Genomic DNA, 243,793 nt, shown 5'->3' with positions numbered 1-243,793 from the left:
GTAACAGCTGCTAGTTGTTCGAACCCACCGGTAATAAATCTAGCAACCCTCCTCTGAACTGTTTCAATGTCTTCCTTTAATCCGATCTGCCACGGCCGAGCATTGCTCAAGAATAGGTCGCACTAATGTTCTGTATATGGTCTCCTTTACAGATGAACCACACTTGCCTATAATTCCCCCAATAAACTGAAATCAACCACTCGCCTTCCCTACTACAATCTTTACACGCTCGTTCCATTTCATGTCGCTCTGCAACGTTACGCCTAGGTATTTAATGGACGTGGCTGCGTCAGGCAACACACTACTGATGTTGTAGTTTGTGGCCTCCCCTTCTCTCTTTGCTCCGTTTCTTTCGCTGATCTTTCCTCTTCTTTCTTCCTTCTTCGTACCGCGGCTGTATCTCAGCGTTTTCAATGCAGAAATGTAGTGAGAAGGGGTCACATGTGTGTGGTGGTTCACGGGGTCAACAGAAAGGTCCGATCTTACTCGTCGGCTTTGACCCGTGACGTAAGCGTGTTGTGGTGTGTGACGTCATTACGGCGCGGAAAACCTAATACATGGTTTGATGTACTCTTGTTTAAAGAACATGTATACGTAATATGAAGCAATTTGATGAACATATTGATCTGTAGCGTAGCCCACTTGAGGTTAGGTTGGGAGTTTTTTTTTTGGAATGCGGCCGCGGCAGCGGCCGCCTATGATTCGAAAATATTGATTTGACACTAATGAAGCCTGTGGGGGGATGGGGGGGCACTGCAGACTCCCCCCACCGCATAACGACATATTTAGTTTCTCCCCACCCAAAAACCCCCAATTTCCCACGCTTGTCCCGTTACAGTCATTAGGCTTTTTGTGAAACTTGTGTATTTCAGTGTTTACAATACGTATTCGATGTTTTTATATCCGCCATATTGGAATTGTTGTTTATGGTCGTTTCCGCGGTATTTGTGACGTCATGGGTCAAAGCCGACGGGTAAGATCGGACGCTTCTGTATTTCCGGTTCACGATATCGTAGTGCTGTGAGGGAGCGTCACTCGTGCCTCTGGTTTGGGAAGCCTGATGATTGAAGTGCGAACATTTCTCAAAAGAAAAACTGGTATGTGCTCTCTTTTCTTTCAAAACTATAAATAGTAGTGTAGCTAGTATTATCTATCGTTCTACTAAACTGAATGAGCGCGACACCATTGATGAAGCTTCAACTTCGAAAGATACCAATTAGCTGAAATAAAAAAAAAACCTCATCCAATCCAGAAGTCACTCGCAGTTACAGTAATTAGTTTCTGATGTGTGTGTGTAGTGGTCACTGATACTTAAAAAGATCGTTTCAGTAATTCTATCACTGTCCTTTTATGAGTTGCTAAGCAACGTATCAACAAGCTGACTACGCAATGAATAATATTTGTCGTATGCCAACAGTAAATCTCTTCTCGCTTGCTTTAAGCATCAAGACGATTACTATGCCACTCATATAAGTCTTTGATAGCTATTAAGCTAATGTCCGTAAATTGCGGTTAATGTTACTGAATCCTACACGCGACGATAACGCCCGATATTATGCCGCATATCTTAAACTCCGCGTCGATATTTGAGAATTCGCGCGCGATTTTGTTTGCACCAATGTCGGGCCGTGGTTCCCTAGAATCATTTTTAAATCAACTGCCGATTGTAAATTAACAATTCTATGCCCATTCATGAAAGTTACAGAAGATCCGCGCTCGACAACTACTTACACGGAAGTTGTTTTTTTTTTTTTTTTTTTTTTTTTTTTTTTAACATATCATGCATAATGCGACAAGGTGATCTGCTATGTCGAAACATATTTATATCTATCTCATTAAAACTCATTACCTATTAAATGTCGTACATAATTCAATTTTTTACTCTGAAAATAATCAATAAAATTTAGAAATGAATTACATTAATTTAAAAAATCTCTAGTTGATATGACGTCATGGGTTACTCACTACTTGTTTCGACTCTCCTACACTCACCTGACGCAAAGTAGAGCCGACTATATTGGACATACTCACGTAATGTTACAAGTTGAACAATACAGGTTTGTTTTTTCTACTCATCAGCATTAACTTACATTTTCGTACATTTAGAGCTAATTGTCATTCACCACACCAACTAGAAATTTTGTCTAAGGCATCTTGTATCCTCCTACAGAGATTCGACGACGAACATTCCCGTGCAGCACAATATTATCAGCACACAGCCGCAGATTGCTGCACAAAATACACTCCAGTAGGCATCAGCACAATAGTATTAGACTAATTACAGGGCACACAGAGGTGTTAAAGCAGTTATTCTTCCCGCTGTCCCTACGTGAACGGAACCGAAAGAAGCCATAATAACTGGTACAGTGGGAAGTGCGCTGTGCCATGCACTTCCCAGTTATTTGCAGGGTATAAATGTACATTTAACTGTAGATGCTTCGTCTCTGACGGTACCGCATGTCTACGGGACGTTCAAAACTATATTTGCTACTTTATAGATAATGAAACCGACGCCCACCGAAAAAATTTCGAGGGTGGTTGATGGATATTTTCTGAGTATTCTGGGGTAAGAGACCCGTATTTCGTTTGATTTCTTACCTCCGCTTGTCTTCATAAGTTTATTGCAGTGAGAATATCTTCACAATACTGCAAATGTCAGCGATATGATCCGTTTGCTTTGTCTGAAAAGAAACTTGTCTGCACCCTCACGGTACTTTGCATCACAACAGTAATGTTTAAGTCACTCATCGCAATCAAGCTTACATTCAGTACTTCAGTTCCGACTCGATTTTGTTACGTTGCCAATGTTGACATCGTGTTAACACTGATACGCAGCAGTGCGACAGGTTGAAAAGGCGGCCGATATACGCTTCGCGTGAGGAGAGTTCAAAAGATGCAATGGGTGAACGGCACAACCACACTGTGCCGAGCTATACCTGGCCGAGCGGTTCTAGGCGCTTCAATCTGGAATCGCGCGACCGCTACGGTCGCAGGTTCGAATCCTGCCTCGGGCATGGATGTGTATGATGTCCTTAGGTTAGTTAGGTTTAGGTAGTTCTAAGTTCTAGGAGACTGATGACCACAGATGTTAAGTCCCATAGTGCTCAGAGCCATTTGAACCATTTTTGAATATACCCGCAGCGGCGGCAGTCACACCACAGTACTGTACTTCTGCACTTCTGCGTCTGTACATAGGGGTCTACTCTGTGTTTTGTGTTGTATGCTTCGACGTTTGTGATTTACAGGCTTTTTCCCTATAGTAATAAATAAAATAAATCACAATTACATTATAATTTTGTAACAAGCAACCGGTGATCATCGGTATCTTACACCAAAATACTCAAAAAATATCCCCGAACAACCACTCAAATTTTGTGGGTGGGGTTCGGGTTCACCCTTTGTTTTGCTTACACTTCTACCCTGAGGTGACAAAAGTCGTGGGATATCTCCTAATGTCGTATCGGACCTCTTTTGCCCGGCGTCGCGAAGGAATTCCGCGTGGCATGACTCAACAAGTCGTTGGATGTCCCCTGCTGAAATATTGACCCATGACGCCTCTGTAGCCGTCCATAATTGATTGAATAATTGGAAAAATTGATTGGAAAGAATCGTTGAGAAAACTTTGGAGCTAATTTGTGAATCTGTGTACAATCTTTCGTGAACTTTAACAGATACCTGTATCAACAGGTCTTGAATATAATTACATTAAGGTCAATAAACATAATTTGCATTTGGGAGAGCCAGTCATGACAAAACTCTACCATCTGGTGAGCAAGATGTATGAGACAGGCGAAATACCCTCAGACTTCAAGAAGAATATAATAATTCCAATCCCAAAGAAAGCAGGTGTTGACAGATGTGAAAATTACCGAACAATCAGTTTAATAAGTCACAGCTGCAAAATACTAACGCGAATTCTTTACAGACGAATGGAAAAACTGGTAGAAGCGGACCTCGGGGAAGATCAGTTTGGATTCCGTAGAAATGTTGGAACACGTGAGGCAATACTAACCTTGCGACTTATCTTAGAAGAAAGATTAACAAAAGGCAAACCTACGTTTCTAGCATTTGTAGACTTAGAGAAAGCTTTTGACAACGTTAACTGGAATACTCTCTTTCAAATTCTGAAGGTGGTAGGGGTAAAATACAGGGAGCGAAAGGCTATTTACAATTTGTACAGAAACCAGATGGCAGTTATAAGAGTCGAGAGGCATGAAAGGGAAGCAGTGGTTGGGAAAGGAGTGAGACAGGGTTGTAGCCTCCCCCCCATATGTTATTCAATCTGTATATTGAGCAAGCAGTAAAGGAAGCAAAAGAAAAATTCGGAGTAGGTATTAAAACTCATGGAGAAGAAGTAAAAACTTTGAGGTTTGCTGATGACATTGTAATTCTGTCAGAGACAGCAAAGGACGTGGAAGAGCAGTTGAACGGAGTGGACAGTGTCTTGAAAGGAGGATATAAGATGAACATCAACAAAAGTAAAATGAGGATAATGGAATGTAGTCAAATTAAATCGGGTGATGCTGAGGGGATTAGATTAGGAAATGAGACACTTAAAGTAGTAAAGGAGTTTTGCTATTTAGGGAGTAAAATAACTGATGATGGTCGAAGTAGAGAGGATATAAAATGCAGACTGGCAATGGCAAGGAAATCTTTTCTGAAGAAAAATTTGTTAACATCGAGTATAGATTTAAGTGTCAGGAAGTCGTTTCTGAAAGTATTTGTATGGAGTGTAGCCATGTATGGAAGTGAAACATGGACGATAACTAGTTTGGACAAGAAGAGAATAGAAGCTTTCGAAATGTGGTGCTACAGAAGAATGCTGAAGATAAGGTGGGTAGATCACGTAACTAATGAGAAGGTATTGAATAGGATTGGGGAGAAGAGAAGTTTGTGGCACAACTTGAATAGAAGAAGGGATCGGTTGGTAGGACATGTTTTGAGGCATCAAGGGATCACAAATTTAGCATTGGAGGGCAGCGTGGAGGGTAAAAATCGTAGAGGGAGACCAAGAGATGAATACACTAAGCAGATTCAGAAGGATGTAGGCTGCAGTAGGTACTGGGAGATGAAGATTGCACAGGATAGAGTAGCATGGGGAGCTGCATCAAACCAGTCTCAGGACTGAAGACCACAACAACAACAACAATGCTGCTTCCAGTAGTATGCGGTACCAAATAATCATGGCAACCATTGAAACTGTCGATCTGTCTATATCTTCTTAAACACACGAATCACAGTATTTTTGGTATAAGTAAAGCAATTATATATAAGACAAGAAAGAAACATAATATGATTCAATGCAGTTGCTTCCCCCCCCCTCCCCCCCACTGTGCACTGACCTCATACCGAGGTGCACAGTCTCTTAGCTTGTTTCCCTTTTTGAGGTTTTATAAACCTGGCTGGTATGGGCATAGCCTTTATTTTCGGCCATTAGTGTTATCCTGAATAGTTACCAATTTATATGGGCATGTCAGCTTCTTTTAACACACACACACACACACACACACACACACACACACACACACACACACATATATATATATATATATATATATATATATATATATATATATATATCCAGCGTCCGTTATCGTCACAGTCGCGCTCACATGTACAGTACGAGGGCAAAGTGTCCGTGTCATGCGTTTACAGTGGCTTTCACTGCACAAATTCGTGAAGCTCGTGTTTAGTGGTGTGATCCTTCGTGAAATCTTCGATGCGGTGACAACAGGTTCTCATATCAACAACCCGTGGAATTTATTTAACCTCGTTGCTCTCGCTTATTCCGTGGGGAGACCAGCCGTACATCTGATATCTGTTGACAGGGTAAGTTTCTTGCTGCTTTTACGACGTCGTCGAGCACAGAAAATTCATGTTACACGAAGTATTGGCATTTTTAGTTTACCATGCGCACACTCACGTGTTGTTTTAACACACCTACACTTAACACTTTGCAGCCAGATTTCGTATTTTTTTGCGCTTTCTTTTTGAGCGTCTTTCATACAGTTGCATTACATAAAGTTTATGTAGTGTCCTTTCCCCATACTGTACACACGAAATAATAAAATACAATTACAATTACAAAATACACTTATCCTATTCATTTGCTGACATGCCATTATCGTCGCTCATATACACTATAGTCTGTAACAAATTCTCTTCTCTTTTTACAAAAAAAAAAAAAAAAAAAAAGTTCAAATGTGTGTGTGAAGTCTTATGGGATTTAACTGCTAAGGTCATCAGTCCCTAAGCTTACACACTACTTAACCTAAATTATCCCAAGGACAAACACACACACCCATGCCCGAGGGAGGTTTCGAACCTCCGCCGGGATCAGCCGCACAGTCCATGACTGCAGCGCCCCTACACTGCTCGGCTAATCCCGCGCGGCTCTCATTTTACATACAGGGTCAGTACTTGTCATTTGGTTTTAGTACATTTTGTCATATTTCATTTTCTTTACATTATTAGATTCCAGTTATATGAGTGCACATTTTACTCTCGTTTGGTTATACATGCTTCATATAACATTCATACAATAATAGATTCTGTTTCCATTTATGGCATGTATTGACATACATTTCATTTCAATTTACAGTGGCTTCTTGTCGGATCCTACTTATCAATTCAAAAAGGTTCCAAGAAGTAAACAATAGTCGCTACAATAGATACTACGCGCCTCTCAGATGACCACGCATGGCCTCGCCTCTTCAGCATTCTCCAGGAAGGATCTACACACTACAGGGTTGTGGAAATTCCACGGAAAGGCATTTATGTGCTCACTTACGTCTCGTTAATAGATTAACTGTGATCCCAAGAACAAAATAGTTTGTTATTTCAAAGCACAACTCAAATCTGATGATATTAATGATATCAAATACTTATTAAGTGTTTAAAAGAGCAGCTCACAATTTACTTAATATGTTCATTGTATAAAGGATAACCATTCCATGTGCTGAGGTTTACAGGTTTTTGTCATCAATACAATATGTTACGTATAACGAGCATAAAAATGTTTACATAAGTAAGAAACGTGCATAAAAATTTCAATGTCATTCAGGTGTTTGACGCTTTCATGGGTAGTCGACGCTCACAATAGTTAGGTTTCGACCCTTTGATTATTTGGTAGTACTCAACCTTAGTTCAGAATCGTGATATGTGACGTACTGCAACTGTTTTCTTCTTCACATGCTTTCACACTTTCACATTCATACGTATTACAAACTTACAACTGTATTTACTTGCGGTGTTGTCCTTCTTACGTTCATATGGTACCTAACGCTCTACAAGCATTTGTATTTACTTCACTTTAGGACGTGTCGATGCATTGTTCCCTGGGAGTAAAAACTTAATACTAGCTTAAAACTAAATCTTCATAGATAAGTATATAGAGGCTCGATGGCTACTAATACTTTCTTCATATAGTCAATCATGTATTCATTAATTTCAGTTTGCAGTCGTGTTATCACAAAACTTATTACATGTCACGTGTGCGTCTCTAGTTACCCTATAAATCTGAAAGATAAAGTGTATTAGAGTAGTGGTGCGACCTCTTATTCAGTTTGCCGTTTATACTGTGCTCACTTGTTTACCTTCAGGAAGACGTTTCTCGTCTATCAAGTATAATTAGTACATGCACTTTCAATACTTAAATTCGTAAATATTGTACATATAAAGATGTAATGTTTATAGCAGCGTAGCTCAAGTAAATATCTCATAGTTTAGCGTCCCTTTCCTGTGTATTGTGTAGATAGTCATAGTTATAGTATAGACTCTCCCTTAATTTTCTATCTCTCTTTAGAAATGTTAGTGTGGGCTGTAGATCATCAGGGTTGTTTATTTTGGGCGTCCAGCACTTCCAGCTGTGTCTGTCTGGCGCGCACTCACTTGTGATTTGTTGATTAGCCTGCTCCCCAATAAGCGGACATTGCGTCGCTCTGATACCGCTTGCGTCGCGGCGAGTTGTGTATTGCATTACACGCTACCGTGCGTTTCACATGTTCATTTATTTGTTTACAACTGGGCTACGTGCAAGGCGAAGCGTTGTATTTAGAGTAATGTCGTCTCTGGACACATAAAAGTAAAATTCTTCCTTGTTACTACCACTCATTGTTACACATTTGATATAAGAAAAACTAGAAACAAAAATTTTCCTTAACGGCTAACAGCATAAATTTTGGAGTGTGACTTTTCAGTAGCCTAAATCTAATATTGTTATACACATATACAACTTAGAGTGTATACAGCCCTTCTTTCAATATATAAACGTTTTCAAGTCTTTGTATGGGTGAAGGCCCTTGTCTTTACCCGTGTTCATGTGTACGAATCTGTATGATTCCGGGTAGGGGATTTTAGTAATTACATGTGGTCCAGTGTGTAGTAGTTGACACTTACGGTTCGGTTTTCCAATTTTGTGGATTTGGGATGTATTCTAAGTAACACCTTTTGCCTTATATAAAATTGTGTTGTACGTTTCAGCTGCCTGTCGTATATGCGTTTCCTATGTTTAGCCCAGGTTTCAAGGTTGATTACTGTTTGTCGTATTTTATCATTGAGTGATAATTGCGGTATCAGAATCTTGGGCAAATTTTTTTCCCATTCGTCTACCTGTTTGCAATTTAACATCATCTCATTTGGTGTAAATCAAGTTGATGTATGGGGAAGGTTGTTAACAACTTGTAAGAAAGGAGTGACATATTCAATCCACTTGGTATGTTTACGTTATATGTAGGTCCTTAAAAACCTGTTGAATTCCTTAAACATCCTTTCTATGTGGGATGCTTCGGGGTGAAATCTGGATACTAAAATGTGTTTGATCTGGTTAGAATCTACAAACTCTTTCCATTTACATCCAACAAAATATGAGGCATTATCTGTTAACATAACTTCTGGTTTCCCTACTCTTGCAAAATAATTCTCTTTGATTCGTCTTATAATTGAACTGGTTGTAATGTTCTGTACAGCATACAATTTTATGTATTTGTTGAAACATGATACAGACCTTCTATATACTTTACGCCACCCTAAACACTGGGATAGGGTCCAGCCACATCCAAATATGCTTTTTCTAGAGGTTTTTAAGCCACAGTGAGATGTAGTTCAATATGTTTAGAGTGAGATGTAGTTCAATCTGTTTAGAGATGTTAGAATGTTTTGTTTTATGGCAGACAATACATTTTCTTACCACCTGTTTGGGGAAATAACATTTACCTGTTTTGTCAGTGCACTTTGCTGTGCCATAATGGCCCCAAGTATTGTGTGTGTGTGTGTGTGTGTGTGTGTGTGCGCGCGCAAGATAAAATCATCCACATATTCCCCTGGGAAACACACGCTCCATTGTTCTTGTTTGGGATGGTTCCTATGTATCAGATAACCTTATGAATAGTGAAAAACCTTTTTAACTTTTCATTACCGTTTTGCATAAGTTTCGCTCTTACCTTAGTGCAGCGTATGTCTCCCTGCTGTAATTGCTCCATGTGTTTACACATGTGGACATAGTATGGTCAGAGTGTTTTGTCTTCCATCAGCATAGCTCTTATTTCACATTTCTGCTCTAAACGATCGTTAAATTCCTCTACGCCTTGTAGTAATCGAGAAGGAGCATTAGTTATTATGTTCTTGTCTCCTTTTATGTACACTATTTCAAAATGTAATTCTTGAAGGTACATACACCACCTGTCTATCCGTTGGTGTAGCAATTTACAAGTTAACAGAAATGGTAGGGACTGATGGTCACTGTTTACTTTTGTGTGTTCACCCAAAGGAAATATTCAAACTTTTTAAAGGACCAAATTACAGATAAACCCTCCAACTCCGTAACTGAATATGAACATTCAGCTTCGGATAAGTTGCGGCTGGCGAAGTTAATTACTTTAGGGATGAGTTTTCTCTCTTGTACCATTTGAAAAAGGCATGCACCAAATCTTGAGAAGACGCCTCGGTGCATAATCAAAAATCCTTCTTCATTTCTGGTTGAGACAAAATATTAGCATTGAATAAGGCTTGCTAGATGTTCTCGAAATCGGTATGACATTGCTTGTCCCATAACCAAGGTCTGTTTTTCCAGAGAAGATTGAGTAAAGCATCACTGTTCATAAGTTGGTTAGGGATGAATTTCTTGAAAGAGACTAGGCCTAAGTATGCCTTTAAATGCCTCTTGTTTTGAGGAACAGGACAGTTCCTAATGGCATCAATTTTTTTAGGCTCTGGCAGTAAGCCTTCCAATGAGATTATGTGTCCTAAAAATTTTACCTTTTCTTGTCCGAAATTAGTTTTCTTGAGATTTTCTGTTACTACATTCGGAGAAGCAGTTCAATACTTGTTCAGTCAATCTTAAGTGTTCTACCCGAGTGGGTGTTGTGACCAAGAGGTCGTCCATGTATACTGTTACCTTACTCAAAAGTTCAGGTCCTAGCACTTTGTCCAGAGCAGAGATAAATACACCTGCACATACATTCATTCCAAATGGTAATACTTGAAACTCAAAGCTGCTGCGCCCACATACGAAGGTGGTAGACTTCTGACTTTCTTCATGTAGTTTTATCTGCCAATAAGAGGACTGGAGATCGATTATATTAAGAAATTTAACATCATGAAATTTCATAAGCTGTTCCTCTAAATTGTCTGGACGTGTTCGTACTGGTACAATGATCTTAGTAATACTACTTGCGTCGAGGACCAAACACACCTTGCCATCTGACTTCTGACTTACCCATGGCCAAAATAGGACTACAATAAGGGGAAAATGATGGTAGTATTATGCCCCATTCCAGCTTCCTGTTAATCTCTTTTCTTACTGCTTCCCTCTTTGTCCATTGTATAGGGTATGAAGTAGAACGAAAAGTTTCATGAGGATATACTTCGATTTTGTACACAAAATCCTTAATGATACCCGATATTTTTTCAAATGCATGTATAAAAACAGGTATCAGTTCCCTAAGTTCTGCTTGCTGTTCTTGAGACAAGTACTTTGACTCACTTACTTTCCTGTTTATTGTGTCGACATTTACCTCTCCTGCTGCCGACTGTTTGTTGTACATATTGATAATATTGATAAACATGACTATGGGAGTTACCAATTGAACTTCAAAGTCGTGAGTAACTTCAGTTTTACGTCTATCAATACTTCCCCTGATTAGATCTATTGCAGATAATTGGTTATTTACTGTGAAATGACATTGGCCCTTGCCTGTATCAATTTGTACTTGGTATGTCCTAAATGTATCCCCACTGATTAAACAGTGAACTATTAATTTCTCTACTATCAAAAAATTGCATTGTACAGAAAACTGTCATAATTGGATGGCAATTAAAGCTTGTAGTTTGACGCCTTTCAATTTCTAACCAGTCGCAGTTTGTACCTTGCTATTTTGCACTGGCAGTGTTGTTAAACGCTCACGTTTCTTCAGTTCTTGAAAGAATCCTTGTGACATCAGATTAATTGTGACACCCCTGTCAAGCACGATGGGTACATCAGGGTCAAACATTTTGGCTTTAATAGTAGCTTTTACCTTGCCCTCTGTCAAGTTTACCAATGTATCCTCATTACTTTCATACAGATCATCTTTTACATCACTACTTTGCTCGTATCTGATGAAGCAAGTGTCGATAAAGCTCGTGGCCCCATCCTCCTCCCAGGTCACAGAACGGCGGCCTGCCGAGACCGGTTAAAGTTTTCTGGTGCCGCTGTGGCATCGGTCTCTGGGTTAGGTGTAACATCTACTATATGGAATGTTGGTGTTTGATTACGCCAGTTAGTATCCTGTGAGGCTCTAGACTGAAATTCTCTTAGCCTTTGATTGTTATTCGGCATATGTGTGCTACTTTCCTGGCCGAATTCGGCTGTCTGTGGATTATTTGGCTCTCTGGTATTGTTTTGCGTTTGCCAAGCTTGTGTCTGTATATATTGTACAGGTTGGCTGTTGTTTTTGTTAAATTTTTGTCCATTTCTTTTATATCCGCCCTTCAATTTACGGCGTTCTCCATTTTTTGCTCACACTCCTGTAGATACATAGTTAGGTGTCACCGGAGTTGAGAACGTTCGTGTTCATATTTGCAACATTAAAGGAAAGCCTTGCTGTCTGTCATCTCTAACGCGGTGTTGAGGTAAGACCATAGAGTAAATATCTCTGGAGTGAGCATTGCGTTCTGCGCATGTTGTCAACATTAAACCAGGATTGACACGCGTTCTAGGGACTTCGCTGTGCGTGTGTGCTCTCTGCAGCGTTTGAAGTTTATAATATCGAGAGTTTTTGTTGTGTTTCACCGTTTGTTGATGGTGTAATAGCGATGGTGAATTACTGTTGTTGCTACGGATGCAAAGAAAGTATGTGAAAGGAGAGATGGTAACTTTTCATGGGTACATACCATGTAGTTCTAATTATAGTTATCATATTATTAAGAGACACTGTACGTGTTCAAAAATTTCGAGACGCATTATAATTAAGGCTTGATTCTGTAGACCTATTTTTCTACGATTTTATGACTATATAATAGATATTACGGCTCGTACAAAAGCTTAGAAACAATCGCTTCCTCTCGTAAATTTACTAGCGGAACAGGAAAGGGAATGGTTAGTTGTTTCAGCAAATACTATCCTCCATGCATTTATCAGTGACTTATCGATTATGTATAGATTACTTAGTCTACTATTTATTTAATAAACTGGGAGCATGTTCGTAAAATGCGTTAAATAAATACTTCAAAGTGTCACCAGTAAGAAAAATTGTGCCTTAGGTCGCAAAAACGAGAAAATAAATACGCAGAAATAGCAGAAAAAAAGGACGAATTAGCAGGGATATAATCGCTAATGTGTGGCAAATTCGGTGTTTTTCGGACACTTGCAAAGTACTAGCGTACTGTCAAGTCGTTTTGCAAGACTATCACTGCAAAAATGCACGTCAGGCTCTATAATACTATTAAGTAAGTACCGTATCATACCGAAAACTACCAGAAATCGAGTGCATCTGAACTGTGACACCTATCGCAAAGAAGCAGGATGTAATATCACTTGCCCTTAAAAGTTACGTAGCTGGTATATTCCCAGTATCAAATGGATACTGTTAAAATGTCTGCGCAACATATATAAATAATCCACGACACGTACGAAAAGAATCCGTCTGTACTAGGGACGTAGTGACATTATAGATATACAGGGACAAACACACGACGTCCCGAGAACACGTGACCAGGCCGGCAATGTATGTTGACAACACAAAATCTGTACTGCGCATGTGAATGCTCACTCCGGAGATATTTACTCTATGGGTAAGACGTGGGACACTGTCACTGTAATAGCCGTCATGTTTGAGCCTCAGTACCTGCTGCTGGGGGCCGGCGCGGGCAGCGCGCAGGCCGGCTTTAGGGGCATGGGCAGCCTTCCGCTATCTGAGCGCCACGCGCCGCTGCCGCTGCCGCTGCCGCTGACGCCTGCTTATCGATGATCCCGGTCGCCTACGATCGTCACGCCAGATACATGGCCCCCGCGTGCCGCTGCTCACCGCGCGCCGCATCTGCCTCGCAGGACAACACCCACCTTTCAGTTGTGGGGACGTCTGTCTCACCACAAAGAAAGGAAGGAACCGAGATGAAAACTCTTATCTTGTCAACATTGAGGTCGGTAGAGACGGAACACAGCGATAGGTGGAAAGGAACGGGGCAGTAAATCGGAAGTGGCCTTGTTGAAGGAATCCGTAACAGCCCAACACGCTGATCGGCTAAACCACAATGACCATGTGTTCTTGATCGGAACGGAGGCAGTTGATTCCGAAACACAACAGAAATGAGATGGGGCAATGTAAATCCACTGCGGGAAATGAAATGACAGGCTCCCAATCTACTTAAAATTTAAGCAATGTTCGAGTATAATGACTTTTCTTGAGACTAGAAATCTATTCTGTAGGAATCAGCATGGGTTTCGAAAAAGACGGTCGTGTGAAACCCAGCTCGCGCTATTCCTCGACGAGACTCAGAGGGCCATAGACAAGGGTTCCCAGGTAGATGCCGTGTTTCTTGACTTCCGCAAGGCGTTCGATACAGTTCCCCACAGTCGTTTAATGAACAAAGTAAGAGCATATGGACTATCAGACCAATTGTGTGATTGGATTGAAGAGTTCCTAGATAACAGAACGCAGCATGTCATTCTCATTGGAGAGAAGTCTTCCGAAGTAAGAGTGATTTCAGGTGTGCCGCAGGGGAGTTTCGTAGGACCGTTACTATTCACAATATACATAACTGACTTTGTGGATGACATCGGAAGTTCACTGAGGCTTTTTGCGGATGATGCTGTGGTATGTCGAGAGGTTGTAACAATGGAAAATTGTACTGAAATGCAGGAGGATCTGCAGCTAATTGACGCATGGTGCAGGGAATGGCAATTCAATCTCAATGTAGACAAGTGTAATGTGCTGCGAATACATAGAAAGAAAGATACCTTATCATTTAGTTACAATATAGCAGGTCAGTAACTGGAAGCAGTTAATTCCATAAATTACCTGGGAGTAGGCATTAGGAGTGATTTAAAATGGAATGATCATATAAAGTTGATCGTCGGTAAAGCAGATGCCAGTCTGAGATTCATTGGAAGAATCCTAAGGAAATGCAATCCGCAAACAAAGGAAGTAGGTTACAGTACGCTTGTTCGCCCACTGCTTGAATACTCCTTAGCAGTGTGGGATCCGTACCAGATAGGGTTGATATAAGAGATAGAGAAGATCCAACGGAGAGCAGCGCGCTTCGTTACAGGATCATTTGGTAATCGCGAAAGCGTTACGGAAATGATAGATAAACTCCAGTGGAAGACTCTGCAGGAGAGACGCTCAGTAGCTCGGTACGGGCTTTTGTTGAAGTTTCGAGAACATGCCTTAACCGAAAAGTCAAGCAGTATATTGCTCCCTCCTACGTATATCTCACGAAGAGACCATGAGGATAAAATCAGAGAGATTAGAGCCCACACAGAGGCATACCGACAATCCTTCTTTCCACGAACAATACGCGACTGGAATAGAAGGGAGAACCGATAGAGGTACTCAAGGTACCCTCCGCCACACACCGTCAGGTGGCTTGCGGAGTATGGATGTAGATGTAGAATATTTCGTAATTTTGATTAGAATAGTGAAAATCACTATAGGTCTGAAGCAGTGGGAGCGCCTTCTAATCATAAGGAATAAGCCGGCCTTTGTGGCCGAGCGGTTCTAGGCGCCTCAGTCTGGAACCGCCCGACCGTTACGTTCGCAGGTTCGAATCCTGCCTCGGACATGGATGTCCTTAGGTTAGTTAGGTTTAAGTAGTTCTAAGTTCTAGGGGACTGATGACCTCAGATGTTAAGTCCCATAGTGCTCATCAGAAATATAGAAAAAGGACAAACTAATTATTGCCAAACAATACGGTCGCCAGTTCACTAGAGACAATTCCAATATGCAACTCACTTATTCCAACAGCAGTTTTCGTGATTTAGGAAAACTTACGCCTTTACTTCACTGAAGAGTCAAAGAAGCTTTTCAAACTCAGAGGAGTGTTTCTGGAGCCACTCTGTAGCAATCCTGGACGTATGGGATGTCGCATTGTCCTGCCGGAATTGCCCAAGTGCTTAGGAATTCATAACGGACATGAATGGCTGCAGGTGATGGGACAGGATGCTTACGTACGTGTCACGTGTCAGAGTCGTATCTACACACATCAGAGGTCCAATATCACTCCAACTGTACACGCCCCACACCATTACAGAGCCTCCACCAGCTTGAACAGTCCCCTGCGGACATGCAGGGACCATGGATTCATGAGGTTGTCTCCATACTCATATACGTCAATCCGCTCAATACAATTCGAAACGACACTCGTCCGACGAGGCAACATGTTTCCAGTCGTCAGCAGTCCAATGTCGGTGTTGACGGACCCACGCGAGGCGGAAACGTTTGTGTTGTGCGGTCATCAAGGGTATACGACTTGCTGCATTGAAATCTGCAGCAATTTGCAGAAAGGCTGCACTTCTGTCACACTGAACGATTTTCATCAGTCGTCGTGTCCGTGCCGATAGCTGAATGGTCAGCGTGACAGACTGCCGTCCTAAGTGGCCTGGGTTCGATTCCCGGCTGGATCGGGGATTTTCACCGCTCAGGGACTGGGTGTTGTGTTTTCTTCATCATCATTTCATCCCCATCCGACGCGCAGGTCGCCCAGTGTGGCATAGAATGTAATAAGACCTGCACCAAGGCGGCCGGACCTGCCCCGTCAGGGGCCTCCCGGGCAATGACGCCAAACGCTCATTTTCGTTTCCATCAATCGTCGTTGCTCCGTATTTTGCAGGATCTTTTTCCGGCCGCAGAAATGTCGGAGATTTGACGTTTTACCCGATTCCTGATATTCACGGTACACTCGTGAAATGGTCGTACGGTAAAATCTCCACTTCATCGCTACTTCGGAGATACTGTGTCCCATCGCTCATGCGCCGATTATAACACCACGTCCCAATTCACTTAAATCTTGATAACCTGCCATTGTAGCGGTAGTAACCGATCTAACAACTGCACCAGACTCTTGCTGTCCTACACAGGCGTTGCCGACCGCTCTGTCTGCTTACAAATCTCTGTAGTTGAATAAGCATGCCTATACCAGTTTCTTCTGCGCTTCAGGGAATTACGTAAATCCATTGCGAGTAAAGAGCGAAAATTTTCTTATTCCATTACAAATTAAATCATTTTGATTATCAGAAACACACTTCCATCCAAATTGTGGGAAAGTTCAGTACTATGAGCCAAAACTTTATGACCAGTGCCCACCGCGAGATTGTATGCTGCCTGGTGGCCCTGAGGGCACGTGATGCGGTAAGAGATATACATGAGGGGGTCAAAGACAAATGGGGAGTCATTTTCTCGACTATAAGTGGCGCAAATGCAGAAATATGCCTACTTAAGCGACTTTGACAGATTGTTGTGGCCTAGTTCCTTGGAGCGAACATCTCGGAAACTGCAAGGCTGGTCTTCTGTTCGCGTGTTACTGTCGTAAGCATATATGGAAGGCGCTTGAAGAATGCTGAAACTACCAGTAGGCGACAAGAAGTTGGATGTCTATACCTCATCACACAACATAGGGATCGGAGGCTTGCCTTCTCTCTAAAGTAGTACAAGCGGGGATCTGTGCGAGGTCTGACGACAGAATACGGTGCTGGCGCAGGCACAAGTGTTTTGGAGCACAACATTTAGCGCACACTGTTAAACATGGCGTTCCGCAGCAGAGGACCCTACGTGTTCCCGTGTTGACCCAACAACATCTTCAATTATGATTACAGTGTCACGGGATCATCGGGATTGAACCGCGGATCAATGGAATCGTGTCGCCTGGTCGCATGATTCCTGTTTATTGTTAAACCAGGTCGATGGTCGTGCCCAGATACGCCGACATCCAGGAGAGCGGCTGCTCGAAACATGCAGCATGCAGCGTACCCTGGATGCAGGCCGGTGGAAGCAGTATGATGTTATGGGGGACATTCCTCTGTTCTTCCATGGGACCTCAGGTAGTAATCGAAGGCACTATAACAACTGTGGGATACGTGGACATTATTACGGACAACCTGTAACCCCTTAAGCTTGATGTCTTCCCCAACAGTGAGGCATCTTCCAGCAGGGTGACTGTGCGTTTCACAAGGCCAGAAACATGCTGCAATGGTTTGAGGAGCATGATAGTGAACTCATGTTGATATCTTGGCTATCAAATTCGGCTTATCTGAATCCGATGAAACCCAACTGGGACGCTATCGGGCGCCAGTTCCACACCCATAAACCAACCGACCGTAAATTACGGAAAGTGTGTGACCTGTGCGTGGGTCTGGCGCCACAAACCTCTGCAAACCTATCAAGTACTTGTTGAATCCATGGCATGCAGAACCACTGTTGAATTGCGTTCCAGTGCTGGACTAATACATTTTTAAGTAGATGCACACAGTGTTTCGGCTCATCAGTGTAATTTGTACTGAAACAAATTATCACCAGTTGGAATTTTTTGTGATCTCTCCAAGGCATTAGACTGTGTGGATCATGTCACACTCTTAGAAAGACTCAGGTTTTATGGAATTGAAGGCTGTACACACAGCTGGTTTGAATCATACTTAATGAACAGAAAGCAAAAAGTTGGGCTGAATAGCACAAATAATATTGGGAGAGTGGTCAATTCTAGTGAATAGGGAGTTATCACGAAGGGAGTCCCACAGGGTTCAATTTTGGGTCCTCTGCTGTTCCTTATTCATGTGAATGACCTCCCACTGAAGTTCAGAAAGCGGAACTAGTACTTTTTGCAGATGACACGAGTGCTATAATAAATCCCATTCCAGAAAAAGCAGCTGAAGATATTGTTAAGGATGTCTTTCATAGAATTATGAAATGGTTCTCAGAAAATGGACTCTCCCTTAATTTCGAAAAGACTCACTATATCCAGTTCTGTACACCGAACAGAGTCATACCGACAACTGATGTAGCATATGAACAAGGCTCAGTTAACAGGGTGCATTTCTCCAAATTTTTGGGTGTTCACATTGATGACAACTTGAACTGGAAGAAGCATATTACTGAGCTTCTCAAACAACTAAGTCCAGCTTCTTTATCTCTTTGTATAATCGCTAGTCTTGGTAATAAACAGATAAGCCTCCTAACGTACTTTGCATATTTGAATTCAATAATGTCTTATGGAATAGTTTTCTGGGGTAACTTACCACTTAGACATAAAGTATTAATTGCACAAAAGAGAGCAGTGAGAATAATTAGTGGTGTTCACCCAAGGACGTCATATAGGCACCTTTTCAAGGAGTTAGGTGTTTTAACTGCACCATCAGAGTACATATATTCGCTAATGAAATTCGTTGCAAATAATCCATCTCAATTCGCGAAGAACAGTGATGTTCATACGTACAACACTATAGGGATAAATGATCTTTCCTATCCGTTATTGAAGCTGTCAGTTGCTCAAAAAGGAGTGCATTATTCGGCAACAAAAATCTTTGATTTTTTGCCCAACAACACAAAGTGTCTGGCAGATAGCTGATCAAGTTTTAAATCTAGCTTAAAATCATTTCTTTTGGACAACTCTTTCTACTCCATGGACGACTTGCTGTTTCAGAAATGGTAAAAAAATGTACCTCTAAATGTAGTTGCATGTGTAGAACTAAAAATTTTAGTAATAGTAATATTAGCACTATTCATGTGTGTATAAATATATTGTAATCTGACTTGCTCCACATCATATAGATAAAATAATCGGGAAAATGATCTACGGAACATGACATAGTTAAAACTAAACTAAAACCGCACAGGGACTTCAAAATATAAGTTACACAAATTGTTGCAATATTAAAACCTAACAAACCACCGGATCTCTCCCAGAACTTTCGGAAAATTCCCCTGCTCAGTTGAACTTACACACTCTTGGATAGACTTATGTACCATAGAATTAGAACACATTCCAATAGAACAAGCTTGTTTTATGCCTCACTGAAACTGTGACGACGAGGTGCTAGCTCTGACAACATTCACAGACGCCAGTATCCTGGAGAAACTAAAAACATCGGCGGTCTTTATCGAGATTATGGCAGCGTACTTTGAGGGAAGGGGTGATTTTCAAATTACTGAAAATAATTAAATGCCAAACTACAGCTTCTTTTATTAATAACATGATAAGTAATCGATAGTTTCAGGTTTGTTTGGATGGAAATAGAAGCTCAATAAAGAAACTAAATAAAGGCCTATCACAGGGTTCAGTTCTCACACCTCTCCTATTCAGCCTTCGCATTTCTGACGTTCCAAAAACATCTTCATGGAAATTCTGCTATGCGCCGTGTTAAAGACTGGAAGGCAGAGAGTGGAATGATATCAAATGACCACCATATCATACACTATACCATCGCTGGAAGGGAAATCCAAGACATTCCAAGAAACCTGCGCATAAGGCCCAAATATAACACGAGGATGCTAACTGGCAAGAACTAAGAAGGGTGTTTCAGTTTTCGGGAAGTCCATTTCTGAGTGATAATGTAGATATTAAAGAGCAAGAACTGACAGTGGCTATACATAAAGCAATGGAGGCATCGATACTTGTCAGCAGAGGTCATTCTAAAAGAGTACCTTACATCTGGACCGAGGCGCTGCAGAAATTAAGATGTGAAACAGGAAGAGCCAGGAAGCAATACCAGAACAGCATGACCCAAGAAGAAAAGAGTCTGAAGGCTGCATAGATACAGATATTTTAAACAACGTTTTAAGGAAGAGTTATGGAAAACAAAAATGGAACGATGGAAGCAATTCGCGGAGGCTAACTTAGAACTTGATTCCTAGGATGTACCATCTAAAACAGTGTGTGAGAAAATACGATGACCAACAGTCTTATCCACGCTCAAAAGGGATGATGGGATGGCAACAGAAAATTAGGAATAGTCAGCTGTCCTGCTAATAGAAACACTATTTCCTGACGAAGGAGTAAAGGGCGAGACAAATGATCGGCGTAGGTTACGAAAAATGTTTTGGGAAGACTATAGAAACAATAAACGTGTGTACTACTTCGAACAAGAACACATTAGGCAAATAATTTTAAGACTGAAAAAGAAAAAGTCTCAAGGACCGGACGGGATCCCCGCCGAAGTAATACAAGCTCTTTGGGCCCAATTAGATAGTTACTTGTGCGAATTGTACAATGAGTGACTCTTGCAAGGAAAGGTACCTGCACTGCGGAAGAATGCTGAAGTGGTAATAATTAGTAAAGGGCAAGATAAAGATCCAGTGATACCTAAATCCTACAGACCAATATGCCTTTTGAACATTGTCGGTAAGATATTTGAAAGACCATTAACTAAAAGATTACAAGATCACATACTGCCACCCGGGATGATATCTTACCTGTATGGTTTAGAAGAGGCAATCCAACTGAAGACGCAATTAATATGGCAATTTCACTAGCGACAGATACACATTCTATGTACACTCTAGTGATGATGATTGATATTGATGTCGCTTTCGATAACCTGTGGTGGTCATCTTTCCTATGTCGCCTTAGGGATTTGGAGGGACCAGAAGCGCTGTACAGGTGCCTGAGAGATTATTGCCACGTGCGACATTTTTCTTTAACATGCCCAGGAAAGAAAATAACGAAGACAACAACAAACGGTTGTCTGAAGGATCAGTGTGGGGTGTAGATTAGATTAGATTTACTTTCATTCCAATTGATCCATAGTGAGGAGATCCTCCAGGATGTAGAACATGTCAGAAAAACAACAATACATGACAAATATTTACAACTCAAACAAATAAGCTAATGTACCATTCCACAGGTCCCAAGTGGAATGATCGTCATTTTTTATTGAACACTATATGAAAGGATCACTTTAAAAATACTAATGCACTGAATTCAAAATAAAAATTTTTTAAATTTATTTATAAGGTAATAAACGTGTAATACAACTACTATAATACTTATTTACAATGAACACATTACTGCACTGAAATGGTGCAGAATTTAGCTTGTACTTACACACACACACACACACACACACACACACACACACACACACACATACACTTATTTACACTTAACACATTACTGCACTGAAATTGTGCAGAAGTTATATTGTACTTTATATATATATATATATATATATATATATATATATATATATATCATTGGTTCTACTGAGAAATTCATAAATGGAGTAGAAGGAGTTGGCCACTAATAAATCCTTTAGGCTTCTCTTAAACTGGATTTCATTGGTTGTTAAGCTTTTTATGGCTGCTGGCAAGTTATTGAAAACGTGTGTTCCTGAATAATGCACACCTTTTTGGACAAGACTAAGTTACTTTAAATCCTTGTGAAGATTATTCTTATTTCTAGTATTGATTCCATGAATTGAGCTGTTGGTTTGGAAAAGTGATATATTGGGAAGCAGTAGTTAGTATTCCTAGTTCCCTAAACAGGCTTCTGCAGGATGTTCTTGAGTTCACACCACATATAACTCTCACTGCACGTTTTTGTGCCTGGAAAACTTTAGCTTGGCTTGATGAATTACCCCAAAAAATAATCCCATATGACATTATGGAATGAAAGTAAGCATAGTATGCCAGTTTTTTCATTTTTATATCCCCTATGTCTGACACAATTCGCATTGCAAATAGAGATTTGTTAAGACGCTTCAGCAATTCTGTGGTGTGCTTTTCCCAGTTGAATTTATTATCAAGCTGTAATCCCATGAATTTAACACTGTCCACTTCTTCTATCTGCTTGTCATCGTATGTTAGGCACATACTCATGGGACACCCCTTACAAGTTCTGAACTGCATGTAGCGTGTTTTTCAAAGTTTAGTGACAAAGAATTGGCTAGGAACCAGTGATTAATGTCCACAAATATTTTAGTAGCTGATCTTTCTAAGACTACACTTGATTTGCTATTTATTACAATGTTTGTATCATTGGCAAAGAAAACGAACTTGACATCTGGTACTGTTACTGATGAAAGGTCATTGATATACACAAGAAAAAGTAAGGGCCCTAAAATGGAACCTTGTGGGACCCCTCATGTAATTAGTTCCCAGTTGGATGATGCCTGATAGCTTGATACATGCCTCTTTCCTAGTAACACCTTTTGTTTCCCGCCAGAGATATAAGATTTGAACCATTTTGCAGCATTTCCTGTTACACTTTAATATTCTAATTTGTTTAAAAGGATATTGTGATTTACACAGTCAAATCCCTTTGACAGATCACAAAATATACCAGTTGCCTGCAATTTTTTATCTAATGAATTAAGCACATTTTCACTGTAAGTGTAGATAGCCTTCTCAATATCAGAACCCTTTAGAAATCCGAACTGTGACTTTGACAGTATGTTCTTTGAGATAAGATGGTTATAAAGCCGATTGTACATTACCTTTTCTAAAATTTTTGAGAATGCTGGCAAAAGTGAAATTGGACGGAAATTTATTGCTATTTCTTTAGCTCCCTTCTTAAACACTGGCTTAACTTCAGCATATTTTAATCATTCAGGAAATATTCCACTGATAAACGACTGATTACACAGATAGCTTAATATGTTACTTAACTCAGAATCTCATTCTTTAATTGGCTTTATTGATATTTCATCATACCCACTAGATGTTTTTGATTTTAAAGATTTTATGATGGACATTATTTCTGCTGGGGTAGTGAGGGTCAATTTCATATTATGGAAGCAACTTGAAATGTCTGGTCGGAGGTATTTCATAGCAGCATATACAGAACCTGACAACTCCATCTTTTCAGTAACAGTTATAAAATGTTTGTTAAAATGTTCTGCAACACTATACAGAGTTCTGGGTGGTAGCACTGAAGCCCATACCATAGAAGTTACATGACAGACGTAGAATAAGCATACTGGTAGCATTTGCGGAAGACGTGCTGTTCGTTGTAAGTGGTGAATCCAGACGAATGTAATGCGCCGCTACACGAACTTGAGGGTTGGTGTCGAAGTGTTGAATTGCCACTAGAACTTAGCAAAACAACGTACCTCCAGTTGAAAGCGAACCTAGTAAGAAACCCTAAAATAAAATTAAATGATGTAACGATTAGGAGAAGCGCTGTAACGATATATCTAGAGGTATTTCTGGATGAACGTCGTAACTTTGCACACCATATAGAGGAAGCAGACAAAGACCTGATGTGTGGAATTCCTTGCTGTAGTGGAAATGCTGCTGACGTGCTGCTCTACGCCCAGGGAATCCAGCAGACAGTGGCTGTTGACCAGGGCAGTATGAGGGCGGATTCAGTAGCGGAAACAACCATCTACAAGTTAAAACCACCAAAATAAAATGAACAAGCAGAGAACTAATTCTGTAGTGCTTATAGTAGCATTAGTAGTTAGGTAACTGGTTAAGGGTTTTGTAGGAGTCTTGTAGGAGTAGAAGTAGTCGTAGTATTTTAAAAATTAAGTATCAGAAATAAATAGTTAGTACATGATTTATTACTATCCAAGGAAATGTGATTTGCATGGCCTGTTTTAGCTTTTCAGATAATAGGCTGTAATTGTGCGGAATAAATAAATTAATAAATACACATACGACATCGCTCTGGCTTGTCATTCAAAAGAACTTGATCAGTCAGAAGGAACATTAACGGAGGACTTAGAGGCCCTTAAATATTATTCCAAAAAATGGAGACTGATGTCCAGTACCAGTAAGAGCGAGGGTGGTGCGTTTCACCTTAACAACAAACAAGCTAGCAATGAGCTCAAGGTGCAATTTGATGGCTATATTCTCTGTCACAGCAAGTACCCGAAGTACTTTAGCATCACACTCGACCGCACTCTGTCTTATAAAAAATATCTGGAGACCATGTCAGTCAAGATAAAAACTCGCAACAACATCATTCAGAAGCTGTTTGGCATAATCTGGGGGGCTTCAATGGAGACTTTGCGTACATCTGCTCTTCCACAAGGTTTTTCGGCTGCAGAGTATTGTGCTTCAGTATGGTGTAATAGTTGTCATACTAGCCTCATCTATGCGCATCTCAACAACACGATGCGCTTGATTACTGGTACAATCAGACAAACTCCTGTCTACTGGCTTCCCCTGCTAAGCAGTATTTACCCACCACAGATTCACAGAAATGAAATCCTGCTTAGAGATTACCACAGTATACAATAGAACAAGGAACTAATCATTCATCTACGTCTACATCTATATGGTTGCTCTGCAATTCACACTTTAGTGCCTGGCAGAGGGTTCATCGAACCATTTTCCACATCTACATCTACATGATTACTCTGCAATTCACATTTAAGTGAAATTTCCTGGCAGATTAAAACAGTGTGCCCGACCGAGACTCGAACTCGGGACCTTTGCCTTACCCATGTCTCCGCAGTATCCTTTCTTTCAGGAGTGCTAGTACTGCAAGGTTCGCAGAATAGCTTCTGTAAAATTTGGAAGGTAGGAGACGAGATACTGGCAGAAGTAAAGCTGTGAGTACCGTGCGTGAGTCGTGCTTCGGTAGCTCAGATGGTAGAGCACTTGCCCGCGAAAGGCAAAGGTCCCGAGTTTGAGTCTCGGCCGGCACACAGTTTTAATCTGCCAGGAAGTTTCATATCAGCGCACACTCCGCTCCAGAATGAAAATCTCATTCTGGACACATTTAAGTGCTTGGCAGAGGGTTCATAGAACCACAAGCATACTATCTCTCTACCATTCCACTCCCGAACAGCGCGCGGGAAAAACGAACACCTAAACCTTTCTGTTCGAGCTCTGATTTCTCTTATTTTATTTTGATGATCATTCCTACCTATGTAGGATGGGCTCAACAAAATATTTTCGCATTCGGAAGAGAAAGTTAGTGACTGAAATTTCGTAAATACATCGCGCCGCGACGAAAAACGTCTTTCCTTTAATGACTTCCATCGGAACTCGCCTATCATATCTGCCACACTCTCTCCCCTATTACGTGATAATACAAAACGAGCTGCCCTTTTTTGCACCCTTTCGATGTCCTCCGTCAATCCCACTTGGTAAGGATCACACACCGCGCAGCAATATTCTAACAGAGGACGAACGATTGTAGTGTAAGCTGTCTCTTTAGTGGACTTGTTGCATCTTCTAAATGTCCTGCCAATGAAACGCAACCTTTGACTCGTCTTCCCCACTATATTATCTATGTGGTCTTTCCAACTGAAGTTGTTCGTAATTTTAACACCCAGGTACTTAGTTGAATTGACAGCCTTGAGAATTGTACTATTTATCGAGTAATCGAATTCCAACGGATTTCTTTTGGAACTCATGTGGATCATCTCACGCTTTTCGTTATTTAGCGTCAACTGCCACCTGCCACACCATACAGCAATCTTTTCTAAATCGCTTTGCAACTGATACTGGTCTTCGGATGACCTTACTTGACGGTAAATTACAGCATCATCTGCGAACAACCAAAGAGAACTGCTCAGATTGTCACCCGGGTCATTTATATAGATCAGGAACAGCAGAGGTCCCAGGACGCTTCCCTGGGGAACACCTGATATCACTTCAGTTTTACTCCATGATTTGCCGTCTATTACTACGAACTGCGACCTTCCTGACAGGAAATCACGAATCCAGTCGCACAACTGAGACGATACCCCATAGGCCCGCAGCTTGATTAGAAGTCGCTTGTGAGGAACGGTGTCAAAAGCTTTCCGGAAATCTAGAAATACGGTATCAACTTGATATCCCCTGTCGATAACGGCCATTACTTCGTGTGAATAAAGAGCTAGCTGCGTTGCAGAAGAACGATGTTTTCTGAAACCATGCTGATTACGTATCAATAGATCGTTCCCTTCGAGGTGATTCATAATGTTTGAATGTAGTATATGCTCCAAAACCCTACTGCAAACCGACGTCAATGATATAGGTCTGTAGTTCGATGGATTACTCCTACTACCCTTCTTAAACACTGTTGCGCGCTGCGCAATTTTCCAATCTGTAGGTACAGATCTATCGGTGAGCGAGCGGTTGTATATGATTGCTAAGTAGGGAGCTATTGTATCAGCGTAATCTGAAAGGAACCTAATCGGTATACAATCTGGACCTGAAGACTTGCCCGTATCAAGCGATTTGAGTTGCTTCGCAACCCCTAAGGTATCTACTTCTAAGAAACTCCAGCTAGCAGCTGTTCGTGTTTCAAATTCTGGAATATTCCATTCGTCTTCCCTGGTAAAGGAATTTCGGAAAACTACGCTCAATAACTTCACTTTAGCGGCACAGTCGTCGGTAACAGTACCATCGGCACTGCGCACGAAGGTATTGACTGCGTCTTGCCGCTTGTGTACGTTACATACGTCCAGAATTTCTTCGGATTTTCTACCAAATTTCGAGACAATGTTTCGTTTCATACTACTTCTCTACCATTACACTCGCGAATGGCGCGTGGGAAAATGGGACACCTAATTTTTTCCGTTCGAGCTCTGATTTCTCTTATTTTATTATAATGATCATTTCGCCCTATGTAGGTGGATGTCAACAAAATATTTTCGCATTCGGAAGAGAAAGTTGGTGATTGAAATTTCATAAATAGATCTCGCCGCAAAGAAAACCGCTTTTGTTTCAGTGACTGCCACCCCAACTCGCGTATCATATCAGTAACACTCTCACCCCTCTTGCGCTTTAACACGAAACGAGTTGTCCTCCTTTGCACTCTTTCGATGTCCTCCGTCAATCCCACCTGGTAAGGATCCCACACCGCGCAGCAATATTCCAGCAGTGGACGGACAAATGTAATGTTGGATGTCCCTTTAGTGGGTCTGTCGCATCTTCTGAGTGTTCTGCCAACAAAGCGCAGTCTTTGTTTTGCCTTCCCAACAATATTATCTATGTGGTCTTTCCAATTTAAGTTGCTAGTACTTGTAATTCCTAGGTATTTAGTCGAGTTGACAGCCCTTAGATTTGTGCGATTTATCGTATACCCAAAATTTATCGGATTTCTTTTAATACCCATGTGGATGACGTCGCACTTTTCTTTGTCTAGTGCCAATTGCCACTTTTCGCACCGTACAGAAATTCTCTCTAGATCATTTTGTAATGGGAATTGATCGTCATCACGACATACCTCTCTTACGAAGACATAGCTTTTGTTTGAGACATCCGCCAGTGCTGTACACTGAACAGCTAGTTACAAGTAACGCCAAAGCAAGACATATCTGAAACAGGTATTGCCAACACATCAGAAATTATCAAGACAGGGAGTGGTTCGAGAAAAGTAATTATGATATTGTGGGTGTTGGATGTCGAATTTGACAGGAAACTGTGGGCCACATTAAATAGAATCCGCATTGGATGTGCATGTTGCTGTCTCACTCTATAAATGGAGTACTGAGGAGTCTCCGAGTTATGTCAGTGGTGCACTGAAAAACCGTGTCAAACATGTAAGAGGGGAATGCGTCCTACGATTCTGTAAGCGCACGTGGAATGATTTTATGAATACCACTGCCACCTCGGTGGAATGGATTAGAAACCTAGATATTAGTATTTATTCGATTTATTTTTGTTTTATGAAGTGACATTCATTACATGTTATAAATGTATTGCATGTGTGCGTCATACGAATGACAGCAGTTTTTACTGAATGCTGCATTATATCTCAAACAAACAGATATATGACACTATTTTGAACACAGTCACCAAGTCTCTGTAAAGAACGGTTGGAACATTCTGCCAATCGTTTAGTTCCTCCACGATAGAAATGCGCTCCTTGGTCACGATGCCATTCGAGAACATCTGTTTAGACCTCCTCGTAGTTAAAAATCTCTTTCTCCCCGGATATTCTTCCAGCTTGCCGAAAATATGGAAATCGCTTGGTACAAGATCTGGACTTCGTTATTAGCATCGCGTCTGGGCGGCCTTCGTCAAATTGTTTACGCTATTTCGCCACTACTGGACGCAAAACTGCATTTGGCCCAAATAGAGCCAGAGTTTCACGGTTAATCTATGAGCAATATAGACTTATTGCCCACAAAAGCCGTATTTTTCACGTACTTTACCTTTATGATATGTTTCCACCTGTCGCGTCATTTGAATAACACGATGTGATGCACCCTATCCTTACCACAGCAGAACTGTCTGCCTGAAACTCAGAATATATAGTCTCTTCTGACAATGCCCTATCTTGTTGCGCAATGCTCTTAACGAGGGACGATATGTCTGACTTACTTTCCGATGTCCATACGTAATTATTATGGCTCAAAAAGCACATACATAATAATATTTCAAATGTAGCGAAATCATTACGCTTACTGGCACAGGGTAGTACTATCTAAACCGTCTAAAACTACTCAACTAAAATTTATGAGTAATCCATAACGTAATTTTACTCTCAGAAAGATGATTCAAGTGACGAAATACTTCATTCAAAGACCAAGGTCGATAGAGTCAAATCACAGATCAAAGAAAAAAGACAAAAAGGAATTAATGACATTAGCTGCCAGTGGGAGTTGTTTAAATCAATGGAGAAAGTTGAAAAATTTGTGCCAGATCAGGATTCGAACCCATGTTCTTGCTGACTAGGCAGATGCGCGAACCTCTTCTCCATTCTGACACAGTGGTCATCCCAACCGCACGGACTACCCTAGCACGCCTTCCTCAAACCTAGTTTCTCAACTTATCTACACACTACTGACGTACTGATCCTTGTCCACTATACTCACTGCTCGTGACATTTCGTCAGTTCCCATAAGAGTTTGGGCATCGTGTGCATCCGCATTGAGGTGATCAACTGGTCGTCCTTGCCTTAATTATATATGCGATGACTGCTCTTTCGAAATGTCCAAAAGAGCAGACACTGCATATATAAATAAGTCGAGGACAACCAATTGATCGCTTCAGCGCAGATGCGCACCACACTTAAACTCTTCGGACATGTCCGAAAGAGATACACCACATGCGTAATTAAGGCGAGGACGACCAACTGATTGCTTCAATGTGGATGCACACCACACATGAAATCTTACAAAAATCCGCAAAATGCCGCAAGTAATGAAGATAATTGGCAAGGGGCACTACGACACTAGTGTGTGGATAAGTTGAGAGTTTGGGTGTGATGGGGACGTGCTAGGTTAGTTCGTTAACAGACATGTCCAAAAAATCAAAAACCACATTTATAAAAGTTGGAAAGTATGAGAAAATTTGTACCAGGTTGATACCCATATAGCTATTTAATTCAATTTATATGTAACTTACTGATTACTTTTGGAATTAATGATTTTAATTGTTGATCCATTTGAATGAACAAGAAATCTGATTTAAATTACTATTGCAAATACGTTTAGAGGGTCATATAGGCGTGTTATACTTAAGAGCCAAAGAAACTGGTACACCTGTCTAATATCGTGTAGGGCCCCCGCAACCGCGCAGAAGTGCCGCAATACGACGTGGCATGGACTCGACTAATGTCTGAAGTAGTGCTGGAGGAAAGTGACATCATGAATCCTACAGGGCCGTCCATAAATTCGTAATAGTACAGAGGGTGGAGGTGTCTCCTGAACAGCAGTTGCAAGGCATCCCAGATATGTTCAATAACGTGCATTTCTGGGGAATTTGGTGCCGAGCGGAAGTGTTTAAACTCAGAAGAGTGTTCCTGGAGGTGTGGAGTATCGCATAGCCCTGCTGGAATTTCCCAAGTCCGTCGGAATGCGCAATGGACATTAATGGATGCAGGTGATCAGGCAGGATGCTTACGTACGTGTCACCTGCTAGAGTCGTATCTAGACGTATCAGGGGTCCCAAATCACTCCAACTGCACGCGCCCCACACTGTTACAGAGCCTCAACCAGCTTGAACAGTCCCCTACTGACATGCAGGGTCCAACGATCCATAAGGCGGTCTCCATACCCATAAACGTCCATCCACTCGATACAATTTGAACCGAAACTCTTCCGACCGGGCAACCTGTGTCCAGTCGTCAACAGTCCAGTGTCGGTGATGACGGACCCAGGCGAGGCGTAAAGCTTTGTGTCGTGCTGTCATCAAGGGTACACGAGTATCGATGATGTTTCGTTGAATGGTTTGCACGCTGACACTTGTTGATAACCCAGCTTTGAAGTCTGCAGCAATTTGCTGAAGGGTTGCACCTCCGTCTCTTCAGTCGTCGTTGGTCCCGTTCTTGCAGAATCTTTTTCTGCAGCAGCGATGTCGGAGGTCTGAAGTTTTACCGGATTCCTAAAATTCACGTTACACTCGTGAAATGGTCGTACGGGAAAATCCGCACTTCATCGTTGCTTCGGAGATGCTGTGTCCCATTGCTCGTGCGCGGACTACAACACCACGTTCAAACTCACTTAAATCTTGATAACCTGCCCGATCAAACAACTGCACCAGACGTTGTATTATATAGGCGTTGCCGACCGCAGCGCCATATTCTGCATGTTTACATGCACTATGTGATCGAAAGTATCCGGACACCTGGCTGAAAATGACTTACAAGTTCGTGGCGCCCTCCATCGGTAATGCTGGAATTCAATATGGTGTTGGCCCATCCTTAGCCTTGATGACAGCTTCCACTCTCGCAGGCATACGTTCAATCAGTTGCGGGAAGGTTTCTTGGGGAATGGCAGCCCATTCTACACGGAGTGCTGCACTGAGGAGAGGTATCGATGTCGTTCGATGAGCCCTGGCACGAAGTCGGCGTTCCAAAACACCTGAAAGATGATATAGGATTAAGGTCAGGACTCTGTGCCGGCCAGTCCATTACAGGGACGTTGTTGTCGTGTAAGCACTCCGTCACAGGCCGCGCATTATGAACAGGTGCTCGATCGTGTGAAAGATGCAACCGCCATCCCCGAATTGCTCTTCAACAGTGGGATTCAAGAAGGTGCTTAAAACATCAATGTAGGCCAGTGATGTGATAGTGCCACGCAAAACAACAAGGGGCGCAAGCCCCTCCCCTCCCCCCCCCCCCCCCCATGAAAAGTGCGACATCATAACACCACCGCCTCCGATTTTTACTGTTGGCACTACACACGCTGGCAGATGACGTGCACTGGGCATTTGCCATACCCACACTCTGCCATCGGATCGCCACATTGTGTACCATTATGCATCACTCCACACAATGTTTACACTGTTCAATCGTCCAATGTTTATGCTCCTTACACCATGCGATGCGTTGTTTACCATTTACCAGCGTGACTTGTGGCTAATGAGCAGCCGCTCGACCATGAAATCCAAGTTTTCTTACCTCCCGCCTCAGTGTCACAGCACTTGCAGTGGATCCTGAAGCAGTTTGGAATTCCTGTGTGATGGTGTGGACAGACATCTGCCTATTACACACTACCACCCTCTTCAACTGTCAGCGGTCAGTCGACAGACGAGGTCTGCCTGTACGCTTTTGTGCTGTACGTGTCCCTTCACGTTTCCACTTCACTATCACACAGGAAACAGTGGACCTAGGGAAGTTTAGGACTGTGGAAATCTCGCGTACAGACGTATCATACAAATGACACCCAATCACCTGACTTCGTTCGAAGTCCGTGAGTTCCGCGGAGCGCCCCATTCTGCTCTCTCACAATGTTTAATGACTACTGAGGTCGCTGATATGGAGTACCTGGCAGTAGGTGGCAGCAAAATGGTCCTAATATGAAAAACGTATGTTTTGGGGTTGTCCGGATACTTTTGATCACATAGTGTACCTCTGTATTTGAATATCCATGCTTATACCAGTTTCTTTGGCGCTTCAGTGTGTTTCGTTAACTCAATGAGACTCTGTTGCAATTAGGAATATGTAAAGGATCTAATCCCAGGAAAGAATGACACGAGGATAATGACCGACAGTGATTATAAAATTGCAGATAAAGCAGGTAGACAAAATATGGAAATATAACAAACACAACACATTACAGTACCTAACATGGTGTAGGAAAACAGTTAGTGTTCAAAACAGCTTCCAGTCGTCTCGCATTGGTTAAATATGGTTGACGCCCTGCAATTTCCTTCTTATGGAGCTCCCTTCGTGTTTTTTTAGTGCTAGCAGGGTTGCGAGTGCAACATTCAGTTGTCTACTGACTTTATGCCTGCAAAATAATGGCAAGTTGATCTAACGCTGTCTTCTCTCGAAAGTAGACCATAAAGGCTCAGTGGTATTAAGACTTGGTGACTGTGTTCGCCAGAGGACATGCGATAGTTCCTCCACATCCTCAAAAAACCAGTCCTGGTCAATGCGATCTGTGCCGTCTTGTAACACAAGATCACCAGTGGGGAACAAACATTCCACCATGGACTGGAGCTGATCACCCAAAATGGTCACATATACTTGGCAGTAATGTGACCTTGCAGAATAACTATGCAGTTCATGCAATACCACGATTTGTCAGCCCAGATCATCGCCGAATCCTCGTCATGTTCCCTCTTGGGACATAAACTAAGCAGAGGTGGGAAACAGGGTGAAACAAGACTCATCTGGCCAAATCATTTTATTCCAGTGCGCTATCGTCCAGGATTTATGGCTTCAGTACTACGTCTTCCTTCTTTGGGGATTTGTATCACTCATGGGTGCTGTTGGAATTCGAGCTGGCCTACAATTCCCATCTTATGGTGTTTCCTTCGTGTTCTTTTAGTGCTAACAGGGTTGCTAGTGCAACATTCAGTTTTGCACTGACTTTTGCAGCTGTCGTTTTCTTATTGTTCGTCACAATTTTCTTCAATGACCGTCCGTGACGATCACTCCGTACAGACCTTCGTCCACGCTGTGACTTAATGGATGATATTTTTCCGCTTTCCCTGCGTGCTTAGCATCTCTAAGTTGCAGAAGCACCCGCCATAAGAGCAGCGTCCAGTTTCCAACGTTAGAATTCATTTAGCTCCGACATAATGCACTTACAACTACACAATACACTGTTTTGACCACGAATGACATTTGCAATGTAGTGAGGACATTGTACAGGTATGTTTGTGGTGAAATACAACACCGCAACCTATAGGCTTGCCTAGCATCTGAGTTTATGTTCAAGCACACATATCTCGTGGTGTTTCCATATTTTTGTACAGTCCCTGAAAAACTGCATAACTTTGTTACCATTATGTAACCAACTCTTCCATTGGGGCCGCCCTTTACATATGAAAGAGGCTAAACTAAGTCCCTCACAAATATCGGTTAGAGGAAGTCGGATGATAACTCTCGGCAACATTCCACTGGCATTCGGTGACCATCTCTCCACATGGTTTACATTAGTTATTGTTTTCTTCCGTAAGAATAGTAACTGGAGCACCAGTCCATCTTCCTTTGAAATTGATTGTCACACCTCTTTAAACATTCTAAACCACCTTCGACCTGTGCTGTAGAGAAGAACAGACTCTCCGTAGGCCTCCTGTAACATTGTATAGGCCTCAGCTGAAGATTAGTTGACACGAAAGCAGAATTTCAAAGCCGCATATTGTTCCTCGCTTGTTACCTCCATTGCAGCGGTAGGCGATACTGAACATGTCTGACCTTGGCTACCTCTCACAGGTGGGAACGAGGAACAATGAAACTACACATTTAGCTAACAGAATATCATAAGATTAAATTTTAGTGCGAGAAATTATGACCATAAAAATTATGATTATTCTTTATTCAACAGCTCCGTAAATCAGCCGCGTAAGCCAGTCGGAGTAGGTCGATCGCATTCTTTTTCTTCTGTTTGCAAGGGCCTTTGGATGGCCACCTACTCCTAACAATCTTATTTGCTGTATGTATTCAAATATCTATCTTCCTCTACAGTTTTTACTCTCTATAGCTCACTCTAGTAGCATGGAAGTTATTTGCTGATGTCTTAACAGACATCCCATCATCCTGTCCCTTCTTCTTATCAGTGTTTTACATATATTCCTTTCTTCACCGATTCTCCAGAGAACCTCCTCATTCCATATCTCATCCGTCCATCAAATTTTCAACATTCTTCTATAGTATCACATCTCAAATACTTCGATTCTCTTCTTTTCTGATTGTCCTACAGTACATGTTTCATTCCCGTACAATGCTTTGCTCCAGACATACATTCTCCGAAATTCCTTGCCGGCCGCGGTGGCCGAGCGGTTCTAGGCCCTTCAGTCCGCAACCACGCGGCTGCTACATTCGCAGGTTCGAATCCTGCCTCGGGCATGGATGTGTGTGATGTCCTTAGGTTAGTTATGTTTAAGTAGTTCTAAGTCTAGGAGACTGATGGCCTCAGATGTTAAGTCTCATAGTGCTTAGAGCCATTTGAACCTCAGAAATTCCTTCCTCAAATTTAGGCCTGTGCTTGATACTAGTAGACTTCTCTTGGCCATGCATATACATCAGTACAAAAGCATTACTTACACCGTCGAGAAAATAACAAAGAAAAAAACAAGAAATAGTAATGTTTGGTTTCAAATGCGTTAATTCATTAGAAATCACCGTGATATTCGTCTCCCGTGGTTTAGAGAAACGACAGGTAGCGTACATCCGAATGCCTGGGCAGAGTTTTGAGGCCCGCTCCTTCCGAACAATTGTGTAGTGCCCTAATCCCTGCATTGCCCCGGTCGCTTTCTGCTTGAGTTTTGACCATTTACAATAATCCCATACTTCAAGGTGGTTCACTTTTTTTCTTCCTGTTTATAGTCTATTGGTCTCCTCAACGTCGAAAAAACGTATCGCAACTGATTTCTAACTCAGATAAGAAGTTTTCCAGATTAGCGAGTCGGTAACGCAGTGCTAAAGGTATTGGACACGCTTTCGGTATGAACGTGTTTCTTTTCTGAGCCGTTTCTAAACCGATTAAGGTGAGCAGCAGGACTGTTGCTTTTAGCAGACCTTGTCCGAATTCCTTCCACATTCTTGTCCAGTTTGAAATCGTGCTACGTCTTTAACGGCCTCATCATCGACAAGTCGTTAACCCTGAACTTCCTCCCTCTCCTTCGGATCCAGTTTGGTGGTTAACTATTCTTATTCAGGTATGTGAAAAGGAATCACTTGACAGATATTGTATTATAGGGGATTTATACTCTTCAAAATGCTCTTGAAACATTGCTGACGAAAGAGAATAGTTTTTTCCTTCTCTTACCTTCTGTTTCTTTTGGCTTTGTCCCGCATCGGAGCAGCGTTGCCACGGTTATGAACGGATTTGGCATAGTGAGTTTAAAGGGTGACTCGATGCTCTCCTGTCACCACCCCACTTCCCCCACGACCGAATATGTGTACCCCAACTGGCTGGATGTAATGTTGTACGGGAGTGGGGACTAGCCCGGTATTTACCAGGAACCGTGCGGGAAATCACTTAAAAATCACATCCAGGCTGGTCTACTGTTAAAATTCCGAGACTGTGCATTCATAGAACAGTCAGCCAATATATTGCTTCCTCCTAAGTATATCTCCCGGAAAGAGAAGGAAGATAAAATTAGAGACATTTGAGCCCACACGGAGGTTGACCAACAGTCGCTCTTCACGCGAACCGTACGCTACTGGAACACGTAAATGGCAAGTGACAGTGGTGCACATGTAGATGTAGCCCTCTAGTCGTCTCATATTATACTGTATCTCTTAAGGGGCTCCGGAAAGGCTCAAAATCATGAAAAGTTCAATTTTTACTTTTTTGCGTTTTCTGAATCTGCAGACTATTACCTTTTAATAGATATATAATTTATTCAATTCCGAAGACTACAACTATTTTTAAATTTTTTTTGAAATGTGTTCTACATGGGCGTGACCCACTGTGGCGCTGTTAAACTGCTGTCAAATGGTGTTATTATTAACGTCCGTGTTCATCAGGTACATTTTAGTGATGTAAGATAAAGTATGTGTTGTGGCTAACCTGTGATGGTTCAATATATATCGCTGGTGTGATTGGCGATTGTTTCATGTTTATTTACTCTGTCGTTATCTCGAAAATATTCGTAATTAATTCTGTTTCTTGAGTCTATGTTTTGTTGAAGTATAATAATGAGTAAAAGTAAAGTTATTAGAAACCCTCTGAAGGCTTTTAAGAAAACGAGAAATGTTGGAAAGCCAAAGGTATGTGTTATTACTGTAAACAATAAAGACGATAACCAAGTGAGTGAACCTAACCTCTCAAGTACACCTGCCCATAGCAGTCAAAGTGGGAAAGAAAATACTTCACAGAAGAAGCTTGGTTCAATGAGTGAAAACTATGAATATTTTATGGGCGAATCGGATGTGAATGAAATATTTGATATGTCGGTTCTGAAAGGAATTTTTTCAAACTGTGTAAGATGTATTCATTGTAGTGAAGTTGGTCTGGAACTCTCCATAATAAAGCACGTAGGACTTGCTAGTGAAATACAACTGAAATGTGATAAGTGTTCATACATGACCACCTTTTGGAACAGTGTTGCAGTAACTGCAACTGAAGAAAATGGTAGCAAAATCTACGAACACAACATTAGATTTGTTTATTCCTTGCGTTCAGTTGGTAAGGGTGCTACTGCAGGTGCAATTTTCTGTGGCATCATGAATATTCCAAATCCCCCAACCAAGTTTACGACCTATAATAAATTAATAGGGTCTAAAGTAGAAGATGTCTGTATAGAATCTATGAAGAACGCTGTGGAAGAGGCAGTAATGGAAAATAATGGTAACAGAGATTTGACTGCAGCGTTCGATGGTACCTGGCATAAACGGGGACACACATCTCTTCATGGTGTAGTATCTGCCACCAGTATGTATACAGGGAAAGTTTTAGATGTAGCAGTAATATCAAAGTATTGTAGATGTCCACAAAAATATAAAGGTACACATGAAAATAATTGCAAAGCTAACTATAGTGGCAGTAGTGGAGGAATGGAAGTGGCTGGTGTTGCCAGTATATTCCAGCGTTCTGAGGCGTGTGATAAAGTGCGATGTTAATTACCTTGGTGACGGTGATTCTAAAAGTTTCAAACATGTTCAAGGTCTGAAGCCCTATGGTGATGATGCTGTAGTGCAGAAATTTGAGTGTATTGGACACGTACAGAAGCGAATGGGAGCAAGACTTCGGCGACTGAAAGCTTCGTACAAAAAAACAAAAACTCAGTGATGGTAAAGGGTTGGATGGGAAGGGAAGGTTAACTGACAGTGTAATTGACAAAATACAGAACTATTATGGAATGGCTATTAGGCAAAATACACAAAGTGTCGACGAAATGAAGAAGGCTGTTTGGGCTCTTTTTTTTTCATACTTCTTCAACTGATGAAAATCCCCAACATAGCTTGTGTCCCAAAGAAGAAGACAGTTGGTGTAAATATAACAAAGGATTGCTAACTGGTGAAGTGTACACTCATAAGCATAGTCTGCCTCATGCAATAATGGAGGTGATAAAATCTATTTTCAGAGACTTAGCAGCACCTGAACTGTTGAAAAAGTGTATTCACGGAAAAACTCAAAACCCCAATGAAAGTGTAAATAGTGTTATATGGTCGAGAATCCCCAAGACTGTATTTGTTGGAATAGAAACACTTCACTTTGGTGTGTATGATGCTGTTGCGACTTTCAATGATGGCAACATTGTAAGGTGCAAGGTATTTAGAAATATGGGAATGAAGATAGGTTCTAACATGGTACGAGCGATGCTTGCTTTAGACAAGGAACGCCTTCGGGCTGCAGACAGGGCTGTAAAGAGTCTAGAAATACAAGCAAGAGTAAACAGGAGGAGGAACAAGAGGAAGCTGGAGGAGGAGTTTGCAGAGGATGAAGATAATCCATCCTATGGACCTGGAATGCACTAAAAAGTTAATCCAATCTTTGTCGCTCGATTCCCAAAACTTTTATTTTCTCATACTAATTACATGTTTTCTAAGGATCTTCCAAACATATTTGTTTCAAACTTTCAGTAAATGTTACACAGTACCTTCTGCATAATTTAACACAGCCTTTTTCCAAAAAACTGCATCTTTTTGAATATATAAATAAAAAATTGCAAAAAAATGTTGTGAATTTTCGTTACAATTGAAAAAAATCATCTTTAATAACTGAACTAAAATTTTGTAAAATCCCTGTGTTAAGTTGTAGCCCATATTCCAATAAATAATCTGTAAAAAGTTCAACTTCCTACCTCAAATACTTTGTGAGGAAAGATGTAATTTATAAGCGTTATTTTAACATTGCAAGTATAGGGCGTTCCGGAGCCCCTTAAGCGTAAAAACAAGTGTGTGCATTGATTGAGGTCATGTACAGTTACGGAACTGATCAACAAACGTTGTCTGACATTATAGCGTTATCTTTTGGTAAGTTCTTCATCTTATTTTCCGTTGTTTGACTCGAGAATTTCGAAATTTAACATCTAATCTTCTCACAAGAGGTATGTACCATTCGTATTACTTCGCCAAACAGCAGTTATTAAAAGACGGACTGAAGACTCAGGCATCAGCCGGCCCCTTCTACCTTCCTCAGCACCTTTCAAAATTTTCGCAAAGATTGTGGCCTTCGAACACTCCGCTGGCTCCCTTCTTTTCCCTGCTGCTGCAGGGCATATCGCTCATATGAAAAGAACTTTATAGGTGACCAAAGTTTTCGTAACTTACTTATGTGAAGTTGAAATAACGCAAAACAGTATCATTTTACACTTCAGACCGGATTTTATGTTCACAGAAATTTTGAATGTGCTTCAGTACTACAACTAAAATGGGTTCCCGCAACACTTCTTGTGATAAGAGAGACACCTGACAGCATATTTCTCCTTTCTAGTCACTTTATAAACTACGTTTTCGCCTCACAACATATTTTATGTGCGTATTTTACCTTTACAAGTTAGGGTAAATTTGAACCTCTGTATCTCTGAAACAAGTAAGTATAAAGATATAAAAAAAGTTCAAGATTGTTCGAGTTTTTGAAGACCGCCGTTCGGATAAAGATTTCTGAAAACGGGAAGATGGACTTCTAGAAATGCCTAGAGAACATATCAGTAAAATTAGATCAATTTGCTGCGGTTATTTATTATTTAGATTTTGCTTCAGACCTGATTTTACGTATACAGGTAGGGTAAGTTTGAACATCTGTATCTCGGGAACGGATAAAGGTACAAAGGAAATTTTCAAAGTTGTTGAGCCATTTGTCGAGCATAGCCGTTTGGAATCCTCGGCTCGTTTTTGGTGCCCAAAAACAATCGTTTTCGGGTTTTCTCATGAAACGCCCATCAACTAAATGGTGCCTCCATAAGCTCCTTAAGGCGCACCGTATACCACATCGAATGCGAAAAGGACCAACCGATTTTCCTCATTTCCCTAAGCAGGGGGAAGTGTATAATATTCAAACTTTGGCCCTCTGTTGTCGGATAATTACAGTAAGAGGTTCTTTCTGTTGGGTGTAAAAATAGTTCCTAGCCCTAGGGATATCCAGAACACTTGATAGTGCCTTCCTATCAGCAATAGAATTTGGGATATGAGCGCTGGAAAAAATAGCGTTTTTATGCGCGGCTTTTATCTGCGAAATTCTGATGTGATTTAATGCATTTTTTTGTGCCCGAAGGGGTTGTTGTTCATTGTACTGAATACAGTCACGTCCACAACTACAAAATATGGAGGAAACCAGAATGAAATGATATGTTTCCTCGTGTGGTGACTGGCGTTGCAGGCCTACCTAACTGCTCGTATGCTATTTTCTGCGTGTAGATGGCCACACCTTCGTACATGGCTGAACCTATTGGCGCATTACGCACGTAGTCCGAGTCTTTTGTGTGCTTTGACACTATTGGTCGATTGTACCAGCCTCGGCCAAAAAGCAGGATAACCAAGGCCCCGTCATCAGAGTGAAAAATAAACCGCATTAAAAATGTCTCTGTCGTGCACCAAAGTTAATCGCTGGTCAGCAAGCCGTCGTCAGCCTACGGTGCATTTGACCGCAGTTACCTCCAGCTATTGAAGATGCAAAAATATTAATAGAGACTTGAATTTGCACACGACCGGCTACATACATAACTTTTCAGGACAGGCTCTGGTGACTGACGTCATTGTCACGTGCTCTCACTTTCATCAACATCAAGTGCGTTTATGCTTCACTAATAGGCCCTTAGTTTACGTTTGGTGAAATGGAAAACAAAAGAAGAACAGTTTTTTCGAGGTACAAGACGGATATGCTTCTCGAATCGGTCGGTGCAAATGTATCAGTTATTGAAAATAAAACACCGCCGGGTAAAGTATGAAAGAAGAAGAGTACAGAGTCTCGTTTCGGTCATTATTTTTTTCGTTTCTTTTCCGTTCATGTCGAGTACCTACCTCATTTAAATATAAAATTCATCAAATATATGGTACTTAAGACGACTGATAGTCATATTATTTAAAAAATGCAAGTCTTCTTATTTCGAACTGCATACTGCACACTAAATTAATTATTACCGACATTTCCTAAAAGATCCTAAAGATCGTATAGTTAAAAAAAGAACTAAAAATTAAATTAAATGATAATTAAATGGACACCCTAGCTGCAAGCAGGCGTTGATACACTTCATTGGGGACATGTTGAAAATGTGTGCCCCGACCGGGACTCGAACCCGGGATCTCCTGCTTACATGGCAGACGCTCTATCCATCTGAGCCACCGCGGGGACAGAGGATAGTGCGTCTGCAGGGACTTATCCCTTGCACGCCCCCCGTGAGATCCACATTCCCAACATGTCCACAACACTACATTCATAGTGCGCCTAATAGATGTTTGCCCATCATACTCATTACTCGTGGCAGATTAATCTACCAAGTCCCGTACGAGTTCGGGCATAGCGTGTGCGTTCGCACAAAAAGGTCAAAGGCCGGAAACCCATATTTTTTAACTATATATGACGGTAGTATCTGTTCCCGAAAGAACAGTTACCGTCAATGACCATGCAGCTTTGCCAGAAATCAAATGATAATTAAATGGACACCCTAGCTGCAAGCAGGCGTTGATACACTTCATTGGGGACATGTTGAAAATGTGTGCCGTAGTGTTGTGGACATGTTGGGAATGTGGATCTCACGGGGAGCGTGCAATGGATAAGTCCCTGCAGATGCACTATCCTCTGTGCCCGCGGTGGCTCTAATGGATAGAGCGTCTGCCATGTAAGCAGGAGATCCCGGGTTCGAGTCCCGGTCGGGGCACACATTTGCAACATGTCCCCAATGAAGTGTATCAACGCCTGCTTGCAGCTAGGGTGTCCATTTAATTATCATTTGATTTCTAGCAAAGCTGCATGGTCATTGACGGTAACTGTTCTTTCGGGAACAGATACTACCGTCATATATAGTTAAAAAAATATGGGTTTCCGGCCTTTGACCTTCTTGTGCGAACGCACACGCTATGCCCGAACTCGTACGGGACTTGGTAGATTAATCTGCCACGAGTAATGAGTATGATGGGCAAACATCTATTAGGCGCACTATGAATGTAGTGTTGTGGACATGTTGGGAATGTGGATCTCACGGGGAGCGTGCAAGGGATAAGTCCCTGCAGACGCACTATCCTCTTTGCCTGCGGTGGCTCAGATGGATAGAGCGTCTGCCATGTAAGCAGGAGATCCCGGGTTCGAGTCCCGGTCGGAGCACACATTTTCAACATGTCCCCAATGAAGTGTATCAACGCCTGCTTGCAGCTAGGGTGTCCATTTAATTATCATTTGATTTCTGGCAAAGCTGCATGGTCATTGACGGTAACTGTTCTTTCGGGAACAGGTACTACCGTCATATATAGTTAAAAAAAAATTAAATTATTTTTCTATCCTTTTCTTTGTTTAGCTTCCCGTAAATGTTTGCAGTTCACGCACTTTTGGTTCAAATGGTTCAAATGGCTCTGAGCACTATGGGACTTAACATCTGAGGTCAACAGTCCCCTAGAACTTAGAACTACTTAAACCTAACTAACCTAAGGACATCACACACATCCATGCCCGAGGCAGGATTCGAACCTGCGATCGTAGCGGTCGCGCGGTTCCGGACTGAAGCGCCTCGAAACGTGGCCGGCACGCACTTTTGTTTAAAAATTTGAATCTACTTGGAATTGGAAACGACCACCAAGCAGGGAGTATGCACGCTATCGCAGAACCACACTGCGTGTTGCAAAAAAGTTCACCTTGTTTCAGCGAATTAAACGTGGTCAGAAAACTTAGAAGTAAATTTTCTTGAAAATTTGTGAGAGTTGCATCGAAGCAATTTAATTATACTCCTGGTAAGTTTGATTCCTACACCAATAAACTTTCTGGGGTCATCTAAAGTATAGGGTGTGGTATTCGGTGCCGTGAGTCTCAGTACATCGAAACGCGCCGCATTCTTATCCGAACGTCGGTCAATCGAACGACCGCTTAACCGAACTGTGTACTCGCTCGCACCTGTTACTCTCCCTCCCTACCGTCCATCATCCCCCTCACTCCCAAACCAAGTTTCCCACAGTTTCCCAGAACTATTGCGTAAGTTATTGTTAGAAAGAGAAGAGGATGGAGAAGAAAGTCTCTTAAGAAATCATAAGAATATTGACTTGAAAGACGCGTCCTACATGATCAGCGCAGCATGGAATAGTGTAAAGGAAGAGAATTTGAAGAAAGCCTGGAACAAGACACAGAAGAAAATTCACAAGGTATGATTGAAAATGACGAACAGAATGATATGTCCGAAATTCTCGGTATGCTAAAAGAAATAGATTGTCACGAATGTGATGAAGAAGATGTTCATTAATGGATGAATATCGGTGATGCAGATCCAGGACACCAAATCATGCAGGACAGCGAGATTGTAAACGTCGTCACTGATAAAGATGACGCCGCCAGCATCTCATCAATCAGTGCTCCAGAAAGTGAAGATGAAAGTATACCAACAGCTTCTGAGGCGTTCACTTGTTTGGATACTGCCTTGCGATGGTTTGAAGCCCAAGATGGAAGTGACCAGTTTCAGATATCTGTAATGAAAAAAGTACGTGACTTAGCTGCTCGTAAGCGTGTAGGCTTGTTTAGACAGACCAAAAAGAAAGGATTTTTTTAAACGCTAATTTTGTATACTGTGTGTATTGTTCATGCAAAACGCGTATGTAATATGTATATATTTTTGTTTAATAAACTGTGCCACATACTATATATTCCTACTGAAGATGCCTTTGTATGTTACTTTGTAATACTAAAAGAGATGCCTGTTTTTATGTATAAATTTACTGTACAGTACTTCTTTTTGGCAAATAAACATGTACAGTTCGATTATCCGAACAAACCAGTTTTCCCAACACCCATGTCCCCCAATTACTTCGGATAATCGACGCTCTACTGTACCACACGATTCTAGAGCCCTGGGGGTCTCTTGGAAAACCGGGAGTGAGCCTCTGTCTGATTTAAGCGCGGTTAACACCGACGTTTAACCCCGTTTAACTTTGATAGAGAGTGCACAGAGTTGTACGTTGATCGGGGTTAAATTCCGACTTTTACCGCGGTTAACTTTGAATCGAGGTTGGTACATTCGGCCGTCAGATGGCAGCGGAGTCCTAACGTCAGAGGTGTGTCTACGTATTAGACAATCTCGTAAGGCGCGCTTTACGAGAAACCGAGCGACAAGCCGCGGAGCGCCTCCAGACACGCGCCCTCGCTTCGCGCCGCCAGTTTGGGCGGCGTGTCCGGCGCAGGCCGCCCCCCGGCCGCTGTCTTTGTGGCCGGCGCTGCCCTGCCCTGCCTCTGCCGCTATCGTATCTCTGCGGACATCATGCGGGCGCGACACACCCGCCCCGCCCAGACTGCCGGTAACGGGCACGCCGGCGCCGCTTCTTCGCTGTTCCCACCACGCACTGCCGTACCGAGGTCATCCTGCACCCCTCTTCCCACCCCTCCCTTAAAACAGTTTTTCTGAAATTTTTTTCTACGGCGTACGAAAGACAGAAGTGATTGTATAGATCTTGTTACACTCGTACTCTCTTGGAACTGATAGCTTACACACAACTGCCTTGAATCATATTTAACAAACAGAGAGCAAAAAGTTATGCTGAAAAATTCAAACATTGTTGGAAGGGAAGAAAATTTTAATGGCCGGGTAGAAATCACATAGATAGCCCCATAGCGTTCAGTTTTGGGTCCACCCCTTATTCCTCATACAGGGTGTCCAAACCTTTTGGATCAAACTGAAACAATCGATTTTATAGAGATATAGAACCAACGGTCGGAAAAGCATGTTTATTGTGTTACGGAAATATACGTAACATCTGCATAACAACAACATAGCTCGTACGAACTGTTCAAAGTTCAATTGGTTCAAATGGCTCTGAGCTGTGCATGTCAGGATGTGGCTGAGGTAGAAGTAGGGTCTAAAAAAGAACAAGTGTTAATTTTTCAACTCCGGTCGGCAAACTGCCTCCCGTTTATTGAGAAAACATTTACTGATTGACCTAGCTGGGGTACATTATGTGAGTTTAGCGGCCCTAAGGCGCAAACAGATTGGCCGGGGCTCGAAAAGTGCACGGAGGCAACCGGCCAATGCGTCTGATCTGGTCGCGGACCTGTCAGTAAAAGAGGGCGATCCACACGCCTCGTTCGCGCAGCTCGGCGCGGTGGACGCTCGCACGTGATCTCCTGGACCTTTCTGATTGGCTGCTGTAGGAGCTCTGCCTAGGCAAGCGACGCTTCCCTAAGCGTCACCCCGTCAGCAGAAAGGTTGTTTGGTCGTCGAGCACGTGAACAAGCCGTGGGATAGCGGCACATACTGGAAAAATCTGATGTGTCGCCAAACCAGGGCCCGTCCACGGCTTTGTGAAGATCCATTGCCATCCATACCTCACGCATTAAAAAAAATTCCCTTTTATTTTATTGAAAATAAAGGACTCCCGTACTCAGTCTGTCAGCACCTGTAAAGAGCACTATGGAACTTAACGTCTGAGGTCATCAGTCCCCTAGAACTTAGATCTACTTAAACCTAACTAACCTAAGGACATCACACACATCCATGCCCGAGGCAGGATTCGAACCTGCTACCGTAGCGGCCGCGCGGTTCCAGACTGTAGCGCCTAGAACCGCTCGACCACCCCGCACAAGGGTGGGCACTGACCAAGATCACGTAATAGGACCTTATTTGCCGCCTCCTCGTTTGACTGGTCCACTTCACCTGGTGTTCCTGCGAGATGTGGTGTCACAGTTCTTGGAGACTGTACCTCTTGTTGTTCGCGAGTGGCTGCGGTTTCAACACGACCGTGCAGCAGCCCACTTCGATATTAATGTACACGAAAGCCTGAACAACTTGTACCCTCATCGTTGGATAGGGCGGAGGGTCCTGTCTCACGGCCAGTGCGATCGCCGGATCTGACGTTTCTGGACTTCTTCCTCTGGGGTTACTTGAAGGCGTTGGAGCATGACATCCCCGTAGAAACGGATGACGACCTGCTTGCTAGCGTCCAAGCTGCCTGCCTCCTGGTACAACAGACACCAGGGATCTTCGAAAGAGTGCGGCAGCACTTCATGCACGGTTTCCATGCACGCGTTGAGACTGTAGATCGTCGCTTTGCGCAATTATTATGACCTGCGTCGTGGTGTACACTATGTACACCCATAACACAGTAAATATGCATTTCCGACCATTGACTCCGTTTCTCAACGTAATCGGTCGTGGACCCACTGTCACCTATCGCAATTCGACCCGGAACGTTTGAGACACCCTGTTTCCTCCTAGCATTCAACAAACAGAATTAGTACATTTTTTGCAAACGATACTGGTGATACGGTAAGTCCCATTACAGAGAAAACAAAAGAAGAAAAGAATTATTAAGGGTTCTCTTCAAATGGACTCTCTTAAAATTATGAGAAAACGCTATATTCAGTTCCGTACAACAGGCAGAATCGTATCAACATTGATATAGCAAATTAACAGCAGTCAGTAATTAGGATACAATGCTCAAATTTTTTGGATATATACTGATGAAAACTTTAACAGGAAGATTCTCAAACATTTAATTTCAGCTACTTCTTGCATAATTTCTAGTCTTGGGAACAAACAAATCAACCTCCTTACATATTTTGCATACTTCCGTTCAGTTATGTCTTATGTAATAATTTTCTGGGGTTACTCTTAGAAATAAAGTACTGATTGCGCAAAAGCGGATAGAAAGAATAACGTGTGGTGTTCGTCCGCAGTCGTCAAATGGGTACCGTTTCAAGGAGTTAGTTTAACTGCACCATCACAATAGATATATTCACTAATGAAATTCGTCATAAATAATCAATCACAATTTCAGAAGTACAGTGATGTTCATACCTACTACACTAGAGGGGAAAAATGACCTTTATTATGTATTATTAAAACTGTGAATGCCTCACAAAGGAGTTCGACATACAGCAACAAAAATGTTTGATCATTCGCCGAGTAAGATAAAATGTCTGACAAGGGGTGAAACGAGTTTTAAATCTAACACAGAATCATTTCTCCTTGACAACTACTCCTCCATAGACGAATTTTTATTTAAAAATTGATAACCCGGGGGGGGGGGGGAACCTTGTTTTTAAGTGTAGTTGCTCGAGTAGGACTAAAAATAATGTGTTCATTAAAGTTAACACATATCACGTAAACTGACTCGTTCCACATGGTTTCAATAAAAGAATCGTTCAGATTATTTTGAGCATGTAACTACTTAAGACGTCCGTATGGCATGACTGGTATGCACCGTGAAAACGACTGACCAGTGATATTTGATACATGGGTCAAAAGTTTAGCTCAGTGGTTTGCAAAGAAACTTAAGACATTTGCTGTTTGAACTAGTGTCAGAGTTCCAATCGTACTAGAATAACAACAAAATACCTAATACAGAAGTAACGCCTACTTCCAGTGGACTTACAGAACCAGATGCTTGAGCAATGCAGCCGATCGGTTCAGATCAGGCGTATCTGGTGGCCAATCCAACAACGTGAGTTGGCCATCCTGCTTCTCAAACTACTGTAGCACGAAGTTTTCGTTGTGACACGGACAGTTATCCTGTTGGAAGATGCCACCGCAGTCGGGGGAGGCAGCGAGCATGGAGGGATGCAGGGGGTCAGCACTGATGTTTGCACAGCCCACAGCTGACACGGTGCCTTCCATTACTATCACAAGTCCCATGGAAGCACAAGTGAATATTAACAATAGCGTAACATTTCTCTCAGTGGACTGCGACTGTCGCTCAGAGCACGTTTCGAGCAGCCGTTTGCTTGGATGATAGCATATTCTGACACGACGATCGAACTCGTGTAACAATAAACGTGGTTCATCACATGAGATGATATGCTTTCACTGGTTCACTGTCCAATCTCGATGATCCCGTGCTATGCAATCATAACTGACGATGTCATTGGGTCAACATGGGGACAGGTATGCGACGTCTGCTGCAGAGCCCCATGTTCAACAATGTTCAGTAAACTGTGTGCTCCGAAACACGTGTGCCTGCATCAGTATTGGACTTTGCGGTCAGATCTGCAACAGATTGCCCCCTATCCTGCTTGATAGGGTGGGGAAGCCTCTGACCTCCACCTTTTGTGAAGAAGTGTGGACGGTCAACAGCATGTCGCCTACTCGTGGTTTCACCGTCCTTCAACCGTGATCCGTTTCTAACGACCTGAACTATCCGTTACCATTACGCCACCTTCTTAGAAAAAATACGTACGCCATACATCAAATCCAGTAACGGTCTCATCAGAAGAAATCAAATCAGCCCAGGGGAGGGGGAAACGAGCTGAAGAATTTCCTCACACACAGCTCAGCGAGTTTCAAAATCTCTCCCACTTAATTCATGGATAACCACATTCTGTATGAGTGGACGTGAAGATCTCCGTGCAGATAATCTCACGCAGCTGCAGGTTTAAGTGCTGAACGTTTTGGCGATTGCGGCACATTTTCCGGAGTTGCTACAGTCCGAGGTCAGCCAATAGATTTTCTTGTTCTGATGTTCTAAAGTTTGATTCCCAAAATCCAACAATTTTTTAATAAGGAACTGAATAATGTCGACCAGGTTCGAACCGAATGCAAAATGCTCGCTGAACACCATTACGAATACACTCGTCCACGACAAACTCACGATGCTCACCTAGCCAAGACATTACGCCATTGAAAATGGCAGGTACCCTGCTATCGATCTATATCACCCCACGTCGGTATCTCCACCACAGCCCACACAGTGGTCCCTCCAAATAAGGGAATAAGGGAGGTATTTTTGCCAGATCGTGTATAACATAGCTGCAACAATGACCCTTTGTTCATCGATGGTGATCGTGTGACACGGTTGTCCAGAAGGTAACTTATTTGACGCTGTCGTCTGGAACCAAGGAGAGGAGTGCGGGATATTCTTTTGGCCATCGAGTTGGGAAATTCTTCTAGACATCAAGCATACCGCAGGTCTATGATACGGGATCTCTATAGCGCGGATAATTTAGGAAGCTATTTCGTCGCCAAATTCTAAGATGTTTATAATGTTTTCTAATCTAACATGACACTCCAAATAACAGAAGAGTCATTCATAAAGTCAAATAAAGTTGTTATGAGCACACTGTTTTGACAGTCATTGCAGTGTTGCTTTGCCGTTCACGGTATAACGCTACGAACACTTACTATCTTACCGGTGTTTATACGCATGCTGTGACAATGTGCTAGATCTAAACGACGCTACTGAAGTGACTCATTAACGTGTCAGTATAGATTAGCCATTGCAGAGATTGTTCAGACTATAAAGAATATAAATTGATAGTTTATATTTGTATTCGTGAACTGCTGAAGAAAATCTTGATGTTCTAGCGCTAGCAACGTCTTACCAAAAGTTCATTTCCACCTGTCGTTAGTGGTCAAGGATTTCGCCACACAACTGGCACTATAAGACTTTAATGTAAGGAGTAAATTCGTCAAAGCTTTGCTGGCAACTATTTCAGTTTACTGTTATATTCATTTTCTTGCGACAAGCAACGATTCATCGTTCAAGAGGAGATGAGGTAGTTTTATTTATCAGCTTGTTTCAGCGTTTCGTCAGTTATGTAGTCAGCTGTCAGTTACCCAAATAATGGACAGTTTGCGATAAGGTTACATGGTCAGTCGGTAAGTAGACTCCTTAATAGCAATTTCTGTGCTGAATCTTATCTATCATATTCGTGCTTGTTTCAGTCACTGACTCAGCTATACATTGATCTCCTCATAAACAGTATATACTTTTCTATTAGATAACATGTTTTTACACGTACATGACGACCAACAACATGACTGCAGTCATACCATCTGCTCCAGCTTGAGACTCACTTCTTTCAGTTCGTTGTAAATGCGACGGAATTCATTATCATTAATGTCTTCTTCGGAAGAATCCGAGTTTAGGTATCGCTGTATGTAGACGTCCACAAAGTCATCAACTTTTAACGCCATCTGTAATTTAACTGTATGAAATTTACTCTTTGTTGTAACATTAAGCTGTACCATTTCTGGAAACGGCCATTACAGTTTCCACTTGGCTGTGGCCGAAGTGTACTCGGTCGAAGGCTAACTAATTGAAACAGCTGGAAGACAGGGCCATTCTTATTAATAAACAATGTAAGAGAGTAAAGTGCAAAATTTCATCTGTGAAATTTTATGGCTAGACCTGAAGTATGAGAGTAAAAAATCCCAGATAATTTCCTTATACGTGTTCAGAACGTCGACGAGGAACGCAAAGTACAGTATGTATGTTGAGTAGGGTCATGGAGTTCTTGTTAGAATTTTGTAGCGTGTCGTCGATTTCAGTCAGGTGGCTACAGCTGCATATTCGATTCTTGTCACAGTCGCATTTGTAGCGCCTCGATGTAAATGATTAAGGAGATGAAGCCTTGAAGCGAATTATCTACATCTACATCTACATCTACATACATACTCCGCAATCCACCATACGGTGCGTGGCGGAGGGTACCTCGTACCACAACTAGCATCTTTTCTCCCTGTTCCACTCCCAAACAGAACGAGGGAAAAATGACTGCCTATATGCCTCTGTACGAGCCCTAATCTCTCTTATCTTATCTTTGTGGTCTTTCCGCGAAATGTAAGTTGGCGACAGTAAAATTGTACTGCAATCAGCCTAAAATGCTGGTGCTCTAAATTTCCTCAGTAGCGATTCACGAAAAGAACGACTCCTTTCCTCTAGAGACTCCCACCCGAGTTCCTGAAGCATTTCCGTAACACTCGCGTGATGATCAAACCTACCAGCTTGTCCCACTTCACATCGCTCTGTAATGCTACGCCCAAATATTTAATCGACGTGACTGTGTCAAGCGCTACACTACTAATGGAGTATTCAAACATTACAGGATCCCTTTTCCTATTCATCTGCATTAATTTACATTTATCTATATTTAGAGTTAGCTGCCATTCTTTACACCAATCCTGTCCAAGTCATCTTGTATCCTTCTACAGTCACTCAACGACGACACCTTCCCGTACACCACAGCATCATCAGCAAACAGCCGCACATTGCTATCCACCCTATCCAAAAGATCATTTATGTAGATAGAAAACAACAGCGGACCTACCACACTTACCTGGGGCACTCCAGATGATACCCTCACCTCCGATGAACACTCACCATCGAGGACATCGTACTGGGTTCTACTGTACTTTATCTCGTTGACCTATCACTCTTCGTGACGATATTAAATAAAATGTGCTACACGACTGATTAAAAACGTGCCTGCAGCTCGGTCACTACTTCCTGCAAAACTGCGTGTCGCCTTGACCGTGAGCATAGGATCTCGCAAACGAAAACCGCTGTTTCAGGTGAGTAGTGACTGAATTATTTAGAGAGAGGTACGAAGAGCTAGGGAAGTAACCGAGGTGCTGCAACTGAATTAAACTATATATTGCTCTTAAGAACAAGAGAAAGGGGGAGAAACAGCCTTTACAACAAGGGAACAACCATGAATCCACACTTCTGAAATACTACTGGCACAAACAGGCGATTACGGGAATAGAATACATCACTTACATAAGGAAATAATACGAGGTTGCTGAAAACTAGTGCCTCCGATTTTTTTATTCTGTTCTCAATGATGGCTGAGGTATTACATGTCATGTACAGTGATGGGTCAAAACATTATGGCTACCTGCTTAATATCTTGTTTGTCCCTCTTTGGAAAGGAATAAATCACTGATTCTGAGTGTCAGAGATTCGACAGTTTGGTGGTAGGTTTGTGGAGGTAACTGGCATTAGATGTCTATGCAGAGGTCATGTTTGTCCCTCTTTGGAAAGAAATAAAACACTGATTCTGCGTATCAGGGATTCGACAGTCTGTTGGTGGTAAGTGACATTAGATGTCTATGCAGAGGTCATGTAATTTGCGTAAATAATAGGCCGCTGATTTTTGTACGATGATGGCGTTCTACAGCGACCCTGGGTTCAATAGGATTTACAACAGGCGAATTTGGTTCAAATGGCTCTGAGCACTATGGGACTCAACTGCTGTGGTCATCAGTCCCCTAGAACTTAGAACTACTTAAACCTAACTAACCTAAGAACATCACACACATCCATGCCCGAGGCAGGATTCGAACCTGCGACCGTAGCAGTCGCACGGTTCCGGACTGCGCGCCTAGAACCGCGAGACCACGCGTAGGCGAATTTGGTAGCTGAGACATCAACGTGAGTTCACTATAATGCTCCTCAAACGGCTGCAGCACTGTTTTGACCCCGAGCCACAGACAATTATACTGCTTAAAGAGGACATCGCCGTCGGGGAAGACATCAATCGTGAAGGAATTCCGGTGGTTCGCAGCTGTCAGAGTTTCTTTACTTACTACCACACGCCCCATTGCGTACGTGACGCGCCTGACGTTTCATCCAGCCGTTCACCTCGATGACGGCGTTTGTGGAGACAAACAACGGCCTAGTGTAGCAAAAACGTGTTTCACCTAACGAGTTGTCACGTTTCCATTGATCGACAGTCAAATCCCGATGGTTATGTACCCATTGAAATCATAATTGACGATTTCGTTGGCTCGGCAAGAGAACACGTAGGGGTGGTCTGCTGCGGAGGTTCAACAACGTACGAAGAACGGTGTGCTCCGAAACACTTGTGCGTGTACAAGAATTATGCTCTTTCCACAGGGATGCCACAGGTCACCATTTATACTACTTGTCCGCCGCCGGTAGCTGAGTGGACAGTCTGCCTTCGGCAGGGCAACAGAGCGGACGCGTACGTGTTGACTTCGTGCGGCGCGCGAGCTCGCCTTGTTTACTTTCTGACGGCCGTTGATTAAGTGCCGGCTTACCTTGTACGATCCATGGCGAACCGTTACCGTAAATCAACACTCCGATTTACTTTCTGCAACGATTATGCCCGACCCAAAGCACTCGAGGTGGAGCGTTTTCTGCGAGAGGAAGTGAAGATCCCGGCGACCGATATTATTGGCATACATTTGTCCATCGTGAGCAGCACGGTCTATGTGAAAATCATTAACGACGCGGCGTGCGAACGCATACTACGTGAGACCAAACAGGGACTCCGCTTCTGTCACGCTGATGGCAATGTGGGGGAGGTAACCGTCGACCACGCAGGCTTAGGTATGCGAACGATACGCATTTTCGAATTGCCATTCGAACTTCCTGCTGAGGAAGTCGTCGCGGCACTACGCCCATACGGCACAGTCCATGGCCACACTGCGGAGAAGTGGACACAGTTTCGGACGTATCCTGTCCTAAACGGGGTCCGACAGGTCACCATTGATCTCCGAAGCCACGTCCCGTACTACTTACAGATCGGCGGATGCCGTGCAATAATTATATACGACGGCCAGCCTCGGACCTGTTCCGGGTGCGGCAAAGAAGGCCACCTTAGATCCGAATGCCTACAACGGCGTATTACGCAACTTCCAGCTTCCGAAGAACCACCCACGTCGCAACCTACAGTGCTACCGGAGACCTATGCCGCTGCTCTAGCTTCTCCTACCACTTTGCAACGTCACCCGGTCACCACAAACGACCCACCAACGAGCCCGGCCAGACACCGACGGAGAGCGCCTCGGACGACCCGCCGCCTCGACCGGCCATCGACGCCGCTCCGAAGATGCCGGCGCAACCAGACGCTGACCCTGACCTCAGAAACACGATGGAGATCGACTCGCTCATCGTTCCTACAGCGGCCTTTCTGCCAGAACGACGCGACTCACTTCCGTCGTCGGACACGAAGGGTCGCAGAAGGAAACAACGTTCCCCGAAACGTCGCAAGCGAAGACGTCGCACCGTTTCCGGCCAAGAGGAGACGTTACAAGTCGAGGAGGACGTAACTGTCGACCAGCACGAGCCCTCAGAACCCGCTACTGCTGACGAAGACGTAATGAGCGCGGAGACATCTATCGGTGTGCCTGCGCCCCGTGCTGACGCTGAACTAAATCATGAACGTAACACAGGCGACACTACACCACGCACAATTACAACATCTTCTGCAGACAAAATGGACGATACACCAGTTTCCGCTTCCACGGCGTGGCACGAGGAGGAGGTCACGGAGCAGGAGCCGTTACGGGACCCTGCGCCGTCACGGCCGCACCACTAATCATACTCTCCCCAGACTCCCCTGCGGGCCAGCGGGATAACGTTCCGCTGCGACGCCCACACCCTTGCGCGGACGGCGGAGTGGACCAGCCTCCAGCAATCCGACACCAGGCCTACCGGATAGCAACCATCAACACCAACAACATCCGTTCCAGGGTGAAAATCCACCTTATGCAGGAGATGTTCTGGGCTTCGGATATGGATTTCGCCCTTCTGCAAGAAGTTCACTTGGCTAGTCTCCCGGATATCAATGGCTATACCGCCCAAGCCTCCGGGAGTGATCCTATGGGCTGTGGGGTGGCCATCTACGTCCGCCACGGGATTTCTGTGACCGATGTCGCCTTCCTTCCATCAGCTCGGGGCATGGCACTCACTGCCATGGGGACATGCATCATTAATGCCTACGCTCCCTCAGGCACCGACCGACGGCATGAAAGAGCCCAGTTTTATTCCGAGGAAATCGCTCCCCTGTTTTTAGGGCGTTATGACCATTGCCTACTAGGAGGTGATTTTAACTGCGTTCTGCATCCTAAAGATCAGATTCCCCACTATACTACATGCCAGGAGCTACGTATAGTGTGCGTGACCTCCTGCTTCACGATACCTGGGAAGTTCAACACGGCGACCTTTCTGGCCATACCTTTCTTACAAGTCATTCCGCAAGCCGACTAGACAGGATATATGTCTCACAAACTCTTAGATCTGCGATACGGGGCGTCGAACGCTGGCCGCTGGCCTTTTCCGACCATTGCGCTTACATCTGTACGGTCCTCCTTCCGCCGCAATCAGTATGGCGTAGCCGTGCGCGATGGAAACTCAATACCTCACACTTGCATGACCTGACGTGTCGCCAACAAGTCACTGAAACGTGGACAGCCTGCGAACGACGCCTTCCCCGCTACCACTCGACATTCACATGGTGGTTGGACTGTGCCAAGCCGGCGATCCGGAGGACACTGATGAGATACGGGAAGGACATGGCCGACTGGCATCGCACCACTGTTGACTTCTATTACGCGATTCTCCGAGATCTGGATGCTCAACCGCCAACCCCGGACAACCAGTTGGAACGGAAAAGAACTAGGGCGAAGATAATTGCGCTGGCACGCCGGAAACTGCAAGTGGTCGTGATACGGACGCGACGCCACGATCACGCGGATTTAGAAATTCCATCCATGCATGATATAGTGTCCGACAAACGAAGGCGTCGTCGGCAGATCATCAGCACTCTGACCACGCCTTATGGAACGCAGGTGACCACTCAGAATGACATCGTCCACGCATTCGTCGAGCACTACCGTCGTACTTATAGTGATGAAGACGCTGAAATTGCAGCAGACGACACCATTTTGCATTACGTCACGCGCACCCTCCCCCACACGGAGGCGGATGCTTTGACAGTGGCGGTCACGCTAGACGAAGTCAACAACGCAATCGCCAAGGGTGCAGTCAACAGATCGCCCGGCATTGACGGCTTACCGATTGAGTTTTACCGTACCTTTCGGGACCTCATGCCACCACGGTGGACGACTATGTATCAAGAACTGATGACATCTGACCAAGCAATCCCACCCGCCTTTGCTGAGGGCATCATTATACCAGTCCACAAACCAGCCCGTGGTTCGATGGTCACGAGTTACAGACCGCTCACCCTACTCAATGCCGATTACAAGATTTTCGCGCGCTTACTGGCAATGCGGCTCCGAACTACACTCCCTCATATCCTCTCGCCAGAGCAAACGACGCCTGGCGGACAGGTTAACATACAGCTGCCACAGGGGAATGCCGCGACTTAATTGCGATAGCGGCGGCCTGCAGACTCCGGGCAGCGGTCGTCGCTATAGACTTCGACAGCGCCTTCGATAAAGTGCGTCATCGTTTCCTGTTTTCGGTGGCAGCCCGAATGGTCATCCCCCTCCGTTTCTCGACGTCATCCGGCGTCTTTACGACAGTGCCAGTTCACGTGTCCAAGTCAATGGACGTTTAGCAGGACCGGTACCTATCTGCCGTTCGATACGGCAGGGGTGCCCCCTCTCTACCCTCCTGTATGCCATTGCCCTTGAGCCCCTTATTGGTGGCTTGACGACCAAACTCTCTGGCCTCACCCTACGCCAACACACTTTTCGCTGTCGGGCTTATGTTGATGACCTCCTCCTCCTCATTCGCTCCGGCTCTGAGATTCGGGAAGTCCTCGAATTTATTACCCGTTATGGGGCTGCCGCTGGCAATGCCATCAATGTCGCCAAATCTTCTGCAATGCACACTGGACGAGGCCTCCAGGAGGGTGAAGTAGCACTCTTGCCGCTTGTGCTCTGAGAATTGTTGACAGGAGGGGCTATTTTTCACTGATAGATAGCGTCTGATGGTTCCTTGCAAGTACTTTCTGTGTCTGAGAGTCCTGAAACAGCAAATGTCGAATGCGTTGACGTACAGAAGGGTGAAAGTGTATGTGAGGGCTGAGAGATTACTCTCCGCCAGATTTTTCTGTCGTATTTCTGTACGTGAAGGAAGGAGGTTGCTATGGGAGAGCACTTTGCTGCAGCTGCACTTTCAATACTGTATGTGGCACAGAAAAAACGCAAACGACCGTGTTTGTGTTGGATAAGAGAGTGGATTAGGTGGCGAGATGATTTTGGAGCATGCAAGAATCTCATTGTAGAGCTTGTGACGAAAAATCCACAACAATATCGAGATGTTAAGACAAAGACAGCGATGGATATGGATGAAATACTCTTTATAATTGGACCCAAAATTGCCAGTCTAGATACTGTTATGCGTAAACCCACTAGTGTTCAAGACGGACTGCTTGTGGCACTAATATTTCTGGCATCAGCTACGTTAATTCTCTATAATATTTGATAAAATAATAATTATATTGAAATAATATTACACCAGTTTCACCTTAATACCCATAGAATTGCAAAAGCCAAGGAAGGAAAATATCTGATAAATGATTAATTTTCGGGCATACTTTTATTTGGACCTTTTTGGCTGTAATGACTTAAGTAAACACTCGTAAATTCCTGAAAGTCTGTTGTTCAACACCAAATATTATACTATAATCAATAAATACTATAATCAATAAATACTACAATCAATAAATACCATGCCATATAAAATTATAGATACAGCTGTATTACTTGAAGTTAGATGGCAGTTTTCAGAGTTTCAAAACGATTACTTTCAAACATAACTTCAGTTGCATCTCCGTGTTAATTAATCTATGTTATAAATCTACTTTGCCTGTTTCCTTGAGTTGTGGATATTCTGGTAAATTTCTTGTGAAGTTATTATTAACTGTAGCAATTTCAGCCCACAATCTTTGTTTTTTTATCTCATTTCCTGTAGCTCAGTAACTGTACTTTCCACAACACTGGCCTTTCCTTGTACGAACTAATTAAATGCACAACTTCGTCCTCAGCCCGTTTCCGGGCAGCTTTCTTCCTTACTTGGGCCGATTTCTTCTCTCAGAAACATTCCAGGGCCACATATTGTGGCTCAAAACAAGCAGTTTCGGAGTAATTTATTTTAATGTGTGCATGAGTACGGCAAAATATATTAGCATGATATGGTAACGTACTAACTATGAAATACGGCACAAATCTGAGACGCAATAGGGCCCTCAGAACTCTCCGGGGACTCTCAGCTCTCCCGACAATGCCGGTATGTTTTTCCTTGTCTGAGAGCTATGGCGAGCAGCTCTCGAGAGACTGAGGTTGCCGCGAGAGAGGTCAAAACTCGCAGAGGGCGATTCTATGAAATCTTACCCAACTCTAAGACACTGCCGGCAGGCTAACTCTTGGCGCTAGTTACACGACACGTATTATTCGCTAAAGCTCTCTGAGAATGAAAAAGTCTCATGTGTATACCTAGCTTTACAGCCCGAACCTGTACTCGTATTTTATATCCATTTTTTTGTAACGCTGAACGAACTGATTGTTGGGACCTCTCAACGTGCGTGCGTGTGTGTGCTGGAAAAGTCTCCTATTTACATGATAATATGTAGAGCAGTGTTATAAAATCTTGTTGCAATTTTATAGTGGGTCGTCGCTGTTAGTCGGTCGGCTATAGTTCCATGAGTTGGAGCGGCCCTTCCCTTTCCCTTTCACATTTACGTGGCTGTGTGCGTGCAAATGCGGACCTAACGCGAGCAGTGGAAACAGTGTTGCAGTGGTCTGCGTGATTGAATCACCTGGCTCACGACCCGGTGCCCAAACTTGGGTGCAGCAGTTATCGCGGAACAGACCTGCTCAGTTTCCTTTCTGCGGGTCGATACACCAATTAGGAATTTGAGCAGTAGCCCACCAGAACTTGGCGCCAACTCTTCGCGTAACTTCTGATAATGCAGAGGTATTATCGTCCTCATGCAATGTCCGGGAAATGAGATGAGAACCTGGGTTCTTACGTCATGCCACATTCCGTGATACACTTTCGTATTCAGATTTATAAGCTTCTTGCACTTCTAATTTCGAAGTTATGATTTTTATCGATAGGGATACAAGCCTTTCATGCTTTGTACGATTTTTACAATCTGAGAATTAATGAAAACGCCACAATTTATATATATTTTAAACCGTGAAATACATTTGGAGCTCATTGTGCTACTTGAATTCTGACTCAATGTGCCTGCTCATGTTGGAGTTGTGAACGCCTCAACAGAAATTGTTCTTTGTCTTTACGTACCACTGATGCTAAACACAAATACAACAAATGTTGCCGGCCGTTGTTGCCGTGCGGTTATAGGCGCTTCAGTCTGGAACCGCGTGACCGCTACGGTCGCAGGTTCGAATCCTGCCTCGGGCATGGATGTGTGTGCTGTCCTTAGGTTAGTTAGGTTTAAGTAGTTCTAAGTTCTAGGGGACTGATGACCACAGATGTTAAGTCCCATAGTGCTCAGAGCCATTTGAACCCAACAAATGTTGATGGCGTTGAGACAGCAACCAGCCAGAAATTTATTTTCAGTTCAATTATTCAAAGGGTACCGTTACCGGTTTCGAATCGTTACGATTCATCTTCAGACAGTTTTCATTCTTTCATTACAACATGTGGTGCGTTATTTTACAGATTAACTGTCCTAAAATATGAATAACACATAATTACACTCCTGGAAATTGAAATAAGAACACCGTGAATTCATTGTCCCAGGAAGGGGAAACTTTATTGACACATTCCTGGGGTCAGATACATCACATGATCACACTGACAGAACCACAGGCACATAGACACAGGCAACAGAGCATGCACAATGTCGGCACTAGTACAGTGTATATCCACCTTTCGCAGCAACGCAGGCTGCTATTCTCCCATGGAGACGATCGTAGAGATGCTGGATGTAGTCCTGTGGAACGGCTTGCCATGCCATTTCCACCTGGCGCCTCAGTTGGACCAGCGTTCGTGCTGGACGTGCAGACCGCGTGAGACGACGCTTCATCCAGTCCCAAACATGCTCAATGGGGGACAGATCCGGAGATCTTGCTGGCCAGGGTAGTTGACTTACACCTTCTAGAGCACGTTGGGTGGCACGGGATACATGCGGACGTGCATTGTCCTGTTGGAACAGCAAGTTCCCTTGCCGGTCTAGGAATGGTAGAACGATGGGTTCGATGACGGTTTGGATGTACCGTGCACTATTCAGTGTCCCCTCGACGATCACCAGCGGTGTACGGCCAGTGTAGGAGATCGCTCCCCACACCATGATGCCGGGTGTTGGCCCTGTGTGCCTCGGTCGTATGCAGTCCTGATTGTGGCGCTCACCTGCACGGCGCCAAACACGCATACGACCATCATTGGCACCAAGGCAGAAGCGACTCTCATCGCTGAAGACGACACGTCTCCATTCGTCCCTCCATTCACGCCTGTCGCGACACCACTGGAGGCGGGCTGCACGATGTTGGGGCGTGAGCGGAAGACGGCCTAACGGTGTGCGGGACCGTAGCCCAGCTTCATGGAGACGGTTGCGAATGGTCCTCGCCGATACCCCAGGAGCAACAGTGTCCCTAATTTGCTGGGAAGTGGCGGTGCGGTCTCCTACGGCACTGCGTAGGATCCTACGGTCTTGGCGTGCATCCGTGCGTCGCTGCGGTCCGGTCCCAGGTCGACGGGTACGTGCACCTTCCGCCGACCACTGGCGACAACATCGATGTACTGTGGAGACCTCACGCCCCACGTGTTGAGCAATTCGGCGGTAGGTCCACCCGGCCTCCCGCATGCCCACTATACGCCCTCGCTCAAAGTCCGTCAACTGCACATACGATTCACGTCCACGCTGTCGCGGCATGCTACCAGTGTTAAAGACTGCGATGGAGCTCCGTATGCCACGGCAAACTGGCTGACACTGACGGCGGCGGTGCACAAATGCTGCGCAGCTAGCGCCATTCGACGGCCAACACCGCGGTTCCTGGTGTGTCCGCTGTGCCGTGCGTGTGATCATTGCTTGTACAGCCCTCTCGCAGTGTCCGGAGCAAGTATGGTGGGTCTGACACACCGGTGTCAATGTGTTCTTTTTTCCATTTCCAGGAGTGTATAAGCACGCCACACAGATGGTTGCTTTACAGATTTTCAATGGTTGTGATGTGAAATGTCGGTTTGGAGTGTATGTTTTCATAACATTCGTCCAACAGATGTGAATACATTTCCGCTGCATTCTTATCGTTTTTCTCACTGAACACTTTCGATTTGTCACAGAATAGATTTCTAACACGCACCCCATGTTTTGATACATACAAAGTGCTTACAAACATAAGAGTGTCAAAGATGCTGTGGTATATCGTAACAATATGAAGATGTCCCACGTTTGGAAAAAGATCATATATTCACTTATGCAACTGAAACGCCTTTTACACTAGTACAGAGAGACACTGATTTTGTAAGTTTTAGAGCGAATACTGTTACATTAATTATAAAGTTGTTCCATTTTTTATTTTTTTTTAAATTGCTGTATAGGTATAGCAGAAAATTATTTATTTACATTTAGCATCATGAGAATTGTAGTAACATAGAAATTTGGTTCAAATGGCTCTGAGCACTATTGGACTTAACATCTGAGGTCATCAGTCCCCTAGTAGAACTTAGAACTACTTAAACCTAACTAACCTAAGAACATCACACACATCCATGCCCGAGGCAGGATTCGAACCTGCGACCATAGCGGTCGCGCGGTTCCAGACTGCCATTTACTGATGGCAACAGTACAGACAAAATGCGAGAACTCCTGGTACCAAAGGCAAATGGTTACTTTTCAACAAACCGACATTGAACATCAAGAAAATATACAGAATGAGTTTGAGATTAGAGAAGGGAAACAACTGTGTTAAATTAATCGTAGATTATGAAACCGTAAATTGTGTAACAAAACAAAAATTGCGGGTGAATGTCCTCTGACAACTGAAGTAGAATAATCACAGAGAGAGAATGCCGTAAACATGTTACGACTGAGATCCTAATACCAGGGGGTTGCACAGCTTTCCTACGTACATTCAGTCCTCATATAATCGATATTTGATGGTCAAATATATTCAAAAGGACACAATTTTCAGACTACAAAGAGGGTCTTGAAATAATAAAATTATACAATCTGTTTAACGATATGGGGAATCTAATTGTTCCACAACTACTTCTACATAACTGTTACAAACATTAAGAAAGATATGAACAGTTATTATACTAATAACTTTATGCACGATCATGCAGCTGCGCGGGATTAACCGAGCGGTCTGGGGCGCTGCAGTCATGGACTGTGCGGCTGGTCCCGGCGGAGGTTCGAGTCTTCCGTCGGGCATGGGTGTGTGTGTGTGTGTTTGTCCTTAGGATAATTTAGGTTAGGTAGTTTGTAAGCTTAGGGACTGATGACCTAAGCAGTTAAGTCCCATAAGATTTTACACACACGATCATGCAACAAGAGCAATATGTTACCTATAATACTCTCGATAAAGCAAATGATTGTTGAAATAACACGAAATAGGTAATGGTAAAATGTAAAATAAATTAATAATAAAACACGTGTGTCATTCTACAATATATATTCAGAGTACAACGTATGTCACCGGAAAAAAAATATGACAAAGTCTTCGACGAATGGTACTAACCTTTCATCTTCTTGGAATCAAAGTCTTAATTAAGGAGCGATACTGACTCTGTTTTCTAGACAGATGTATAGGAAGGCATAAATAATACACTAGAAAAGCATACGCATCGTCACTGTACTAACATGCAGTGCGTCCAATGCGATCAGTGTGTACAGTGGCCAGTGGTGAAATGCGAATTAATAGTGAGACGTTAGTTCTAGCGCTACTAACTAAATGATAACTCATTGTGAAGTTAGCACTTTAAGTATATTGCTGTCTGCATACATGAATTTGTTCCTCTTTTATTTATGTTTGACTTTTAACTTTTGACCATGTTTCATTGTCGAATTAAGCTAATGAGTTCGGTATAACTGTAAAGTGAGCTGTGAATGAAAAACAAGTAACTAAATAACGTAGAAGTAATGTGGTGTTGATTTTGAGGTAATCAGAGATAAAGTACAGACTTACACAAAGCTAGAGAGAAAGTTTCTTTACGAAACCATTCCTGATCTTGCCTCAAGACATGTAGGGCGGCTACGGGAAACCTAATTTGAGGTCGCCAGACGGGAATTTGAACTCAACTTGATCCGAATACGATCAGTGGCCTGAACTCCGCGGCATTTCGCTCTGTGTACGACCGCTGAGAGCATCGCCGTGAACTGTAAATGTCTCTTTGTCGCTCCTTTTTTAATTCAGAATTTTATGGCAGCGAAGTATCACTGGAGCCTTTGATATTTGGCTACAATTTCAGACAGCGTAATGCGCTAAGAACTATCCTCCAGACATTTCCTACGTAAATTCTGTATCGAATTTACAGAATTTTAGCTGCAAAACGACTACCTCCAGAAATAGTGTGAGGGGAAGCCCTTACCTTTGTTGTTATTGTTATATGTACACTGGTGTCCGAAATTAAAGCAACAAATCGTTATTTCCGTGTCCTGTGTCTAATTCACGATGTAATCACACAAACTGTCAGCCAGACGTCCGTACGAACTTGTTCGTACGGAAGATGGCATTCCAGTCAATGGACAACCATGCCAGCGATGACGTCAGGGCACCTATAAAACTAGGTAGTATTTGCCAGGTAGTCCCACATCCACAATCGCTGTGTACATAGTCACAGACGGTGCAGTATCGCACAAGACTCTCCGCAGTAGAGGAACATAGAAAGAATGGAAGCAGGACGGTAGCAAGCTGACGTGGCCCGGTGGCTTAGTGTGAATCGTTTTGTTGTTTATCGCATGTGGCGACTGGTTAAAGAGACCGAAATTGTATCCCGAAGACCAGGGCAGCGCCGACCACATGTGACTTCAAAAGAGAGGAACCTTATTTGGCTGTAAGGGCACGGCGGCACCGCCTTAGTAGTGCACAGCAAGTGGTATGTGAGCTCGCAGCATCCACTGGACGTGTTGTATCGAGGCAAACTGTGTGCCCGAAGGCTTCGGCAGAGTGACCTTTGCTGTCGGAGACTTGCTGTAGATCTATCTCTTACGCGTCTTCACAGGGGGGAACGTCTAGAGTGGAGTCATCAATGTGCCACTTGGACGATCGAACAGTGGGCCATTGTTGTTTTCACAGATTAGTCCCGATTTAGTCTGGAGAGTGATTCTCGATGGATTCCCATCTGGAGGGGACGTTGAACACGTTTTCGGGCCCAGACATTGTGGAGAGAGACCGATATCGAGGAGGATCCCTATGGTGTGGGCAGGGATTATGTTTACCACTCGAACCCCTATCCATAAAACTGTAGGGGTGAATCGGCAAAGTTTAATTGCGATCAGGTATCGTGACGCGATCGTAGAACCTCATTTGTGGTTGTTGCGAGGTGCTGTGGGCCTAGACTTCGTACTGATGGACGGTAATGCTCGATCTTACAGAACACGGGTGGCTGATGTTTTCTTGTAAACGGAAGATATTGCAAGCATGATGTGGTCTGCTCGCTCTCCAGATTTGAAACCCACAGAGCGCGTCTGGGATGCATTAGGAAGACGGCTTGCATCACGTCAGCGTCACCAACCACTCTCCAAGACTGCGAGCAGCTCTGCAGGAATAATGGACGTTGTTGCCTCAACATGAGACCGATGACATCATTCACAGCATGCCCCATCGTTGTCAGGCCTTTATTGCTACCAGAGGGGGTCACACCACTTACTAAGTACATTAACCAGTTGTCGGATTGTGTGTGCAGATCCGATAAGTTGGAAAAAACGAAGGACGTTTTTGTCTACCGATATGCAGCTTGCAATTGTTTACGTTCTGAATTCCTTGCATTGTTTCTACTTTACTATCACCTGTTTATGTCGTTTTGTGACAAAATAAAAGCAACCTTGCAAGATTTCCGTTTCTTGCTTTAATTTTGGACACCAGAGTATTTATGTTATACTATATCTCCGCCAAATGTGGTACACGGTGACAGAGTTCAGAGGGTGCCACATTCCATGTAGTCTCAGCTTGGCGTCACACATAGGCTAGATTGGTCAGTCGCCTCTAGATGGCGCACGTACCTTGAAATATTTCTTGCTTCCGCTGAAAGTCATTCAAATAATCCATTCATCCGCTAATAGTCACGTCTGCCAGCACAGAGAGCTCTGAAACTCTGAACTATTTTTCCGTAACCGCTCAGTAGTTTAGAGTTGCTTTCAATACGTTGAGCACAAAATTTACCGGTCGCAAGCCGTTTCCCCGTAGTTGCCTACAGTTATCGGACAGTTGTCTACGTTTATCGTCTAGCAGTTGCCAGCAAGTTATCTACAGTTGTTCACTAATTCCAGTTTCGGACAGTTAACGCCGAGTGTCGAAGATTAGCCGAATTGGTAGTCTTTCAATCTGTTGAGAGTGAAAAACTCTCTAAAAATACTGAAATTCACTTAGATTAGTTAATAAACATCTACTGCATTAGTTTCCGGCATCGGTGGCCGAGCGGTTCTAGGCGCTTCAGTCGGGAACCGCGCGACTGCTACGGTCGCAGGTTCGAATCCTGCCACGGGCATGGATGTGTGTGATGTCCTTAGGTTAGTTAGGTTTAAGTAGTTCTAAGTTCTAGGGGACTGATGACCTCAGATGTTAAGTCCCATAGTGCTGAGAGCCATTTGAACCATTTTGAACTGCATTAGTTTAGGCCACGATCAAAACATTTATTTCAGAGCCACGCCTTCTCAACAAAGCAAAAGCTGAGCTTTTTGTCATGTACATTCTTTCAATAAAAGATTGTTCTCGTATCTAATGTGTTGCCCTAGTTATTCTCTTTTAGATGTACTGTCCTGTGACGTGACAGTTGCAAGCTTCTAAGTAGGCCACTTCTCTATGGCCACGGAATTGTCTAGCTCGGGATTCGCTTTTTGCCACGTTACATTGGGCACGCAAGTTATTGGTGAGTACAAGCCATTTATTTAACAATGGTTTGTTCGGCTTAAATCCGTTAAATCTCCTTTCATTTCGTAAATGGTTCAAAGTATGGACAAGAGGTTTTCGACAAATGATAACAGACAGAGGACCATGTAATTTTGTTATATGTTACAAGCGAGGGCACTCATATGATAGTTTGGAGGGGAGGGGGCCTAAATCTGTGGATATGGAGCACTTACAATATTTTTAAGACGATTGATGACTTGCAAGTAGCCATAAAGAAGTTCCAGTAAAATCCTACGTAATACCGCCTTTTAACTTACTTTCTTGAAAGATAAACACCTGACTACATACTATAATGTTTTGTTTGCTTGAGAGCTAGGGGAGCCGCACCCCTCCCCCCCCCCCCCCCCCCGCCCCCTACCATCACTTCCCACTGTCCCAGGCATGGACGCACTTGCTTTCAGGTAAGTGTTTTCAAGCAATTTTTTTTATGTAATGATATTCGTTGCAGCATCGACAGCATCTTCGTCGACTGAACCTGTTCACAGGGGAAATGACACTTCAGAACATCTCGCCACCACGCTACCGACGAGATCGCGCTTCCATCGCAAGCCCCACGCATACACGCCACGAGAGGATGCGGAAGTCTCCCCATTCAACTACATACTTGCGTTGGATCCTATGTAGAAGTCTTCCAATGATTACAGCTACTGGTGATTCATATTCGTGCCAATGTCATATCTCGAAACGAGTCACATTCTTCGAACCTACCGCTTTGAACTGTTTCTTCGGAGGAGTGGTGGTAAGTTGCCACTCCATGGATTGCCGTCTCGTTTCCAGTTAGAAGTGATGAACCTGAGTTTCATTGCCTGTGACTATGTTTGAGAAAAATATGCCGCGATCAGCCTCATATCGTGCAAGCAACTCCGCACAGAGGGTCCTTCGTTGCTCTTCTTGGTCTTCTGTTAGGAGGCGAGGTATCCAGCGAGCACACAGCTGTGAGTGCGCCGACAAGCGGACGTGTGTGTCAGAGCAACCGACACAGACGTACAGTTGAGCAGCGAGATGTTTGACTATGATCCATCGATCAGCTAGAATGAGTGTCCGCACGTTGAAACGTTGCAGGAGTCACAGCTGTGAGTGGCCGGCCTACATACGGCAGATCGGACAAGCTCGACCTTGTCGTCCAACAACTCGCCGTGTTTTTGTTCACTGTCAGGTACCCTTAGACGTTCTACAAGCGCCTGTGGATGTCTGCGATGCTCTGGTTTTCCTCCGAAAGAAACTCAATGACAGCTCTTACGGACACGATTTTGAAGGCTACGTATATAGCGCAGCTACCGATCGGAACTTCATGAAATAATAGGACCTGAAGCGTCAATATTTCACAATGTCCCACTGTAAATTCCGTATCTTTTTCAGCCGAAATTGGCCGAGGAAGAAAATGCGTCGTATTACTTACTGAACGCTCCTCGTACATTCGTTAATTTCGAAGTTGAAATTTTCCCAAAACTGTATTGAAGTTGAATGACATAGCGGTCACAGCCGGCTGTTACGGTATATACTTCTCTAAGTGTGGTCCTCATGCCAGGATGGGTCGTTATATGCAACAAGAAGACAGACCCATGCTACTAAGATGAAACTTGTTCTATCTTGGCTCTGCTTCGTACGACGTGGACAGAGGGTCAGCCAACATTTTTGTAAATGGGACTGTATTCTGACTTCTAGCGTATCAGAAGACGCTCACAAAAACCATTTTACATGGAAAGCTTTTGTGAAAACAAGCAAACTGTCGAAAGGCTTGATGCTACAGCGGGGACCCCACTTGCTGATACAAGAGTGGAACGTGTTCTCATTGAACAAAATTATGTTCCTATCTGCTTACAATCTTTTACCCTTAATCTCGTTTCCATATTTTGGACCAATCACATAATGAAAGGGGCGAGTTGTAGAGGGTCACCCTGTACGAAAAATTGTTATCGAAATGAACCAAATCGTAGTCAAGTTGAGAATTTGTTTGAGTGTTCTTAGCGCACATGTTTAGTGAAATCCGTCAAGCAGGGGCAGATTTGAATTTTTATAACTGTGACGTGTAAAGTCGCGTAGTCCTCTGTCATTTGTTTATTTCTTTCAAATAGTCTTTGTATGTTACTGACAGTACAGTTAGCCTTCTGCCGCCGAGCAGAGTGTCAGCAGTGCGCAAGTAGCAGCATTACCGTATTTACTAGGCAGTATTGTATTTTAATAACCGTTTAAATTTTGTGTTGAGTTGTTTGTGCTCTTTGTAGATTAGTTCAGACGTTCTTGGCACAACAGTATTTAGCATGGATAGGGACTGCGACTGCTGTGTTCGGATGTGGGCTGAGTTGGCATCCCTTCACTTCCAGTTTCAGGCAGTATTGGCTTCGGTCACACAACTTGAGGCTGTTGTCAATGGTCATCACTGTGGGGGTCCGGACGGGGGTTTGTCGGGGACAGCCAGCTCGTCCCACGCATCCCCCGATCGGACTACGGCTGTGGCTGCCCGGGGTACTGCCCACATTGAGGCTGACCCCCCACCTGTGGTAGAGTGGGAGGTCGTCTCGAGGTGTGGCAGGGGGCGAAAGACATTCCGGAGGGCTGAACGGAAGGCCTCTCCAGTTTGTCTGACGAACCGTTTTCTGGCTCTGTCTCCGGCTGATACTGATATTCGGCTGGACATGGCTGCTTGTCCTGTTCTAGAGGTTGCCCCTCAGTCTGCAAGATCCGGGCACTCGCAGAGGGTGGGCTTACTGGTAGTCGGGAGCTCCAGCATCAGGTGCGTAATGGGACCCCTTAGGGGTATGGCTGCAAGGAAGGGGAAGAAAACCAATGTGCACTCCGTGTGCATACCGGGGGGAGTCATTCCAGACGTGGAAAGGGTCCTTCCGGATGCCATGAAGGGTACAGGGTGCACCCATCTGCAGGTGGTCGCTCATGTCGGCACCAATGATGTGTGTCGCTATGGATCGGAGGAAATCCTCTCTGGCTTCCGGCGGCTATCTGATTTGGTGAAGACTGCCAGTCTCGCCAGTGGCATGAAAGCAGCATCTTCGACAGGACTGACTGCGGACCTTTGGTACAGAGCCGAGTGGATGGTCGTAATTAGAGTCTGAGACGGTTCTGCGACCGTGTGGGCTGCAGATTCCTCGACTTGCGCTGTAGGGTGGTGGGGTTTCGGGTTCTGCTGGATAGGTCAGGAGTCCACTACACACAGCAGGCGGCTACTCGGGTAGCAGGGGTTGTCTGGCGTGGACTGGACGGTTTTTTAGGTTAGATGGCCTCGGGCAAGTACAGAAAGGGCAACAGCCTGAAAGGGTGTGGGGCAAAGTCAGGACTTGCGGGGACCAAGCAGCAATCGGTATTGTAATTGTAAACTGTCGAAGCTGTGTTGGTAAAGTACCGGAACTTCAAGCGCTGATAGAAAGCACCGAAGCTGAAATCGTTATAGGTACGGAAAGCTGGCTGAAGCCAGAGATAAATTCTGCCGAAATTTTTACAAAGGCACAGACGGTGTTTAAAAAGGATAGATTGCATGCAACCGGTGGTGGCGTGTTTGTCTCTGTTAGTAGTAGTTTATCCTGTAGTGAAATAGAAGTGGATAGTTCCTTTTAATTATTATGGGTATAGGTTATACTCAACAACCGAGCTAGGTTAATAATTGGCTCCTTTTACAGACCTCCCGACTCAGCAGCATTAGTGGCAGAACAACTGAGAGAAAATCTGGAAAACATTTCACATAAATTTCCTCAGCGTACTATAGTCTTAGGTGGAGATTTCAATTTACCAGATATAGACTGGGCAGTCAGATGTTTAGGACGGGCGGTAGGGACAGAGCATCGAGTGACATTATACTGAGTGCACTATCCGCAAATTACCTCGAGCAATTAAACAGAGAACCCACTCGTGGAGATAACATCTTGGACCTACTGATAACAAACAGACCCGAACTTTTAGACTCTGTAAGCGCAGAACAGGGAATCAGTTGCAAGTAGGCTATTTAGGTTTTTATGTTGGTAACGTCACGTAGCGCTCTGTATGAAAATCACTGGCTGTGCTGTGTGCAGTCTGTGGCTGGTTGGCATTGTTGGAATATTCGCTATTGTAGTGTTGGGCAGTTGGATGTGAACAGCGCATAGCGTTGCGCAGTTGGAGGTGAGACGCCAGCAGTGGTGGATGTGGGGAATGAGATGGAGGAGTTTTGAAAGCGGATGATCTGGACATGTGTCAATCAGAGAGAGTAAATTTGTAAGACTGGAGGTCATGAACTGATATATATATATATATATATATATATATATATATATATATATATATATAATGACTTTTGAACACTATTAAGGTAAATACATTGTTTGTTCTCTATCAATATCTTTCATTTGATAACTATGCCTATCAGTAGTTAGTGCCTTCAGTAGTTAGAATCTTTTATTTAGCTGGCTGCATTGGCGCTCGCTGTATTGCAGTAGTTCGAGTAACGAAGATTTTTGTGAGGTAAGTGATTCAGGAAAGGTATAGGTTATTGTTAGCCAGGTCCATTCTTTTGTAGGGATTATTGTAAGTCAGATTGCGTTGCGCTAAAAATATTGTGTGTCAGTTTAGTGATGATCAGAATAAGTAAAGAGAGAAATGTCTGAGTACGTTCAGTTTTGCTCAGCTGTTTGAACATCAAATAACGTAAGGGGTTTACCAGCACAGTAATTCATTAAAATTTCTAAGGGGACGTTTCACAGTGATCATAAGGCCATTGCAGCATCCCTGAATATGGAAGTAAATAGGAATTTAAAAAAAGGGAGGAAGGTTTATCTGTTTAGCAAGAGTAATAGGAGGCAGATTTCAGACTACCTAACAGATCAAACGAAAATTTCTGTTCCGACACTGACAATGTTGAGTGTTTATGGAAAAAGTTCAAGGCAATCGTAAAATGCGTTTTAGACAGGTACGTGCTGAGTAAATCTGTGAGGGACGGGAAAAACCCACCGTGGTTCAACAACAAAGTTAGGAATCTACTGCGAAAGCAAAGAGAGCTTCACTACAAATTTAAACGCAGCCAAAATCTCTCAAACAGAAGCTAAACGATGTCAAAGTTACCGTAAGGAGGGCTATGCGTGAAGCGTTCATTGAATTCGAAAGTAAAATTCTATGTACTGACTTGACAGAAAATCCTAGGAAGTTCTGGTCACAAGTTAAATCAGTAAGTGGATCTAAATAGCATATCCATATCTAGACACTCTGGGATGATAATGGCATTGAAACAGACGATGACACGTGTAAAGCTGAAATATTAAACACCTTTTTCCTAAGCTGTTTCATAGAGGAAGACCGCACTGTAGTTCCTTCTCTAAATCCTCGCACGAACGAAAAAATGGCTGACATCTAAATAAGTGTCCAAGGAATAGAAAAGCAACTGAAATCACTGAACAGAGGAAAGTCCACTCGACCTGACGGGATACCAATTCGATTCTACACAGAGTACTCAAAAGAACTTGCCCCCCTTCTAACAGCCGTGTACCGCAAGTCTCTAGAGGAACGGAAGATTCCAAGTGACTGGAAAACAGCACAGGTAGTTCCAGTTTTCAAGAAGGGTCGTCGAGAAGATGCGCAAAACTATAGGCCTATATCTCTGACATCGATTTGTTGTGGAATTTTAGAACATGTTTTTTGCTCGCGTATCATGTCATTTCTGGAAACCCAGAATCTACTCTGTAGGAATCAACATGGATTCCGGAAACAGCGATCGTGTGAGACCCAGCTCGCTTTATTTGTTCATGAGACCCAGAAAATATTAGATACGGGCTCCCAGGTAGACGCTATTTTCCTTGACTTCCGGAAGGCGTTCGATACAGTTCCGCACTGTCGCCTGATAAACAAAGTAAGAGCCTACGGAATATCAGACCAGCTGTGTGGCTGGATTGAAGAGTTTTTAGCAAACAGAACACAGCATGTTGTTCTCAATGTAGAGACGTCGCCAGACGTTAAAGTAATCTCTGGCGTGCCACAGGGGAGTGTTATGGGACCATTGCTTTTCAAAATATGTATATATAAATGACCTAGTAGATAGTGCTGGAAGTTTCATGCGGCTTTTCGCGGATGATGCTGTATTAAACAGAGAAGTTGCAGCATTAGAAAATTGCAGCGAAATGCAGGAAGATCTGCAGCGCATAGGCACTTGGTGCAAGAAGTGGCTACTGACCCTTAACATAGACAAATGTAATGAATCGCGAATACATAGAAAGAAGGATCCTTTATTGTATGATTATATGATAGCGGAACAAACACTGGTAACAGTTACTTCTGAAAAATATCTGGGAGTGTGCGTACGGAACGATTTGAAGTGGAATGACCATGTAAAATTAATTGTTGGTAAGGCGGGTGCCAGGTTGAGATTAATTGGGAGAGTCCTTAGAAAATGTAGTCCATCAACAAAGGAGGTGGCTTACAAAACACTCGTTCGCCCTATACTTGAGTATTGCTCATCAGTGTGGGACCCGTACCAGGTCGGGTTGACAGAGGAGATAGAGAAGATCCAAAGAAGAGCGGTGCGTTTCGTCACAGGGTTATTTGGTAAGCGTGGTAGCGTTACAGAGATGTTTAGCAAACTCAAGTGGCAGATTCTGCAAGAGAGCCGCTCTGCATCGCGGTATAGCTTGCTGTTCAGGTTTCGAGAGGGTGCGTTTCTGGATGAAGTATCGAATATATTGCTTCCCCCTACTTATACCTCCCGTGGAGATCACGAGTGTAAAACTAGAGAGATTCGAGCGCGCACGGAGGCTTTCTGGCAGTCGTTCTTCCCGTGAACCATACGCGACTGGAATAGGAAAGGGAGGTAATGACAGTGGCACGTAAAGTGGCCTCCGCCACACACCGTTGGGTGGCTTGCGGAGTACAAATGTAGATGTAGATGTAGATGTAGATCGAACAGTCACGAATGTGCGTCACGGAGGATGTAATTGAGTGCTACACTTAGTCTGATGTGCTGCTAGAGGAATTATTAACAGTGTTCGCAGAATCAAATGTGACAGGTTTTCATATTTATTCATTACATTTAATGGTCGTGTCGTCGAATCATTCTTTGTTTCACTTGAGCATTTCTTTCTGTACCTTGAGTATTTCATATAGGGTCACTGTATCTCAAATAAATTTTCTGGCATCCCAGAACCTATTTCATTGTCAGCTAAGCCACTGCCACACTTTGCGGTCACTCTAGGATTGGAAAGTGAATACTATTCTGCATGAAAGTGAGACAATGAATACAAGATAGGAGTGAATGCTGAAGGAATTCACTTTCGAGGAACTGAAAAATGTATCACTGGGGAGAAACGAACCAGCCAGTTAGTTAATTGTCCTTGCGAGGACTGAGAGGGCATTTTAATATGCATGCTGCTCCAGCCAAGTGCGTGCATATCACCATATTCCAAGACTAGGGATGAGTACATATTTTCTCGCATAACGAGAAACATAGGGAGAGTTTCTGCTGGAAAAATTAGCAAAGGCTTAATTAGTTTTTTATAGGAATTTCAGTGGGCGAGAGCAGCCATGCAGACGACAGCTCATCGCAGCTGAGGTAAACACCCCGAGGAGAGGCGTAAACTTATTGGTTCACCAGCTTGCATCCACTGAAAACTCGAGCGACCTTGGGTAATCTGGTGCTCAACTTGTCGCAGAAAGTAAATAGTACCAAATAGTATCAAATTTTGAACCGGAATCGAATGATTTATCGTAGTACTGGCCAACCTCATGTTGTAGTTATAAGAATAATTTTTTAAAGAAACTTCTACTTAAAATTTACCATTGTGTGGTTTCGGATTACTTCACTTTCTGTGGAAGAGATGCGTTTGTTTTACAACTGTCGTAAAATTGTCACATTTTAAACTGTGCAAATGTGTGAATTTCTGTGATAAATAGCAACATTAAACCAAAGTTATTTACAGATTACACCTTTGTAGTCCAGACCCGTAAACCTACACAGCTAATGAAGTGCATATATTGAAGCTGGTTTCAGAGTGGGGGAGAAAGTACGACAAAATAATAAAACAAAGTAACCATAGTCGTCATAAGACATAAACAAAATTGAAAGTTGATATAAACAGCATAGTAAATAGAATAAAAAACTTAATGATAATTCAGATAAGTTAATATTGACGACAAGTGGCCCTATGGATGGGAGATTCGGGATCTAATTTCCTTACGGCTGTAGCTAGGCCAGTAGCATGCTTGTAGGGAACCAGACAAAAAAAAAAAAAAAAAAAAAAAAGAAAAAAAAGAGACTGTTCTCAATCATTAGTTAATATTAAATATCAGAAAGTGACTATAGACGGAATAAAGCGTGGACACAATTACAAATAGTGAAGCAACTAGTACTGGATTATGTGCAGGTCGCAAGTACGTTTCGAGAAAGAATTGTGTCTAGCGGCTTTAATACCAATTATATGGTACCGTAAGCCTTAGAACGTGTCGTGAATTGGTGTAGGGATGTGAACAGCGCGGCAGCAAGAAATACGCTCGCGCAGACAGCACGGGAGATGCATCAAGGGGCGAGAAGCAAAACTGGAGTACGTGGGGAAATAATTCCTAGTCAGTAGCTGAAACGAAGATTCAAAATTAACTATAGGAAAAAGGAAACGCAGGCATCATTGTTTACTTTTGATACAGTAAATAACTACGTCAGAAATGCATACAAAGCCCTAAATACGCATCTTTAAATTGCTGTAACTGGCAACATTCACGTAAGATGTATGAAATAAGCACAGTAGGTTTGACTACCTAACTGTGAATGAATAAAAGTGCTTATTAGCTGTAAACATTACCAGTAACTGTTGAGAAAAGCATATAATAGATTGTCTATAGGTCATTGTTTACATCTAATATTGTGTGGCAAAATAAATCACCATCTGTAGGTTGTAGATGGTTTAGTATCTGTAATAATAAATAGTTAACAACCTAGGAATGTAAGTGTCTTATCCACTTAGAACTGGAAATGTTTCGCTATTTAGATCTGTGGATGCCTAATAATCTGTGGCTATGGATGATGAACTCACTACAAATCTATAGAAAAGTTGAAAAACTAACTGTAAAAAAAAATACCGATAGTAAAAGGTGAGCTAATTGTAGTTGTGAGCAGGTGTTTAAATGTGACAGAGTATAGCTGATAACAGAAACTAAATGCTGCAGTGTGTAGCAACAGTGTGTAAAATACTACTAAAAAATTACTGGTTGTAAATAGGAAATTAGTGACTGTCTGCATATAGCCACTACTGAGATTTATCAAACTAGCATACTGATCGCATCCTACTGGCTGCAATTTACTGAATGTAACTACAATCAAGTAGCTGTAGTAGAGGCAGTAACTTACCTAATGATAAAATTCTACCTACGAAAATTAATAGACTCATATAATTAACTATATACACCTAGAGAGTCCAGTTATATGGCAGATTCTGATTGTACAGTACCTCAATTGTAGAAAAAGAATTAGACCAACACTAAGAAAATGTAAGGGGAGAGTTGGGTCATTTCGGGAGGGTAGGGGTGGGAACTGGGGTGGGAAGGGAGGAAACTAGTTTCAAGTATACATAATTTTTATGTGTTGCATTAATGTGTGTTTTTTGCGTATTATTGTGAAAGTCAATTGTGTATAATGTACCTATCTTTGTATGATTTTCGTTAAATTATTATAATTAAAGAATGAACATGAAACCAGGATTTACTTATTTTAGGGCTCCATAAAATATTTAGTGTCTGAAAAGGGTAGCGTGGCCATAAAAGTTTGAGAACTGCTGCTCTACATAATAACTCTCACATGCAGAAGGAAATACAGGAGATTTCTCGGCAACCAGCAACAAGCGTGTTTAATTTCCTGAATTGTTATTAACCGAGTCGCAATAGTAGCTGCGGCAGACTAAACGATGGGAAGAAAACTGCTGTGGCATTCTGAAAAGTATCTGATGGCAGCTGCACGTACTTTTTAGGAGTATTATACTTCATAATGGCCTAATCGAATTCCTCTCCGTTCTGAATTCAGTAGATGCCACGCCACTTGTTCCCCTTTAATGGGATGCATACAGATGCGAGCATGCACTGAATTCAACCGTGGCGGAAGAGGGACGGTCGCCCGTGGCAGTAACACGGCGCCCGGCCGCCGCAGAGGCGCTCAACTTGGGAATAGCCGCCGTCAGTAGATGATGGCTCTCATCCACTTCACCCGCAGTGTATCGTAAGGCACGGCCAATTAATAACTGCGTGTATAATGGAAAGCGGGACAATGGTGGCGAGAGTGCTATCGATCAAAGTCGACAGCGGGGTCGAGCTGTCCTCACGGTCGACCTCTCCCGGCGCTCCACTTGCGGTGATTGACGACTGCACCAGAGTCCGAGGCTTACCTCCTCCGACGTTTGGCGTTTAGCTGACCCGTATGTACTGTATTATCTTCTTCCACATATTATGTATCATATAAAGTCCACGCCAAATTTTATCATGAGTAATAAACGAGGTTTACGACAGATAAACTGTCTTTAAAGGGCCGAGAATATTTTTCGCTTATTCCAAGACTTTTTTAACCACAGACGTGTTAAAGTAACAAAGTTTGGTTTCAAAATCGGTACGACATAATTTTGCGAGAGCTCATGAGAAGACTGACAAAACGCTTTCACCCACTTGATGTGAAACTTTTCACAGAGCGTGTTAGGAAATGTGGAAGCCGAGGCTACAATTACAACACCATATCCGCCTAGTTAGGCGATGTTCACTTGGCAATGGATGTGAAACTGCGTCGTCGGCACCCTCTTCTTTCGTAATTAACGTTTGTCTCTACCTGTTCTGCAAAAACTTTCTCAGCGCATATTAACTAGTATCAGTACTCGATGCTTTTCTTTAAAAGATCACTCCCCTCCTCCCCCAAACACTATCAAAAAAAGTCAATGTTTAGCCTGCAAGAACACTTTATTGTTACGGTATTTCGGCAGCTAAAAACTCACAGTCAGCAATCATCAACGCCATGGGGATTCAGAAGGCAATGGAAATCACAGCATCAAAGACACACACTTTACATTTAATAACCTGTATGTAGGGATAGCGTCACTGACGAATGCTCAAAACGCCTTCGGTCTCGGGTCTGATTGAATTTTGCCCTGGGACACAAGTGATAAGGGCCACAGACTACACCAGTTCATCCCCGATGTAAGTGAGAGACTAAAACTCAAACATGCCGATCTCAGCTGCGGTATGGTCCACTTCTTAATAGGACACGGCCCTGATTCCACGTGAGTCTCAGGCAGACACTGTAAGTAGGCTGTTTAGGTTTTTATGTTGGTAACGCCACGTAGCGCTCTGTATGAAAATCACTGACTGTGCTGTGTGCAGTCTGATTAGCATTGTTGGAATATTCGCTATTGTAGTGTTGGGCAGTTGGATGTGAACAGCGCTTAGCGTTGCGCAGTTGGAGGTGAGCCGCCAGCAGTGGTGGATGTGGGGACAGAGATGGCAGAAATTTAAGAGCGGCCGATCTGGACGTGTGTCCGCCAGAAAGAGTAAATTCGTAATACTGGATATTATGTACTGATATATAATATCTTTTGAACATTATTAAGATAAATACATTGTTTGGTCTCTATCAAAATCTTTCATTTGCTAAGTATGCCTATCAGTAGTCAGTGCCTTCAGTAGTTAGAATCTTTTATTTAGCTGGCTGCATTGGCGCTCGCTGTATTGCAGTAGTTCGAGTAACGAAGATTTTTGTGAGGTAAGTGATTCAGGAAAGGTATAGGTTATTGTTAGCCAGGGCCATTCTTTTGTAGGGATTTTTGAAAGTCAGATTGCGTTGCGCTAAAAATATTGTGTCAATTTATTGTTGATCAGAATAAGTAAAGAGAGTAATGTCCGAGTACGTTCAGTTTTGCTCAGCTGTTTGAAAATCAAATAACGTAAGGGGTTTACCAGCACAGTAGTTCATTAATTTTTCAAACGGGATGTTTCAACACCAACATGCACATAAGTGAAGGAAGGCTCTCCAGAACACATCGTCTTTTTCTGCGGACGATGTACCAACATCAGACACACAATAAACGTAAACCTCAACAATATTCAAGGCGCCATACACGCAATGTTCAGAGACGAAGACCAATGGACCATGTTAAACACACTCACTGACGATATATCCAAAGCGACCTATAGAGAGTACGTCTGAACCAGACAACGAGACCATCTGCACGGACAGGAAGGAACCCACAGGGTGGAAAACACCACTGATTCCAACATGCAGTCACGTGATGAGACTGATCCCGACACCGAGAGTAAATGAAAATGAAGAAATACCCTACATAAATAACGCAACGGCCTTACAAGATAGAGTTTAAGGTTTAGTTAGGAGGAAATCTAGAGCAGATGTTAGATATAGATGAAGAGCTCTGATTGGCGGTCGGTGGCTTGTTAGACAAAAAGAACACACCCACTCTCATACATACTTGGTGAAGGGACATTCTTCCACTATCATCTTTCCTATCTTCTGTTTTTATTCTTCCTAAAAATATGGTTATGGTTTATAATTCGAGTTTACAAAATTTTGTTAATTTCATAAGTGTTTGTTATCTTTTATCTATCCGTCTCAAATGCAAGAATCTTGTTAATTTTAGAAACATTTTTCCAAATTTATAATATGTTTTAAAGTTATATCAGGTCATAACATCTTCTCTGTCTTCATAAATTCCCATATTCCATTCATAAATCGCTAATTTTAAGATTTTCATTTCTTAATTACTTTTAAATTTTTAAGTATTTAAAGTTGAAATATTAGTAACCATTATTAAAAATAAGAAATAACAAATAAGTATCACATTCTGAATTCTGTACTTGTACAGTTTTTTATTGTGGAAGAACGGCCTATCTTAGTAACAAGTTGGCAGGTCATTTGTAAATGGCAGCAGATAAAGAAATGAACTCTCTTGCCCTTGGGGTGGAAAACTGCCCATAAAGGGCGGAAGAATCAAGAATGATCAACGGCATGAGGATTCATAAGGCAGGTCGGCCAAGATTTCGGGTGCGGGCTTTGTCGGGGCCCGAGTACCAAAGCGCTCAGCCTCGATTCCCATTTCTCCCACTACGCTGTCTGTGGGCGAGGAGAGGTAGGAGGGGAAAATGGCGAACGCGCGGCATTTAAATAGAAATGCAGTCGCACTGCATGCCTCTTGGTTTCATATTTCACATTTCTCAACAACATAGATCACAAAGAAAACAAATTTTCCGTATTAGTTAATTATTTTTGGTGCTCTGAAGATATAATTTTTATCTGGTACGAACTATCGGCGTACACACAGACACAGACAATAATTTCAAAGAGTTCGCACTCAAGTTGCCACTTAATCGTGACTTATTTAGTTCCATAATCGAAAAAATGTCTTTCGCACTTATGGAGACTTGCATAATCTACCCGAGGAATACAATGTTAAAGTCATGGACAGTTTTAAGTAAAGGTCAGTTAATTACGTCTGCACATAGGTAGGCCGCTTCAACTGATATGGCAAACGGTCTCGAAAACAGCTCGAGAAGAGATGTAAGACTGACAGTGTCCTCAACTATCCTTTTAATTCTTGCAAGGCCACAATGAATTTTTCAAATTCCCCGCTTTGTTTATCACCAGTGAGCTTAGTGGTGTGGAGTGTCTGTGTGTCCGTTATACAATGCGATTTTCTTCTCAAACGCATCCTCATCAAATCAGATAGAAGTTACATTTCAGTGTTTTACTGTGGGCAATGTGCGATCAAGTCTACTTAAAACCCGAAGTCTGCAATCCATTCTGGATGTTTAATTTTTGTTCCTGCACTCCTTTCTCCTTCATAAATTGAACAATAGCGAGTTTTAAATCAAAAATCGTTCCAGGCATGCCCCTTGACTTAACCAACGTACTTTGCAGTAATATATGAAGTGTCTGTACTCTTCGACATTTTCATTGCAAACTTTTGCAACTGAGAATGGAATATTAGTTGCGACTTCAGGAATTTTACTATTCGTACTACCAATTTCTTCAAGTGCGCCATGACTGCAAATTTAGCACAAAGTACTTCTTGATGTGCAAAACAATGAATCCTGTCTGTCGATCGTTGCAATCTTTTTCTCTTCCACTGTCATCTAAATGTTTAAATCCTCTCTACATGTCACTGTAATGTCGTTTCATAGCAAATAAGCATAACCCCTCCATTACGAGAATTGAGAATTCTCATCCCACTCCTCTGTCATTTCAATTCATTTTAAAGCATCGTGATGATACCAATAGATCGTTAGACTGCTTCTTTTTGCGCAAACAGCCAGTGGACGTGTGAACGTCCTTCAAACCGCGAACAAATAGCTAAGGTTAAACAGTGCTGACACCACTATTCTGCCGAACTCAGAAAGTTGTGCGACCGAAATATTTTGCCCCTGTAAACTTGTTGTTACACGTTAGCGTTTAAAGAAACTTCTGGTAAAAATATTTACATTTGTGAAATGAGCGATGGCATTTTACATTGGATTGCATGCATTACAGAGTTGAAATGTTCTATGTTGTTTATTTACGAGATGTCTAAAGGTTCTAGTTTTGTAGCATATTTGGAAATAAAATGGATGTATGCATTTGTTTACATACCTCACTTGAAGCTATTGGATATTTGTGCTAGTAGCTCTAGGTCTACTACGCAGTCTACAACTTGTCATCTGCAACCAGCAACACGTTATTTTATTTATTTTTTGTTTATTATGAATTTCCGACCGACAATCGTTATACTCCGTAATAATTAGCATGTTATTCACAGTTATTGATGTTGTGGTGTTTTTACTTTGTTTGTGTTGAGGTAACCCGTTATTTCTTGAGCTTTTGTCGATAGATATGCATTTCGTAACGTTTGTTCGCCAAGTACAGAGTTTTCGTCGCCATTACATGTTGTTGTGGTTGTGTAGTGTTCATTTCTTCCTTGGAATGTTTGTTTGGGATGTGGCGCGCCGATATGAAGTGCTCTTGGCGTTTTTAGTGCGTGTGTGTGTGTGTGTGTGTGTGTGTGTGTGTATGTGTGTTTCCAAGAAAATGAGGGAGGGAGGGAGAGAGGGGGGGAGAGAGGGGTAGAGGGGAGGCAGAGAGAAAGAGAGAAAGAGAGAGAGAGAGAGGCAGAGAGAAAGAGAGAAAGAGAGAGAGAGAGAGACAGAGAGACAGAGACAGAGAAGCAGAAGAAAGTGTGCGTGTGAAAGAGTGCGGGAGCAGTGGTAAGACATGTAGAGTGAATGATGTGCAGTTTGGGATGAAGGGAATTTGGAAGCTGATCGTATGCAGTTCTGGGATGGGTGTTATTTATATAGTTTTTCTAATGTGGCAAGAGAGTTCTATCTCACAGTGATATCTATTCGTTTCGTACTTTCTTACCTCGGACTACTGATTTTTGAATGTGAAAGTTTCCTTCTATTGTTAATTTTTGATGTAGGCTGTTACAAGTTTTAAGGATTCTTAAGTCGTTTTCTACGTATGTTCGTTGGGTGATGATTCTGTGCTATTAGGTGATCCACAAATGCTGAGTGTGTGCTATTGCTTTTCAGTGCTCTGTGGGTTTCCGTGTACCTGGTTCTCAAATTTCTGCGTGTTTGCCCCCATATACGGATTGACAGCAGGTGCAAGTTGCTGATACATATCAGACTGGCTGTATTTGGCAGTGCTGGTTGTATTTATTCCAACTCTCTTCCCTATTGTGTCGTTGCTTCTGTATGCTATGGTAAGTCCTTTTCTCTTCAGTTTATTGTCCATCCTGTGTGTGACTTCGTTGTTAAGTCATTATGTGGCATTTGTTTCTTACTGTCTGCTGATTTGTTGTGAGTTCTGTTGTGTTTGTGTGTGTGTATGTTTTGTGATTGTGTGTTGGCTGTTTTCGTGTTTAGTTATTCATTTTATCTACAGTCTTTGTATCATACCCATTCTCCTGCGCAATTTTTTATTGAGTTCATTTCTCCTGTGTAATCATGTGTGTTCGTGGGAGTTTCCTTCATTCTGTGTAGTATCTGAAGCTGGCTTCTTTATAAATTATGGAGTGACTGGAGTGGTTATGAATGATAGTGCTGGTGATTGTGGGTTTTCTGTAAATTGTGAGCTCATGCTTGTTGCTTCTCTTGTGTATGGTGAGATTTAAGAAACTGAATTTTTCATCTGTTTTTGTTTCAATGGTGAACTATATATGTGACTGGACTGTAACTAAAAGAAAAAAAAATGAAATAAAATAAAATCAGCACTTTGAGTACTATAACTTTAATCGACAACTTGAGTTGTTGGTGAAACCTTGGAGTAAATCCATTGTATGTAATGTGATAATTCTTATTGAAACAAATGATTGTCTATGAATTTTCATCGATTGATGCTCCAAAACACTGTGGCTTATTATTTGTTTATCCTTCATTGATAAATAAATGTAATATGTCACTTTTCATTTCTTAGTGTTCCGTTATTAACCACTACGACATGTGACAAAATTGTCATAAACATATCTTGCATCCTTTATCCAAACAGAGAAGGCGAATGTAAGAAAGTACAATTTTTAGATTCACATTTTTGCACCAACGAGTAATTTGTACATATGCTTTGAAAGCTGCCACTCTTCCTTGTACTAACAACAAGTGTTCATACAGGAAGATCAGCATTGTTTATGCTATGATATATACCGCTAAACGTGAAACATGATTTAGGGACAACGCGATCTGACACTGGACTAGTAATAAAGAGATCGCAAAACTTTTGCAACACGCAAGAACGGGGGTAAGTTATTCGGTCGTAACACCATTTGAACATTAAATACATAGAGGGAAGTGTAAACACCACGCTACACGAACTTAAAGTGTGAATAGGTGCTACCTACTAGCTACAGTAATGTATCTTACTGGCACTCACCTGCCATGGCCAAATATGCTGAGAGCATACTTTCTACTGACGAAAGTTATTACTTGTAAATCTGTCGTCTCCACCGTCGGATGATCTCTGAGTGCTCTATCATCATCAAATTTACCTTAACTGCTGAAAATCACTTACAAAACATCCATTCTAAGGAAAACTGCTTGTGCAATGTGACCCTTACGAAAAGCGCAGCATATATTCAAGAACTACGTTGTCCCATGGGACCAATTTATGAAATTCCGACATGGCTGGCAAAATTGGTGAATCAGGTAAAGTGGCGTAAGGTAACGAATTTACATAGACAAATGAAGTTAAAATCTCATATAACTGAAAAAGAAATTAAATTTACGTTTCAGCCCTGGTGGCTGTGAATATACATTCTAAATGGATTATCTTTGAATCCCTCCAGCGCAGTAGGTTAGAACTACACCACAAAATTAGCAGTCTCCAGTTCACAAAACATCATTTAAAGTTGAAATAGCTGCTTATACGTCACTTGTCCCTGTCACTGAAATAGATTTGGATTACACTGTTTTATATAGAAATATATGGATGAACAAAGAGCCACATTTAGCACCAGAAATTTTATATGAATAGCAGCGCGAAATAGTGAAGGCTTTGTCAGGACCTAATAGTATTGCGAAGCTCGGTCGTATGGGAGCACCCAGCTATACCCATCTCACATTTCGCATCGAAGTGTGCTGTTCAAATGCTTTCGTCTTGCACAAAAGACAAACGTCTGAATTACTCCTTGTTACCAGCGTGCTGTCCAGGCAGAAGACGAGACGAGAAGCAGTGAAACCTTTGTGGCTCAAATGGCGTGCTCGAACCTACTGAACTTATATGTGCTTTGCGTTCCCATTGACCGACTCCAAGGCCAGAAACATCACGGTAAGAATTCCCTTCATTCCCGCATATGACGAAGATCATCGCGTGAACTGACAGGTCGGTACGAGGATCAACTTTCTGGTACCAGCAAAGGGACTAAAATTGTACGTATGTACGTATGGCATATGAAAAGCCTCTCGTAATGAAACAGCCATCTTTCGACTTACGCGTCTTTAAAATGAGACTTTATGGTCTATCGTCCTCCCCCTTCACTCAGTCCATCTCCTCTACCCCTCTCTCGTGGTTCATATCCTCTACCCCCACAGTCTGTCGATCTCCTCCTCCACTTTCTCTCTGAGCATCTCCTTTCTTCTCTCGTTGTTCATCTACTCTACCCCCACAATCAATCTCCTCCTTCCATTTCTGTCTTTCCAACTCCTTCTCCCCCTTCTCTCTCCACGTTACCACTCCCACCCCAATAGGAAGCTGGTTGTTCTTAGTCCAACAGTATTTCTTTCCAGATCGTAACTAATATACGTACCACATTTGGTTGAAATCGTTTCAGCGGTTAGGATGAACTGTTACCCGTGTCTTTGCCTGAGTACACACGTCAAATAAGTGATTTTCACGTGTATTTAAGATATTTCAGACGTATTTGTACACATATTTGACATGTTTGTCTAGCGAATTTCGTTCTGGAGTTTCATTTTTTATGACATCATATCTCCTGAACTATGTGTTGCACAATGATATAATTTTGGCCGGTGCAGCTAGTCGTATATGTGGCTACTGTCTGCGAAATGTGTTGTGAATAAAGTAGAAAGGTGATAAATTAAAACTTCATGTATGACGCGCAGTTTTTCACACATCACAGTATTTGACGTCATACTCCTGAACTATGTGTCGTACAGTGGTATATTTTCATAGGTTCATTCAGCTATGTTGTTTGTTGTTGTTGTGGTCTTCAGTCCGGAGACTGGTTTGATGCAGCTCTCCATGCTACTCTATCCTGTGCAAGCTTCTTCATCTCCCAGTACCTACTCCGGCCTACATCCTTCTGAATCTGCTTAGTGTATTCATCTCTTGGTCTCCCTCTACGACTTTTACCCTCCACGCTGCCCTCCAATACTAAATTGGTGATCCCTTGATGCCTCAGAACATGTCCTACCGACCGGTCCCTTCTTCTAGCCAAGTTGTTCCACAAACTCCTCTTCTCCCCAATTCTATTCAATACCTCCTCATTAGTTATGTGATCTACCCATCTAATCTTCAGCATTCTTCAGTAGCACCGCATTTCGAAAACTTCTATTCTCTTCTTGTCAAAACAATTTATCGTCCATGTTTCACTTCCATACATGACATCACTCCATTCAAATACTTTCAGAAACGACTTAATGACATTTCAATCTATACTCGATGTTAACAAATTTTTCTTCTTCAGAAACGCTTTCCTTGCCATTGCCAGTCTACATTTTATATCCTATCTACTTTGACCATCAGTAGTTATTTTGCTCCCCAAATAGCAAAACTCCTTTACTACTTTAAGTCTCTCATTTCCTAAACTAATTCCCTCAGCAAAACCGACTTAATTCGACTAAATTCCATTATCCTCATTTTGCTTTTGTTGATGTTCATCTTATATCCTCCTTTCAAGACACTGTCCATTCCGTTCAACTGATCTTCCAAGTACTTTGCTGTCTCGGACAGAATTACAATGTCATCGACGAACCTGTAAGTTTTTATTTCTTCTCCATGGATTTTAATACCTACTCCGAATTTTTCTTTTGTTTCCTTTACTGCTTGCTCAATATACAGATTGAATAACATCGGTGAGAGGCTACAACCCTGTCACGCTCCCTTCCCAACCACTGCTTCCCTTTCATGCCCCTCGTCCCTTATAACTGCCATCTGGTTTCTGTACAAATTGTAAATAACCTTTTGCTCCCTGTATTTTACCCCTGCCACCTTTAGAATTTGAAAGAGAGTATTTCAGTCAACATTGTCAAAAGCTTTCTCTACGTCTACAAATGCTAGAAACGTAGGTTTGCCTTTCCTTAATCTTTCTTCTAAGCTAAGACGTAAGGTCAGTATTGTCTCACGTGTTCTAACATTTCTACGGAATCCAAACTGATCTTCCCCGAGGTCGGCATCTACCAGTTTTTCCATTCGTCTGTAAATAATTCACGTTAGTATTTTGCAGCTGTGACTTATTAAACTGATAGTTCGGTAATTTTCACATCTGTCAACATCAGCTTTCTTTGGGATTGGAATTATTATATTCTTCTTGAAGTCTGAGGGTATTTCGCCTGTCTCATACATCTTGCTCACCAGATGGTAGAGTTTTGTCAGGACTGGCTCTTCCAAGACCGTCAGTAGTTCTAATGGAATGGTGTCTACTCCCGGGGCCTTGTTTCGACTCAAGTCTTTCAGTGCTCTGTCAAACTCTTCACGCAGTATCGTATCTCCCATTTCATCTTCATCTAAATCCTCTTCCATTTCCATAATATTGTCCTCAAGTACATCGCCCTTGTATAGACCCTCTGTATACTCCTTCCACCTTTCTGTTTTCCCTTCTTTGCTTAGAACTGGGTTTCCAACTGAGCTCTTGATATTCATACAAGTGGTTCTCTTTTCTCCAAAGGTCTCTTTAATTTTCCTGTAGGCATTATCTCTCTTACCCCTAGCGAGATAAGCCTCTACATCCTTACATTTGTTCTCTAGCCATCCCTACTTAGCCATTTTGCACTTCCTGTCGATCTCATTTTTGAGACGTTTGTATTCCTTTTTGCCTGCTTCATTTACTGCATTTTTATATTTTCTCCTTTCATCAATTAAATTCAAAATTTCTTCTGTTACCCAAGGATTTCTACTATCCCTCGTCTTTTTACCTACTTGATCCTCTGCTGCCTTCACTACTTCATCCCTCAGAGCTACCCAGTGTTCTTCTACTGTATTTCTTTCCCCAATTCCTGTCAATTGTTCCCTTATGCTCTCCCTGAAACTCTCTGCAACTTCTGGTTTAGTCAGTTTATCCAGGTCCTATCTCCTTAAATTCCCACCTTTATGCAGTTTCTTCAGTTTTAATCTACAGTTCTTAACCAATACATTGTGGTCAGACTCCACGTCTGCCCCTGTAAATGTCTTACAGTTTAAAACCAGTTTCCTAAATCTCTGTCTTACCATTATATAATCTGTCTGATACCTTCTAGTATTTCCAGGATTCTGCCATGTATACAACCTTCTTTTATGATTCTTCAACTAAGTGTTAGCTATGATTAAGTTATGCTCTGTGCAAAATTCTACCAGGCGGCTTCCTCTTTCATTTCTTACCCCCAATCCAAATTCTGCTATTATGTTTCCTTCTCTCCCTTTTCCTACTCTCGAATTCCAGTCACCCATGACTATTAAATTTTTGTCTCCCTTCACTACCTGAATAATTTCTTTAATCTCATCATAAATTTCATCAATTTCTTCATCATCTGCAGAGCTAGTTGGCATATAAACTTGTACTACTGTAGTAGGCAAGCGCTTCGTGTCTATCTTGGCCAGCCGGCCGAAGTGGCCGTGCGGTTCTTGGCGCTACAGTCTGGAACCGAGCGACCGCTACGGTCGCAAGTTCGAATCCTGCCTCGGGCATGGATGTGTGTGATGTTCTTAGGTTAGTTAGGTTTAATTAGTTCTAAGTTCTAGGCGACTGATGACGTTAGAAGTTACGTCGCATAGTGCTCAGAGCCATTTGAACCATTTTCTATCTTGGCCACAATAATGCGTTCACTATGCTGTTTGTAGTAGCTTACCTGCACTCCTATTCTTTTATTCATTATTAAACCTACTCCTGCATTACCCCTATTTGATTTTGTATTGATAACCCTGTATTCACCTGACAAAAAGTCTTGTTCCTCCTGCCACCGAACTTCACTAATTCCCACTATATCTAACTTTAACCTATCCATTTCCCTTTTTAAATTTTCTAACCTACCTGCCCGATTAAGGAATCTGACATTCCACGCTCCGATCCGTAGAACGCCAGTTTTCTTTCTCCTGATAACGACGTCCTCTTGTGTAGTCCCCGCCCGGAGATCCGAATGGGGGACTATTTTACCTCTGGAATATTTTACCCAAGAGGACGCCATCATCATTTAGCTATACAGTAAAGCTGCATGTCCTCGGGAAAAATTACGGCTGTAGTTTTCCCTTGCTTTCAGCCATTCGCAGTACCAGCACAGCAAGGCCGTTTTGGTTAGTGTTACAAGGCCAGATCAGTCAATCATCCAGACTGTTGCCCCTGCAACTACTGAAAAGGCTGCTGCCCCTCTTCAGGAACCACACGTTTGTCTGGCCTCTCAACAGATACCGCTCCGTTGTGGTTGCACCTTGCACCTACGACACGGCCATCTGTATCGCTGAGGCACGCATGCCTCCCCACCAACGGCAAGGTCCATGATTCACGAGGGGGGAGGGCATTCAGCTTTACAGTCTGCGAAATGTCTTGCGAATACAGTTAGTCGCAAAGAAGTAATAAATTTAAACTTCATCTTTTCATGTGGCAGTTTTACTACACGAACACCGAAAATGTATTAAACAACGAACTTATTTTCCTTTCACCATTTTGTGGAGACTGTCAGCGAGAAATAGATTCTTAAAGGTTTGATATTATGTGTGAAGATTTTCGCAAGTCACTATGTGCTCTCAATCTCAAATAGCGGATAGATGAAGTATGAGTATTTACGCGTGGTGAACTACACTTATTTGACACACACCCATATCTACCCTTTTGATAGGTAAGTGTTTACAAGAATGAAGCCTAAGTGTTAATTCAGGGTCTGTGCTTCCGGCATTCCAAATTTCATCCGAATCCGTCCAGCCGTTTCAGTGTGAAGGACTAAAAAGAAAAAAAATACCACAGACACACACACACACACACACACACACACACACACATGCATACACACAAACGCACACACACACACACACACACACACACACACACAACAAACCTTAGCATGTATATTACACAACTATGTATGTCTTTATTCCAGGGTATACTTTAGAGATGACTGGCACAAGCTCTGACTCATTATGCGTTTTGTCGAAGGCTGTTTCACGTTTATTGAAGTCCATAATTGTTGTTCCTCAACATTCAGTACATGTTGATAACCTACACAAGTTTATTTTCCTGTCGCTGTCTGACCGAGTATTTGTGTAACTTGTGTAGAATAGCACTTGTTTTCATAACTGAGCGTCTATGAAAACTCTGAGATCAATATTATCTATGCCACTACTAGATAATGTGAACAGTAATGACCCAGTTACACATTCTGAACATTATCTAAAATTATTTATATGTTTAACGATAACTCTCCATCCAGGATATAGCGTTGCGTTCTTTTTAAGGAACTGAACCCAGTCGCAAATCTAGCTAAATACTCTGTATGACAATATTGTCTTTACTTGCTTCCAAAATGAAACGATTTGACTTTGTGGGTTACATTTTTGCAACGTTCTGAAGAACTATGGCTAGAGCGGATACGGCCATTTCCCCTGTACTATTCAATGAATTCGATTTGAAAGGTAATGTGTAATTGAGTGTAATATCGAGAAAGTAAAGAGATCGAAATAATTCTCACGTGGAAAAGAGCAACGAATCAAGGATTATGTTAACCTTTCTCAAGCACAAGGAATCGTTAATACTCCACCCCTTAGCCTCTCCCCGCCACAAAAAATGAAGAATATGAAGGGCAGGATATATAGGCTGCAATATATTAAAATTCCTGTATCAGGAAATTGCTGTTGGTAGAAGCATCGTCAAGAAAATATTCAAAAGCTGGGAAAGATGCAGAGACACATACGAGCATGAAGACAAGCACTAGAGACTGCGAAATTTTAGCGTCCCTTCAGCCTCAAAATGGATCAATGAAATGAAAATTTATTGCATTTTTAATTTCATGAAAAATATTGTTGGTATCTGGAATATCCTTAACAGAGTTTTCGCAATGGAAAATCCTCACAAGTTAAAAAAATAAAACGTGTGAAAAAGGCACTGCCTGTAGCATAACCTGATTTACGGATTTCATACGAGGAGGTTATGCAGAAGTCTTGTGATGATTCGAGGGATTTGCTGTACTGTTAAGCTATGTGAATTAATAGGTGCAAGAAAACCTTCGTTGGCTATCCATAACTAATTAGGCCTACTGTACGAACTGATTGCCGGATTTTAATTTGACGATTTTTTGGAGAATATATTAAGCAAAAAGTTGAGACGCTAGAAGCTCTAGCGTGTTAACACAACGCGTAGCTCAAATCGTACTAGAGAAATAATAAATGAGCAGGCAGTAGGCTAAAGGTCAAATCGCGGCTCATAGCTCTTTTGTGTCTACAGACACACATCCAACTCCCAATTTGAATCAGTTCTTGATCAAAGTTTCAGTTTCAATTTGAAACAAACGCGTAGTTTCAAAGAAACCATGTAAATATACGGGATGATGGTTGTTTGTCCCAGACTGATACTGCGAATAATAAGTTTGAACTGTTATGGTGCATCGTAATATATGTTAAGATCTGGACTAGTATGTAGGTCAAAAGGCGTTATGGTACTAAAATACTAAAGGTTCCTTAAACCAAGATGGTGAGAAGCCATCCATGTATTGGATACTGAATAAAATGACAAAATGCAACGAATGTTCGAAATGGACAGGGATGATGTTAAAAATATAATGTAGAACATCTTGAATCTTTAGTGCATCTGTGTAATGTAGAAGAAACGAAAAGCACAGAGGGTCAGTTTTTTATAGCGAAGTATGGGAACAAACACCTTACAAGAAAATGACATGCCGACGTAAGGTACACAATAGAACTTGTGGATGTAAAGAATACGTTTAACACCAAAATGAGATGGGGGCGATTAAAGGAAAAGTCTAGAGGTTTTTGGTAGGAATGGCATAGTATCAAAGAGGTGTACCATCTGTGTTAAAGAACTTGTAGTTGCTGGAAGAACGCACGCAGAGCACGAAGTAACGACATGCATCGTGATCGCCATAGTTTATTCTACATTAGCAAGCTGCTGGTACTTCTTCACCTTGAATACACATACACTTAGGTAAAATAAGCTCAGTTAATTAAAATTCGACTCACATATGCATCACCCTCAAATGCTACGTTTATTAAATCAATTGTATCAGTTTCATCCAGAACTCCTCGGCACTGTTCACTCGTGGTACTTCTTGTATGCGCTAAGTTCAACGCCGAAGGACGTGGAACGTGTGTCATGTCGAAGTTTTGTAATTAGTGAGCTTGTTTCACCTCCGTTACCAGCACATTTTTTTGTGGTCATGAAATCGTCGATTGTTGGGAGAAGAGGCAAAGCGTGCCGCAAGACAGGGTATATTTTCGAATGAGGAGGAGTCTAACGACGCAATTCACTGTTTGTAACGGCGGTTATGATGAATAAGTTGAATGATACTAATGATAATGGATTTTGGTCTAATGACGAGCTGATAATAAGTTATTTTTAACGTGGATCAATGCTAAGACGTATAGCACTGCTACTTAATATTGTTTGCTGAACTTACTCACTAAAGGCTACCAAAACCTTTCACAAAGGTTGTAAGTACACTCAAGGAATTGCAATTTGAAATTATCCTTCCGTTAACTGTAATCACATTGATTGGGTGCCTTTTTGCGCTTAAATGACCAAGAAATGTGGTGTTTTCAGTATGAAACTGAATTCGTATTCTACGGAGAGCGGATTAAATCCCTGAACTACATCAACATTTAGTAACTGGTTCTATTTGGATACCAAATTACCCTAGGATATTTATTGTATTTTTCTGGAAAAAGTCGCATACGTATGTTGACAAGGAATATCGTCTTCCCCTCCATATCTGATTTTTGCGTTTATTGTTTAGTTCAAACACAGATTTAACAGTGTTGTCTTGAATTTAAAACACTTTTGAATGGTAATACTTTTGATGTCCACACACACTAAAATGCCACCTGTCTTTCAGATTAATGTGTAAAAACAGTTGTCAGTTGGGGCTGTAGAAGTGGGAACGGATGACAAGGGAAGCCATCGTGGTCACAGGGCGTCGATAATTCTCTTATCAGACGAACTGAGCACCAACGAAAGGTCTTTAGTATGTAGAGAAGATGGTGGAGCATATCAATCTCAGGCACAATTTGTGTAGGTGGCTTAATGTTCGATGTTCACTTCTGCGTAGGCTTGATAGGCTTGGAATGCAGAACATTCAGTAAAAGACCGCCAGGAAATTCAGAAGGTACCAATGCCCAAAACTGGCTGCTAGACGCTAAAAAAAAGTAAAAAATAGACGGGACGTGGATCGTGCTGCATTCGGCTGCACATGTTTAGACTACAGTAGGATGACCAGTATCAGCGTGGTATATGAAACACAGATCACTTGTAAAGTACAGGGCAACAGAGACAAATGTAAACATAAGCGCATACCAGTATAGAAACAAAAACTAGTATGCAGTTAAAAAATGGAGACACTGATCAATATTTATTGACTTGGTTAAAACTAGAGTGCAACCTACGAATGAAAATTAGAACGGACAAGACATGTAGCAAAAAACACGCTTTAGAGCCTAGTTTAATAATGGGTTTAATAAGGTGATTATTTAGAAAAAGGTAGGAAGGCTTTGGACTCAGAAGGACGAGTGCTTTTAGAAGGTGCCTGAGCCTTATTATACACAAAGTAGACGATCAAACCCAAAATAATTTCAAATACGTGGACAAAATGCTAGCTCAAAATCGCTAAAACACATTTATTTAATAACTATATTATGAAAAGTAAAGTTACTACTCACGATATAGTGGAGATGCTGAGTCGCAGATAGGCACAACAGAAAGACTATCACAATATAAGCTTTCGGCCAACAAAGGCCTTTGTCGAAAATAGATGACAAACACACACACAAACACACACGCAAACGCAACTCAGACACAAATAACTGCAGCCTCTGGCAGCTGAAGCCACACTCATTAGATCTAAAATATAGAAAATTACGTAAGAGACATGAACAATGGTGTAATACAATTTATATTTAAACTCCCATTCTATGATACATACTTATAAAATTTTCATTACTTGATTTCGTCTATACCGGCCACCAGGCACTACACGTCGTCATAATTTGTTCAGTTGATTATAGTCATACACAAAATGAAAAATTTTATATAGATTGTGACAAAATAAAGACACATAAAGTGCATTTTATAAGTGATATATAACTGTGATCTCACCTAAAGAGGGCGTCAGGGTTACATAATGTCTATCACTAGCCATGTGTGTCACTCGCAATGATACAGGACAAGACAGTGGCAGCACGGCGGCTGTCAGAGAACCAGCCGCACACGCAGTGTTATTGCTACACCGAAGTGCTGTCACAAGTCGTGCCTCAACGAACTGTCTACTACATTTACGTTATTTAAATTCTAAGGAACTATGTTCTATTTTTACGATTTGAAGTAGTCATATAATGAACATAGGCTTTTCGTTAAGTAGTAACAAAAATGGTTCAAATGGCTCTAAGCACTATGGGACTTAATATCTGAGGTCATCATTTCCCCAGACTTAGAACTACTTAAACCTAACTAACCTAAGGACATCACACACATCCATGCCCCAGGCAGGATACGAAGCTGTGACCGTAGCAGCAGCGCGGTTCAAGACAAGCGCCTAGAACCGCTCGGCCACAGCGGCCGGCAAGTAGTAACAAATAGGAAAAACATTAAAAGGAAGGAAATGCAATTATCACAATTGAAAGTAGTTTAGTATTTAAGATACAAGAAAGTATGTGCAGTGCCAATTATAAAAAACCATATTACTGATTAATACAGCGAGTAATTCTACTATTAGAAATCAAGATGCCAGTTATAATCAGTGTTATAAGTGGTATTAATTACACCACTAAATGGATGGATAACCAAAGTCTATTTGATGATATATGTAAACGTAAATAACTTTTAGTATATTTATGAACAGAGTAAGGAATCACTTGATCGTGTGTGTAAAAGCACAATGTGAATGTGAATGACAACATATTCAAAACCAAGAAGCGAAGATGTAAGCCACAAAGAAGATATACAGACCAAATGCAGCTAACGGTCTTGGTGGTGTATACACGGTAATACATCTAGTGAAATAACTCACAGATAACAGCTGCATGTATTGAGATTCAGCACAAATTATACGCATGAAAGCGTAATTGGTATCACAAAGTCCATGTTTATAAAATAATCAGTAGATACATGAGAATACAGCGACTGAAATAGTCACTGGTAAATACCTCATATAAGAAAGGCAGTTACTGAGACAAAATGTAAATTATATTAAATACATAACAAATAAAATAAAACAAACAGCATACAAAGAAAGAATAACAGAAATACCAACCGATATCAGAATGTCCATTTGTATACAATAATCAGTTTGTAGCCTTAAGCCTAAACGCAATGTCATACGCTTGATATTCCTGTCATACTTACTTTGTATGCTGTTTGTTTTATTATATTTATTATGTGCTTAATATAATTTATATTGAGTCTAAATAATTGCTTCTATGAAGCACTTACCACTGAGGTATTTCACTCTATACATTCTCATGTGCCTTTTCACTGTTTTAGACGTATCTGCTACTCTTCCTCGGTTCATGGTGTAGCCGGTACCGTAGTTCGGCGCATTAGGTCAGGGGGTTAGCCACCCTCTATAACAAAAAAAGGAAAAAGACTGAGTTAAGTTCTCATCGATGAACTTCGAAAGATCTCATACTACGTCCGCACAGAACTACTGAGTAGTAAACGGCGAACAAACAGATCGAAAAATCAGGAGGGAGGAGGAAATGGAAGTGGTTAGCATCGCTGCCTCTACATCTCAGTGTCACGAGTTCGATTCCCAGCAGGGTAGGAGATTCTCATCATGTGGTTACTGAGCTTCTGTGTTGTTCTAATCACTTGGCCTCATCTTCATCGACGCGCTAGTCACTGAAGTGGCGTCAAATAGAAAGATTACTTGCACGAGGCGCCCGAACAACCACAATGGGTCTACGGTCAACAAGGCCGTACCATCATTTCACTATTTACTGAGCTTCAATAATACAGAAAGCGGTAGTTGATATACTCTGAGTGTCCGACTCTGATTACGACAGATCGCGTTTCCGTCGCACACTATCCCACTCTTCTGATGTCAGTTTTGGTTCGTTCAGTATCATCTGTGGATGAAGTTTCCACGCAGGTAAATCACAGAGAACGGAATGGCAATGATAAGCTTTGTGGTACCTCACTGTGTGCCCTGCGCCACACACCCTTGGGAGGCTCGCGGAGTATAAATGTAGATGTAGATCTTCAACGTCCTACGGAAAAAATATTTCTTAATATTTCGTTTTCGTCTGTTGAAACTTTTACAGGGGTTTTATGAAACCGTCATTAGGTCTCAGCGCTGTATTATAGCTATGAAATGTAGTACCTGAATCCTTAACAAAACTCAGACCAAAAAATTATCATGATGATGTAGGCGATAAAGACCGCAGCAAATGGTCAACGCAGGTGGATCCAGCTTTACGTCGCATTTAGAGCTACTTCACAATCATTTTGTGGAATGTACACAATGAAATCTAACATCTTACGCAAACTTCTTACGAGGATAACATTGTTGAGTATTAACGTTTTCAGCTACTTTGTACTAAGAGCGGAAATTGTTCCTATTTGAGTGTTGGTAAGCACTGACCTTCAGTCTTTAGTGTCTAGTATCTGACGTTTGTAATTTCTAATTTTTTTTAACTTTCCTAGGTGGAAAGTCTCGCAGATCTATGCCAGCAGTTGACAGGCAACAGCATCAAAAAGAATGAGAGTTTCTGTTGAAATAATTTCAGTCTTCAGTAACTCACCTACAATTATTCATAACACTGTCATCTTGATTTCGCATTAAATAAGTTCGTTTCTGCATGGCACCGGACGCATGATCTTCGCTGCAGCGGATTCGACAACAGTCACCTGGCCTGACCGTGTTGGTATTTAGTGGTGTTTTTAGCTAACAAGGGAACCTCCCCATCGCACCCCCTTCTGATTTAGTTATAAGTTGGCACAGTGGATAGGCCTTGAAAAACTGAACACAGATCAATCGAGAAAACAGGAAGAAGTTGTGTGGAACTATGAAAAAAAAAGCAAAATATGCAAACTTAGTAGTCCATGCGCAACATAAGCAACTTCAAGGACAATGTGAGCTCATGAGCGCCGTGGTCCCGTGGTTAGCGTGAGCAGCTGCGGAACGAGAGGTGTTTTGTTCAAGTCTTCCCTCGAGTGAAAAGTTTACATTCTTTATTTTCGCAAAGTTATGATCTGTCCGTTCGTTCATTGACGTCTCTGTTCACTGTAATAACTTTGGTGTCTGTGTTTTGCGACCGCACCGCAAACTTGCAGTTCGGAAAATATTCATTGACATTGTTATTGAAGTTGCGAGCTATATTTGCTGGATTCATATTGCCCAAGGAATACATCTCACATATTTAATGCACTCTCGTCCAAAGTAGCGAACAGTCAACTGCCAGCCAGAGAGCCTCGATAGCAGGAATACTCTCTCTTCCCTGCGCTGTAGTCGACTGACGTGTGTTTCCATGTTTGTTTAAGTGTAGCGTCCCCATACTACGGCGCAGTTACCTAGCATCGGACGGACAGATAATAATTGTCTGAAAATAAAAAATTAAAACTTTTCACGGGAGGGAAAACTTGAACCAAAGACCTCTCGTTCTGCAGCTGCTCACGCTAACCACGGGACCACGGAGCTCATGAACTCACACTCTCCTTGTAGTTGCCTATGTTGCGCATGGACTACTCAATTTGTACATTTTGCTTATTTTTTTCATAGTTACACACAACTTCTTCCTGTTTTCTTGATTGATCTGTGTTCAGTTTTTTACAGCCAAGCATGAAGATTGAGAACAGCAATGAAATACAAGAAACACACAAACTATTTACTGTTCTTTTCATAAATGCAAGTGTGTAAAGATCGGTCTCCTGTCCGAAATTAGGACGACCGTTAATAATATTACTGCAATTTATTTTAATGAGATGATATTGTAAACGTTACCCTTACGTATGTAGTTCATGTGCTACTAACAAAATACTTCAGAGGAACAATATTTTCTTCCATCTCTTTGGACAAAGTACAATACTTTTGTAATTGAAACATTATTGAACTGAACATCCAAATTAGTTCAGTGTCACCTCACAACAACCTACACTGCTTGTAATCGTCCTACACTTCGTCTTGTACGAAAATAAGTAATCAATAATTGCACCCATCTAATAGTAATAATACCAAGTGTTGGTAAAGAACAAGTAACACGGATGCAAGATAGTTTCGCTCCAGACCAGGAAACCAAGAGAAATATACATTTACATACATTTAACACATTGCAGCAGTATATTATACTATCAGTTTAGCAGTGCTGCACTATTTCAGTCATCAAACGAATTAATGTGTACATAAGCAATTATCACTGTGACCAAATTTATTAAAGAAGTTTCAGTTCATTAGAAGCATTAAAGAGAAGTATTCTAACAGTCAGTTCAACTAAGGCCCAGGCGAGAAACCACACACAGGTAATATGATTCAGGCTTGAATTTATTTGCACAATTGTATAAACTGAAGGAGAAGGGGCAGTTGCATCAGGGCTTTGTGCGGCACCAAAGGCGACGAATGGAAATTTGTGCCAGACTGGGATTCGAAGCTGCGATCGCTTGCTTACTGGGCAATTGCGTTAACCTCTGCGCCACCCATCCACAGTAGTTATCGTAACTGCGCAGACCATCTAAGGATGCCTCTCGGCCGACCCAAATTCCCACCTAACGCCACCTATTTACAATCCATGTCCATTCCCTCCATGCTCCCTTACTCTGAGATTTCCGCAGAAGGTTAGCCATAACTGTGCATCCTCACTGAATGTGGTAAATCCATTGCTCACCAAGGTGAATCAGTTATATGACTGTGACACCACTCATTCATGTAATTGATTTACCCAAGTTCATTTAGTTAGTATATTGACGCAAATAACGATTCACTTGTTTTTTCCTTTTATAAAACTAAAAAAAAGTCACCGAACCGTCGACTGTGATGATGGATGGCAGACGGTCGTAAAATTTCTTCAACATAGGTGAGCAATTGTTCCACTGCCACTTGCTCACACACGAATGTAATTACGTAGAAGTTTCTTGGTACCAACTTCTAACTATTGCGCATCTGAAGGGCTATTGAATTGAGCCATTTCATTTCAGTTCTGTCATACAAACATCGGCGCACGTGGCCACGCCATACTCGCCTGCTCAGTTCCAGCGCTGCTGTCTGGCTCCTCTTGCATACTGCCTTCTTACAGCGTCCTGCCAAGTTTCCCTGTGCTAAATGTGTCCCTGCTGTGTCCATTCTGCCTCGCAGATATTAATCACCAGTTGAATATCCAGCGCTGGTCGGATATGTATTTACTCCAATCTTCTATTAGTCCAATTCTTCGTTTCAGTTCTTTCTGTTCTCCTCCTCCCATCCCCTATTTGTTCATCTTCACCTCTATCCTCTCTCCGCCCATCTCCCCCCCCCCCCCGGCCCATCTGTCTCTCCCCTCCTGCCCATTTGCCCATCTGCTCCTCTCCCCTCTGTCCATTTCCTACAACCCTCCAACTCCACCTTCTTCCTCTAACTCTGTCTCCACCCACCTCCATCTCCTCCTCACCTATGTCTATCTCCTCCTTCTGCCTCTGTCCATCTCCTCTTTCTGCCTCTCTCTGTTCAGCTCCTCCTTCTGCCTCACTCTATCCATCTCCTCCTCCCACCCTCTGTCCTCCTCCTCCTCTTTCCTTTCTCTGATCTCCTTCTCTCTCCCCCACCACTACCTCTATCTTCTCCTCTTAATCTGCTCTGTCCACTTCGTCCTCCACCTTTCTCTCTGTCCATCTTCTCCTCTCCCTATCTATATCCATCTTCTTCTTCCCCATCTCTTTCAGTTCCACTCCTCCTCCTGCTTTCCTCTCTGTATTATCATTCCCTCCCCAATTGCAAGTAGGCACATACCACATCTATTTAACATGTATTGGACATACTTGTTCACACATTTCAGCTGCATCCCTAGCTAATGTTGTTCTGCAGTTTTCTTTTCACGCATCTCAATGTTTATGACGTCATATCTCCTGATCTATGTGTGTTTGAATGATATATTTTTGCAAGTACAGTCAGTGTTATATGTCAATGCTGTCTGTAAAATGTGTTGCGAACAGAGTCAATAATAAAGAAGTAATAAATTAAAATGTCATATCCGATCCGGCAAGTTTTACTGTATGAAAAGCGAAAATGTAGTAAACTATAAACTTTTATCCTTTCGTCATTTTGTGGGGAATGTCAGCAAGAAGATGTCTAGTAAAAGTTTGAAGTTATGTATAACATTTGTTGCAAGTCAATGAGTACTCTCATTCTCAAATACTGGATGATTATAGCCTGGATATTTACCAGTTGTGAGCTACGCTTCCTTTTTCACCCCCACCCCTTTGAGTGGTAGGTTGTTCTTAATCCCAGAATGATTCTTTCTGTACAGTAAATAATATATGTTCCAAATTTATATCAGCTCAGTGGTTTAGAAATAGGTGAGAAACATGCGTACATTCATCCGCTTTTATAATATATATGGATAAAATGCAAATATCGAACCATTTTACCTGTAAAAGGCACTAGTGTCAGTTTTACATTCACAAACCCCACTATTAAAAGTGAAGCCTTTTCCGTTACGAAACATACTAGATAAAAATTTGAACGAATGGCAACTATATTATTACAGAAAGAAACGAAACAATTATTTTAAGGATAGAAAGAGTTTACCGTTGCGCGTATTTGTGTTACAAGTTAATAAATGGAATCATTATATTTCGCTGTGTCAGAGATAGAACCGTTATACTTGGAACAGAATTTATGTCTGTGCTATGATTTTTTTCCGATTTTAGATTGTCTCCTGTGTTATAAAAAAGAAAGTGGGGAAAGTCGTCTTCTTCCGACTTTTTTTGCTCCAACAGCCATGTTGTAAGCTCGCGTATCTTTTATGTTCAGTAGTCTAACCAGAAATAAGAATGCATTTGAGCTTAACTATGTGTTTATTTAGTAATGTAATTGACCTCTTTTTTACTTCTTCTTCTTCTTCCGTATCCGGATGCACCAATTATATCTTCCCTTCCCAGTACTTAGCAACGTAGTTTGCTTTGTCATTGACTTTCAAAATATCACCTTTAGTGCATGTTATAGACATATCTGGGCAAATCAGTAGGTGGTCCAAGTCCTGTATTGCTCCGCATTCACACCTATCGCTATCACTGTAACCCCATTTAAATAGGTTTGATTTGCACTCAGTTACTCCTGTGCGCAGCCGGTTTAATGACCTCCAAGTTGTAAAAGGTAGTTGAAATCCTGCAGATCCCTCCTCAAGTAGTTCCATTGTGGAGTGTGGCACCATTTCTTCCCAAAGAGATAGCCGCCTTGCGACGGGCTTGGTGGCGAGCTCTTCAGTGGTTTCGATGAAACTCCTGCGGGATTTCAGCCGGACACGTTGTTTTCGGTGCATATGCATCGGGTGCCGAGGATCATTGATCTTTCGATCTCGGCGGCTACTTGTCTGCGGATAGTGGGTGGTGCTATGCCTATGATGGGATAAATGGTGTCTGTGGGAGTTGGTTTGAGGCATCCTGTGGCAATACGTACAGTTTCGTTTACGGCGACGTCAACTTGCTTAGTGTGAGCAGAGTTCCTCCAAACTGGCGCCGCATATTCCGCTGCTGAGATACTCAGCACCAGACCCGTGGTGCGCAAAACGTGTGGTTGAGCTCCCCACGATGAACCTGTTAGCTTCTGCAGTATCTTGTTCCTGGCACAGACCTTTTTTTTTAGTGTTTTGACAGTGCAGCTTAAAAGTGTCCAGTGTTACTCCCAGGTATTTTGGGCTGTTTGTATGTTTCAGCTCTTCCCCTTGCCACATGAGATTTACTAGGGTTTGGTTTGAGATTATTGCCGTCGTAATAGGTAGCACGTTCTGTTAAGGCTCCTGTGAGATTCTCCTCCACTTGTTCAAAGGTTTTATCCTGTGTGGCCACTGCTGCATCATCAGCATATATGAACATTCGTGTCTGGTGGCTGATGGGAAGATCATTGGTATAGATGTTAAATAATATTGGAGCCAAGACACTACCCTGTGCAAGTCCATTTTTCTGTATCCTCCATCGGCTGTTTTAGATTGTAAGGTTACATAGTAGCGTCTGTTCTGTAGCATGCATTGCACGAACATAGAAAGGGTGTAGTCCTTAGTGACATTATACACTTTCTGGGTAAGCAACTTATGGTTAACTGTGTCATATGCAGCACTGAGATCCAGGAATGCGACCCCAGTTACTTCTCCTCTCTGATAGCTGTCTTCGATGTACTGTGTGAGATTAAGGATTTGGCCACAGCATGATTTTCCTGGTCGAAATCCAGCTTGTTCGTTAATGAGGGCTTTGTCCACATAATCAGCTATGCGTTTGAGGATCATTCGCTCCAGCACTTTAAATAGATGACAAAGCAGTGAGACAGGCCGGAAATTTTTAGCTTCAGTTGGGTCTTTCCCTGGTTTAAATAACGCAATAACCGAGCTTTCCTCCACAATTTAGGAATTTGCATTGTTGTGATACAGTTATTCATTAGCTCTAGGATCCATGCTTGTACTCCCGGTCCAAAATGTTTAATTTCCTCAGATCTCAGATCGTCGAGGCCAGCGGCCTTATTGTTTTTCAAATCGTTGATGGCATCTTGTACCTCCTGAATGAAGAACGGGCGAGCTAGGAAGCTAATCTCCTCGTTCAATTTTCTTTTAATTTTGCCATTCCTGATCTTCCTTTTAGTTTTTCCGTTCATGAGTAGTTGGTGAGCTATCTGATCAGGTGTAACTTCACTGTAATTTGGTTGTGGTTCTGTTGGGTCGTTGTTGAGACTTTTGACCAGTTCCCATGCCTTCCTACTGCTGTGCTTCATGTCCGTCTCTTGTAGGAGGTTACACCATTTTTCCTTTCTCGCTTCGGAGATACCAGACGTCAGTACCTCACCTGCCTGGATCGTTTCCTCTGAGAGGGGGTCCTTATTGTACAGTTCTTCATACTTTTACAGAGCTTCCTTGCTGCTACCATTGAGTCCAGCGATATACTGGGTGCGGCACCCCCTAGGTATGCGCCGTCGAGAGATTTTCTTGACAGGGTCTATAAAAGTTTCATATGATTGTATCTCTGGTTTAATTTCCAAGATATCCTTATCAAGGTCCTCTGTGAAAAGTTCCCAATGAGCTTTTTTGAAACTGAAGCGTCTCTTGAAGGGTATTACATCTGATTTGATTACTGCAGTAATGCAGCAAGTTATTGCTCTGTGTTGCGATCTTGGAATTGGGTCCTCGATTTGCTTTACAGTTTGCAGGGATACCTTTTCGGAGACAAAGATGTTATCTGGATTATATCCTCGTGTCCATCTTCCGCTGTTAAATGATGCAGGCAACTTTGGGTCATGTATCAATTTCAGTTTAGCCTGGTCTGCCCAGATCTCCAACATTTCGCCATCGTCATTTGTCTCTTTATAACCCCATGCGAGACAGTGACAGTTAAAATCTCCTAGTACAACTTTAATGTTTTTTGAATGGAAATTTCCAGGCTCCGTAAATTTGAACCTCGCACTGGGTGGTTTGTACACGGATGTTACAGTACATAAATGTAGCTCAATAGTTAAAATTTCTATATTTTCTTCGCAGGCGAGAGCACAGGAGCATACGTCTAAGTTCGGTTTCACAAATATAGCACTTCCGTACCTTTCGTGTGGTCTCTCAAGAACTAATTTCATGCCCTGTATTTTTTGTCTATGGCTAGTTGGTGCTCTGTAACACTAAAACATCACAGTTGTTTCGTTTGCACATGTCAGATAATAAAATTTCTTTATTTACAGATAAGCCTTCAATATTGCAGGAAGTTGTCACTAGTGATGGTCTTGATAAAGGCCTTTTTTGAGTCTCTTCGGAGAGTTGTTTTGTCATCTTTGGTTTTGGTGCTCCGTTGTTTGCAGGATTGGCCGACTAGGTCGTTTCCAGGGGACGCCCGATTGCTTGTTGTTCGAGTGGTGAACGCAATCTTCGTGGGGCTCCTGCAGTGTCCCCCAACTCTTTTTTTACTAATAATGTCTAAAGCTTATGTCAACATTTCAGCCTGTTAAATACGTTGGAAGTCGCCAGTTTAGTGAAGCAACTATTGCGTGAGCGATCTATCGTTTATGCATTTTCAATTTTACAAGTCTAACGTGCAATATAATGTTCTTTACGAAGTCCGATTATCACTGTTATTATCATGCAAATCATTTCGTTGCATTCAAACTGAAAATTAACATGGTATTGTGTAACCAGTCTTTTCCACTTTCCAATAACGACTTCTATGCCTGATGATTCATTTACATAGAGAAAACAGGTATTTAATTAACTTAAGGTGACTGACGAAGCAGGAGAATTGCCTTCCAGTACATTAATTCTAAAGTTTACGTTTTCAGATATATCTGTTTTCTTGCTGTCAACGATGTGATGAGAGGTTGTTTTGTGAAAATTTTACTTCTGATTCCAGAACATTTGAAAAATCCCAAAAGGGTCAAAACAAAGCCAGCATTACAATACCTCCGAGACTAACTATCGAGACTAACTATCTCATCAGAGCGAACAATACGTTGCTTTGAAGTGGAACCAAACCTACTGAGCACATCTGGCATATCACGTATCGTTTTGTATCGGTGCCGAAAACAACTTAACAAAGACTTAATTTCAGTCCTCGCACACTACACACAACAGACATATTCGCGAAAATATTTTTGGTTGTTTTAGGCTGGTATCTCGTGCAGGGATGCTATCAGCATCATGGGGAAAAATTACGCTCCTGGAAGGAATTACGTATACTAATGGGAAGGAAATCTGTGAATGTGGTATACATGTACAGACAAATATTCAGAAAAATCCGATGATTTATTCACGAGAAAGAGCTTAACAAATCGAGCAGGTCAGTGACGCGTTGGTCCACCTCTGGCCAGTGTCCAAGCAGTTATACTGTTTGGTGTTGATTGACAGAATTGTTTGATGTCTTCCTGAGGGATATCGTACCAAATTCTGACCAACTGGCGCATCAGATCGCCAAAATCCCGTGCTGATTGGAAGGCCCTGCCTATAATGCTCCGAACGTTGTCAGTTGGAGAGAGATCCAGGGAACTCGCTGGCCAAATTGGGCTTTGGCAAGCTCAAAGACAGGCAGTAGAAACTCTAGCCGTGTGCGTGCGGCATTATGTTGCTGAAATGCAAGCCCAACAAGTCTTGCCATGAAGGGCAACAAAACGGGACGTAGAATATCGTCAACGTTAGGCTGTACTATAAGGGTGCCGCTGATGACAACCAAAGGGGTCCTCCTATGAAATGAAATGGCATCCCAGAGCACCACTTCTGGTTGTCGAGTGGTGTGGCAAGCCACAGTTTTTCTGGTATCCCACCGCTGTCCAGGCGTTTCCAGACACGTCTTTTGCGGTCATCAGGGCTCAATTCGAAGCGGGACTCGTCACTGAAGACAGTTCTACCCAGTCAATGAGATTCCATGCCGAATCAACTTGCGAAGCTCTTTATTTTGAATAAATCATCAATTTCTTCTGAAAATGAATTCATTTGTTTGTCTGCACATGTTCGTCACATTTACCGATTTCCGTTCCATTCAAGTAACTCCTTAATGCTGTGTCGTTTTTTCTGTCTTAGAATGTGTTATCTACCTCGAGGTCTTCAGTCTTAGATACATGGAAAAATTAAGAACTTCACGGTTTTTGCAAGTTCAATCTGAATCGTATGCATTTCATATGACTATATTAACTTGAAGGTTGCACAGGCAGAAACGTCGTTGGAAGCTTCCAGAACCGCTTGCCATCGAGGAATAGGCTATGTGAGGATGTCGCATCATGAACATACGGAAACATCCGATGTTTCATGTTTTTATATTGCCCCTTACTTGCAGTTTTAGTGCTGGAGGGGTCGGTTGATAGCTCATTTCCGACACATCAAGGGACCGTCAATTTAGCAACGGAGGGAAGTATTTTAGGGGGTGGGATAAAAATTGTAGAGAGAGATGCTTCATACGAGTGCTTGGGGTGAAGACCACGACAACAATACGGACGGATACAACATGCCACTACGTACGAGAATGCGGAGCTGTGAGTCCGCACCAAGCGCACAAATGATCATAACGGTGCCGCACGCCGCGTCTTCAGGAGATGAAGCGAAGAGGTTTGGGATGTAAAGCAGGGAACTGACCTTTCGGTAAACAGGAAATCTAAGCAGTCCATCAGGTTTGCTCTGTCTATCGGTCATTTTATTGATTGCGGAAGTAACCAGGTCCGCTAGTGTGCATTAGCTACCTCGGTAACGAAGAAAAACCTCGAATAACATAAGTGACGTATTTTTTGTGATATCACTGCAAAACTAGATGACAAATTAACAGTCCATGTGCCAAGATTGTGTGGCTAGGATGACTCAGTGAATAGATTTCAGACAACGGATATTCGGTTGACGCTCGAGTTTACTTTTCTACATTATAGTTACATCTGCCCCCCCTCCCCCCCCCCCTACCATGAACCATGGACCTTGCCGTTGGTGGGGAGGCTTGTGTGCCTCAACGATACAGATAGCCGTACCGTAGGTGCAACCCCAACGGAGGGGTATCTGTTGAGAGGCCAGACAAACGTGTGGTTCCTGAAGAGGGGCAGCAGCCTTTTCAGTAGTTACAGGGGCAACAGTCTGGATGATTGACTGATCTTGCCCTGTAACACTAACCAAAACGGCCTTGCTGTTGTGGTACTGCGAACGGCTGAAAGCAAGGGGAAACTACAGCGGTAATTTTTCCCGAGGGCATGCAGCTTTACTGTATGATTAAATGATGATGGCGTCCTCTTGGGCAAAATATTTCGGAGGTAAAATAGTCCCCCATTCGTATCTCCGGGCGTGGACTACTCAGGAGGACGTCCTTATCAGGAGAAAGTAAACTGGCGTTCTACGGATCGGAGCGTGGGATGTCAGAACCCTTAATCGGGCAGGTAGGTTAGAAAATTTAAAAAGGGAAATGGATAGGTTAAAGTTAGATATAGTGGGAATTAGTGAAGTTCGGTGGCAGGAGGAACAAGACTTTTGGTCAGGTGAATACAGGGTTATAAATAAAAAATCAAATAGGGGTAATGCAGGAGTAGGTTTAATAATGAATAAAAAATAGGAGTGCGGGTAGGCTACTACAGACAGCATAGTGAACGCATTATTGTGGCCAAGACAGACCGAAGCCCACGCCTACTACAGTAGTACAAGTTTATATGCCAACTAGCTCTGCAGATGATGAAGAATTTGGTTAAATGTATGATGAGATGAAAGAGATTATCCAGGTAGTGAAGGGAGACGAAAATTTAAAAGTCATGGGTGACGAAGTCGACAGTAGGAAAAGGAAGAGAAGGAAACGTTGTTGGTGAATATGGATGTGGGCTAAGAAATGAAAGAGGAAGCCACCTGGTAGAATTTTGCACTGAGCATAACTTAATCATAGCTAACACTTGGTTCAAGAATCAGGAAAGAAGGTTGTATACATGGAAGAACCCTGGAGATACTAGAAGGTCTCAGATACATTATATAATTGTAAGAAAGAGATTTAGGAACCAGATTTTAAATGGTAAGACATTTATAGGGGCAGATGTGGACTCTGACCTCAATCTATTAGTTATGAACTGTAGATTAAAACTGAAGAAACTGCAAAAAGGTGGGAACTCAAGGAGATGGGACCTGGATAAACTGAAAGAACCAGAGGCTGTACAGAGTTTCACGGAGAGCATAAGGGACCAATTGACAGGAATGGGGGAAAGAAATACAGTAGAAGAAGAATGGGTAGATTTGAGGAATGAAATAGTAAAGGCAGCAGAGGATCAAGTAGGTAAAAAGACGAGGGCTAGTAGAAGTCCTTGGGTAACAGAAGAGATACTGGACTTAATTGATGAAAGGAGAAAATACAAAAATGCAGTAAGTGAAACAGGCAAGAAGGAATACAAACGTCTCGAAAATGAGATCGACAGGAAGTGCAAAATGGCTAAGCAGGGATGGCTAGAGGACAAATGTAAGGATGTACAGGCTTAGCTCACTAGGGGTAAGATAGATACTGCCTACAGGAAAATTAAAGAGACCTTTGGAGTAAAGAGAACCACTTGCATGAATATCAAGAGCTCAGATGGAAACCAGTTTTAGGCAAAGAAGGGAAAGCAGAAAGGTGGAAGGAGTATATAGAGGATCTATACAGGGGCGATGTTCTTCAGGACAATATTATGGAAATGGAAGAGGAGGTAGATGAAGATGAAATGGGAGATATGATACTGCGTGAAGAGTTTGACAGAGCACTGACAGACCTAAGTCGAAACAAGGCCCCGGGAGTAGACAACATTCAATTAGAACTACTGACAGCCTTGGGAGAGCCAGTCCTGACATAACTCTACCATTTGGTGAGCAAGATGTATGAGACAGGCGAAATTCCCTCAGACTTCAAGAAGAATATATTAATTCCAATCCCAAAGAAATCAGGCGTTGACAGATGTGAAAATTACCGAACTATGAGTTTAATAAGTCAAAGGCTCAAAATACTAACGCGAATTCTTTACAGACGAATGGAAAAACTGGTAGAAGCCGACCTCGGGGAAGATCAGTTTGGATTCCATAGAAATGTTGGAACACGTGAGGCAATACTGACCCTACGACTTATCTTAGAAGAAAGATTAAGGAAAGGCAAACCTACGTTTCTAGCATTTTTAGACTTAGAGAAAGCGTTTGACGATGTTGACTGGAATACTCTCTTTCAAATTCTGAAGATGGCAGGGGTAAAATACAGGGAGCGAAAGGTTATTTACAATTTGTACAGAAAGCAGATGGCAGTTATAAAAGTCGAGGGACGTGAAAGGAGAGCAGTTCTTGGGAAAGGGGTGAAATAGGGTTGTAGCTTCTCCCCGATGTTATTCAATCTGTATATTGAGCAAGCAGTAAAGGAAACAAAAGAAAAGTTCGGAGTAGGTATTGAAATCCATGGAGAAGAAATAAAAACTTTGAGGTTCGCCGATAACATTGTAATTCTGTCAGAGACAGCAAAGGACTTGGTAGAGCAGTTGAACGGAATGGACAGTGTCTTGAAAGGAGGGTATAAGATGAACATGAACAAAAGTAAAACGAGGATAATGGAACGTAGTCCAATTAAGTCGTGTGATGCTGAGTGAATTAGATTAGGAAATGAGACACTTAAAATAGTAAAGGAGTTTTGCTATTTGGGGAGCAAAATAACTGATGATGGTCGAAGTAGAGAGGATATAAAATGTAGACTGGCAATGGGAAGGAAAGCGTTAATGAAGAAGAGTAATTTGTTAACATCGAGTATTGATTTAAGTGTCAGGAAGTCGTTTCTGGATGGATTTGTATGAAGTGTAGCGATGTAAGGAAGTGAAACATGGACGATAAATAATTTAGACAAGAAGAGAATAGAAGCTTTCGAAATGTGGTGCTACAGAAGAATGCTGAAGATTAGATGGGTAGATCACATAACTATTGAGGAGGTATTGAATAGAATTGTGGAGAAGAGGAGTTTGTGGCACAACTTGACTAGAAGAAGGGATCATTTGGTAGGAGATGTTCTGAGGCATCAAGGGATCACCAATTTGGTACTTGATGGCAGCGTGGAGGGTAAAAATCGTAGAGGGAGACCAAGAGATGAATACACTTAGCAGATTCAGAAGGATGTAGGCTGCAGTAGGTTCTGGGAGATGGTCCGCAGCTCGTGGTCGTGCGGTAGCGTTCTCTCTTCCCACGCCCGGGTTCCCGGGTTCGATTCCCGGTGGGGTCAGGGATTTTCTCTGCCTCGTGATGACTGGGTGTTGTGTGAAGTCCTTAGGTTAGTTAGGTTTAAGTAGTTCTAAGCTCTAGGGGACTGATGACCATAGATGTTAAGTCCCATAGTGCTCAGAGCCAGAGCCGGTACTGGGAGATGAAGAAGCTTGCGCAGGATAGAGTAGCATGGAGAGATGCATCAAACCAGTCTCAGGACTGAAGACCAAAACAACAATAGTTGCATCTGCCTTTGGCAGTGCGCGACAAGTGAGAGAAGTACCAAGTCTCACCTTTGTTTGGCTTCCACGTTACTGGGGTGAGAACTGGTAGGAGAATGACACTGCGCCCATTACAGGGGCACACACAGTGAAGCTCTAGTTTGCTGTTCACTTTAATACCAATCGAGATTGTATACAAAACATCGTTTAGTAAAGCTCTGTTCGGCTGTATGAACGTAGTCTACTCTATGTCCATTGCCGGACACACAAACATCTCGGTGTAACAGTTTGTAGGTATATGAAATAGAAGTATCACACAGACTCCGTCTTAGTGAGACCTGGTAGCCAAGGAAGGCAGGATTCGGTTACGATTGTGGACGGGGCCGTAATCAGTTACTATTGGTTCGCTTTTCCTTTAATCACACACAATTTGTTTAAAATCAACAGCAAATTGAAATAATGTCCATAATTTAAGAATTGTTTCACGACTGAAGATCTTAATGGGAATAAATTAAGAATTGTATAAACTCGTTCTAACTTACAGTTACAGTTATTAAAATAGAAAAGACAAATCACCGAAGATCTTAAAGCTCACTGCTAACATAGAATTACCAAATTAGGACTTTAAAACAAGTAATCATGCTCACGGCTGAAGGCCTTAATGGCAATAAATTAAGAATTGTTTCACGGATGAAGGCCTTAAACGCCAAGAATGGCAATTATTAAAAAAAATTAACAAACATACATAAAATACAGACACAGCAAATAATGTTTTGAAAACAAGCCACTGTGGTCGCAATTAGAATTTTAAGGCAAGTAACCACAGTCACGGCTGAAGGCCTTTAACGCCAAGAATGGTAATTATTTAAATAATTTAACAACATACAATAAAACAGCAAATATAATAACAAATGTTTATTCAAAAGGACAAGCAACTGATCACCAAACAGGTGAGACAAATGATGGTTACTTGGTAATACAATAATAAAATAATAACACATTAAAAAAATACAAGGGCCAGTCACAGACGGTGCTCCAGGAATCGGCCTCTGAGTAGGTCAGGCCCAAATCACTTTCGCGAGCGATGAAAAAAAAATGGCTCTGAGCACTATGGGACTTAACATCAGAGGTCATCAGTCCCCTAGAACTTAGAACTACTTAAACCTAACTAACCTAAGTACAGTACACACATCCATGCCCGAGGCAGTATTCGAACCTGCGATGGTAGCGGTCGCGCGGTTCCAGATTGAAGTGCCTAGAACCACTCGGTCACAGCGGCCGGCGCGGGCGATGAGAAAGGCAGCCAAGAGTTGCATTCACACCACAAGATGGTAACTCAGACTAGTGGCAGTCTAACGACTGACTGATGATAATCTTGGTGAGGCTACCTGACGTCCAATAAACCAAATGCAAACATGTAAAAATACGCCGAAGCCGGAACCGACGGTCTGGACTCTGCCCGCACAATACTGTGCTTAGAGCGCTCGGAACAAGAAAGGAATCACTACCACCAAGGTAGAAGAATTGCCAACCAACCTACAATCAAGAGAGCTGTCAAACTCACACGCCTACCGGAGAGCGGCGGCAAAGCGAGGAAACGTACACTGCTGTTACATACACTTACCCCCAGGGCAGGTAACTGGGGCGTTAGCGGCTCCCAGGCAGAAAAATACCGCTGTTTGAACTTAACAGTTGTAACAAGCTGAAGGTAGTTAATAGTAATTAGAAGCCCAGGAAAGCTAATCAGATCCACCTTCCCCAGGCACTCCACTCGCTGCTCTTTGCCTCGGCGACACTACGAGCAGCAACACGAACCCAAGTCACTGGATAATCGAGAGATTTCGCACTGGTGGAGTTTTGTCTACTCGGATTGAAATGCATTCAACTTAAAACTTGCAGAACCCGGTTTCGACGAGGTCGTGCACTCTCGTGACCACAGCCCTTTGATCCGGCAGTCCATGCGGGCCACCAGCTGTCCCAGCATGTTCGCGCTCTGCGCGGACCTGGCTCCTGCTGCGTCCCCAAACTGCTCACTCACACGACACGGAAGAACAACGACGTCACCCCGAAGACAGGGCCACAGTTACTACATATCGATAACGCCGCCGCTGCCACTAGCGGACGGGCAACGCTTGCGAAACCAAGTGGCGCCAGTCAACACAAGAAGAAGACAAACAACCGCAACCATGTCAACTAAACGAAACGTCTGGCCTGCAGCAGAGGACGGAAACCTACAACAGCACAAACGCGAGCCAGCGCACGGCTCACATAGGTTGAGCAGGTGACAGACTTCTGATCATTGAGAGCATAATAGGAAAATGCAGTCAGTCTACAGAAGAGGGTCATGCAAGCTGTCATAGAATATTACTCACGTCTGTGGAAGGTACATAGAATAGCACCAGTAGGTACACTGTACATTTACAAAGAAGGCGCGAATGTCACAGGTTTGTTTGCTCTACGGAGAGCATCACGGATATGCAGAAAACCTAAACTGGAAAGTACTTCAAGATAGGTGCGAAGCTTACTTGCAAAGCTTCAAGAATATGTTTTACTGTGGTACCTAGAAATGTTCTTCAAACCTCTACACCTCGCTCCTGTAGGGACTGCGAAAATAAGGTTAAACTAAGGCGTTTGACTGCCTAGATTCAAGGTAATTGACTGAACAGATCACATTACTCTCTAAGAAACTCTTAACTGTCCTGAAATCGATGGATCTACATCCAACTGGTTTGAATCATACTTAACAAAAAATAATTAAATAAATTACTGTATAATGTGTACAATACTGTAAGAAGAGAAAATTATGACTGGGGAGGAACCACAAAGGGGGCGCTACCAGGTTGAATTTTAGGTCCATTTCTGTTCCTTACAACTGTGAATGACCTTACATTTAACATTCACCACGCAGAACTGATACATTTTGGCAGACGATACTAGTGACATGATAATTCTTATTAGAGACAAAGCAACAGATTGTTAATGATGTTTTTTTTAAAGAATTATTAAGTAGACCCCAAAATCTTGAGAAAAGACACTATAGTAAGTTCTATTCAACAAGTACAGTCATACCAGTAACTGATGTAGCACATGAAGAGAAGTCAGTAACCACGATGGAATGCTCCAAACGCTTGGTTTTACATGCAGGCGCAAACTCGAACGGTAAGATGCTTGTTACTGAACTGCTCAAACAATCATATTCAGCTACTAGTCTTGATAACAAACGAATAATATTTTGCATATTTTCATTTAATAATATCTTATGGAATACTCTTCTGTTGTAGCTCCTCACTTAGAAAGTACTGACTGCACAAAACGAAGAGTAAGAATAACATGCGGGGTTCACCCACGGTCGTCATGTAAGTATCTCTTGAAGAGTTAGGCATTTTAAGCAAGCTATTCGAGCATGTATATTCACTAATGAAATTCATCATAAATAATAAATCACATTTTGAGAAGAGTAGTGATGTCCATACCCAAAATACAAGAGGAAAAATGATCTGCATTACGCAGTACTAAATGCTAGAGTGGCTCAGAAATGCGTTCAATATGCAGCAATAAAATTTTTTGATCATTTGCCCAGCAACATAGCGTACCTGACAGGAAGCAAAGAAAGCTTTAGATCCAACCTAAAATCATTTCTCCTGCATAACTTCTTCTACTTCATGAGCAAATTTTTAGATTAAAAACTGGTAGCCCACAAAAAAAGTAAAAAATAAAAAAAAATAAAAATAGTTTTTAAGTGTAACTCCATGAGCAGGACTAAAAACTTCGTTTATTAATTTTAACACTAATCTTGTATACATATCCTGTAAACTGACTTATTCCACACCGTTTCGATAGAAGACTCGGTCAAATGATGTATGGGACATATAATAAATAAATAATTAAAACGCCCACAGAAGAGTTTAAGCAATCATTCTTCCCGCGCACGTTATGTAAATGCAACAAAACAAGCTCCAGTAACTGGTAAAATGGGAAGTCCTCTTTGCCACACACTTCACTTCCATCAACAATGATAACAGTTTCTAATATTTTCACCATTTGACTGTAATTACGTTTGTAATATCCACGATTGAAATTTCGTGTTTGGAACCATCTTCAAGTGCAACGCACCGTTTGGAGACATTTCAAGTACAAGCTATGTACTGCCCTTGAAAATGGCTTCACAACCGACATTGCGGTTGTGGAGATAATAAAGATTATGATAGTAAAATGGTTTGCGCTTTAAAATACGATGCATGACCGTGGTCCCAAATAAAGACCAAATGTCAACAGCTGTTTCCAGTGAGTCGAGTGAGCCTCACATGTTGCCGGCACGAGCGTATATCTGGGAGATGGGTTTGCTCACCGCCCGGCAGCTCGTTAGCTGCTGCAGAAGCGCCGACGGCGAATGCCGGCTGCCGTGAGATACGACCGGACGCGGCTGTTCCGCCGTTACGGCGACACCTGAAACCCCAGGGAGAGACCGCTGGCTTCTGCCTGGACGTCGGACCCACTGGACCGATATCTCCTGCGCAGCTACAGTCAATGAAAACATTTTTCCGTACGTTAAAGACAGTGTTTCCCACAGATTAAGGAAAATACACAAAGTAGCACGAGTTTGGTAAAATATAAAGAAAACAATGCGATATTTCCTGTGGACCCTTAGTGCTGTGTAACACCTACAACGCCTCTCGGTGTTAATAAACCAAAATAGCTCCCAAATTAGCTCCCATGCCCTCGAAATATAAATTCAGAAAATGTCCCAAGCCCCTCCACAAGTAGTAATTTACGAAACAGAAATAAGAGACAAATAGAGGGAAATCTATAGTAGAAAAATAACAGAAAAAGAAAATAATTTTAATCATAAATTTTGGAAGCATGGGAGGGGGAAAAACGATAGAAATGGTTAAATTATTAGTTATTCTTATATATGAGAAAATCCATATTATAGTCACAGAACGTAGGTCTTGAACACCAAAGATAGCGTTTACTAAAGTATAAATAGACATACAATGCAATTATGACACTCCAGTCTCTATCCTATAGTCTGTTCGAAGTCAATTAGGACGTACAGCTTTAGGAAGCAACAGTAGGAGCTTTATTAAACCAGGGCGCAAGAATAAATCGCGACGAGATTGTTTTTTGGGAAGCATTAATTTCAGATCAGAATTAGAACTTTTGTCATATTAGAGGAACGGGGAGGTGATCAATAATCTCTCTGACTTTAACGTCACTTCGTGTGAAGACTTAAATATTTTACGGAATTAACGATTTTTGGATAGATTCGGACTTTGTATTGTGATAGTGGAAAAGCTTTACTTCACGCGACTAGTAATCATAGTTCGTGACAGTTTATGGATATTAAACGGGAACAATCTTTTTATCGAAAGTGACGGAACATTGTTTAGTATCTCTGATATTGACGGGATTCAAGATTAGATACTTATTCAAAGAACCCCTTTGAATGCGATCGTGTGAATGAACTGATTTATTAATAATTATTGTTAAATAAAATAACGTGTTAATTTGAAACTTGAACTTTACTTCGATTTCGGTTTATAAATAATTAGGTTACGTGATTTTCACCAAGAATAAACTGCAAACTAGTAACTGAAACAAGTGAATGAGAATCTATTGAAAACACTAGTATTAATTTACTTATGGTTTTTTACTTCAGAACTGGGAAGACAATACATGTAGTGACTCACTGGGGTTAATTTAAGAACTAGCCGGTATAAAACAAAACCTGTCAATACCACTCAATGTATAGATAAATTAACATTCCTACTTTCATGCAAGATACGGAAGTCGGGATAGAATAAAGGGTGGCTACAGCTGACACCTTTGCTTTTAAATTCTCCAAAAATTCTTTTGAGTCTTATGTTTGCTGAATCATTAAGACGAATTTTTCCTTCACGATTGCTTCACATTTTTGCTACAGCCATTCCGCTTTAGATTCCTTGCACTTTTTATTCACATGATTCCTATGTGACTTATATCGCTATCTTCCTGTTTTGTCCCACACATTCGTATCTTTCGTTAATCAGTTGAACTATCTGTATTTTTATTCACAGTTTGTTCGCATTTACCTTGCCTATATCCGTATTTGTCCAACCAAAATCTCTAATTACGCTTATACAGGACGGACATTCCTCCTCAAATAAAGTTCCCACTGTTGAATTTACCATCGCAATATCTACACCGAATGCAGATCATCATGCTTCAACACCAGTCTTCCACTTCATTCTGTGGTGACTCTTTCTGATGATTATCTTAAACTGAAGGCTTATCGTAATCGATTGTAATTTATGATCTTGTAGCAGGTTCTGTTTTGCTGTCTGTAGTGAGGGCGGCGACCTTACCTCTCAAGTGGAGGTAGTTGCTTGTTCTTGGGGCAGTGAATGCGAGCAGATAGTCACTTTCCCCTCACAGCTTGACGTAATAATGATCCTATATTTACTTCGCCACGCCGAATAGATCTTAACAACAAGGTTGTGGAACTAGCTCAGTTGTGGCTTGCAATCCCTCCACTTAGAGCCTAGAATTTCAGTCGTAATAAAAATGAAAGAGCCAATTACAGCATATTAATTTAGCAGGCATTAAAATGAAATCACAATGTCGAAATTACCGACAATGCTAAAAAATAGCAGAAAGACCTCAATTATTCATCATAAAATTACTTTTTCACTATTTCCACATCTAACTTACGTCATCAAAACAAATAAACAGACACACTCACACACATAGCAAAATACGCAAACTCCACGTGATCTGGATGTAATGGCGCCAGTATAAAAAAAATGTTGTCAACAGGGTGTTCAATTCCGATTGCAAAAATGTATATAAATCAACAGTGTTTTCAATTCTGCCTGCAAAATTTTTTTATAAACTATCTCCCAAGACAGCTGTAAATTTCACTGAAAACTATTCTGAAGAGTCATAGAAAGTGGTACACCTGTCTAATATGGTTTAGAGCCCCCTCCAGCACGCAACACGATGTGGCATGGGCTCCACTAATGTCTGAGGTAGTGCTCGAGGGAACTGACACCATGAATCCTGCAGGGCTGTCCATAAATCCGTAAGAGTACGAGGAGTGGAGATCTATTTTGAACAGCACGTTGCAAGGCGTCCCTAATATGTCCCTGTCAGAGTCGTATCTAGACGTTTCAGGGGTCCCATATCACTCCAACTGCACACGCCCCACACCATTACAGAGCCTCTACCAGTTCGAACAGACCCCTACAGTCATGCAGAGTCCATGGATTCATGAGGTTGTCACTATACCAGTACACGTCCATCCAGTCGACCCAATTTAAAACGAGACTCGTCCAACCAGGCTACATGTTTCCAGTCATCAACAGTCCAATGTCTGTGTTGACGGACCCAGGCGAGGCGTAAAGCTTTGTGTCGTGCAGCCAACAAGGGTACACGAGTGAGCCTTCGGCTCCAAAAGCCCATATCGATAATATTTCGTAGAATGTTTTGCATGCTGATAGTTGTTGATGGCCTAGCATTGAACTCTACACCAATTTGTGGAAGGGTTGCACTTATGTCATGTTGAGCGATTCTCTTCAGTCGTCGTTGGTCCCGTCCTTGTAGAAGCTTTTTCCGACCGCAGCAGTGTCGGAGATTCGATGTTTTACCGGGTTCCTGATATTCACGGTACAGTTGTGAAATTGTCGTACGGGAAAATTCCCACTTTATCGGTACCTCAGAGATGCTGTGTCCGATCACTTGGGCACAGACTAAAAAACCACGTTCAAGCTTACTTCAATCTTGGTAACCTGCCATTGTAGCAGCGGTAATTGATGCGCCATACACTTGTTGTCTTATATAGGCGTTGCCGACCGCAGCACCGTATTCTGCCTGTTTACATATCTGTGTATTTTAATACGCATGCTTGTACCAGTTTCTTTCTTTTTTTTTTTGTTTATTGTAATTTCCATTCCCCATCAGGGACGGGCTGGCAGCAGCATAAGCACTGCTCTTCATCCGAGAGACATAAATAGACAGGAAGACATGTAAAACAATATAAAGAAGAAAATTTGGCGGAATATAGAAACAAAAAAGACGGAACAGACGAAAAGAAAGCATACAAAGCGGTGACTAAATCAGAGATAAAAATCTAAAAAAAGTATGCTACACATAAAACATACACTAGATTAAAAGACACCAGGCAAAGTACGGCCGGAGCATAAGAGTCATAGAACGATGAAAACAGCCACTTGATGGACGGCGTAGCATGGAACAGTCATGGACGAAAAACAGGTCGATCACACAATTAGAACCACGTCACTAGATGACACTGTATAATGGCACCGAAACACAACACTTACGCATCGCACTGATAACTAATAAAAACCTGGGAGGTTCTGCCTGGGGCGGGGGCAAGGGAAAAGGGGAAAAAGGAGGCGAGGAGGAGGGGAGAGAAAGGGGATGATGTGGGGGGCGTGCCGAAGGAGGGCCGGAGAGGGAAAGGTCGGGTGAGGAAAACAGCCGAGGAGGGGGTGCAGGGATTCAGGGAAGGAGGAAAATCCGCTCTGGGATGAGAGAAGAGAATAGGGGGCCCTGGGGAGGGGAGGTCTAGTTTCTTTGGCACTTCAGTATATATAGCATTTGCTGCGAAGTATGAGGACGAGTATAAACATGTTGTTGTTGTGGTCTTCAGTCCAGAGACTGGTTTGATGCAGCTCTACTGTTGCCCCTGCAACTACTGAAAAGGCTGCTGCCCCTCTTCAGGGACCACACGTTTTTTCTGGCCTCTCAACAGATACCCCTCCATTGTGGTTGCACCTACGGTACACGGCTATCTGTATCGCTGAGGCATGCAAGCCTCCCCACCAACGGCAAGGTCCATGGTTCATGGGGCGGGGGGGGGGGGGGGGGGGAGGAGAGGGTATAAAACATATCATTCATAAATAGTTGAAAACCAACAACTGACTATGCAATGTAGTTAGCGTATTAGTAACATATAGTTGTCGAATATGAGGTTTCCTTTAAGCACTATTTTGGAAAACCTCAAAAGTAAGGAAAAAAATCAACCACTGATTTATGATGCTGTTCCTTGTCGTCACCAACAGATGGTTGAACTTGTAAATATCCAAAGTTTGACTGTTGTATCGTAGTGTAAGGTACAATACAGTCTCATATTAATTATTTTCAAAATGTAAGATGTCTATCAAATGTCACAATGTTCTTCGTAAGTCTACTATATCTCTAAAAACACTTCAGTGACGCAAAAAAGTTCAATGTTCATTCAAGTATCGTAAAACTGCTTAACACAAACACTCATACACACGCTCACACGCGAGAGCGCGTGTGGACACACATACGCATCCATCACATTGGTGTCAGAGACATGATTTTGAGCTCTAAAGTGTCCTAACGCTATTTTCATAGTTTCAAATAAAAGGCAGTTGACAAACATTGATACTAACTTAAAAATGTAGGCAAACACCCAAACAAATAAGCATTCTAAACCTATCTAATTATATAGGTCTTGTTTAGGTGTAAGTCACAATTATCATCATAATCTTTTTGAAGAGTTTCCAGCCCCAGGCTGAGTCTGTTTGGAACATAATCCTCGCCACCAAGTTCTGTTTGCCCACCATCTTTCTTGTTCGCTCTGGAACCCGCTAGAATTCGCCTCTTTTTTCAACACACTCCTCAACATCTTTCGGCCATCTCTCCCTTGGCCTTTCTCTTGGTCATTTCGTTCACATCTCCATTTCATGTATCTTCTAGAGAATCGTATTGTTTTCCATTCTCTTTCAGTGCCCATACCATCTTACCTTTGAGGTTTTTATGCTGTCTGCAAGGGGTCCTCTTTCTCTGTTTCCCTTAACCTTCCATTTCTCATCGTATATATACTTGTTGCTCCTACCCTGTTTCCGAGGAACTTCATTTTACATACCTGAAATCTGCTCGCCCGTGAAAGGCAAAGGTCCCGAGTTCGAGTCTCAGTCCGGCACAGAGTTTTAATGTGCCAGGAAGTTTCACATCAGCGTGCACTCCGCTGCCGAGCGAAAATTCATTCTGGTGATTCCTTCCTTCATTACTTACTGTGGAACGTCTTTGTTCCAAACTAGGCTCCTAACACTTCACAGGAATGCTTCTGCCTGTCTGCCACGTTCGCTGATCTCTTGCTCATTTCTTCCATTTTTTCTCTGTCACGCTTCCCAAGTAATTTCCACTTTCCACCTTCTTCACTTGTTCACTCCAATAGTTGATCTATCTATCTTTTTGGTTGTAACTAGAATCTCATACTTGGTTACATTAAATTCTATTCCATTCTATCCCTCAGTTTCTTCCCAAGCTTTCAGCTGTTCCTGAATCTCTTCCTCCCAGTCTCCCCAGATTATCAAGTCATCTATCATTACTTTTATCTGGTCTTTTCCAGCATTTCTTGTCACCTTAATCATTCCTCAGCCAAGACCAGAATGAAGAGGAGAGGTGACAATAAACTGCCCTGTTCCACATTATTTGTTTACTGGAACCAATCCGTCTTGTCATTTCCCAGTTCACACAATTCAAACGTCCACAGAACATCTCCTCCACTCTGCTTGTTGCCTCTTTTTCCACTGCCGTTTTTTCTAGTGCTTCCCCGAACTTTCTTCTGCAAAAGCTATCAAATGCCTTTTGTATATTGAGAATGGCCATCGCAAGGCCATCTGAGGTCATCAGTCCCATAGAACTTAGAACTACTGAAACCTAACTAACCTAAGGACATCACACACATCCATGCCCGAGGCAGGATTCGAACCTGCGACCGTAGCGGTCGCGCGGTTCCAGACTGAAGCGCCTAGAACCGCTCGGCCACAACGGCCGGCGAAGAGAATTCCCAGAGGGATAGAGACTCATTTAATCTCTGTGGATTTGCAGAAGGCCTGTGATACTGTACTACAAAGCAAAACAATTTGTGGACGAGTATGAATGTTCAAATGTGTTTGAAACCTTATGGGACTTAACTGCTAAGGTCATCAGTCCCGAAGCTTACACACTACTTAACCTAAATTATCCTAAGGACAAACACACACACCCATGCCCTAAGGAGGACTCGAACCTCCGCCAGGACCAGCCGCACAGGGACGAGTATGAAGAATAATGGTGTTTCAATTACTTACATCATAGCAGTTGAACAGTTCTATACGGACTGTGTAACTGCTGTCAAAGTAGGCAATTCACTATCACATGAGTTTCCTGTTACAAAAGACCTACTCCAAGGATGTGCTGCGTAGATGAAGCATTTTGAGCCTGGAGGAGAAAATTTGATGGCGTGGGAATCCCTGCATGAGACGAAATCTGGTACACACTTATCTTCGCTGCCGTGCGGATAATCGTAGCAGAAGACCAAGATGATGCTGAGTACAAGCTTCTGAGGCAAAAGAGGCATGTTGTGTGTGTATTTAATCGTGATAGCAGCTTTTGAAATGTCTTTAAATTGTTAAACTGATTATCTCTGTACTGGCAGCCACTCCCACCTTTTCCGTCATTTGGGAAACTGCTTGCTTCTGCGGAATTTTTGTCAATGTCAAGGCTATTTTCTTTCGATATCTTTGGCTGACACCTCTATCTCTGGATAACATCTGTATCTTTGCCCGAAAACTTTCTTACATATGATTTATTTACGGTCCGCAGCTCGTGGTCGTGCGGTAGCGTTCTCGCTTCCCACGCCCGGGTTCCCGGGTTCGATTCCCGGCGGGGTCAGGGATTTTCTCTGCCTCGTGATGATTGGGTGTTGTGTGATGTCCTTAGGTTAGTTAGGTTTAAGTAGTTCTAAGTTCTAGGGGACTGATGACCATAGATGTTAAGTCCCATAGTGCTCAGAACCATTTGATTTATTTACGTTTTGACAATACTAACATATATTAATTGGTGGAATGTTGAATTTGCCCACCTTTACGTGGATGTCAAGATTTATGCGTAATGGGTGGTGGAAAAACTGTGTATAGGAAATGGAGGTTTCATCGAAATCGGTAAAAAAAAAAGGGGGGGGGCAGTTCCAAATGAACATAAGCTCTCAGCCTCAACATCGAAACTTGGGACGGGACAATTGTACAGGTGCGTGAAAGATGTGGATATGGATTCCACTGGATTCAGACTTATTGATTTAGAACTTCTCTGCCAGGCTATAAAGATTATCATGTTCATGTGTTAGCTGTAAAAATACGGAATGCATTATTGTTGATGAAGAAAGAAGAGTAGAAATAGCTTGTGATTTTAAATTAATTTGTAATTCATGTGGCTAAGAATTTTCATCTTCCTCTTCCAAAAAATCTGACACTGGTACCTATGAAAGCAATTTTAGGTTAGCATATGCTCTCACTCTGAGATGCCTTGGACAGGGCAGGGACGGAGGTAGTTTATTGTGTGGTTTTCTGAACATGCCTCCACCTTGTGCAAGGTTTGAAAAAATAAATAAAGAAATGTCTGATGCTGTATGCGATACTGCCGAAGTTTCTATGGAGAAAGCAATGGAGGAATTGATGGAAATAAACAAAAAAGAAATAGATCCTAGGGTATACATTCATGACAGTGAATCTCCTACAAACGTTACTGCCCTCTGTGTGTTTGTAGAAGGGATCTGGATGAAAAGGGGTAACACATTTCTGTATGGAGTTGCATCTGTTATTGGTATTCACTCAGGTAAAGACTTAGATGTAGAAGTTATGTCTAAATACTGCCACCAGTGTGCAACAAGGAAAATGTCCAACAATGAAGACGTGAGAAGCTGTGGCAAAAAAAACATGTAGTAGCATACTCTAAAAATTATAGTGGCTCAAGTGGGGGCATGGAGGCTGCTACAGTTGTGAGGACGTTCTCCAGATCTGAGAACCAGTATGGTGTTATATGTACTAAATACCTTGGTGTTGGCCGGCCGCGGTGGTCTCGCGGTTCTAGGCGCGCAGTCCGGAACCGTGCGACTGCTACGGTCGCAGGTTCGAATCCTGCCTCGGGCACGGATGTGTGTGATGTCCTTAGGTTAGTTAGGTTTAAGTAGTTCTAAGTTCTAGGGGACTGATGACCACAGCAGTTGAGTCCCATAGTGCTCAGAGCCATACCTTGGTGTTGGGGACTCCTCTTCGTTCAAAGCTGAAACAGATAAAAATCCGTACAATACAGCAACAGAAAGGTTGGAATGTGTTGGCCACATGCAAAAGAGGCTTGGTGGTAGGCTTCGTCGCTTGCTGAAAGAGAAGAAAGGTGAAGTACTTGAGCATTGGAGCCGCGTGGAGTGGCCAAGCTGTTAGAGGTGCCAAGTCACTGATCGCGCGGTCCCTCCCGCCGGAGGTTCGAGTCCTCCCTCGGGCATGGGTGTGTGTGTGTGTTGTTCTTAGCATAAGTTAGTTTAAGTAGTGTGTAAGCCTAGGGACCGATGACCTTAGCAGTTTGGTCTCTTAGGAATTCACACACATTTGAACATTTGAGGATGGAAAACCACTAGGAGAAAAAGGCAGGCTCACTCTGAAAGAAACTAATCCTCTTCAGCTATTTTATGGGAGAGGTATCAGAAAAAACACCCATTATTTAGAGGCAATGAGGCGTGCTGTGTGCGCAATTTTTGTCCACAAACTATCCACTGACCAATCACCAGTGCACAATCTGTGTCCGAAAGAAGATTGGAGTAAGTTCAACAACAGAAATGAAACGTATTCACATAAACACTAATTACCAAAACGTGTTATGAATGCAATTAGGCCCACATTCATATTTCTTGCAAATTCTGATTTATCGAGGAAGTATCTTCACGGAAAGACACAAAATGCAAATGAAAGCCTCAGTATTTAATTTGGAGTAGATGCTCAAAAAGCACATTCTGTAGACTTGAAGAAATCAAAATATATGTCTATGACGCAGTTTTATGTTACAATAACGGAAATAATGGCAGAACGCAGGTGCTGAAGAGAGTTGGTATAGATCCTGGTGAGTTTACAACGAAAGCATTTTACACAGTCGACGAGAGCAGCTAACAGATCAGTGTCTTACATGTCTTACCTGCAAATACAGGCCAGCCAGATTCGAAGAGGAGGGAAGAGAAACCTGGAGGATGAGGAGTATCAGTATGGAGGATTTTAAAATTTGGGTAAGCTTATTACATGTAGTATGGGCAGAGGTCATTGTTGGCAACCGGAATAAAATAATAGTTGGATCCTTTTACTGAGCTCCCAGTTCAGATGATACAGTTGCTGAAAGGTTCAAAGAAAACTTGAGTTTGATTTCAAACACGTACCCGACTCATACGATAATAGTTGGTGGTGACTTTAATTTACCCTCGATATGTTGGCGAAAATACATGTTTAATTCCGGAGGTACGCATTAAATATCATCCGAAATTGTGCTAACGAATTCTCTGAAAATTATTTCGAGCAGTTAGTCCATGAGCCCACGCGAATAGTAAACGGTTGTGAAAACACACTTGACCTCTTAGCAACAAATAATCCTGAGTTAATAACCAGCATCAAAACCGATATAGGGATTAGTGAACACAGGGTTGTCGTAGCGAGACTGAATATTGTAATCCCCAAATCCTCGAAAAATCAGCGAAAAATATACCTATTCAAAAAGGCAGATAAAGATTCACTGACGCCTTCCTGAGAGACAATCTCCACTCATTCCAAATTAATAATATAAGTGTAGACCAGATGTGGCTTAAATTCAAAGAAATAGTATCGGCAGCAACTGAGAGGTTTATACCAAATAAACTAACAAACGACGGAGCTGATCCTCCTTGGTACACAAAACGGGTTAGAACACTGTTGCAGAAACAACGAAACAAACATGCAAAATTTAAACAGACGCAAAATCCCAAAGATTGGCGATGCTTTACAGAAGCTCGAAACTTAGCGTGGAGTTCAATGTCAGACGCCTATAACAGTTTCCACAACGAAACTTTGTCTCGAGACCTGGCAGAAAATTCAAAGAGATTCTGGTCGTATGTGAAGTATGTTAGCGGCAAGGAACAATCAATGCCTTCTCTGCGCGATAACAATGGAGATACTATCGAAGACAATGCTGCCAAAGCAGTTTTACTAAACACAGCCTTTCGAAATGCCTTCGCAAAAGAAGGCGAAGTAAATATTCCAGAATTCGAATCGAGAATAGCTGCCAACATGAGTAACGTAGAAGTAAATATCCTCGGAGTAGTGAAGCAACTCAAATCACTTAACAAAAGCAAGTCTTCTGGTCCAGACTGTATACCGATTAGGTTCCTTTCGGAGTATGCTGATGCATTAGCTCCATACTTAACAATCATATACAACCGTTCGCTCGACGAAAGATCTGTACCCAAAGACTGGAAAGTTGCACAGGTCATACCAATATTCAAGAAAGGTAGTAGGAGTAATCCACTAAATCACAGGCCCATGTCGTTAACGTCGATATGCAGCAGTATTTTAGAACATATATTGTGTTAGAACATTATGAATTACCTCGAAGGAAACGGTCTATTGACACACAGTCAACATGGGTTTAGAAAACATCGTTCCTGTGAAACACAACTAGCTCTTTATTCACATGAAGTGCTAAGTGCTATTGACAAGGGATTTCAGATCGATTCCGTATTCCTGGATTACCGGAAGGCTTTTGACACTGTTCCACACAAGCGGCTCGTAGTAAAATTGCATGCTTATGGAATATCGTCCAGTTATGTGACTGGATTTGCGATTTCCTGTCAGAGAGGTCACAGTTCGTAGTAAATGACGGAAAGTCATCGAGTAAAACAGAAGTGATTTCAGGCGTTCCCCAAGGTAGTGTTATAGGCCCTTTGCTGTTCTTTATCTATATAAACGCTTTGGGAGACAATCAGAACAGCCGTCTTCGGTTGTTTGCAGATGATGCTGTCTTTTATCTACTAATAAAGTCATCAGAAGATCAAAACAAACTGCAAAACGATTTAGAAAAAATATCTGAATGGTGCGAAAAGTGGCAGTTGACCCTGAATAATGAAAAGTGTGAGGTCATCCACATGAGTGCTAAAGGAACTCGTTAAACTTCGGCTGCTCGCGGCGGAGGTTCGAGTCCTCCATCGGGCATGGATGTGTGTGTGTTTGTTCTTAGGATAATTTAGTTTACGTAGTGTGTAAGCTTAGGGACTGATGACCTTAGCAGTTAAGTCCCATAAGATTTCACACACATCTGAACATTTTTTTTTGTTAAACTTCGGTTACACGATAAATCAGTCTAATCTAAAAGCCGTAAAGTCAACTGAATACCTAAGTATTACAATTAAGAACAACTTAAATTGGAAAGAACACATAGAATATTTTGCGGGAAGGCTAACCAAAGACTGCGTTTTATTGGCAGGACACTTAGAAAATGTAAGAGACCTATTAAGGAGACTGCCTACACTACGCTTGTCCGTCCTCTTTTAGAATACTGGTGCGCGGTGTGGGATCCTTACCAGGTAGGACTGACGGAGTACATCGAAAAAGTTCAAAGAAATACAGCACGTTTTGTATTATCGCGAAGTATGGGAGAGAGTGTCACAGAAATGATACAGGATTTGGGCTGGAAATCATTAAAAGAAAGGCGTTTTTCGTTGCGATTGAATCTTCTCACGAATTTACAATCCCCAAATTTCTCCTCCGAATGCGAAAATATTTTGTTGAAACCGACCTGCATAGGGCGGAACGATCACCACAATAAAATAAGGGAAATCAGAGCTCGTAAGGAAAGATATAGGTGTCCGTTCTTTCCGCGCGCTATACGAGATTGGAATAATAGAGAATTGTGAAGGTGGTTCGATGAACCCTCTGCCAGGCACTTATATGTGATTTGCAGAGTATCCATGTAGATGTAGATGTAGAAGAATGAGGAGAATATCTTTGAACCTCGTTTTTTCTCTTTTACATTTTTTACTTTATTAGAAGCCTTTTCTCAAAAAGTACGCACATAAATAAAAGTTTTGCATTACCTCAGTTTCGAAAGTTCCGGAACCTGTGCAGAAAATTGGAATATAGATCAACATAAGCATCATTTCCGCCCTTTTTATTGCTGATGAAAACCACACATTGCATGTTGTATCACCACACAGCGACACCTTCAGAGGTGGCGGTCCAGATTTCTGTACACACTGGTACCTCTAATACTATGTAGCAGGTCCCTTTGCATTGATGCATGCCTGTATTCTTCGTGGCATACTATCCACGAGTTCATCAAGGCACTGTTGGTCCAGATTGTCCCACTCCTCAACGGCGATTGGGCGTAGATCCCTCAGATTGGTTGGTGGGTCGCGTCGCCCATAAACAGCCCTTTTCAATCTATCGGAGGCATGTTCGATAGGGTTCATGTCTGGAGAACATACTGACATAGAGCGATGTCGTTATCCTGAAGGAAGTCATTCACAAGATGTGCACGATGGGGGCGCGAATTGTCGCCGATGAAGACGAATGCCTCGCCAATATGCTGCCGATGTGCTTGGGCTATCGGTCGGAGGGTGGCATTCACGTATCGTACAGCCGTTACTGCGCCTTCCATGACCACCAGCGGCGTACCTCGGGCCCACATAATGCCACCCCAAAACAGCAGGGAAGCTCCACCTTGCTGCACTCACTGGACGGTGTGCCTAAGGGGTTCAGCCTGACCGGGTTGCCTCCAAACACGTCTCCGACGATTGTCTGGATGAAGGCATATGCGACGCTCATCGGTGATGAGAACGTGATGCCAATCCTCAGCGGTCAATTCGGCATGTTGTTGGGCGTAATCTGTGCCGCGCTGCATGGTGTTGTGGTTGCGAAGATGGACTTCGCCATGGATATCGGGAGTGAAATTGCACATCGCGCAGCCTATTGCCCACAGTTTGAGTCGTAACACGACGTCCTGTGGCTGCACGAAAAGCATTATTCAACATGGTAGCGTTGCTGTCAGGGTTCCTCCGAGTATTATCCGCAGGTAGCGGTCAGCCGCTGCAGTAGTAGCTCTTGGGCGGCCTGAGTGAGGCATGTCATCAACAGTTCCTGTCTCTCTGTATCTCCTCCATGTCCGGACAACATCGCTTTGATTCACTCCGAGACGCCTGGACATTTCCCTTGTTGAGAGCCCTTCGTGGCACAAAGTAACAATGCGGACGTGATCGAACCGCGATATTGACCGTCTAGGCATGGTTGAACTATAGGCAACACGAGCCGTGTACTTCCTTCCTGGTGTAATGACTGGAACTGATTGGCTGTGGGACTCCATCCGTCAAGTAGGCGCTGCTTATGCATGTTTTTTTTTACATCTTTGGGCGGGTTTAGTGACATCTCTGAGCAGTCAAACGGACTGTGTCTGTGATACAATATCCACATTCAACGTCTGTCTTCAGGAGTTCTGGCAATCGGGGTGATGCAAAACTTTTTTTGATGTGTGTATACGAGCTAATGCCATGAAATTTCCAGGAACTGTTTGCAACGTGTTGCTGTCTCCTTGGAACTAAAAAATACGAGATGTGCAAAATTAAAAACTCTGTTAATGATACAATTTGTACCTTAAATTAATAACTGTAATTCATTGGTCTTATATCCTTCTCAGGACCCTACAACAAAACGTTTTGATTAATTGCATGATTAGAATTTGAGTTATGGCTTTTATAGGAAATACAATAAAAAATTGAAAATTCAAATTTATGGCAAAATATTACTCGTGCACGTTTTATTATATTTTTCCGTTTAAACAAAGCTCTTTTGCTTTACACATGAAAAATTTTATATTTGTACATTAATAAATATGGCTGTAATGATTTTTAAATAAATGTTTAAATTTCCCGTTACAGCCCCCCCTTAACTTGACGAAAACCGAATAACTTAAGGTTGGCTACTGTACCATAGGGAATCTGAAAGTCAGAGCCAATAATATCAGGGTCTATGGAGTATGATATCATCAAACGGAAAAAAGTAAAGACGACATAAATAATAGGCAGTGCGAGATGGCCGTATGACAGTTGAACTCGGTCCTTTGGAATAACAAAATAACAAAAATGACCAAACAGGTCATATATCGTACAGTTGTTGAAATCATCGCTAAGTATACAGCAGAGACATAGGTAGTAAACAAGCGTCAGAGAAACAAGATCCTTGAGCTAGAGATGGATTTTTGGAGGTAAAATTGTGCCATCCCCAGGCTCGACCGTGTATCAAATGCCAACATAAAAGAGGCTATGAGGTGGACAAATTGATAACAGACACCATAGAGACCGAACTATGAAATGGAATTAATAAATACGATTGTCGTTCAATAAGTAATGCCCCACATTTTTTTCTCAGAACATATATATTATTGTTGTTGTTGTGGTCTTCAGTCGTGAGACTGGTTTGATGCAGCTCTGCGTGCTAATCTATCCTGTGCAAGCTCCTTCATCTCCCAGTACCTACTGCAACCTACATCCTTCTGAATCTGCTTAGTGTATTCATCTCTTGGTCTCCCTCTACGATTTATACCCTTCACACTGCCCTCCAATGCTAAATTTGTGATCCCTTGATGCCTCAGGACATGTCCTACCAACCGATCCCTTCTTCTAGTCAAGTTGTGCCACAAAATTCTCTTCCCCCCAATCCTATTCAATACCTCCTCATTAGTTACGTGATCTACCCACCTAATCTTCAACATTCTTCTGTAGCACCACATTTCGAAAGCTTCTATTCTCTTCTTGTCCAAATTATTTATTGTCGATGTTTCACTTCCATACATGGCTACGCTCCATACAAATACTTTCAGAAACGACTTCCTGACACAAATCTATACTCGATGTTAACAAATTTCTCTTCTTCAGAAACGCTTTCCTTGCCATTGCCAGTCTACATTTTATATCCTCTCTACTTTGACCATCATCAGTTATTTTGCTCCCCAAATAGCAAAACTCCTTTACTACTTTAAGTGTCTCATTTCCTAATCTAATTCCCTCTGCATCACCCGACTTAATTCGGCTACATTCCATTATCCTCGTTTTGCTTTTGTTGATGTTCATCTTATATCCTCCTTTCAAGACACTGTCCATTCCGTTCAACTGCTCTTCCAAGTCCTTTGCTGTCTATTTATTATTAAGTCAGAATTTGGTGACAATATACATGAGCATGTCTTGTTCATGTTCTATTTTTCTACGTAGTCTCCATCACGTTCTATGGCCGTACGCCAACGTTGTGGAAGAATATGTATTACCTGCTGGTAAAAGCTCTTGTTCTGTAGTCTTAGCCATTTTTTCACTGCATGACTGACACTGTCGTCATTTTCAAAGTGTGTTCCCCGTAGAGAATCTTTAAGCTCCACTAGTTCAGATGAAATGGCCTTTTTTTGATTCTTGTGGTTCGCTATGGGCATTAGTGGATCTATCGTGAGCACCTCTTTGAATATCCAGGAGTCTAGATCGTTGCAGACGCACTTCCAATGCTGACCGACGACTGTAGAGCCAATAGTCGAGTTGTGATGCACGGGTCGGAACGAATAATGGCATCCGCACGATTCAGCCTGGAGCAGTGGCTGTGGCTGGACGTCGCGAGCGTGGCTCAACACGGAGCTCTGTTTCTGCATTTCCTGAGGCTGTAACTTTCTTTACCCAGCGCGCAACAGTACTCATATCAACTGCAGCATCGCCATATACTGCAGACAAACGTTTATGGATGTTCACCACGGTTTCTTTCAAATGGCTCTGAGCACTATGGGACTCAACTGCTGTGGTCATAAGTCCCCTAGAACTTAGAACTACTTAAACCTAACTAACCTAAGGACATCACAAACATCCATGCCCGAGGCAGGATTCGAACCTGCGACCGTAGCAGTCGCACGGTTCCGGACTGCGCGCCTAGAACCGCGAGACCACCGCGGCCGGCTACGGTTTCTTTCTCTGAATACAAGAATTAATTACAGCACGCTGCTTGTAACGTGAGTCGTATGTAGACGCCATTTTGACGCTGTACGACGGCTCTCTCATCGGCCAGAACGATTCTAAACTTCACCGGCGCACAGAAAAAGCATCTAATGTGAAGCAGCAACAAGGACGTTTGTCTATGTGTATTAATGGATTTTTATAAAAATGTGGGGCACTACTTATTGAACGACCTCGTAAATAGAATGGAAGATAGCCAATGGCCAAAGAAAGTATAGCAGTGGACCCCAAGGGAAAGAAGAAAGCGTGGGAAACATAGGAGAAGCTGTAATGGAGATGTACGGGACATGATGAATGCCAGAGAGCTACAAGGAAGAGACCGGCACGATCGGAGAAAGTAGAATACGGGAATCGACAAGCGACGCTAGCAGTAGAATATTTGCAGTATGGTGATGATAAAGAAAATTTAAATTAACTGATTGCATTCCTGTAGTTTTAGCAATTAAATTATTCTATTATTTAAAGGAAAATTATCGATATTTGAGGCGCTACAACCTGAGTCTATCTTTTCTACTGTGTATGCCCTACAGTTATGTGAATGCGTGGTGTCTGTTATTTCACAGCTGCGGATTTTGAGTTGGCAATGGATCCATCTTCTTCAGTGCGGATGCACAAAGACGTCCGACTGCCTATTGGAATCTCTGAGTAGCGAACGGGAGTATTATGGACAGGGACTGCAAATAGATGGCGCTCGGTGGGAATACGAATCGGCGTCCCAAAATGGTTCACGCAGTTTCGATAACTCTGTGTCCCGGATGGCGCAGAGGTTAGCGCACCTGCCCAATAATCAGGAGGTCCCAGGTTCGAATCCCGATCGGGCACACATTTTCGATCTACGTCCCTGATTTCGCTTAATGTCCCGCTGCAGATGACAGCAGTTATCCCCTTCAATTTGCATATACGTTACAGCCAAGTAACGGATTTGGGAGTCTCTGTTATACAACAGTGTAGTCAAGCTGGTGTCTTCCTGTGTCTCCTGGTCTTTTATGAGTATATATCCCTCTATTCTGATTTTGAACAGTGTATTTTCTATTACTAGCCGAAATTCAAAATTGCAGAACTCGAGGAGTCTTTGTACTCTCACATTTCTGCTACCAAGTGTAGTGTGGCAAGACATCTTTCAAATTGCGGTACTTCCCGCCTAAGTGATTAGAAGTGAGAAGATTTCCAAGTTAGTAGTAAAAATAGGGGTCAGGGTGTTGTCCTTTGAACAATTTTCAGACTTCCGCCTCTAGCCATCCTCTTAATAGAAGTATAATATATTTTCTTATTCCATTTTGAATCATAGTATTAACTTCGGATGTCCTGTAGTTTTTTTCTGAAATTACAGAAGTTACTCCAGAAAAGTAATGTTTTTCAAATATGAAAAACAGTCCAAGGTACAACAACGTCATATAGCCTACCTAGGAATAAATGTTCTATTAAAATTTGAAGGTGTTGTAATTGAGAGGAATCTTGTTAGCACTGTATTTAATAGTCTCTGTGTTACGTTATTGTCCTACAGCATTCCAATAATCATTAAGTGAAATCAAATTAAGAAGAAGTATTCGCAAAAACCAGTTACAAGTTAAAAAATATTTCTAAGGGAAAGGTATTGGAAACTAACACAAACTTCCAATTTAGGGACAGGAAAAACTGTTCAGACGTTAAAGAACTTCATTTCGTTTGCAAATATTATATCTCCCTTGATAAAGGGACCTTCCGTTTGAAGGTCAAGATGTGCGCGACTGACGAAGTATGACTTAGCTGTTCACACGTTATGTAACTGTTTTTAAAAAATATATACAGAATTTTACTCACCATAAATCTCTGCAACTGAAGAAACAGATTTAGTATTTTAAACAGCTATCCGATAAGTAGTACTCGTAATATTTACAAACGCTGCACAAAACAGAGTCTCATTAATCAGGACAACAAAAACAGTAGAAAATGCGGGAAATTGCTTATGGCAGTCTCCAGTGCGCTTTCCTTCCCGTGATTCTAAAATCTGTCACTCGATTCAAACACCGTCCAGGAAATACCATACTTTCATACGTATACTGTTCTCCTGGTGCAACACTCCCATCTAAATGCTAGAGAGATTTTATGTGAATTTAAATGGTTTCGGTTGTGTAATACAATATTATTTGAAACATATGTTTCACAGATGTCACTTGCATCTGTTTTATATTTAGAGCGGCAAGCGACGTAACATGCCGACGGCAGAATCTGCGCCTGCAGCGTCCACGCACGCTGATCCGGCCATAGCCACAGCTTACATGACTAAGTAATCGCGAGAAGATGCCGCCGTTCATCATTGCCAATTTCTGACTCCGTTGTGAATGTGAATAATTCATTGTGTTATATCTATATATGAAACGCAATACTTCATGGTGTAGTGCTTCACTTTTGTTTGAGATTTGATCAAGTTCACACTGATTGCTCTTATTTATTAGTGTGTATGTGCATCCGTACATGTGATGACAGTAAATTATTTTGCATTGTGAGACATTTTTCATCGGAAACGAGTCGTAATGTCACAGAAGAATTATGATTTTGTCTTCTTTTCCTGTGTATATCCAGACGAGGACTTAGATAATGTGAATTAATGTGATGGCTCCTATATATGTATTGGAGGAGAGTAAAGTAACTTAGTGTCATGATCACTGAGTACGTACTTGTAGGAATTTAGGTTAGTTATTCAGTTCACGCCTGCTGAAATAAGACCGATCTGTTCCGAATATATATTAAATTGTATTTGGTTATAGAGCTGCCGTCAGTTGACATGCAACCCATTTATATACTGCACTTTACACTATTAATCAACTAAAGTATGAATTTGTTGATCTACGCTGAGTACCCCCAATTTTGTATTCTCATAAGAATAAAACTAAGGGCACAAGGCAATATTTGCCCCATACTACTTAATATGCACCGTCATGAAGGCAGGTCAGTTGTCCAGTTGTCTGGCCTAGTGAGTTAATATTGATCGGAACTGATTAGATAGCAAATTCTATTTTATTACTGAGCTTTGTTAATTGCTATGAACTACTTAACTAAAGTAATGAAATAATACGTTACCCACGTTGAAAAATGGCTCTGAGCACTATGGGACTTAACATCTGTGGTCATCAGTCCCCTAGAACTTAGATCTACTTAAACCTAACTAACCTAAGGACAACACACACATCCATGCCCGAGGCAGGATTCGAACCTGCGACCGTAGCGGTCGCCCGGTTCCAGACTGAAGCGCCTAGAACCGCTTGGCCACACCGGCCGGCTTACAAGCTGACTTTGAGAATTTTCGTCTGGTGTGACGTAAGGTGATGTATCTGTTTCATGGAAATTCCGTCCTTTATTAGACGACAACGTACTGATATTTTATATATTAAATTTTACTTGCAATGATCATACAGCGACATTACACTGTAGCACTAAGTGGGGAGTCGCTGGTAGTTTCGTGCAGAGGTGAATAGTAAAAGAGATATTTCCATTTGCCTCAAGATACAGAACTATGACAGTAGGGATTTGATTAGCTAGTTTTAGCGCTTTGTTCTATATTAAAGTGAACTCAGCTAAGATGGGGAAATGGACTTCTACAGGTTACAAAAGGTTGTAGAAAATAGGGTTGGTTGGTTGATTTCGAGGGAGGAGACCAAAATGCGAGGTCATCGGTCTCATCGGATTAGGGAAGGATGGGGAAGGAAGTCGGCCGTGCCCTTTCAAAGGAACTATCCCGGCGTTTGCCTGAAGCGATTTAGGGAAATCACGGAAAACCTAAATCAGGATGACCGGAAGCGGGTTTGAACGGTCGTCCTCCCGAACGCGAGTCCAGTGTGCTAACCAGTGCGCCACCTCGCTAGGTAGAAAATAGGGGACCCTGCAGAATAAGAAGGAGTAGTTCAGACAATGACACGATAGCACATTTTACATAAATGAGTAACAACTAATGTATTCACTTTAGCATATATCTCTCTTACTATACAGCGTCCATACTTAATGTTAATGGACTGTGTTTTAATTCTGTATACACAGTGTTACGATATAGAGACAACACCTTCATAGGATGAGATCTGTTAATGACTGGGGAGCCCATGACCAAAGATTTTAAGTCAGTTTTAAAGGACTGGCGTCATGTGACATTAACTATTGAAATCTATTGACGTTTTGGTTATTTTATAACTATGGAAGAGATATAGAAAGACACTATTATTAATTTTTTATTGTGCATGAATTGTATTTTAGGTTTTTTATTAACTCGTTTTTGTGATATAAGATACATAACTACGTACGGTTAGTAAATCTGTTAGGTAGTGTACCAGAATTATGAACCTGATAGAGGTAACAAATAGTTATAGATATCTACATTACAGAAATTGAGCATGTGCCTAATAGGTATCATAGGCAGTTTGTTTCTTTTATGCTCATATCAACTTTGTTTATAATAACATGACGTTATTTAGAAACCATAATGCTGTAACATATTACAATTAGACACAAATGCATATTGGATGGTACCTGATTCGTAATCACTCCTATTACTCTGATTAACAATGGAGGAACAAATCAGGCACTGTCATATAACAGAGTTGGGCAAGTGAAGACACTACATAGATTACACTGCCAGCAATGAACTATTAAGAAAATTACCAGTGTGACAAGACTGCTGATATATATTGACACTCTGGAGATTTAGTGTAAAATGTGATGATTCTTAAAATGCTTTGTTATGGTAGCACACTGACATCATTTTCAGTAGGATGCTATGTGACTATAAGTGTGTAGTAATTTATACAGACAGGATACTAGAATTGTAGATCTAATGATGATAATCAGTAATAATGATTATTAAACTATCTATCATATATGGATATGTGCCCATGTGAAAAAGAAAGTTATGCTTTTTATGATGATGTTATCTGTATGAATAGTACCTGTCTTACTATCACTGTTGGTTGGACCGAAGTTTGCCTGTGTCTGTTTCCACTAACGTTAGATAGTAACCATAAAACGTAAATTGTTTGTATTTGAGTTATTAATGTTGTAAGATAGTAGATGCATTATGTGTTTGTAATCATGTGTCATGGTAAAAATCTATGCTGAACTGACACTCCATCTAATCAGTAGCTGGTATATCTTTGCAATACCTTAAATGATCCTTTGAATTATGTTTGACCCATTCTGTTCAGCCCCCCACATGAACCATGGACCTTGCCGTTGGTGGGGAGGCTTGCGTGCCTCAGCGATACAGATAGCCGTACCGTAGGTACAACCACAACGGAGGGGTATCTGTTGAGAGGCCAGACAAACGTGTGGTTCCTGAAGAGGGGCAGCAGCCTTTTCAGTAGTTGCAAGGGCAACAGTCTGGATGATTGACTGATCTAGCCTTGTAACAATAACCAAAACGGCCTTGCTGTGCTGGTACTGCGAACGGCTGAAAGCAAGGGGAAACTACGGCCGTAATTTTTCCCGAGGGCATGCAGCTTTACTGTATGATTAAATGATGATGGCGTCCTCTTGGGTAAAATATTCCGGAGGTAAAATAGTCCCCCATTCGGATCTCCGGGCGTGGACTACTCAGGAGGATGTCGTTATCAGGAGAAAGAAAACTGGCGTTCTACGGATCGGAGCGTGGAATGTCAGGTCCCTTAATCGGGCAGGTAGGTTAGAAAATTTGAAAAGCGAAATGGATAGGTTAAAGTTAGATATAGTGGGAATTAGTGAAGTTCGGTGGCAGGAGGAACAAGACTTTTGGTCAAGTGAATACAGGGTTATAAATACAAAATCAAATAGGGGTAATGCAGGAGTAGGTTTAATAATGAATAGGAAAATAGGAACGCGGGTAAGCTACTACAAACAGCTTAGTGAACGCATTATTGTGGCCAAGATAGATACGAAGCCCACACCTACTACAGTAGTACAAGTTTATATGCCAACTAGCTCTGCAGATGACGAAGAAATTGAAGAAATGTATGATGAAATAAAAGAAATTATTCAGATAGTGAAGGGAGACGAAAATTTAATAGTCATGGGTGACTGGAATTCGAGTGTAGGAAAAGGGAGAGAAGGAAACGTAGTAGGAGAATATGGATTGGGGCTAAGAAATGAAAGAGGAAGCCGCCTAGTAGAATTTTGCACAGAGCACAACTTAATCATAGCTAACACTTGGTTTAAGAATCATAATAGAAGGTTGTATACATGGAAGAACCCTGGAGATACTAAAAGGTATCAGATAGATTATATAATGGTAAGGCAGAGATTTAGGAACCAGGTTTTAAATTGTATGACATTTCCAGGGGCAGATGTGGACTCTGACCACAATCTATTGTTTATGACCTGTAGATTAAAACTGAAGAAACTGCAAAAAGGTGGGAATTTAAGGAGATGGGACCTGGATAAACTGAAAGAACCAGAGGTTGTACAGAGTTTCAGGGAGAGCATAAGGGAACAATTGACAGGAATGGGGGAAAGAAATACAGAAGAAGAAGAATGGGTAGCTTTGAGGGATGAAGTAGTGAAGGCAGCAGAGGATGTTGTTGTTGTTGTGGTCTTCAGTCCTGAGACTGGTTTGATGCAGCTCTCCATGCTACTCTATCCTGTGCAAGCTTCTTCATCTCCCAGTACCTACTGCAACCTACATCCTTCTGAATCTGCTTAGTGTATTGATCTCTTGGTCTCCCTCTACGATTTTTACCCTCCACGCTGCCCTCCAATGCTAAATTTGTGATCCCTTGATGCCTCAAAACATGTCCTACCAACCGATCCCTTCTTCTAGTCAAGTTGTGCCACAAACTTCTCTTCTCTCCAATCCTATTCAATACCTCCTCATTAGTTACGTGATCTACCCACCTTATCTTCAGCATTCTTCTGTAGCACCACATTTCGAAAGCTTCTATTCTCTTCTTGTCCAAACTAGTTATCGTCCATGTCTCACTTCCATACATGGCTACACTCCATACAAATACTTTCAGAAACGACTTCCTGACACCTAAATCTATACTCGATGTTAACAAATTTCTCTTCTTGAGAAACGCTTTCCTTGCCATTGCCAGTCTACATTTTATATCCTCTCTACTTCGACCATCATCGGTTATTTTACTCCCTAAATAGCAAAACTCTTTTACTACTTTAAGTGTCTCATTTCCTAGTCTAATTCCCTCAGCATCACCCGACTTAATTTGACTACATTCCATTATCCTCGTTTTGCTTTTGTTGATGTTCATCTTATATCCTCCTTTCAAGACACTGTCCATTCCGTTCAACTGCTCTTCCAAGTCCTTTGCTGTCTCTGACAGAATTACAATGTCATCGGCGAACCTCAAAGTTTTTACTTCTTCTCCATGAATTTTAATACCTACTCCGAATTTTTCTTTTGTTTCCTTTACTGCTTGCTCAATATACAGATTGAATAACATCGGGGAGAGGCTACAACCCTGTCTCACTCCTTTCCCAACCACTGCTTCCCTTTCATGCCACTCGACTCTTATAACTGCCATCTGGTTTCTGTACAAATTGTAAATAGCCTTTCGCTCCCTGTATTTTACCCCTGCCACCTTCAGAATTTGAAAGAGAGTATTCCAGTCAACATTGTCAAAAGCTTTCTCTAAGTCTACAAATGCTAGAAATGTAGGTTTGCCTTTTCTTAATCTTTCTTCCAAGATAAGTCGTAAGGTCAGTATTGCCTCACGTGTTCCAACATTCCTACGGAATCCAAACTGATCTTCCCCGAGGTCGGCTTCTACCAGTTTTTCTATTCGTCTGTAAAGAATTCGCGTTAGTATTTTGCAGCTGTGACTTATTAAACTGATAGTTCGGTAATTTTCACATCTGTCAACACCTGCTTTCTTTGGGATTGGAATTATTATATTCTTCTTGAAGTATGAGGGTATTTCGCCTGTCTCATACATCGTGCTCACCAGATGGTAGAGTTTTGTCATGACTGGCTCTCCCGAAGCCATCAGTAGTTCTAGTGGAATGTTGTCTACTCCCGGGGCCTTGTTTCGACTCAGGTCTTTCAGTGCTCTGTCAAACTCTTCACGCAGTATCTTATCTCCCATTTCGTCTTCATCTACATCCTCTTCCATTTCCATAATATTGTCCTCAAGTACATCACCCTTGTATAAACCCTCTATATACTCCTTCCACCTTTCTACCTTCCCTTCTTTGCTTAGAACTGGGTTTCCATTTGAGCTCTTGATATTCATACAAGTGGTTCTCTTCTCTCCAAAGGTCTCTTTAATTTTCCTGTAGGCAGTATCTATCTTACCCCTAGTGAGACAAGCCTCTACATCCTTACATTTGTCCTCTAGCCATCCCTGCTTAGCCATTTTGCACTTCCTGTCGATCTCATTTTTGAGACGTTTGTATTCCTTTTTGCCTGCTTCATTTACTGCATTTTTATATTTTCTCCTTTCATCAATTAAATTCAATATTTCTTCTGTTACCCAAGGATTTCTATTAGCCCTCGTCTTTTTACCTACTTGATCGTCTGCTGCCTTCACCACTTCATCCCTCAGAGCTACCCATTCTTCTTCTACTGTATTTCTTTCCCCCATTCCTGTCAATTGTTCCCTTATGCTCTCCCTGAAACTCTCTACAACCTCTGGTTCTTTCAGCTTATCCAGGTCCCATCTCCTTAAATTCCCACCTTTTTGCAGTTTCTTCAGTTTCAATCTGCAGTTCATAACCAATAGATTGTGGTCAGAATCCACATCTGCCCCAGGAAATGTCTTACAATTTAAAACCTGGTTCCTAAATCTCTGTCTTACCATTATATAATCTATCTGAAACCTGTCAGTATCTCCTGGCTTCTTCCATGTATACAGCCTCCTTTCATGATTCTTGAACCAAGTGTTAGCTATGATTAAGTTATGCTCTGTGCAAAATTCTACAAGGCGGCTTCCTCTTTCATTCCTTCCCCCCAATCCATATTCACCTACTATGTTTCCTTCTCGCCCTTTTCCTACTGACGAATTCCAGTCACCCATGACTATTAAATTTTCGTCTCCCTTCACTACCTGAATAATTTCTTTTATCTCGTCATACATTTCATCTATTTCTTCATCATCTGCAGAGCTAGTTGGCATATAAACTTGTACTACTGTAGTAGGCATGGGCTTTGTGTCTATCTTGGCCACAATAATGCGTTCACTATGCTGTTTGTAGTAGCTAACCCGCACTCCTATTTTTTTATTCATTATTAAACCTACTCCTGCATTACCCCTATTTGATTTTGTATTTATAACCCTGTAATCACCTGACCAAAAGTCTTGTTCCTCCTGCCACCGAACTTCACTAATTCCCACTATATCTAACTTTAACCTATCCATTTCCCTTTTTAAATTTTCTAACCTACCTGCCCGATTAAGTGATCTGACATTCCACGCTCCGATCCGTAGAACGCCAGTTTTCTTTCTCCTGATAACGACGTCCTCTTGAGTAGTCCCCGCCCGGAGATCCGAATGGGGGACTATTTTACCTCCGGAATATTTTACCCAAGAGGACGCCATCATCATTTAATCACACAGTAAAGCTGCATGTCCTCGGGAAAAATTACGGCTGTAGTTTCCCCTTGCTTTCAGCCGTTCGCAGTACCAGCACAGCAAGGCCGTTTTGGTTAATGTTACAAGGCCAGATCAGTCAATCATCCAGACTGTTGCCCCTGCAACTACTGAAAAGGCTGCTGCCCCTCTTCAGGAACCACATGTTTGTCTGGCCTCTCAAGAGATACCCCTCCGTTGTGGTTGCACCTACGGTACGGCCATCTGTATCGCTGAGGCACGCAAGCCTCCCCACCAACGGCAAGGTCCATGGTTCATGGGGGGGCAGCAGAGGATCAAGTAGGTAAAAAGACGAGGTCTAGTAGAAATCCTTGGGTAACAAAAGAAATATTGAATTTAATTGATGAAAGAAGAAAATATAAAAATGCAGTAAATGAAGCAGGCAAAAAGGAATACAAACGTCTCAAAAATGAGATCGACAGGAAGTGCAAAATGGCTAAGCAGGGATGGCTAGAGTACAAATGTAAGGATGTAGAGGCTTATCTCACTAGGGGTAAGATAGATACTGCCTACAGGAAAATTAAAGAGACCTTTGGAGAAAAGAGAACCACTTGTATGAACATCACGAGCTCAGATGGAAACCCAATTCTAAGCAAAGAAGGGAAAGCAGAAAGGTGGAAGGAGTATATAGAGGGTCTATACAAGGGCGATGTACTTGAGGACAATATTATGGAAATGGAAGAGGATGTAGATGAAGATGAAATGGGAGATACGATACTGCGTGAAGAGTTTGACAGAGCACTGAAAGACCTGAGTCGAAACAAGGCCCCCGGAGTAGACAACATTCCATTGGAAATACTGACGGCCTTGGGAGAGCCAGTCCTGACAAAACTCTACCATCTGGCGAGCAAGATGTATGAAACAGGCGAAATACCCTCAGACTTCAAGAAGAATATAATAATTCCAATCCCAAAGAAAGCAGGTGTTGACAGATGTGAGAATTACCGAACAATCAGTTTAATAAGCCACAGCTGCAAAATACTAACACGAATTCTTTACAGACGAATGGAAAAACTAGTAGAAGCCGACCTCGGGGAAGATCAGTTTGGATTCCGTAGAAATACTGGAACACGTGAGGCAATACTGACCTTACGACTTATCTTAGAAGAAAGATTAAGGAAAGGCAAACCCACGTTTCTAGCATTTGTAGACTTAGAGAAAGCTTTTGACAATGTTGACTGGAATACTCTCTTTCAAATTCTAAAGGTGGCAGGGGTAAAATACAGGGAGCGAAAGGCTATTTACAATTTGTACAGAAACCAGATGGCAGTTATAAGAGTCGAGGGACATGAAAGGGAAGCAGTGGTTGGGAAGGGAGTAAGACAGGGTTGTAGCCTCTCCCCGATGTTATTCAATCTGTATATTGAGCAAGCAGTAAAGGAAACAAAAGAAAAATTCGGAGTAGGTATTAAAATCCATGGAGAAGAAATAAAAACTTTGAGGTTCGCCGATGACATTGTAATTCTGTCAGAGACAGCAAAGGACTTGGAAGAGCAGTTGAACGGAATGGATGGTGTCTTGAAGGGAGGATATAAGATGAACATCAACAAAAGCAAAACGAGGATAATGGAATGTAGTCAAATTAAATCGGGTGATGCTGAGGGGATTAAACTAGGAAATGAGACACTTAAAGTAGTAAAGGAGTTTTGCTATTTGGGGAGCAAAATAACTGATGATGGTCGAAGTAGAGAGGATATAAAATGTAGACTGGCAATGGCAAGGAAAGCGTTTCTAAGTGTCAGGAAGTCATTTCTGAAAGTATTTGTATGGAGTGTAGCCATGTATGAAAATGAAACATGGATGATAAATAGTTTGGACAAGAAGAGAATAGAAGCTTTCGAAATGTGGTGCTACAGAACAATGCTGAAGATTAGATGGGTAGATCACATAACTAATGAGGAGGTACTGAATAGGATTGGGGAGAAGAGGAGTTTGTGGCACAGCTTGACCAGAAGAAGGGATCGGTTGGTAGGACATGTTCTGAGGCATCAAGGGATCACCAATTTAGTATTGGAGGGCAGCGTGGAGGGTAAAAATCGTAGAGGGAGACCAAGAGATGAATACACTAAGCAGATTCAGAAGGATGTAGGTTGCAGTAGGTACTGGGAGATGAAGAAGCTTGCACAGGATAGAGTAGCATGGAGAGCTGCATCAAACCAGTCTCAGGACTGAAGACCACAACAACAACATTCTGTTCAGTGCGTGAGATTACCACGCACAAACGTCTATGAGATTAAATGGACATATATGTTATTAGTCATAGAAAAAAATACTTACGATATCTGTTATTCCAATTATGCAAGTGCATAGCCGATATGTTTTTGTAAGTACCTTCTTTCCTGTGATATGATGCATTCAATGTCTTTTCACGTAACAGCTGCATACTTTACTGTTACACAATTGGTTACATACGTCTTTTGTTCTTCTTCGGTATAGTGGACCCGAAGATGGGGTGATTCTAGACCTACATCAAACATCTCTAATAAAATATACCGATACAGCTGTGGATTCCATAATGCAGTTCTTAACAACCATAGATCTTCGCTACATAGCAAGAGAGGAAAAAAATTAAGTTTCATTATTGTGTTTCTCATACCGTCGTCAATCCTCTTACACTCGAAGCTATATTGCAGAAGTCCGATGCGGAGAACAGTGACAAATTTTCTTGTTATCAGAGTTTCACACTGTCTAACAGTCAGTTGCGTTTAAGTTACCATGGCACTTGCGTCTTCGTTTTCATCAAATCTGAAAATATTGCGTTTGTTTGCGTGGTGATCTTCCCCAGCAACTGTTAACATGTGTTACTATAGGTTATTCTGTAAATTGAATACATACGTTTGTGCACTTTTTTGATTTTTTTCGGTTAAAAACAGCGTTTTCTTTATAAATTTGACCTGCAAGCTACTTACGGTGTTTCTTTACATAATATACTCCTTCCTTTCTTGCTATCAGTGGTTGGTGTCGACAGGCTGCATTTCACATCTGCACTTGGCAGTTTTTTGCATTCTGCAGTATTTGTTGCGCTGCACTATTTACAATTGACTTTCTTAACTGTTTTTCATTCTGCACTGCCACAGTGTTTATACCTATTCGTTTGTTTTCTTTCAAGTCGTGAGTGTTGCCAACCTCTGAAACGATTTTGTGTCTGTGGTGTGTGTGTGTGTGTGTGTGTGTGTGTGTGTGAGAGAGAGAGAGAGAGAGAGAGAGAGAGAGAGTTAGTGAAATTGTCTTGTATGTAGGTGGGGAAGTGAGAGGAGTGGGGTTGTTTGACTTTTTTTTTTAAGCGTAAGGAGGGGGGGGGGAGGGAGGAAAGACAGGGATGGGCCTGAAAATGTTGGTTTCTACTGACTGTTGTTTAACCACTTATGATAAAATAGTCCTCCGCCAAACTTGTGATAAACGTATAAGATGTACGACGAAACCTCTAACTGAATAACATTTACGAAGCAATTTACATATTATGAACAAACAACGGATTTCTTGGAAAAAACAGGTTCTACTTATATACAGTTACAGGGATAGCCTAAAACAACTAATGGTAAATTTTGAGAAGATCATTGTTTTGTATTGGTTGCAGAGAACATAGCCTGGAACAAACTTCAGGTACCTGATTTTAAACATTTCTTACATAAATACTGCAACTGCAACATTCGCGACGAGTCCACTCTCAGGAAGAACCACCTGGATTTTAACATGTTGACAAATTAGAAAAACTCATGGCGGGCATTGGCAAATCACCTACATGGATTTCTGCTGATGGCACGAAGGATGCCGTAGGCCACTTCCTCGCTAATCTAATTGTCGGCAAGTTGGACTCCGAGGCTGCATCTAAACCCTATGTAATTTATCGTACACCTTTGGAGGTAACAAATAGTCAACAACTGCAAAATTAATTAATGGTGAACTTGATATTACGGCCATATGGTGCAAAAGAAGAGAGGGTCATATTGACGAACACAGATACGGCTTCATACATGTTGTAAGCGGGGAAATCTCTTAATGTAATTTCAGTTCACAGTGAAACTTCTGCAGCGTAGTCGAGAGAACCCTGACAACATGTGGGTCCACCCACTACAACAATTCAGAAGTTTCGCTGTGGAGCCCTTGTATATGTTCGTTAGAGACCTGACCTCTCCCCATGTGATTTCCATATTTTTGGAGCTCTGAAGAAAGACATTCGTGGCTGTCGATTTGCTTCGGACGAAGAGGTGGAAGCCTGGATACAATCATGGTACCGTAGACAACAACCAACATGTTTCCATGAAGGCATTGTCCGTCTTGTTTCATAGTAGGATCAACATATTAATAGTTATTGCGAATATTTTCGAAATAATGAACAGTTTATTTACTTTTTTCTATATGTCTCGTTTTCATTTGACTGCCCCTTATAATTTTAGCCTTTGCATTTCCATGTTCATGTTTTCTAACTTCCCTACCATATTCCTACTCCTGACATTTCATGCTCCGACTTCTAGAATGCTATCTTTTCCTAGGATTTTCAATTTATTCTTACATTACCTTGGCAGTCCAGTTTCGCAGATCCAAATAGAGAACTAGTCCAGCATATTTTACCAATGGAGAATTATTCTCTTTTTTTTAACCTCGAAATCCTAAGTGTTTATTTTGTAATATTAACCGTTGGTTTTGAGAATACCACGCGGAACATAATTCCTTATTAGAAATGTATACTATGTGCGTAGGCATCAGCAAGAGGGGCAGGACGGGCACTGAGTTAGAGACTTATTATTAAATACACAATTTTGACGGAGTTTTAAGAATGAATGCCCGTGCTGTTACTACTGTTAAATTTTGCATTGTGAAGTGCAGTGAGAAACACAGAGACTTTAGCAAGCATATCCTAACTTAGATGTGTAGATCACATTACTAATAGGGAGGTATTGAATAGAATTGGGGAGGAGTTTGTGGTACAACTTGACTAGAAGAAGGGATCGGTTGGTAGGGCATATTCTGAGGCATCAAGGGATCACCAATTTAGTATTGGAGGGCAGCGTGGACGGTAAAAATCGCAGAGGGAGACCAAGAGATGAATACACTAAGCAGATTCAGAAGGATGTAGGCTGCAGTAGGTACTGGGAGATGAAGCTTGCGGAGGATAGAGTAGCATGGAGAGCTGCATCAAACCAGTCTCAGGACTGAAGACCACAACAACAACAATCCTAACTTGGACTGTTTGGCCGTCATGCTGTTCACGATAATTCATACCAATTTTCTCGGCACGGTGGTGATTTCGTCACCGTTTTTCAGCCATGACACATATTAACCTTTACAAATCATTTCTATAATAGAGTCCGCAACTTTTCCTCTGTCACTTTCTCGCAGAACCCTTATCGAGCTCCAAAAGGGCCAGTTACAACACCAAGCATGAAGCGAACAATGCCTGCCTAACATCTGTCGCCAATTCCCAAAAGCCACCTTATCTTGCAGCTTATGTTAATGAGAATAGTACATTCCCGCAATTTGTAGACAAAAAATAACGTTCAAGTTTGCTGAAAACATTCAGTTTGACAAGCTTGAAGGAAAAGGCTATCAAAACACTGTAGTTGTGAGTATCAGTACTTCTTCTATGGACCCAAATTCGTGTGTTGCAAGTGGCCGTGCGGTTAAAGGCGCTGCAGTCTGGAACCGCAAGACCGCTACGGTCGCAGGTTCGAATCCTGCCTCGGGCATGGATGTTTGTGATGTCCTTAGGTTAGTTAGGTTTAACTAGTTCTAAGTTCTAGGGGACTAATGACCTCAGCAGTTGAGTCCCATAGTGCTCCGAGCCATTTGAACCATTCGTGTGTTGCAAAGAATAAATACCATTATCTGCGCTGGAAGAAAGGGAAAATAATTGTGAACAAAAATATTATGTGGATAACTATAAAACATTTGAAATTCAATAATCGTTGGTGTTCTTCGTATCAAATTAAATTTTTAGGGCACGAATAAAATACGTGTGTCATAAAAGTTAATATTTGATTCCTGCGTTCCCTTGAATAAATTTCTGTAGACGCTCTTGATTAAGTACCATTAATACAGTGGTTTCCATTGTCGTTCACATCATCATGTGATTGATAATAGCTGATTATTTCGCCCCTAATGGCTGTTTCAAATCCGACGGACTGGAGTTCCCTGAATCCCAATCCCTATCCTCCGCCGTTTTTTGACAAGGTCGTTGGCACAGTGAGCGTATCCACCTTCAAATGGACCGGGAGACGCCGGCTTTGGTCTTTTTTTTTTTTTTTTTTTTGTGAATCTTCCAGCTCTAATTTAAAGGCCTCGCTATATCTTCAACCGATTTCTACCGCGCGCGATTTTTAGGGTACTTCTATGACGATTAGTTCTTTCTTTCTTTACTGCTTATGGAAGTGGCGGCGCCAGCATATCAACTAGACTGCGATGTCCGCCATGGAAGCGCGTGAACACCACAAACGGTGAAGTTTCATTCACTCTCGTATTAGGAGGTGGGAGAAATTTGTTCATTCCGACTTATCAAAAAGTCTGTAAGAAATAATAAAGTAAAATAAATGCTGGTTACTTTTATTAATTAGATTCAACAATTAAGTTTTGTGCTAATCGATGCTGTGAACGGCCTGTATACTTTACTGAATACCAATAAACATGAATATGATAATAGAAGGAAATTTGAAATACAAGATTTTCATCAAAGAAGAATGTTCGCAATATAATCCTCAGAATTTTTGCTCTTTTTACAGAGATCGTAGGCCGGTGTAGCACCTCAAGGACCTAATGTTCTGGTAAGGAGAGGAATTAGTGGCGAGCCGCATCAAACCAGTCAGAAGACTGATGACACAAGAAAAAAGAAAAAAAAAGGAAAAGAAAGAAAGATTGGTTTTGAGTAAAACTTCACACGGATAAAATGTTCAAAGCGAACAGTACTTGGGGACAACGGGACAACTTTAAGGAGTAACCTGCTAGCTGTTGCAGGTACACGAGGTACGTTATCATTAGAGCGGATCAACCTCTCTTCTTAGAGGAAGTTGATAGGCCAAAGGTTGTTTGTGTTGTGAAGCAATAAGGTTCTGTTAGACGCGCACGAGTCCAACGCAGCCTGTCAGTTAGACAATCTGCGTTAACCTCCGTCTATCGCATATAGCTCTCTGAGAGGTAACGGAAGCCAACACGTTCTGCTATGAACCACTTTGACAAGTTATTTACACATGCTTTCAACGTTTTATGTATTTATCAACGCCAGGAAAGTATACAGTAAGAATAACCGTTTTCACGGTTATACAAATTATACAGGTGTTTTGATTGTTCACGATAGTACGAGTAGTAACGTTTAGGGGTCTCTATACTTCCATTCCATCTCAGAAAGAAGCAATTTCTTGTTGTTGACACCATCCCTCATGTGTGCTCTTCCTTATATCCAGGTTTCAAATACAGGACTAACCGCAAAGCAGATGAAACTAATTTATGCGATTTGTTGTTGTTAGCAAGTCGATATTCTCGTTTTCTTTTGCATTTATCTTGTATCGTCGCAGGGTCGGTTTGTTAATCTGGCTTAGGCATTGCTAGTGGTGCAGGCTGGACGGATGCCCTTCCTGTCGCCACCTCCTCCTTTCCTTTTTTAACAAAGTACGGAGCACTTCCATGCCGAAAGGTCCTACAGCGAAACAAGAACTAAGTATTCACCAATCATTAGTGCCTTTCAAGCACACATAGGAGTACTTGTCATACACTAAAATATTAGTTTCGTCGTCCTGCTTGCTTGGTTCAAATGGCTCTGAGCACTAAGGGACTTAACATCTGTGGTCATCAGTCCCCTAGAACTTAGAACTACTTAAACCTAACTAACCTAGGGACATCACACACATTCATGCCCGAGACAGGATTTAAACCTGTGACTGTAGCGGTCGCGCGGTTCCAGACTGGAGCGCCTAGAACCGCTCGGCCACAACGGCTGGTCCTGCTTGTTTATCAGATTTAACACTCTATATTACATTGAGATGACAAAATCCATGGGATACCTCCAAAGAACATGTCGGACCCCATTTCCCCCAGAGTAGTCCAGCAACTCGACGTCGTATGGACTCAACAAGTTATTGGAAGTCCTCTGCAGAAGCATTGAGCCCTCCATAATTACTCAAGTGTTGCCGGTGCAGAATTTTCTGCACGAACTGGCCACTAGATTAAAATGGAAAGGAGGGTTTGGCGTCATTAGCCGGGATGAAATGATGATGAAGACAGCACAACACCCAGTCCCTGTGCGGAGAAAATCCCCGACCCAGCCGGGAATCGAACCCGGATCCGTAGGACACCAAGCCGTCACGCTGACCATTCAGCTATCGGGGCGGACGACCACTCGATAAGTCCCATAAATGTTCTTATGTATTCATGTCGGTCGATCTGGGCGATCAAACCATTCGGTCGAACTGTTCGGAGTTTTCTTCGAACCAGTCGCGAACAACTGCGGCCCGGTGACACGGCGCATTGTCACATATGTGTTATTTGGGAACATGAAATCCATGAATGGCTGCAAATGGTTTCCAGCTACCCAAAACACAGCCATTTCTAATCGATGATCAGTTCAGTTATATAAAATAACCAATTAAATTCCATATAAACACAGCCCACAACATTATGAAGTCACCACCAACTTGCGCAATTCCTGATTAACTACCTGGGTTCATGGCTTCGTGGGGTCAGCGCCACACTGGAACCCTACCATCCGCTCTTACCAACTGGAATGGGGACTCATCGGACCAGTCCACGGTTTTACAGTCGTGTAGGGTCCAACCAATTTGGTCACGAGGAGAGGCGCTACAGGAGATGTCGTGCTGTTCTAAGTTACTAAATACCCAAAGTAACATTAAGTTACCTCCAGACTGTCTCTCAACAAAATAGTCAAACTCGTCATGTCGAAAGGTATTAATTTTTTCGCACTGTTAGTCAACTTTGAAAACAACAATGGAAACTGCGTTGTTCTTTGTGGGAAGAAATGCCTGAAATGTATTCTCGCAACACTCTTGACACTGTGGATCTTGGATACTGAATTCCCTAAAGTTTTCCGAAATGGAATGTCCCATGCGTCTAGCTCCAACTACCATTCCGCGTTCAAAGTCTGTTAATTCCCGTCGAGCGGCCATAATAACGTCGGAAATCTTTTCACACGAATCACCTGAGTAAATATAACAGCTCTGCCAATGCACTGCCCTTTTATTCCTTGTGTACACGATACTATCACCATCTGTGTACAGTCGTGCTCAAAAGTATCCGAACGACCAGAATTGCATTTCGCCTGATTCGAATGCAACCCACATAGCGCAGCTGTCTAGCAGGCCCTCTAATCGCCCCTCGGTACAGTCGTTTGACTATTGAAAATGGTTCCAACAAGTCACCACTAGAAAACACTGATCTATATCGCAATAACTCAAGATGTAAAGTAATACCAAGGTACTACAAATATCAGGGAACGTCTTATCACAGATAAGACGGTTCTTAAGGCTTGTAAGCTCACATTTATTACAATAAATTACATACATGAAATGTTACCACTCTCATTATTACGTCAGATAGGCAACTTACGTAGTAAGTTCGTCGTATTCATGATTTCCTCTTCAACATAACATACCGTACTTATTATTTAACACCAAATGTCATTAAGAATTTAAGTTATTCACGAGCAGCTAGTTGAGAATATGTATGAACTTCAAATGATGACGAACCGTCTCGTTCTGCATATGGATTCAAACCCAGGTCATGCAGGCTAAGCAAAGACTTCGTGATTGACGGAAACTAACAGTCATTCCTGACTAGGCATACAGAGTGATATACCTCGATTTTAGACAGTATCCGTTAGCAAATATCAACTTTAAATTACATAACGTAAACATTTTTAACGGACGCGAATTCCTACGCAGCATCTATTGTCCTTGTTAAATATTGCTTCTTCACAAGTAACTTACTTGAAATACCGTGAGGTAAAGCTTTGTGTTGGACAGGGATTCGAACCCAGAACCTAACTGGGTTGTCATCGAAGCAAAATCAAGTGTGACATATCGGATTTTCTCGGCAGTAGCTAGATGTTTTAACTGAAATGACGAGACGAAACATTAATTTTTTCTTTCCCAGGACTCCAAACTGGCACCTATCGCTGTTGTATTCTAGAGAAAACGAACGTTAAAAATGGGTTTGTTACACCAGGAGCGACACGTGAGCATGTTTGACCTAGAAATAATATGACGAAAAGTTCAGTACTGACTGGGAATCGAACCCCACACATATCGTTGTTGACTGCACACAAAGAGACGTCAGCTACCGAATTTTTCTCCACCAGCAACTCGGAATAACATCCTTGAATTTACAATGATTTCGCAAACAGTTCTGGGTCTCACTGGGCCTCAAAAACGTCAGATATCGTTAGTGTTGACAACGAATGAAAATACATTAAACATCAAAATTATTACCCATCAGCAGATAGGTGTTCTCATGCTAGAGCTTGATAATACATAATGAAAGCTTTAGTGCCGGGCCAGGATTCGAAGCCTTTCACGCGCAGTATGTGGAGATGTTGAGGAATCTACAGTTTTGAACAAACAACAAATTGCAGTCGAGCTGTATTCTCACGAAGGGATCAAATTCCGCGTTAAGGGCGGTCTGAGTTCCATTCCCATTTCAGAACCAATTTTATCGACATACAGAAGCTCAAATAGAAGATGAAATAAGTGTCCTGTGACACTACATAGCGTTTGTTTCGTCACTAGAAATAAATAAGTAGCATAAGAAAGGTTACTGTTGATAGAGTTTCTACGTGTCGCGACTCTTGACTTTATTGAGGTTCAACCTAACGTCTACTTGATAGAGAAGGAATATCATGTTTAACATGAGTGTCAGACCACAATGCCATTATACCTTTTTCACTTGGCGTAGCCAGAGGAGAACAGAATCGATCTCTCCTTATCGAAAATCATCAGCAGAAGTTGGAATCGAACCCAGACCATAAGTATATAAACCTAGCATCAATCCAAGAGACCACCAAATTCTCTTCTCTATCACTCATTTTTATATCATAACAATGTTGCTCCACACTGGATGGGAATTCTGGTACACAGGCTCCCTGTAGTGGTTTGCAGCATGTTCAGTACATTCATTTACTTGGTTGACCGAATCGCCATGAACTAGCTGCCTCGGCTAGCCAGTGCATACATTGTACTCTATTTTGTAATCACCGAAATAAAATCACGTGACTGACACCTACACAGAACTGCCAACAGTGCAGGATGCAGAAATTTAAATAGGAAGTGTTCCTTTCGACTCTATTGCGCTATCTGTTTGTTAAAAACGTCGTGTAGTGCAAAAGAAAAGCTGTAACTGTCTGTCTCTCAGAAGTCTAGATCCGGCCATATGCATTATCTCACATTACTGTGCAATGCGCAAGTTCTGGAAGTGTTGTAGCTATGTCTCAGCTAGTAGCGTAACGGTAAGCGTCGCGCACTGTTAAGACGTCGCGAGTTTGGGTACATTCACTGCTACATATTTTAAAACGCCATACTGCGAAGTTATCGATCTAATGGAACTTTGAACATAATTCCCTTCACTTTTCAACCCAAAATGGTCGCATGTGGAAAAAGGGCTAACTTCTGCGACATTTTGTTCTTTTCAGGTTTAATAGATGGCCAGGCTGCAGATGCATCTCGAAACTTTTGTATTATGTATGGGGAGAGCGCATCGTGCCAAAGTACGTCAGAAAAGTATTTTCTACATTAGCTGTCGTGTGGCAGTGGCATTTTATTCTTCATCAAACCGTGTTTGACAGCTTTAACTCAGAACAAGTTTTCTACATGCATGTAATCAATAAACTGCATGTGCATTGTCAGACTGTTATAGATAACATCAGAGAATTCGCATATATCGTTGATGATTAATTTCTCTCTCACGTTAACTAATGTTTTAACAACACTAAAAGAAACCGTACGAATATTGTGCACTGTATTATAAGAAATGAAATAAAACTACGCACGATAACCTTACGACGAAAGTCTGTTTCAAAAAACTGAGTATCTGTACTGTTGTGGCGTAACAAGCTAGCTACGCCACACTGAGAAGTAGCCGGAAGGGCACGCGTCAACTCTCGCCGTCTTGCGTTAAGTCTGAAACAGGATACGTGATGAAAGCTATAAAGAAAAGAACGGAGCTTCTCGTATACTTAACTTTAATTTCTTGTTGTACATTGCTCTTGATAATACAAGTGAGACTCTCTCCAGATATGGTTAACTGCGTCTTGCTAGGTCGTAGCCATGGACTTAGCTGAAGGCTATTCTAACTGTCTCTCGGCAATTGAGAGAAAGGCTTCGTACGTGTAGTCGCTAGCAATGTCGTCCGTACAACTGGGGCGAGTACTCGTACGTCTCTCTAGACCTGTCGTGTGGTGGCGCTCGGTCTGTGATCACACAGTGGCGACACGCGGGTCCGACATGTACTAATGGACCGCGGCCGATTTAAAGCTACCACCTAGCAAGTGTGGTGTCTAGCGGTAACACCACATGTACACAAGCGTGCCTCCATCGGCACGAATTAGTAAACTGCTAATCACTTAGATTTCGATTGGGTCTGTGTTTGATTGGTATGCTGTGTCATACTCAAGTGGTATGCAAATGTGGCATTTCATAAATAATGTTATGTGTTCCTAGAAACCCAAAATTTGCTTGTGAGTAGCAGAAAGAGGCGTTACCTGTTGTGCAGCATTATAAGTTTTTCACCATTGCACTATGAGCCGAAAGTATTTTCTTGCGATTTCCTTATCGATGTGTGATCTGACTGCTTGTAGCTCTTTCACAGAAGGGATAAAAACGTTACAGTCAGCAAGACTGGAACCGCAAACCATAACACACACTTTCTCACAGGTTAGCACGTTTCCACAGAGCTAGGGAGGAGGCATGCGTCTGGGTTTCCTCTTACGAGACCAGTAGTATCTAGAACTCGTAAACCGCCATTTAAAGGACGACATTAGATGCGATTTTCAGGTGCAACGACTTTCCTGGGCTGAAAACCGTAAATTTACATTGTTACAGCTCAAGCGTTAATAATAACTCAGATTGATCAATGGAAATGACAGGAAAAATCAAGTGAACTTTGAGGCTTAATTCCGTGCACACCAAGAAGTAACTCGTCGATCACAGAGTTGCCAAATATACCTTGCTTTGTTGCTAAATCTCAGTTACAATACCAGCAGGAAGAAGATGAACCGATGTGATCCTACAGTGGGCTGGGAAATGACCATAGCTGACGTCTCAAAGACGCGGCTGCTACGGCCTGGAATACGTAATCCGTCTGATTCCCATTTCTGTAACTGGGTTTAGGGACTGGAGCGTAGTTACTAATAATACTCACAACTGACTGCAAACTAAGCTTCATAAATCAGTAACTCTCACAGTTGTTTTTATATATATCTTTCGTAAGTGTACTCAAAACTAAGAAAATCATTGACGAACGTTTTCGTGCCTCGCCGATAGTCGAGCACAACAAACAAATAAAAATAAAAAAAGATTGTGTGTGTGTGTGTGTGTTAGAGAGAGAGAGAGAGATAGAGAGGGAGAGAGGGGTGGGGGGAGAGATTAAAATAAAAAAATGAGAGAGAGAGTAAAAAATTGTTGCAAAGAAACTGAATCATGGAATGTAAAGAAATCTTTCATTAAAATGACACGTTCCACATCATTACGAAATGTCGTATTCATGACCTATGGAACAAGTATTAATCTAATCTAATGATATCATATTACTGACTAGTCATGAAGAGGCACGAATTACAGAAATTTTCGTCAATATCGGCAACGAAATCTAAACATGAAAATAAAATACGACAGTTTTTCTAATAAACCGGGACTCCTGTAAACACACTTTCGTCCCTGTTAACTAACCACGAAAGATGTGTGATATACGTCCATTCAGAAGGAACAAAGTGTTCATGCATTTAAAGATGAAGCGTATGATGTGAAGTTCTGTGATGGAGATACGAACCCAGCACGCAATCGGATTGTTAACTAAGTAAACGTATTGGTTTTTCTTACCAGCTGCTAGATGTTTGAATCTAAAATAAGGATACAAATTTTTGTGCCTGAGCGAGAATCGAACCGCACACCTACCGTCCTTCTTTATCATCCACGAACATAGCTGAAGTAACACTTGCTTACTCACGAACAGTAAGATGTGTGCGTGTTTGACCATAAATAACCGCACCTATTGCGATTGTTGGCAACACATGAACAGACATTAAAAATGCACGTCAAGATTCACTAGCAGACTGGTATGCACGTGATAGGGCTTGAAATGAAATTATTAATGTTTTTGTACTGGATCAGGATTCGGACCCATATACTTACCTTTGGAGGAGACGTAGAGAAGATTGTGGTCTTGGGAAAAGGAACGAAATGATTGAACTATACTGTTCCGAGAGATTCAGATCCTCGAAATATGAGATACGAATTCGAATCACAGTCCAGCACCAAATTTTTCAACGTCTCTAGTTCAATCATGTACAAGAAAAATATGAGCCGTGTTCCTTTAAATGGCTATCGTTTCATCAAATAAAATAAAAGTTTCTAATGTAAGTAAGTTTACTGGAGACATTATTTCTGTTTACCATGACTTCCACCTATGTGATTTCCCAACGTAAAGCGGCTCTGCCCAAGTGGTAATGAAGGAACGTGATGTTTAATGCGGATTTTGCATGATAACGTCTTTCTCTTGAGGTTACCAGAGGTAAAGTAAATCTGTGTGCCTCTTAAAAGTAAATGCCTGAACCCACGCATTGCACCTGTGATAGTTCGTTCCACCAGACCATTGTGGGCACATTTCCCAGCCCCAGGAGTGTGCTGTAACGGATGATGTGCTTAGCTTAGAAAATTACTCACGGTGGAAAAAATGCGAGTCTATTAAATGGTTAAGTAGACGCAATCTTCTGACGTGGAGAGTATGCTATTCTCATGTCAGCAGTGTGTAAAGACTCATCTAGGCATTATAGCGACGGTGTGAAGCCATTTTGAAATATTCACAAATTCAGCAAATTTCTTAGTTCGAGAAAATCCACTGTTAAGTGTGAAGTTACCGGATAATTCGATTATTACCGTCATTGTTACTATCATTTTCTTCATACCGTTGCTGGAACATATGTGCTTGAAGATCATTTATTGCCTATTTCAGGTTGTGTATGGCAGAGAATTTTTTAGGAAATCAATTGTATTCCTTTGCAATACACAAATAGATTTTCATTGTAAGCTATCCAAGTTCAAAATTTTCGCATCATTAGTTCAAATTTAATATTTACTTCCATAATGCAGGAAAGCATTTCACAGTTGCAAAACCCGCATCCAACTCATTGACCTTATTCTTAGTCGCTGACCATAAATTCTAGCTCAGAGTGACACCAGTTTAAGTAACCTAATGTAGCGAAGAGTGTTTGCCTTTGCTCTTTTTCACCGGAAAATATGCAATTCACTCATTGGACTCCAATAGTACACTGTAACAGTAATTTCTGTGTGTATGCAATGCATGCGGATTGTGGAATTTAGTGGTGCTCTCTCTTCCACTTCTGTATACAATATGCCTGACCTAAACAGGTCTTTATCATTACAGGCCCTGGGCAGTTCAACATCATACTGCCAACAGTAATGTGCTTATACTGACAGCCTCATTGTTCGTTTTACTGATTTTGTAATCATTTAAATAAAACAACATGACCTTCTAGTGGGAGACATTTCGTCCCCCTTTTCCTTGTGTGAAATTTGTCAGTAAGCTTTTTTTCCTTCCAACCAGCGAAATGCGGCAGAGTACAGCCAGTAAACGATTCACAAACCACGATTTAGTGCCGTTAAGACGATTTCTTTAAACATTGTCGTAGCTGAAGGAATTTAGTTTCTTCTTACATCGTCTTATGCAGCAACGTTCACAGATATCTCAAATAGGAAAAGCTCTTTATCCAGGTACGAAGGTTGTAAAACAAACTTCCCTCAGTTTGTGTCAGGTCGATCTTTTCGTCTGATATCACTGGATAAGTATTTTGTGTAAGAGGTATAGTGTTCCTGTAGCTGTGAGAATGATTGGTTGAAAACGAGTTTAACACGAATGGGTACAGTACTGCCAAATATTCAAAATGATTATCAACCTAAGTCTGATTTCATCCACAAACTGATTCGTATTTATAATGCTGTAGCTAGACTGTGTATCCTTGTTTTCTTTGAGTGGGTATTGGAAGACATTTACGCACACGTATACAATACTATGAATACGTCGTACGTTGTAGCTAACGTTGCTCTCATAAGTAACTTTAGTAGATGGGAGGATACAAAGAAACAATCAGACTCATGGGTTGTGGACAGAAACTGAAGTGCAGATGAGGGCACTGTGCAGATCTGCGCTTTTTCATCTTCAGATCTACACAAATAATGCATACAAATCAGCGTATCCATTGCTTTCATAGTATTTTCCTCTTGTTTAGTCTTCTAATGATGAAGTGGATCCACACCCATGAGTCTGATTGTTTCTTTGTATCCTGCCATCTACTATCTTTGTGTGTTACTGCTCGGTGTTCAAAAAGCAATAAATTATGCCTGCTCCCACGAGGTATTAGAACGAGGTCTGAAGAAGGCTAACGAATTATAATCAAAATACACTGAGACACTGATTTGTCCGTCGTCATGGTGCTAAGTCGGTAGAAATAGTTGGGTATTATAGCCTGCATGACCGGCATCCCATTGCCGTCTTCTCTTTCGTTTGTGTGTTGCGCATGGTGGAAGAAATATTTGTGTTTTGCTTGCTTCTGTGACGGGTTTCAGCCCACTGAATGCGAGCAAGCTCACGAATAGACTGTCAATAATTGGAATTACGCAATAATACACTTAACATGTTAATTTGGGATTATGTATCCCGATGAAAATAACTGTAAATAGATTATACGCCTACTTGCTTATTACTCGCGCTTCTGGATGCTTTCCTCAGAAAATAAAAAGAAAAATAAAGAGAGGAAGAGAGACAGAGAGAGAAAACAGAAATGTATTTCAAAAATCAGCTCGGTGACACCGTGTTCGTCTCGTGATGTAAAGCAAGGATATTTGATAGGTAGTATATCGTTGTACTAGCGATATGTATGGCTACAGGGGTCTTTCTTTTCTCTCTGCAAACAACCAGAACAGAATTCAGTAACAAAGAGGTAAGACGACCTATGCAGTGTGATAACTAAACACTCAGTCTTTCTTGGTTCTTTTGTTAATCCTTAACAATTTTCTGTAATGCAGTAAGCATCTTTGATTACTGATTTTTTATTGCTACGTTTGTCATTGTTATTCGTCACCTCACAACAGATTTCCTATCACTCACTGCTGCTGATGCACGTTACGAATGGATCAGGATGAATGGAATGTGAGATGTTTCGTCACGGAGAATATACACATTTCTCTCGGCGTCTTATGTTCAGGGTAATATGAAAATCTCTGTTATAAAAGACGACAACGGGATACCGGTGATACAGGCAATAATATCCAACTATTTCTGTCAACTTAAGACCATGACGACAGACAGATTGGCGTCTCGGTGTATTTTGATTATTACTCGTTAGCCTTCTTGCAACCTCGTTCTAATACCTCGTGGGAGCAGGCATAATATTTTGCTTTTTGAACACCGAGCAATAACACACAAAGATAGTAGGTGGAAGGATACAAAGAAACAATCAGACTCATGGGTGTGGATCCACTTTATCATTAGAAGACTAAACAAGAGGGAAACATTACGAAAGTAATGAATACGCTGATTAGTATACATTATTTGTATATATCGGAAGATGAAAAAGCGCGGATCTACACTTTACTTTCTGTCTTAATGGGCATGATTTTTAGTTTCTTCTCTTCTGAATTTTCAAGTGAATTGATTATTACATGGCACAGAATAATTAGTTAACTGTGTTTCTTACAGCTTCCATTCGCACCAACATTTTTTTCATTCTCGTTCAATTCATGAAATTCTACCTGTCTGATCACAAGACTGCACATAGATGCAATAGATTTCGAGGTGCATAGTGTTTGTTATCTTACTTTTTGTGACAGATGGGCAAAGTTTATTTCCAAAATCTTTTTATTGTACTGAAATAACCTTTTGTCACAAAGTAACAAGGTAAGTGATTTATTTTTATATATTTTGTGGGAAACTGTAATCGTTATGGAAGATTATACACCTGAATGTTTGACACAACTGGTGGGAAAAAAAGCTGCATATTAACCAAACCACACGCATCCTCTCTGTACCCTGCTATGACATGAGCATGGGATCCTCCTCACATACTGCTACAGAGCTGTTCCTAGCACAGCTGAGAATTGGCAACACCGTCACAAACATTTGGCAACACTGTGACAGTGCAGTGTTTTGTGACGGCCTTCGTAGCGACAACACTTCGCTGTAGAAACGGCCTACGAAGTCACCGCCACACTTTTAATAGCGGGCCGACCGGTCCGCTGGAACAGTGAACAGAAAGATGAAAACCCAAACACTCGGATTAAATGAAAGTCGGTACTTATCTTTATTAACGACGATACAGAACACAGTGGTGAACATGGTTTACAGAAATCTGTCTAGTTCGAGTCGGTGCGGCTAGGTCAGCGTCGGCTGACGACAAACAACAACTCTGCTGCGATGAACACACAACTGACTAGCAGGTACACAATTCGGTGGCGAGTATACAACTGAGCGGCGAATCCAGAACTGTCCTAGCGCTCGCGACTCCAGCGCTTAAGAAGCCAGAAGCCACCGGTGGTGCGCGCAGACTTGCGGCGATTTCCTGTCTCGCTGGCGCTGCTTATGCGGACGGCGTCCAGACTTTGATGCTGCCAACCTTTTGGCAGCGGTCTCGGGTGGCATTACTGGCTAGGATATAACACTCCTCCCCCCCAAATCGCCGCACCGTCGTTGAATAATGACGTGGCGAGCGTCGACGGCGGGGGAGGGGTCTGGCCGCAGGCGTAGCAGAAGAGACCGGGGCGGAGACTGTTGTCGGTGGCAGTCCCCGGTCCGCACCCCAGCATTGGCTGCGTGGGGCCTCGGGAAACACCGACTGAAAACCGAGGTCAGGGTGCACGCCTGTGACCACGGGCGCAGCTTCTGGTACTGGACGCGACGGGGCGTCGGGACCCACGAAGAGAGGCAGCGTCTCCTGACGCTGCGTCGACGGCTGCTGAGTGGGCGCCGGACAAGGCGCTGCGGTGTCAGACTCCTTGGGGGTGCCCAAGGAAAGCGGCTGCAGGACAGGCTGCACAGCCACCGCTTGGGAAGGCGGCCCGGCTGAGGGGTCGACGTCCATCAGCTCCGAAGGCGGTGGCGACTGAAGAGGGACCGCAGGCGCCGGAGCGACCACCCGGGGCGCTCCCGCATGAAGCTGCGCGGGAGGCATCAACGGGATGGGCTGTCGGCGTGGTAGCGGCGACGGCTGCTGCTGCTGCCCTGGGGGCGGCAGCGAAGTCGGAAGGCGCGGCTGGAACCCGCCGCGGACCAAATCTGTGGACAAAGAACGAGCGGCAGAATCCGGGCGGCCAGCGCGGCGCAACTGGTTCTGATGCCTCCTGTGCACCCCAGTAGCACCTTGAACAGTATAAAAACCGCGACCCTGGACACTTATCACGGTACCACGTTCCCAACGACGGCGACCGTGATAAACTCTGAAAAAAACGGCGTCGTTGCGCTGAAAACGCGTGCGATGCTCAGAAGCGGCGGGTCGATCCGAGGGGTGCAACAACCGTAGTAGGGTGCGATGACGACGGCCGTGGAGAAGCTCCGCAGGCGATGGGCCGTCGCGTGGCGTGGTCCGGTACGACGACAGGAACGTGATGAGGGCCTGCTGACGAGAGTGCGTAGCACGAAGGCGGTCCATATGATCCTTGAATGTGCGTACAAAACGTTCCGCTGCACCATTCGATTGAGGGTGGAACGGCGGAGTAAGAACATGGCGAATGCCATTGGCAGAACAAAAACTTTCAAATTCAGCAGAGGTAAATTGTGGACCATTGTCAGACACTAAAACTTCTGGAAGACCCTCAATACAAAAAATTGAAGTCAACGCCTGTATAGTTTGTGCAGACGTTGTAGACTGCATGGGCACAACAAACGGAAAATTACTAAATGCATCTATCACGATGAGCCAACGAGAATTCCAATATGGACCAGCGAAATCAATATGTACTCGCTGCCAGGGACCGGCAGGGCGTGCCCACTCAAAATAGCGTTGAGGCGGAGCAGCTTGGTGTTCGGCACACGTCGAACAATCTGTAGACATCTGCGTAATCTGCTTATCAATGCCGATCCATGTACAATGACGGCGGGCTAGCTGCTTGGTGCGGACCACTCCCCAATGACCTTGATGCAACAAGTCGAGGACCTTGGATTGGAGCACTTGGGGAACCACTACACGAAGCTGGTCATTCTCGGTGCGTAACAGCAAAACTCCGTGCGAAACAGACAACAGATGACGTTGCGGATAATAGCGACGAACCACAGGATCCGATATGTCCTTTGCCTTGGACGGCCAACCACGTTGAACAAAACGTAATAGTAAACTCAGATGAGGATCCGTAGCTGTCTCACGTGCCACCTGACGATAATCAATCGGAAAATCCCGGAGGGATTGATGCTCATCGGCGTCAATCTGATGGCAAGAGTCGTCAGAGGAATCGAAGACATCATCCGCAGCAATCGGCAATCTAGAAAGCGCGTCAGCGTTTGCATGCTGAGCTGTAGGGCGATACAGTATCTCATACTGGTATTGTGATAACAAAAGAGCCCAACGTTGTAGTCTCTGAGCTGTCCGCTGAGGAACTGGTTTAGACGGATGAAACAGCGACGTCAGGGGCTTGTGATCTGTGACGAAATAGAATGGTCTACCATAGAGGTAGTGATGGAATTTTGTGACACCGAACACAATAGCCAACGCTTCCTTGTCCAATTGGCTATAATTACACTGAGCTTTGTTTAACAATTTAGATGCGAACGCAATAGGACGTTCGGTGTTACCGACTCGGTGAGACAACACAGCACCGAGACCGAAAGAAGAAGCATCACAAGCTAACACCAGAGGCTTGTTAGGGTCGTAATGGACCAGACAACGATCATTCAATAAAGCCTCTTTTAGCTGCTGAAAGGCTGATTGGCAAACAGCTGACCACACAAACGGAACATTCTTACGGCGGAGACGATGCAACGGTGCAGCAATCTGTGATGCATTAGGTATAAACCTAATATAATATGTCAATTTGCCAAGAACTGCTTGCAATTCATGCAGATTGCGAGGGGCGGGCAAATCACGAATAGCTGCTAAATGTGACTGGGAGGGATGAATGCCTTGAGCATTAATAACATGTCCCAGATACTCCATCTCTGTAAGGAAAAATGAACATTTATCTATGTTGCAACGTTGGCCTGCCTGAGACAACACTGTAAACAAACACTCAAAATTACGGAAATGCTCAGCAGGCGTCCGACCGGACACAACAATATCGTCTAAATAGTTGCAACACGATGGCACATTAGCCAAAAGTTGTGACAAAAAACGTTGAAAAACAGCTGGAGCTGACGCACAACCAAAAGGCAAACGCAGAAAACGGAACAACCCCAACGACGTGTTTATGACAAAATACTGTTGTGATTGCTCGTCGAGGGGCAATTGCAAATATGCTTCACGGAGATCAATTTTGGAAAAGAAACGAGCTTCCCCTAACTTATCCATCAGCTCGTCCGGTCTAGGTAAAGGAAAAGAATCAATGACAGTCTGAGGATTAACTGTCGACTTAAAATCAGCACACAAACGTAACTTGCCAGACGGTTTCTTTATAATAACTAAGGGAGAAGCCCACTGGCTCGCTGAAACGGGTTGAATAACACCGTTGTTTTGCCAACGACGAAGTTCATCTTCTACAGGTGCCCGGAGGGCGTGCGGCACTGGACGAGCACGAAAAAATCGAGGCTGAGCATTATCTTTTAACGTAATATGAGCGGCAAAGTTCGCAGCACAACCTAGTTCGTCTTTAAATATGTCACTGTATCGTTTACACAAATCGGTTATGCTGTCTTGAGGAACAACAGAATTAATTTGCAACACATTGTCGTGGATAGACAGGCCAAACAAGTCAAAACAGTCTAATCCGAAAATGTTTACACTGTCTGTAGCGCGGAGCACCGTGAATGAAACTGTTTTTGTATTGCCACGGAATGTGGCTGGCACGCTACATACACCTAACACAGGAATTTGTTCTCCACTATAAGTAGCCAAAGAATGTTTTGCCGCTGAAAGTTTAGGGCGGCCGATAGCCGCATACGTAACACTATTTATGAGAGTCACAGACGCACCAGTGTCTAGTTGAAAATTGAAGGTCTTATCCTGGATGCGTAGCTTCACAAATAGGTTATTACACTGTCTCTGGATCGGTGCAGCGGAGGCGGAAGACACAAAATCAGCGCGTTTAGCGCGTGTTCGCTGCTTACGACAACTCGTGGGTTGGGCGGGTGGAACAACAACTCCCGCTTCACTTGCAGTCTGTACATTACTTTTTACAGCGTTTGAATTACGCTCGGGTCGCATAGCAGAGGGCTGGGTGGGTGGCTTATTGCGAACAAGTTTATTACCCACACGAACCGTGGAAGAGTCTTTAAACGCGACCTTCTGGGCGGGCTGGCTTTGAAGAACATGAATATCCATGGGCTGGGCAGCACTAGAATTGTTCTTGCGTTTACGCAAACAAACAGTCTGGATGTGTCCTTTCCTTTGACAAAAGTGACAAACCGCGTTTCGTAACGGGCAACGTTCACGAGGATGAGCAAGAACACACTTAGGGCAAGACTTAACTCTATCATTTTGCACACGCGGCTGACGAATGTGTTTAACATGACGCGGCCGGCTAGTGTTTACAGTCTGACTCTGCCGGTGGGGCCGCGGGCGTGACGTAACTTGCTTAGCACAGGCAATTTGAGAAATACATGGCTGATCTAACTCACACTCAGCATAGTCAAAAGTATCTTGGGCTTCAATAATGTTCATCACAGTCTCTAATGACGGGTCAGGCAACTTTAAGATAGCAGCACGAATACGAGAATCTGCAATGTTTTGAGTAATAGCGTCGCGTAACATGACATCACTGTAGAAAGCTCCACACACACAATTAAATCGGCACAGACGGGTGAGGCCCCGTAAATCTGTTAACCACTGTTTATTAGATTGGTGTGGCAGTTTCTTTAATCTGAAGAACTTGAATCTGGCCGCTGCCACATGAACTCGCGACTCGAAATACTCAGCAAGCTTGGTAACAACAACGTCATAGTCTAAAGCTTCTGGCTTGGATTCCGGGAACAACTTACAAAGTAGTCTATAGACTTCCACGCCTGCAGTGGAAATTAAATAAAGCTGCCGCTCATTACCTGTGATTTTGTAGACTGACATGTGCGCCTGCAACTGCGCGAAATATTCTTGCCATTCTTCTCGTGATGCCTCAAAAGCACGAAAAGGCGGTGCTGCCTGTGCTTGTTCCTTGTGTGGTGGTGGATTAGCCGCTTGTTTGGCGATTGCTTCCACCAGACTTTGTATTTGCTGACTCTGTAACAAGATCAACTGTTGTAATTCGGCAGACATAGTGAACACAAATTAAACCAGCCCCCAAAATTCTATCTCAAGAAACAAGTTGAACCAGCCCTGCACACGAGTTCGGAAGGCCTCGTCGCCAGTTTTGTGACGGCCTTCGTAGCGACAACACTTCGCTGTAGAAACGGCCTACGAAGTCACCGCCACACTTTTAATAGCGGGCCGACCGGTCCGCTGGAACAGTGAACAGAAAGATGAAAACCCAAACACTCGGATTAAATGAAAGTCGGTACTTATCTTTATTAACGACGATACAGAACACAGTGGTGAACATGGTTTACAGAAATCTGTCTAGTTCGAGTCGGTGCGGCTAGGTCAGCGTCGGCTGACGACAAACAACAACTCTGCTGCGATGAACACACAACTGACTAGCAGGTACACAATTCGGTGGCGAGTATACAACTGAGCGGCGAATCCAGAACTGTCCTAGCGCTCGCAACTCCAGCGCTTAAGAAGCCAGAAGCCAGCGGTGGCGCGCGCAGACTTGCGGCGATTTCCTGTCTCGCTGGCGCTGCTTATGCGGACGGCGTCCAGACTTTGATGCTGCCAACCTTTTGGCAGCGGTCTCGGGCGGCATTACTGGCTAGGATATAACACAGTCACTTCCACGTATGACACTGAACTGACTCGCTAAATTCGCTTGATATTCCCTTTCCATTTGAATGACTCGTGCTATATAATCCTCATGTAAACTAAGACACTGAGACTGAAAATTCAATTTTTTCGCTAAAGAAATGCTGTTCTTCACATAAGAGACAACTTTTATTGTCTTTCACGATGCGTTATGAGGCTGAGCGACCAATATCATGAGGAGAGTGAAGTGCTGGCAGCAGTGTGTCCGTAGCCCCGTGGCACAGCCCATGTCTCGTGTCGCAGCGGCTCAATGAATCGTCCGTTCTAACCGTGGTAGGGGCCAGCGTTGCGAGCTTTTTTTCTGATTTATTTTATGGAGCTACGAATTTCCAGAAAAAAATCTGTAACGAAATCGGAAGAAAAACCTTTACACTTCAAGTCCTCTGGGTAGCTCGACCCAGTAAGTTGTGTTAATGGTCATAGATCTCGGTTTTCTGACTACCAAGCTGTTTCACAATACAAGCGTCTCTGAAGAAATTCAAATCGACCGTCAACGATACGAATTTCAATATTGTTCTTCACATAAGACTCACATGTCAGGGTGATAAGTATGAAGGAAATGAAGCTCTTGATTACTGTAGGGCCTCTGTGCTAAATTCCCACAGTAGCAGTTAGGAACTCTCTGCAGACATTTACTAACAGCGGCTCTAGCGACTTACTTTTTCTCTGGGTAGCTTCAAATATGGGCAATTTTGTCGCCTTAAATCCAATTGAATATTTTAAATATCACTTCTGAACAGCGTTCACTTCTCCATTAATTATAGACCTCAAAACAAGCAATATGCCTGAGTAGCTATGTAGCAGGTTCTGAAAGGTATTGACACTATGTTTTGCATCCATTTACCACAGGGAATCAAAGAAAGTAGCCAAACACATTACACTGCATTTACTCTTTGTGCCTTGACTAACACATATATGAATCCTTGAAGAAAATAAATTATTTGAAGACTCTCCTGTGAAAGGAAAAAGAACTGGATATTATAGCGCACAGGATCACAATGAAACTAAATCTGTGACACATTGATGTATTGCATACTAGTGTAATAAAATACTCAAATAAAAACGGTTTTGTGCCTCCGTTGCAATAGAGTGTGAAACATAAATCGTAGACAGATTTTATGGGTCACCACTCAACAACATTAAAGCATTTTAATTGTCGAGAGTGACGAGTGGAGCAGACGTTGCCGGCAGAACGCATCGCAGAGCCTAAGGCCCCGACAAAGTTTAAAGAAATAGTCTTAACGTCACTAAATCGTGGTTTGTGAATCGTTTACTGGCTGTACTCTGGCGCATTATGCTGGTTGGAAGGAAAAATAGCTTACTGACAAATTTCACACAAGTAAAAGGGGGACGAAATGTCTCCCATTGGAAGGTCATGTTTTATTTAAATGATTACAAAATCAGCTAAAACGAACAGTGAGGCTGTCAGTATAAGCACATTACTGTTGTCAGAAGGATGTTGCACCGCCCATGCCCTATAATGACAAAGACCCATTTAGGTCAGGCATATTGTATACAGAAGTGGAAGAGAGAGCACCACTAAATTCCACAACCCGCATGCATTGCATACACACAGGAATTACTGTTACAGTGTACTATTAGAGCCCAATGACTGAATTGATAATTTCCGTTGAAAAGGAGCACTGGCAAACAGTATTCGCTACATTAGGTTACTTAAACTAGTGTCACTCTCAGCTAGAATTTATGGTCAGCGACTAAGTATAAGGTCAATGAGTAGGATGCGGGTTTTGCAACTGTGAAATGCTTTCCTACATTATAGAAGTGAATATTAAATCTGAACTAATAATGCGAAAATTTTGAACTTGGATAGCTTTCTGTTTATTGCAAAGGAAAACAATTGATTTTCTAAAACATTCTCTGCCATACACAACTTGAAACAGGTCACGTCGACCAAATCTTGTGGAAGAACTGACAGCGACGTATAACGGAAGGCAGTAAGATTCCTTGGCTTTTGGTTTGGCAGTATTTGACAGCCATTTCTAGGCGCAAGTAAATTAAGAAAGGCAGCGCGTTTTTGTTATCAAGTAACGTTTTAATCAATTACTTTAGTATTAATGTAATCTGAGAGTAATTGCTGATGTTTGATATTAACATGAAAACGCCTCGGTAGACAGGGAAAGAACCTCTTCTTGGGCAACTATTTCTATAATGACCAAAAGGCATTAAATGATCTTCAAGCACATGTGTTCCAGCAACGGTATGAAGAAAATGATAGTAACAATGACGGTAATAATCGAATTCACAGTGGATTTTCTCGAACTAAGAAATTTGCTGAATTAGTGAATATTTCAAAATGGCTTCACACCGTCGCTATGATGCCTAGAAGATTCTTTACATACTGCTGACATGAGAATGGCATAATCTCCACGTCAGAAGATTGCGTCTACTTAACCATTTAAAAGACTCGCATTTTTCCACCGTGACTAATTCTGTAAGCTAAGCACATCATCCGTTACAGCACACTCCTGGGGCTGGGAAATGTGCCCACAATGGTCTGGTGGAACGAACTATCACAGGTGCAATGCGTGAGTTCAGGCATTTACTTTTAAGAGGCACAAACAGATTTACTTTACCTCTGGTAACCTCAAGAGAAAGACGTTATAATGCAGAATCCGCATTAAACATCACGTTCCTTCATTACCACTTGGGCAGGGCCGGTTTACGTTGGGAAATGACTTCGGCGGAAGTCTTGGTAAACAGAAATAATGTCTCCAGTAAACTTACTTACATTAGAAACTTTTATTTTATTTGATGAAACGATAGACATTTAAAGGAACAGGGCTCATATTTTTCTTGTACTTGATTGAACTAGAGATGTTGAAAAATTTGGTGCTGGAAAAAAATGGTTCAAATGTCTCTGAGCACTATGGGACTTAACATCTGAGGTCATCAGTCCCCTAGAACTTAGAACTACTTAAACCTAACTAACCTAAGGACATCACACACATCCATGCCCGAGGCAGGATTCGAACCCGCGACCGTAGCGGTCGCGCGGTTCCAGACTGTAGCGCCTAGAACCGCTCGGCCACCACGGCCGGCTTTGGTGCTGGACTGTGATTCGAATTCGTATCTCATATTTCGAGGATCTGTATCTCTCGGAACAGAATAGTTCAATCATTTAGTTCCTTTTTCCAAGACTGCAATCTTCTCTAGGTCTGCTCCAAAGGTAAGTATGTGGGTCCGAATCCTGATGCAGTAAAAAATATTAATAATTTCATTTCAAGCCCTATCACGTGCATACCAGTCTGCTTGTGAAAGGCCGGCCAATGTGGCCGTGCGGTTCTAGGCGCTACAGTCTGGAACCGCGTGACTGCTACGGTCGTAGGTTTGAATCCTGCCTCGAGCATGGATGTGTATGATGTCCTTAGGTTAGTTAGGTTTAAGTAGTTCTAAGTTCTAGGGGACTGATGACCACAGATGTTAAGTCCCATAGTGCTCAGAGTCATTTCAACCATGTTTTTGCTAGTGAAACGTAAGTGCATTTTTAATGTCTGTTCATGTGTTGCCAACAATCGCAATAGGTGTCCTTATTTATGGTCAAACACGTACACATCTTACTGTTCGTGAGTAAGCAAGTTTTACTTAAGCTATGTTCGTGGATGATAAAGAAGGACGGTAGGTGTGCGGTTCGCTTGTCGCTCAGGCAAAAAAAAAAAAAAAAAAAAAAAATATTTATATATATATATATATATATATATCCTTATTTTAGATTCAAACATCTAGCAGCTGGTAAGAAAAACCAATACGTTTACTTAGTTAACAATCCGATTGCGTGTTGGGTTCGTATCTCCGTCACAGAACTTCACATCATACGCTTCATCTTTAAATGCATGAACACTTTGTTCCTTCTGAATGGACGTATATCAAACATCTTTCGTGGTTAGTTAACAGGGACGAAAGTGTGTTTACAGGAGTCCCGGTTTATTAGAAAAACTGTCGTATTTTATTTTCAAGTTTAGATTTCGTTGCCGATATTGACGAAAATTTCTGTAATTCGTGCCTCTTCATGACTAGTCAGTAATATGATATCATTAGATTAGATTAATACTTGTTCCATAGGTCATGAATACGACATTTCGTAATGATGTGGAACGTGTCATTTTAATGAAAGATTTCTTTACATTCCATGATTCAGTTTCTTTGCAACAATTTTTTACTCTCTCTCTCATTTTTTTTTATTTTAATCTCTCCCCCCACCCCTGTCTCCCTCTCTATCTCTCTCTCTCTCTCTAACACACACACACACAATCTTTTTTTATTTTTATTTGTTTGTTGTGCTCGACTATCGGTGAGGCATGAAAACGTTCGTCAATGATTTTCTTAGTTTTGAGTACACTTACGAAAGATATATATAAAAACAACTGTGAGAGTTACTGATTTATGAAGCTTAGTTTGCAGTCAGTTGTGAGTATTATTAGTAACTACGCTCCAGTCCCTAAACCCAGTTACAGAAATGGGAATCAGACGGATTACGTATTCCAGGCCGTAGCAGCCGCGTCTTTGAGACGTCAGCTATGGTCATTTCCCAGCCCACTGTAGGATCACATCGGTTCGTCTTCTTCCTGCTGGTATTGTAACTGAGATTTAGCAACAAAGCAAGGTATATCTGGCAACTCTGTGATCGACGAGTTACTTCCTGGTGTGCACGGAATTAAGCCTCAAAGTTCACTTGATTTTTCCTGTCATTTCCATTGATCAATCTGAGTTATTATTAACGCTTGAGCTGTAACAAAAGATTGTAAATTTACGGTTTTCAGCCCAGGAAAGTCGTTGCACCTGAAAATCGCATCTAATGTCGTCCTTTAAATGGCGGTTTACGAGTTCTAGACACTGCTGGTCTCGTAAGAGGAAACCCAGACGCATGCCTCCTCCCTAGCTCTGTGGAAACGCGCTAACCTGTGAGAGAGTGTGTGTTATGGTTTGCGGTTCCAGTCTTGCTGACTGTAACGTTTTTATCCCTTCTGTGAAAGAGCTACAAGCAGTCAGATCACACATCGATAAGGAAATCGCAAGAAAATACTTTAGGCTCATAGTGCAATGGTGAAAAACTTATAATGCTGCACAACAGGTAACGCCTCTTTCTGCTACTCACAAGCAAATTTTGGGTTTCTAGGAACACATAACATTATTTATGAAATGCCACATTTGCATACCACTTGAGTATGACACAGCATACCAATCAAACACAGACCCAATCGAAATCTAAGTGATTAGCAGTTTACTAATTCGTGCCGATGGAGGCACGCCTGTGTACAGATACTCAGTTTTTTGAAACAGACTTTCGTCGTAAGGTTATCGTGCGTAGTTTTATTTCATTTCTTATAATACAGTGCACAATATTCGTACGGTTTCTTTTAGTGTTGTTAAAACATTAGTTAACGTGAGAGAGAAATTAATCATCAACGATATATGCGAATTCTCTGATGTTATCTATAACAGTCTGACAATGCACATGCAGTTTATTGATTACATGCATGTAGAAAACTTGTTCTGAGTTAAAGCTGTCAAACACGGTTTGATTAAGAATAAAATGCCACTGCCACACGACAGCTAATGAAGAAAATACTTTTCTGACGTATTTTGGCACGATGCGCTCTCCCCATACATAATACAAAAGTTTCGAGATGCATCTGCAGCCTGGCCATCTATTAAACCTGAAAAGAACAAAATGTCGCAGAAGTTAGCCCTTTTTCCACATGCGACTATTTTGGGTTGAAAAGTGAAGGGAATTATGTTCAAAGTTCCATTAGATCGATAACTTCGCAGTATGGCGTTTTAAAATATGTAGCAGTGAATGTACCCAAACTCGCGACGTCTTAACAGTGCGCGACGCTTACCGTTACGCTACTAGCTGAGACATAGCTACAACACTTCCAGAACTTGCGCATTGCACAGTAATGTGAGATAATGCATATGGCCGGATCTAGACTTCTGAGAGACAGACAGTTACAGCTTTTCTTTTGCACTACAGGACGGTTCAAATGGCTCTGAGCACTATGGGACTCAACTGCTGAGGTCATAAGTCCCCTAGAACTTAGAACTACTTAAACCTAACTAACCTAAGGACAACACACACATCCATGCCCGAGGCAGGATTCGAACCTGCGACCGTAGCGGTCGCGCGGTTCCAGACTGTAGCGCCAGAACCGCTCAGCCACCAGCGGCCGGCCACTACACGACGTTTTTAACAAACAGATAGCGCAACAGAGTCGAAAGGAACACTTCCTATTTAAATTTCTGCATCCTGCACTGTTGGCAGTTCTGTGTAGGTGTCAGTCACGTGATTTTATTTCGGTGATTACAGAATAGAGTAGAATGTATGCACTGGCTAGCCGAGGCAGCTAGTTCATGGCGATTCGGTCAACCAAGTAAATGAATGTACTGAACATGCTGCAAACCACTACAGGGAGCCTGTGTATCAGAATTCCCATTCAGTGTGGAGCAACATTGTTATGATATAAAAATGAGTGATAGAGAAGAGAATTTGGTGGTCTCTTGGATTGATGCTAGGTTTATATACTTATGGTCTGGGTTCGATTCCAACTTCTGCTGATGATTTTCGATAAGGAGAGACAGATTCTGTTCTCCTCTGGTTACGCCAAGTGAAAAAGGTATAATGGCATTGCGGTCTGACATTCATGTTAAACATGATATTCCTTCTCTATCAAGTAGACGTTAGGTTGAACCTCAATAAAGTCAAGAGTCGCGACACGTAGAAACTCTATCAACAGTAACCTTTCTTATACTACTCATTTATTTCTAGTGACGAAACAAACGCTACGTAGTGTCACAGGACACTTATTTCATCTTCTATTTGAGCTTCTGTATGTCGATAAAATTGGTTCTGAAATGGGAATGGAACTCAGACCGCCCTTAACGCGGAATTTGATCCCTTCGTGACAATACAGCTCGACTGCAATTTGTTGTTTGTTCAAAACTGTAGATTCCTCAACATCTCCACATATTGCGCGTGAATGGCTTCGAATCCTGGCCCGGCACTAAAGCTTTCATTATGTATTATCAAGCTCTAGCATGAGAACACCTATCTGCTGATGGGTAATAATTCTGATGTTTAATGTATTTTCATTCGTTGTCAACACTAACGATATCTGACGTTTTTGAGGCCCAGTGAGACCCAGAACTGTTTGTGAAATCATTGTAAATTCAAGGATGTTATTCCGAGTTGCTGGTGGAGAAAAATTCGGTATCTGACGTCTCTTTGTGTGCAGTCAACAACGATATGTGTGGGGTTCGATTCCCAGTCAGTACTGAACTTTTCGTCATATTATTTCTAGGTCAAACATGCTACGTGTCGTTTCTGGTGTAACACACCCATTTTTAACGTTCGTTTTCTCTGGAATACAACAGCGATAGGTGCCAGTTTGGAGTCCTGGGAAAGAAAAAATTAATGTTTCGTCTCGTCATTTCAGTTAAAACATCTAGCTACTGCCGAGAAAATCCGATATGTCACACTTGATTTTGCTTCGATGACAATCCAGTTAGGTTCTGGGTTCGAATCCCTGTCCAACACAAAGCTTTACCTCACGGCATTTCAAGTAAGTTACTTGTGAAGAAGCAATATTTAACATCTCTCGTAGTTCGTTAACAAGGACAATAGATGCTGCGTAGGAATTCGCGTCCGTTAAAAATGTTTACGTTATGTAATTTAAAGTTGATATTTGCTAACGGATACTGTCTAAAACCGAGGTATATCACTCTCTGTATGCCTAGTCAGGAATGACTGTTAGTTTCCGTCAGTCATGAAGTCTTTGCTTAGCCTGCATGACCTGGGTTTGAATCCATATGCAGAATGAGACGGTTCGTCGTCATTTGAAGTTCATACATATTCTCAACTAGCTGCTCGTGAATAACTTAAATTCTTAATGACATTTGGTGTTAAATAATAAGTACGGTATGTTATGTTGAAGAGGAAATCATGAATACGACGAACTTACTACGTAAGTTGCCTATCTGACGTAATAATGAGAGTGGTAACATTTCATGTATGTAATTTATTGTAATAAATGTGAGCTTACAAGCCTTAAGAACCGTCTTATCTGTGATAAGACGTTCCCTGATATTTGTAGTACCTTGGTATTACTTTACATCTTGAGTTATTGCGATATAGATCAGTGTTTTCTAGTGGTGACTTGTTGGAACCATTTTCAATAGTCAAACGACTGTACCGAGGGGCGATTAGAGGGCCTGCTAGACAGCTGCGCTATGTGGGTTGCATTCGAATCAGGCGAAATGCAATTCAGGTCGTTCGGATACTTTTGAGCACGACTGTACGTGCATGCGCTATCCCATAAGTTTGATCAATTCAGGATACATTTCGTGAGGTCTATCTTTCTTAGGCCTAATTACAAATAAAATAATGAAAGGGAGAACCGTAATAATTACCTAGATCAATTACTCTTTAACCTTAACTGAAAAAAATAATCATCACAATGGGGATCCACAAGCTGGTGGACGGTGGAAATCCACATTTAAAGTTGCGTCTACCACAGCTACATTATAATATATTCTCGTTCTCCTAATCATGAATAGTCCTCATTTTTACACAGAAAATGTCTTAGTTATATCTATTTAAGGGTTCTTAGTCAATAAATACGCAACGTAAAGTTAAGTTACCTGCAGACAGGCTCTCAACGAAATAGTCAAACTTGTCACGTCAAAAGGTATTAATTTTTTCCCACTGTTAGTCAACGTTGAAAACAGCTATGGAATAGCAAAGCCACTTAGGAAAACTTTTATATGCCGACGTGATGTAGAAGTGGGTAAAAGACTTGCGAAATATGAGATTTTTCGCATGGTTTTCGCACTTGAAACCTTGAACTCTCCCCACTACGATAACCAACCCGACAACTTAGAGACAAGGTGGCGTTGGTTACGCGACGCTCTCTTTTGACAGCGAACCGAGCTCTGATTCACAATTGAAAACAGTCGAGAGCTAACTTAATATTCAAAGAGAAATGCTAATACAGTTTTACTGTAACTTCTTTTCCAATTGGAATGGAATACGTACACATGATTACGAAATTCCAACACGTCAACCTTAATTTTATCGCTTGTAGCTAATGCGGAAATGTGACGTTATGATACAGTGTTCCAAACATAAATTATTTGTACCCCGAGAACGTAAATTAAATACTAAATTTGGTAGCCCTGTGAGCAGCAGAAAGACCCCGACGATTTTACAGAAAAGTGGGCCACAGTTAGGAATGCATGCCGTCGAATATCGCTATATTTTCAAGAGTGCACGGAGTGGCCGAGCGGTTCTAGGCGCTTCAGTCTGGAACCGCGTGACCGCTACGGTCGCAGGTTCGAATCCTGCCTCGGGCATGGATGTGTGTGATGTCCTTAGGTTAGTTAGGTTTAAGTAGTTCTAAGTTCTAGGGGACTGATGACCTGAGCTGTTAAGTCCCATAGTGCTCCGAGCCATTTGAACCATTTTTTTTGATATTTAATCAAACTTTCAAAGCGAGGAGAGGAAACAAAATTGCTCAAGTGATTCCAGGTTAACAATATTGTGATGCTGGTAGACTGAAAACTGCAGTGATCTGTCCATAATAATTTTCTGTGCTAATGTTCTGTAGAACATATTCCACTGACGAAAAATATTCTCTGTCTACCGTCGAAGAATATTCGTCCTACCAGATGGAATCTGAAGTATCTGTACATTTTTGTCAATGTGACTTTGAAATGCGACTGATTATGAGCCAGATTTTTTACGACTTAAACAAGAATCAAAAACGAAAAAATGTGTTTGTATTCACGAAATGGGAGAAAACGTGATGCTTGGAAAGTGTAAGACTTTTCTTTTCTATTTTCTTCCAAAGTTTGATGCGTCTTCCACTTGACTTTCTGTATAGAACGTAGCTCTTTTCATACATAGTGCAAAATTTCCGGTAGATACTTCAATGCAAACAAATACATTGGTAATAATGCACCATCCAGACCGGTCAGTTGCATAATTGTATATGAAAGTTCGGGTGCGGAGTGCACTGCAGTCGTGTTTGTATATTTTTCATTTTTGAAAGAAAGCGTTCTTTTACCCTTCATTCTTTTACCCTTTCATTCTTAAAATTAATCTGGAATGTAATTTTTACGCAAGATTCTCTGAAACCAATGATTTTATTCTTTGTTTTTGTAACAGCAGAGTTAGTTCAACTAGTATACCATCGCTTTATCTCTGTCTACTGCGCTAATTTTACTTTTCGGCTTTTCTTTCTGATATAACTGATAGTTAAATGTGGCAACAGCACTCAAATATTTTAGCAGCATAACTGTCTTTAGCTTCTTCGCCGGCAGTGGATTTGCAGTCTGTAACATTGAGTGCTTCAGTCGTCAACACTATTTAAACGTTCGTATAAGAGTTTAACCACCATTTCGCACATGACAGAATCGTCACACATGATCTATTGATGAGTTCAGTTGGCATATGTTGTTTATCTCCATAGCAAACAGAAAAACATTCATAGATCTACCATCACCTACACAAAAAGACTGATAATACACAAAATTCTTTAGGGTTTAAAGTATGCTTACAGAGATATAATTTAACGAAATGATAATTAACATTTACCGGAAAGTCCTGCTAAGAAAACGAATATTAGCTTCTGTTTTTACCAAAGCCTTGAATCGATATTCCTCTTGAAACAGCACTGCACCAGCCGGCCACAAGTCCCCGATCATGCGGAATGCGCATACAGTCCGCAAAAATAGCTAGCGACATCCAAGAGTGGCCAAGCCAGAAAACACACGCTTTCGTGATTTTTAGATAGTTTCTAGTTGATATTTGCCACTGAAATTTGACATGTGTGTTTCAGGTGGTGTTAACTACTAGTGACAAAAAATTACGGCAAGTTTCAACGTGACGAAGCTGACCACCCCCTTGTTAGAACAATAGGCCAAAGTGAAGAGCAGGTTACTTTCCACTGCGGGAATTAAAAAAAAAATCGTTCTCACAGAGTATGTTCGTTTCGTAACAGATATTTTCAATACTTTTTCTTCTCTTTTTTACAGTAAAACAGTTTCTTAGACTGCTTCATAAAAATTTAGTATGTTTACCTTTGTTTGAATAAGCGCAGTCCTGTTAATTTTGCTCTGGGTGGAAATGTTGGAGCCATGTGTTCACCAAGTATAGAATTAAATTAGCTTCGCAGAGCTGGTTCTCACTGTGCCAGTCCCCAACAGTGTTCAAAGTGCCCATACTTCCCAGGTGCGACTGCGCATCATATAAAAGGGAACACTAGAACACAAGATCTCTGCACAGTGTCGTCTTCCACACGACTATGTGACTGAAACAACAAACAAAAATTTTGATGCTTACCTCTACTGTTTCAAGCACCATATTGTTCATTAGCTTACAAACTGCAAAAAAATCACGTGACTGAGGAGCAACTTCTGTCGGTTAAAATTACGGAAGGAAATGGATCCTTACTGCGACTCGTATTTGGAAACAAGTTTCAGTTACAATTGCATAAAGCGTTTAAACTTTATTTACCTGTAAATGTCAGTTACAGGTTGGGAGCCACCTGACATGAAGCGCATAACGTTAAGTTATATTTTTCTTGTTGTACACAGTGTGTCCCAGTTCCGTTAATACTACTTGTTTGAAGTTCCAAACTGCAATGCTATCTCGTAACGAGCCGCAGCATTACGATCCTTGAAGTTTCAGTAACAGCAGTGTAGAAGAAGCAAGCATCGTGGCCGCGAATGTAACAGTACGTGTCTGACATTCGTAGGAAAATGGCAGTTGTTCAGTCAGGCAACAAAAAATTTTTTGAGCTCTGTAACGTCGAGAATTTGTCGATTTCGACCCAAATATTATCGAGGGACAGGTTCCTGGTTGGTCCTGCATAGTGACACCCCAGCCCACAAAGTTAAGACTGAGAATGAGATTTTGGACAGCAAATAGACTGCAGTGCTGGATCACCCACCATAGTCGCCGGATTTGGCCCCAGTCAACTTCTGGTTGTTCTCCAAATTGAAGAAGGCAATGAAAGGGCACCGTTATTATGCAGTTAAGGACATCCAAGAAAACTGTACTGCGGTACTAAATGCAGCTTCAGAAACAGGCTGGAGTGACTGTTTCTCAAAACACTTTTGAAACGATTTCAGTTGTGTTTTGATTGAAGGAGAGACTATTTTGAGTAAATACCATGGTTTTGAGAACATAATCCATGACTTTTGTTTTCGTGGGCACAGTACAGGGTGTTATAAATCAGTATCGGGCTTTAACGCTTTGTAATATTTATTGTATTAAACTTACAGTTATAAATTATATGTCAAATGAAAGAGCAACTCAAACAGTTTTACCAAGAACCTTATAAATGTTCAATGTGAGCACCATTTGTCATATGGCACACATCAAGTCTGTAGCCGTGTTCTTCCCAAACGTTGATAAGTGTGTCTTCAGTGATTGTAGCAACAGCTGCTTCAATCCGGTTTCTTAATTCAGGGAGATCTGCTGGTAGCGGAGGCATGTACACACGATCCTTGATGAAGCCCCAAAGGAAAAAGTCGCATGGCGTTAGGTCGGGTGAACGTGGAGGCCATGCAAAGCAAGCCCTGTCATTGGGCCCCTTGCAGCCTATCCAGCGCTTGAGTACAGTGAAATTCAACCAACTGCATACTTCGCTATGCCAGTGAGGTGGCGCACCATCTTGCTGGAAAATGGAGTTCTCCGGCTCATCTTCTTCCAACTGAGGGAAGAGCCATTGCTCTAGTGTGTCAAGCTAAGAAGTGCCAGTTACAGTAGGTTCACCGAAAAAGAAAGGCCCATAAACTTTCCGCTGGGACACAGCACAAAAAACAGTCACTTCAGGGGAATCTCTTTGCATTTGTACCACCTCGTGAGGATTTTCTGAGCCCCAGATGCGCACATTGTGAGTGTTAACATGTCCACTAAAGTGAAAGGTCGATTCATCACTGAAGACAACATGATCCAGAAAATCTTCATCATCATGAAACAACATTTCGTTTGCGAAGTTGGCACGTAGTCTATGGTCTGCCAGCTTTAGGCCCTGTAATAACTGCAGACGGTAAGGACGTAGTTGTACACGTTTTCTTAAAACTTTCCAAACAGTGGACACGGGAACTTGTAATTCACGACTAGCATTCCTGACTGATTTCTTTGGGCTATGAGTGAACGACTCTCTCACTCGCTCAACAGTCTGTTCACTAACTCTTGGTCGTCTTGTGCTCTTCCCTTTACAAAGGCAACCGGTATCTTCAAATTGATGGTACCATCTACAAATGTTATCACTTGAAGGATCACAACCGAACTTCAGCCGGAACGCACGTTGTACAATACCTACAGATTCGGTCTTTGCAAACTACAAAACCCAAAACGCTTTCTGTTCACTAGTCGCCATCTTCCCTACTACCGCTGTCTAGCGGATTGCGGTGGAAACATTGCGCGCTGCGCATGTGCACTGGTGCCAAACACAACTGTTTGAATTGCTCTTTCATTTGACATATCATTTATAACTGTACTTTTAATGTAATAATATTATAAAGCGTTAAAAAGCCCGATATTCATTTATAAACACCCTGTATAATGCGCACAAATCGCCGTGGCCACTAGATGCTCAGTCGGCTGGGGAAGCTAGGGGAGCGTGGCAGTGGTGGAGGGTCTCTCAGAGTGCTGTAGGGGAAATGCCGAGCGCTTGAGGGGAAGTGCCATTCTAAACTGAAGCCTACACTCACATTTTTGGTAAATATTAAGCGCGGTCCCCCCACTCCCTCACCATTCAAGAAGACGTGTCCCCTCTTCTTTCGTTAGTATCTAAAGAGAATTCCACCGAAAATGCAGCGATTTATTTTCGCCTGGTTTGTTAACCATTCGTAACTTTCAGAGAAGAGTCACGAGTGAGGAACTTTGAGTAAAACCTACACATTTCTCTTGCTGCCATGTTAAAATTTACTTCTTTTGTCAAAACACAGCGGAGTTTACACAGTTTGACCTCACTAACATGTTGTGCAGATGCAGTTGCGAGAGAATTCTGAAACAGTGGTTTATTAAGTGAGGAACTGAGGAAAAGTAAGGTCAGCATCTCGTGAGAAAAGCACGTCCTTGGTACAAAGCAAACGTGTAATGACTTCACTTACGTTGTTCCAAAACACATAGCATTCCTCATTTCACCAGCTATCCATCGTTCTTAAAATTTACGTTGTTTCATCTGAAAAGTCTGTAGTTAGTGGAATAACTCTGTAGGTAACGACATTTTGCATAGCAATAATACAGCAAAATACTTCCTCTTCGTGTGCTTTCATTTGCCAAAATCTCATTTAGATATCTCAAACCGTTTATGAACTATGAGGAATGTTGTGGATATTTCACTCTAGTTTTGTCGCTGCCGCGGTGCAATCGCAAATTAGTGCTCTGTGTCAGGTCAATTTTCTCGAGATTGGTGAAAGATAGAGACGTCCAACCAAGTGTAAAGAAAAATTCAATTCTTTGGCTAAATTTCATAGGCAGCAACATATTATGTAATATGCACCGGCCGCAAAATCATGGCGATTCCTATTTTTCATTGCAAACTTTTTCGATCTTCGCGCAGTGTCTTGCTTCCATGTAAATATCACAATAAATATGACCATTAACGATATGATGGACGCATCATAATGAACCTAACATATAAAGCTACAAGTAAAGCAAGAAAGAAATTCTTTAACAAATAATAAAACATTCTCGGGTTTCAAACTGCGTCAAGTGGTTTGCTGCCCACGAGCTTTCGGCAGAGATCTCCTCTGCCACGGTCAAGTGTTTTTGTTTTCCTTTCATTGTTATTTCATGCCTCGGCAGAGGCGGGCCGGCAGCGGCCTATTTTGTCAAGTGGATGACTGTCGTGCTTACATAGCCACGCCGTCGTTCGTGACGTCGCTCGTGACGTCACTGGTGCTCGGTCCCGCATCATATATGGTGATGTTTTGGCCGCGCGACCACCGGGCTCGCTTCAACTCCCTCAACACCGGATACCACGCTACACTCAGCTGCAATCCACCGTCTCTATGGAAGGTGTTGTCAGAAATTCTAATCTCTATGGACTCGTTTATCAGGCTAATAGTCCGTTTAATAACAGACGTCTCATCGAATGGAATTTGGTGTCCGTTTTCCATATCATGTTCTGCTATAGCTGACTTTTCGGGATAGCGCAGACGGTAACACCTTTCATGTTCTATGCGGCGCTGTTCAATAGTGCGAACAGTCTGGCCGACATAGAACTGCCCACATCCACACGGTATCTTGTAAATTCCTGGCGTTCTGAGGCCTACATCGTCTTTCACAGATTTCATTAGTTTCCGGATCTTTGCCGGAGGCCTGCAGATTGTGTCTATTTTATGCCTCTTCAGGAGCCGACTAATCTGCCCTGTAGTCGAACCACAAAACGGTAAGAATGCAACCTGCTTGGTGTCTTCTTCAGAGGTCTTCTTCCTTTGAGGCTTGGATGACACTGCTTGTGAAATCTGTTTGTTGTTCTAACCGTTTTCCTTAAAAACTTTGCGTAAGTGGCTTAATTCTCTCGGCAAGTTTTCAGCGTCTGAGACGGTTTCAGTTCGATGTACTAAGGTCCTCAGAACTGACTGTTTCTGTGCAGGGCGATGGAAGCTTGAAACGGGACAGTAGTTTCCGCTCCATAAGCAGCAGGTTTCGCTGCTCGCTCGCACCGGGAAATAGAAACAGAGGCGGTTCCGCAGCCAATTTCATTACAGGACGCGGCCGGCCGCGGGTGCAACAGAACCCATGTGGACGGGTGGAAAGAAATGTGTCAGGCTTCATAATACGTATTTATATGTGTCGTGTATTATGCATTTCTTGTACGTGAATGTGAATCTGCACATGAACTTTCCTAATCCTCCTCACACCTTTCCGTAAAGCGTAGCCAAATCTTTGTTGGGAAGTAGTTCTGTAGTATAGTAGTGCCAACCTTACTCCTGGGTAGGGGATCAGAGAGACAGCACAGGCAGGTAAAAGTCAAAGACTTTCCAGTGTCACAAGATTTGGGGTGGAGAGGTTGGTCACGGCCAAGTGGTTCGACCACGCCGTCCACCGGGGCCCAGGAAGACCTCCGGGTGCCCTCCATATTCTTGTGTGTTACAGAAGACGGGTAACTGAGCAGACGTGCCCTCAGTGCGTCTGTCTCAATGTTCAAACATGGAAGAGAGGTATTTGAATATTTGTACTAATTCTTTTATTTCCAGCTTCGGATTGTGTAAGGAAATGAAGGTTCTCCTTTAATTTCGGAAATGTGACCCACTGTGTTAATGTATCTGGTCCCCAGTTTGCCTGTTATCCTCCTCACATAGTGGATGTCCTATGTAAAATATTGGGAGACTTTGGTGGTATACATTTGGCCAACGCTATTCCGTCTTGCCCGTAGAAATGTGCGTGCAGATTAGTATATAATATACGCGAGCTATAAGTTGTAAAATTGTAATATCTGTAAGCTGGAACAATTGCTGAAATCGCTGTAAAATCGAGTGATAATATTTAAAATAAATACGTAATCAATTGTCATCAATCTTTAACATACCTTAAAAATCACATAGGAGTCCAGCTAAAGGAATTAATTTAAAAATAGAAGATATAGACTGCAGCGACCCACACATCAGCGTGTGAGCCCTCCAGCCCCTTGCCTAGTACCGTACAGAAAGGGCACGCTCTCTAGGTAGCGCTCTCGAGCTCCCCTCCCCAGTTATCCGTTGCGCAATTTTCCATTCAGGGCTTGACGGCATCAACTTTCATCTGGCGTCCCTAGGCAAGGAGGTTAGACGGTAAACTTTCAAGCCAGTGGCGTGCAGATACCGATCCGTGTGGGTGGGCTTGCTGTAAACGCTATGACGTAGAGACCCACTGGGTTTACGGTGGACAAGCACGTCCAAGAACGGCAGGGAACCCTCCTTCTCTACTTCCATTGTGAAGTTGATGTGGTCGTAGATGCTGTTGAGGTGCTCCAGGAACTCTTATAACTTTTCTTGTCCATGTGGCCAAATGACGAAGGTATCGCCGACGTAGCGATAAAAACAGATCGGCTTTGCAGGAGCCGTGTCCAAGGCGATGTCTTCAAAATGCTCCATAAAGATATATACGAAGACAGTAAATGGCTCTGAGCACTATGGGACTTAACATCTGTGGTCATCAGTCCCCTAGAACTTAGAACTAATTAAACCTAACTAACCTAAGGACATCACACACATCCATGCCCGAGGCAGGATTCGAACCTGCAACCGTAGCAGTCGCGCGGTTCCGGACTGAGCGCCTAGAACCGCTAGACCACCGCGGCCGGCGCACGAAGACAGTAACTTGTTCTCGAAAGAACAGTTACTTTTGATGAGCGTGCAGCTTTTCCCTGGAATAAACGATGACTAACAGACAACCTCAGCTGCCGACAGGTGTTGTTGATATACCTCGATGTGGGCAGCTGAAAAATGTGTGCCCCGACCGGGACTGGAACCCGGGTTCTCCTGCTTACATGGCAGACGCTCTATCCATCTGAGCCACCGAGGACACAGACGAATAGCGCGACTGCAGGGACTTATCCCTTGCACGCTTCCCGTGAGACTCATATTCCCAACTGTCCACAATTCTACATATGTATTGTACCTTATAGACATTTGCCCAACCACTCATTACTCGCGCACGTTTTGGCCCCGGTCGGGGCACACATTTTTCAGCTGTCCACATCGAGGTATATCAACAACACCTGTCGGCAGCTGAGGTTGTCTGTTAGTCATCGTTTACTCCATAAGGAGGTTGGCCAGCCACTACTGGAGCTAATGGACTTCCCATCGCCACGCCGTCAGTTTGGTTAAAATATTCTCCATCATGTAAGAAATATGATGTCAGAGTGTGCTTAAATAAATCCACGATGGTTTCGTCAAATAGCTGGGACAGCAAGTGGGGATACACGTGAATAAAGAAACCACATCTAAGCTAAACAATAGTTAACAAATGGTTTCTTTAAAATCGCTTGAGGAAGACTGCAGGGTGTAGGCGTCGATTCTGTCACCGCCGACCGGCCGAAAGGTGGGAACCCTTATCGGCCTCCCCTTCTAAACAAATGAATGAACTCGCCCGGCACTTTTGGAGGAAAACTGGTCAACTGCACATCAGTTACCGTATCCTGCGCGAGCTGTATAAACGGGACTGGGACACACTGTGGCACTTGAGTATACCAGAACTGAATTCTTCCACTCCCTGCCACAAACGTCTGAAAGTGGCACACCGTTAATATTCTGTGGAATAAAAGACGCCCATAGTACATCATCGTCGGTAGTAGCCATATCTGTGCAGAATGCTTGGGTGCCGAGGTGACGCTGCACTACGTGGAAAAGTTGTGACCTCGGTAGAATGCGTGGGCCTTGGGGAACCTGCCGGTGCTTACCTGCCTGCGGCTGCTCTCGGAGCGGAGGAGAGCAGTCTAATTACGGGCCGTCGCTTCTCTTGTCTTCTCCTCTGCAGTCAACACCGACTCGCACGTTGAGCTAGGCACAGTGCGAAACACTCCCAGTTCGTCACAGGTACGCCGAAAATATAAGCGAACTGAATTACTTCCTGTAAATAAAAATATCTGTAGAAAGAAAAGGAAAAAGTCAGTGTTACAAACTTTTCGAGAAGTAACTTTACACAGAAAAATTCACTTCATAGATATTTCTAATATACTTTCTAACTTTCATAAATAAGTAAACAAATAATACTCATTACAACGAGCCCAAGCTGATTAACCTCTGGGAAAAGAATAGAGATTATCATGCTGGGTGGTTCAAATGGCTCTGAGCACTATGGGACTTAACTTCTGAGGTCATCAGTCCCCTAGAACGTTTAGAACTACTTAAACCTAACTAACCTAAGGACATCACACACATCCATGCCCGAGGCAGGATTCGAACCTGCGACCGAAGCGGTCGCGCGGTTCCAGACTTTAGCGCCTAGAACCGCTCGGGCACCTCAGCCGGCTGGGTGGTTCATGCTGCACCAAATTGTCACAAGACATGTTGAAAAGCACGGATTAAGGCAGTCAGTCACATGCAGCATTTCTTCACTTCCATAAGGTATTTGACTCTGAGCCTTACTAACGTCCATTAAAATATGGCATATCAACGAAATTCGTAACTGGGTTGAGGATTTCTTAGTATGGAGGGCATGGCATGGTATCTCGGATGGAGACTCATAAACAGACGCAGAAACAGTTTCAGGCGTGCCCTAGGGGTGTGTTTTAGACCCTTGCTGTTTGTGTTGTATATTAATGATCTGAAAGAGAATGTTAATAATAAATTGAGATTTTTTGCAGTTGATGCAGTTATCTGTTATTAAAAAAAAAGATCTGCGCAAATATTCAGTCAGATCTTGATGAATTACTTTTGAATACATTGCGGGAGTGAAAAGTGATCAATGTGTTACAAACATTTACTATCAAAAACAGTCTTTATCACTATTTACTACGGTGACCGGTTTCGACCACTACTGTGGCCATCTTCAGACAAATGAGCGAGAACCTCCTCCTGGTGGTAAATCACTAGCGATTTACCACCAGAAGGAGGTTCTTGCTCATTGGTCTGAAGATAGCCACAGTAGTGGTCGAAACCGGTCACCGTAGTAAATGAATTGTGATCAAGACTGTTTTCGATAGTAAAGATCTTGATGTGATTTCAAAGTAGTGCAAAGTTGGGCAACTTACTCGAAATGTTCCTGAATGTAGAAACGATCGCTTCACAAAGCTGGAAACGTAGCATCCTATGATTACAACATCAGTCTGTCCCATAAGGACTGCGAAGGACGTTTAGAGTGTGTGCAAATAACTTACAGGAATGCAACTGGGCGATGTCTTCGACAACCGCCGACATTTCCACAGGTGCACTTCCTGTCATCTTCAATGCAGAAATGAAACAAAAGAGCACTATACGAGCAAACTTAAAACCTCGGTACGCAAAGCATACGTGCTGCCATCTTCGGATCTCTAAAGTATAGACAGAGTAAGCACAGAACTAGATGTGAGATATCTGCATAACATTTTTAATATAATATGGGTCCATAATGTATCTTACGCATTACACTTCAAAGAACCTCGCCTGTGTATAGAATAATTTGTGTTATATAACAGACATTCCAAGAATATGAATGACATACTATATCGGCATGCCAAAAGTGAAATAATCATTATATAAAATATCGTATACAGTACACCAAATATAGAGTGTGTCCAGGAAGTAGGAAGAATATTAAAGAGTTATAGAACATACAAAATTGATTGAAATTTTTTTTTTTTACAAACACATCAAGTAGCTCCTCCCATTTATGCATGAAACATTATATCCTCCATACGCCCACCCAACGCAGTGCGGCAACTAGCAATGCGTTCATTAAAGTTCTCGATGACGCTTTTACAAACATCAGGTGGGATGCCGTTAACAACTCTTTTGATTTAATCCTTCAATTGATGTTTTGTTTGTGGTTTGTTCACGTACACTTATGATTTCACAAATCTCCACAAAAAAAGTCACAAGGCGTAAGATCGCCTGATTGGCATGCCATTCTTGGTTGCCACGCAAAGAGATTATTGTTTGAGGACAAAAATGGCTCTGAGCACTATGGGACTCAACTGCTGAGGTCATTAGTCCCCTAGAACTTAGAACTAGTTAAACCTAACTAACCTAAGAACATCACAAACATCCATGCCCGAGGCAGGATTCGAACCTGCGACCGTAGCGATCTTGCGGTTCCAGACTGCAGCGCCTTTAACCGCACGGCCACTTCGGCCGGCTTGTTTGAGGAAACTTTTCATTAGTAGAGCAGTCGTTTCGCGGAATGTGTGACGTGTCGCACCATCTCTTTGAAAGAAAAAATTATTTTCATCAATAAAAGGGAAAAAACCAATCGGAAAGCAAGTTTCGGTAACAATCGGCGCTCCATCATTTTCAAAAAAGTGTAGGCCGATCACTCCTCCTGCCCAGAACCCACACCACAGAGTCGTTCGTTGTGGCTGCATCTCCTCCTCCACAGTCAATCGTGGATTTTCGTTACCCCAAATCCTTGTAGTTCTGCTACGTGACGTACCCAATGAGGTGAAAGTGCGCATCGTCTGAGGAAATTATTTTTTTTTTTGTGAAGTTCTCGTTCTCCGTTTGTCGAGCCAAGAACCACTGAGCAAATCGATGTCTCTTTCCATTATGTGCAAATTTGAACTCTAGCGTAAGCTCAATCTTGTACGCATGCGTTTTCAGATCTTTTGACAGGATTTCAGGCAGTGAACATGGTGATAAATTCAACTGTTCAGCTTGTCGGCAAATTGATTTTCTGGGGCTTACGGTCACATTGTCACGCACGACAGCAATGTTTTCTTGCGTTCTAACAGAACGCGGTCGCCCTGTTTTCTTAACGTTTGAAACAGAACCCGTGGCGTCAAACTTCCGGATTGACTTCCGAACTGATGATTCGATTGGAGCAGCATTACGCACGAGTGTCACACGCAATTCACGAATGGTTGCCGTGGGACTTTCACTGTTTTTGTAATAACTTTGTATTATTTGGATACATTGCTCAGTTGTCATTGCTCCATGACGAAAGTAAACATCAAACAATAATGCTCACAACACAAAAGCCATCTGGCTAGTAATGGGAAGGACTGCAGACAACAAACATGAAAAACCACGTCTGCCAACCGATATATGACAAAATGATGCAAAATTCATATTCGTCCTTATTTTCCGGACGGCTGTTACTGGTTCATGCTCACTTAAAAGCCACATACGAACTGAGAATGAGTAGTACACATGTCAGATATTACAATTAGCTACCAGGTGGGACCACTGTTATAACAAACTGAATTACAGCGTTTCGTATAAAGCCTCTGCACAAATATAAATCCATATACATGCTTACAATATAATTATACAGAGGATAATCCAATCAGAGTATAATCTTTTTCTTTAAAAAGCAAGTTCTTAAAACAGAATTTTATATGTAACTCCACAGTTCTTTGTTAATCGCAAAAGACAGTGCTGCATATGCATAATTATCACTCAATGTGTCTACTATGTTTTTGATACTAATGTCTGGTTTATTACTACTATCTTGCCTTCTCTCACTAAACCTAGCCCTCGTGCACCAGACTAGTACCCAAACTTCGAACTGGAAGTTACCGAGCTGTCTAAGGCGCTGCAGTCATGGAATGTGCCGCTGGTCCTGGCTGAGGTGCGAGTCCTCCCTCGGGCATGGGTGTGTGTGATGACCTTAGCAGTTAAGTCCCATAAGATTTAACACACATTTGAACATTTTTTTTTTAACTGCAAGTTACGAGCTCGATACTGTCGAGGACGCCACTTCAGCTCGGAGCGAAAGTCGGTGATACACCGCTGCAGCGCTTTGCCACCCTCTGTAGAGGTAGGCACGTCCCGCCTGTAGCCCTACTTAAAGATGGCGGTGACTGGGGCGTGTGTTTGATTCACACGTCGTTTAGGAGAGTGCTCAATCCCTCCCATATCGCTACCCTTGTTGTTCCTTCAGATGCACCGCGATGTCAAGCTGAATGCTGAACCTGGCTCGAAAGTACACTGGGCCGTCAGATTTGTGCGACGCTAGAGTTTTATGGCAGCGTGTGCCGTGGCTGGGCCGGAACATTGTTGGCAGAAGCCTGGACTACCCATCGGTGCTGGCTGCTGTGCTGACTTCAGTACTGAATGCTGGACTTCATTACCGCTACTACGGATGGCTGATCTTCTCGTGAGGCAGCTCGTGTAAGACAAACACTAGAACAGTATCACACACAAGATGTTACTGCATCATACCACAGCCAGAGAATCGAGTGCGAACTACGGGAACGCCATCGATCCTACGAATCGACTGTTCTAAGCTAATGGTGGTGGAGTATTTATATCGTCAAGGTGAGGATCTGCTCTATGACGTCATTCGTAATGAGTCTTCAGTAGCGCTACATTTGCTTGACGACCTTGTAACAGTGTCTTTACGGCTTAGTCAAGCTCCTGCTGGGCGATGTTGCGTCCTATGTAGTGGCTCTCCCATAGCGTTACAAGAGTAACGAAGGCTGTTTGGTCTGTGCTCTTCTAACCATTTTCTGCCGAGTTCGCTCGAAGTCGCACACATGTCAAGGCTGCTGTCTTGTTGGCCGAGTAACGCTGTCGATGTGTTTATGCTTCCCTTCTGGCGGCTGTTGATACTGCCGCATGAGTGAATAACGTCAATTGTTCGAACTCAGAAAATTTTACTCGCCAATTTCCTGACGATATTGCCACGCAACAGTACTATCAACCTTCCTCCTGACCACCACATCAAGGAATGAAAGGCAGTCATACTTTTCCACCTTCATCGTGCAGCACATATTCAGATGTTCTAAAAAGCCGTTCAAATTCTCACTTCTATGAGGTCAAATAACAGAAGTATCAACTACATATCTGAAGAAAACACTCAGGTTTCAGAGCACGATCCTCGAAATCTTTCATAAACAGACTAGGTAACAATGGGCTCCCCATCGCAACTTCACCTATCTGCTCACGGTTCATAGGACCTAAATTTTCTTGCACAGCGGTCACTCGTTGCATCTTAGCCTTCAAAATGCCTAGTGTGAATCTGTCGAAATATTGGTGGTTGGCGAAGACACCACACGGCTCCAATCTCAAGTTATCTGTATATTTTATACTACGGGAGAAACTCAATTTTTAGATTAGACTCATTACACCACGAACAGAGGCATCATGGCAATCAGTCTTCTCGTGCTCTATGTGGGAATGAAACCGGAAGGAACCTTAATAGTGGTACGGTGTTGAGCACCCTCTGCCATGCGTTAGACGGTGGTTCACAGAGTATAGCTGTAGATGTTCAACCCACAGAAAGCCCTTTTGGAAGACAGTGGCACAGCAGCAAAGCTGATATCCCATTTTCAAAAGCGTTAACGTTAGGCTGCTGTAGACGTCCCCGCACGCAGCTAACGATCAAGAGGTATGGACCACGTTGATTCCATCAACGAAAAATATAAAATTTTAGAAAACATTATCAGCGATCTTGTAAAATTAAAATTTAAAGATTAAAAACAGTCTTGATCGCAACTTTTTATTTTTATTGGACTGACCGGATTCTATTCTATTTGAGAACCATCTTCAGACTCCGGAACGGTGGGTGGACTCCGTGGAGCAAGTTGCGCCGACCATCCACGCTGGAATAACTACAACAGATTTAATCTTTAGACGAAAAACATACCGTAAAATGGGAGGTAAGGGAGTATCAACGTAAGGTACGTTTACTAGACTACAAAAGTGTAAAGGTGCTATGTCCTTAAGAAGGAAGGAAGAAGAGAGTTTAAAGCCCTGTCGACAACGATAACATTAGAGACAGAGCACAAGTTGGGAGTGTGGAACGATGGGGAAGGAAATCGATTGTAGCTTTCCTATTGAACCATCCCGCATTAAGTGATTTAAGGAAATTATGGAAAACGTATATCTGGATAGCTGATTAAGGATTTGAAACTCAGGACTCCAGTATACGTGTCTGATATCAGTGGTAAACTGAGCCATTTTGTCCAGTGGAAAGTCTTTAAGATGAAACGGAAGTCAGAACTATGTAACAAGATTTCGATGGGGAATGTAGCTTTGTCTACTGTCTAAATCGTTTTCTAGGATAAATGGTGTTTCAAGTAACTGTTGAAATAAACATGCAGTTTTGGAGTATGGACAGAAGACAGAACATTTTGAGTCCAGTGGAGAACGTGTATTCTGCCGTTTCTTGTGACAGGTGTTTGTTTTTGTGCAGAGTTTGTAGATGGATCTTCTGGCAGCTGGTTCTGATTGTACACTATCTGTAGATTTTTCAGTTTCCCTCTTACCTCTTATATCTTCTGTGGATGGAAAGGAAAAACAAAGAAATTATAGCAGTTCACAATTATTATAAAATATATAAGCCACTAGGAGTATATATACTGCCAGTGGCATATATTTTTTATGATTTTTTTAGCAATTACAATGTTTATTGTAGGGTGAAAACTGGAATTAAATAAATTAATAGCTTCGTATTCTTTTATACTAATATAATAATTTAACAACAATACATTGTTTTTACGTACCAAGCAATGAAGCAGAATGGGAGGATGTTGCCAAAGGACAATGGAACTGAATTGAATATTGTTTTTATGACGTAGCGTGACGCAGAGCACGACTTTTAGTTTAAGTGGATATAAGTGTGCAAGGACGCGAGTGTGATGGAGGTGTACTTTTGGGCACAGAGTTACATACTGCTACTGAGCAAAACATTCTGCATATACCACCTAAACGGTGTTTATCAGAAAGATATGTTGACTTGCCCTTTGTAATAGCTGCTGATAATGCATTTCCTCTCTCAGAGCGTATTATGAAACCATTTATGGAAAAAACGTAGTAAAGGTTCAATTGAAAGAGTTTTTAATTATACACATTAAAGAGCTAGGAGAGTAACTGAAAACGTTTTCGGAATAATGACCAGTGCATGTGGGATCTACGAAAACGATTGTGACTGCAACCCGAAACGGTAAGATGGGTTACAAACTGTCCTTATTTGCGTAACTTTTTTTAAAAGAATCTTTCTGCGGATACCTACTTTTCTTCTCGTACGTTTGATTCAAAGGATGATTACGGTAATGTTGTCAATGAAACTTGGAGGAATGAAGGGAAGGACGTTCTTGGACTACAATGGTTTAAGTAAGTAGGAGAAAATCGTGGCAAAATTGTTCGTCAAGAGTTTACGCACTTTTTTCAGTCACTGTCACAGCAACATCGATATGCTTAGTTATTACAATTACATGCCACGGTCATAATTTAATTAACCTTTACTTCAACCTTTAAGAATGAATTAGAAAAATAATTTATGCGATATTTACTAAGGTTCAAATATGCTCCTTGAACAGTTAACAGCATTTCCGTTTGCATATAATTACGTATATAAATAAAATCGTAAGAAACATTTATAAATTGTTATTATTTTCTCGGCAGGTTTAGCGGGCTTGTGCGTGCAACTCTTTCAGTGGTTGTCGGCAGAAAACTCAACAAACTGAAGAACTGCCATTCAGCCATGTAAACATCCTTAGCGCCATCACCAGTTTTCTTGATCTTTTCTACGTTAGTTCGCTGATGACCTCGCTATTAGGCGTCCATAAAATCCATCTATGTTAGTTTTTTTCTCTCAAGTATTGATCTCTGTGAGCGAAGTTTCTTCTCAACTTCTTGAATAGTGCATTCCATAACATCAGAAATCCGTTTCAGGATATCGTTGTTATTGTTAGAATTCCTATGGCATGAAATTGTTTTATTTCGCAGTACTGCCTCCTGTTCGTATAATTCAATAACTTTCACCACTTTACATTTAGACCACTCTATGACAAAAAAAAAAAACTATCACCAATGCTAGATTGTAATACCACAACCACAAACAACAGTGCGCGTTTGAGGCTATACTCGCAGGATCTGGATTGCGAGTAAAGAATTTACGGTCACGGAGACTGTTTCCATTGTTCGCGGTGCAAGTCGCGGCATATATAGTGTGGTGCAGTTGCTTGGTACGTTTCTATCCTCGGTATTTGTGCCGTAACATACTGCAGACTACAAATTTCGGGCACAGGTGCCTGCACACGACGCGCAACATGTTGCGGGACAGATCTGTAGTAACGGAGACGTATCTATAACACTGCGTGCATCCGAGCGCGGTCAGAACGCTCCACATGGTAGTGCCAGCATTTCTGGGCACGATGTGGCGCTGCGTACTGCAGCACCTGCTATTCCGAGTCGTTCAGCGCGGGCTCTTCTGTATTTATTCTCTCAAATAAGCTCTTAAGATAAATCGTCTAGAATATTCTTTATCATTAAAGTTTCCTAAACTAGTTGACATTACCAACAAGCATGTTTCAGAAAGTTTTTTTATATGACGTATTTCGAAACAGGGCACATCACACAGTCCCGCATACATTGTTTATATCAATAACGCGATTCCTTTCGTTTTTTATTCTTGCTGCATTTGATTAATGTAGTTACAGGTCCTTGTTGTTTTACTGACGATTGAACAGTGCTTGGAAAGAGCCTCTTTCAAAGCCGCAATGGATTTTCCTCATTCGATGACGACTTCCTGATGCTTTCCTTTCTTTATATGTATCTAAGATCTCAAGAGAGAGACCGAGATGAAATTAGGTAACTGAAGTGTTTTTTCCGGTATAAATCTTGTAAATGACGCCGGAATTAAGTATGCACATGTCTAAGGAGTGAAATAAGACTTTTTTGTGCCATTTCATTGTTTTGAGAATGCATTCTGTTCGGCTAGGTAGCTTGTCGTATTTGTCCACTGTTCCTAATGGGCGGTCAGAAACAGTATGAAAAGCTTGTAAGGGTGCTGCAGGGTAGGTTGTGCTGAGAAATAAACGTTAAGAAAAAAATTCTATATGTTCTGGTGTAACTGAAGTTAGGCAATCAGGTCGCTGCGCTCGCAGATTCGAGTAGCTTGCCAGATACAGTGCCACCAGATGTGTTCTTCGTTTGGTTTCCTCAAACCGGTCGAAAGCAGCTTTTCGTCGTCTAACTTAAATTTAAACCGGTAATGAGCATGCGAACAAGGGGTAACTCACACCCACAGATGTCTCTGCGTTACCACATTTTAGCGCGTGCAAAAGCTGGAATTTGTGCGCGCAACGACATGATTAACTAACGTCGTTGGTAATTAAATCGGAAACGGTGCAACTCACCGAATTTTTTCTTAATATTTATTTCTCAGCACAATCTCCCCTACAACACCCTTACAATTTTTTCAGACTATTTCTGACCACCCTGTAAAGATTCGTTGTAATCTAACATACATTTTCGTTTAAATTTGTCGGTATTAGTTTGGCGATCCATTTTCGCAGCTGGTTTCATTGATGCTGTATGATATGTCTTATCTTTTGTCGTGGCACATCGAAGCCGTCATTTTGTCTGTTAACCTAAAATCCGTATCACTTCTTTGCAGTATTGTTTCAAGTTTTGGTTTACCTTTCGTGTTCATTCGAGCTGTAACTACACAACTGGTGGAAGAGAAGTTGGACTTGTGTACCACTTGTTCTCATATAACTTGTGTTTTATCGCATGCGTTTATACCAAAACCTCAAAACGTGTATGTTCGGCGTTAGGACCCCTGACGCGTAAATAAGTTGTCAGCATTGGAGGCACGACGACTGTGTACGGATATACAGTATGTCATCATCGCTCAGCCCAAACCACTAAGGACGGAAACTTGAAATTTGGAGAGGGTGTTGACCTTATACCGTCCGCATCGTTTAAGAAAAGAGTTTTCGACATTCCGCCCCTAAGGAGATGAAATAAAAGAAGGATGTTTTTGAAAATACGTCGCCGTTAAAGGCAATTTTGAAGCTAGAACAACAAAAATTGGTAAATGATTTCTCGCTCGAAAGTAAAAATAATCATGTTTCGGTAGTTTTGGAAATTTAATGCCCTTGAATAAATCATTATTTAAGAACTAATAAAGCATTTTTAAAATTACATCTATGAAAATTTGTATTTGACTACTTGGTTAAAAATAAAAAAATCTATATGCTTCAGTGCTGTCGGAAATTCAATCCCTAATAGCGTTAAGTAGGAGATGGAAATTTTCATGAAAATATTTCATTATGAAATCGTTTTTAAACCCAAATCTAATGCAATTTGTACTTGGCTTCTAGGTTGGGAATAAAAAAAAAATATGTATCTCATTGTTTTTGGAAATTCGATCCTTAACGGGGTGTCCGCAGCTCGTGGTCGTGCGGTAGCGTTCTCGCTTCCCGCGCCCGGGTACCCGGGTTCGATTCCCTGCGGGGTCAGAGATTTTCTCTGCCTCGTGATGACTAGGAGTTGTGTGCTGTCCTTAGGTTAGTTAGGCTTAAGTAGTTCTAAGTTCTAGGGGACTGATAACCATAGATGTTAAGTCTCATAGTGTTCAGAGCCATTTGAACCATTTGAACCTTAAGGAGGTAAAATAGCGGGTGAAAGTTTTTATGAAATATTACATTATGGAAGCATTTTTGAAACAAAATATCTGAAAATTTGTATTTGGTTTCTTGGCTGAAAATAAAAAATACGTGATTTAATGTTTTTTGGAAATTCAAACCCTAGGGGTGGCAGAGGACGAAATGTTTTTATGAAAATATGTCGTAAAATTAAATTCAGATTTGACTTCTTTAGAAGTATGAGTGAGGGGACGGAGTTTCCTTTGGAAATATCGTCACAAGAATTCAAATGGTAGGATTAACGAAGACCTTTGACTCCACCTAGCAGAATTGCTTGCTGGTCGGAAATACATTGGGAAAAGATCATGCTTCTGTGGACTTAATGAGCGTGAGAAGTTTTGAACATATTGAAATTTTTGAAATACATAAAAACTCTATTTTAAAAAAAATGATAAAAAACTTCTGAGCAGACCATACAATCTACGGGAGCGAAGCAGCGGGTGCTTAGCTACTCTCTGTACTGAGATGACAAGAGACTTGAGGTACTCCTAATATCGTATTGGACCTCTCTTTGCTCAGCGGCGTAGTGCAGCAACTCGATATAGCAAGGAATCAACAAGTCGCTGGAACTCCACTGCCGAACTGTGGAGCCGTGCTGTCTCTATAGCCGTCCATAATTGCCAAAGTGTTGCCGGTGTAAGATTATGTGCATGAAATGACCTCTCGATTATGACCCATAAATGTTCAATGGGATTCATGTCGGGCGATCTGGATGGCGAAATCATTCGCTCGAATTGCCCAGAATGTTTTTCAAACCAATCGCTGGCAATTGTGACCCGTTGACATGGCATATTGTCATCCAAAAAATTCCATCATTGTTTGGGAACATAAAGTATATGAATGGCTGCAAATGATTTCCAGCTAGCCAAACAGCTAATCAGCCAAACAGCTGATCAGTCCAGTTACATCAGATGACCAATTACATACCCCATAAACACAGACCACACCATTACGAAGCCATCACCAACTTGCACAATCCCTTATTGACAACATGGGTCCATGGCTTCATGGGGTCTGCGTCACACTCTAACCCTACCATCAGCTCTTACCAACTGAAGTTGCGACTCATCTGATCAGACCGCGATTTTACAATCGTCTAGGGTCCAACCTATATAGCCACGAGCCCAAGAGAAGTGCTGCAGGCAATGTCGTGCTGATAGCAAAGCCCCTCTTGTCGGCCCTTGAACGCCATATTTCGCCACGATGTCCTAACGGATATGTTCGTTGTACGTACCATACTGATTTCTGAAGTTTTTAACGCAGTGTTGCTTGTCTGTTAGCACTGACAATTCTATGCAAAACCGAGCGAGGTGGCGCAGTGGTTAGCACACTGGACTCGCATTCGGGAGGACGACGGTTCAATCCCGCGTCCGGCCATCCTAAGTTTTCCGTGATTTCCCTAAATCGCTCCAGGCAAATGGTTCAAATGGCTATGAGCGCATGGGACTTAACTTCTGAGGTCATCAGTCCCCTAGAACTTAGAACTACTTAAACGTAACCAACCTAAGGACATCACACACATCCATTCCCGAGGCAGGATTCGAACCTGCGACCGTAGCGGTCACTTAGTTCCAGACAGTAGCGCCTAAAACCACACGGCCACCCCGGCCGGCCCACGCAAATGCCGGGATGGTTCCTTTGAAAGAGCACGGCCGACTTCCTTCCCCGTCCTTCCCTAATCCGATGAGACCGATGACCTCGCTGTCTGGTCTCCTCCACCCAAAAAACCAACCCCCTCTACGCAAATGCCGCTGCTGTCGGTTGTTAAGTGAAGGCCGTCGGCCACTGTGTTGTCCGTGGTGAGAGGTAATGCCTGAAATTTGCTATTCTCGACACGCTCTTGACACTGTGAATCGCGGAATACTGAATTCCCTAAAGACTTCCAAAATGGAATGTCTCATGCGTCTACATCAAGCTACAATCCCGCGGTGGTATCGGCATTTCACACGGTCAGACAAGGTGGCTTGCGGATTATTTTACGACCGAAAAAAAAGTCCAAGACGATACGCGTAACGATGTGAGATGAAAAAGATACTGCCTGACGGGTCCGAACTGATGAAAAAAATTGCACTCGAAATCTGTTTTACGAGATCCCATCGCAGTTTCCTAAATGGCAAATAATTGCTTTAAAGTTTATGTGAAAAAGAGAGCAAAATAACAGCGCAATTTATAGACATATCCCTGTGGCCGATACAGTATTTTGTGGTAGTCGTAAAACAATTGCCACAGAGCGTAACAACCATTCGTTTACACGGATTCGGATAAACGCTCTCATGTGGCTGCGAACAGCAGTTTTTCACTCCGTCCAAAGCGCACCCGAGCGACTCGCAGGGCACCATGTGCGGTCCGCGCTTGGCCGGATTCGCTGAAAGTTGCTGCAGGTAGGCCGGGCTGCCGCCGGCCGCAGTTTAAAGCCCCTGCGAGGCTGCAGCCCGCCGCTTTGGTACTGGCACAGCCTCCCCCTCTTGACCTCACAGTAATGCTTCCAACCCGAGAAACTTCCACATCTTCCGCTCATTCAACGTCCATCTGGGAACAGTATCCCTTCCAAAGGTATCATCGCATGCTTGTATGGCTTCCGATAGAAACATTTATTTGCTCTGTAGCCATTCTCTCCCCCACAGAGAGATATCATTTTGTATTTCTTTTCGGAAGTAACCAGGTACCCTAGTAACACGCTGTAGAATCTAACAGAATTAGCATACTACAGGTGAAATCATACAAAGGAATCAGTATGAACAATTCAATGAGGTTTCACGAAGACCGTGTCTTGTATAAAGTTTTAAGGCAGGAGCGTAGCTAGGATTTGAACAGCTGGGATGGAATTGGGGGTAGAGCGTAATTGAGCTGTCCATATTGCTTTCTCCGTTAATGATGAAATGGTTCTGAGAATTCGCCACACTTGCCGTTCTGGCTCTCTTCAAACTGATATTGGGTTGAGTGTGTCTGATTAGTGCGGCGGGGTGAGAGTTCAGTTTCAAAAGACTTTCTGGACGTGAGGAGTAATTGGTTGGTTGGTTGGTTGGTTGGTTGTTTGAGGTTTAAGGGACCAAACAGCAAGGTCATCAGTCCCTTGTTTCAAATATGCTCCATTCCGCTAATGGGGGACATCTGAGGAAAGTCAGAACAATAAAACGGAAAAAGGTAAAAACGTAAAAGGGCAGTCATGTTGTCATTGGTAAAAACAAAATGAGGGAAGTCGGCAAGAGAACGAACCCAACGCTATGCTGAAGCAGCATAGGCAAGACCACCTGTGACTTAAAAGGTGCAACCGCTAGAATGTAGAAATACGTATCGGAAAAGGAGACTAACCAGTCCTTAAAAAAAAATGGGTAAAAACAGAGTAAAACGGGAAGAAAAGAGGATCTCGGTCAGGGAGGTGAATCGGGAATCTCCAAACACGGCGTACAGTGGGAGACACCCAAACACTCACCGCCCTGCCCCAACACCAGAGAGAGATTAAAAACCTTAAAACTGAGAATAAAAACCACTTTCCCGGAGGAAACCAAGAACCAGAGAGACCATCCGGGAATCGTCAGCCAACATCAAAGGTAAACTGTGGGGGAGTCTGTACTTAGCACGCAGAGCCAAAAGAAGGGGGCATTCAACCAAAATGTGGGCTACTGACTGGAAGGCTCCACAACCACAAAGTGGGGGTGGCTCATCACGCAAAAGAAAACCATGGGTCAGCCTGGTATGCCAATGCTGAGGCGACACAGTGTGGTCGAGTCCTTTCGGGAGAGGGGAAAGGAAGAACGCCACGGGCCTGGTGTCACCTTAATCGCTCGAAGTTTATTAGACAGAGGAGTAGCCTCCCAAGAATTGGCCCATGACTGTGCGAAGTGGGATTTGATGTGAAGCCGTAAATCCGCTGCAGGAGGGGTTACAGAAAATGGGGGGTAAGTGACTGCTCCCCCAGCCAAACGATCAGCGAGCTCATTACCCGGGATACCCACATGGCCAGGGACCCAAAGGAAGTCAATGGAACAAGCAGCACGGTGAATATCAGCGAGATGGTCATGGATGGCAGAGACTAAGGGATGGCGCGAAAAACACCGGGCAATAGCAAGAAGGCCACTCATCGAGTCCGTACATAACAAAACGCGGTTGTGTTGGGACTGTTTAATAAAGGTAAGGGCCTGGGAAATTGCCACCAATTCCGCAGTAAACACCCCAAATGTAAGTGGCAGCAGATGATTTTCCGCTCCAACAGAGGACGTGAAGGCATACCCAACATGATCAGCATATTTAGAGCCATCAGTGTAAAAAACAACAGCATCCCGAAACTCCCATAAAATTTGGCGGAAAAAGGAACGGAACACCACCGGGGGGATAGAATCTTTCGGACCTCGGCGGAGATCCATCCGAATTCGAGGCCGAGGAACTAACCAAGGAGGGGTAGAGGGGAGGGAGTGAGGAAGACAGGACAAAGAAGGCCTTGCGAAGGTCAAAAAACACTGCAACCAAATGGCGGCGCTGGGACAAAGCCTGCCGAACTGCGGATTCCAAGCGAAGTAAATGATCGATTGGAGACCGTCCTTCTCGAAAGCCACACTGGTAAGGGGATAATAGATCCCGAGATTCGAGGACCCGATTGAGCCGACGGGCTACCATCCGTTCAAGTAACTTACAAACAACATTGGTCAAACTAATTGGCCGATAGCTGTCAACAGATAGGGGGTTCTTACCAGGCATAAGGACAGGAACCACAATGCTATCCCTCCACTGAGAAGGGAAGTCACCCTGGAGCCAGATACGGTTAAACATCCGAAGAAGATATTGCCGTTGTGGAGCACTGAGATGTTGAAGCAGTTCGTTATGAATGGAATCTGGGCCAGGGGCCGTATCATGAGAAGAAGATAGAGCAGAAAGAAATTCCCATTCAATAAAAGGTTCGTTGTAAGATTCTGACTCACAAGGGGTGAAACATAAGGTGGAAGCTTCAGCCCGCTGTTTTTGGTGAAGGAAAGCAGCTAGATAGGAGGCTGACGCTGATGCCACTGCAAAATGGGTCGCAAGATGTTCTGCAAGAACTAATGGGTCCGTACAAATGCCATCTGGGAGGTGAAGGCCTGGGAGGGTGGACTGCCGATGGCAACCTTGGAGAGAGCGAAGTGTAGCCCATACCCATGACAGAGGGACAGTAGAACCAAGGGAAGAAACGAATAGTTCCCAACATATCCGCTTGCTCTGTTTGATTAAATAACGGGCTTTAGCGCGGAGGCGTTTAAAGGTAGTAAGGCTGGCTACGGATGGGTGCCTCTTAAAGTGTTGCTGAGCTCGACGGCGATCACGGATGGCAATGGCAATGGCAATGGCCGTACTCCACCATGGGACTTGCCGGCGACGAAATGGTCCAGATGAGCGCGGGACAGCAAGGCTAGCAGCGCGAACAATCGCGTCAGACACGTCACGTAGGACGTCATCAATACAACCCGACAAAGAGAGAGAAAACACGACCTGTGCAGTGTATAGAGGCCAATCGGCGCGTTGGAAAGACCAACGAGGTAACCTGTCCATCGGGGAGCGGGAAGGGAGCGTGATAATCAACGGGAAATGGTCACTATCACAAAGGTCGTCGTGTGGCGACCAGTGTAATGAAGGGAGGAGAGAGGGAGAAGAAAGAGAAAGATCAATGGCAGAAAAGGTACCATGACCGGCACTGAAATGAGTAGGGGAGCCATCATTAAGAAGGCACAGGTCGTGATCTGCAATAGTCTATAAGAAGACCTCGTCTAGATGGAAAGGCACTGCCCCACAAGGGATGATGAGCATTAAAATCCCCAAGGAGGAGGAAGGGAGGATGAAGTTGCTGAAGAAGGGCCGCAGAGTCTAAGTGGACCCTAACAGCAACCGCTTCCAATGTAGTTTGAAGAGGAATCCACGTGCTAGCAATGTCTGTACGGACCAACGTACAAACGCCACCAGAAGCCCGCAGGGGTCCGACCCGATTTCGACAGAAAACACGGAACCCACGGAGGATCGGTGAGTGAGCATCAGTAAAATGAGATTCCTGGAGAACCACACAAGCTGTAGAGTATGACGAAAGAAGGGATTTCAATTCCGGAAGGTGACGATAGCATCCATTACAATTCCATTGGAGAACCACAGAACGATGGTTTAAATGGGGGCTGAACACGCTAAATCCAGTCATACCACCGGGTCCACACCCGTCACCGACAAGGAGGGGGCGACATCCATGAACGACAGGTCAGAATCCGGTTGTGAAGTCGGGGAAGGGACCTCTGGTGACACCAGAGGCTCTTTGTCCCGGGACTTACGTTTCTTCTTATTTTCAGGCTGAGATCGAGGAGGGCTGTGTGGCATAAAGGAGCCAGCTGCAGCAAGATCAGGAACAGAAAGAGACCGGGCGACCTAGGGGCCGACAGACCGCGGCTCTCGCGGTCGTCGCGCAGCAGCAGACCTTTGGCCTGGAAGGTGCCGGGAAGGGGCATCCCGGGAGAGGCGCCCTTGACCGGCAGACGCCGAAGGAATGGGACACTTCTCCAGCTGGGGAGGGGGAGCAGCGCCCAGAGGAGAAGGTTTGGGAGGCGCAGGGGAGGGGGGGAGGAGAGGGGTCCGGGATGGGGGTAAGGAAGGGGGAGGAAGGGGTGTAGATGTAACCAAGGCGTAACTAGATGTCATGGACACAGGGTGAATGCGTGTATATTTCTTACGGGCCTCTGTGTAGGTTAAACGATCGAGGGACTTATACACCTGTATCTTTTTTTCCTTGTTATATACTGGGCAATCTGTTGAACGTGGAGAATGACTACCATGACAATTTACACACACAGGAGGGGGAACACAGGGACTCCCCTCATGGAGTGGACGTCCACAGTCACCACAGAGAGGGGCCTGTGAACAGCGGGAAGACATGTGTCCAAAACGCAAGCACTTAAAACACCTCATAGGAGGTGGGATGTACGGCTTCACATCACAGCGATAGACCATAATCTTAACTTTCTCAGGGAGGGTATCCCCTTCAAAGGCCAGGATAAAGGCACCAGTATCAATACGATAGTCTTTAGGACCCTTCTGAACACGCCGAACAAAGTGAACACCCCGCCGTCCGAGATTGTCCCGAAGTTCCTCATCAGTTTGAAGGATGAGGTCCCTGTGAAAAATCACACCTTGTACTATATTTAGAGACTGGTGGGGGTAATGGACACAGGAATTGTGCCAAGATGGGTACAGGCACGAAGGGCCGCAGATTGGGCAGCTGAAGCAATTTTTATCAGCAACGAACCCGACCGCATCTTGCTCAGGGAGTCCACTTCGCCAAACTTGTCTTCAATGTGTTCCACAAAGAATAAAGGTTTGGTATTGGTGAAAGTATCAGTCCTAGCGCAAACTAGATAACGGGGGAAAGGTTTTGCCCCTAGCCGACGGGCCTGACCCTCTTCCCAGGGGGTAGCCATGGAAGGGAAGGCTGAAGGGGCAAGAGAAGCAGCACTTGAGGAGGAATCAGTTCCACGCAGAGAGACGGCCGCAGAAGAACGGCCAGAGTTCTGGACCCGTATGCGTTTCATTTGCATAGCGTCCGCCCTGATACCACCCACTCCGATCAGGGGCTCTCTTCACGGGCGCCACCCAGCCACAGCAAGGACCGTATGGCACGGCGGCCATTGCCGGGAGTTCCGATGATCGAGGATGACGGGCAACCACTCCAAGGCATGCATGAGGAGGTCACAGCTCAGGTATCAGAAGTGTGATCCCTGTGTGTTCAGGGGGCTCAACCAAAAGGGTACATAGCGACCCCACCACACGGGCTGGCTACCGTGCTGGCTATGCACCCTAGTATCAGACAACGACGTGAAAGAAAAGGTGGAATGTACTAGGAGGGCGCACGTCGGAGACACTAGGTAAGGTGCTCTTCCCCAAATGGCTCACACTATGGAGGAGAAATTTTGTAATGGAGGTCAAACCCCAGAGGGGGACCAAGTAATGCCAAAAGGAGGAGATGACTATGCAACAAAGCCGAATTGGAAAACCAACAACCAGGAGGATAGCGGGGGCCAACATAAGCAAGGACACCAAGAGAGGGAGAGGAGAGGGCGAGGGGAAAGGAGCAAGGAGGGGAAAGGAGGGGAAGGGAAAGGAAATGCAGCCCTGGAGAGAAAGAAGGCTGCAATGGCTCGGGGCCCCGTGCTCGCCACGCACGTATCCACAAAAGAGTTGTGGACCCCCTGGGGGGGGGGGGTGAGGAGTAATTATTCATTATTTATTTACTGCATGAATATAAGCGTAGGCTTCCGCGGCCGTTGTCTTCTTCAATAAAATTCTTCAGGGTATCAGACCGCATCGTAATAATTTAAAATGCGCCAACGTTTCGGCCAGCGTTGCAGCTAGCCTTCATCAGGGCCTGATGAAGGCTAGCTGCAACGCTGGCCGAAACGTTGGCGCATTTTAAATTATTACGATGCGGTCTGATACCCTGAAGAATTTTACTGCATGAAGTTTATGGCCTGCCATCTAGATATCAGGACAAGCCCTGCATTCTTCCACTTCTTATGCAACTACTAATCATAACTGCGCAGGGGCTTCAGAAATTATACATGTCACTTCACTCTAAGACATTTGTACAATAACAGTAGCACACTGTCAGAAGAGAGTACATGTTGAAAGGCTAACCTTCTCTTAGTTGACTATCTTTGTTATGGTCTCTCGCGTACCCTTCCTTGTCTACTGCATCAGTGTTTATCGTGGAATAACAAGTAAATACGCCCCAAAGAACTGTTCATTAAATTTCACGCAACGCAATAACATCTTATAAACAAACAGGTGGTGAAAAGTGACTTAAAAAAGACCATACCACATTTATGCCTATTCCGCATAATTCAGTTTTTGTGGTATGGGGAAAAGGTCTCGGGAGTTCTCGGGATATTTTTACGTAAACGGTGAAATGTTTCTGTAATTTTCAATGACAACCTTTTAGTTCCCGTTCTTTCAGGTCAAGGTTCAAAATGGCTCTGAGCACTATGGGACTTTACTGCTGTGGTCATCAGTCCCCTAGAACTTAGAACTACTTAAACCTAACTAACCTAAGGACATTACACACATCCATGCCCGAGGCAGGATTCGAACCTGCGACTGTAGCGGTCGCGCGGTTCCAGACTGTAGCGCCTAGAACAGCTCGGCCACTCCGGCCGGCTTCAGGTCAGGGACAAGCTGTTCAACGCGCCTTACATTAAATATCTGAACATTCCCAATAAACATCACGTGGTCCCCTAACACACAATAGTTTAGATTTAGAGGCACAATAATTAAAAATGAGAGGAAATGTACTCATCACTGAGGAACTGAGGTAATCGTTTGAAATAAAGAATAGGAGTCTTATTCCCACACATCAAGATACAGATGAAGAGCATGTTATTACAAAGAAACTTCTTACAACCAACACCAGATAACCCACAGAAACGATATTAGTATAAGCGCTTTCACACGCAAGATTGATTAACGTTAACGGAAGTTGCAATGAGGAATCTCATACAATAATTAACTACAAAGAGTTACCCACTTATAACCGACCACTGTGATGATCAAAGTTCACCCCACTACATCTTTCTAGGCACGCCAGAATACCGTCAAATATGGAATTAAAAGTGCCAAACATTACTTGTCATAAGTACTGTAAATTAAAAGGAACTCATAGTGATAAATGAGTACGTTAACATGTTTTGTTATCTTTCTCTCTAGACCAGACAGGACTGCTCCGCTTACCGCCCCAGTCAAGAAGTATCTGGAAAACACCCCGCTAGTGGAACTGCTCTTCCGCTTAGGAAAGGTGATAAGAAGGATTCATTGAGTCTGAATGTCCAACCAGCTCTCTCGTTCCAGACTACGCTTTTTCATTCTGACCACGGTCTGTTCCCATCTCTGTCATGTCGCTAGCTACAGAGCAGAACATCTTTTCAAAAAGTAGTGGGGTGAGATCCGTTGAATTTAATCTCTCGCACTGTGCCTAGCTTTCCCAATCTTGTCAGGGCATGTTCCATTTTCCGTACCCTCTATGTTTTTATTGTCAAACCCACAGCCATCTAACGTCAATCACACATGGAATACAGGATAAGAAAAAAAAATGTATTCCCTGGGATACGGGAAATGAAACAAATAGCTTGGGCTATCATTTTCCATAGGTTTAGTAGTCTTGCCAAGATGGAAACGAGCACGGCAGACTCGTTGAAGGCACAACAAATATAAAGCGGAACTGACAAAATTAATCAAGCTACACGAAACGAACCGATGGACTCGTTCAACATTCTGGTTATTGTACACGCATAGTTCTGCTGTAATACGGATGATAGGTGCACCAAAGTGTGGATGTGAAATTATACAACTACACTACGCAACATAGTTCAAGTGTCACTTTTTTTAAACCCCATAATTGTCTCCTACTGTGACCCAGAAGTCTGAAATTTGGTTCAGACGCGCCTACATGCTTCCTTCGTAATGGTGCAAAAGCGTCGCGCCCTGCGAGGTTCAAATGGTTCAAATGGCTCTGAGCACTATGAGACTCAACTTCTCAGGTCATTAGTCCCCTAGAAATTAGAACTACACTCCTGGAAATTGAAATAAGATCACCGTGAATTCATTGTCCCAGGAAGGGGAAACTTTATTGACACATTCCTGGGGTCAGATACATCACATGATCACACTGACAGAACCACAGGCACATAGACACAGGCAACAGAGCATGCACAATGTCGGCACTAGTACAGTGTATATCCACCTTTCGCAGCAATGCAGGCTGCTATTCTCCCATGGAGACGATCGTAGAGATGCTGGATGTAGTCCTGTGGAACGGCTTGCCATGCCATTTCCACCTGGCGCCTCAGTTGGACCAGCGTTCGTGCTGGACGTGCAGACCGCGTGAGACGACGCTTCATCCAGTCCCAAACATGCTCAATGGGAGACAGATCCGGAGATCTTGCTGGCCAGGATAGTTGACTTACACCTTCTAGAGCACGTTGGGTGGCACGGGATACATGCGGACGTGCATTGTCCTGTTGGAACAGCAAGTTCCCTTGCCGGTCTAGGAATGGTAGAACGATGGGTTCGATGACGGTTTGGATGTACCGTGCACTATTCAGTGTCCCCTCGACGATCACCAGTGGTGTACGGCCAGTGTAGGAGATCGCTCCCCACACCATGATGCCGGGTGTTGGCCCTGTGTGCCTCGGTCGTATGCAGTCCTGATTGTGGCGCTCACCTGCACGGCGCCAAACACGCATACGACCATCATTGGCACCAAGGCAGAAGCGACTCTCATCGCTGAAGACGACACGTCTCCATTCGTCCCTCCATTCACGCCTGTCGCGACACCACTGGAGGCGGGCTGCACGATGTTGGGGCGTGAGCGGAAGACGGCCTAATGGTGTGCGGGACCGTAGCCCAGCTTCATGGAGACGGTTGCGAATGGTCCTCTCCGATACCCCAGGAGCAACAGTGTCCCTAATTTGCTGGGAAGTGGCGGTGCGTTCCCCTACGGCACTGCGTAGGATCCTACGGTCTTGGCGTGCATCCGTGCGTCGCTGCGGTCCGGTCCCAGGTCGACGGGCACGTGCACCTTCCGCCGACCACTGGCGACAACATCGATGTACTGTGGAGACCTCACGCCCCACGTGTTGAGCAATTCGGCGGTACGTCCACCCGGCCTCCCGCATGCCCACTATACGCCCTCGCTCAAAGTCCGTCAACTGCACATACGGTTCACGTCCACGCTGTCGCGGCATGCTACCAATGTTAAAGACTGCGATGGAGCTCCGTATGCCACGGCAAACTGGCTGACACTGACGGCGGCGGTGCACAAATGCTGCGCAGCTAGCGCCATTCGACGGCCAACACCGCGGGTCCTGGTGTGTCCGCTGTGCCGTGCGTGTGATCATTGCTTGTACAGCCCTCTCGCAGTGTCCGGAGCAAGTATGGTGGGTCTGACACACCGGTGTCAATGTGTTCTTTTTTCCATTTCCAGGAGTGTAGTTAAACCTAACTAACCTAAGGACATCACACACATCCATGACCTAGGCAGGATTCGAACCTGCGACCGTAGCGGTCTCGCGGTTCCAGACTGCAGCGCCTAGAACCGCACGGCCACTTCGACCGGCTCCTGCGAAGTCACCCTACCCTCGCGCTCAGCTCCGATTCAAGCAGCAAAGTGTCGGCACGTGAGAAAAAGGGCCAGACCTGAGTATCGACACGAAAAGGCCTCAGGTGGTCGCACAAAGTGTGTAAACCAGCCCTGTCTTGGGGTGCTGATTGCCACACATTTGACTGTCGAAAACGACAGTTCGCAGTGCGACGAGCAACGGGCCGACGTCCATGGCAGCCTTTGACGCTGCTGACACTCACACTCCTAGGACGATTCAGCTCCTGTCTGAGGACAGCGTCGGCCGCAAATTTTGCTCTGGTGTACAGGGTGTAACCACCTAGACTGTTCAAAACCATTCGACGAAATTTGAAATTGATCGAAAGCAGCAAAGGGTTTTTATGCTTTTCCAGTCCTCCTTTTTCGCCCCCCCCCCCCTTCCCTGTGGCGTGATCACAGTGGGACGAATAAAACGGCAAAGGATCCCTCTGAGACCACCCATTTCTGCAAACGCGCACCTCTGTTGAGCACTTTAAAAAGGTGCCGCTGTGATAGGCATCTCTTTCTAGACTTCTTAGATTTTGCATGCGGACAGAAGGCGCCAGCCCAACTTTCCAGCGGAAAAAGTGTTTGGGGATAACAGATTTTCCAACAATGAGGACGTTCACACTATAATTCTTGGATGACACCGCGACCAAGTAAAAGATTGCTATCGTCGAGGAACTGAACGGCTGAAAGAACGTTCCGGCTGTTATTTACATTGACTTCGTGACTATGACGAAAAATAGTGATACGTATCTGCGTCACTTTGAAGAGTAGCACAGTGTTCAATAAAAGTTACTTAGCCTTCCTTAATAATGCGTAACTTACTTCTGGAAGTTTCTTTCTACAATAATCAAATCATATACAACAATCGCATTCATCTACCATTTGTGTATACAATGTTGTTCGATTGTACAACAATAATTAAGAAATGACAATTCTGTTAGTGTTTTTCCAACCTATTACTACTTAGCCTAAAGAAATATAAACTATGCAGAAAAATTGATGATACTGAACTAAAAGATAGTAAGATGGATGAAAGAATAGAAAACGGAAAGAGAATGGGGAAGTCCCCATCACATCAACTGATGGAAGTGTACTTGGAATACCAGTCGAGTTTACATCCCACTTTTGTTGTTGTTGTTGTTGTTGTTGTTGCAGTTGACTAATACACAGCGTCACCGGTTCAGATCCGGTCCAACTGTCTCGGTGGACAAGTAATAGGATACTGAAAGCAACGGCTGAATAACACTTTGAAGGTGTGACGGTGGAACTTTTAAGTTCCGTGCCACCCTCCGACGGTAGAAGGACAGACGAGGGGTGCAGTAATGCGCCGCCGGCCGAAGTGGCCGCGCGGTTCTGGCGCTGCAGTCTGGAACCGCGAGACCGCTACGGTCGCAGGTTCGAATCCTGCCTCGGGCATGGATGTGTGTGATGTCCTTAGGTTAGTTAGGTTTAACTAGTTCTAAGTTCTAGGGGACTAATGACCTCAGCAGTTGAGTCCCATAGTGCTCAGAGCCATTTGAACCAGTAATGCGCCAACTCTATGGTCAAGGAGAGAAGTGGCTGGACGTGAACAGGCCACTGCTAGTGATTGTACGAAACGGGCAGAAAAACGTGGTCGTATGGGGCCTATCGTCAGTCATAGCCCGAATCCTAGTCCTCCAGGATGGAGAGCAGAACGGGGTGTCGGTGCCATCGCAGTGGAACTGTAGTGTCGATGGTTTGGAGTCCAGCGATTGTCTCACGGAGGATGTCCACTTTTCTGTACAGTTGGCGAGCCTTACGGCAAATGTTAGTCCCCACAGCTACTTACCTACACTGTATTATTGTTTGTTTCCCTGCAGTCTTGCAGGAGTGGCGGATATAGAGTCATCGTTTCACTTACATGGCTGTTGTTAGTAGTCACAGTGGAATATTACGGTGCGTTGTGTAGTTACAACTGACTTTTACAGCAAATATTGAATTATAGCTACTGTTAAAGTATAACACACGCAAAATCTGATCAAAACCATCCGGACACCGCTATGTAATGCGCGGTTGACCTCCAGCTGTCGCGACAGGCAGAGTCGCCAGTATAAGAAAAGACGGAGAGAGCCAGTAACAGCCAAAAGCATCAGGCAGGTGAGTGGTCATTGGATGTCATCTCAGTAAGAAATCCCTGAGGAACATTTCGACCCTTCTGAAGCATCCGACGTCGACTGTTGTTGTTATGAAGTGGAAACGCGAAAGAACAACCACAACTAAAGTAAGACGCGCGGGATTAGCCGAGCGGTCTAGGGCGCTGCAGTCATGGACCGTGCGGCTGGTCCTGGTGGAGGTTCGTGTCCTCAATCGGGCATGGATGAGTGTGTTTGTCCTTAGGATAATTTAGGTTAAGTAGTGTGTAAGCTTAGGGACGTCCGCTGCTCGTGGTCTCGCGGTAGCGTTCTCGCTTCCCGAGCAAAGGGTCCCGGGTTCGATTCCCGGCGGGGGCAGGGATTTTCGCGTGCCTCGAGATGACTGGGGGTTGTTTCGTCGTCTTCATCATCACCATTCATCCCCATTACGGTCGGAGGAAGGCAATGGCAAACCACCTCCACTAGGACCTTGCCTAGTAAAGCGGTGCGGGTCTCCCGCATCGTTCCCCTACGTTCTATAAAGAAGCATGGGACTTCATTTCCATTTTCAAACTAAGGGACTGATGACCTTAGCAGTTAAGTCCCATAAGATTTCACACACATTTGAACATTTTTTTAGCTAAAGTAAGACCACGCAGAGTTAACGTGCTAAAGGACAGGGACCGTAGAGCATTGCATAAGGTATTCGCACGAAATCAGCAGAAGGAATCGATCGTGAGTTCCAGCCTGCCATCAATAGTCAAGTTAGCACAAGGCTGTGCGTATGAAGTAAAGTAGAATGAGTGGAACGGTCGAACAGCTCCTCATAAGCCACACATTTCCGTGGTCACTGCTAAGTGACACATGATGTCAGGTGAAGAGCGACGCCAGTGGACAGTGACTAATCACTCTGTCACCTGCGGCAATCCGAGAGAAGGGTTTGGGCTTGTCGAATGCCTGGAGAATGCAACAGCGAATTACCGAGGAGGTGGTTTTACGGTTTTTTTTTTCCTTGGTGGGGATGTGGTCCCCATGTTGCACTTAAGAAAACGTTAAATGCACAAGGATATGAAGACATTTTACAATATGTGTACTGCGTACAGTACAGGGCGATTGTATCAGCATGAAAATGCACCATGTCACATGGCAGTATCTGTGAGGTTGTTTCTTGGAATGGACGCAGTCTTACAACCTGAACCCAATCGAACTCGTCTGGAGTGAATTAGAACGTGACTTCGCACCAGGCCCCAACTTCCAACATCATTACCTTCTCTGGTTTCTGCTCTTGAGGAAGAAAGTGCTGCCGCTCGTCCTCAGACTTTGAGATACGGCATTAAAAGTGTCCCCGGCAGAGTCAGATCCGTCATCAAGGCGATGGTGGTCGGACCCCATATTAATGTCCACTAGCAGGTGTACGGATACATCTGATCAGATAATGTATCTGTGGTTACTAAACCTAGAAATTTGACCTAAGTCAGATAGAGTAACAGCAGGGTTTTGTTGTTTACCAGGAGGAGGGGTGAGGGAAGCTGCCCTGCATGACCCCTCGCTGGGTAGGCATCTGCTTTTTCAGTGTTGATTCTCGGCGAATTCTTACTTCGTTTAAAGCAGCCTTATGGCGGCGGAAAGTCAGTGAGTGTCATTACAAAACAACTTTAGCCACAATCGCTTACAAACTTAACATCTATTGCTGATTTCGACAGTTCGATGATCTTCAACGAACCCTCCTGTCATCGGCTTATGCTTAAATACACTACTCTGCATGACTTAAGGACGAGACTGATGAAGTAACGTATTACTTACTGGGTGGAAGCGTCTGAAAGCGTGGAAGCACGTTGCCAGATGTCCTCCAGTGATGCACGGAATGTTGAACTTCACATGACGTGAGGTCAGTGTGACTATAGCGCCAAATGGAGTGGGTTCCGCATAGTAAGGCAGTTGAAGGAACAGGATAAGACAGCATGTGTCAATCAGCGAGCAGCTACGGTGCACTGTGTTGTACCGTACATGGCGCTCATACTACCTTGCAAAGAAACAGAGTGCCATGGTAGAGATTTTGATGAAGTTGGGATCCTCAATTACTGCGAGTTTCCGTTTGACGTTATTCCGGGATGACACTTTTAGCCTTGTGTTGATACAAGTTTTGCTGTATGTTTAAGAGCTATCTAAAGTGACGCCAAGGTATTTAGGCATAAAGCAATGTTCCAACTCGGTGCCCTCCCAATATACTTTCAGTTTTCTGTTTACCCGTTTGTAGATGGAAGGAAAAGATCCGCGTTTTCTGAGAAATAGGTTTCAGGTGGTTCATTCCACAATACACAGTTAAAGTCTTCAGGGCTATCGTAAAGAACGTGCTCAACGTTCTCAAACTTTTTTACCTGGTTGCTAATGCAGGATCACCATCACATATGAAGTTTTTGCAGATCGGAATTTGTTTTGTCGTTGGTGTGTAAATTAAATAGTAAAAGGGACAAAACATATTCTTGTACCGAACCTTTTATTTTTTTGGTTTCCCCAACGACTACATTTTCCTTGACACTCAACAAAGCATCTTCGATTATCCAAAAAAGCGCCAGTTATTTTCACGAAACCATAATTGTGTGTCATGCTGTATATCTTATGGAGTTTATACGATGTTCAACCGTGTCGTAGGCTAAAAATAAATCAATAAAAACAACTGCAGTTATGTCCCTCTTTCAAATCCCTCTGTGTGCTAGGTTAAGTTTGATGCTTGTACTGTGTAGTTACTTTGAGGTCTGAAGCCTTCCTGTTCAGGCATTAATATACAGTCAATCACAGGGATCAAACTGTTCAAAAGAAGCCTTGCAAATACTTCATAAAGGTAGGTTAGGAGTGAAACAGGTTGGTAACTGTACTTTCCAGGTTTCAAGTTGGCAGGTGCTTTGGTTTTTTTTCCGTACTTAATGAATCTGTTGCTTGACAACCCATTTCATAGTTTATTTGTCCATATAGTCTTATTTACTCAGCCATACATGATATAGCCCAGCTGTTTATGATTCTTGCATTATCGAACGGCTTCATGCAAATTCTTCTTTACTAAATTCGCCATTGTGTTCATTTGCTTTCAGCTCAGCTTGTCTCTGTATCTTAGGTTCAGCTTCATAATTTCTGAACATGGATTAATCACAGAACATAGCGCCGGCCGTTGTGGCCGAGTGGTTCTAGGCGCTTCAGCCCGGAACCGCGCTGCTGCTACGGTCGCAGGTTCGAATCCTGCCGCGGGTATGGATGTGTGTGATGTCCTAAGTTTAGTTAGGTTTAAGTATTCTAAGTCTAGGGGACTGGTGATCTCAGCTGTTAAGTACCATAGTGCTTAGAGCCATTTGAACCATCTGAACAGTACATAACACTTTGTGATACGTCCAGAGAGAAATTATTCGGGGATCATCCGCAGAAAGTTACAGCTTCATTGAAATCGTTCTTAGGCAGCTTCTGTGTCAGTGAAAGATGGCACATGTGGAACTTGTGATCGTGTACTATTCGCCTCAGAGATGGAGGGATGATACCTCGTCGACCAGAATATCTAACCGCATGAGCGGTGGCTGATTTATTGGCATCGTATCGGCATTCTCCGCGCTTCAGCAGCATGTCAGCGTACTTACAGGATGTGTATGCCATATTTATTCCACGTCACTAACCATGGCAGACCGAACTTAAATTTCGAAGAGAACAGAAGCTGACTTAATGAATTCAAGTTTGTACCAAGGCCGGCATTTGAACCCCTGTCACCTGCTTTGCAGGCAGATGTGTTATCCACTACACCACCCTGGCACTGTAACTAACGCAGCTGCACAGACTACCTTAGTCCAATGCACTCTGTAACACAATTTTCAACTCAGCCCATCTTGATTTTGCCTTCTTAAATAGTCAGGCCCCCCATGAACCATTGACCTTGCCGGTGGTGGGGAGGCTTGCGTGCCTCAGCGATACAGATGGCCGTACCTTAGGTGCAACCACAACGGAGGGGTATCTGTTGAGAGGCCAGACAAACATGTGGTTCCTGAAGAGGGGCAGCAGCCTTTTCAGTAGCTGCAGGGGCAACAGTCTGGATGATTGACTGATCTGGCCTTGTAACAGTAACCAAAACGGCCTTGCTGTGCTGGTACTGCGAACGGCTGAAAGCAAGGGGAAACTACAGCCGTAAATTTTCCCGAGGACATGCAGCTTTACTGTATGATTAAATGATGATGGCGTCCTCTTGGGTAAAATATTCCGGAGGTAAAATAGTCCCCCATTCGCATCTCCGGGCGGGGACTACTCAAGAGGACGTCGTTATCAGGAGAAAGAAAACTTGCGTTCTACGGATCGGAGCGTGGAATGTCAGATCCCTTAATCGGGCAGGTAGGTTAGAAAATTTAAAAAGGGAAATGGATAGGTTAAAGTTAGATATAGTGGGAATTAGTGAAATTCGGTGGCAGGAGGTTGGTTGGTTGGTTGGTTTGGGGAAGGAGACCAGACAGCGTGATCATCGGTCTCATCGGAGTAGGGAAGGATGGGGAAGGAAGTCGGCCGTGCCCTTTCAGAGGAACCATCCCGGCATTTGCCTGGAGTGATTTAGGGAAATCACGGAAAACCTAAATCAGGATGGCCGGACGCGGGATTGAACCGTCGTCCTCCCGAATGCGAGTCCAGTGTCTTACCACTGCGGGTGGCAGGAGGAACAAGACTTTTGGTCAGGTGATTACAGGGTTATAAATACAAAATCAAATAGGGGTAATGCAGGAGTAGGTTTAATAATGAATAAAAAAATAGGAGTGCGGGTTAGCTACTACAAACAGCATAGTGAACGCATTATTGTGACCAAGATAGACACGAAGCCTACGCCTACTACAGTAGTACAAGTTTATATGCCAACTAGCTCTGCAGATGATGAAGAAATTGATGAAATGTATGACGAGATAAAAGAAATTATTCAAGTAGTGAAGGGAGACGAAAATTTAATAGTCATGGGTGACTGGAATTCGTCAGTAGGAAAGGGGAGAGAAGGAAATATAGTAGGTGAATATGGATTGGGGGGGAAGAAATGAAAGAGGAAGCCGCCTTGTAGAATTTTGCACAGAGCATAACTTAATCATAGCTAATACTTGGTTGAAGAATCATAAAAGAAGGTTGTATACCTGGAAGAACCCTGGAGATACTAAAAGGTATCAGATAGATTATATAATGGTAAGACAGAGATTTAGGAACCAGGTTTTAAATTGTAAGACATTTCCAGGGGCAGATGTGGATTCTGACCACAATCTATTGGTTATGAACTGCAGATTGAAACTGAAGAAACTGCAAAAAGGTGGGAATTTAAGGAGATGGGACCTGGATAAACTGAAAAAACCAGAGGTTGTAGAGAGTTTCAGGAAGAGCATAAGGGAACAATTGACAGGAATGGTGGAAAGAAATACAGTAGAAGAAGAATGGGTAGCTCTGAGTGATGAAGTAGTGAAGGCAGCAGAGGATCAAGTAGGTAAAAAGACGAGGGCTAATAGAAATCCTTGGGTAACAGAAGAAATATTGAATTTAATTGATGATAGGAGAAAATATAAAAATGAGATCGACAGGAAGTGCAAAATAGCTAAGCAGGGATGGCTAGAGGACAAAGGTAAGGATGTAGAGGCTTGTCTCACTAGGGGTAAGATAGATACTGCCTACAGGAAAATTAAAGAGGCCTTTGGAGAGAAGAGAACCACTTGTATGAATATCAAGAGCTCAGATGGAAACCCAGTTCTAAGCAAAGAAGGGAAGGCAGAAAGGTGGAAGGAGTATATAGAGGGTCCATACAAGGGCGATGTACTTGAGGACAATATTACGGAAATGGAAGAGGATGTAGATGAAGATGAAATGGGAGATAAGATTCTGCGTGAAGAGTTTGACAGAGCACTGAAAGACTTGAGTCGAAACAAGGCCCCGGGAGTAGACAACATTCCATTAGAACTACCGATGGCCTTGGGAGAACCAGTCATGACAAAACTCTACCACCTGGTGAGCAAGATGTATGAGACAGGCGAAATACCCACAGACTTCAAGATGAATATAATAACTCCAATCCCAAAGAAAGCAGGTGTTGACAGATGTGAAAATTACCGAACTATCAGTTTAATAAGTCACAGCTGCAAAATACTAACGCGAATTCTTTACAGACGAATGGAAAAACTGGTAGAAGCGGACCTCTGGGAAGATCAGTTTGGATTCCGTAGAAATGTTGGAACACGTGAGGCAATACTAACCTTACGACTTATCTTAGAAGAAAGATTAAGAAAAGGCAAACCTACGTTTCTAGCATTTGTAGACTTAGAGAAAGCTTTTGACAACGTTAAATGGAATACTCTCTTTCAAATTCTGAAGGTGGCAGGGGTAAAATACAGGGAGCGAAAGGCTACTTACAATTTGTACAGAAACCAGATGGCAGTTATAAGAGTCGAGGGGTATGAAAGGGAAGCAGTGGTTGGGAAAGGAGTGAGACAGGGTTGTAGCCTCTCCCCGATGTTATTCAATCTGTATATTGAACAAGCAGTAAAGGAAACAAAAGAAAAAATGCGGAGTAGGAATTAAAATCCATGGAGAAAAAATAAAAACTTTGAGGTTCGCCGATGACATTGTAATTCTGTCAGAGACAGCAAAGGACTTGGAAGAGCAGCTGAACGGAAAGGACAGTGCCTTGAAAGGAGGATATAAGATGAACATCAACAAAAGCAAAACGAGGATAATGGAATGTAGTCAAATTAAATCGGGTGATGCTGAGGGGATTAGATTAGGAAATGAGACACTTAAAGTAGTAAAGGAGTTTTGCTATTTAGGGAGTAAAATAACTGATGATGGTCGAAGTAGAGAGGATATAAAATGTAGACTGGCAATGGCAAGGAAATCGTGTCTGAAGAAGAGAAATTTGTTAACATAGAGTATAGATTTAAGTGTCAGGAAGTCGTTTCTGAAAGTATTTGTATGGAGTGTAGCCGTGTATGGAAGTGAAACATGGACGATAACCAGTTTGGACAAGAAGAGAATAGAAGCTTTCGAAATGTGGTGCTACAGAAGAATGCTGAAGATAAGGTGGGTAGATCACGTAACTAATGAGGAGGTATTGAATAGTATTGCGGAGAAGAGAAGTTTGTGGCACAACTTGACTAGAAGAAGGGATCGGTTGGTAGGACATGTTTTGAGGCATCAAGGGATCACAAATTTAGCATTGGAGGGCAGCGTGGAGGGTAAAAATCGTAGAGGGAGACCAAGAGATGAATACACTAAGCAGATGCAAAAGGATGTAGGTTGCAGTAGGTACTGGGAGATGAAGAAGCTTGCACAGGATAGAGTAGCATGGAGAGCTGCATCAAAGCAGTCTCAGGACTGAAGACCACAACAACAACAACAACAACAACAACAAATAGTCAGGCTCTCCGGTACTGGAGATAACCCAACTTTAGCACGTAATAGGGAAATCCTGCCTGTATCTCAGGCGTAGGTGATCTATTGATCTGCTGTAATTACATTTTACTGGAGGCAGCCTGTGTCTCAACTTTACCTGCCAGAAGGTTAGAAATTAACCCTTTATTGCTGGCACGGGGTGCTCTGGACAACCCACACAATAAAAACCGCTCATATTATTAGTTTAAATTTTCATAATTATCTAAAACTCCTGTTAACATTATACCTAAAAGTTACATAAATAATTAAATTAGATGCACTAAATTTCAGTTATCACCGTTAGAGTTCCTTGCTTGTCAAGTGTTAGATTGTTTGGGGCCTTCATCCTAATTTAAGACAAGGCTTTGTTTAAATTTATTTTACCTTGAATTTTAAGTCATGGGGCCTTCATCCGTTTTTAAATTAAGGATCTTTGTCTTTAGAGCACCAGACTGTTTGGGGCCTTCAGGTAAGTGAAGAGGCCTTCTGCCTTGTGTTTTCTTTATTTAATTTTACCTTGAGTCTTAAATCATCGGCCTCCCCAGGGACTGATGGCCCTAGCAGTCTGGTCTCTTCAATCCCACAAACCAACCAACCAACCAACCAACCAACCTTAGGGCATAAGATAGTGTGGCGTATTCATCCGATAACTAAGTTCAAGAATTTGTACTGTAATGTTTGGTCAAATAAATAAAGTTATTCGTGTTCGAGTGTAACTGACAGCCGCTCATTTTGGCCCCTTTCCACAATTCCAACTACCTGTCCTGTCCTGCGGGCTTAGCAGGGCGTTTCAATAGCACTGATGATAGCTGCGCTCGCAGCTGAAGTCTACATCTGCAATGCAATAATAAACAGATGACATTACGACCGATGCTATCCTTGTTTTTGTCCTGGATTATATAATTTATGTATTTTACGAAAACGCCGAACCGTTGTTTCGGTAGAGCGCAACTGTGTTTGTTGTATGACATTGTCGTCCGTAACTGAAATAAAGATACACTTCCGGGGTCGCCTCGGCAGTGTTTCGGTGCTTTTAAAGGAGCAGCGCAACCCTACAGGACTGCTGGCAGCATTACTAAATAAACGATCGGGCTGGGAGGTCTGCGTGGCAGTAACGAGAGTCGGCGCTGCTGACAGATGGGCGTGGCCGCCTGATGCTGGCTGCTGACTGCCTGATGGAGGGGCGCCACATCTCTCATCAGCGGCGCGCGGCGGGCTGCCGCCTCGCCAGGCGTCACTGCAGCCAGCGGGGCTCGGTCATCAGCGGCGCGCCGCCTTCATTCCGGCGCTCCGTATTAATTATTCGGCGAACCAATCAGAGGACTAACATACCGTTCAGAGACGCGCTCGATAGTGTCTGCTCTTCCCTTCTTCAGGACCATCACACAGAGGGAGTGAGGGAATACGAGCGAATAAGAACTCTTTGTTAACGATGTTACACGTGATGAGAAAATCAAAAGTGCGCTGTGGGCGGTATCTCGGCGTTACGACCACTCTTATCTCTACCCGGCCTCACTTGTGGCTATGAGGCAGAGTGGGCACGTGTCACGCACAAACGCAGTGCTCTCAGTAGCTGTCGGCAGGCCGCGAAATAGAAGTGTAGAGGATAGGTGTTAATGAAAATTTAACTATCACAATCTCTTTATATTCACCCTTCAATAAAACACATTTTCCCCGTGATGGATGACTTGGCAGAGATCTTGGTTCCAAGAGCCTGCTTTCTGACTGTTCTGGAAACGTTCACCTCGAAAACCACCGTGTCGTCATTCTGGAAATGTCTGCTACGCAGCAGTTTCTGCAACTGAAGGAAAAGGAAGAAATCAATGGGTTCCATGCAGGGAATAGGAGATGGAGTGGAACGAGGGTGAGGCAGACTCTGGTAATCCAAAGGCGAAGCATTTATGACCGTTTCCTGTACTCACTGAGCTCCTGGTGACACTAGATGTTGACAGCCTCCCATAACCTCGGCAGGATATTCAGATACTGTGATCAAAATGCGGCACCCTTCAGATAGCCTGTTTTCATTTTTGTTCATCTTTAATTAGAATAACAAATGGCAGTTGAATTGCTTTAGTGGAGTCATGATATCACAGTGATTCTATGAACTTCCTCTTCTTAACCTTTTGTAGTCTAACATGGTTCTGGGTACATTAATTTTCTGTATGAGCTAACTTTGAAAGTGAGGAGTGGTTTGGGTATGGGACAGGTGACGCATTGCAAGGTATTGTGTGTTATAAGCCACGAGGAGCCATGGATGGCCTGGCCTTCGCAGAATCAGAGGGATAAGAAACAGCAGGTATGGCACCCAATTCCTTTCCAGAGACCAGAATTCGCATTGCCACACAGTCCATTATCCATTTACAGGACAATATGCTGGCGGCCGAAATAAAAATCCTTCTTTCCAGAAGACGGAAGCCTGCCAGCAGTTGGTAGGCGCCAGTTGCTTGTTAAGTGACATACTTGGGGATAAACCTCCTGGATTTCCTAGAAACTTGACAAAACAGCAATGACCTACTTAACAGATGGACACTGGAGCAGAGTCGGCTTCTAGCATCGTAGAAATTTCAAGGAACCTGTAATGTGAGGCTACCTGGTGGTCAAACTAGCACTGATTGGAGTATTAGTAGCGACGCTTACGAGGTTGTAACATCGGGTAGGAAGCTTTTTAGAAAAGAGTGGAAGAAATTTAGTTCATTGTCTTGTTTAAGTTTCTCTGTTTCTGGGCACAAAATACTGTGAAGGAAACAATTACACCATTCGTTGACTGTATCAACTTTTAGAATTGTTGGCCACGTTTCGATTACAGAAAGAGCGGAACCAGCTCCTGGGAGAAGACTGGAAATATAGGGAGTGCATGTGAATTTTAAAATTTTTTCCGGCGGATTGAATGTTCAAACAAATTTCGGGCTTGCAGACGGTCGTTGATTAATTCATTTCACTCGAAGAGAGACGGAAGTTGAGGAGTTCCATGGCAGAAGTCACAAACAGGTGGCAGAGGCTAAGTTGCGGCTGTGTTCTCGGGTCGCAGGATCACTGTCTTCACGCTGCTCAAAGAACACTAAAGATTATAATAGAATTCCTAACATCTGTCATATTACAACAAGCGAGAGTGTTATAAGTCAATTGCAAGACAGCTGTCACTGGCTCATATTTGTCAGTGCTTCCTCCGTACTTTAGGAGACTTCGGTGCTGGTTCCAGACAAGCAGTCACTGTCATCGTCACAGACCGGTTACTTTTCCTATTTCACTGAATTAGATCCGAGATTTTATTCAGTAACTTTGCCAACTCAGAGCTTCAGTTTGTAGTCACTTGGTTACATACATCTTCGTACAAATAATTGTGTTTTGTTGTATTTTTATTCATGTGCCATACTCTTACTTCAATCCTGAGTTTATTATCACAACCATTTCTTTCAAATGATAAATGTTACATCGTTTCCCCACCTTCAGATTCACTGCTAGAGTCAAAAAATTACAGCGTTAGTAAATCCGTTGCGTACATTAAATTCAGCGCTGGATCTTATATTCTTGATTAATTTCAGATTTAGTTAGGTTTCACATTCTGACACACATGGCGTCTTGCAGCCTCTTGTTACGGTTCGTCCCATACGAGCATAGTCTGTTAGCACCACACCAAGACAGTTCCAAAACAGACTCAGCGTAACTTTGGTCGATGGCAGTAGGGTCTTTTCCTCTTTCGGCAGTCGTGCATCCATATGTTTTCACTGGTTGTTTTCCTCGTTTTTCTCTGGGTCATAGCGACACAGCCAGAAGTCCCCCGACATAATTACGCGGATAAAGAAGTGATCTAGATTGCTTTGGAGTTGCACTGATATTTGAACGAACCACCTAACCACTGTGTTATATGATAGGGTATTATTGCCTTACAATTGCACCAACTCAGTATACATTACTGCAGCGTTGTTCTCCTTTATATACAGAAAACGCAATACTGTAGCCCATTTTGTGACTGGTTTACGCAATTTTGGTTTGGCACCTTTAACCGAGTGCTACAGTACTGTAGTGCAAGGATTACAATATGTACGAGGATTGTAGACATGTACTTGCAAATAAAGAAATAAGTTAGGGAATTTTATTTTCTTTTTAAACTTAATGATTATCTCCGCTGCTTATACGAACAACTGGAATGGTCCACAACAGTGGTACTCTAACGGGTCACTACCGCTCACTCGTGGGCATTTCAGCTTTCATGGCGGGTTTCAGCGGTACGCGTTTTAAAAACAGTTTCAGTGTCATTTTGACGTCAAGTATTTGGTAAGTACTTATTTTTAATAGCTTAGCTTGCTGTAATTGTGCTTTATAAATTCTATAAAGTTTTCTCCCTATTTTACTGTGGAACTGGTGGTTGGCTAGGAAATTTCACTGCTGAAAGAGATATAAAAATTGTTTAAATTTGTGTGAATTCCTAAGGGACGAAACTGCTGAGGTCATCAGTCCCTAGACTTGCACACCACTTAAACTAACTTATGCTACGAACAACACACACATCCATTCCCGAGGCAGGACTCGAACCTCCGGTGGGAGGCGCTACGCAATCCGTCACATGGCCCCTAAAACCACGCGGTCACTCCGCGCGTCGAGATACATAATTTTACGGCACGTAAGAAAGGTTGACTACGCTTGGCGTACAAGATGGGGTCTCAGAAGGTGCATTATCCATAAGTAGTCATCCGATAGTATTTAGCTAGGAGGCGACATAGCAGAGCATAGCTTAAGAAGTATTTAATGCCACCCGGAGAGCCGAGTGCGTTAAAGCACACGCTTTTGGGATACTGGGAAGCGCGCTAACTCCGGGACGAATCCACCCGGAGGAATTACGTCGGGGGCCAGCATGCCGGCCAGCCTAGCGTTTCCCACATCCCACTAGGGGAATACCGGGCTGGTACCCACATCCCGCCTCATTTAGGAAACGCTATCACACTTGAACATGAGATTTACTCGAGGCACAGACAGATTGGGTACACAGATTGGGTCCCGGATGGAAGTGGTGGCGTCAGGACGAGAATTCGATCACCAGCTACCACTAACATTTTCAAAACCTATATAACATGCTGACACTGCAGAGAAAGAGGAAAGGCAAACAAGAAGAAGTTAGCAGTAATATACAGCGTGCCCCAAAAGGTGCTTTACAATTTCAGTCATGTAAGGCGACATGTAATTAAGTTAGAGGAAAAAAAAAGTAAAGCTTGTCTCATGGAGCAACTCAAAAAAGTTTTTTATGTAAGGTAATGAATAAATGTTCGCTTTTCTAGGTGACAAGAGCAACATGACTGAAAAAAGTTTATTTGTTGTTGTAGGTTATTAAGATCAATGATACATGAATCCAAGAAAGAGCACAATAAAAGGCATATTGTGTGGATCAGTTTATTGAAACAGTCAGACACCAAAGTTGAGAGAAATTCCAGTCTCTTGACCATCAGTAAGAAAATGGCACAGGAACTTCATGTAAACAGGGAGTGTGGATTGCAAGCACCATGTAGGCGGGCGAAGAAGTGATGAAGATACGAAGAGAATTCTACTGGTTTTCCAACGATCACCACAGAAGTCTGTTGGTATGGTTTCAAAAGGACTGCAAATGCCCCTACCGACAGTACACTAGATACTCCGAAAGCGTCTTCATCTCTTTCCGTACAGACTGCAACTGTTACAAGAAATCAAACAAGAGGACAACCCCTGCATGATGTTGCTGATTGGAAGGCAGCTTTTGAGATAGCAGACGTTGACATGTTAAAACGGGTTTGGACCGAATTTGAATATCGACTGGACACTGTACGTGCCACAACGACAGCGAATGTAGAACCTGATTAAAGAACTAGTAACACTTTTTGAGTTGGTGCATCACAAAACCTTTACTTTTTATCTAAATTAATAGTTAAGTTATGTGACATTGAAAGTGTAAGGTTGAGACCGATGTGTATTTTTTAATCTAAATGGAAACAGAATGTCTCATTATCTATAGTAGTTGATGAGTTTAGTGTGGAAATGACTGGTATTTACGAATTGGCTGGGTAGCGACGGGTGATAGCTGACCTCTTAGAGAATTAGGCCTTAGTACTGCAGAAGACATCAATCGATGGCTTCCCAGAGGACATAAGAGAAATGTGGAATATTTTTCGAAAGCACGGGAATAGTGGGGATAAGTTACAGAAACATTCGCGTAATCTACATCTATAAAGGATTTTTGGGAGTAAGAAGAGTGCAAATGAAGAAAGACAATTTTGCGTCAACTTGGGGTTAAGAAGGATTACAGCAAGTGAGGACTGTTCTTCAGCATCTACATAAAAGAATCAATGACGTGTAAATGTGACTCCATAAAGGAACTAAAAGCTCACGGGAAACAGATAGTAGTCCTAAGTTTTGCTGTGGCCGAAGTAAGGGAGAACTGTTGAAAGGAAGATACAGGCTGTTTCTCACAGACTTTAGCTATCGGCAGGCACAAAAACGAAATGAGTAGGAGGAAGGACAATGACGATTAGAGAAACAACCGAACGAAAAGACACAACAACGAAGTTCAGGAATTTGATTGTGAATGTTGAGAACAAGTTCCTTGTAATAGCTACTTTATTTACTCTTGTTTACAGTACCATCGGTTTGAAAATATCAAATCAGCAACGCTTTTCACAACACCAGTATGTGATTCGGTTATACATTCATAATATCTGATAGCGAATAGATGCTGTCAAAGAATCTCTTACCGCACATTTCCACACACGTTGTGTGTCAGTACCATACTTACAGGAAGCGTTTAGTATTGTAGCAAGAGTTTCTTACTTCTGCCGGAATGGTGTACTTACTCCACTTTTGTAGCAGGTTTGTTATCTCATCTTCAGTGCTCACAGAAATTCAAGGAGAACAACATCTGTCCTGAGCAAATACAGGTGCCAGTCATTGGGTCACTTACCTCCCGTCGTCTTGGAGAGGTGGCAATTATGTATGCTCTGCACACAAAGGTATTAGAAAACTTGGCGGATGTGGTGTCTTTCGCGCTGTGGATGGACACAGGAATACTGGGACAGTTTTCTGCTCACGGACGAGCTGCTGTTTAGCCAGGAAAGCTACTCTCATCGTTCCCTCGTATGATGCACACCCGGCGACATTTCATAGCCGGCCGCTGTGGCCAAGCGGTTCTAGGCGCTTCAGTCCGGAACCACAGGTTCGAATCCTGGCTCGGGCGTGGATGTGGGTGTTGGTCCTTAGGTTAGTTAGGTTTAAGTAGTTCTAACTCTAGGGAACTGATGACCTACGATGTTAAGTCCCACAGTTCTTAGAGCCATTTGAACCATTTTTTTTTTACATTTCAAATGTAATTATCGATGAAAGGAACCAACTCAGTGGCGCCAGTGTTCTCTCCTGTGGCGAAATTGTGCTGGAAGTCGAACCCTGTCCAAGTAAGATCTGTGTAGATGACTGGAAAAGCTCATAGGCTACATACAATCCGTCTCTCATCTTTTCGGGCATGTTCTTTAGCATTCTCACCTGGACCATCCACACAGTGGACAATTTCACCTGTAAGAAGTTCATCGACAAGCACTGCTCGACATGTGGGAGTATTACGATGCAGTGAATGGAAATCTCGAACAACAAAACTCCAGTAAAGTGAAACGTGTTCAAGCACTACTTCAGCTATCGAATATGACGCTTTCCCACACCAGGTCTTTACCATCATCAAACTTGTATCTTAACAAGACGCTCTTTTTATTGTACCGAATACCAAATTCTCAGATGGATGTGAGAAGAGAATTATACTGCTAGGTAACTGAGGTGGTTTTCATGTGATACGATCAAACAGTTGCTGGCTCTGCAATAAACAAGCACATAAGCGTAATACGAGCCGTAAAACCATCTGCTGTGAGTTTCGAGGAAGGAATTTGTTGGAAAACTGCAGCTTCCGAGAAGTTAACAATTTGGGAAGAACAGTGCTGTTCAAACCTACAACACTAGATGATAAAATGACCTTTATGATCAATTATTAAAACTGTCTGTGGCTAAGAAGGAGTTAAATATAAAGCAAGCAAAATTTTTAATCATTTCCTGAATAACATAAAATGCCTGCCACGTAGCAAAGCAAATTTAAATCTAACCTAAAATCATTTCTCCTCGACAACTGCAACAATTCCATGGAAGAATTTGTTTTAAAATTGGTAGCCTGTAAGGAAAAAAGGAAAAAAAGTTTTTAAGTGTAGTTGCATGAGAAGGACTTTAAAAAAGTGTTCATTAATGTTAATATGTTAATGGTTCTGAGCACTATGGGACTTAATATCTGAGGTCATCAGTCCCCTAGACTTAGAACTACTTAAACCTGACTAATCCAAGGACATCACACACATCCATGCCCGAGGCAGAATTCGAACCTGCGACTGTAGCAGCAGAGCAGCTCCGGACTGAAGCGCCTAGAACCGCTCCGCCACAGGGGCCGGCTAATATGTTAACACAGGTCATGCATACATATAATGTAAACTGACACGTTCCACATCATTTCGATAAAAGAGCTGTCCAAAAAGATCTATAGAATGTGTAAGTAACTACTATAAACAGAGTCGAATCCATGATTTCGGTCATGGGTAGGGGCAGGACAGAGATAAAACAGAAATTTTGTAACATCGTGCCATCTCTAAATTCTCTAGAGTAAACGAAGGTGCTTTCTTAATCTGTTATAACACTAACTGCAATAGCGGGTAAATGTGCTGAGACGGGAGAGGGAGAGAGAGAGAGAGAGAGAGAGAGAGAGAGACTGCAACCCCATAGCCTCCTGGATTCGCCTCTGTTTATAAATAATTGTATAGCAGACACAGTTGGTCTTCGTCGCGCAACACTTATGAACTGTTTACGGCGCGTCGCTCTTTTACTAGTCTAAGTCGTACACTTTCAGCCGGCCGATATGGCCGAGCGTTTCTAGGTGCTTCAGTCTGGAACCGTGCGACCGTTACGGTCCCAGGTTCGAATCCTGCCTCGGGCGTGGATGTGTGTGATGTCATTAGGTTAGTTAGGTATAAGTAGTTCTAAATTCTAGGGGACTGATGACCTAAAATGTTCAGTCCCATAGTGCTCAGAGCCATTTGAACCATTTTTGTACACTTTTACCGTCTCAAAAGCCTAAAACCAATTTGTCTGGCCTCCAGTGCTGCTGCGAGCGAAGCGCGCGTGCGAGGCTGCTTCCAGGCATCAGTGGATTCCATCCTGCAAAACAGATTACAAGAGATCCGAAGAACGTGCTGGCCAGGACAGCAGTCGAACATTTTCTGTATCCAGAAAGGCCCGTACAGGACCTGCGACATGCGGTCGTGCATTATCCTACTGAAATGTAGGGTTTCGCAGGGATCGAGTGAAGGGTAGAGCCACGGGTCGTAACACATCTGAAATGTAACGTCCACTGTTCAAAGTGCCGTCAATGCGAACAAGAGGTGACCGAGACGTGTAACCAACGGCACCCCATACCATCACACCGGGTGATACGGCAGTATGGGCGATGACGAATACACGCTTCCAATGTGCTTTCACCGCGATGTCGCCAAACACGGATGCGAACATCATGGTGCTGTAAACAGAACCTGGATTCATCCGAAAAAATGACGTTTTGCCAATCGTGTATCCAGGTTCGTCGTTGAGTATACCATCGCCGGCCCTCTGTGATGCAGCGTCAAGGGTAACCGCAGCCATGCTGCTGCAAACGTCGTCGAACTGTTCGTGGAGATGGTTGTTGTCTTGCAAACGTCCCCATCTGTTGACTCAGGGATCGAGACGTGGCTGCACGATCCGTTACAGCCATGCGGATAAGATGCCTGTCTTCTCGACTGCTGGTGACACGAGTCCGTTGGGATCCAGCACGGCGTTCCTTATTGCCCTCCTGAACCCACCGATTCCGTATTCTGCTAACAGTCATTGGGTCTCGACCAACGCGAGCGGCATTGTCGCGATACGATAAACTGCAATGGCGATAGACTACAGTCCGACCTTTACACGGGGCATCAGAACAACGTTTCATCAGGCAACGCCGGTCAACTGCTGTTTGTGTATGAGAAATCGGTTGGAAACTTTCCTCATGTCAGGACGTTGTAGGTGTCGCCACCGGCCCCAACCTTGTGTGAATGCTCTGAAAAGCTAATCATTTGCAAATCGCAGGATCTTCTTCCTGTCGGTTAAATTTCGCGTCTGTAGCACGTCATCTTCGTGGTGTAGTGCATATAAACAGGAACATATTTGTATTTTCTGTGCTCCGATATGAGCATTCTCCTCTGTTAACCATATGGCTCAAGAAATAAGTTGGCAGCAAGAAATAAGTTTGACAGCACTTACACAATATTTACTGTACTGTACCTCGACGAACTGATAGTGATCCCGATCAATAAATTGGGTTGTTGGGTTGTTTTGGGGGAGGAGACCAAACAGCGAGGTCATCGGTCTCATGGGGATAGGGAAGGAAGTTGGCCGTGCCCGTTTCAAAGGAACCATCACGCCATTTGCCTGAAGAGATTTAGGGAAATCACGGAAAACCTAAATCAGGATAGCCGGACGCGGGATTCAACTGTCGACCTCCCGAATGCGATTACAGTGTGTTATCCACTGTGCCACCGCGCTCGGTGATCAATAAATATTTGAAGATAGATGTGATTACGACGATAAATTATTACAGAAGCCACTTTACTAGTGTATTACCTAAAACTATATCCTCATGTAATTAAATTCAGTGTATCGATCGAGTTAGGAAATTAAGTTGAAAATATCCACAAATACATTTTATTCATGTATCAATAATTTCATCTGAAAAAGAAAAAAAAATGATCGACTCAGGAAATTGTGTTGCATATAAAGTAAAAATTTTAGAAAAAAATTCGATTCTTCAAAATAAATTAAACAGGACATAAATTTTGAAAAACGCTTATTCAACTTGACTGCGAGACATCATTTGCTCACAGAAATTCACATCTGCTTTTGTTAATGGGTGTTTTGTATTATTCAGTTTTTTCTATTTCTTAATGTTGACTGCAATAATTTCAGATACATAATGCCTTTTGAAAGTTACGTGTTCTGAATACTTTGTGTAAAGTGAGACTCTGCTGAGCATACACCAGGGCGTAATTTCACGTTCACTGGTGCCAGTGCAGCGGCAAATTACGATTACGTTGCAATTTGATACACGTGTACTATTTTAAATCTCCGGTGAAGACTTGGTCCATTGTGTGTTAAAAAAATTGGAGGTGAACGTTTTTGGGCACTGGAAATGGTCGTAGGGCTAGATTATGTTGTGCTGGTGACGGAGGAGAAGTATGTGTAGGGATCTGCGACAGTAACCGAGCGCCAGCCTGCTGGACCGGTCCTCTTTCTGCAAATCGATAGGGGCGGATACGTGGAAATGACAAGTGAGGAGATTGGGCACTCTGTCTCGACAGTGTTCTGCAAAGGTTGAAGTCCGCCTCGACTGCAGGACAGCGCAGAGATCGCTGGCGCAACAAGAAACCAGAATAGTTTTCTCATGGTCGCCTGAAATCCAAACAAGCGTAAGTTTTCTAGTATCTGACGAAGCACGTAACACTCAGCAAGGTGATTCTGCGGCTTACCCAGGAGGGGATAATGGATGCCTATGGAGCGAGCGCATCACTTCTAATGAGACCATCGTCAGTGTGACGTTAAAGACCAACATTCCTGTCCTACACGTGTTTGATCGGCACATACATTTAATCGAGTGCCATTTGTTGCAAGAATTTCCTCGAAAAAAAAAAAAAAAAGAAAGCTATCATTGCGGTTTGATTCGAAGGCTTACTCATATTATATATTTGACCATATTGTTTACAATGATCATTCTCGCCCTTTTTACGCCAAATGAAATTGTTGCAGTTGCAGTCTGTTCAGGAGTACCACTACCGGTTTTTGGTCTTTATAGTGGTCTAGCGGTTCTAGGCGCTCAGTCCGGAGCCGCGCGACTGCTACGGTCGCAGGTTCGAATCCTGCCTCGGGCATGGATGTGTGTGATGGCCTTAGGTTAGTTAGGTTTAAGTAGTTCTAAGTTCTAGGGGACTGATGCCCATAGATGTTAAGTCCCATAGTGCTCAGAGCCATTTTTTTGGTCTTTATATTAGGCCACTTTCAAATGGTTCTGAAAACTGCCATAAATGCGATAGTTATTTAAACATTGTAAACAGTAAAATACGAGAGAAGAAAGCTTACACACGTATAATTTCGGCACAGGTCTCACATTATCCTGTAGAGAAACAACGTGCAAATAATAAAAGTATAAGCCAGATGGATTCAAAACGCTACGTGCCCAACGATTCCAACAGTCGCGAAATCAGCACATGGAGAAACTGACAACGAAAATTTCTTGCAACCTGAAAACAGAACACCTACTCTGCTTGCGAGGATAAATTCAATAATTCTGAAGGTTTTTCATATGCTGTAGATGTACGGAGTGGTGTATTTTGTTCACGAAAAAGAACAAGGCTGGTGACATTCTGATGTTCACCCACGTATTGGTAAAACGGATTGCGTAAACAAAAGCCTGGATCTTCCGAGTATCGGTAAAATCTAGGATCTGGTTGGTCACGGTACGTTGAAAAAAGACGATATCAGAAGCGGTCGACTGTTAAATTTATGGCAAAACTGGAAAGACGTTGATGTTATTTCTCGTCTAGTCTATAACGATTAGACGCCTATGCAGGAAGATTCTCTCCTTTTTTGGAAACTGGCTTGTGGATTTTTTGGAAAGATGTCTGCATCACTCAATTACGCGGTTACTGCGTGGTTAGAAATTAACAGAGAGGCTCTCAGTATGTCTTTAGTTCTCACTGAATACCTAAGAAGTTTTTCGTGTTCTTCCAAATAATAAGGTTAGAATCTGTTGTCTGTATGTTCTGATACGTGTAGAGTCTTTCATCACTCCGAGTAAAAGGGCATCGAATGATGGTTTCATTAACTGGTGGATTTGTCTGTCTCTGTCGATGTTCGATGAATGTTTGTTATTTTCAAGATTTGAAAATGTTCCTGAACTCCTGGCTTAAAATAGAATGATTCTTCCTGTAAATGAGAACCAAACGTATCGTGTTATTCTATATTTTTTTCGCCGAGCCATATTCCGTGTTTAGTTAGAGACGACGGCCTTCTAGCATTTCTCTGATGAAATCTGCAATTTAATTCGTTGGTGACAATGGTTTTGTGGGCATTAGAGCGTAGCCTGAGGCATGCTGCCGTCCCTAATAATTCGTCCCTACTGCGAGAGACATCCTCAGGTTCTATAAAGACGTAGTTAATTTTCAACGCCAGCTTGTTTTGCTAGGTGAAACGGAGTGCAGTTTATTGTTGAACACTTTCGGCTAGCTGAACTCCCCTCACAATATCTGGTTGCACTCTTTCAATGCTCCAAAGTTATTTTTCTCATTTACATGTACGTAAATACTCCGCAAATCACTGTGAGGTACACGGAAGAGGGAACATAGCGTGGTACCACACGTTACAGTTTCTTCCCGTTCCAGTCGCATAGAGTGCGGGAACAATGACTGCTTAAGTGCTCCCATACGTACTGTTATTGGTCTGATCTTGTCTCCAAGATTCCTACGCAGGGGCTGAAGAAAACCTGTAGATTCTTCACTTACTACTATTTAATGAAATTCTGTAAGCACGCTTTCGCGGAATTATTTGCGTCTGTCGTCACGAGTCCGCCATTTCAAGTTTTTACATTTTCCTAACGCTCTCCTCTGAGTGAAACAAACCTGTATCATACGCGCCGCTTTTCTTGGTGTGTAAGGGGCAATCAAATAAAAACGAGATATATGGAAGAAAAAAAAAACCGGACAAATGCGAGTATGACTTACTTGTGTCTATAGATTACAATAATAACTTCATTGAAAATACCTGCGAACCCCCGGTTTCCAGCCACTCTTTTCACCGCTTGATAACCTCTACCTTTGTAGTTCATCTATAGGTTTTAATGAATGAACTTGTATCAAAATATGTTATATATCTGGCCGTATCTTTGGTTGTACTCACTTAGAAACTTAAAGTTCATACACCGTCAAGGGATCGTTGATCTTGGTACCTGATACCTCTGTTCGCTACTGAGTAAAAGGGGTCTTAACACTGCGCAATTTTACTTCTGTCAAATTTTATAATTTTTGGTCAACAGGAAGTAAGTACCTTATAGGTTTAGATGAGTGGATTTGCGAATATCAAAATATTTTACATAAATGGCCGTATCTTTTGACTGCATTGGCCTAGAAGCTTAAAGTTTTCACACCGCCAAGAGACCATAGACAGTAGTATGTGCCACAAAATTCAGTTTTATACATCTATCCTTTACTGAGCAAAAGGGGTCTTATAAGTCTCCGGGACAGACAGACAGACAGACAGATGGACAGGCAGACAGACAGACAGACAACAAAGTGATCCTAGAAGGGTTCCGTTTTTACCTGTTGAGGTACGGAACACTAAACAATAAGTAAACAGTTCAGTATTTCAAAAGTAATCGGCGTAACTGTAAATACATTTATCCGACAGTGAGACAACACAGTCACTGCTTTCATGGAAAAATCTTTGTGGTTGCCTACGTAACCACGATTGTACCCAGGGGTGCACCTCCTCAAGAAAATCGACGTGAAAGCTTTCTTCAAGACTCCAAAAATAAGGAAATCACATGGGGAGGGATCTGGACTGTATCGAGGATGTGTAAGGACCTGCCCACTCTGTGGCATCTGCCGGATCTCTTTTTTTTCCTTTATTGTAGTTTCCATTCCCCATAAGGGGCGAGGGGCGAGCTGGAAGCAGCATAAGCGCTGCTCTTCAGCCGGCCGGATCTCTGCGCATGTCGGTGCGGAGGGATACCATTTGCTCCGTTGTGGGAGTGGCCATTAGCGGCGTCCTACATCTGGATATGTAGCGCCACCTGCCGGTCTTGCGGCGAGTGACGGTGAGTACGGTGCGAGTGCGGTGTCCACTGATGGCCAGTCCGTAGTTACTATAATCGACTAATTCGCGATGGCTGCGTCGTATGCGGTCGGCCTAAACACTACAAATCACTCAATTTTTTTTTTATTTAGACTGCTAATATAGCAGTATTTCGTTTTTTCTTTCTCTTTGAACAGATCGTCTAATGATGTCTATCTAAGAGGTCGAAATAGCGATGATACCATTTATGCGACGAGAGGCTGACAAGTACAATAAACAAGTTGTTTGCAAGACAGTCACCATGTTTCTCTTACGCAGTACGTCTTGTTTATTAATCATTGCCTCAGTTTGGGTCTTGACCTACTTTCACTCGTGATGTTATAGTTGATTTGATCGATAACAGACCGTCGGAAATAACAACTGAATTTATACGACAAAGTGAAGACACCATCGTGGGGTGTGTGGTCGTTTAACACTGGCCTTTGCAGGTGAGATAATTACAGCATCATTTCAGTCTGTTGACTGACAGGCTCATGCTGCAGCGTGAGTATTAAGTTCGGTGAAAATTAAGTACGATGTGCTGATTTTTGAGAAATTTTCCTGCCATACACATTAAACGTAACTCGTAATTCTGAACACCTAAGCAATTGGAGATTTTCTATTTACCGATAAAGATAGTTTCTTCAAAGTTTTTGAATAGAGAAATTAATGATTACTTTCATAATGAAATATTAATTACTAAGTTTACTAATTAATTATGCTATTTTTCGGCAAAGTTGTTGTGGGAGAAAGCAGCACACAACATACAGCTGTGCCACACTATGCCTGAGCTTGGGCGCCGTGCACAGCTGTTTAATCTACGGATGTTAAAGCCCAAGTTCCTTATACAGCTAACATGGTACCGTTACAACAGTAGAGAAGTGACATACGAGATCTGCAGTTAGAAGTACAAATAAATTTTACCAATACAACTAAATGAAATGGACATAGCTTTGCTGCTCTGTGATCATTGATTTTTGCCTTGCTTACCACATAATTTATTGCACAGCTAAGAAATAATCATAAAGCGTGTTGATATGCTAGACCCCAAATCCAACGGATACGAAGTATCGAACACATCAGCAATGTTTTCGAGCACCAGTTCAGAACTACATCCCTTAATCTGCAAGAATTTTGTTTCCTACACATGCTCGTCTCGTGGTGTCTATTTACTGCCATGCACGAAAAACTCATAAAATCGATACCACGACGAAATGCAACTGTGTTGCGTGCCGAAAGTGTCAACCGCGCTCTGAGGTGGACGGTCATAATGTTGAGGTTGATCATTGTGTATCATGCTCATTTATCGCAGTCATAGTTAGTTTGAAGGATAGATACGGAGCAAAATTACTGTTACTTAACACTGCCGCATTCATTTTTTACGTCCGGTGTGCATATCAAGGTGGATATCTAGAATGATCCTAATTTTCAACTTTTAGCGACAAACAACAGGGCCGGCCGTGGAGGCCGAGCGGTTCTACGCGCTTCAGTCTGGAACCGCACGACCGCTACGGTCGCAGGTTCGAATCCTGCCTCGGGCATGGAAGTGTGTGATGTCCTTAGGTTAGTTAGGTTTATGTAGTTCTAAGTTCTAGGGGACTGATGACCTCAGATGTTCAGTCCCATAGTGCTCAGAGCCATTTGAACCATTTGATAAACAACAGGATATTTTTCCTTGCGTGCTGCAGTTAACACGTAATACAAACGCTTACCGTAATTATCTAATAGATTATCTAATAGATTAAGAAAAAATCCAGTTTTCATCAATCGTTTACTCTGAAGTTGTACCTACGTATGTTCAGTGCTTCATGCCCTCTGTATCAACGTGTGTCTTAAAGACGTATAAAATCCTGAATATTTCACCATAAAATCGAAATGACTCGTCTGGAACGAAAATAAACATAGTCAGTGTCGGACCTTGTGGTAAAGCGTGTGGCTGGAAACAGAATAAACGTGGTTTGGAGTCCCGGTCGAACGACTGAGTTTTTCTGTCTGCTTTTTACCTAGCCTTCGCCACTCAAAGAGATAAAGATTCGTCAGAAAATACAGGTAGTTTGGATTCAGTGGTAAACTGTAGGTTCCAGGCCGTTCCGCGGTAGGGCTACTGGGGTACGCTAGGGACCATCAAGTCATTAATGTGGCGTCTAGTTGAAAGACATGCACCATGCCGTTGAATTATTATTATTATTATTATTTCTTTCCTTTCTCAGACGTTATGTCTGGTTAAAAATGGAAAGTGACGTGGACCTTGATCAAGCGTGACTTCCTTTTAACTGAACGGTATATGTTACATTGCATTTAGGAACTTTCGGGTAATTGAACATGACGTCATGTCCGGTTAAAAATGGAAAGTGACGCGGACCTTGATCAAGCGTGACTTCCTTTTAACTGTACGGTATATGTTACATTGCATTTAGGAACTTTCGGGTAATTGAAAATGTATCAATAATTACATATTTCTGTAGTTGTATATATACGTTTGGGTGTAGCTGTATTGCGTTGATGTACTGATGGATATTGTGTGGTATGACTCCTGTAGTTGATAGTATAATTAGTATAACGTCAACTTTATCCTGACGCCACATGTCCGTGACTTCCTCAGCCAGTTGGATGTATTTTTCAATTTTTTCTCCTGTTTTGTTCTATATATTTGTTGTATTGGGTATGGATATTTCGATTAGTTGTGTTAATTTCTTCTTTTTATTGGTGAGTATGATGTCAGGTTTGTTATGTGGCGTTGTTTTATCTGTTATAATGGTTCTGTATAATTTGTATTCATCATTCTCCAGTACATTTTGTGGTGCATACTTGTATATGGGAAGTTGTTGTTTTATTAGTTTATGTTGCATGGCATGTTGTTGATGTATCATTTTTGCTACATTGTCATGTCTTCTGGGGTATTCTGTATTTACTAGTATTGTACATCGGCTTGTGATGTGATCTGCTGTTTCTATTTGTTGTTTGCAAAGTCTGCATTTATCTGTTGTGGTATTGGGATCTTTAATAATATGCTTGCTGTAAGATCTGGTGTTTATTGTTTGATCCTGTATTGCAATCATGAATCCTTCCGTCTCACTGTATATATTGCCTTTTCTTAGCCATGTGTTGGATGCGTCTTGATCGATTTGTTGCTGTGTTAGATGATACGGGTGCTTGCCATGTAGTGTTTTCTTTTTCCAATTTACTTTCTTCGTATCTGTTGATGTTATGTGATCTAAAGGGTTGTAGAAGTGGTTATGAAATTGCAGTGGTGTAGCCGATGTATTTATATGAGTGATTGCTTTGTGTATTTTGCTAGTTTCTACTCGTTCTATAAAGAATTTTCTTAAATTGTCTACCTGTCCATAATGTAGGTTTTTTATGTCGGTAAATCCCCTTCCTCCTTCCTTTCTGCTTAATGTGAATCTTTCTGTTGCTGAATGTATGTGATGTATTCTATATTTGTGGCATTGTGATCGTGTAAGTGTATTGAGTGCTTCTAGGTCTGTGTTACTCCATTTCACTACTCCAAATGAGTAGGTCAATATTGGTATAGCATAACTATTTATAGCTTTTGTCTTGTTTCTTGCTGTCAATTCTGTTTTCAGTATTTTTGTTAGTCTTTGTCTATATTTTCCTTTTAGTTCTTCTTTAATATTTGTATTATCTATTCCTATTTTTTGTCTGTATCCTAGATATTTATAGGCATCTGTTTCTTCCATCGCTTCTATGCAGTCGATGTGATTATCCAATATGTAATCTTCTTGTTTAGTGTGTTTTCCCTTGACTATGCTATTTTTCTTACATTTGTCTGTTCCAAAAGCCATATTTATATCATTGCTGAATACTTCTGTTATCTTTAGTAATTGGTTGAGTCGTTGATTTGTTGCTGCCAGTAGTTTTAGATCATCCATGTATAGCAAATGTGTGATTTTGTGTTGGTATGTTCCAGTAATATTGTATCCATAATTTTTATTATTTAGCATGTTGGATAGTGGGTCTTTATTATTATCATTATTATTATTATTATCTAGTCACTAATAAAAAAAAGCAGCGATCTTCATTCCTCGTGACGGCATTCAGGATAATACAGAACAATGTCTACAAAGCTGACTGCCATTTCACAGTGTCTATCACATAGTCATATAGTGCAAGAATGGCCGCTTTCCCCGCTACTTCTGACAAAATCGCTGCAGCCAGCGCTCAGGACTCCACGGTAACGAAACTTAAGGCCTTTATTGGAAAAGCATTTAGTGGTTAGATTCTACAACTTTTCTTTGTAAAACAGCAAACATTGTCAATGAAAGCATTTTGGTAGAGACCATTCAAACAGTTCGCACAAAACAGTAATGTCTTACGCTCTCCGGCCACAGATCTTACCCATGTTACAAATGGGCAAAAGGTGTGCTGTTTGCATAAAGGATCGCACAAGGAGATGTGCCAATTCATCGATATCTACATACATACTCCCCAAACCACGCTAAGGTGCAAGGCGGAGGGTACCTAGTACTACTGGATATTTCCTTTCCTGTTCGTCTCGCAAACAGAGCGAGGGAAAAACGACTGTTCAAGAGCCTCCGTACGAGCGATAATTTCTCCTGTCTTTATGGCCCTTACGCTAAATGTACGTTGGCGTCAGTACGAGAACTGTTCTGCAGTAGGTCGAAAGTGCCAGTTTTACAAATTTCCGCTATAGCGCCTAGCCCAAAACGAGCTTCGTCTTCCCTGAAGGGAATTGAGTTCACGAAGTATGTACGTAACATTACTTTCAAGTAATATGAATCCACTGCTTCCATGTTTTTTAAAAAATCTGACAGCTGAAAGCTAGATGACGTAATTTAAAAATTACTCGTAATAATTGTATGCTGATCGAACAGACCAGTAACAAATCTAGTAACACACCTCTGAATTAGTTCGGTGTCTTTCTTTAATCGGACCCGTTGGGGATCCCAAACACTCGAATAACACTCATGAATCGTTCATACTAGCATTCTATCCGCCGTCTCCTTTACGCTTCCCCACAGTCCTCGGAATAAAACAAAGTCGAGCATTCGCTTTCCCTACAACCAACCTGACGTGCTCATATCAACTGGCCTGGAGGTTCTAAAAAAAATTGATCAATGAATGCAAGAGTCCATGCCAGTTGCGGTAACACAAGTAGCCCATCTCTGTGTACGCAAACTGTTGCCAACACAACGAAAAGAAAATGCCGTAGGAGTAATGGCACGTGATTGTAAAAATATAACGTGTCGCGCTCTCTAATTTTCCGTACGTAGACAATATGCATAAAAAACACCACGGTATAAAACACCATCGCCTCATCATCAAAAATTTCTCAAGCGAAGGGTTCCCACACACTCTTATCACAAACGACTAACAACAGCTCATATCGAACAGTAGAAAACCATTTGCCAGCAGCACGGAATTGCATATGGGGACTCAGTACCTGTATCACACGGAGAGTAGTGGTGAATCCGGGCGAGTAATATGAACCTTCGACACCCAGCATGCACTGCGACAAACGGGGTGACTTCTCGAGGCTGTTAACCACCAACGAGGGCACGCTTAACCGACATAGAACGCTGAATAATAGTATCTAATTTTATAGACGAAATTCTCGTGTACGCCTTACAGTCCCTTCGAGAAAATTTATTTGCAGGTCAAAATTTTCCATTGCCTTTTTCATGCCTTTTATGCAATATCTGCAAAAAATTTCGATTTACTTGCAGTGTAAGTAACGTAAAAATTGAAGATAAGAAAAGCCCCCCCTCCCCCCGTCATCCCAGGGACTCAACCTCACTACCCTAGGATTACCTTTCTACACTCTTCCGATAAACAAACTGGTACCTTGACACTATGCTTACATAAATGGCTCATGTCGCAACCGAATCGCGCCAAAAATCCTATTTTATCTAAATTATTGGTCCCCGGAGCTCCCACTGATGTCATCTTCATTTCTCTCTAACCCTTGCATATAGCATAAATTTGGACGAAATCGATTATGATGAATAGTCGCGGTCCCTCTGTCAGTTTGTCCCACGGCATAATCTTGTGGAGCATTGCAACTACGGCATAAACAGTATTTATTTTGCAGAAGTGTGCAATAAGAATATTGTAAAAAAGTTTATACCAAACATCTTGCAGAAGCATCTTCAGGGACATAGCGACACTTACGTTTACTTGCCAGTACCTACACTTCCTCATGGTATATTTGATTAACAGCAGTAGTGCATTAAGAATGAACTCAGAAATTCACAACCACGATATTAAAAGAAGAAATAATTTCCACATTCCTTAGCCATTCTTTCCACAACATGGCAGCATCCTTTGCCGTAGGGATGTAAAGTCCCCGTACACCTAATATCTTGAAAGTGTTGTTAATAAAAATTCTCTATTTAAACTAGACTGAACTGCATGTGACTGCTTTAGTCTTTAATAAAACTTGCATCTGACTGCGTATTTAACTGAACTGAACTTGACTGCATGAAAATATTGTTGGAAAATTAATACTCAAAATACACATCTGACTGCATGAAAGTTTAGTGGTGAAAATAAATGAAAGTCACCAACCTGCATCTGACTGCGTCTGTGGACTTAACTCGTGCACTCCTTCCCGTTTAGCCGATAATAAAACATATATTCAACTCAGCCGTAGTGCAATGGCATAAAATTGTAATTCTAGATAACTTTACTCATTTTGGCTCTGTTTGTTACTTAATAAAAATTCTGTCCTGATCTGAATAATTTGCCAACTGTGCAATGGCATATAGATTATTTTACTCTGATAAATGAAATTATTACCTCTACTCATGGGAACTTTACTTTAATGTACCTTTTGGTTCAATGTAAGCACAGGATGCGGAGAACGACATAAGGTGTGAGATGAAACGCTAATTTTATCTAAAAAATATTTATTGTTCGAACTTTTAAGGCACATGTGAAAAACTAAAAAAAACTTCTATAGCATGGATTTACGAGAGAGTTTCACAAAACGCTTATTGCATCAACAATGGGATTTCTATCTAGCTTTTAGACATTATTTAACCAAAGAAAACCTATTTTATTATTTATAGTTTCTAGTTTCCCAAGGTATGTGCCGAGTTTCACTCAATATATAGCTTATTATGTGCGTAGCGCCAATTCTTACTTTGATGCTGTCACGACCCGGCTGCCTCCTGCAGGCATCTAGCTCCGACTCGAAACACGTTTGCTGTCTCTGCGCATCTCCTCACCACTACTAAAACTTTTACCGCGTGCACCTAGCTCTGTTAGCTGTCAAAGATCTTACTACTCGAAGATGTACTACTCGTCCAACCTTGCGGTTGGGAACTATCGACATTTTTCACTGGCTCTATCCTGATCGAATCTCAGCACATACCTTTCAATCTGTGTTAGTTAGATCCTGATTTTATCAGTTGAGAGACAACTAACAGTGGTCCATGTTAAGTTACATACATGCATAGTTTAATACACTCCTGGAAATTGAATTAAGAACACCGTGAATTCATTGTCCCAGGAAGGGGAAACTTTATTGACACATTCCTGGGGTCAGATACATCACATGATCACACTGACAGAACCACAGGCACATAGACACAGGCAACAGAGCATGCACAATGTCGGCACTAGTACAGTGTATATCCACCTTTCGCAGCAATGCAGGCTGCTATTCTCCCATGGAGACGATCGTAGAGATGCTGGATGTAGTCCTGTGGAACGGCTTGCCATGCCATTTCCACCTGGCGCCTCAGTTGGACCAGCGTTCGTGCCGGATGTGCAGACCGCGTGAGACGACGCTTCATCCAGTCCCAAACATGCTCAATGGGGGACAGATCCGGAGATCTTGCTGGCCAGGGTAGTTGACTTACACCTTCTAGAGCACGTTGGGTGGCACGGGATACATGCGGACGTGCATTGTCCTGTTGGAACAGCAAGTTCCCTTGCCGGTCTAGGAATGGTAGAACGATGGGTTCGATGACGGTTTGGATGTACCGTGCACTATTCAGTGTCCCCTCGACGATCACCAGTGGTGTACGGCCAGTGTAGGAGATCGCTCCCCACACCATGATGCCGGGTGTTGGCCCTGTGTGCCTCGGTCGTATGCAGTCCTGATTGTGGCGCTCACCTGCACGGCGCCAAACACGCATACGACCATCATTGGCACCAAGGCAGAAGCGACTCTCATCGCTGAAGACGACACGTCTCCATTCGTCCCTCCATTCACGCCTGTCGCGACACCACTGGAGGCGGGCTGCACGATGTTGGGGCGTGAGCGGAAGACGGCCTAACGGTGTGCGGGACCGTAGCCCAGCTTCATGGAGACGGTTGCGAATGGTCCTCGCCGATACCCCAGGAGCAACAGTGTCCCTAATTTTCTGGGAAGTGGCGGTGCGGTCCCCTACGGCACTGCGTAGGATCCTACGGTCTTGGCGTGCATCCGTGCGTCGCTGCGGTCCGGTCCCAGGTCGACGGGCACGTGCACCTTCCGCCGACCACTGGCGACAACATCGATGTACTGTGGAGACCTCACGCCCCACGTGTTGAGCAATTCGGCGGTACGTCCACCCGGCCTCCCGCATGCCCACTATACGCCCTCGCTCAAAGTCCGTCAACTGCAAACTGCATATACGGTTCACGTCCACGCTGTCGCGGCATGCTACCAGTGTTAAAGACTGCGATGGAGCTCCGTATGCCACGGCAAACTGGCTGACACTGACGGCGGCGGTGCACGAATGCTACGCAGCTAGCGCCATTCGACGGCCAACACCGCGGTTCCTGGTGTGTCCGCTGTGCCGTGCGTGTGATCATTGCTTGTACAGCCCTCTCGCAGTGTCCGGAGCAAGTATGGTGGGTCTGACACACCGGTGTCAATGTGTTCTTTTTTCCATTTCCAGGAGTGTATATTAGACGAGAGGAATGCAGGAGGACAGGTAGTAGCTTTTCATTGAGCATTTGTTTTTCTCCTAGTATGGCTCAAATGGCTCTGAGCACTATGGGACTCAACTGCTGAGGTCATAAGTCCCCTAGAACTTAGAACTACTTAAACCTAACTAACCTAAGGACAACACACACATCCATGCCCGAGGCAGGATTCGAACCTGCGACCGTAGCGGTCGCGCGGTTCCAGACTGTAGCGCCAGAACCGCTTGGCCACCAGCGGCCGGCTTTTCTCCTAGTACACAAATATAAAGTAATCTAGACGTAATTACAATAATGATCTGTTTGAGTCGATTAGCGTTTGTCATAATTTGTTGCTAGTAGCCTATACCTCAAAAGCTGTAATTGACAATGACAAACAAATTGTACTACAAATGACATTCGGCAAAAGTATATTATAAACTACATTATTAATAAGGAAAAATTCTTAAATGATTTACCTTAAATTCGCTTCTATTGCTGTCTTGCTTTCTACCTTCCACATTGTAGATGTCTCGCATATACAAAAATTGTGTTTGGCATTCCTTTGAAGTTATCAGGTTCAGCCGGACGCATTTTACTTCTTCAAACACACGTGAGAGAGCCTTCACACGACAACATTTGTTGTAATAATTCTTACTTTTCGCGTTATCTGTGTATTGCTCTCCTAGACTGAATCTATGAAACATCTCTTTGTGGTGTAAGCAGTACTGAACTGCGGTGGAAACAGCCAGCGACGTAGACGTAGACAAAAAGGAGCGAACTTTGTCGTAGACAGCGAATGCTCTTATTTACAATAAACAACGTTGAGAATATTTTAGGAAACTTAAAAAAATATCGATGTAGTCCAGGGGTGGTCAACCTTTGTTACTTACAGTCCACTTTTCTACATCTACATCTACATTTATACTCCGCAAGCCACCCAACGGTGTTTGGCGGAGGGCACTTTACGTGCCACTGTCATTACCTCCCTTTCCTGTTCCAGTCGCGTATGGTTCGCGGGAAGAACGACTGTCTGAAAGCCTCCGTGCGCGCTCTAATCTCTCTAATTTTACATTCGTGATCTCCTCGGGAGGTATAAGTAGGGGGAAGCAATATATTCGATACCTCATCCAGAAACGCACCCTCTCGAAACCTGGCGAGCTAGCTACACCGCGATGAAGAGCGCCTCTCTTGCAGAGTGTGCCACTTGAGTTTGCTAAACACCTCCGTAACGCTATCACGGTTACCAAATAACGCTGTGACGAAACGCGCCGCTCTTCTTTGGATCTTCTCTATCTCCTCCGTCAACCCGATCTGGTACGGATCCCACACTGATGAGCAATACTCAAGTATAGGTCGAACGAGTGTTTTGTAAGCCACCTCCTTTGTTGATGGACTACATTTTCTAAGCACTCTCCCAATGAATCTCAACCTGGTACCCGCCTTACCAACAATTAATTTTATATGATCATTCCACTTCAAATCGTTCCGCACGCATACTCCCAGATATTTTACAGAAGTAACTGCTACCAGTGTTTGTTCCGCTATCATATAATCATACAATAAAGGATCCTTCTTTCTATGTATTCGCAATACATTACATTCGTCTATGTTAAGGGACAGTTGCCACTCCCTGCACCAAGTGCCTATCCGCTGAAGATCTTCCTGCATTTCGCTACAATTTTCTAATGCTGCAACTTCTCTGTATACTACAGCATCATCCGCGAAAAGCCGCATGGAACTTCCAACACTATCTACTAGATCATTTATATATATTGTGAAAAGCAATGGTCCCATAACACTGCCCTGTGGCACGCCAGAGGTTACCTTAACGTCTGTAGACGTCTCCCCATTGATAACAACATGCTGTGTTCTGTTTGCTAAAAACTCTTCAATCCAGCCACACAGCTGGTCTGATATTCCGTAGGCTCTTACTTTGTTTATCAGGCGACAGTGCGGAACTGTATCGAACGCCTTCCGGAAGTCAAGAAAAATAGCATCTACCTGGGAGCCTGTATCTAATATTTTCTGGGTCTCATGAACAAATAAAGCGAGTTGGGTCTCACACGATCACTGTTTCCGGAATCCATGTTGATTCCTACAGAGTAGATTCTGGGTTTCCAAAAACGACATGATACTCGAGCAAAAAACATGTTCTAAAATTCTACAACAGATCGACGTCAGAGATATAGGTCTATAGTTTTGCGCATCTGCTCGACGACCCTTCTTGAAGACTGGGACTACCTGTGCTCTTTTCCAATCATTTGGAACCCTCCGTTCCTCTAGAGACTTGCGGTACACGGCTGTTAGAAGGGGGGCCTTTCGCGTACTCTGTGTAGAATAGAATTGGTATCCCGTCAGGTCCAGTGGACTTTCCTCTGTTCAGTGATTCCAGTTGCTTTTCTATTCCTTGGACACTTATTTCGATGTCAGCCATTTTTTCGTTTGTGCGAGGATTTAGAGAAGGAACTGCAGTGCGGTCTTCCTCTGTGAAACAGCTTTGGAAAAAGGTGTTTAGTGTTTCAGCTTTACGCGTGTCATCCTCTGTTTCAATGCCATCATCATCCCGGAGTGTCTGGATATGCTGTTTCGAGCCACTTACTGATTTAACGTAAGATCAGAACTTCCTAGGATTTTCTGTCAAGTCGGTACATAGAATTTTACTTTCGAATTCACTGAACGCTTCACGCATAGCCCTCCTTACGCTAACTTTGACATTGTTTAGCTTCTGTTTGTCTGAGAGGTTTTGGCTGCGTTTAAACTTGGAGTGAAGCTCTCTTTGCTTTCGCAGTATTCTATCTATGTTAATAACAAAATTTTCTCACCGTCCATCTATTCAACGGTATTGGTGATTTATGAAGTAGGGAAGTAACTTTACTTCATAAAATGTATAAAGCAGAGTTACAGCAAGTGAAAGCATATAATAATAATTATTTATCAAATACGTGGTTCGTCCCTGGTAGGTGAGTGGTCAGCGCGACGGATTGTCATACCCAACAGCCCGGGTCCGCTTCCTGGCTGGGTCGGAGATTTTCTCTGCTCAGGGACTGGGTGTTGTGTTGTCCTAATCATCACCATTTCATCCCCATCGACGCGCAAGTCGCCGAAGTGGCGTCAAGTCGACAGACTTGCACCCGGCGAACGGTCTACTAGACGGGAGGCCCTAGCCACACGGTATTTCCATTTCCATCAAATACGTTATCTCAAAATTTTATAAACCTTAATGAAAATACTTTTAAAACCCTGCCACTTACTACACGCCAGGAAAGCTGGAACGCCAACTAGTCGGCGGCAGGGGCCACGTTGGCTACCCGAGCGTAGTCGGACATGAACCTGCCATCTTTACTTTTGTAGATCACGACCACTGTCAATTCCGCTGCACTTTCTACGGGACAGTGTTGTCCAAGTTAAAGTACATATTACACTGAAGGAAGACAATCGCAACACTAATATATAATTAATATAGAGTAATGAAATTTCGGATATACATTTGTCTAGGTAATATATTTAAGTGATTAACATTGCAAGATCACAAGTTAATTTAAGCGCAAGTTAAGCCATTGCAAATATGGACTGCTGATAGTTTAATGACGGGCGTAACCGCCAGAATATTGAACGCAAACATGCAGATGTGCATGTGTTGTGTTGTGGAAGACACCCCCTGGACTGCTGTTCTTTAATGACAGCACAACAGCTCGAATCACTAGACTGAAGTACAACTTTGCAGTCAGGATGTTTGAAATAACCACTAGAGTGATCCTGCTGTCATACGAAATCTTACCTCAGACCGTAGCTCCAGGCCTAGGTGCAGTGTGTCTAGCATGCACACTGTTTGGTTGTAGGCCCTCAACTGGTCTCCTTATAACCAATAAACGGCCATCGCTGGCACCGAGGCAGAACCGGGTTTCATAAGAAAACGCGAAAGACCTCTACTCTGTCCTCCAATGAGCTCTCGGCTGACACCACTGAAGTCACATGCATAGGTGGTCTGGGGTCAGCGGAATGCACGCTACAGGGCGTCTGGCTCGGAGCTGTCCTTGAAGTAACCGCTTTGTACCAGTTCGTTGTGCCCTACTGGTGCGAACTGGTGTTCAGATTACTGCTGTAGATGCTGTACGATGCACCAGAGGCATACGCCGAATGCAATTGTTTTCCCTCTCGGTGGTACCACGTGGTCCTCCAGAGCTCGGTCTTCTAGAGACCCTGACCATCGCTGTCACTAATCATGTACAGTGGCTACATTCCTGCCAAGTCTTTCTGCAAAATCGCAGAAGTATCATCCAGCTACTCGTAACCCTATTGGAGACCTCATCCAGAGACTGTGAGGTGTTGATTACGGCGTCTTTGTCACGTTAAGGGCATTCTCGACTAACATCTACTGATCCCACCCACTCCCGCAGGTAACTAAGCCTCACGATCATTATATCACGTATTGAAAGCAAACCTTATTTTCATCGTCATAGTGGCGGAGCTAGCGTTATTCTTATGGGACTGGCGCGACTTTTGAATAGACGTCATCTTTCGTATGTAGATGCACGCCTACTAACTTTCCTTTATGTCGCACAATACCGCCTTGGTGTTGTGCTTTTTTCCCCCTCAATGTACTTTATCCGCATTTTACTTCTTCATTCGTGCGGGGTAGCGCCTTGGTTCGACAACGTTTGTTGTAATAATTCTTACTTTTCACGTTATACGTTCTATATGCACTGCTGCTCCTTGATTGAATCTATTAACTATGTAGTTCTCTCTGAGGTGTTAAGTATGCTGAACTGCGAGGGAACCAACCAGTGACATAGACAAAATTGAACAAACGCTTTCTTGGACGGAGAGTGCTCTTATTTAAAAGTAGCATCGAATATTATACATCATACTTCAACTAAATTAATGGGAAACTCCCAGGGTATCTTAGAAAATATAAGAAGTATGGATGTAATCCAGGTGTTTCAATTTTTTTTTCCGTGCAAATTTTCTACCTCTGTTAGCAGCAAAATTTTCCAACTGTTCACCAGTCCGGTACTGCTGGTGAAATACTAAGGAATTAACTTTGCTTCATAAGTCAAATATTGTTAAAGCTTTTATTACTTACAAAATACTTCATGTGAAAATTTTATAAAAACCTCATGAAAATGCTGTTAAAACCTCTACTGCCTACAGTCCACCATGAAAGCTGGAACTCTGACTATTGTGCAGCAGGGTCTAGATTAACACTGTGTAGTCGAACACAAACCTGATATCTTTACCTTTGTACGTCCCGACCACTACCAATTATGCTGCAGTTTCTACAGAACAGTATTGTGCAAGTTGTACTATATAATATATACAAATGTCTAAAGACCATAATCACAGATATCACATCTTATATATTTTTTTTCTTTATTGTGATTTCATTCCCCTGCCCCACATGGGCAGAGGAGGGCTGTCAGCGGCACAATCTGAGTGACATGACAGCTAATACAAAAAGAAACTGTTACATACAAAAAAGGGGGACATAAAACAGAGTAAAGGGAGATAATGGACGTAAAAATACACTGACATGGAGACGTTCATGGGGGGACAATTAAAAAGTCGACATAAAGATAAAGAAAACACACACATTTGGCGATTTGTAGAACACAAGAAAGACACTGAAGTCACACGCACAGGTTAAAAGTTGGCCACGGTATTAAAAACACTCCAGAACAACACACTTTAAACTCACTTGGAACACACACAATGAACAATAAAACTGCCAGGTGGGACCTGCTGAGGGAGAGGCCTGAGAGGATGGAAAAGGAGGGCAGAGCAAGGTGCAACAGGGGAGGGGGCGGGAAGAAAGAAGTAGGGGCGTCAGCAGGTGCACCAAGAGGCAGGAGACAGGTGGGGCTGGAGATGAAGAGGGAAGACAAGGCAGCAGGGAGTGCAGAGACACTGAAGGGGAACACAGGAGAGGGAGGGGGAGTAGGAGGGGAAAGCCACTCAGGAGAAGGGAGGGGGAGGACAGGGAGCCCTGAGGAGGAGGCAGGAGGAAGGTGGGGTTAGAGTTGCTAGGAAGGGTAGATGTCAGGGCGAAGCTCATCATCTGGGAGAGGTAGATGTTGGAAGTTGCGTTGGGAAAGGAGGCGGAGAGTGTGGAGATGGAGAGAGGGTGCTACACAACGGTAAAGGCGCGGCAACGGGCTGGGGTTGGAGAAGAAGGGAGACACCAGGGGGTGAGGGGATCAAGGCGACGGACAATATATAGGGTGCAGATGTGTTCAGGGTTTTCGAAAGATCCCCAACGTGCAGGTGCTTGGAAGCAGCGTATGTTCATAACACGCATAACTACTGACCAATATCCTTAACATCGGTTTTCTGCAGAATTCTTGAACATATTCTCAGCACGAATATAATAAATATGAATACACTTGTAGCTGTGGTCTAATGCATGTGTGACTAGTCATGGGTTAAGAAAAAAAGGTGCATTATGTTGTTTTACGATGTCTGAATATGTGTGCTCGCACTGTGTAATAACG

General features: G+C 42.8%; 1 protein-coding gene across 1 annotated transcript; it reads right to left on the bottom strand.

Moving 5' to 3' along the window:
- Nucleotides 1-11,342: 11,342 nt before the first annotated feature.
- Nucleotides 11,343-161,253, bottom strand: LOC126249192 (uncharacterized). Its single transcript, XM_049950880.1, has 3 exons — nucleotides 161,040-161,253; nucleotides 157,587-158,063; nucleotides 11,343-11,656 (listed from the first exon to the last, which is right to left on the bottom strand). Exons 1-3 carry the CDS (start codon nucleotides 161,251-161,253, stop codon nucleotides 11,343-11,345), a joined length of 1,005 nt encoding a protein of 334 aa, XP_049806837.1.
- Between the last annotated feature and the right edge of the window lie 82,540 nt (nucleotides 161,254-243,793).

This window comes from Schistocerca nitens, chromosome 1 (genome assembly GCF_023898315.1).
Source record: "Schistocerca nitens isolate TAMUIC-IGC-003100 chromosome 1, iqSchNite1.1, whole genome shotgun sequence".
NCBI classification, from domain to species: domain Eukaryota; kingdom Metazoa; phylum Arthropoda; class Insecta; order Orthoptera; family Acrididae; genus Schistocerca; species Schistocerca nitens.
Note: the sequence above shows the minus strand (reverse complement) of the source record. Positions and strands in the feature narration are given on the sequence as shown.

Coding starts and splice junctions, on each gene's coding strand:
- LOC126249192 (XM_049950880.1), bottom strand. CDS start 161,253: ATGGATATTCATGTTCTTCAAAGCCAGCCCGCCCAGAAGGTCGCGTTT. Junction 158,064..161,039: donor CGCCCAACCCACGAGTTGTC/GTAAGCAGCGAA, acceptor CTTTGTCCACAG/ATTTGGTCCGCGGCGGGTTC. Junction 11,657..157,586: donor CCCACGCAGCCAATGCTGGG/GTGCGGACCGGG, acceptor CGGTCTCGGCAG/GCCGCCGTTCTGTGACCTGG.